The sequence below is a fragment of the Leopardus geoffroyi genome, chromosome B2, assembly GCF_018350155.1.
Source record: "Leopardus geoffroyi isolate Oge1 chromosome B2, O.geoffroyi_Oge1_pat1.0, whole genome shotgun sequence".
Classification (NCBI taxonomy): Eukaryota; Metazoa; Chordata; class Mammalia; order Carnivora; family Felidae; genus Leopardus; species Leopardus geoffroyi.
The window spans coordinates 35,798,549-36,023,638 of NC_059332.1; the positions used below are offsets into that span (position 1 = coordinate 35,798,549).

The 225,090-nt window shown below is 45.5% G+C and overlaps 4 protein-coding genes, 2 long non-coding RNA genes and 1 pseudogene across 10 annotated transcripts; 2 read left to right on the forward strand and 5 right to left on the reverse strand.

Moving 5' to 3' along the window:
• Positions 1 to 18,397: 18,397 nt before the first annotated feature.
• Positions 18,398 to 26,572, reverse strand: LOC123608303. 3 transcript variants are annotated; one of them, XR_006717183.1, is made up of 4 exons: positions 26,438 to 26,572; positions 24,427 to 24,501; positions 18,804 to 19,258; positions 18,398 to 18,596 (listed from the first exon to the last, which is right to left on the reverse strand). It is a non-coding gene; the product is annotated as an uncharacterized LOC123608303 (long non-coding RNA). The 3 variants fall into 3 exon arrangements; XR_006717182.1 differs by having other exon boundaries at positions 18,804 to 19,428; XR_006717184.1 differs by lacking the exon at positions 26,438 to 26,572 and adding an exon at positions 26,309 to 26,422 and having other exon boundaries at positions 18,804 to 19,428.
• A 26,570-nt stretch (positions 26,573 to 53,142) lies between these two features.
• On the forward strand, positions 53,143 to 58,619 carry PIM1 (Pim-1 proto-oncogene, serine/threonine kinase). The gene is made up of 6 exons (XM_045498031.1): positions 53,143 to 53,697; positions 53,823 to 53,929; positions 54,039 to 54,089; positions 54,183 to 54,549; positions 56,113 to 56,289; positions 57,079 to 58,619. Exons 1-6 carry the CDS (start codon positions 53,616 to 53,618, stop codon positions 57,234 to 57,236), a joined length of 942 nt encoding a protein of 313 aa, XP_045353987.1. The 5' UTR covers positions 53,143 to 53,615; the 3' UTR covers positions 57,237 to 58,619.
• A 16,608-nt stretch (positions 58,620 to 75,227) lies between these two features.
• Positions 75,228 to 93,201, reverse strand: LOC123608306 (annotated as a pseudogene).
• On the reverse strand, positions 86,359 to 130,181 carry LOC123608309. The gene is made up of 2 exons (XM_045498036.1): positions 130,105 to 130,181; positions 86,359 to 86,989 (listed from the first exon to the last, which is right to left on the reverse strand). Exon 2 carries the CDS (start codon positions 86,968 to 86,970, stop codon positions 86,407 to 86,409), a length of 564 nt encoding a protein of 187 aa, XP_045353992.1. The 5' UTR covers positions 86,971 to 86,989; positions 130,105 to 130,181; the 3' UTR covers positions 86,359 to 86,406.
• On the reverse strand, positions 103,441 to 130,189 carry TMEM217 (transmembrane protein 217). Its single transcript, XM_045498035.1, has 2 exons — positions 130,105 to 130,189; positions 103,441 to 104,618 (listed from the first exon to the last, which is right to left on the reverse strand). The coding sequence occupies exon 2, from the start codon at positions 104,517 to 104,519 to the stop codon at positions 103,941 to 103,943; it is 579 nt and encodes a 192-aa protein (XP_045353991.1). The 5' UTR covers positions 104,520 to 104,618; positions 130,105 to 130,189; the 3' UTR covers positions 103,441 to 103,940.
• A 106-nt stretch (positions 130,190 to 130,295) lies between these two features.
• On the forward strand, positions 130,296 to 212,445 carry TBC1D22B (TBC1 domain family member 22B). 3 transcript variants are annotated; one of them, XM_045498032.1, is made up of 14 exons: positions 130,296 to 130,511; positions 148,074 to 148,130; positions 158,508 to 158,815; positions 162,025 to 162,204; positions 162,738 to 162,808; positions 164,210 to 164,338; positions 165,605 to 165,670; positions 170,039 to 170,153; positions 188,525 to 188,631; positions 188,970 to 189,045; positions 191,361 to 191,488; positions 191,773 to 191,868; positions 192,950 to 193,012; positions 210,448 to 212,445. In XM_045498032.1, exons 1-14 carry the CDS (start codon positions 130,456 to 130,458, stop codon positions 210,574 to 210,576), a joined length of 1,581 nt encoding a protein of 526 aa, XP_045353988.1. In that variant the 5' UTR covers positions 130,296 to 130,455; the 3' UTR covers positions 210,577 to 212,445. The 3 variants fall into 3 exon arrangements, with proteins under 3 accessions (XP_045353988.1, XP_045353990.1, XP_045353989.1); XM_045498034.1 differs by lacking the exon at positions 192,950 to 193,012; XM_045498033.1 differs by lacking the exons at positions 130,296 to 130,511; positions 192,950 to 193,012 and adding an exon at positions 138,238 to 138,362.
• LOC123608310 lies at positions 212,348 to 213,024 on the reverse strand. Its single transcript, XR_006717186.1, has 2 exons — positions 212,862 to 213,024; positions 212,348 to 212,623 (listed from the first exon to the last, which is right to left on the reverse strand). It is a non-coding gene; the product is annotated as an uncharacterized LOC123608310 (long non-coding RNA).
• Between the last annotated feature and the right edge of the window lie 12,066 nt (positions 213,025 to 225,090).

The window sequence follows — 225,090 nt, forward strand, 5'->3', positions numbered from 1 at the left end:
TAAGCTCGTTGTGAGGACTGAATGCATGAAAAGCATGTAGCGAATGCATGACACAGAGAAAGTGCTTAATCTTGTCAGCACTTGTAGTCATTGCTGTTTGATGAATGAGGCCAGGGACTGTGTCATATATTCATCCCTGTATCCCCAGATCGTCAAACAAAGGCTGGCATTTAGTAGAGTACAGTAATGTTTGACGAAAGCATGAATGCAAGGCCCCTGCCCTCAAGAAGTTAAATCTACCCAGGAAATAGAACACATAAACTACCTACGGCACTCAGGCGCTGGAGACAGCAGAGGGTTAAAAGCCATTCTGCCAGTCCCGAAGCCCCAGAGGCAGACAGTCCCTTGGATCCCTGATTCATCTATCCAGGATGCTTTCAAGAGAGGAAAACAGGAAGTATCCCTGATAGCCCAGCTTGCTCTGTTTTTTTTTTTTTTTTAAATGATGGAGGGTGGGGGTGGGGGTGGGGGAGAATGGTCCTCTGGGTCACATTTTGCCAGTAAATCAGCCTCCTTCCCTTGAAATGCTGGGGCTTCCAGAGGGGCAGATAAATAGCTTCTTGCTCAATGCAGAGAGAAAGATGTGGTCCAGAAATGACAAAGCTGACAGGTTGGGGTTCCTTAGTGGACTGCAGGTGTTTCTAGAGCTTGTCCTTTGCATTCGTTCCCTCTCTTCCTCATGTGGACTAAGTGCCTGGCCTTAGTATGGGGAAGGGGGGCCCTAGGGTTACAGCTCAGTGCCTAATGTCCAGGATATAAACAGTCCAAAACAAAGGGCAGTGAACTCAGAGAAGATGGGCTGAACTCAGAAGAGTGAGAGCGCTCTAAAGGAGAGAAACAGCATTATGAGAAACAGTCGTAGGAAAGAAAAACAGAAGGGGGCACTTAGATGGCTCAGTTAAGGGTCCGACCTCGGTTCAGTTCATGATCTCGCGGTTCATATATTCGAGCCCCACATCGGGATCTCTGCTGTCAGCCTGTCAGTGCAGAGCCTGCTTCAGATCCGCTCTCTGCCCCTCCCCCTCTTGTGTTCTCCCCAAAATAAATACATACTAAAAAAAGAAAAGAAAAGAAAAAGAGGAAAACAAAAGAAAAAACATGGAGAATAAGTGTTTAGGAAAAAACAAAAGAGAACTGCTTTTTTTTTTTTTTTAAGTTTATATCTTTAGTAATCTCTGCACCCAACATGGGTCTCGAACTCATGATCCCGAGATCAAGAGTCGCAAGCTCTACCGGCCGAGCCAGCCAGGTGTCCCCAAAGAAAGCTTCTAAGAATTTGCAGCCAGGGTAATAGAATAAGTGTGCACAGAGAACGTGCAGAAGACCATCACCTCTAGGGACCCACAGGATGGCAGGAGTGGACAGAAGCTGGAAGGAGAAAAATAGCTTAAGACAGCAGACCTGACTCTGACCTAGCCAGCGTGAAGAGAGCGTGTGCTAACCCCTCAGTGTGCTAAGCTCACACTGATGTTTAATTTAATTGTTTGATAAGTTCAGTTATCCATTTGACCATGATGGACAGGAGAGAACTTTCTAGAAAGGTGTAAATATTCTATATTGTGAAAGAGATATAGTTTACATGGGCAAATCTATTTGTCAGTATTACACGGTTAAGATTTCTGCGTTTGGGACTCAGTAGTTTAAACGTCTGATTCTTTATTTCAGCTCAGGTCATGATCTCACAATTGGTGAGATCGAGCCCCAAATCTGGCTGCGCACTGATAGTGTAGAGCCTGGTTGGGATTCTCTCTCTTCCTCTCTCTCTGCCCTTCCCCTACTTGCACTCTCTTTCTCTCTCTCTCTCTCTCTCTCAAAAATAAATAAGCTTTAAAAAAAAAACAACAAAAACAAAACGAGGGGATGGCTAAGTTAAGTGTCCAACTTCGGGCTCAGGTCATGATCTCACAGTTCGTAGGTTTGAGCACCTCATCAGGCTCTGTGTTGACAGCACGGAGCCTGGAGCCTGCTTCTAGTTCTGGGTTTCCCTCTGTCTCTGCTCCTCCCCTGCTCACACCCTGTCTCTCTTTCTCTCTCAAAAATAAAAAAAAATTTTTTTTAATTTTTTTTTTTTTCAACGTTTATTTATTTTTGGGACAGAGAGAGACAAAGCATGAACGGGGGAGGGGCAGAGAGAGAGGGAGACACAGAATCGGAAACAGGCTCCAGGCTCTGAGCCATCAGCCCATAGCCTGACACGGGGCTCGAACTCACGGACCACGAGATCGTGACCTGGCTGAAGTCGGACGCTTAACCGACTGCGCCACCCAGGCGCCCCTAAAAAAATTTTTTAAATATTTCTGTGTTTCAATGTTTGTAAATTTCACAACAAGAGCTATACAAACTAGCCATGCAACTATACAAAATAACCAAGTGGGAGGGGCTGGAGGTACAGAAGAAACAAGAAAGAATGTAAATGATAGGTAAAGCATAAGTGGGAGTTTTGTTGACATTAAATTTGGTTTGAAATTTTTCATAATAAAAAAGTTTTTTGGGGGGTGGGGTGTCTGGGTGGCTCAATCAGTTGAGTGTAGGATTTCGGCTCAGGTCATGATCTCGTGGTTGGTGAGTTCAAGCCCCACATTGGGCTTTGTGCTGGCATTGCAGAGCCTGCTTGGGATTCTTTCTCCCTCTCTCTGACCTCCCCCGTGCTCTCTCTCTTTTAAAAATAAATAAGTTATCTTTAAAAAAAAAGGTTTATTTTATTTTATTTTATTTTACTATTTATTTTTGATAGAGAGACAGAGCACACGAGCAGGGGATAGGCAGAAAAAGAGGGAAACAAAGAATCTGAAGCAGGCTCCAGGATCTGAGCTGTCAGCACAGAGCCTGACGCAGGGCTTGAACTCATAAACCGGGAGATCGTGACCTGAGCAGAAGTCAGTCGTTTAACCAACTGAGCCATCCAGGCGCCCCAAAAGAGGTTTTTTTTTTTTAGTTGCCTGTAATGTTTTACTGTTGTCCTTAAGCAAGTCCCTTTTGGGTTATCAGGAAGGCAGCGGAGACATTATCTAATCCAGTCATCCCGTTTTAGGTGAGGAAATTGAGGTGAACCTTGATTTGTCCAAGGTGTTCTCAGATATCAAGCAGCAGAGCTAATGATGGAATATCAGGAGGGAGCAGCACCCTTTTGACCTTTTCAACTGTCACCCACTTGTAGGGAGTCTGCTGGAATTCATCCCTTACCCGGGTTTGCCTCTCCAACCCCCCCAGGCCCAAGGATGTGCAGGGAGGTTTCGTGGGCTGGAGGGCGTCTGTTAGCTGCAAGCCAATTGCTCTGCTCTGGGTTGTTTTCAGTCTGAAAGGTAATCCTGAGCTCGCAGAGATTCAGTGAGGTCCCTTAGCTGCCACTTCCAAAGGCGAAAAAGGAAACCCAGACAATTAACGATTTCCAGTAACCAAGAGTTGAAACTCCAAGGGGGCCGGAGTCCCAGCTCTGCGGCCATCAGAGGCATTGCCTTAGGGCAGTCGCCTCTCTTGCCTTGGTTTTCCCTCATTTGTAAGAAGAGAGTGAAGAAGACTTTTGGGTTCTATGACCTTACGGGGTTGTCAGGAAAACCTCAAGAGGTATGGCTAGGAAAGCACTATGAAAAGTAAAAAGCAGTAACACAGGGTAGCATTATCACAGAGAGAGGGCAGGGTGGGTGAGGAAAGGTAGGAAAGCAGGAAAGCTTCTGCAGGATTCTTTTTTTTTTTTTTTTTAATGTTTATTTATTTATTTTGAGAGAGAAAGGGAGAGAGAGTGAGGAGGAGAGGGGTAGAGAATCCCAAGCAGGCTCCGCAATGTCAGCTCAGAGCCCGACATGGGGCTCAAACTCACGAACTGTGAGATCATGACCTGAGCCGTAACCAAGAGTCAGATGCGTAACTAAGCCACCCAGGTGCCCCTGCAGAATTCTTTTTTAAAAAAATTTTTTTTTTCAACGTTTATTTACTTTTGGGACAGAGAGAGACAGAGCATGAACGGGGGAAGGGCAGACAGAGAGGGAGACACAGAATCGGAAACAGGCTCCAGGCTCTGAGCCATCAGCCCAGAGCCCGACTCGGGGCTCGAACTCACGGACCGCGAGATCGTGACCTGGCTGAAGTCGGACGCTTAACCGACTGCGCCACCCAGGCGCCCCACCCCTGCAGAATTCTTAAACAAGTCTTTTGGGTTGTGCCTTAAGGAAAAGGCTTTCTGAGGCAGGGAGGGGATGTAACATGTATAGATGTCTTGCACCAGGACAGATATGTTTTGCCTTCTCTATGATATCTCATTTACTCCTCAAAACACCTTCTGGGGATTCGGGTACTATTATTTCGCTCATTTTACAGATGAGGAAAGAGGCACAGAGACCCTTAACCAACCTGTCCAAGGCCAGACGGCTGGTATGGGCAGAGCCAGGACCCAAAGCCAGGCGGTCCTGGGAGTCACAGGCAGGAAGGCCACACCCTCATCTGAGCACCGAGTGGCTGTGGAGGCTCCCGGTCACCTGGGCATCCAACTCACCGTCAGGAGACCCAGCCTGAGTTCCAGCTCAGCTGCTTCTTAGTCCCGTGACCTGGGCTGAGTCACATGGGCCCCTCGGACCCTCAGTGTCTCCAGCTGTACCGTGGTGATAATAAACCCTGCTCCGCCTACCTCACGAGAAGGAGGTGAGGATTCCATGAAATCACTGATACTGCGAGTGTTTTGAAACAGCTGCAAAGGGCGACAGAAATGAAGACATCAGGATGATTTTGTCAGAGACGCATTCCTGGGTTATCACACGGTGACATTCCAGCTCTTCAAATCCCCGGCCCACCCTCAGCACCCGACTGGGGGTCAGATCCTGGGCCTGCGCACCTCGTCAAATACTGTTCTGGTGGAAAGGGGGAAGAGAGGCGTCACAAACTGTCCCAGCTTAAGTATTCCCCAAACAATCAGCACAGCACTGGCTTCAGGTTCTAGCCGAGGCCCGAATTTCAGCGAGGGCCCCCTTTTCCTGTTTGTCGTAAAACAAACAGGCTTTCTGCTACTTGGGCAGGATTTAACTGGCCATCGGCCCTGGAGATAAGTGGATCGCACTCAACAAGCTCACATGGGAGACATTCGAACCCAAGAGCAGTTTCTAATTTATATTTTTGAATCCATAGTTAGGGAACTACCTTTATAGTGACTAGAGACACAGTCTCCCCATAAACTGCATGCTTCCTTCTGTCCAGGCCTGAAATAACTGAGAAACAAGAGACCAAAATTAGTCAAATGAGCAAATAGCTTCTTCTTGTAAGACTGTAAAACTTTGGGGGCGCCTGGGGGGCTCAGTCGGTTAAGCGTCTGACTTCGGCGCAGGTCATGATCCCGTGGTTCGTGAGTTTGAGCCCCGCATCGGGCTCCGTGCTGACAGCTCAGAGCCTGGAGCCTGCTTTGGAGCCTCTGTCTCCCTCTCTCTCTGCCCCTCCCCCGCTCATTCGCGCGAGCGCGCGCGCGCGCGAGCGCGCGCTCTCTCTCTCTCTCTCTCTCTCTCTCAAAAGTAAATACTAAAAAAAAAAAAAAAAAAAAAAGACCGTAAAAATTTGAGGACAGGACCTCTTTCAGTTTACCTGTTTTGTATATCCCTCCACTCCCCTGCCCTGCATACCTGACACAGGACGTCACAGAAAAGCACGGAGAATGTTTGAGAGAGAATGCAGGGGTTTTTGCAAGCTTCCTGGAGGTCAAGGCAAAGCTGTGTGTGTGTGTGGCTCTTCCCCACGGTTTGTGCCTCTCTGTGACACCCCCCTCCCCCCACCCCAGACACTCACTGCCCACCCACTTCAACTCTAAGCTTAGAGGGACCATGTTTCCAAACCTCAAATCAGGAAAACCAGGCCTGACAGTATTTGAAACCAGGAATTTAGGTTCCAGAAGGATTTGTGCCCTTCGGTCTGCACTTGGGTTTATAATATCCTCCTTTTGCATTTTGCTCAACCCAGTTTGCCCGTTTACAGCTTTCTTTACGGTGATTACATTGATTCCTAAATACCCCTAGGTATTTAGGAAACTCACCAAAACTCACCGGCAGACCTTCAAGTTAACTCGCCTGGTGATTTGGTGGTTCTATTCTGAAGCTTGCCCATGTCTCCATTTCCCTGTTCTGCTGTCCTTTCTGGAGTCCGCTAGACTAGGAGCACAGGAGGGGTGGATAGGTGAGTAAGGTCAGGATTGTCCCCAAGGGGAGAGCCCTCGGGTGCTGGGCAGGGCAGGGGAAGCCTGGATTCTAACTGCAGATCTGCTTCTCATCAATGGTGTGTCCTTGGGCAGGTCACTTCTCTCTGGTCTCACTTTATTTTTTTTTTTTCAACGTTTATTTATTTTTGGGACAGAAAGTGACAGAGCATGAACGGGGGAGGGGCAGAGAGAGAGGGAGACACAGAATCGGAAACAGGCTCCAGGCTCTGAGCCGTCAGCCCAGAGCCCGACGCGGGGCTCGAACTCACGGACCGCGAGATCGTGACCTGGCTGAAGTCGGACGCTTAACCGACTGCGCCACCCAGGCGCCCCTCTCCGGTCCCACTTTAAATGAAGGAGTGTGGTGGATGGCACAGGCCCAAGTGATTGACATCTTGCGACTCAAGCGCTCCGTGAGTCGTGGAATGTGAGAATTTACCCGCATACTCTGCTTCTCCTGCAGTTTGGGGATAAACTGTCTGGCTCCTATCTAAGGCAGACACCTTCACTGGCCTCTAGATCCCATCCCCTCCCTCCAGCAAAGCTCTCTCCTCTCTCCTGTATCATCTGTAGTTCCCTGTTTGCTAAATCATTCACCACAGCATATAAATGTATTTAAACATGCTACAATTCCACCCATCTGGAAAAGAGTCTCTCCCGGGATGCCTGGGCGATTCAGTCGGTTGAGCATCCAGCTCTTGATTTCAGCACAGGAGAAACCCTCCGTGGGTCATGGGTTCGAGCCCCTGCACCATCACGTTGATAGTGCAGAGCCTGCTTGGAATTCTCGCTCTCCTTTCTGCCCCTCCTCTGCTCTCCCATACACGCACACTCTCTCTCAAAATAAATAAATACACATTTAAAAAAAAAAAAAGTTTGGGGCGCCTGGGTGGCGCAGTCGGTTAAGCGCCCGACTTCAGCCAGGTCACGATCTCGCGGTCCGTGAGTTCGAGCCCCGCGTCGGGCTCTGGGCTGATGGCTCGGAGCCTGGAGCCTGTTTCCGATTCTGTGTCTCCCTCTCTCTCTGCCCCTCCCCCGTTCATGCTCTGTCTCTCTCTGTCCCAAAAATAAATAAACGTTGAAAAAAATTAAAAAAAAAAAAAAAAAAGTTTCTTCTGACTCTACTTCCCCTCTAGCTTATCTCTCTCAAACTCATTTTTTTTTTTCTTAAGTTTATTTATTTTGACAGACAGAGAGCATGAGCAGGGAAGGGCAGAGAGAGAGAGAGAATCCCAAGCAGGCTCCGCACTCGAACTCCCAAACGGTGAGATCATGACCTGAGCCAAAACCCAGAGTTGGCAGCTAACCGACCGAGCCACCCAGGAACCCCTCTCAAACTCATTTCGATCACTGCACACCTCTACCCAAACTGCTCTTTGTTAAGGTCAGCAATCCTCCCCACCCCCGCCCTTGTGGTTAATCCTAAAGGTCATCGTTAGTCTTCATCTTACTTGACCCACCGAGGATCAGCTGACCACTTCTCCCTTTAATGCTTGTTTCTCTCGGCTTCCAAGACACTGCATTTTCTTGGCTATTCTTTAGGGTGGGTTCTTTCCATCTCTTTTACCTCTACGTGTTGGAGGGTCCTCGGGCTCAATCCTTGTATCTGTACCCAATCTTCACCAATCCATTTGGTGATCTCATTCAGTCTCATGTTAAATGCCATGGGGCTTAGCCTAGGTTCCTCTAGAAGCAGAACCTTCATAAAAGGTTTGCATGCAGGTAGTTTATATGGGAATGAAATTCCAGAGAGCAGAAATGAGGGACAGGGTGACAGAAACAGAGAAGAAAGGATAAACCAATTCAAGTGCATTATTGAGCACTAATGAGTGACAACCACTATGGGATACTGACGCTTTTCTCCACACAACCTTCTTTTTTTTTTTAATTTTTTTTTTTCAACGTTTATTTATTTTTGGGACAGAGAGAGACAGAGCATGAACGGGGGAGGGGCAGAGAGAGAGGGAGACACAGAATCGGAAACAGGCTCCAGGCTCTGAGCCATCAGCCCAGAGCCCGACGCGGGGCTCGAACTCGCGGACCGCGAAATCGTGACCTGGCTGAAGTCGGACGCTTAACCGACTGCGCCACCCAGGCGCCCCTCTCCACACAACCTTCTAAGGAGATTCAGAACCGGCTGTTAAGGGATAAAAAGGGATCCACATTTATCCACCAGCCTCTCTTCAACATTGGTTGAGGGCGGCCCCATGAGTGTCAACTCCCCCATCAACTCAACTCTCTGGGTTGTACATACTATGGCGGTGCTGAGTGAGTTTCCATGATTGTCCTACAGCCAACTTTGTACCGGAAGCAAGAAATACACAGAGAGGCAGGGGTGAGGCACGGTCAGTTTGTACCCATTGCAAATCTGGCCAATACCAACTGCACGACATCAAGCTGGGAGAAGAAGATAAGGCCAAGAGAATTTAAGGAAGTGTCTGATACATCATCTATACCTAGATGGCCCTCACCTTTATCGCGCTAGCCTGGACCTCCCCCTTAAACTCCAGACTCATGTCTCCACTGCTTACTCCATACTTGCACTTGATTGTCTCCTCAAAACCTGCTCCAGTTATAGTCCCTGCCATCTTCATTAATGGCAACTCTTATCTTCACAGATGTTCCTTCCTTCCAAGGCAAAGACCTTGGAGACATGCTTGAGTCAGCACTGCATACAATCCATCAGTAAATTATGCTGGCTTTACGCTCAAAATATATTCAAAATCTGACCACTTCTTATGTATTTATTTATTTACTTGTTTATTTATTTATTTCAATGTTTACTTATTTCTGACAGAGAGAGAGAGACAGAGACAGAGAGAGAGCATGAGCAGGGGAGGGGCAGAGAGAGAGAGAGGTAGACACAGAATCCAAAGCAGGCTCCAGGCTCTGAGCCGTCAGCACAGAGTCTGATGCGGGGCTCCAGCTCATGAACTGTGAGATCGTGACCTGAGCCGAAGTCAGATGTTTAACTGACCGAGCTACCCAGGCGCCCCCAAGCTCTGACCACTTCTAACCTCTGCTCCTTGTCCAAGCCACACCACCAGCCCTGGACTGGACTGCTAGCAACTATCTGCTAACCAGTCTCCCTGATTACTCGCTTATCCGCTTACTGTCTATTCTCCACCCCAGCTAGTGAGCCTTTTTTTTTTTTTTAATTTTTTTTTTTAACATTTATTTATTTTTGAGACAGAGAGAGACAGAGAATGAACAGGGAAGGGGCAGAGAGAGAGGGAGACACAGAATCTGAAACAGGCTCCAGGCTCTGAGCTGTTAGCACAGAGCCCGACGCGGGGCTCGAACTCACGGACCGTGAGATCATGACCTGAGCTGAAGTCGGACGCTTAACCAACCAAGCCACCCAGGCGCCCCTAGTGAGCCTTTTTAAATACAAGTCAGATAATGTCCCTTCTGGGCATTTCCTTTCCCCCTCCCTGCTTTATATTTCTCTTTCACCCTTATCACTATCTGACATAATATATATACTTCATATATTTACGTATTTACTTTGTCTATTGTTGTCTCCTTTTACTAGAATAACAGCAAGAATTTTTGTCTATTTCATCCCCAGTACCCAGAACGGTGCCTGGTGCCTGGGGGGAATACAATAAATATTTGTTGACTAGAGACCATCTAGTTCAAGTCCATGCACTTTACAGATGAGAAAACTGTAGCCCAGAGATATGACCGTGCTAATTATACTGCTCACCTTTTTTGTTTTTGGTTTTGTTTTTTTGCAAGGCTTTCTTGACACCTTGCAAGTTCGGAATAACTTGTCTCCATTTTCAGCAACATTACTTGTTAGTTATTATTATGGATGTTGGCCCTCTAGCCAGTCTGAATAGCAGTTTGTAGTCAGGCTCAAATGTACCTCCACAAAATCACTAGAGAAGAATTCCAGGGCATTGGAAGCTTAAGTAATCCAAGATCATACAGTATAAAGACAGCAAGCAACAATGCAGGGAATTCAAGGTGAGGAAAGTCTCTGGGGTGTTTTGAGAAGTGCAACATTGAGATCCCTGAAGCAGAAAGTGCGTATTTCAGGTTGGGTAGCAGCAGGAGTAAGGAGACAAAATTACTCATTCCAAGGTGCCTGGGTGGCTCCTTCAGTTAAGCATCAGACTTCGGCTCAGGTCATGATCTCACAGTTGGTGAGTTTGAGTCCTGTGTGGGGCTCTGTGCTGACAGCTCAGAGCCTGGAGCCTGCTTTGGATTCTGTCTCCCTCTTTCTGCCTTTCCCCTACCCTCACTCTGTCTCTCTCTCTCTCTCTCTCTCAAAAATAAACATTAAAAAAAAAAATTAAAAAAAAAAAAAAAAAAGGGGCGCCTGGGTGGCGCAGTCGGTTAAGCGTCCGACTTCAGCCAGGTCACAATCTCGCGGTCCGTGAGTTCGAGCCCCGCGTCGGGCTCTGGGCTGATGGCTCGGAGCCTGGAGCCTGTTTCCGATTCTGTGTCTCCCTCTCTCTCTGCCCCTCCCCCGTTCATGCTCTGTCTCTCTCTGTCCCAAAAATGGATAAACGTTGAAAAAAAAAAAATTAAAAAAAAAAAAATAAACATTAAACATGAAAAAAAAAATTACTATCCCTAATTCACAGCATTCTCTGCCCTCATTTCAGCAGAGTGGGATGGCAAGTGTGGGGTGACTTTGGGTTTGACCTAGGCGGTTAGTTCTACTCAGCTATGTTCTAGCTGTGTGACTTGGGCAAGTTACTTAACCTCTCTGAACCAAGGTTCTCTCATGAGGAAGATGATACCTACCCCCATTGAGATGGGAGCATTGCATGAAATAACATGAAAAAGTGCTTAGTAGAAAGACACAGACAAGCAATTAGTAGTATTAAGGTTATCACTATGACTCTTTGACCAGAATCATAAGAATATGTGTCTGGACCAATCAGGAATAAAGTTGTGACCGGTTTAGAGGGCTGTAGTAAGGAAAGTTAAGATTCAGGGGCAGATAATGGAAGACGTGGCACATGTTGGGAGTCTTGGCACTGTGACATCACTAGAGGATCTTGACCAGGGAACACACAGCACTCGGTGCCTGTGATGAAGAAAACCTGACCTCCAGAAGACCGATGGGAAGGAACAGCCTTCCATCACCTAGCCCTGTCGCAGGTGCCTATACATCTTGCATCCCTGCTCTTTCCTCGTCCTGTTGCAGTGACCTGTTTCAGGTCTCTGTGTCTCCTGGAAGGTCAGGACAAAGTCATCCCTACCCTCAGAGCTTGGCACAGGGCCTGGCACAGAGTAGGGCTCCATGAGCATTTGTTCTAGTCTTAATAACCTAGACTGACTGCTCTGGTGATAATTCCAGTGTGTGATGATGGCAGCCTGGGTAGGGACCGTGACAGTGAGAATGGGCAGGGTCAAATCATAGAAAGCTGGGGGAGAGGCAGCAATTGTTACAATTCTTTGTATTTTATTTTTTAATATTTTATTTATTTATGAGAGAGAGAGAGAGAGAGCGAGCTAGCACAAGCAGGAGAGAGGCAGAGAAAGGGAGACACAGAATCCGAAGGAGGCTCCAGAATCCGAGCTGTCAGCACAGAACCTGATGTGGGGCTCGAACCCACGAACTATGAGATCACAACCGGAGCCGAAGTCAGATGCTTAACCAACTGAGCCACCCAGGCACACTGCAATTCTTTTTACATAGAAAATCAAGAAGACGTGCAATCCAGGCTAAGAGGGTGTTTATTTTGTTTAATATTAAAAAAAAATGTTTATCAGGGGACGTCTGGGTGGCTCAGTTCGGCTCAGGTCGTGATATCGCACTTTGTGAGTTCGAGCCTCGCATCAGGCTCTGTGCTGACAGCTCGGAGCCTGGAGCCTGCTTTGGATTCTGTGTCTCCCTCTCTCTCTGCTCCTCCCCTGCTCTCTCTCTCTCTCTCTCTCAAAAATAAATAAACATTAAGAAATATAAAAATAAATAAATAAAATGTTTATTTATTTATTTTTTTTTGAAAGGGCAGGGAAGGGGCAAGAGGGAGACAGAGAATCCCAAGCAGGCTCCGTGCTGACAGCACAGAGCCTGATGCGTGCCTCAAACTCAAGAACCGTGAGATAATGACCTGAGCCAAAGTCAACTGAGCCACCCAGGTGCCCCGGAGCTAAGAAGGCATTTACAAGTTGAACCCAAGTTCCACCATCCAGTAGCTGGTTGAGACTGGATATGTCATTTGCCCTCTGTGAGACTCCTTTTATCTAGTAAATAGGGATAATGCCTGCCCCACCTGCCAGCATTGTAAGGACCCAAAGATTGTGGATATCTAAATGATCTGTAAACTGTCAAGTGTTTTTAGAAGGTAAAGCGGTGTGAGTAACATGCTTATGATTAACTCCCCATCCTATTCTGTTCAATTCTTCATTTAAAATTATGAGGAGACTGTCTTTGAAGGTTCAAGCTAAGTCACTTCACAAACAGAAGAAGCAAAGACCTCAGGTGATGAGGTTTTCCGGCTTTAGGTAAAGTAAAGGATGGGTGAGTGGTTGGTCTACAGCTCCCAGGCAACAGAGAATAGCAGGAAAGAATATCTGAGCCAGTCCTTCAGCCCCCAGGTGAGGAAGGTCCCACCTCCTCAGTGATCTCCCCTTGCCGCTTTAGGAAGCCACCACCACTGTTCCACCCCCCTACCAGGTACTGGGACTGCCCATCCGAATATTAAATTAGAAATTACTATTATCACAACTAGAGCAGAGATAAGAAAGACATCCATTTGGTTTTAAGAGATTATTTTTAAGTAATCTGTACACCCAACGTGGGGCTCGAACTCACCATTCCGAGATCAAGAGTCACACACCGCACCAACTGACTCAGCCAGGACCCCCAAGAAAGGCATTCTCTTAAAGGGCTCAGTGGCTCCAGGAGACGAGGTCGTACTAGATTGAAGGAATTTCGGCATACATTAAAACTGCAAGTTCTCAGGCCCCACCCCAAACCTACTGAATCCCAATCTGTATTTAACAAGATTCCCAGGTGATTCCTGTGCAGAATGCAATTGTAAAGCATCTGTGAAAGGGAGGGTCAAAGGCAAGGAAAAGGAAGAGTTACAAAGGCTCAAGCTGACCATGCATATCGGAACACTATCTGGGCAGAGAGAAGGGGGTCTTGGCCAACAGACTGGGAATATTAAGGTCCCACGGGCAAGGTCATCCCTACCGTGGAGGTGGGTGAGCCTGGGTACCCAGCCTAATGCCCTTAAGCTTTCAAGTCATCTGACCCCTCCTTGCAATAAACCCGTACTCCCCAAACGCTACTCCAGTTACCACTTGGCTTCTGCTTATAGCACATGACGCACCAGGCATATTGACGCAAAGATTCACGTCCGCCCGACAGACATTTTTCTAGTGGAAAGTAAACACCTGGCATTTTTACTTGATACACGAATCAAAAAGTCAGAAGAGGGCCCACTTCTGGATTCGGATAAAGGAACCTGGGTCATAATTAGAAAGCCCTGTCCTGGGCGCCTGGGTGGCGCAGTCGGTTAAGCGTCCGACTTCAGCCAGGTCACGATCTCGCGGTCCGTGAGTTCGAGCCCCGCGTCGGGCTCTGGGCTGATGGCTCAGAGCCTGGAGCCTGTTTCCGATTCTGTGTCTCCCTCTCCCTCTGCCCCTCCCCTGTTCATGCTCTGTCTCTCTCTGTCCCAAAAATAAAATAAACGTTAAAAAAAAAAAATTTAAAAAAAAAAAAAAAAAAAAAAGAAAGCCCTGTCCTGAAACAGCCCAGCCAGCCAGGAGGCCTTTACCAAGAACTCTCATCTCCATCCCTCCTCAACCGCAGAACGTCTACCTGTGTCACATCATTTGGCTCAGCTATTCCTCTAGCATCACATTTCTCAATTTTGCACTACCTACTGGTAAGTTCCCTGAGGGCAGCCAAAGGCCGCAATTGAAAACAAACTTGAAAGGATCAGTAGCATGGGTGCCTTGAGCTTTAGCCCAGAAAGGAACGGAAGTGCCTGCGATGAAACCACAATGTCTCGTTTGGGGGTCGGGGGGGGGGGGGGGGGAGGACTTCACGGAGGTTTTGCTACTGGGGGAAAAAAACAAAAAACAAAAAAACCCAAAAAACCCAAAACCAAAAACCAAAAACAAACACACACCAAAAAACAGGAAGCAGAGTACATGTGGACGGATTAGGGAATGGCTAGGCGCACGACGGCATTTGTATACACTGTATGCGTGTATTCAACACTGTGCTTTGCAACCACCGTGCGCTTAGATTGTGTGTAGTAATCTGGAAAATACTAATGATATACATTCTGGGACCATCAGGGTCCCAGCAGGAAACAGATGGCACAATCAAAATTGGGGACTTTGAAGAGAGTTTAATAAAGGAACTGTTTGCAACGGTGTGAGCAGCATTTGGAAAAGCAACAGAGAGGAGGGCTGTTTCCACTTGCCGGCTGGGCCTGAAGGGGTAAGTGGGGCCCTATCGGAACACGGAGAGAGAACTACATGGAGGAAGTCCTAGAGGGTCACCAGCCAGGACCTGTGGCCTTTAATGGAGGGACTCAGCTAGTCTGCAGTGACCTGGAAGGGAGGGAGGTGGGGTAGAAATATCTCTCAAACCCAACCAGAAGCCAAGGAGGCAAAGAAGCACAAGGCAGCCTGCGGGAGTGCAGAGCAGGGTGAAGGCAGTTGGTGAGAAAACCTGTAGGAGCAAACAGAAGATACCCAGCACCATGAACTTACCGGGGAGGGAAAACAATCCACAAGGCTGAATTGTAGGTACAGTACAGAGATGTTAAAACTGTGTATGCGGACGAGGGTCCCCTGGGGGACTTAGTTGGTTAAACACCTGACTCTTGATTTCAGCTCAGGTCATGATCTCAGGCGTGGTGAGATCGAGCCCCGTGTTGAGCTCCAAGCTCCAATCCATGCTTGAGATTCTTTCTCTGCCCCTCCCCCACTTGCTCTCCCTCCCTCTCTTTCTCAAAATAAATAAATAAACACTGAAAACATGTTTAAGGGGGCACCTGGGTGGCTCAGTCAGTTGAGCATCCAGCTTCAGCTCAGGTCACGATATCACAATTTGTGAGATCGAGTCCCGCTTGGGGCTGGCTGCCCTCAGCACAGAGCCTGCTTCAGATCCTCTGTCCCTCTCTCTCTGCCCTTTCTCTGCTTGAGCTCTCTCTCTCTCTCTCTCAAAAATAAATAAGTCTAGGGGCGCCTGGGTGGCGCAGTCGGTTAAGCGTCCGACTTCAGCCAGGTCACGATCTCGTGGTCCGCGAGTTCGAGCCCCGCGTCGGGCTCTGGGCTGATGGCTCAGAGCCTGGAGCCTGTTTCCGATTCTGTGTCTCCCTCTCTCTCTGCCCCTCCCCCATTCATGCTCTGTCTCTCTCTGTCCCAAAAATAAATAAACGTTGAAAAAAAAAAATTAAAAATAAATAAGTCTTGGGATGCCTGGGTGGCTCAGTCGGTTGAGTGTCCGACTTCCGCTCAGGTCATGATCTCGTGGTGAGTTTGAGCCCTGCGTCAGGCTCTGTGCTGACAGCTTGGAGCCTGGAGCCTGCTTTGGATTCTGTGTCTACCTCTCTCTCTGCCCCTCCCCTGCTCATACTGTCTCTGTCTCTCAGAAATGAATAAACAAATAAATAAATAAATAAGTCTTTAAAATAAATAAAAATAAAAATTTTTTTTTAAACTATACATACATATGAAAAGAGCTCGAAGGGAATTCTACCCAAAAGGCAGTCGTTCTTGTACGAAGGCACTGGGGACTGGACTGGTCATTTTGGTAAAATGGAGGGTTGTTCACTTTCAATTATTGATAATGTGGCCACGCTACTTTTCTAATAAAACACAATCAATGAAGTGAGCTGAAGAAAAGCATATGGGGGGGGGGTGGTGGGAGCGGAGCAGGCAGCCTCTTGAGGCACCTTCTTGTATCCTTCCAATCGCTTCATTGTACAAAAGGGAGAAATGACTTGTTCAAAGTCATAAAGCAGGTTCACGGCGAGCTGGGAGTTTGGATTCCACTCCCATAAACCCAGTTTCCAAACGGTCCTTACCTCTCCATTCATCCCCATGCCGCCCCTCCCCACTCCCCCCTTCTCAATTCTCCCCTCCCCCTTCTCTTCTGCAAATCCTGGAGCTACTCCGACTTGAAGCCGCTAAACAGCCTCACACCCTTAATCTCACTGTCTGAATGATAAATCCTGCAGGACAGCTCATTCCATTCAAGCCCTTCACACTCCCCTTTGAGTAGCTGGGTGGTCTCTTCCGCCGAAGCAGGGGCGGCTTGCTCTTCCTTCCACTTAGCATTCCCCCAGGAGTCGAGGACTTCCCGGGAGCCAGGCCTTCGCCTCCAAAACAATATCCAGATACGCCACGGCCCTCCCAACCCCCTTTCAGGGCCAGACCATAAAATAAAGCCGCGTGGGCCTTGCACCCCTGGACAGAATCCTTTGTCTGGGTTGGAAACAGCCTGAAAAGATGAAAGAGACTTCCACTCTGACCTCTTCACCTCTTGTTATCTTGTGCCCACTCCCTTTAGACTCTCTGAAGCAGACGGCAGCCTTTTCCCATGGTCGCTGGGGTTAACAACGTCTTAGCAGCTAGCGGAGAAAGGAATGTGAGGAATGTACCTGCCTAAGGGGCGATTATTTTCATCAAGGACAGGCTGAAATGGATAATGAGGTCAAAAACAAACGCCATCTCTTTCTCAAAGGACTCTGTAAAGAGAGGCTATTAGATATAGTTCATTAGTTAGGGGGGTGGGGGGGAGGCGTTTAGAGAGCTACTTTTTAGACCTGCTACTTGAAGAGAGAGGAAGGCATTTTGCCAAGTTTAGATTCTTTCCAAGTCCGCGGGGGGCTAAGTTTAGAGGCAGATTCAAGCCTTTATACACCCGTGTTTGCGTTTCATTCAGGTACAGGCAACAAGTGACAGCCTGGACTCAAAGGAAAGATCTGCAAAAAAGAATGTATCATAAGGATACAAGTGGGGTCCACGGTAAAAAAAAAAAAAAAAAAAAAAAACGAATCCCCCCCAAATCCAATTTGGAAAACTGATGAGCCAGGGTTTATATATAAAAAATATATTTACCATGTGTTAGCGTCCTTTTACAACATCCCCTTTCCACGATCATCAAGCGTCACCGGAATTCAGGTCCTAACTCCCCACCCTGCACCCCTAGACTTGTTCATGACTTGTAAACCGGAAACTTCTCAAGCCCTTTCCCTTCCCACCCATCCTGCATCCAACAGACTCCTCTTCAACTGCGTGGATCTGTGCCCTCAAAAACTTTCGCTGCTCACCAAGGCGCAACGTGAAAAGGTATGTGCTAGCCTAGAGTCCCGGCAGAAGACACTCTCCCTTCTCTTTTTCTTGAGTATCACCTAAAATCAAGTTTAAGCTCCAGATGGCATCTAAAGCTCTCCAAAATCGGAGCCTACTTAACTTTCAATTTGTAACACACACACTCCCCCCATGACACCCCCACCACACACATATTTAAAGGACCACTTTCCAGTAATATTCCCATCTTTGTGAGCATGATCTCAGGGCAAATGCCTTGGGCGGCAACAGTGTGTTCGATAAAGTCTTCTCGGTATGTTTCAGTTCTTCTTTGGGGTTAATTTTCTCATGGAAAAAAAAAAAAACAATAAGAGGAACTTCAGGCTTGGTTCAATTCACACACACGATCACTTGCTGGAACACTTTGGGGAGGTAAAGGCCAAGGCCAAATGGGTGACCTCCCAGAGTGCCCCGTCAGACAGGAGGGGGCCTGAACATGAACGTACAAACACATGTGAGAAAAAGGCTCATGCCTCCAAAACAAAAATCTGCAAAGAAAAGGAGAAAGAAGCAATTGGGAAAAGAACAGCATAGGTGCTCTTTAACCTGGGGTAGTATCTTCCCAGCTCCCTAGGCCTCAGTTTTCTCACCTATAAAAGGTGTTAAGACCTACCTCTTAGGGTTGTTGTACTTAAAACACGAGATGTGAGTAAAACACTTAGACTGCCTGGCACAGTTCTATAAATGTTAGGTCTGATGGTGATGATGATGATGATGATGATGATGATATAGACTGACACCTGCCAAAGTTCTTCTTTGCATTACAAAAAAAAAAAAAAAAGACTGCTTTCTGTGGAACGTTCTGGACTCCAAGTTTCCTGATCAGGCTGTGCTCACTCAGGCTTTGTACCTTTGCCCCAGCTCTTCTCTGGGTTTGGAATGTACTCTCCCCTCCTCCTATCTCTGGTTCAAAGGACACCTACCCAGCCCAGCAGAACGAATTCTTCCTTCCATTAAGGGACTATAGCTCTCTGATGGCATGTCTCACATTGTAGAATGGCTTGCTTCTACGTTGGTCTCCAGAGTTAGAATATTAACTTCTAACCCCATTATTAGCTTTGGAATTCTCAGTGTCCAACACAATCCCAGATCTAACTCGCCCATATGGGTGTTCAGTAAGTACCTTTGGAAAGAATGAGCAAAGAATGAACAAAGGAATGGCCGTACCTGCATGGTTTCATGCCAGATCCCGCCCGCCCGCCCCCCCCCCCCCCCCGGCCTCTCCATCGTCAGACCCTTGCTAACACCTGTTTGAGAGAGTTACTACTCCCAGAGGCTCCCTGGAACCTACCAGGGTATTATTACATTTTCAGCTGTGGTCTCCACCCACCTTGTGTGACCTGCTGACCAGCTGGAGATGCCACAGGGAGCATGACTCAGGGTGGCCAAAAGATCATTTACTCCCCAAACTACAGAATTCAGTTGCAGGATAGTGCCCAAACTGCTGCTTTAGGAAATGTGTGCAAATCGATTTGTGTAACGTACTTTATCAACACTGACAATTTGGTGGGCTTGCATTCTCTTTAGCTCCTAGGAAGCTCAGAGGAACAAAATGATAACTGATTACTTTCTACTTTTGTCCAGTAGTCATGAAAGACACAGACGATCCTGGTTTTTCTCCTTAATTCCGAGTTTTCATCAAATTCGAGGGTACGTAGAGTCTGTGGTCTTGGAATAGGACAAAGATATTGGGTCCTCACAGGGATAAAGCCAGTGACCTCCATCTCTTTGGCACCTCTTACGTCCAAGTGAACTTAATGGGCCACAGCCGCAGCTTCAGGCCTGCTGGAGACGTAATGCAGGGCGGTGATACTAAGGTGATATAAGAAATGAAGCCTGGTCTCCAGTTAGATTTCAGTCACCGTAGGAATTTACCCGTTATAAACTATGGGAATATGCAGGTTTGGACATTTCTGAGCCTTGGCTTTCTTCATCTACGTAACAGGGATGATCACCTAAATCAGAGGACAAAGGTAGGAGGATTAAATGTGACAGTGAGTGATATATCACGCAGTGAGTGACTCCTTAATAAAAGGTAGTGGAGGGGCGCCTGGGTGGCTCAGCCGGTTGAGTGTCCGACTTCAGCTCAGGTCATGATCTCATGGCTCGTGAGTTCGAGCCCCGAGTCAGGCTCTGTGCTGACAGCACGGAGCCTGGGGCCCGCTTTGGATTCTGTGTCTCCCTCTCTCTCTGCCCCTACCCTGCTCATGCTGTCTCTCTCGGTCTCAAAAATAAATAAACTTTAAAAAAAAATAATTTAAAAGGTAGTGGAAAGCTAGGCATATAAGCTGGAGTGATAGAGGTCCAGTAAACAAGCAGAAATTAGGGAACGTGTACACGTGTAGGTGGGAAGGGAAGGGAAAGGGGAAATGGCTGCTCTAGGGTAAATGTTAGTGTCCGGGACAAGGGCGGGGGAAGGGACTGAAGTGAACAGGTGGGCATCAAAGGTAATGCAATCATCTATCCCAAAGTCTGGAAGTTACCTGGTCATCTAATGGCCCCCATCTACCTAGCCATGTATCCTGTCTTGTCCTGGGCCCTGCTCTGCTAGAGTCACTAGGATCCCTCAGGGAGCCTCAGAGAGCCGCTCAGTTATGATTTTACATTTTAAGTTCTTTTTTTTTTTTAATGTTTATTTATTTATTTTGAGAGAAAGAGAGTGTGTATGTGCGGGCGCGAGAGAGAGGGGGAGGGGCAGAGAGAGAGAGGGAGAGAGAGAATCCCAAGTGGGCTCCACGCTGTCAGTGCAGAGTCCGATGCGGGGCTCAATCTCATGAACCACGAGGTCATGACCTAAGCCGAAATCAAGTCAGACGCTTAATTAGCTGAGCCCCCCAGGCGCCCCTTACATTTTAAGATCTTGAAGGAAATCTTGGACATCATTAAATCCCACCACACCATTCTATCAGTGAGGGAACCAAGGCCCAAGGTCATCATTCTGGTCCTACCTAGGCCACCCATGTGCTGTGAGGTCTTTGGGCAGGTCCCTTTCTGAGCCTGCAGTAAATGTAGGCTCTGTAAAATGAGGGGTCTGGAGTATTTAGAGATCTAAGTTCCCTCCAAGTGACTTTTGCTGTATTAAAATAATGGTTCTTTCTACCACTCTCAAGTTTAGGCATTAGATTCCTCACTCCCTGAGCGCCCCCCTCCCCCAAACACACACCCAGCTCACACACAAAGTCAAGCAAAGACATGTTTGGATACCTTTTGAGCTCCCTTAATTTTAATTGAGTGCTAGTTTTCACCAAGGGTGAGGACAAGAAGAGGGCGGTCACATAGAAGAAAGTGCTGGAGGCTGATGGCCCCTGGGCGCCCGCCCAGTGTGCCCAGCCCCTGAGATCCTGCCCCTGCAGGGCTAAGAGCTGGCGGCACAGCGGGGATAAATAAGGCCAGCAATCACCCTTACATGGCCATCCCCAAGGCTGCCCGGAATCCCTAGGATTACGCAGACTTCTGGAGGGCTTGGAGCAGGTGCCCATCACCTGTTGCGGCCACAAGTGTGCCTGGGCTTCTGCAGCCTCCGTCTTGTGACTGAGGGATTTTTACGTGGAAGCTCTGAGCTCACAAAAAAAGAAAATGCCTCCCTGATGTCACACAGTTGCTGCCAATTCATCAGCTCGAGCTAAAGGTCAGAGAGGGGGAAGCCACTGCTCCAGGGTCCTGTGGCTGCTCCCTCAGATGGGGCTTCCCTTCCAGCAGGCTTCCCGCCAGCCTCCCAGGCTGGGCCAGCGGGGGAAGCCAAGCCCAGAGCTGTTTGCATTTCCAGGGCGCGCACAGAGGCAGTCCTCCCGAGGCTTAGCTGCTCCTGCCCTTTGCAGACATGAACCAGTTCACCCTCCCGGCCCTCGCCTGCCACCGCTCTCTTCTGCAGTCAGGGCACACCTCGGACCCTTCCTTGAAACAGTGCTGTCCCGAGGGTCCTTCCCTGGGATGGCTTCAAGAGTAAAACCAGATGGCACAGAACCTCTTTTGGTATTTTAATAACTAAATGCAGGGTTCGAAGAGCAAAGAGGAGGAGTCCCACTGCTTAGGATGGCAGGCTGCTTCCGCGGCCTCCCAGGAGTGGTATATTTGCAACTTATTTAACCTCTCTGAGCCTGCTTCCTGACCTGGAAAAATAAGAATACTTAGCTCATAGTGTTTTCCTGAGAATTCAACGTGGAGCTCTGGTCTGGGGCCTGGCATGTTGTAAGTGCTCAATAAACGTCAGCTTGGAACCAACACACACAGCAGTAACTGGACAAGTTACTTAATCCCTGAGTCTCTGTTTCCTCATCCAATGGGGATAAGCATATGTAACTGACAGGGTTGCTGTGAAGATTCAGTGAGAACAAATATTAAGCAATTCACACAGCACCTAGCACCGGAAAAATAAATGGTGGCTGCTGGGACTGTCCTGTCCATCAATCAAACTGTGATCTGTAGGGAAGGCCTGATGTATTAACACCTTCTCAAAGCCTGACACAGTCCTTGGACCCCTACAAACCATAATACAGAGTTAAAAATGGGACACGTAAAAAAAAAAATACATACTTGGGGCGCCTAGGTGGCTCAGTCAGTTGAACATCAGACTCTTGGTTTCGGCTCAGGCCATGATCTCACGGTTCGTGGGATGGAGCCCTGCGTAGGGCTCTGTGCGGACAGCGCTGAGCCTGCTTGGGGTTCTCTCTCACCCCCTCTCGCTGCCTCTCCCCTGCCTGTTTGTGTGTGCACGCTCTCTCTCAAAAGTAAATAAACAAAAACTTTAAAAAAGGCATCTGGGTTAAAAAAAAAGAAAGTAAAACTACGAAAAAATAAATAATAAATTAAAAAACATGTATATGGTTCAAACATGGGCACAGGAAAAAAAAAAAAAAAACGGGTAGTGTTTAGAGTTTTGCCTCTTCGGGAAAACTGTTTTCAGTTGCGGCCTACGTTTCCAGGAGAAGAGACAGATGATAAGCTTCGACGGGCAGAAGAGAGGACTAAGTGGGAGACAATAGATGGAAAGTGAAGGGGCATCAGGGAGGAGGAGGAGGCTAACTTAGTACTGAGTCATAAGGGAGCAGTGGACTTCTCTAGAATTGGAAGGGACGACAGGCTGGCTCTCTACTTCACATGTAAAGAACACACCGGGCAAGACAGTGACAACAACCACCGCCTGCTCAGAGTGGCTCACGTGCTCGCCCAGCACCGACTGCGGTTCTCCCTCCCCGGCACCCTCGGTGCCCCCCACACTCAGATTTCTGTGTCAGCGACTGACTGAAGGCCGCCTCCTTCTAACCACTCTGCGGCCAACCCTGCCTCTCCTTCCTCCCTGGCCTCTCCCATCCTTCACTTCTCCTGGCACAGGGATATACTAGATGAGGCTTCTCTTCTGGGTTCCTCGTTTCCTCTCTGTATGCTCTCACAGTGACCCCAACAGGGGAGCCCTGGCAGCCTCTTCCCACGGTCCTTCCTCTTACCCTTAAGACAAAGGTGTTCAAGGTTCTTTGTTTTAGATTTCCATGGGGTATTAGTATTTTAATGACAAGCCCGAGAGAGTCGACATAAATATATCACATTCTGTAAACATTTCTTAAGCCTATACCCAATTACCAGGCACTACTCTAAGCCCTTTCCACTTTCTCACAACTACCCTAGCAGCTTCCCAGAGGCTTTAGCTGTGAAACCTCAGAGAGTCACCGTGTGTGACCCGCCACGGCCTCTTGCCCTTCAAATCCGGGCAATGACCAAGTGTCGTGAGATTTCTCTTCTGTCTCCCACACATGCTTCTCCCTTGTGGTTTCCACTGGGCACCTCACCTCAGCCCTTCCTAGTCTGTCATTTGTACCTTATTCATGGAGGCCCCTGCCTCCAGAGCCTGAATCTTCCTCCTTCCTCACATTATCCAACCCCCCAACTTCAAGTTCTTCCGTGGTTTCCCCCCAGATTTCATTCAGTGTCCTTTGTAACCCCGCCCTAACTCTCCGGAGTGAGATGTATTCATAGAGCCTCCCCCCTTATCATGACGGGGGGTTCGGGGAAGGAAGGAGAAGGGGGTCCCAGTGTCGGTCTGACGAGGGGGCCGTGCACCCAGGAGGGATTAGTGCAATGTGGCTGGGGCAAAAATCTGAATCATAGTCAATGAGGGCAGCCAAATTCCTATCTGGGAAATCAGGGCAGTCTGAAGGGTGAGGCCAAGCCGTAAACAGAATGAGTAATGAGGTCAGAAGCTGGAGGGGACCAGAATCATGTCTAGATGCAGTTCAAGGAAACGGAAATGGTACAGGACTGAGGCTGTGAATTGAATTATAAGAAGGTATGCTGCTCCACACGGGGATGGGGGTGGGAGGAGCAGCCCTCGAAATCTCCCTTCCCTCTGGCTTTGCTCTTTGGGTTTTCGTGCGCGTGTAAACGCCCTGCCCTCCCTGCTGCGGCAGTTTCACACGCTTCCCCTGCCCCCAGCACTGCCAAGTGACTTGTCCAAGGTTGTGTGGCAGCGGATGTGGAAACAAAGCCACATCTCCCACCTGACAGGGGATGGGCTGGGGACGTAAGCGTAAAGTCGTGTCCGTCGGTTGGCCAATTCCCTCACATCTCCCTGTCTCAGATTCCTCATCTGTAAAGCAAGGACAATAATAACACCACTTCATAATAGCGTTACATAATAATAACACTCGTATGAGGATTAGCCAAGCAAATATTTGTAAAACGCTTAGAACAGTGCTTGGCACATGGTAAATGCTGTCTAAGTGTTAGTTAAATAAAAATAAGGTGCACAGCTGGTAAATAGGGCCAGTACTCAAAGTCAGTTCTAATTTTAACATTCGAGTCCTTAGATCCTCCACTAAGGTCAACAGCAGGTTATGATGGACTAAGCTGACTATAGGACTTTCAAAAATTAATTTTCATGTCAACTAAGAATAGAAAACATGCTGTTGGCTTATTTTACTTGGGCACAAAGGAAATATCGCTTGATTTATCTCCCTTACCTGTTCTTAGGAAGCCACTAAGAAATCCAGAAGGGCCAGTTCAAATAGTAGTTCCTATTCCCAAATGTCATAAACCTTAAAAAAAAAAAAAAAAAAAGTCAACCTTGGGGAATCACTGTGAGTGTCAGGAAGGAATAGCAGAGGGACGCCTGGCTGGCTCAGTCAGTGGAGCGTGCGACTCTTGTTCTCGGGGTTGTGAGTTCTGGCCCCACGCTGGGTGCAGAGATTACTTAAAAATACAATCTTGGGGCACCTAACTGGCTCAGTCGGTTAAGCGTGTGAGCTCGGCTCAGGTCATGATCTCTCGGTCTGTGAGTTCGAGCTCCACGTCAGGCTCTGTGCGGACAGCTCAGGGCCTAGAGCCTTTTTTGGATTCTGCGTCTTCCTCTCTCCCTGCCCCTCCCCCACTCGTGCTCTGTCTCTCTCTCTCTCTCTCTCTCTCTCTCTCTCAAAAGTAAATAAGGGGCGCCTGGGTGGCGCAGTCGGTTAAGCGTCCGACTTCAGCCAGGTCACGATCTCGCGGTCTGTGAGTTCGAGCCCCGCGTCAGGCTCTGGGCTGATGGCTCAGAGCCTGGAGCCTGTTTCCGATTCTGTGTCTCCCTCTCTCTCTGCCCCTCCCCCGTTCATGCTCTGTCTCTCTCTGTCCCAAAAATAAATAAACGCTGGAAAAAAAAAAAAAAATTAAAAAAAAAAAAAAAAAGTAAATAAAACATTAAAGAAAATTTTTTTTTAATTCTTAAAAAAAAAAAAAAGGAACAGTATAGATTAGGGAAGCTCAGTTTGGTCTGGCAAGGGTCAAGGCTACAGAGAGCAGGTAACACAGAGGAAGAAACACCATATTTATTTTCCAAAACTGTTGGGGGAGGTGTTTGGAAAAGAGGGAGAATGTGTGTTCGGTTTGTAAAATGATAAAAAAAAATGGACTGAGTGTAGTGTTCTATAGCTCAGTAGCAATTCAAAAAAGATAGTGCCCAAGCCTGCTTGCTCTTAGCAGTCTATCAACCAGAAATCTTTATTAACTGAGCCTCTCATGCGACTACAATATGGCACTAATAGATGTCTGAAAACGGTGACCCCAGTAGGCTGCAAAATCCTAAACAGCTTTCTGAAACAAGAGAAAAAAAAGATTAAATGAAGCTTGGTTTGTGACAAGTGTATTTTATTATATTCTAATTCTTCCCAAACATGCAATATTTTTGTCATCTGTAGTACGGGGTGATTTATAGGCCATCTAATAACTTTCTACTCGTCGTATTATCAGAACAATACGTTGCCTGATTAAGGTTGGTAGCAGGCTTTCATAAATATTCTTTTTCTCTAAACGCGCTTTCCAAATTGCTTGCTTCCGGGTTCCCACCCCCCTGTCCTTCCTGCCTGTCTCGACTAGCACTTGATCCGACGGTCCTCCACTTTCTCGATTCTTCCCTGAAAGAGGTGTCCCTGGCCTCGGTAACCACCTACCCTGCCTTGCACACTTTCACACTGGGGTGGAGGGTTTGGGGTGGGTGCTCTCTTTCAACAAGGAGGGACACCAGCCTGGGGAGGATTTAAGAAATATGCCCAACTCTTGGGAGGTAAGGCCTCGGAAAGCGAGGCAGCGACAGCTGGGTGGCGTGGAGCACGTGGCTAGACTAGCCCAGAAACCGAGCTGCAAGGGACCGCCCCGGGGACGCCCGAGACCCAAAGCAGAGCCCGGCTCGTGGCCGCAGGGCCCCGGATCCCTCACCCACGTAGGAGGTTCTCCCGCCTTTTCTAACGACCTTCCCATTCCTCTTGCCCCCCTCCGGAGCCCGCAGTCCAGGCTCTGCATACCACCGGGGTTAGACGCAAATAAAAACCCCATACATGGACTCCCCTCTCGGGTCACACAGCATTTGCTTACCGACCCAGACCGAAGATGGCCTCGGCTCCCACCTCCCTTCCCCACCACCGAATCTCTGCTTGTAAACACCGGTCACTTAGTAACACCCTCAATCAGACGCCTCTGGGCTATTATGCATCACCGACTAACCTTAAACCAACTGCATCTTCACAGGCCTCCCCCCAGAAGAGAGGAAATTCCACAGCTCTGAGGTGATGTGAAACGTGTTCAGCACGCCCCGGCTCTCTTTCTTTCTCACTCGCCCCAGCCAGTTCCCAAACTGGGTTTCCCTGGCCCCCCTGGAAGCCGCCTTCCCCAGGCCCCCTCTCCACCCCCCCCCCCCCACTTCTTTCCCTCTCCATTTAACACCCTGTAACCTGATAGGCTGGAAATGCAGCCTCTTTGATCTCCCATTTCCCACATCCTGAAAGTCCTTAGAGAAGGAGCCCACCCAGATAAAGGAATTCCAAGTATGTCCATCCCCCTCCCCCTTTAGCTCCATTCACAAAGCAGATTACTAAAGGCTCGGGGCTCCAGGGAGGCCCCGCTCCCCTCCCCACCCCAGGGCCCCAGCACCGCCCCTCCCCCTCCAAGAGTTTATTCATTCCAAGCCCTCACTCTTCACCCCCACAAAAACCTAAGTCCACATGCCTGGAACCAAAAATTAACTTTTCCCTGGACTCTGATCCTAAGGGAAGCTTTCAAACTTCGCTCTGATTGGGACTGTCAGGACTGGTGCCTACCATTCATCTGTCCCCTGGGCATTTCTAGATAAGAAGGCTTAGGGAAAATGTGTCACTGGACCAGGGGGAAAAGATACAAATGTTACATGTGATGTTTCAAGAGGACAGGCTCCTGTCTTTGAGAAAGATCACAGACTGTTCTAACCCAGACACATTTCCTTCCAACAGAAATTGTTTGGAGGCCAGAGGAAAAGACGCTTTATTTGAGGGGATAGGCAGAGAATGGGTGTGTGTGTGTGTGTGTGTGTGTGTGTGTGTGTGTGTGTGTGTCTGGGGAAGGAGGTTCTGGTAACATTTTTGTTAAGGAATTTCTTGAGTCCAAATATCCTAAGCTAGTTTCCTTACCCAGAAATCAGTGGTTATAAAACATGCCCTCAGCTCCGTTCTTTAGCGGCCCTGTCCTGAGTTGTCACAGACAGGGAAACAGAGGGCAGGGACAGCCTCTCTGACCTCAACCGCAAAGGTTAGGAAGTACCCCCCAAGCATCTCTTTTCCTTAAGGATGATAAACTATCTTATCCGTCCTTCAGGGAGGGTGGGAAAGATATTTGAATCTGTACCAGGTCTGGGATAATCAGGTTTCTCAGTTTACCAGCCACGGTGTGAAACAGGATTCCTGGGTCAGAGAATGCTCCCCAGTCCTGATACAACGGAGTATGTTTAATAGATTCTAAACCACATTGTCTTTGCGACTCAGGATAGCTAACTCGCTCAATGCACTAGCATTGCACCGAAACTATGTTAAAATCTAGGCCCAGGCGTTGGGTCGTGCATTCTAGTAGATCTAATTATTACCCAAGGAGTCTCACGGAATCGCAAGAAGAATTCAAGAGTCTGACCTGGGAGTTGCAGTAATGATGACAAGACCTAACGACAGACTGTGGCAGAACAGCCACATGGCGGCTCCTCAGATCACCCCTATGGTGCCGAGGAGAAATCTGTCCTGTAGCTCAGCTCCAGCACTGGCCCACCTTTGCAGTCCTGAAATAAGGCAGCGTGCTGCCGGTATCCAGCTGGTAACGGGCTCCTACACGGGCTCGGCCTCCTTAGACAACAGCGGCACAAAGGGATGCGCCTGATGCCTGCAGCTAGGAGCAAGCATTACTCTCAGAGTCTCGGTTTCCTTATCTGTAAAGTACTAATCCAAGGCTGCACCTGGGAGCTGGCTAGAAATGCAGACTCTCAGGTCCCACCCCAGCCTACTTCGTTTGAACGAGATCCCCAGGTGATTCCCAGGCACGTGACAATTTGAGATGCTCTGGCCTAGACTCCGGATCTCTAAGGTCCTCTTTCTAGTTCTGAAATTGTCCAGACTCATTAAGTGGTTTCCAGGGAAGTTTTTCTTCTCTGCTAAATGGTTTTTCTTCTTTCTTACGCCTCCTCTTGCTGTCTCCCCTGCCAAGGAACTCAAGTTTCAGTAGGCGTCCGATTTGCATGAGGAGTTTATTCAAAATGCAGATTCCTGAACCCCATCAACAAACAGTGACTAGGAATGGGGCGGGGCCAGAGACTCTGCATTTCAGCCCGTTTCCTCCAGGTGGTTCTACAGATTATGGTTCCCAGATTACAATCGTTTCTTCAATTAAAAAAAAAAAAATTTTTTTAATGTTTATTTATTTTGAGAGAGGGAAAGAGAGAGAGAGAAGGATGGATGGCAAGTGAGGGAAGGGCAGGGAGAGAGGCGAGAGAGAATCCTAAGCAGGCTCTGTGCCATCAGCACAGGAGCGCGATGCAGGGCTTGACCCCACGAACCGAACCGTGAAATCACGACCTAAGCCAATATCAGGAGTCGGATGCTTAATCGACTGAGCCACCCAGGCGCCCCTCTTCATCTTCTTATTATGGAAAATTTCCAACACAAAACATAGCCAAAATAGTAATAATGAGCCATCATGTTTCTTTTTTTTTTTTTTTTTTCAAAGTTTATTTATTTTTTTTTTTTGGGGACAGAGAGAGACAGAGCATGAACGGGGGAGGGGCAGAGAGAGAGGCAGACACAGGTTCGGAAACAGGCTCCAGGCTCTGAGCCATCAGCCCAGAGCCCGACGCGGGGCTCGAACTCACGGACCGCGAGATCGTGACCTGGCTGAAGTCGGACGCCCAACCGACTGCGCCACCCAGGTGCCCCTATGTTTCAAAATTAACAACTCAAGGTCAATTTTGTTTCACTCGGATAGTATTTTTGAAGAATGTTTGTTTGCATCTTGACCTTCCCAGTCATCTCAGTTTGTTTGCTTGTCTATTTATTTATTTGTTTGCTTTTAAATAAACTCTACGCCCAACATGGGACTCAAACTCACGACCCTGAAACACAAGGTCAAGAGTCCTATACTCTACCTGCTAAGCCAGCCAGGTGCCCCTGCTTGCAGTCTTTTATTTATTTATTATTTATTTATTTTTTTAACGTTTATTTATTTTTGAGACAGAGAGAGACAGAGCATGAACGGGGGAGGGTCAGAGAGAGGGAGACACAGAATCCGAAACAGGCTCCAGGCTCCGAGCTGTCGGCACAGAGCCCGACGCGGGGCTGGAATTCACGGACCGCGAGATCATGACCTGAGCCGAAGTCGGCCGCTTAACCGACTGAGCCACCCAGGCGCCCCATGCTTGCAGTCTTTTAAACCTCAGCTTGTTCTTGAGGGCAAGAGTTATGTCATACTGTCTTGGAGTCCCCAGTATCTGCCACTGTGCAGGGCACATACAGGCACTCAGATAATGTGTACAATAGTACATTACAAAGAACTTCCAAGTAAGACCTAAATTATCATCTACCTGGATGGTTTCAGATGGAGGTAAAAGGGATTATCCGATCCCCCATTTTTTCAATGTTTTTGCCTGTGATGTCTTCTTCAGTTAGAGAAATTAAGGCATCACAATGCATCTTACCCAGGGAAATAACTGGTGGAGAGTTTCCAAAAGTCCTTGTTTACATCTCTTTCCTTTTGGTTTCAACATTTTGTAAATGGTTTTGTGTTTGTGTGTGTGCGCGGTAAGAGCAAAGGTAGGAAAATAGCTCTGGGGAATGAGGATATCATCTCAGGGCCTGTTTTACTCTTTAACCTGGTAATAAATCTCTTAAAGATCCTGAGGTATTCAGAATATCCTGTACACGGCGAGGTCTTCCCACAGTGGTGAAAGGAATTCAGGTTTACTAAGTGGACACAGCGATGAGATCCCAAAGGCACGATCTTGCCCTTTTCGACTGTTTGCTAATTATGAAGGCTAAATCTGAGAACTCTCGGATGGGTATGCTAAATAATAGGAGGGAGAGTGCGGGAAGAGGCAGGACCCAACTGAGAAAAGAACTCTGCAGTTCCAAAACTCAGCACAACAATCAAGGGATAAAGCGGTAATTAGGCCTGATTATCATGCAAGGCAGCCCCGGTTAAATTGGAATGTAGCCGGAGAGACGAAAGGCTGGATGGAGAGTTTGCTATGCTGGAGACATGCTTTGATGTCTGCAGGGAAGGTTGTGTTTCATTCAGCCATCCAACCAACCAAAAAAATGTTGCAGGAGCCACATGAAACCTTCTGAAATGCAGCATACGGCAAGCTGAAGTGCAGAGCAAGTGGCCGGGTCTGAGTTCTCCTCGCGAGTGTGTGTGTGTGTGTGTGTGCGCGCGCGTGTGTGTACTTACGTCCTGCTTTTCTCAGATTTACTGCTCCAGCCTCTTGGATATGTCATTAGACAGGAAAAGAGAGGAGGAGGACACGCTCCAACTATTAACTCACCATCCTTGGCTTGGCACATTCTCATGACAAGGGAGAATGTGTCTAAGCTTGGGACAGCCGTTTCACCTGCTGTGGGGAGAAAGCAAAGGAAATAGAGGTAAATTATTCTGTGTGTCCTGGAGAGACCCTGAACTACACTGATAGATGCAGATAGAGTCGTCTGAGGCTGCCGGCTACCGCAGCTTTTACACCAATTGATGTAGGAAGAAGAAAATGAGCCAAGAAAGTAGGTTAATCTCCCAGAGAAACACAAAGTAGGTAGCGAGTACCATTTTTACACCTTTCACTTTTTAATTGCTTCCAACCCAGAGCTGTCAAGCACAAGGAATTCCTTTTGTGTCCTTACTTTACCTTCTAGGGGTATCCCCGATGTAACGTATTGTTTTTGTTCCAGAGCTAATTGCTCTGCTAGGCGCACTCCCCAAACCAACCCCACGATTTCCATTTCCAGGCAAAGGATTTTCAGTACCAGTTGGTATCGGGAGACAATCAACTTTTTATTAAATCACTGACAGGACAACAATAGTCAGGTTTGGGGCACCTGGGTGGCTCAGTGGGTTAAGCGTCTGACTCCGTTTCAACTCAGGTCATGATCTTACTGTTCCGTGGGTTGGAGCCCTGTGTTGGGTTCTGAGCCGGTGGTGCGGAGCCCGCTGGGGATTCTCTCTCTCCCTCTCTCCCTGCCCCTCTCCTTCTCCCGCTGCCTCTCTCTCCCTCTCAAAATAAGTAAATAAACTTTTAAAAACAAACAAAAAAACAATAGGTTTGTGGTAAGATGTCATCATGTCATTGTTTTACTTAAACACTGGGTGTTCACCAGAGGAAGCAGGATAATGCAGCCTTGATTTTGTATTAAGACAGTCCTTGAAGATACAATCTTCCATGGGAGACCAAATGCAATTTCTAGTTGTCAGAGATGACCAGAATAAGACCCTCTCACCACTATGCGATACCGTCCCGACTCACACTTAAGTACTTTTCAAAGGGATGAAGTAGGTTGCTGATCCAGTTATCCTGAAGGGAACCAAAAGAGCATGTGTTACATATCCAACACATTGCTTCTTGGGTTTGCCTCAAATTTTTCCTCTGCTTTTGCAATAGACGAACCACGGAATCAGCAGTTTTGGCTGTTTCTTCTGTACCCTAGCTTATTCTTAAAAATTGTATAAAACAATAATGATGTGTATTTACCATATAGGAAAGAGACCACAGAATAACTACAGGTGCAAACCTATTACATCTATCGCTACTGATATTGCTGCTATACTATAGAAATTATGCGAGTGAGGAATGATACTTTGTTGTAACAGGCTGTTCCTTGCCCCCCCACCCTCAACCCCCCAAACAGTCACTTGATTTAGGAGAAACTCTACTGCCGCCCCCTCTATAAAATTCCCTGAAATTACTCTTGTAGTGTGCAGCATAAATTTAGGATAAATAAATTGCACAAGATTGAAAATACCCTTTCAGCTATCTTATTTCGTATAATAAATGAGAATGAATTGTGGAGTTTTGTTTTTACTCAGCATAAAAAAAAGAGTGTACAGGGAGGAAGAAAGAGTCTTAGCAGCTGGTTTTTTTTTTTTTTTTTTTTTTTTAAATAAGAAAATAGCATTCCCCAGAATTTCCAGTAAAACCCTTAAGATTTAGGCAGTTCATCCCTAAAGTATGTGTGGGATGCTGGGAGCTCCCTGGCTTTTCCAGACAACCCCACCCCCTCCCCCCCCAAAAAAAAACACCCCACAAAAAAACAAAAGCAGATGGGCTGCATCTGAACGAATCAAACTCCCCAGGGGCCGGAGCTCTCTGCTCTAAATGCTAATAGAGTGAGTAATCAGAAACCTACATTTGGTAAATTATTTATCTTATCTCTGGAACTCTGCAAAGCTTAGAAGACAGCAACTTCTGTAGAAAGATGTTGTTGGTCCAGAACTGCAGCTGAAATTTGTACTTTTACTAGAAAAGGGAAAAGTTCAGAGTCCAGTGTGGCTCATGAAGCAATACTTTTTTTTTTTTTTTTTTTTTTTTAATGACCAAAGGCAAAGCCAAGGAAAACTGACATCACAGTTCTGTGGAACAGGTCTGGTTCATGTTTTGTCTAATGGGTCTTACGTTCCATCTGTATTAGGGTAATGGCAAAGCAAACCAATAGATAATAAGGATCCCTGAAGAGCCGGGAGTAGGTTCCCGCACTCCCCATCTCCACCTTTCCTCGCAGAGGGCAGCCAGCCAGAGTAACTAACTAGAAGCAGCGGGTCTGAGAAACTTGAGCTTCCTGCATCAGAATCACCTGGAGGGCTTTTCAAACTGATTGCCAGGCCTGCCCACCCCCCCCCCCCCACCAGAATCTCTGATTCCGTTGGCTTTGCTGGGGTGGGGCCTGATTATTTGCATTTCCGCATTTCTGAACACTTCTCCGGGTGCTGCTGTTGGAGGCTCAGAGCTCGTACTTGGAGGAGCAGTGGCCTGAAGGGGAGCGGGGGTCTTTCTGCAATCTGGTTTGCTTTCTGTAGAATCTAAGCTCCCTTCCTCAAGTGGGATACATAGACTTGCAAGTGTAAGGCCCGTATGTAACTGGGATTTTGACAGTGGAATTAGCCCCAGTAAACGATCTTAGCCCGTTCACTTATTTTACAAAATAGATTAACTTGATCAATCAATTCCATCCATGATTAACATTATACTGATGGCATATATACTCGCTTTGTGTCCGATGGTCCCAAGCACTTTGGGATTCAATACAATTGAGCAAATAAAAAAGTAAAGGCTTCACTTGAATGCATATGGTTGTATAATTCACATTCATATTTATAAACACATTAAATGTTTTCTTTTGTCTCTGTATACAACGTCAATAGTTCGTCCACATTGTGAACTGGATTCCGATGGACTGAACTGTGCAATCGGAACAATGCAAAGGATTCCTCTGCTTTTGCTTCTTTCCTTCAACAACAAATATATTTGGAGCACATATTATATGTATGGATAACATGTAACAAAAATGTAATACAGGGTGTTGCCCCTAAGGGGAGAGGAGACCAAATGCTACAAACCACATGGGTTAGAGGAATTCCCCACCAAGCGTGGTGGCCAGGTAATGCTTTTACAGAAGGAGGCGCTTGAGTTGGGTCTGTTCAAAATCCTTCTGTGGCTCTCAATCACCCTTCAGATAAAATTCATACAGAACAGCACACACAACCCCGTGATCCCCTATGGTTACCTGTACAATTGGATTTGCCTCTACTTCTGTTACATCCCAGGGGCCATACTCTGCAGCAAGGTAGAAGTTTGTGATAATGTGGGGCACCCAGCTGGCTCAGGCAGAAGATCACACCACTCTTGCTCTTGGGGTCATGAGTTGGAGACCTCTGTTGGGTGTAAAAAGCCTGTGATGATTTGAATGTCAGATGAGACAATTAACCCTCTCCCAAGCACTCTACTGCTTTGTAAAAATTGGGGGCAGACCAAAGAGCTCTTTGGGTGGAGTGTTTCATTTTATTTTATTTTTTATTTCTAACATGTCTTTATTCTTGAGAGACAGAGTGCGGATGGGGGAGGGGCAGAGAGAGAGGGAGACCCAGGATCCGAAGCAGGCTCCAGGCTCTGAGCCACCAGCACAGAGCCCGATGCGGGGCTCGAACCCATGAACCGCGAGATCATGACCTGAGCTGAAGTCGGACACTTAACTGACTGAGCCGCCAAGCGCCCCTGGGTGGAGCGTTTTAGGGGGTAACTGGAAATGACTGTCTCAGGACCCTTTGTACTTCGCTTCAATCAGCAATCAGTCATGTACACAATGAGTTTCACCACCCTTACTTTGTGTGCAGCACAGATCCAACTGAAAAATAACCATTTTTCTTTAACCTTGCAGTAATGCAACCTTTACCTCTGTTTTAGGCTTGTAAAATTTTGGACCCTACTTACAGGGATACGGTGAGGTTTTTTCCTCTCATGCAAATTCGTGACTCTAGGTGTTGACACATGCTGTTCCTTCTTGCTGAAATTTGAATTTCCCTATCCTGTCCTTTGACTGGTTGATTCCTGTCTTCCTATTTATGTTTCAAAACCCACATCAGGTGCTACCTCCTCTCTGAAGATCCTTGACCCTGGAGATCAGATTTAGAGGGTATCATAACTTTCTTTGCACACTATGTCCTAACTCCAGTCACTGTAGATTAAGTGTTTGACTATGTGAGAGGTGTTTATTAAATGTTTGCGAAGAAACGAGCCCAAATGGAGAGAGGCGGTGTGTAAGCAAAGAGAGATGGGAAAAGGCAAGTCTCACTCTGGGGACAGCAAGTTCTATCCTGCCCTTACCGTCTCCTCACATCATAGGGGAAAAAAAAAAGACACGCAATTATGAGAAGAAGACCTCAGGATAGTTGGCTCTTAGTTTCCTCATCTGTAACACTGGGGTAATGACAGGACCTGTCTCATGGAGTGCTTGGGTCGGGAGTGGGGAAAGTGTTTATAAGGCACTTAGCACTGTTCTTGGCACGTAGAAAGGCTTCAGCTCAGGTCACGGTCTCGCAGTTTGTGAGTTCAAGCCCCGCGTCGGGCTCTCTGCAGACAGCTCAGAACCTGGAGCCTGCTTCAGATTCTGTGTGTGTGTGTGTGTGTGTGTGTGTGTGTGTCTCTGCCCCTCTCCCCACTCATGCTCTGTCTCTCTCTGTCTCAGAAATAAATAAACATTAAAAAAAAAAAGATTCTTGACTCAGAAACATGAAAGGCTGTTAAATTTCTGTTCCAACCATGAACTTGGGAGTTCAAAGACTTGGCTTCTGATCTCATTTCCCATTGGACTGTGGGGTAGTTGCTTAGCCTGTCTTTGCCTCGGTTTCCTTATCTGAAATGGGGATAATGACCGCTATTTTCCTCAATACCAGAGGGTTAGATCTTTTCAAGTGTGCATGTACAGTTAATATAGTTAACACCTGATAAGAGGCAGGTATTTTTATTATTAGGCTCAATGTTCTTTATACGTGAGCTCACATAAATTCTGATCAATGTCTAGGATCTTTTTACCTGTGAAACTTAACCGTCTATACCCAGTCCTTTCTCAGTGTTTGCATGACCCAGCTCACTCATTTTGGTGAATCTAGGCACTAGTCATTCAGCCATCCCCAGAGATTAGGTAGAGAAGTTTACCTCTAAGCCCACAGAATGTGTGCTTTCTGGGTCGGTTCCAGAGTAAATGCCCTTTTCCTTTAAGTGACATAAATAGTCCAGTCACTGCTTCCAAGCTCTGTTAAGAAGAGGAACAGACCTGTTTCCTCTTAGTGTCCCCTGAGTGCTGATAGTTGGATGCCAAGGAGTTGGCCAGATCATGTGGGATAGGCAGCTGTCTACATGGTGTAATTTGAGGGGTTTGAGGAAATCCCCCTGCTTAAAATATCTTCCCCCGATGGCTGGGACACATGCCTGAAACGTATGACTTACTCTTCAGAATAAGGTGCTGCTGAAATCAATTGTTATCCAGGAGTAGACTCACGTTCAGCCACTATCATTCATTAGCACCTCAGTTTATTTTATTATTAAAAAAAAATTTTTTTTTCAACGTTTATTTATTTTTTGGGGGACAGAGAGAGGCAGAGCATGAACGGGGGAGGGGCAGAGAGAGAGGGAGACACAGAATCGGAAACAGGCTCCAGGCTCTGAGCCATCAGCCCAGAGCCCGACGCGGGGCTCAAACTCACGGACCGCGAGATCGTGACCTGGCTGACGTCGGACGCTTAACCGACTGCGCCACCCAGGCGCCCCGGCACCTCAGTTTAAATGAAGTTATCAGGTTAGTTGGTTGAGGATCCCAAAGATAAGCAGGTGCAAGACTAGTTAAGTTTCAAAGAGGGAAGCTGGTCCCAAAGGGTCAGAAGTATGGGGCGCCGGGCCATTCAGATGGGGGGCTGTGAGGATGGTCAGAACAGTTTGGGGGCAGCAAGGGAGGGCTGAGATGAAAGGCAAGAGGGGTGAAGTACAGATCGGGGTTGGAGAGGCTCCGAACACTGTCTCTCTATTTTGAATAAAACTTCAATTGAAGACATTTAAAAAGTTTTTTTAAGTTTATTTATTTATTTTGGGGACACAGAGAGATTGAGCACAAGTGGAGGAAGAACAGAGAGAGAGGGACTGTCAGCGCAGAGCCCGAAGAGGAGCTTGACCTGGGGCTTGAACTCACGAACTGTGAGATCATGACCTGAGCCAAAATCAAGAGTCAGATGCTTAACCAGCTGAACCACCCAGGTGTCCCGACATTTTTATTTTTTATGTTTTATGTTTTTAAAAAATATGTTTTTAATGTTTCTTTTTGAGAGAGGCAGAATGCAAGCAGGGGAGGGGCAGAGAGAGAAGGAGACCCAGAATCTGAAGCAGGCTCCAGGCTCTGAGCTGTCAGCACAGAGCCCGACACGGGGCTCAATCTCACAAACGGTGAGATCATGACCTGAGCCGAAGTCGGATGCTTAACCAGCTGAGCCACCCAAGCACCGTATTTTTTATGTTTTTAAAAGATTTTATTTTTAAGTAATCTCTACATCCAACATGGGGGCTTGAACTTAGGACCCTGAGTCAAGAGTCATGTGCTCCCCCGAATGAGCCAGCCAGGCACCCCAAAAGAAGTGTCATTTTTTTGAAAATGTCTTTGGGGAGCCTGGCTGGCTCAGTCGGGGGAGCAGCCGACTCTTGATTTCAGCTCAGGTCATGATTCATGGATTGTGGGATCAAGCCCCGTGCGGAGCTCTGTGATGAGCGTGGAGCCTACTTAAGGTTCTCAATCTCTCTCTCTCTCCCTCTCTCTCTAAAATAAAAAATAATAACAAAATTAATATTAAAATTTTGATTGCACAATGCCAAAAAGCTAGGAATTGTCAGTTCTGTGTACGTGTACTTGGGCTGAAATGTCTTTGTATAATCTATATAATCATCCTTGCAGAAGGCCATTCATTCATTCATTCATTCAACCAAAAGTTGTTGAGTTTATAGTAGATGCCAGGGGCCATAGTAGGCACTGGGGACGCAAAACAAAATCAGCGATCTCTATCTTCATGCAGTCTAATTACTCATCAATTTCAGACAATTTAACCATTCTTGGGTGTTGCCTCTTTCTACCACATTCCAGGCATTCTTATTCTTTTATTCCTCATGACTCTTCAAGTTGTTTCTCTTGAGAAATCTTTTTTTTAATTGTTTTTAATGTTTATTTATTTTTGAGACAGACAGAGACAGAGCGCTAGTGGGGGAGGGGCAGAGAGAGAAGGAGGCACAGAATCCGAATCAGGCTCCAGGTTCTGAGCTGTCAGCACAGAGCCTGATGCTGGGCTCGAAAATCATGAACCGTGAGATCATGACCTGAGCCGAAGTCAGACGCTTGACTGACTGAGCCACCCAGGTGCCCCTCTCTTGAAAAATCTTAATCTGTCATTTTATACAGTCTTTTCAAAAGGCACCACCGTACTATGTTTGTTAAACTGATTCAAGCATTACGGTAAAATTTTTGTTGCAATTCTCTCTCTCAGAGGCCAATCTGAATAATTTGGTTAATTATCATTTCTAAGTCACCATAAACTGAGTGCCTACGATATACTTGCCAATTATTGAGTTATGTCTAGGACGGAGCTATTATTAGCCCCAAATTACAGACAAGGAAACTGAGTCTTTAGAGGATAAGATTACATAACTTCTAAGTGGCTGAGTCAGGATTGAAACCTATCTCTGTCTGACTCCAAAATCTGTGCTCATATTGAGCATGGAAGAGTAATTTCTTAAACAAACACTTTAATGGTTAACATCCAAAGATGGTTATCGAGTCATCTAAAAATAAGATTGTCTTGTCAGAGGCTTGGATGAGAATTCCTGGATTTCAGAGCCAGTGATTTTGTAAATTTTTTTACAAAGCATATTAGTTCAGAGGCAACTGGCTGGATCAATCGATAGAGCATGTAACTCTTGATCTTGGGGTTTTGAGTTCAAGCCCCATGTTGGGGGTAGAGTTTAATTGAAAAATAAATTAAAAAAAAAAAAAGTGAATTAGTTGTCTAAGGTCGTCATAACAAAGTACCATAATCTGTACCATAAAAATTTCTTTTTCTCACAATTCTGGAGACTAAAAGTCGGAGATCAAGGTGTTGACAGGGTTGGTTTCTTCTGAAGCCTCTCTCTCTCTCTCTCTCTCTCTTTTTTAGGGGTGAGGGGCGGGGGGGGGGAGAGAGGGAGAGAGAGAGAGAGAGAGAGAGAGAGAGAGAGAGAGAGAATCCTAAACAGGCTCCATGGTGAGCGTTGCGGGGCTCAATCCCATGACCATGAGATCATGAGCTGAGCTGAAATCAAGAGTCGGACACATAACTGACTGAGTCACGCAGGTGCCCCTGAAGCCTCACTTTTTGGCTTGTAGATGGCACTCTTCCCTTCTTTGTCTTCGTGTGGTCTTCCTTCTATGCCTATGTCCCTATCTCCTCTTCTTATAAGGACACGAGTCCTCTTGGATTAGGGCTCACCTATATGACCTCATTTTACCTTCATTACCTCTTGGAAGGTCCTATCTCCAAATACACATTCTGAGGTGCTGGGAGGTTAGGAGCTCAACATATGAATTTTGAAGTGGAGGAAACACAATTTAGCCCATAACATAAGGTGAAACTAAAGGTGCTAATCGTTACATGAAGAGAGTTGGATAATAGTATCCTTATCATGCCTTTTATCTTACCTTAGCACATTTACTCCTACAGTTGTTTCAGAAAAAAAATTTTCTTAACGTTTATTTATTTTTGAGACAGGGAGAGACAGCGTGAACGGGGGAGGGTCAGAGAGAGAGGGAGACACAGAATCTGAAACAGGCTCCAGGCTCTGAGCTGTCAGCACGGAGCCCGACGCGGGGCTCGAACTCACGAACCGTGAGATCATGACCTGAGCCGAAGTCGGACGCCTAACCGACCGAGCCACATGCGCTGTGCTCAAAAATTGTTACTAAGCTAAGAAAACAAAAACTGTGGAGGACATGGTGCCTGCCTTCAAGGAGCTTACAATCTCTCTGGAGAGCCATTCAGAGAAACCAGAGGGTTTTGTTTTGTTTTGGTTTGTTTAATGTTTTATTTATTTTTGAGAGAAAGAGTGCGAGCAGGGGAGGGACAGAGAGAGGGAGACACAGAATCAGAAGTGGGCTCCAGGCTCTGAGCTGTCAGCAAAGAGCCCAATGCAGGGCTAGAATCCACGAACCGTGAGATCATGACCTGAGCCAAAGTCAGACGCTTGACCAACTGAGTCACTGGGAGGGCTTGTTAAAATACAGATCACTGGGGGTACCTGGGCAGCTCAGTTGGTTAAAAGTCAGACTCTTAATCTCTGCTCAGGTCGTGATCTCACGGTTCGTGAGTTCAAGGCCTACATTGGGCTCTGCGCTGATGGCACAGAACCTGCTTGGGATTCTATCTCTCCTTCTCTCTGCCCTTCACCTGCTTGTGCCCCCTCTCTCTCTCTCTCTCTCTCAAAAATAAATAAATAAACTTAAAAAAAAAAAAAGGCTTGGGGCACCTGGGTGGCTCAATCGGTTGACCATCTGACTTTGATTCAGGTCATGAGCTTGTGGTTTGTGAGTTCAAGCCCCACATCAGGCTCGCTGCTGTCAGTGCAGAACCCGCTTCGGGTCCTCTGTTCCCCACCCCCCCTCCCTCACTAATGCGTGCTCACACGCAGGCTTTCTCTCTCTCTCTCAAAAATACATAAACATTAAAACAAAAATTTTTTTCAAGACTTTAAAAAAACAGATCACTGGACCCCGCCCCTAGGGTTTCTGATTCAGTGGGTCTGGAGTGGGCCCAAGAATTTGCATTTCTACCAAGTTTCCAGGTGCTGCTGATTTGGAGAGACCACATACTTTCAGAACTACGGAGCTAGACATATCAAGATCACATGTGACGTATATGATTGAGGTGGCACAGGTGTTCAGGGAGCACAGAAGAGGGGCCGTTTTCTGTTTTCATGCTAAAACAGCTGAGGAGACAACTGGGAAAGTCCCTTTGCACCTGAAAATTACCCAGAAAAAGTTTTAGCTTTTAGACCTTGACCTTGGAAACATATTATGGTAAGAAGCCACGCATTGTCTATACCAGTAATTAGCTGCTTGGTAAATACTACCTTTTATTACTAATTATATCTATATAAGAAAATAGAAAATGCTTGGGGTAGCAACCCAGTCTGGGCTCTATCTTTGCTCCGAAAATGCTATGGGAACTTTCGCCAAGTCCCTGTCTCTGAGGTTCGGTTCTGGTCATCTGTAAAACTAAAAGGATTAGTTGGGAAGATTTTTAAGTTTCCCAACAGCTCAATCTTCTTGATTCTATATCTTGCTTTAACAGGAAAAAAATATCCTTAAACAGAACTAGGACCATATCCTTTGTCTCCATGCATCTTGGTAGTACTTAACACAGTACTTTGAACCTAGTAGCTCTTCAGGAAATATTTGACCAATTGACTGAATCACTCAAGACCCATGCAAGACACAAGAGGTTCTTGCCTCACTGTTGTAAAGATTATAGCTTCCCCTTACCCTCAGGCTAACCCTTACCACACAAGCTTAGCTGCCAGGAGCTCTGGTTTTCAGCAGCCGTTCCTCCTGGCCACCACTCATGCACACGGTTAACTTTCAACATTGTTTCAATCCCCATTCATTTCTCTTGGGCACAATATTGAAGGAAATTATCCATGGATCCCATTGTCTTTCCATTCATTACCTTGCTTCCTGATTTTATTTAATCTGGCTCATGGCACTCCGTGCTCTGGGTGTCACCTCTAACACACAAAGAACTACCCCATGGGAATGGAAACTGGTGCAGTCACTCTGGAAAACAGTATGGAGGTTCCTCAGAAAATTAAAAATAGAACTACCCTATGACCCAGCAATTGCACTACTAGGTATTTATCCAAAGGATACAAAAATGCTTACTTGAAGGGGCACATGCAACCCAATATTTATAGCAGCACTATTGACAACGGACAAAGTATGGAAAGACCCAATTGTCCATCAACTGACAAAAGGATAAAGAAGATGTCGTTTATATATACAATGGAATATTATTACTCGGTGATCAAAAAGAATGAAATCTTACCAGTTGCAACAATGTGGATGGAACTAGAATTCCATATTATGCTAAGTGAAATAAGTCAGTGAGAGAAAGACAAATATCCTATAATTTTATTCATATGTGGAATTTAAGAAACAAAATAGATGAACATAGGGGAAGGGAAGGAAAAATAAGAGGGGGAGGTAAACCACAAGAGACTCTTAAATACAGAGAACAAACTGAGGGCTGCTGGTGGGGTGTGGGGTGGGGGGATGGGCTAAATGGATGATGGGCCTTAAGGAGGGGACTTGTTGGGATGAGCACTGGGTGTTGTATGTAAGTGATGAGTCACTAAATTCTACTCCTGAAACAATAACAACAATAACAAAGACAACAACAACGACAACAAAAAGAGCTACCTGAAACATTGTTTATTCTCTTAATCAGTTTATGTTCCATGAATCATGGCTCGTGCCTCTCTCACCTGTGGACTTTGGACAAGTTATTTAACTTCCTAGGCATAATAATAATAAAGAGGGGGCGCCTGCATGGCTCAATTGGTTAAGCGTCCAAGTTCTACTCAGGTCACATGATCGCATGGTTTGTGAGTTTGACCCCTGCAAAGGGCTCTGTGCTGACAGCTCAGAGCCTGGAGCCTGCTTCAGATTCTGTGTCTCCCTCTCTCACCCTGCCCCTCCCCCGCTCATGCTCTGTCTCTGTCTCTCTCTCTCTCTCTCTCTCTCATTCTCTCTCTCTCAAGAATAAATAAACATTAAACATTTTTTTAAAAAATAATAGAGGATTAAAGGAAAAGTATAAATATATGTGCCACATGAATATCTATTATATATATACTATATAAGTACCATATATTAGGTATATGAAGTGATTAATTAGAATAGTGCTTAGCACATAGTAAATTGTCAATTAATATTAGATGTTATCTCTATAAATTTGACTATACGTATTTCTCTAAGCTTTTGGTTTGGGAATCTGGCAATCTTAATTTATAAAGGTGCTTTTCTGAGAAAGGCAAAAATTTTCTCTGAAGTCCATATTCTCCAAAGAGCAGTCACCTGTCTTTTCATTATAACACATAGTAAATAGTGGCAGGGGCAAAGGTTAAGGCAGGGGAAATTCACAGGGTCTTATGTGCTCTCTTTAGGGTTTCATTCAATTTATTATTTAAAAAAAATTTTTTTTTAGTGTTTATTTATTTTTGAGAGAGAGGGAGACAGAGCATGAGCAGGGGAGGGGCAGAGAGAGAGGGAGACACAGAATCCGAAACAGGTTCCAGGCTCTGAGCTGTCAGTACAGAGCCCGACACGGGGCCCAAACCCACAAACTGCGAGATCATGACCTGAGCCAATGTTGGACGCTTAACCAACTGAGCCACCCAGGTGCCCCTTATTTTATTATTTGTTAATGTTTGCTTTTTTTTTTTTTAATCTTTTTTTTTTTAACGTTTATTTATTTATTTATTTATTTTTCAACGTTTATTTATTTTTGGGACAGAGAGCGACAGAGCATGAACAGGGGAGGGGCAGAGAGAGGGAGACACAGAATCGGAAACAGGCTCCAGGCTCTGAGCCATCAGCCCAGAGCCCGACGCGGGGCTCGAACTCACGGACCACGAGATCGTGACCTGGCTGAAGTCGGACGCTTAACCGACTGCGCCACCCAGGCGCCCCAATGTTTGCTTTTTTATTTTGAGAGAGAGGGAGGGAGCACTAGGGCAAGTGAGGGAAGGGCAGAGAAAGGGAGAGAGAATCCCAAACAGGTTCCTTGCTGTCAGCACTGAGCCCAACATGGGGCTCAATCCCATGAACCATGAGATCATGACCTGAGCCAAAATCAAGATCAGATGCTTAACTAACTGAGCCACCCAGGCACCTTTCAATTTGGGTTTTGTTTTGTTTTGTTTTGTTAAAAATTTTTTAATGTTTATTTTTGAGAGAGAGAGATGGAGCATGAGTGGGGAAGGGCCAGAGAGAGAGGGAGAGAGACAGAATCTGAAGCAGGCTCCAGGCTTCCAGCTGTCAGCACAGAGCCCGACGCGGGGCCTGTGCTGAACCGCAAGATCATAACCTGAGCCTAAGTCGGATGCTTAACCGATTGAGCCACCCAGGCTCCCCTCAATTTAGTTTTTTAAAAAATTATCTGTTTGGGGGCGCCTGGGTGGCTCAGTCGGTTGAGCGTCCGACTTCGGCTCAGGTCATGATCTCGCAGTCTGTGAGTTCGAGCCCCGCGTGGGGCTCTGTGCTGACAGCTCAGAGCCTGAAGCCTGCTTCGGATTCTGTGTCCCCCTCTCTCTCTGCCCCTCCCCACTCATGCTCTGTCTCTCTCTGTCTCAGAAATAAATAAACATTAAAAAAAATTATCTGTTTAGTATCTCCCAAAGGGAGCTATGTGGTCTTAAAATTTTTACAATATAGTCTCTGCACATGAAGAGCTTATGGTTCCATTGGGGAAACATGGGGTTCTTTCACCACAGACGCTCAATGCTCGCTGCTCTTAAAGATGATGCCGTGAAAACAACCAACACTCAGGTAGAAGAATATGAGTGTGTCAGATCACCGGCACAAATCATTGCTGTGAGTTTCCAAACTACTTCCTGGAATGATCAGGAAAAACCACAAGAAGTCCAAACGGACTTGAGTTGGTCAGACACGGTAGACTGAAATTGGGGATGTGTGTGTAATTTGGGCAAAGTATGCAATCTGTGTTGCCTTTATAGCCCTACCCAAGAGGACTGGCTATTTGCCAGTATAACTCCCCTTCATAAGAATGACTGGGAGACAGCGCTAATGACTGCCAATGAGAAGTTTGATTCTCATTTAGTGAGTGGGTATCTAATAAAGTAGCATCACTGAACCCAGAAGTGAGCTTAACCTATCCAGGGGAAAGTAACATCACTTCTATAAAGAGGACAACACAGCTCACCCTAGAGTGAGCAAGACTGTACATTAAAAAGAATCTTTGACAAAGTGATACATTGAAGGCTGTAAAAAATGACTCGGTGTTTGCAGTACGGTTGTTTTACTTCTGGCTGTGGGGACCTGTCTATGTTTGTTTTAGCAGCACCCAGACTGAAAAAGAGCACTAAAACAGAGCTGGAAAATAGGATGTATATGTTGAAAACGTTTTTCCAGGGGCACCTGGGTGGCTTAGTCGGTTAAGCGTCCGACTTCGGATCAGGTCATGATCTCATGGTTTGTGAGTTCGAGTCCCGCGTTGGTCTCTGTGTTGACAGCTCGGAGCCTGGAGCCTGCTTCGGATTCTGTGTCTCCTTCTGTCTCTGCCCCTCCCCTACTTGTGCTCTGTCCTTCTCTGTCTCTCAAAAATAACTAAATGTAAAAATATATGTGTGTGTGTGTGTATACACACATATATAAAAGAAAATGTTTCTCCAAATTATCGAGTGGATTTTATCCAATCATGTTAATGCATATCGTCTTTGACATTTGGATCTTGAACACTCTCTGTGTTAACCACAGAGTAAACTATTATTCTTAGACCTTAAGCTTTAAGAGATTATTTGAATAGAGAATCTTCCTAGTTTGTTCTTCAATAAAGACTGAAATAAAGTCTCCATCTTTTTTTGTCTTTCACCTTTTGCATCATGACATCAGGAGGTCCTACTGATTTCTTCCTCTGGCTCTCTGCTTTTGATTTATTTAAAGAAACTTTTACTCATTCATTTCTCATGTTATAGGGAATGCAAAGAACATAATACAAAGCAACTTTTGCTTCAATTCCTGATGTTACTCAGCCCATTCCCTCTCTCCTTTCTACCTATTTATATCTTACGCATCCTTTAAGATCCACATTAAGCTCAGGGACACCTGGATGGCTTAGGTGGTTAAGTGTCTGACTTTGGTTCAGGTCATGATCTCACATTTTGTGAGTTCCAGCCCTGCATTGGGCTCTCTGCTGTCAGGGTAGAGCAGAGGAAGACTGCTTTGGATCCTCTCTCTCCCCACCCCCCCCCCCAAAAAAATAAATAAACATTAAAAAAAAAAAAACTTCGTAAAAAAAATCCACATTAAGTTTCTACACCCTCATGGAGACTTTCTTGACTTCAGCCTCCTCTGAACCCTGCCCTTGTGGATGATATCCTCAGAACTTAATCATAGAATACTCGCCAGATCCCTTAAATTCATCTTGTGTTCCTTGGAAAAGTGGAATGTCATGGTGGGTAGCAGATAGCTCTTCCATATAGGCTTGGGCAAATTACTTCTCTCAGTTTCTGTTTATCTGGAAACCAGTGAAGGCAGTACAACTGCCCCCAAACCCTAAGATTTATATGAAAGGATCCGCATAAAGTGCTTAGAAATATGCCTAGGACATTTTTGATGCTCAGCTAATGTTGGCTGCTATTACAATGTCTTTTGCCCCTTTCACCAGACCCATTTTTAGCACTTAGCCTTTATGTTCAATGAAAGGATGATTTCTGCCCTTAGTATGTTTATAATCTAGTTGTAGAGACGAAACACGTACAGAAAGGTAAGGCTGCTTACTATTAAATGACAAATGAGATATACAATAAACACGTTTTTCAGTAGCATCTGTTTAAGTGCCTTAGCAAGATACCTTATGAAATATTTTTGAGAAATTTTTTTTCACTTACCTAGATGCTTTCTGTGGCTTTTCCAAGTTTCACATCAGCAATTTTATTTTATGCTTTTAATGTGTATTTATTTATTTTTGAGAAAGAGGAAGTGAGCAAGAGAGGGGCAGAGGGAGAGTGAGAGAGAATCCCAAGCTTGCTCAGCGCTGTCAATGCAGAACCCTATGCAGGGCTCAAACCCATGAACAGTGAGATCATGACCTGAGCCAAAATCAAGAGTTGGATGCTTAATGGACCGAGCCACCCAGGTGCCCAACAGTTCTATACTTTTTAAAACATGGCAGACAATCCCCTCACCAACTTCCAAATATATGACATTCTCTCTCTCTCATGCCTGCTTCCTCTCTCTCTCTCTCTCCCTTGTACACACACACACATACACGATGGCCCCTTTTCTTTTTTCTTTTTAAAATGTATTTTATTTATTAAAATATTTTTTTAAATTTTTATTCATTTTTGAGAGACAGAGACAGAGTGTGAGCGAAAGAGAGGCAGAGAGAGAAAGAGACACAGAATCAGAAGCAGTTTCCAGGGTCTGAGCTGTCAGCACAGAGCCCCACACGGGGCTTGAACTCACCACCTGTGAGATCATGACCTGAGCTGAAGTTGGAAGCTTAACTGACTGAGCCACCCAGGTGCCCCTATTTTTAAAATTTATTTATTTATTCTTGAGAGAGAATGAGAGTGAGAGAGGGAGGGGCAGGGAGAGAGAGGGAGAGAGAGTATCCTAAGCAGTCTCTGCACTATCAGTGTGGAGCCCAGCTCAGGGCTTGAACTCACAAACGGTGAGATCATGTCCTGAGTGGAAACCAAAACTCAGATGTTTAACTGACTAAGCCACCCAGGTGCCTGGGCCCCTTTTCTTTATCAGTTAGACATGCAGGGTTTTTATTCATGTGACTGGTCTTTTTCATCTGAGGCATATATTTTCGTAGTCTAATAAGGTATCTTATAATAGTCTCCAAGCTCTCTGTAGCCTTTATATTCTTAACTACTCTTTTTTGTTTTTAACCTATCCAATAAATACTCAGGAACTGTAAAATCTTTGTATACAGTGCCTTCAATAATTATTGACTATTTTTGCTCAAATTTTCAGTGCTGAATGTGTAAAATTCCAAAAATAAATCTAGGTTATTTTTATTTCTTTGTGCGTGTGTGTGTGTGTGTAAACAAATTATATCTCCTTTATTAGCATGGTACTGATTGAGAGGGTTTTTTTTCCTTTCTTTTTTAATTTAATTTTTTATTTTTTAAAATTTACTTCCGGGGCGCCTGGGTGGCTCAGTAGGTTAAGCGGCCGTCTGCGGCTCGGGTCATGATCTCGCGTTCCGTGGGTTCCAGCCCCGCGTGGGGCTCTGTGCTGACAGCTCGGAGCCTGGAGCCTGTTTCAGATTCTGTGTTCCCCTCTCTCTGACCCTCCCCCATTCATGTTCTGTCTCTCTCTGTCTCAAAAATAAATAAATGTTAAAAAAAAATTAAAAATAAATAAATAAATAAAATTTACTTCCAAATTAGTTAACATCTAGTGCAACAATGATTTCAGTAGATTCCTTAGTGCCCCTTACCCATTTAGCCCATCCCCCCTCCCACAACCCCTCCAGCAACCCTGAGTTTGTTCTGCGTATTTATGAGTCTCTTATGCTTTGTCCCCCTCCCTGTTTTTATATTATTTTTGTTTCCCTTCCCTTATGTTCATCTGTTTCGTCTCTTAAAGTCCTCATATGAGTGAAGTCATATGATTTTTGTCTTTCTCGGACTAATTTCAGTTAGCATCATGCCCTCCAGTTCCATCCATGTAGTTGCAAATGGCAAGATTTCATTCTTTTTGATTGCCAAGTAATACTCCATTGTGCGTGTGTGTGTGTGTGTGTGTGTGTGTGTGTGTGTGTATACGCACATATATATACACATATATACACATATATATGTGTATATATATATACCACATCTTCTTTATTCATTCATTCATCCATTGATGGACATTTGGGCTCTTTCCATACTGGGGCTATTGCTGATAGTGCTGCTATAAATTTTTTTTTTTTCAATGTTTATTTATTTTTGGGACAGAGAGAGACAGAGCATGAACGGGGGAGGGGCAGAGAGAGAGGGAGACACAGAATCGGAAACAGGCTCCAGGCTCTGAGCCATCAGCCCAGAGCCCGACGCGGGGCTCGAACTCACGGACCATGAGATCGTGACCTGGCTGAAGTCGGACGCTTAACCGACTGCGCCACCCAGGCGTCCCTTTTTAAAAAAAATTTTTTTTTCAATGTTTATTTATTTTTGGGACAGAGAGAGACAGAGCATGAACGGGGGAGGGGCAGAGAGAGAGGGAGACACAGAATCGGAAACAGATAGTGCTGCTATAAACACGGGGGTGCATGTGTCCCTTCGAAACAGCACACCTGTATCCCTTGGATAAATGACTAGTAGTGCAATTGCTGGGTCGTAGGGTAGTTCTATTTTTAGTTTTTGGAGAAACCTCCATACTGTTTTCCAGAGTGGCTGCACCAGCTTGCATTCCCATAGGTTATTTTTAATTTCTTAAAAAAAAGATGAATTGGTAATGAACTTAAATTACTTCGCCAGATAATAAAAACACTTTCTTTCTCCAACTTTGCTGAGGAAACTGAAAACCAAGTGATTTATACACTTGAAACAAATGTCACATCTTATCAAGGACAAGAACCAGTTCTAGCTTGACAACATAGATTCCCTGAGCTTTCTGAATTTGGGACACTGTGGATGTCTTAGCTGTCCACTACTATCATGATTATGACAACTTAAAAAAGAGGCTTTACTTCAATCTTTTAAAATTTACGGTTCCATGACTTACAGTTTGTAGTGGATTTTTACATATATTCCATACATAGGAAATATATGTGAAATTTAGATTTTTCTAAATAATCTTACAACTGTTGAGGTGATTGGAGTTATTTTTAAACTGTTGCGGTGGTTGGCGTTCTCCAAATTTTCTCCTTTCTTTTTATTTCCCCAAACAAGGAAGAGTAAAATAAAAAATAGTGGTGTTTCACCATTAAACATTTAAAAAAATACAGTAATTCGTACACCTGAAACTGATGTAACATTGTGTGTCAACCAAACTTCAATTAAAAAAAAATACAGTAATTCTTTTTTTAGGAAAGAAATAGATCCCAATGATTTCCACCCGATTAATTGCAAATAGCTTATAGAGAAAATGCTATACAGACCTACTTATTATATGAGTGCATCAACTAGACTCAGAGGTACTTTAAAAAAGTGTACAGGCATCCCTTTCAAACTTACTTCTAAGCTTCTGGTATTACAGAAATTGCTTAAGTAATTCCTTTTTTTTTTTTTTAAGTCATTCCTTTTGACAATGACTTGATTAACTCTGTATCAGGTGGAACATGGAAACTACCTAAGGATTAATGTGGCTATTGTTCAAATTAACATGAACAAATTCTTCCCTTTACAGAGAATTGGAAGCATAATTATGGCCTTTATCTTTCCAAAAGCTCTTGTTATTTAATTATTAGCACGATTTTTCTGATTCTTTGTTAGATTCTTTGAAACAGCACAGACCGCGATTGTTTTTATTATTAAAACTACATTTTGATGAATAAACACATCAAGTTCCCTACTCTCCCTGGAAGAGTAACTTTTAATGCAATACATACTTGAATGTTTAATAATTATCTTTAAAAGCAGTTTTAAGTAAATAAAAGCTCTTTGCCAAGCAAGGTCCATGTTTTGTAACTTCCAGCTGTGAAGCAGCCACCATACGAAGCAGCATATTAAATGTTAATCACTTTAGCTCTACCTAATTAAATATTTAGCCCTGCAAAGATCTAGAGAAAGTGAAAAAGGTTGAACTTGATTTAATGTATACAATTATTTTGAATCACATTCTGTCCCTGGATGATTACAATCAGATGTATCTAGTATTTCACCTTTGGAACCTCCAAGGTACAAGACCATTCCAAGATCATTATTGTCATAATCATGATCATCATTATTGTCATCACAGCTAACATTTATTAGAAGTTTACTCTGTGCTAGGTTACGTGCTTTACATGTAGAACTTTATTTGCGCCTTACAACAGCCCTATGAGGTAGGTGCTATTATCTCCATCCAGAGTCTAAAGCTTAGAAAGGTTAAGTAACGTGACGAATGTCACATAACTAGTAGGTGCCAAATCCCATATTTTTAAGCCCCTTGCTCCTCACCTTCCCTTTATTTTACCCAAGCCCGCTTAATTCATTTAAATTTAGTATCGGTTGACTTTTCTCATGACCTTTTTGTTGAGACTCATTTTGGTCTTCTCCTTCTCCTCAACGACACATGTTGTCCAACAGATGTTGGACAACAAAAACATATACGTTTGGGGCGCCTGGGTGGCTCAGTGCATTGAGCATCCATCTTTGGCTCAGGTCACGATCTCGCAGTTCAGTTCAAGTCCGGCATCGGGCTCTGTGCTGACACCTCAGAGCCTAGAGTCTGCTTCAGATTCTGTGTCTCCCTCTCTCTCTCTGCCCCTTCCCCTCTCACACTCTGTCTCTCTCTCAAAAATAAATAATAAATAAACATTAAAAAAAATACTTTAAAAATATATAAATATATATAATGTTCAAAGAATAGGGAAACAAGGTATAACTAACTAATTGAGGAGTTAATCAACAAGGAGATCTAAAAAAATAAAAAGCCAAACACATGATTGTCAGATGAGTGGAGTGGACAGTGAAGAATGCTTGGCGTTGTTTAACAGTCTGGTGTCCTGGAGGCTGGAAAGGCTTTAAATAAAAGTGAAGAGGTGAGGGCATCCCAAGGATGCCCTCGGAAACAGGTTGGATGCCTCTGGAAAGGCAGAAAGTCTGGCAAGTGCTGGGTGAGTGGGAGCATGTCGGGGTTGTCCTACTGTAGGTCTCGAAAAAGGAGAACAGGGTAAAGGGGATTGGAAGAGCTGGGTCACTTACATTTACACTTGATGTCTTAGTACCAAGGACAGTCGTAGACCCTGATGAAAGGCAATCTTTGAACACTCCAAGTTGCATTTGGGTCATTGTTGTATGACCCTGTGTCATCCTATTTATGTTTCATTTTCCTGTCTGAACAAAAGGGAGCAATTCTTGTTCTCTTGGGTTTTCTCCTAGTCATCAACCATAAGAGTTAGGCCACAGAACACAAACAAAAGGAGAATGGAATATTTTATAAGATAGATTTGTAAAAGCTGAACTATCGGGGCACATCTTTCTAAAACAAGCGCCGGCGAAAACTTTTAACGAAACACCTAAATTCACCAGTGACTGCCGCTACAGCTAAGATCCTCGAACTTCCAGTTCTCCTTTAAGTGACAGGCACTTGAAAAATATTAAAACGGGATGCAGTTAGCTTTCGATGACTTAGGCCACCGACGATTCAATGTATGGATTACACAGAATTTTAATGGGCTCATTTCACACGTCGTTATCAACTCTACGTGAAGTTTAAAAGGACAAAGGCTGAAAGTGGATTTGGCCAGTTTTCCGCGTTATTTCCACGGTGGGGCAGCGAGTGGGGGGATTTCCTTTGAGACAAGACTCGGTGCAGCCAATAATTGCTAGTATTGCCAGACTGGTAATAACAGGCTGATGAAAAGGTGAACACAACGCGAAAACTCTGATTAAATCAAGCGCGCCCTCCCACCCTCGTTTTCGGCGAGGAATTTTCCTCTTTCTCCCGCCCTCACAGAAGGGGCTGAGACAGCATCTGGCATCATAATACCAACATTTGTTTCGTGATTCCTCTTTGCCGGGCACGCTAACACACATCACTTCTCAGGAATCAGGATTCACTGGTACTTGTCTGCATTTTTAAAATAAACGCCGGCTCGAGAATCTGGGGGCTGATTTTTTTTCCACCAGCTGGAACAACCGCGATCTGGACCCCTCCCCCGAATAAGCCGAGCTCTCCCCCGGTTTTATTCCAGGCCTGTGACACCTCCACTCCCTCGGTGAAACCGCCGTGACTCACATCTTGCAGCTCCTTCGCCCCCCACGCGCCCCCAACACACAACCCCCGAGGACCCAACCCGAGCCCACAGCGCCTCGTGAAGCCGCCCAAGCCGACTTGGAGGTCTCGGGTCTGAGTCACACAGGAGGACCACCCTCGTCGGCACCCCGCCCCCCCCCCCCCCACAGTCCCTCACTCCCCGGCGCGCCAGCCTCCCCGCCTGACACACCGACGCCCGTCGTCCCCGCGCAACTTGTTATGCTCCAGCTCGAGCCCTTGACCCAAAAACCTCCGAGAAACAGAGAGCCGCAGAGCCGGCCTCCGGCGGCCTTTGATGGCTTTGTTATTGTTTGGGTTTGAATCGATACGCCCCTCCCCATCCTTCCTCCCTCGCGGCTCGACACCCAGCTCCCGCCTCCCCTCACGCCCCGCGCCCCTCCCCCTCCATTTTGGCGCCTTTTCCTTCCCGCCACGTCGTGGCGGCGTAGAGACCATTCTGACCGCGAGAGCGGGGCGGGGCGTGGGCGGGGCGCGCCGCGTTATGCAGATCAGTCAGCTTCTGGTTGGCTGGAGACGCGCCGGCGGGGGCGGGGCCGGGGCGCGGCGAAGGAGCGCGCGGGGCGGGGGCCGAGGGGAGTCGCCCTGTCCCGCCGCTTCCCCACCCCCTCTCCTCCCTCAGCCGGCCCGGCAGCCCGGCTCCCCGCCTAGGCCTCCCGGAGAGGCCCCGCCCCATCCCCGCCCGCCCGCGACCCCCCCCGCCACCGCCGGCGCGCTCCGCCCCTTTACTCCTGGCGGCTGGGCGAGCCGGGCGTCTGCTGCAGCGGCCGCGGTGGCGGAGGAGGCCCGACAGGACTTGGCGGCGGCGGCGGCGGTGGCGGCGGCGGCGGGACCGGCAGCAGCAGCAGCAGCTACAAGCTCCCAGTGCCGCGGCGCTGCCGCACGAGCCCCACGAGCCGCCCACCCCGCCGCCCTCGGCGCTGACTGACCCCGCCGGCGTGTCCGCTAGCCGCCAGCCCCGGCAGCGCCCCCAGTCGTCCTCCGACTCGCCCTCGGCCTTCCGCGCCAGCCGCAGCCGCAGCCGCAACGCCAGCCGCAGCCTCAGCTCCAGCCATCGGCACAGCCACCGGCATAACCCCAGCCCCAGCTCCTGCTGCAGCTCCTCCAGACACAGTCCCTACGCCGACACCCTGGAGGTTGGGATGCTCTTGTCCAAAATCAACTCGCTTGCCCACCTGCGCACCGCGCCCTGCAACGACCTGCACGCCACCAAGCTGGCGCCCGGTGAGCGTCCACCCCCCACCCCCGATCCCGGGATGGGGAGGCGGCTAGACCCCTAGGGTTGGGAGCTGGGGGGGGGGGGCCCTCACGGGCCGGCACTGAGTCCCCTTTGCCTCCCCCTTTCCTAGGCAAGGAGAAGGAGCCCCTGGAGTCGCAGTACCAGGTGGGCCCGCTACTGGGCAGCGGCGGCTTCGGCTCGGTCTACTCAGGCATCCGGGTCGCCGACAACTTGCCGGTGAGTGGGCGCCCCGCCGTGGGGAGGGCGCGCCGGGCGGGAGACTCTCGGGTGTGCTTTGGCCCCGGCGAGAGGACCTAATGGAGCCTCTTTGGGGGGGGGTTTCCAGGTGGCCATCAAGCACGTGGAGAAGGACCGGATTTCCGATTGGGGAGAGCTGGTGAGTGCCTTGGAGTGAGCGACCCTGAAGGATGGGGTGGGGTGAGGGGTCCCCTCCGACTCCCGCCCTAACGTAGTCCCCTCGCCCCTGCAGCCCAATGGCACCCGAGTGCCCATGGAAGTGGTCCTGCTGAAGAAGGTGAGCTCGGGCTTCTCCGGCGTCATTCGGCTCCTGGACTGGTTTGAGAGGCCCGACAGTTTCGTCTTGATCCTGGAGAGGCCCGAGCCGGTGCAAGACCTCTTCGACTTTATCACGGAAAGGGGGGCTCTGCAGGAGGAGCTGGCCCGCAGCTTCTTCTGGCAGGTGCTGGAGGCTGTGCGGCACTGCCACAACTGCGGGGTGCTCCACCGCGACATCAAGGACGAGAACATCCTCATCGACCTCAATCGCGGCGAGCTCAAGCTCATCGACTTCGGGTCGGGGGCGCTGCTCAAGGACACCGTCTACACGGACTTCGATGGTGAGCCAGGCCTGGGAGGGAGCTGCCGGGGAGGGAGCTGCCCAGGTGACTTGGCCTTGCCTGGAGGCCTCGGCCGGCTTCCCTCTTCGGCCCTTTGTAAAGGTCATCGGGCCGTCTGGCTCGATGCTAGCAGGGGTGGGGCGAAGAAGAGCTTCCCAGCGTAGTAAAGCCGGAGATTTCCAGCCAGCTGAACCTGTCATGTTTCTGGCATGATTTTATTTTTTAAGTGGAATTCAGTGGGTTCCAAGCTTTTCCGATGAATAAGAGGTTGTGGGCAACCGGCCGTAGCCCAGATTTCTGAAGTCTGACCCAGTTTCTCCGCCAGTAAAGGGATGGGGTGGGGGGGGGGGAGGGAGGAGAGAGCGGGAGAGATGAAAATTGACGCCGGCTTTGTAATTTTTGTTTTGTTTTATAAAGGAGTTTTCTGTGATGTAGTTTTTAGAGCTGCAGTTTCTCTCCCCTTTGATCTAGGGACGGATAAAGGGATAGAAACAGTAGTTTCACTAAATAACTCATTTTATTGTGCTTCCTCATTTATTTATTTATTTTTTGGCATTGTGGGGTGAGGGAGTCGGGAATGAATGTTGTGAAATAAGATCTCTGGCTGGTTTGAAAATTAGTTGGGTGTCTCCGAAGAGAGGATGAAAACCTACCCTAGGGAGGGGCTTGGAGCGGGTTCTTTCAGAAAAGATGGAATAGAGAGCCTGAGATCAAAGCAAAGGAGGGTGGGTCATCATCTGAGCGGCTTAACCTAACCAGCTACAGCCTTTCAAAACTTGTGACTGGGGCTTGTGGTTTGTGTTTATTTGCCCTTGGAGGACGCTGGGTTGGGCAGCATTTTTTTGTATTTAACAGTTAATGGCTGGCCGGGTCCTCCCTTGTTTTTTCCTCCGAGTCTTTGCTGCCCCCTGGTGAGCACAAGCGGGATGGCCCCCACCTTTTTTTTTTTTTTTTTTTTTTACAACCCAAAGTTTGTAAACAGGAATCACGTGGTCTGAAACCGGCTCTGCAGCGCTGTCTACCTTTGCAGCGGGGGGAAGACAGGGTGTGGATGTCTGTCGCGGCGCTCAGAGCGGGGGGAGGAAGGCCTCTCAAAGGGCACCCTGTCTTTTAGGATGTAGTATGTTGTATAAGGGCCCTGGACTGGATGGAAGCTGAGAAGAGAATCACCCAGGCTCCCGGGACACCTTCATGCAGTTTCAGGATATTCTGGGATACCTCCCTGGGTTGTGCAGACTTTCATCCCTTCATCCCATTGTGGGTGGTCCTAGCGCATGCGGGCCTCAGGCTTTGGGTTTGTGGCCAGCGCTGTTTGTCTGTAGGAGCAGTTTGTAAAGAATTTTGACGTATGGTCTGGGCTGGTAGAGAGGTGGGTAATGCTTTGTGTTGGAAAGATGCCACTCATCCACTCCTTTTAGCCTAGGGGGGACATAGAGTTAGCCCAGCTCCTGTCCCGGGAGAAGTGGAGTGGTGCTCTTATTTTGTAAGAGTCATTCGCTATATGCGTTGCTTTGTTTCTTTTGGCTAAAAGTGTGTTTTCCTTTCTATTCCCCCGGCTCGCAGGGACCCGAGTGTATAGTCCCCCAGAGTGGATCCGCTATCATCGCTACCATGGCAGGTCGGCCGCCGTCTGGTCTCTGGGGATCCTGCTGTATGATATGGTCTGTGGAGATATTCCTTTTGAGCATGATGAAGAGATCATCAGGGGCCAAGTGTTCTTCAGGCAGAGGGTCTCTTCAGGTAAGTTTTGGGAAGCCCCTTGCTGAAGAGAAGCAGGACTCACAAGGCGGTTAGGCCTCAGGGGACAGTCTTTGAATTCTGGAGAGCTTCCCCTCTCCAGGGGATGCCGTGACCCTTGGCTTGCCTTAGCAGAGTCGTAGGCCAGTGATTCCGGAGAGCTAGTGCTCAGGAATTGAATGGTTTGTGTTGAGCATTCCCTGGGAGGCCATAGGAAGACCATGTGTGAGAATATTGTGAAGAAAAGACCATCTAGTTTGGCCGAAAGCTGGTTTTTTTTTGTTATTTTGTTTTTTGTTTTTGTGCCAGCAGTCCTGATCCCTCAACTCGTGGCTATTTTGCCACAGAGTAAAAAGTTGAGGGTTCTTTGAGCCTTCTCCCCTTAAGGCAGACTCTCTAAATATTGTGGTTCCAGTGACCTCATTGTGGGTGGTGTTCATATTTGTAAGTTGTAGGTGAATTGAATCACCTCATCATGCTCACTGATGTCTCATCAAAATCCCTTGTCATCATTCTTCCTATTTCTAGTGAGTGGGTGTCGTGGGAAAGGCCCCAGCTATTGAAGTTTGAAAACCACAGGTTTAAGAGGGGAGCTGTTTTTTAGCTGAAAGCAAGTTGGAAGATCCAGCTCTTATGGTTAATACCTTCCCATTGAAAACTAGTTCTAGGAGGTTCATGGTCTCTGTTGGACCCCAGACTGTCGTGGGCCCCTGGGAAGCAAATGAGCAAGACCTTTGCGTCGCAGAAACAGGTTGAGTCATTTGTAACCTCTGTCCGTCTTGCTTTCTGCAGAGTGTCAGCATCTCATTAGATGGTGCTTGGCCCTGAGACCGTCAGATCGGCCATCCTTCGAAGAAATCCAGAACCATCCCTGGATGCAAGATGTCCTTCTGCCCCAGGAAACAGCCGAGATCCATCTGCACAGCCTGTCACCAGGGCCCAGCAAATAGCAGCTTTTCTGGCAGGTCTTCCCCTCCCCCTCAGATGCTCGAGGGAGGGGAAGCTTCTGTTTCCAGCTTCCCAGACTACCAGTGACACTTCTCGCCAAGCAGGACAGTGCTTGATAACAGGAACAACATTTACAATTCATTCCAGACCCCAGGCCCCTGGAGGTTGCCTCCCAACAGTGGGGGAAGAGACTCCTCTCCAGGCGTCCTAGGCCTCAACTCCTCCCGTAGATGCTCTCTCCTATTCAAAGAGGTCCGGCTTGGCTGGACTCTGCAAAATCCTGGGGGGGGGGGGGGGGGAGGGGGGAGGGTCAGAACCCTGCCATGGAACTGTTCCCTTCATCACGAGTTCTGCTGAATGCCGCGATGGGTCGGGTAGGGGGGAAACGGGTTGGGGTAGGATAGGACTAGCAACATTTGAAGTCCCTGTCACCTCTTCCGACTCTTCTGAGTGCCTTCTGTGGGGACTCCGGCTGTGCTGGGAGAAATACTTGAACTTGCCTCTTTTACCTGCTGCTTCTCCAAAAATCTGCCTGGGTTTGGTTCCCTATTTTTCTCTCCTGTCCCCCTCCCCCCATCCTTCCTATGAAAGGTGCCATGGAAGAGGCTACAGGGCCAAACGCTGAGCCACCTGCCCCTTTTCTGCCTCCTTTTAGTAAAACTCCGAGTGAACTGGTCTTCCTTTTTGGTTTTTACTTAACTGTTTCAAAGCCAAGACCTCACACACACAAAAATGCACAAACAATGCAAATCAACAGAAAAACTGTAAATGTGTGTACAGCCGGCATGGGTAGTGTACAAAAGGATTGTAGTTGATTGAGTTTTTTTTTAAATTTTGCCTTTAAGTTATTTTACCTGTTTTTGTTTTCTTTTCTTTCTGTCTTTCTTTCTTTCTTTTTTTTTTTTTTTTGGAAAAGATGCGCATTCTAACCTGGAGGTCAACGTTATGTATTTATTTATTTATTTATTTGGTTCCCTTCCCTGCTCCAAGCTTCCACGGCTGCTGCCATAGTTTCTTTCCTCCTTTCCTCCTCTGACTTGGGGACCTTTAGGGGAGGGCTCGCTCTGTTCGTAGGGTGACGGGACTCAGGCGGGACAGCTGCTGCGGCTCCCTGACTGCTGCGGGGCCCCCTCACCTACTCGCCCAAGTGGGTATGGGTTCCGTGGGGGAGGGGAAGGGGCATTGCTGACTGGTGTACATAGGATGGATATATGAAAAGCAGTTCTGGATGGTGTGCCTTCCGGATCCTCTCTGGGGCTGTGTTTTGAGCGGTGTGTAGCCTGCTGGTTTTATCCGAGTGAAATACTGTACAGGGGAATAAAAGAGATCTTATTATTTTTTTTTTTTTATACTTGGCGTTTTTTGAATAAAAACCTTTGTCTTAACTGGTGGCTTTGAAAGTGTTGTCCGTGCTGAGGGGAGGCTCATTTCTTGAATTCCTGGCGGGTGCCTCCATCCCCCGGGAGGAAAGAGAGCGTTAAGCCTAAATTGGGTTTCCTTCAACAGGACACGTGGGCTAGGAGCCTTTCTGAAATAAATATGTGGCCAAAGGCTTGGTGGGGGGGGGCAGCCTTCGGTGGGCCTGAGGGGTCCGACCTCTATTTCTGATGCAAATTCTAGAGCCCTCAACACACCATACGGCCTAGTCGGTTGGTGGCAGTCACATTTCCTGGGATCGCTCCTCCTGACTAGTGGCGGAACTACAGAACATTTTCATCGCTGCAGGAAGTTCTATTGGACAGGGCTGACTTAGAGCAAACCGCTCTATTGCTAAACTGACAGTGGGAGCTTCTTTTTCAGCCGTCGTTCCCACCAGCCAAACATTCTGAGCACGCATACCTGACATGTGTTCAGCTTCCTGAAAACCTACATACCTGTATTGCTCTCGGTTCCCGATTCGAGGTCCCTTCACCTTTCGTGTGGGCTTGAGTCATTAATAGCAGGTGGGTGGAAATGTTTTTGACTTAAGCAGACCGGGTTTTCCCCTCCGATGGGCTTTACACAGAGCTTATAATGGGAGTAGATGAAAAGTTAGCTCTGCCATTTTCCTGCTTGTTCTGGGATTAGTGTTTTTAGTCTATGATTTCTTTGCAGGAATCTGCTCCAGCCCCTCGCTCTTTTTGTGAGTTTCTTTTCTCTTTTTCTTTTTTTGTTTTTCAGGTAAACTCTACCCCCAGCGTGGGGCTCGAACTCGCAAGACCTCGAGTCGCAGGCTCTACCAATGAGCCAGCCAGGCGCCCCTGTCAGAGTTTGGTGTGAACTGGATGGTAGAACCTATGAACCCACTTAGTGCACGTGGCCTGAACACACCCTGATAGGCAGCAAGCACGTTTGGGAGCGTGTACTGCTGTTAATTTGCATATTAAGTATCAGTAAATGTTGGTTTCTTTTTCTGGATAAGCATCAGCAAGCGCCTCTAATATTCTTTCCCCATGGGTCATCTTGCTCCCTCCCCTCGGTGCATGCAAACACCCTTTGGACGCTGGCCAGATGTCTATTCAGGTTGCTTGAGGGTCCGGGGTCACAATACTTCTCATTGTCTGCCCTTGAGCTTGAACTAGACCCCAAGCCCTAGCTCAGCCCCACTGTGGCTGTGGGAAAGGAAGTATTTTTCGGTTTTGGGGGCCGACGTTTTGAGTTCCTCTTTCCTCCCCACCCCTACCCAAGCACACACACAAACTCCCAATCTCCCGGAGCATGAATGTTGTATGCCTCATCCTTTCCAGTAAAGTTGACACTTGAACGCTCAAAAGTTGCTCCAAACTTCTAACGAAATCTTGCAGAACCCCACCCATTCCTCCCTTGAAGTGAATTTCTGGCAGTTTCCCCTACTGGGACTGCTAGGGGTGATGGAAGACAGTGTCTCTTTAAAGAAATACAATATCGTGCTCCTATTACAGGGTGCAGGGTACCAGGGGTTGTATGGGAAGGGACAAGAAAGCACAGTCTCTTCTCACTGGCAGTTGACAATCTAGTGTGGAAAGGGAGTCCATGTCTAGTAAGACTGTGGCCACAGGAATATTGGGGGAGTGATGGTTAGAAGCACCAGCTTGGGACTCTTGAGCTTTGATTCCATCACCATTACCTGGATGCCTCGGGCAAGTTCTAATCTGCAAATAGAGATATTTCTTGATTGGCTTGTAAGGAAGAAGGAATTAAATAAGGGGTGTACTACTTGCAAACAAACACTAGGGATTATGCTTAGGGATGCCTAATAGATGTGATAAAAGTATGGAGGTGGGGAGGGCAATAGAGTCAGGATAGTGGTCCTTACTTCTGGGGAGGAGGAAGGGAAGCTATGGTTTGGGGAGGAGTATCTGTACAGGGGCCTTTGACTGGGCAATGCTTTCTTTCAGAGGCTAGATGATAAAGATGAAGGTATTTGCATGATTCCCCCCCCCCGCCCTTTTAAAGTAGGCTCTAAGCCCAACATGGGGCTCGAACTCATGACTCCAAGATCAAGAATGGTATGCTCTACTGACTGAGCCAGCCAGGTGCCCTTGCGTTGTTCCATTAAAAAGTTTTTTTAATGTTTATTTATTTTTGAGACAGAGACAGAATGCGAGTGGGTTAGAGGCAGAGAGAGAGGGAGACACAGAGGCAGAAGCAGGCTCCAGGCTCTGAGCTGTCAGCACAGAGCGCGACGCGGGGGCTCAAACTCACGAGCTGTGAGATCATGACCTGAGCCAAAGCCGGACACTCAACCGACTGAGCCACCCAGGCACCCGCCTGTGTTGTTCTTTATAGCTTTTGGTTGGTCTTAAATATTGCATGATAAATTTTAAATTTTGATTTAGTTTTTTAAAGTTTATTTATTTTGAGAGAGAGAGAGAGGGAGTGTGAGTGAATGGGGAAGGGGGAGAGAGAGGAAGAGAGAAACTCCCAAACAGGCTCTGTGCTGACAGCACATCTCCATCTCACGAACCGTGAGATCATGACCTGAGTGGAAATCAAGAGTCCGATGCTTAACGGACTGAACCACCCAAGCATTCCAATTAATTAATTTATTTTATTTTATTTTTTATTTTTTAAAATTTACATCCAAATCAGTTAGCATATAGTGAAACAATGATGTCAGGAGTAGATTCCTTAATGCCCCTTACCCATTTAGCCCATCCCCCCTCCCACAACTCCTCCAGCAACCCTCAGTTTGTTCTCCGTATTTATGAGTCTCTTATGCTTTGTCCCCCTCCCTGTTTTTATATTATTTTTGTTTCCCTTCCCTTATGTTCATCTGTTTTGTCTCTTAAAGTCCTCATATGAGTGAAGTCATATGATTTTTGTCTTTCTCGGACTGACTAATTTCAGTTAGCATCATACCCTCCAGTTCCATTCACATAGTTGCAAATGGCAAGATTTCATTCTTTTTGATTGCCGAGTAAGACTCCATTGTATATATATATACCACATCTTCTTTATCCATTCATCCATCATCGATGGACATTTAGGCTCTTTGCATACTTTGGCTATTGTTGATACTGCTGCTATAAACATGGGGGTGCATGTGTCCCTTCGAAACAGCACACCCGTATCCCTTGGATAAATGCCTAGTAGTGCAATTGCTGGGTCATAGGGTAGTTTTATTTTCAGTTTTTTGAGGAACCTCCACACTGTTTTCCCAATTAATTAATTTTTTTAAAGTAAACTCTACACCCAACGTGGGGCCTGAACTCATAACCCTGAGATCAAGAGTCTCGTGTTCTACCCACTGAGCCAGCCAGGGGCCCCCATGATAGATTTTAAAAAGTAACAAACAAATTTGTGTTTATCACATAGGAGGCAGAAGGTGGAGTTATTACTGCCCTTGACTGAGGTGATCTGGGAAGGCTTCAAAGAGGAAGCAGCATTTCAACTGGCTTTGAAGGATGAGCCTCAGTTTGTTCATCTGTAAAGTAAGGCATTGAACATGCAGACTGAGCTAAGAAATCCAGAGGCTAATTTTTTTCCTCATTAAACAAAGGATCAGTAAACTACGGCCTACTGACCAAGTCTGGCAGAGCACCTGGGTTTATATAACCTGCAAGCCAAGGCTGGGTTTTATATATATATAAATATATTTTATATATCATTTTATTATATATATATAATTTATATGTCACATAAATTATAACATTATATATATATATAAATGTTTATTTTTGAGAGAGAACACAAGCAGGGGAGGCACAGAGAGACAGAGGGGGACAGAGGATCAGAGGCGAGCTCTGCACTTACAGCAGAGAGCCTGACGTGGGACCCAAACTCACCAACCGAGAGATCACAACCTGAGCCAGAGTTTGACGCCCAACCGACTGAGCCACCCGGGCACCCCGGGTTTTATGTTTTTAAATGGTTGAAAAAAGATCAAACGAAGAAGAATATTTTGTAACGTGTAAGGATTATATGAAATTTAATAGTGTTCATAAATAAAGCTCGTCCATTTAGGTATTGTCTAAGGCTGCTTTCATGCTACAATGGAAGAGTTGAGTAGTTTCAACAAAGACCTTATGGCTGGCAAAGCGAAAAATATTTATTACCTGGCACTTACAAAAAAAGTTTGCTGGGGCGCCTGGGTGGCGCAGTCGGTTAAGCGTCCGACTTCAGCCAGGTCACGATCTCGCGGTCCGTGGGTTTGAGCCCCGTGTCGGGCTCTGGGCTGATGGCTCAGAGCCTGGAGCCTGCTTCCGATTCTGTGTCTCCCTCTCTCTCTGCCCCTCCCCCGTTCATGCTCTGTCTCTCTCTGTCCCAAAAATAAATAAACGTTGAAAAAAAAAATTAAAAAAAAAAAAAAAAGTTTGCTAACCCTTGCACTAGACCTACATTTTTCATAACACTTAGGGGAGAATAGCTAACATTCATCCAGTACCTACTGTGTGCCTGACACTGTTCTGCATGCTTTGCATATATTAACTTATTTAATCTTTCAATGCTCCATGAGGTAGATACTATTTATTCCCATTTTACAGATGGGGAAAACTGAGGGACAGAGCAGTCGAGTACCGTGTCAAAGGCCACCTGCCTAAGAAGTGGCCAGGTCAGAGTTTGGACCCAGGCAGTCCATGTTCATTACCACTCTGTCATACTGCCACTTAAAAAAACTGTTCGTATGAATTAGTCAACTCAAGGTTCTTCCAGGGCCCAGGATCTGGAGGTCAAGAAAGTTCTTCCCCAGACTTCAGAGAATCGGGTAAGCAGTTCTGTTCTGTGGAAATCTTCATTGTTGGCTCTAGTGAGCTGCCCTTTGCTTGAGCCTGGGTGGGGAGGAAGAGTTGGAGGCGGTAAAGGGAGGAGAAGGAGGATGGGGTGGGGAGGAGCAGGGAGCGGGGGGTTAGGGGTGGGGCAGGGGCACATTTCTTGTAAATGTTGCTCAGCTCCTTCAACTGCTCTGCTGGTTCTTGGAAACCCTCACCACAAAGGACCTATCGACAACAGTGTTAAAGCAGATATGGCCTCATCCCCCAGTTCATTTCCTGCCCAGCCTTGCGCTAGTAACCCCGATTGCCAAGAGCAAGGTTGCAGTGACCCCTCAGCATCGCTGTGGGAGGAAGTGCAGAAATAAGCAGAACTAGGGTCAAGCTGAGGGGACAGTCCTTATTTTTATTTATCGTAACAGGATATCCGATGTACAGAATTTTTATTAATCGTAATCCTTGGTTCATGATACAGTCTCAAGCTCCCAGCATGACCTACTGTATTATTATATTTTATTATACTAGGTGAACTCACCATCCAACTCGAGAAGCAGACGTTAACAATGACATCCAGCTACCTAGATGATCCTCTCTTGGCCCACCCTTTGCCTTTCCCAGATGCAGTTCACTGTCCTAAATTTTGTATTTAGCAGTCTCTTACATCTGTCTAAAAATTTTCTATTTAATGGGCACATGTTCCTGAATTATGTAATGCCTAGTTTTCGTTGTTCTTGAACGTTATTCAAAGAGGATCACGGGGGCGCCTGGGTGGCTCAGTCGGTTGAGCGTCCGACTTCGGCTCAGGTCACGATCTCACACGGTCGTGAGTTCGAGCCCCGCGTCAGGCTCTGGGCTGATGGCTCAGAGCCTGGAGCCTGCTTCCGATTCTGTGTCTCCCTCTCTCTCTGCCCCTCCCCCGTTCATGCTCTGTCTCTCTCTGTCTCAAAACTAAATAAACATTAAAAAAAAAATTAAAAAGAGTATCACGTATGTAGGTAGTGATCTGGAACTTGTTCTTTTCACCCAACATCATGCTGTAAAGATTCATGCAGTCGTAGCACGTGGTTCCCTTTCACGCTAGAATATTCCACCGTATGGACAGGCATTTGGATCGTGGTTAGCGAAGGCCACTCTTCAGCGGAGGCCTAGGTTACATTACTTAGGAGGTCAGCGCGTGCGGCCAGGCGTAGCCCTCGCCCGGGACCCCAGGATGAAAGCTAGTATCCGCGGAGCACCTACCATTGTTCCAGATGTCGCGCTGTAAACACTGAGAACTCCTTATGCATCAGGAGACAGAACCAGGCTTCTCTCATCTGTCCCCTTCCGGGTTCAGCGTGATGCCCGCAAGTAGACGACGAGTGTCAGGGCAAAGCGAAGATCTGAGGTCGTGCGGGCTCCCAGGAAGCTCTACAGATCAGCCAGTGACTGGTGGTGTGTGAGTGGTGTGATGTGTGTGCGAGGTAGCGTGTGTGGTGCAGGAGGTGTGTGTGTGTGTGTGGTGTGTGTGGACATGTGTGTGCCTCTGTACATGCACACTCATTCCTGGAGCGACTGCCTGCTCACCCCACGTGGACGAGAGTTCTGTGTCTTCACCGCGTGGCCTGGCTGCCTCTCTGCCCCGCGTCTGCCCCATTCTCTTCTCTCACCTCTTTTCATCTCTTATCTTCCGCCAGGTCTCCAAATCTCCAACTCAGTCCCCTCCCCCATAACCGCCCTCCCGATTCTCTTCATGTTGTCCCCTGCTCCCTCCTCCAGGTGGCCCATCTCGATACACCTTTGAGACCCACCTTTGCAATCCCCAAGAGCTGTTGGCCCCTCCCTCCTTCTGGAGACTCCCTCCTCTGGTTTCATAACCCCTGCTTTGCCTTAGACACGTCTTTGCCCCTTAGGCGCAGTTTCCTTTCCCTCTCCTTGCCTTTATTTATTTACTTATTATTTATTTATTTATATTTTTAAATTTACATCCAAGGTAGTTAGCATATAGTGCAATAAGGATCTCAGGAGTAGGGTCCAGGGATTCATCCCCTACGTAGACTACCCAGTGTTCATCCCAACTCCGCCTTGCCTTTAAGTTGGGGTGTTCTCGGGGCACCTGGGTGGCTCAGTCCGTTAGGCGTCCGACTTCAGCTCAGGTCATGATCTCACAGTGTGTGAGTTCGGCCCAATTATCGGGCTCTGTGCTGACAGCTCAGAGCCTGGAACCTGGTTTGGATTCTGTGTGTGTGTGTGTGTGTGTGTGTGTGTGCCTCTCCCCTCCTCGTGCTCTCTCCGTCTCTGTCGCTCTCTCTCTCAAAGATAATAAACATTTTTAAAAATTTCAAAAAAAAAAAATTAAAATAAAGATATAAAAAAAAGAAAGAAAAAAAATAAATTGGGGTGTTCTTTCCCTTCCTCACCCCCAAGTGCCCTGTGTGGTTAGAACCCCTGCAGGAAACAGATGGCATGCCGTGGGCAGATTGGGTCATGTGAGGAGAGTGTGAAAAAGAGCGATTTACAAAGGTGTGTGGGGCAGGTGTTGGGAAACCCTGAGGTGCAGTGCTATACCCTGGGGCTAGCAACAGTGGGAGAATTACCTGGCTCAGGCCTGAGGAATAGAGAAGGGGGCAGGGACTGGAACCGGATCAGTGGGGAGAAGCCCGCCTGACAGGAGCCGTGACCTTCATAGGAGAAAAGCAGTCTGGCCTGTGATCACCCCACGTGGAGGGAGCCAGAGGACTAAGTGCCCTGGAAGTTCTCTCTTTCCCACCCTCGGATCTGAACCCCTTGGCTGAACCCAATGCAGAGCCAGAAGGCAGGGAGCCTGAAGTGATGCAGTCCTCGAGGATCAGCGTCTGGGGGCGCAGAGCAAGATGGAGAATCTTGGGGAGTGGCGCTGGGGAGGCAGAGGAAGGCGCCCGCACCGTCATGGCAGGACTGTGCCTTGTCCCCTGGCTTCACTGACCATCTTCTCCTTGATGATGCCCATGAAGTCAGTACAGACTGCACTCTGAGCTCCAGGCCAGGGGGTCCATAGCCTTCCAGATGCACTCCCAGGATCTCCCAGGAACCCAGGAGCTGAATATCACTCGTGTGACCGCAGGAAAATAACTGTGACCTTTGCAGCCTCTGAATCCCACCCGGCCATAGCTCTCCTCCCAGATCCACTCACGAAGTTTCCAAGAGACACAGATGCCCACATATTTCCCAGGTAAAAATAGTTTTTTTTTTCCGCTTATAAAAATGACACATGCTTTTTAGTAAAAATAATGGTATAAAGGGGATTAAAAGCTATGTGATGAAATCTTTTTAGCACATCCAGACATCATACATATATATCCATCCACACATATATGTATAATATTTTTATACATACACATGTATTACTATATATGCTTTTACGGAACAGAGGTTAATTTTTGGTAACTTGTTCCGCCCGCCCCCCCCTTAACAACATACTAATGAAAAGTTTCCAGAGCTCCTGGGTGGCTCAGTAGGTTAAACATCTAACTCTTGGTTTTGGCTTAGGTCATGATCTCACAGTTCCTGGGTTCAAGTCCCGCATCAGGCTCTGCACTGACAGTGAGGAGCCTACTTGGGATTCTCTCTCTCTCTCTCTCTCTCTCTCTCTCTCCCTCTCCCTCTACCCCTCCTGTGCTCTCTCTCTCTTGCTCAAAATAAGTAAACTTAAAAAAAAAAAAAAAAAAAAGAACTATAGGGGCACCTGGGTGGCTTAGTTGGTTGGGTGTCCAACTTCAGCTCAGGTCATGATCTCACATTCTGTGAGTTCAAGCCCTGCATTGGGCTCTGTGCTGACAGCTCAGAGCCTGGAGCCTGGTTCAGATTTTGTGTCTCCTCCTCTCTGTCCCTCCCCCACTCACACTCTGTCTCTGTGTCTCAAAAATGAATAAATGTTTAAAAAAAACTATAGATAAATATAATCATTTTGATATGGCCATAATATGGATGTACATTATTAATTTGTGTAATTTCCAGTTTTCTACCGTTATATATGAAATATTCTGTTACCAGATAAGGCTTTGGGCAGAGATTAAAGGTTGCCTAGGCCAAGATCCATTATTCTTTCTTTCTTGGTAACAGAACCCCTGATTTTTAGCTTGTCACATGACCTTCCTTAATATAGATGTTATCTTTAATTTTAATTAAAAATTATTATTATTATTTAAAAAAAATTGTTTTTTCAACGTTTATTTATTTTTTGGGACAGAGTATGAACGGGGGAGGGGCAGAGAGAGAGGGAGACACAGAATCGGAAACAGGCTCCAGGCTCTGAGCCATCAGCCCAGAGCCCGACGCGGGGCTCGACTCCCGGACCGCGAGATCGTGACCTGGCTGAAGTCGGACGCTTAACCGACTGCGCCACCCAGGCGCCCCAAAAATTATTATTATTATTTTAAGTAAGCTCTATGCCCAACATGGAGCTTGAACTCATCACCCCAAGATTGAGAGTTGCATGCCCCACCGACTGAGCCACCCAGGAGGTACCCCTCTTTTTTTTTTTAAACCAACTTTCTTGAAGGATCGTTTACATACACTAAACAGTACCCATTTTAAGTGCATGATTGGATGTATTTTCACAAACATGCACACCCCACGTAACCACTATCTCAATCAAGGTATAGAACACTTCCACTACCCCCAAAGGTTCGCCTGGTCCTTTGCAGTCAATCTGTCCATCCCACCCCCACCAGCCCCAGGCAACCACTGATCCACTTTCCATCACTATAGATTAGTCTTGCCTGTTCTAGAATTGCATTTAAATGGTGTCAAACAGCATGGGCTCATTCGTGAGGATGACCATTTATTGGGCGACAGACATTTTACAAATGTATAATCATTTCTCTTTCAGAAGTGAGAAAACCAAGCTCAGGAATGAAATAAAATTTACCAAGGTCACAGGGCTAGTAAATGGCAGAGAGTAGAATTCTGGTTAAGTTTATCTGTCTGCAAGTTTAGGGCCTTTCCTTATACACCACACCGCCACTGTCGTTGGTTTTGCAGACGTCTTAAAAGATTAATATGTTAGGGGCAGATGGAAAGTCAAAGTTTACAGTCACGAAAAAGCGGGGCGCGCCTGAGTGGCTCCGTTGGTTTAAGTGTCTGACTTCTGCTCAGGTCATGATCTCACAGTTCGTGAGTTCAAACCCTGAATCAGGTCCACTGCTGTCAGCACAGAGCCGCCTTTAGATCCTCCCTCCCCCTCTTTCTCTGCCCCTCCCCCGCTCTTGTACACGCGAGCACACACACACACACACACTCTCTCTCTCTCTCTCTCTCTCTCTTTCAAAATAAATAAACATTAAAAAAAATATTTACAGGGACGCTGGGTGGCTCAGTCGGTTAAGCATCCGACTTTGGCTCAGGTCATGATCTCACGGTCCGTGAGTTCGAGCCCCACGTTGGGCTCTGTGCCGACAGCTCAGAGCCTGGAGCCTGTTTCAGATTCTGTGTCTCTTCTCTCTCTGCCCCTCCCCTGCTCACACTCTGTCTCTGTCTATCTCTCTCTCTCTCACTCAAAAATAAATAAACATTAAAGAAAATTAAAAAAAATATCTACAATCACGAAGAGGCAAGAGTAAGGCACATGGAACGCCTGGAGAACAGACAAGAGGCTACAGTAATCAAATGTTAAAATGCATTGTAACCAGGGGCGCCTGGGTGGCGCAGTCGGTTAAGCGTCCGACTTCAGCCAGGTCACGATCTCGCGGTCTGTGAGTTCGAGCCCCGCGTAGGGCTCTGGGTTGATGGCTCAGAGCCTGGAGCCTGTTTCCGATTCTGTGTCTCCCTCTCTCTCTGCCCCTCCCCCGTTCATGCTCTGTCTCTGTCCCAAAAATAAATAAAAACGTTGAAAAAAAAAATAACATTAAAAAAAAAATGCATTGTAACCAAGCGCCACAAATATGTTGTCTGCATTGTACAGATACAAACAGCTGCTGGAGGTCTAAGAAGAGAGGGTTGGCTAAACTGTCAGGGCAGGTTCTTCGTGAGGTTCTCCATCTATCACCCTCGACATTCACTTTGGACAAAATCACGAAGCCGAGCTGGGAAAATCTGACTCGTGCGGGCGGGGGCAGGGGTGGATCTCAGGTCTTCTTCCTTCCTGTCTGGTCAAACCCATGTTGGAATCATAGTTTAATAAGGCAAACATAGACCTAGTCCCCAAATCCCAGAACAGTGGCAGGAGGAGGGCAGCCGGGACACTTCAAGGAGTTTAAGGACAAGTGAAAAGAAGAGACAATTCTCCAGCTTCTACAGGGTCATGTTTCAGAAGTTTGTTTGTATATCCTTTGTTTGAGATTCAACACATCTTCCCAGAGAAACCGCATTACAAGTGGATGTTGGGCACTCAGATCCTCCCTCAAATGCTGAGTTAACACATGAGGTGGCTGAAATACTATACAACCGCTATGAAAACAGTGCAGGGGCAATTCTAGAACTCAGACAAAACAGTGGCTTGTGGACTCGTAGACAACTTAAGCTGTCGTCTAGACCTCCGTCCTACACGGTATGGGGATCTGCTCCACCGCGTCCCTGTCCACACGCATTCTGCGTTAACCGGGTCCCATCCCTCTTGCTAGATAGAAAATTCTTCCTGGTTTCAAGCTGAAGTTTGTCTTCTGCTACCTTCCCCCCCCCGGGTCCTATCTCCATTCTTAGACTCCATACGAACCTGATCGCTTTCTCATGTGACCAGTCTTCAAAGAGTTTATGAATGTTCATTTTTCTATTTTTTCACCTTTCCTGTGTGTTTGACATTTTTCCTAACAAAAAGTTGTAGGAGATTTGGGGGAAAATTTCAAATGAGTCAGTATTTTCTCTGTGAAATCGGCAAGGACAGAATGTAGTCATCGGGAAAAATTATTGGCCTTCTTGACAAAACCGTGACCACGACGTACCCAGCTCGTCAGACATTTATCAGGGGCAAGAGCATGAGAGAAGAGCCAGCCAACTGCGGCACTTACGTGACTGGTAGGAGCCTAAGACATAAACCCTCTCTCTAGGTTGTTGTAAGGAGTATTTGAGACCATGTCAAAGAAAGCACAGGCTGGGCCAGACATCCAGAAGGTGCTACTGAATGCCATCGATTCTCATTATTCGTGGTAGCTGTGTTCTAGAAAGTGGCGGTGAACCCTGGACCACCTTGCTTCTAGGGGAATCGGGTTCCTACAAGCCTCTGGTTACAAACATTCCATGTGTTTTTCTGTTTAAAGACATCTATTTTTTTTTTAATGTTTATATATGAATTTTGAGAGAGAGAGAGAGAGAGAGAGAGAGAGCAGGGGAGGGACAGAGAGAGAATCCCAAGCACTCTCCTTGCTCAGCATGGAGTTCCATGCAGGGCTTGATCCCACAAACTGTAAGGTCATGACCTGAGCTGAAACCAGGAGTCAGATGCTTAACGGACTGAGCCACCCAGGTGCCCCAAGACATCTCCTCCCCCACCCCCCCAAGACATCTTATTTATTTATGTTTTATTTTTTTCAACGTTTATTTATTTTGGAGACAGAGAGAGACAGAGCATGAACGGGGGAGGGGCAGAGAGAGAGGGAGACACAGAATCGGAAACAGGCTCCAGGCTCTGAGCCGTCAGCCCAGAGCCCGACACGGGGCTCGAACTTTCGGACCGCGAGATCATGACCTGAGCCAAAGTCGGACGTTTAACTGACTGAGCCACCCAGGCGCCCCCCCAAGACATCTTATTTAATGTATATATTAACTCATTCACATTGAGCTCATGGCCAATAGTCCTGTAACTCACACCTGAGGGAAGCTTATCTAACACATGTGTTTTCTCCATGAGGCATGGTCACTTAGGGACACTAGACAGCACCTCATCACCACCTTTGGGGCAGTTTTAAACAACAATGTCACCAACAAAAAGCACAAAAATGGCAACTCCTAAGCGGCTTGGTTGAGCATCGACTTCGGCTCAGGTCATGGTCCCATGGTTCGTGAGTTCGAGCCCCACATCAGGCTCTGTGCTATCTGTGCAGAGCCTGCTTCAGATCCTCTGTCCCTCTCTCTCTGCCTCTCCTCTGCTCATGTTCTCTCAATCAAAAATAAATAAATATTTTTTTTGAAAAGCACAAAAATGTGAAAAACACGGCACTAAATATATCACAAATACTGATTCATTTTGTTTTGTTTTGCGTTTAAACTTTCTTTCATATATTTTGTTTCTTTGGAGAAACATGAGGTAGGCAAGGGAAATGATATCTCCCCCTTTTTGTTTTGTTTCTTTTCTTTTTCTTTTTAAAATAATTTCTACACCCAACCTGGGGCTCGAACTCGATCCTGAGATCAAGAGTCACATGCTCCCCTGATTGAGCCAGCCTGGCGCCCCAAGGGCAATGGTCGTCTCCCCACTTTATAAATGTTTAGAGTGACAAGGCTTGAGTGTCAGAGATAAGACTAGTGCCAGGATTTTACCCTTCTGTCCCAGGACTTGTCCACCACAAGTGTGTTTTGGTTTCGGTTACCACAAAGTGTCATTATTCAAGCCTACTCAACTGAATTTTGAAATCTTTATATTTCCAGTCATCTAGATACTCAGTGAAGGAAGTCATTTGTTTCTGCAATGATTTATTTATAGCAGCATGGACTCACGGGTATTTATTTTGTGGGTTCCAAAATCCAATACGATTGTTACTTATTTTGTGGCTCAAACCTTGACCCCGCCTTGGCCATTGAGAGTGCTTTCAGGTTGGTTCTCGTGTCCTTTCCAGGAACTCAGGTGCTCCAGGCTCATCTGGTGCTTTCCCTTCCCAGCCCTGGAATCAACCACTTCTCCAAGGAACCTTGGTTTCTTTCCCTGAAGAAAGGCCTTGAAAAAATAAATCTGGGTGCCTGGGTGGCTCAGTCGGTTGAGTGCCCAGCTTTCGATTTTGGCTCAGGTCATGACCCTAGGGTTGTGGGATTGAGCCCTGAGTCGAGTTCCATATTCAGCATGAAGCCTGATAGAGATTCTCCTTCTCTCTCTCTCTCTCTCTCCTCCACTCCTCTCCCCTGCTCATGCTCTCTCTCTCTCAAATAAAAAACAAAATCTTTATGGGGTATCTGGGTGGTGCAGTTGGTTAAGCGTCCGACTCTTGATTTTGTCTCAGGTCATGATCTCAAGGTTTGTGAGATCGAGCCCTGCACCTTGTTCTTCTACTGACAGCATGGAGCCTACTTGGGATGCTCTCTCTCCCTCTCTCTCTGCCTCTCCCTTACTTTCTCTCTCTCTCCCTCAAAATAAATAAGTAAACTTAAAGAAATCTTTAACAGCAAAATCTGGGCCCTAGATGTGCTCAGTTGCTACTGGGGTGTTACTGCTTCTACACCTTGTCAGGGGTCAGAGCTAAGAAATAAATGTATACATACTCATCCATGCATGAGCACAGATCTGTGTTTACTTCTGTATCTATCCGGGATACCGATTAAGGAGCACTTTTTTTTTTTTTTAACGCTTATTTATTTTTGAGAGAGAGACAGAATACAAGCAGGAGAAGGGCAGAGAGAGAGGGAGACACAGAATCCGAAGCAGGCACCAGGCTCTGAGCTGTCAGCACGGAGCCCAAGGCGGGGCTCGAACTCAAGAACTGCGAGATCATGACCCGAGCGAAGTCGGACGCTTAACCCACTGAGCCATGCAGGTGCCACTTAAGGAGATTTTCATGAAGGTCGTTCCTGTCTTTACAGTGTAGTATATAGTAGGTTTACAATAAATATTTTCTGATTTGAATTGCATTAATTAGATAATTAGAGAACAATGTGATGCAGAAAAGTGTTTGAAGATTGAAAGAAAGCAAGATAAAGGAATTTTTGTCGACGGTGACATTGAGGGGGCCCAGGCTTGGGGGTGCCTGGCTGGCTCAGTCTATAGAGCATGTGACTCTGTCAGGGTCATGAGTTCAAGCCCCACATTGGGTGTAGAGCTCACTTAAAAAAAAAAGTCTGAAGGGGCCCAGTCTTGGATTCAGAGATCTGAGTTCTAGGACCAGCATAGCCCCAGGACCTTGAGTCAGTTACCTAACCTCTATGAGTCTAAGTTTCCCCGTCAGTTAGAAGGGGGAGCAAGTGGGCTAAATGATCTTTAAGATTTGTTTTCAGCTTGGGAACACAAAACATCACATTGCTCATTTGCTTAAAACCTCTCGTAAGGACAGGAAGTTTCTCTCTCTCGCTCCCTCTTTTTAATACAATCCATCATAATGAGTGTCATTTACAACATGGCCTGGGGTGTGTGTATAAGCACATGTACACATATGAACACATACCCATGCATATATACATACACACACGTATGTGTATTAGGGATTGGTCTGAGATAACGTACTAGAAATGTTAGCGTGCCTTCAATAAGATAGATGTTAACTTCTCTTTCACATAACTTGACTTCTCGTTCATAATCTGGGGGGATGCTTTTCAGGGCACTGACACACTGAACACATACATAGCTTCTAATTCTGGGCCTAAAGTGACTGCTCCAGTTCCCGCCATCATGTCTGTATCCCAGCCAGCGGGAAAAGGGAAAGACAAAGAAGTCCATTCTTTTTTAGGAGCATGACTCAGAGGTGGCACTCACACTGCACTGGCCAGAACTTACTAACATGGACCCACCTGACTGCAAAAGAGGCTGAAAAATGTAAATTTTTCAAAATGTTTATTTAATTTTGAGAGAGAGAGAGAGAGCAAGAGCGGAGGAGGTGCGGACACAGAGGATCCAAAGTAGGCTCTGTGTTGACAGCAGAGCCCCACGTGGGGCTCGAACTCACAAACCGCGAGATCGTGACCCGAGCCAAAGTTGGACGCTCAACCGACTGAGCCTCCCAGGTGCCCCAAGGCTGGAAAATGTGGCTTTTAGCTCGGCAGCCATGTGCCAACACTTGGGGATCCGATATTAAAACAAAGACGAGAATGGGTTGATGGAAAACTTGTGGCATCTGGGTCAACGTATATGAATGAGATAACAGTTTCACAAAACGGTACTTACTCTCTTTAAACAATTTTTTTAGATGTCCCCTTTATTTATTTTTCTAAGTAGTCTCCACCCCCAACGTGCGGCTCGAACTCACGACCCCCAAGACCAAGAGTTGCGTGCTCTACTGACTGAGTCAGCCAGGCACCCCTAGAAGGCTGCTGACTCTTCACGCAAAGAGTATTGTGTCTGTTTATTCTCGTCGATTCCACTCAATTTTCTTTTCATTTTTAAAAGCACTGGTCTTGACCTACCTACCTGATTTCACATACTCAGATGGGGTACAACCCTCAGCGTGAGCAACGCTTTCCCAGAGCCCAGTGCAAATGCCTTGGCACAGTGCGGTGGTCTCTTCAAGACACGGCTGCCACTCGCTCTGCCACCTCCCTTCTGGCTGTTGCCACGAGCACTGTGGCAGCCCCGCGGAGCTCCCACACCCTCAGACACATCCTCATGTTCCCCACCTCCTTGTCTTTGCACTTGGCTGTTCCCTCCATCTGGGATGCCTTCTGCCCTTCCCTCAATCTTCGCCTACGCCAACCCCGCCCCCCCCCCAGACTATCAGCCTGGCAAACCGTCTTCATTGTTAAAAGCCCAACTCGTATGTCTCCTCCTCTAAGAAGCCTTTTCTTACCTGTAAGTCCCCTGCAGGGCTGGTACCTCCTTTGGTGGTATCTCTGCTTCCCCCCTGCGTAGAAGCCACTTCTTGTCCCGCTTCACAATTCATGTTCTCAGCTGTCAGCTTCCCCTCCTGCCTGTGAGCCCCTCGAGGGCAGGAGGGCAGGTCTCATTCATTCGTCTGCAACCAGTACCCTTCTCAAGGACCAGCACAAAGTCCGGGTCCAATGCACATTTGCCAAACTGACCAGAAGATCTTCCGATCTCTTTTGGAGGAAGGGAAGCCTGACCTGATCCCCTTAGGCTGAGTTCCTTGTGTCTTTGCTTTGCGTAGAACGCCTTCATGGAGCCTCACACGCTGCCTGGATGGGATCAGTTGCAGACACTCTGGAGCCAGGTTGCCTGGGCTCAAATCCCAGCAGTGTACTCTATGCGCTAATCTAGAAGAGAGACTTAACCTTCCCGGGCCTTGGTTTTCTCATCTGTGAGGTGGGGAGAACAACGTGATTTATTTCATAGCATTGCTGTGAGAATCAAACGGGTTCCTTCATTTGGAGCACTGCCTAGGAGACACTCACCTAGCCTTAGTTATTTGGTCCATCCGTGCATTTCTCTCCGCTGGACGTTCGGCACCTGGAGGGAAGCCCTCTATCTCCCTTGGTGCATTCTGTACAGGCTTGCTTAGGGTCGCACTCCTTTTTTTTTTTTTTTTCCCAACGTTTATTTTATTTATTTTTGGGACAGAGAGAGACAGAGCATGAACGGGGGAGGGGCAGAGAGAGAGGGAGACACAGAATCGGAAACAGGCTCCAGGCTCTGAGCCATCAGCCCAGAGCCCGACGCGGGGCTCGAACTCACGGACCGCGAGATCGTGACCTGGCTGAAGTCGGACGCTTAACCGACTGCGCCACCCAGGCGCCCCTAGAGTCGCACTCCTTAAATGTGGACTTTAACTGGCAAATCACCTGGAAGTTCAGACCAGTGTCGTTTCCAGGTCTGGTTAGCCTGTGGGAATTGTAATAAAGGGCAGGTTAATGAATATCTTGCCAAGTATAACCTAACTCAGGGAAAGGTGGCCAGAGGAAACCAAGCCTGCAACATCTACTCACATTTTTTTAGCCATTCAACAAGCGTGGCAGACAAAGGAAAACTTGTGGACTTGTTTATTAAGACTGCCAACAATTTTTTAATGTTTACTTATTTTTGAGAGACAAAGTGTGAGCAGGAAGGGGACAGAGACAGAGGGTGACACAGAATCCGAAGCAGGCTCCAGGCGCTGAGCCGTCTGCACAGAACCCGACGCAGGGCTTGAACCCGCAGACCGTGAAATCATGATCTGAGCCCAAGTCGGATGCTTAACCAACTGAGCCACCCAGACGCCCCTAGACTGCAACAATTCTTTGACCAAGTCTGAACTACCCTGGGGGAGTGAGGGGAAATGTTTTGTTACAAGCGTGGAATTGGCTGGGAAACAGTGGGCAGAGGTAGACAGGTGCTTGTCTGTGTAACAGAGGGGTCTCCCGAGGGGCAGAGCTGGGCCTCCCAAGGATCAGGATCAGCTGCAGGAAACTGGAGACCCCCCACGGGTATTTGAGGCAGGAAGGGATTGAATATAAGGAATCGGTTCCTTCACAATCTTTGGAAGGGTGCAAGAGGTTTCGGGCTGGGCCTCTGGGATGACTCCTGGAATGACAGTGCTGAACCGCCCCACTGGGAGAGCGGTGGCCGTTGCCCCCTCGTTAAAGTGGGAAACAGGGGCCACCCTTGGCACTGTTGAGTTTCAGGAAACACCACAGCTGTAACCCAGGGATCAGGAAGTTACCGCAGATACCAAGGCTACTGACCAAGCCCTGGAAGGTGGCTGCAGAGAGAGAGGGTTTCCACACATTACCCCATTGCCAGGGGCAAATCAATGGTGGCAGGAGCATGGCCTCTGCCTCACTTCTGGTATATTTGAGTACAGTTGACACGGCACGTTTAATTTCAAGGGTACAACGTAGTGATTCGACAAGTTGATACGTTATGCTGTGCTCATCACAACATGGCTGCCGTCTGCCATCATAGATCGCTATCACAATATCGTTGGTTCTAGTCCATGGGCTTTTTGTTCACGTGACTTATCCATTCCATAACTGGAAGCCTGTATCTCCCACTCCCCTTCACCCATTTTGCCTGACCCCACACCCTCTGTCACACTCCTACCTTCTCAAGTTCACACTCCGTGGCCAGTCTCCAGGACTGTAGCTGCAAGGGAGTCTGGAACGTTGGGTGTTAGGTTTCCGCTCTGAGACACAGGGAGGCACGCCAGAGCAGTTGAAAGGAACACAGGACCAGTTGAGCCACCGTATCCTTCAGGGTGTCACCGCTGTGCTCTAGTCACTGGCTTTTTGACTGGTCTTTGCACACACTAAATTTGCTCCCCCTGCTTAAAACTTTGCATTTGCTGTTCCCTCTGCTTGGAACGCCCTTCCCACTGATTGTCCAAGTCCTGTTAAGCATCACTTCTCCAGAGAGACATTCCTTACTCAGAGGCCTCCTAGATGCCCCCCTCCACTGGGTCTTGGACCTGTTCCTGAAACATTCAATCATAAGAGGCTGCAATGCTAGGACTGGCTAAGTCTCACTATCTGGGACGAAGCTCTATCACGTCACCTCATTTCATTTTCTTAGCACCCATCCCTAGCTGAAATCGTCATCATTATTTTTTTTATTTTTAAAGATTTTATTTGTAAATAATCTCTACACACAACGTAGGGCTCGAACTCAAAACCCCGAGATCAAGAATCGCATGTTCATCCGACTGAGCCGGCCGGGCGCCCCTGAAATTATTGCATGTTCACTTGCTTATCCCTTGTCTTCCCTCCTTAGAATGTAAGTTTCATGAGGAGAGGAACTTTATCTGTTTTCTTCTCCCCGAAGCTCCAACATCTCGAACAGAGCCTGATGTGTAGCATAGCATGTGCTTAATAAACATTTGTTGAACGAACCACTGAGAAACAGAGATAACATAGCACTTTGCACTTACCTCCATTACCCAATTTATCATATAATGTTGTAATAACTTCCTCACATGTCCCTCTTCTTTTTGTTTTTAATTTTTTTAATGTTTGTTTATTTTTGAGAGAGAGAGAGAGAGAGAGCGTGAGCAGGGGAAGGGCAGAGAGAGAGGGAGACACAGAATCCGAAGCAGGTTCCAGGCTCCTAGCTGTCGGCACAGAGCCCGACACGGGGCTCAAACTCATAGACCTCGAGATCATGACCTGAGCTGAAGTCGGACGCTCAACCAACTGAGCCACCCAGGCGCCCCATCTTTTTTGTTGTAGTTGTTAATGTTTATTTATTTTTAAGAGAGAGAGACAGAGTGTGAGCAGGGGAGGGGCAGAGAAAGAGAGAGAGAGACAGAGACACAGAGTCCGAAGCAGGCTCCAGGCTCCGAGCTGTCAGCACAGAGCCCACCATGGGGCTCAGAATCACGGACTGTGAGATCATGACCTGGGTCCAAGTCGGACGCTTAACTGACTGAGTCACCCAGGTGCCCCAACATGTCTCTCCTTGATTCACAGCCAGGACTGCGTCTCATTTTTTGTTTTTGCCTCACTTCTCACACAATGCCCCAGCATATAGTTGGCAAACCATGCATTTTGGTGACTGAATAAATGAAATGAAAGAAAGACAGAAAGAAAGAAAGAACCCAGCAATTGCACTACTAGGCATTTATCCAAGGGATACGGGTGTGCTGTTTTGAAGGGACACATGCACCCCCGTGTTTATAGCGGCCCTATCAACAGTAGCCAAAGTATGGAGAGAGCCCAAATGTCCATCGATGGATGAATGGATAAAGAAGATGTGGTATATACATACAATGGAGTATTACTCGGCGATCAAAAAGAATGAAATCTTGCCATTTGCAACTACGTGGATGGAACTGGAGGGTATGATGGCTAAGTGAAATTAGTCCGAGAAAGACAAAAATCATATGACTTCACTCATATGAGGACTTTAAGAGACAAAACAGATGAACATAAGGGAAGGGAAACAAAAATAATATAAAAACAGGGAGGGGGACAAAGCATAAGAGACTCATAAATACAGAGAACAAACTGAGGGTTGCTGGAGGGGTGGTGGGAGGGGGGATGGGCTAAATGGGTAAGGGGCACTAATCTACTGAAATCATTGTTGCACTAGATGCTAACTAATTTGGATGTAAATTTTAAAAAATAAAAAATGAAAGAAAGAAAGAAAGAAAGAAAGAAAGAAAGGAAGGAAGAAAGAAAAGAAAGAGTGTTTAGGAACCATAGGTGTGTTCCAGGATGGCAAAGGCAGGGAAGGAGGGTGGTTAGTTATTTATTTTTTATGGTAGGCCCCATGCCCAATATGTGGCTTGAGCACAGGAACCTGAGATTAAGAGTTGCATGCTCGGGGGCACCTGGGAGGCTTGGGCAAGCGTCCAACTTCGGCTCAGGTAATGATCTCACAATTCGTGAGCTTGAGCCCCGCATCGGGTTTTCTACTCTCAGCACAGAGCCTGCTTCGGCTCCTCTGTCCCCCTCTCTGTCTGCCCCTCCCCTGCTCATGTGCTCTCTCTCAAAAATAAAGAAACATTAAAAAGAAAAGAAGAGTTGCATGCTCTACCGACTGAGCCAGCCAGGCGCCCCGAGAGGGTGGTGACTATACAAGGGTGACACAATGCTGGATAAAATCGCCTCAGTTCATCCAGAAAAGGCAAGCTATCCCTGGGTCAGAGGGTAGAGCAGGTGGGGTTGGGCCGAGTTCAGGGTGGCTGGCGGGAGCTCAGCCTGGGCAGAGGAAGAGGCAAAGAGCTAGGGAAGCTTTGGAGCTGCAAAGGTTACTTTCAGAATTGAGAGGCTTTCTAGTTGCTTGGGCACTTTTTATAATTGCTTTCTCCCGATCCCTCTGAAAAGGATCATCTGTTCCCCTAAAACTCTGAGAAGCAGGACTGCTCAAGTTTCATTCTCTGCATCATTCATAGACTATGTCGTGTCATGCTGTTGGGGCAAGAGAAAAACCAAGTATCCTATTTTTATTTTATTTTAAGATTGTGTTTATTTGTTTAAAGATTTTGTTTTATTTATTCTTTTATTTGAGAGAGAGAGAGAGAGAGAGAGAGAGAGAGGGGCAGAGGGGCAGAGAAAGAGAGAGAATCTTAAGCAGGTTCCATGCTCAACATGGAACCCGACAAGGGGTTTGATCCCAGGACCCTGGGATCATGACCTGAGGCAAAATCAAGAGTCAGATGCTCAACCAACTGAGCCACCCAGGCATCCCTAAAGATTTTATTATGAAGTAATCTCTACACCCAATGTGGGGCTCGAACTCACAAACCTAAGGTCAAGAGTCTCATGCTCCACTGACTGAGCCAACGAGGTGCCCCCAAACATCTTTTAAATAAGATGCCCTCTAGTGTTGCCCCTTTTGGGATGTATTTCTGAAGAGGAAAGGCAGCGTTGGTAGGAGTCAGAAGCAAATTTTAGAAGAGCATAAAGCCTGGGCATTTCTTTGACCTTTTTATATCTTTAACATGTAAGTTATTTTTTTATTATTATTTATCATTATTTTTTAATGTTTATTTATTTTTGAGAGACAGAGAGAGATAGAGCATGGGTCGGGGAGGAGCAGAGAGAGGGAGACACATAATCTGAAGCAGGCTACACGCTCCGAGCTGTCAGCACAGAGCCCGATGCAGGGCTTGAACCCACGAACCGTGAGATCATGCCCTGAGTCGAAGTTGGATGCTTAACCAACTGAGCCACCCAGGAGCCCCAATATGCAAGTTATTTTTGACCACCAGCAAATAATTGTTTGACTCAGCCGTTACATGTTCACAAACATGAAGACCGCACATTACAAATACAGATACATAAATACACACACACAGAAACACAACATACACAAATACACACGAACATTCACATACACAAACACAGATACACAAACACACACAATCACACACACAAACACATACACAGAAGGCATTTGTGAAAACTATTTCCCAGGGAAGAAAATCATAATTCACTTATGAAAATAAGAAAGTAAGCATTTTTGGGGCGCCTGGGTGGCGCAGTCGGTTAAGCGTCCGACTTCAGCCAGGTCACGATCTCGCGGTCCGTGAGTTCGAGCCCCGCGTCGGGCTCCGGGCTGATGGCTCGGAGCCTGGAGCCTGTTTCCGATTCTGTGTCTCCCTCTCTCTCTGCCCCTCCCCCGTTCATGCTCTGTCTCTCTCTGTCCCCAAAATAAATAAACGTTGAAAAAAAAATTAAAAAAAAAACCAAAAACCTTTAAAAAAAAAAAAAGAAAGTAAGCATTTTTTAAAAGTTTCATTTATTTAAGTGATCTCTATATTCTACATGGGGCTTGAACTCACAACCCTGAGAACAAGAATTGCATGGTCTTCCAACTGAGCCAGCCAGGTGCCCCAATTTTTTATTTTTTTATTTTTTTTTCATGTCTATTTATTTTTGAGAAAGAGAGAGAGAGAAAGAGAGACAGAGCATAAGTGGGGGAAGGGCAGAGAGGGAGACACAGGCTCCAAAGCAGGCTCCAGGCTCCGAGCTGTCAGCACAGAGCCCAACGTGGGGCTCGAACTCACGAACCCTGAGATCATGACCTGAGCCGAAGTCGGACTCTCAAATACTGAGCCACCCAGGTGCCCCCAGGTGCCCCAATTTAAGGATTTAAACAAGTTATTTTATTAACAACTGGCGAGGGGATGGAAGAGAAGAGAAAGGAAGCTGAGGCGAGTTTCGCCGAGCCGCTCACCCACGAGAAAGGCTGTCTTGAGAGTCAGGGCCTGGCTCTCAGAGGCCTTCATTAACCTCTTGTCCGGTGGGCAAATGAATTGGAAAAAACAGCAAAGCATCAGACGATACGTAGAGACTGGTTGTCAGGAGAGACCAAAGAAAGGGAAAAAAGAGCTTTGAAGGCTGAGGACAGTAGCAATCAACGTGGGCAGTTCTAGGGGAAAGGAGGCAAACGAAATGGAAACCTAGATCCTGGGGAAAAAAGAAGTCAAACAGATGGAAACGTTGACACATCTCGAAACAGATGGGGAGAAGTGGACGCAGAATGAAGTCTGTAGGACGTGGCTGCTAGGGGAAACTTGGAGTTATAGGTGACAGCAATGAGGTGGGAACGGTGCTCAGAAATATTCAGTGGTTGTGTACTTAAGAGCAAACGCCTTCTGGGAGCAGCCAGCAGAGGCCGTGGGAAAAGGGGAGACCCTCTTCTCTCTGGGGAAGTTCATGTCTGCTTGCTTCCTCCTGACACCATCGTCTCCCACACAGAGTAGCTTCCTTCACCCTGGGGTAGCTCTACTATCCCAGGGTGTCTGCACCTTCTCAGGCTGCCACCTTTCCTTTTCCTCCCCTCCCTTCTCAGGGCTCTCTTCCAGCTGCGGCTTAAATGTCTCCTCCTCCAGGAAGACTTCCCTGATTCTCCAGTCTCCAAGAATTAGGCCTCCTCCGACGGTCCCCCCAGTGCTTCCCTCAGCACCCATCTGATGGATCCAAATGGCCCTGAGTGACTCAGCCCTCCCGAGGCTGTCAGCCTCTTGACATGTGGGCTGTATCTTACTTTCTAGGGTATTCCCCAGTTCCTAGCTCAGGGCCTGCTACAACAGTAGGCACTCCACAAACCTAGTAAAGCAGCGGGGGATGGAAGGCCAGAGATCTTCATGGGGGCGGGGGCCGAGGGGAGATAAGGAGGTGATGGTGACAGCTCTCAGAATATACCCTTCCCAGGGACACCTGCACCGTTCAAAAGGCTTGTTGTAGGCTTGGCGAGGTGAGCTGGAAGACGGGGTGGTGTTTCTAGGATCAGCAGCTGGTGCAAAGGAAAAGAGGGAAGAAGGAGAGGGACAAGGAAGCTGAAATCATATCCCTTGCGAGTATTTCCCACCTGCAACTATCTGCAGACTCCAGAAGGGAGTGAGAGAAGAAAGGAGAAGGACGAGCAGGCTGACGGGCATAAGAATTTGCTCCTCACTGGCCCGCCTGCTATAACCACCAGGGGGGAAGCTGGCAAGAGTTGCTCATTCCATGCTGCTGAGGGTCTGTGTCCACTCATTCACAATGCTTTTTTAGAGTGAGAGAGAGAGTGTGTGTGTGCGCACAAGGGACGGGGTGTGGAGGGAGAGAGGGAGAGAGAGGGAGCATCTTAAGCAGGCTGCATGCCTAGTGCAGAGCCTGATGTGGGGTTCGATCCCACGACCGTGAGATCATGACCTGAGCTGAAATCAAGAGTCGGATGCTTAACCGACTGCGTCCCCCAGGTGTCCCCATTTCACAAATATTTGTGGAGCACATGCTATGCGCCAGGTGTCGTTCTAGGTGTTGGGGAAACAGCGATGAAGAAAATATGGCGCTCATATTTTGGGGGGCAGTGGAGGTAACTATAGTAAGTCAGGTGATGTGCTATGGAAAAAATAAACCAGGGTAAGTGGGTTACAGAGGGAGGGAGTGGGGAGGGGCTGGGTTCCTAGGTCAGTAGGGAAAGCGTCTCTGATGACTTTTGAGCAGACACCCGAAAGAAACAAGAGAGGAAACTATTGGATACCTGCAGTGAGAACATTCCAGACTGAAGGAACAACGGGTGCAAAGGCCCTGAGGCTAGAGCGTGCTGGGTGTGTAGGAGGAACTGCAAGGAGGCCAGTGTGGCTGGAGCAGAGGGAGGGAGGACAATGGTGAGAAAGGAAATCAGAAGGATGACAGGAAGCATTTCCAATGTTTGAAGGTCAGGGAGATGAAGGCCAGTGAGGCAGGTGGTGAATGGAGAGTGATGGTCCTGGTGAGAAAAAGCTGTTTGCAGGTCTGGGAGGTATCAGTTGGTCAAAAGCCATGGAGAGGTCTAGCAAGAGAAGGCTGAGCTCAGGACTGGGCAGTGTGGAGGCCACCTTAACAGGAACAGACTCGGTGGAGTGGAGGGGGTTCTAGAGAGAATGGGAAGCTGGGACGGGGGAAGCGGGAGGCAGACAGACGGCGTTTCCGAGGACTCCTGGGCGCACAGCCTTGTATCTGAGCATCTTAAGCTTTCCTGCACCAGGTAACTCTGAGTTGAGCTGATTCTTGGAACTTGGCTTCCCTCTCCACCTCTTCTGCACACCGTCGCGGGTCTCCCAACCTCCCCACCGCCACCCCAGCTGGGAAGGGGGGATTAGAGCCTGTTGTCAGCCCATGTTTTATTTTTTATTATCTGGTACCAGTCAAGACGTGCTTTGTGAGACTAGGGCGGGGATGCACACTGTTAGTCCTCAGTTATCAGGTTGAGGCTCCCCAAATCCCTCATCATCCACCCTTAGAGGACTGGCTGGGAAGGCGAACAGCGCGAAGCAAAAGCTGATGACTGACTGCCATCTGGTGGACATTTTGGGAACTGGTTTGGATCCAAGTCTGTGACGGGGTAGGGTGGTGGGAAGAATTTAATGAGTTCTCCCAGTAGCACCAGGCATTTATTAAGTGTTTGGTAAAAGTGGGCTACTGTCGTTATACTCCTGGTCTGGAGGAGTGTGGTTAAAATAAATGTGTCCCTTGGGCGCTGGGTGGCTCAGTCGTTCAGCATCTGACTTCAGCTCAGGTCATGATCTCACAGTTTGTGAGTTCGAGTCCCACTTCAGGTAAACAAGAACCCCCTCCTCCGGTAGCCCCCTTCTCTCTCTCTCTCTCTCTCTCTCTCTCTCTGTCCCTTGCTCTCTTTCTCTCTCTGCCCCACCCCCCACTTGTGCCCTCTCATTGTCTCTCAAAAAAAAAAAGTGTCCCTTGATTTCACTTACAACATTTTTCTTAATGTTTATTTATTTATTTTGAGAGAAAGAGATTGCAAGTGAGAGAGGGGCAGAGAGAGGGAGACAGAGAATCCCAAGTAGGCTCAGCATCGTCAGTGCAGAGCCCTACTTGGGGCTTGATCTCAGAACTGTGAAGTCATGACCTGAGCTGAAATCAAAAGTTGGACGCTTAACCAACTGAGCTACCCAGGTACCCCTCACTCCCAACATTTTTTTGAACGAAAAGCAAATGCTCTAAAAGGAGGTCCCTCTTTTTTAATCTCGGTGAAGATAAGACTGCTTCAGGGAACCAAGTAGGACATTGTGTATACGGTCAGATGATCTAGATTCAAATCCGGCTTTAGCCACTGTGTGACCTTGATCACATCCCTTAAGCACCCTGAGTCTCAGTTTCATCAAACTGAGACTCCCATAACATGGGAGTGTCAGCGTTAAAGGTACACCAGGCAGTGAATGTAAAGGGCTCTCAGTAAAAGAGAGTTAATAGTAGTGACATAGCAGCTCTCAACGCTGGGGTGTATTGTAAAACAGTGGTTCTCAGGACACCTGGCTGGCTCAGTTAGAAGAGTGTGGGACTCTTGATCTTGGGGTTTCGGGTTCAAGCCCCATGTTAGCTGTAGAGATTACCCAAAAAGATAAACTTGAAAAAAATATAAAATAAAATAGTGGTTCTCAACGGGGGGCGATTTTGCTCCCCAGGGAACATTTGTCAATGTCTAGAGATATTTTTGGTTGTCACAAGGATAGGGGGGATGCTCCTGGCATCTAATGGGTAGAGGTCACAGATGCTAAACATCCACCAATGCATAGAACAGCCCCTACAGGATAGAATTATTCTGTCCAAAATGTCAATAGTGCTTCAAATGAAAAAATCCTGGAGCTTTTAAAAATGAGGATTCTTAAAAAAAAAAAAAAAAAAATGAGGATTCTTCTTGCCATGTATGGCCCAACATGAGGAATTTCTTTCTGAAAAGTAAGAGAAAAGCAGAGTGATGCATGAAGCTGTAAAGGGATTCTTTCTACGATTATATGCAGGAGCAAAATGAGGGTCCGGATTATTGTGCTCTCCAGTATGGTAGCCAGGTGCCAGCCAAGTGTGGCTATTGAAGTTGAAATTACTTAAAATGGGAAAAAAAATTTTAATTGATCCCTGGGTTGAAATAGCCACGTTCCCAGTGTTTAGTAACTTTGTGACTAGTGGACAGCACAGATATAGAACATTTCCATCGGCACAGAAAGTTCTACAGGATAAGCACTACTCAAAACAAAACAAAACAAAAAAACCAAAAAAAAAAAACTTCAGCAGAACCAGGCATGGGTGAGACAATCTGCAAGAGAAAAATTAGAAACTAGGGACACGCAGGGAGGAGGGGACCATGAGAAGTAACGGCATATACTGAGACGGCTAAGTAAGAACAAAGGCAGAATATAATTAAAGGCTAAAACAAGTCACAGATACACACATGCACAGTAAGTGATCCATGCAAACGTTCCTCCCCCAAGAATACTCTTAGGTGCATAAAACTCAAGGACCCTGAAAAGGTAAGCAGAAGCAACAAAAGGCAAGCAGGGAAAAGGGGAGCTATCGCTGGGGAGCACTGTTTATTTATTTCTCTCCTTCCTGGCACAGTTCAGTTTAACTTGCGGTACAAGGTTCTCAGCCCGACAGGCGGCCACGAATCGACAGTACTCATGGAAGAGTGCCTGTGGCGGCCTATTTTAACTGAAATCTTGGGGTCCTTGTAAAGGACGTAGGTATACTTGGTGACAAAAGGCAGGGAGAAGAAGTGTAGGAGCATACGGGAGATTTGGAAGATCAGATGGAGGTACATCATCTCCTTGAACTCATCTTTGATGATGCTGTTGACGATCACGATCACGGAGACATTGATGAGCTCATACGCGATGATCCACAGGGCATAGCCCAGCAGCCCCACGTAGTTGTTCACGCGGATGCAATAGAGAAGCAACACGCTGAACACGAGGGTGATGGTGGATGAGACGACGATGATGCTCCTCCTGTGGATCATGACCCAAGACACCAGCTCAGATTCTGTGTCCATGTAGATACTGACTTTGTCCTCGTAGCCAAAGTACGTAGTGTGGTTCAGCTCAAAGATGAGGAACTGGAAGGTGTTAAGGAGAGAGAAGATGCCCACCACGAGGGAGAGCGTCTTATTGTTCATTTTATACATGTTTTTATCACAGCACCTGCTGCAGGGGAAAAAAAATGGAGATAAATGATACGGTGGTAGAGCTAACCCTAGACAAATTCCTTGAGCCCCCGGATGTAAATGGGAGGGAGCTAAGAGTAAAATTGGTATATGGATAGGCAATGGGCCAGAGGTCAAGGGACATGGGGGTCTGGCCCCTGCTCTGACGTGACTAGCTATAGGCGACCAAGTCACTGGGAATTGAGGGCGTCGTTGGCCCAGGATACCCCTGGGATAGCTCACAGCTCTGCTGTTTCAGAGGCAGCTATGCTTTAAGGGGGCCAAAAGCACGCTCCTGTCAGTGCCAGGCTTGTGGGAATTAGGAGGCTCCTGTATCTGGAATGATGATGAAGGCAGCTCTGGGCTCTTCTCTGGGATATTTGTTTCTGTGAAGTCAGAAAACTGGCATGGCTCCTTGAATGGGGGCCTGGAATGACCCCTGATTTTTTTTTGCTTTTGTTTGTTTGGTCAGTGCAATTGTTCTATTGTAGTGAAATATACATAACAGAATTTTTACCACTTTAGCCCTTTGCAGGTGTGCAGTTCAATGGCATTAAGTACATTCACATTGTTGTGCGACCATCACCACCATCCCTCTTCAGGTTTTTATATATTCCCCAAGAAAAAGTCTTGTACCTAGAAAATGCTAACTCCCCATTCCCCTACCCCAGCCCCTGCTAACCACCAATCTACTTTCTGTCTCTGTGAATTATGACTACTCCAGGCACCTCATAGAAGTGCAATCATACACTTTTGTGCCCGGTTTATTTCGTTTAGCATATTTTGCTTCTTTTTTTAAATTAATTAATTAATTAATTAATTATTTTTAACATTTTAATTTTTTTTAAATGTTTATCATTGAGAGACAGAGAAACAGAGCATGAGCATGGGAGGGGTGGAGAGAGGGAGAGACACAGAATCTGAAGCAGGCTCCAGGCTCCGAGCTTGGAGTTGTCCGCACAGAGCCTGACGCAGGGCTCAAACTCACGAACCGTTGAGATCGTGGCTTGAGCCGAAGTCGGACTCTTAGCCGACTGAGCCACGCAGGCAACTCTAGCATAATGTTTTTCAAGTTCATCCCAAATAGTCTTGTACCTTATTCCCCACTATCCTCCCAGCTCCGTGTGTCTCCAGAGTTTAGTCCTTGGTACACAAACCTTTTGCTGCACTCCAGGCTCCAGCGGTTTCCCAGGTAGGGTGGGAGAAGCTTTGTGCTGGCTGGTGGAGAACTGCGCTGATCCTTCCCTGCCCCTGCCAAGCAAACCTCCCATTGTCCTTGCCCACAGAACAGCTTCCAGAGGGGTACTCTCTTGCATCATTCAAAAAGAAGGCCCCAAGCCACACAGGTGTCTTCCCTTGGTTTAAGACTGTTTTGCAGATTTCAAGGCTTGTCTTTGTAAATCCCCTTGGTTCTTTGTCCCTGCTGCCCCAGCCGTGGGCTTAGCCTTTAACGTCCCACGGTCACCATAAAAACTGCCTGACTTCCCTTTCTGCCTCTTGTCCTGTTCCTCTGGCCCATTTTAGTCATTCATCATTCACTCGGCAAACACGTACTGAGCATTAACTATGTGCTGGATACTGAACTTGGCACAGGTAAACATTCTAGTGAGGAAGCTAGACAAAAACAAAACAAAATGTGAATAAAATGTTTTTGATGTTTTCAAGGAAAACTTACGATGCGTTGTGATAAATGCCACGGAGGAGGTGGTCCAACGTCCTCAACACGTAGCAAGATCTAATCCAGAATCACTCTGTTGTACACCAGAAATAAATATAACACCCTGTGTTAATTAACTGCAATTAAAATAAACTTAAAAAAAAAAAAAAAGATCTAATCCAGAATGAAAATCAGGGGAGGCTTTCATTCTTCTTTTTTTTTAAAATTTTTTTTGAGAGCACAAGTGGGGGAGGGGCGGAGAGAGAGGGGACAGAGGATCTGAAGCAGGCTCTGTGCTGACAACAAGAAGCCTCATGAGGGACTAAAACCCATGAACCATGGTGACCTGAGCTGACGTCGGAAGCTTAACCGACTGAGCCACCCAGGTGCTCCAGGGGAGGCTTTCTGAAGGAGGCAATCATGGAACTTGTGTCTTAGAGGATATGGCCAATAACTGGATGGAAAAGGGAGGGACTTCACCTCTGGCAAAGTGGACAACATCCAGGTAGGCATGACAGGCAAATGGTTTTATTTGGGAAATAGCAACTCTGATGTGGCTTGAGTAGAGAGGTAGGTTACAGGAGATGGTAGGGTCAGAAAAGGAGAGGACTTACCTGCCACGTCCAAGTTTCTCTGGAAGGCAATGAAGGAGACTCGGAAGGGCCTTAAGGATGTGTGTGTGTGTGTGTGTGTGTGTGTGTCGATCTGATTTGCATTTTAGAAAAACATTTCTTGGGGCGCCTGGGTGGCGCAGTCGGTTAAGCGTCCGACTTCAACCAGGTCACGATCTCGCGGTCCGTGAGTTCGAGCCCCGCATCAGGCTCTGGGCTGATGGCTCAGAGCCTGGAGCCTGTTTCCAATTCTGTGTCTCCCTCTCTCTCTGCCCCTCCCCCATTCATGCTCTGTCTCTCTCTGTCCCAAAAATAAATAAAAAACGTTGAAAAAAAAAAGAAAAAAAAAAAAAGAAAAACATTTCTTGGGGCACCTGGGTGGCTCAGTCAGTTGAGCATCTGACTTTGGCTCAGGTCATGATCTCGTGGTTCATGGGTTTGAGGCCCACATCGTGCTCACTGCTATCAGCCTGTCAGTGCAGAGCCTGCTTCAGATCCTCTGTCCCCCTCTCTCTGCACACACCCTCCCCCTGCTTGCACCTCCCAATAAATAAATAAATATTAAAAAAAAAAGAAAAACCTTTCTTGCTGGTATGCGGACCATGGGTCAGAAAGGAGGCAAGAGTAGAGGCAGGCAGAGAAGTTGACAGATTTAAAGGCAATGGTGAAGCAAGGCAACATGAGGTGTTAGGGGGTTGCATTTAGGGTCTGGGGCTGTGGGAGGAGTCTGGGATTAGCACCGGGGTCAAGGGTGGCCCATTCACTGAGGTGGGAAGCACACTTAGAATGGGGGTGGGAAAGATGAAGAGGAGAACAGCTTGGGAAATGGTGGGTTTGAGCTCCCCTGGGATATCCAAATAGATATGTCTGTTATGAAGTCACCTCCATCAACCTGGAACTCAGAAAGAATCTGAGTGTTTCTGAAATACAGCGTTGCTGGATACAGGATTCTTGGTTAATAGTGTTTAGAAGGGGGTGTATTCTGAATACATTATCACCACCAGTTGGCCTCCATTGTTTCTGCTAAGAAATCAGCTGTTAATCTTGAGATTCCTTATAAGTGTTGAGTCATTTTTCTCTTGTTGTTTTCAAGATTTTCTTCTTGGGGTGCCTGGGTGGCTCAGTCGGTTGAGCATCTGACTTTGGCTCAAGTCATGATCTCATGGTTTGTGAATTCAAGCCCCACATGGGGCTCTCTCCTGTCAGCACAGAGCCTGCTTTGGATCCTGGATCCTCTGTCTTCCTCTCTCTCTGCCCCTCCCCAGCTCATTCTCTCTCTCTCTCAAAAATCAACATTAAAAAAAAAAAAAAAAGATTTTCTTCTTGTCTTTGACTTGAGCATTTACTATGCAGGGTCTATGGATCTCTTCGAATTTATCCTAATTGGAATTCTTTGAGCTTCCCAGATGTGTACATTAGTGTTTTTCAATAAATTTTGGAAGTTTTCAGGCATTATTTCTTCAGATATTTTTTCTGTTCTTTTCCCTCTCTTCTCTCCTTCTATTTAAAAAAAAAAATTTTTTTTAACGTTTATTTATTTTTGAGAGAGAGAGAGACAGAGCATGAACAGGGGAGGGTCAGAGAGAGAGGGAGACACAGAATCTGAAACAGGCTCCAGGCTCTGAGCTGTCAGCACGGAGTCCGACGCGGGGCTCGAACTCATGGACCGTGAGATCATGACCTGAGCCGAAGTCGGACGTTTAACCACCTGAGTCACCCAGGCACCCCTCTTCTCTCCTTCTAATACCCCCACTATGCATACGTTGCTTCTTGTTAGTATGCTTCTCATGTTTCTCTGAGGCTCTGTTTATTTTTCTTCACATTTTTCCTCTCGGTTCTTCAGATCGCATAATCTCTAGCATCTATCTTCAAGCTCATTAATTTTTTTTTCTTCTGCCAGTTAAAATCTGCTGAACCTCTCTAGTGATTTTTTTCACTTCAGTTATTGGACTTGTCAGCTTTAGAATTTCCATTCAGTTCTTTTTTTTTTTGTAACTTATTTCTCTTTTATTCATATTTATTGATATTCTGTGTTTGATGTGACATTGCCATCATATTTTCCTTTACTCCTTTTATCACTGTTTCCTTTAGTTCTTTAAATATATATATGTTTAATGTTTATTTTTGAGAGACAGAGAGAGAGAGAGAGAGAGAGAGAGAGAGAGAGTAAGCAGGGTAGGGGCAGAGAGAGAGGGAGACACAGAATCGGGAGGGAGACACAAATAAATTTGGCTATTGTTGAAAGTGCTGCTGTAAACATTGGGGTATAAGTGCCCTTACGCATCAGCACTCCTGTATCCTTTGGGTAAATTCCTAGCAGTGCTATTGCTGGGTCATAGGGTAGTTCTATTTTTAATTTTTTGAGGAACCTCCACACTGTTTTCCAGAGTGACTGCACCAGTTTGCATTCCCACCAACCGTGCAAGAGGGTTCCCGTTTCTCCACATCCTCGCCAGCATCTGTTGTTTCCTGAGTTGTTAATTTTAGCCACTCTGACCGGTGTGAGGTGGCATCTCAGTGTGGCTTTGATTTGTATTTCCCTGATGATGATTGACCTTGAGCGTAGTTTCACGTGTCTGTTGGCCATCCGGAAGTCTTCTTTGGAAAAGTGTCTATTTATGTCTTCTGCCCATTTCTTCCCTGGATTATTTGTTTCTCAGATATTGAGTTTGGTAAATTATTATTATTATTTTTAATGTTTAACAGTGGCTTTATTAGGTGAACGCTTGAAAGCATTCAACATTAAATTCAATGTACTTCACGTTAAATTTTTTTTTAACGTTTATTTATTTTCGAGACAGAGAGAGGCAGAGCATGAATGGGGGAGGGGCAGAGAGAGAGGGAGACACAGAATCGGAAACGGGCTCCAGGCTCTGAGCTGTCGGCACAGAGCCCGACGCGGGGCTCGAACTCATGGACTGCGAGATCATGACCTGAGCCAAAGTCAGACGCTTAACCGACTGAGCCACCCAGGCGCCCCAATTTACTTCATGTTAATGTTTGCAAATACATTATTAGCAATTCTTAAATATTTCAAATCAACTCGCTTAAGTATAGAAGGCTTGCTCATAGGTCTTCTGAGGTGACAAGACGACTGAAAGAAGCCTTGGACTTGAGTCCAGATCTCTAACCAACAATCACCATGTCATCACTGGTGAACCCATATGAGGGAACTTCAAGACTGAGGGGTGCAGGCCCCTTCCTGATCCTGCCAGAAGCATCATAGTGTGACCCATGGCAAGGGCAGTAATAACCACCAAAATCTCCTGCATTTGCAATGGGTACACAACCAAGATGAACGCAAACACCTCTCAGGATAACTTGTTCAGGTTTTTCTTTACTCGATCTAAATCATGCTGCGGGTCCCCCAACTGGGACACTTCAACTGCGGCTTCCTGCTCAATTTCCTTCCTGGTTCTATGACGCACAAACAGCAGTTTTCCTCTCCATTGGGAAGCCACGTTCTTGCCTTCTGGAATATCGGAGAGCTTGATTTCGATTTGCGACACGGCCAACACGTGAGCAGAAGCACTCATGCTGGAAACAAACTGGGAGACGACATTCTTGACAGCATATGCGACACCTATACTCGTTGTTGCGGTTATCAAATAGGAGAAACCTTTTCTAGCCTCACTGCTCTCTTTTGAAGACTTTGTACCATCTAACACTTCGGTGCTTCGATAGTCAGACAAGTCAGGCACTCTGATGTCTGTGTGGGGATAACGGACAGAAGCAGGGACATTGAGGCCCACGGAGGCGACTCCTGGCACAGGAAGGGCCGCCTCACGTCCGGCACTGGCGGCTCCAGGGTGGCGGGCACCAAAGCCTGCACCAGAGGCCGCAACGTGCTCGCCACCCCGCGGGACGTGGCCCATAGGACGGGCGCGAACAGGCCCGAACGGGCGGCCACCGACAACATGGCGACAGCTGCTCCGAACGCCGAGCCGGTCGGTCACAGGCGAGTTTGGTAAATTCTTTATAGATTTTGGATACTAACCCTTTGTACGATAGATCATTTGCAAATTATTTTCTCTCATTCCATTGGCTGCCTTTTAGTTTTGTTGTTTTTTCTTTTTTAATTTTTTTTTAACGTTTTATTTATTTTTGAGGCAGAGAGAGACAGAGCATGAACGGGGGAGGGTCAGAGAGAGAGGGAGACACAGAATCTGAAGCAGGCTCCAGGCTCTGAGCGGTCAGCACAGAGCCCGACGCGGGGCTCGAACTCACGGACCGTGACATCATGACCTGAGCCAAAGTCAGACGCTTAACTGACTGAGCCACCCAGGCGCCCCTAGTTTTGTTGTTTCTTTGCAGTGCAGAAGTTGTTTATATTGATGAGGTCCCAATAGTTCACTTTTGCTTTTACTTCCCTTGCCTTCAGAGACGTGTTGAGCAAGAAATTGCTGCGGCTGAGGTCAAAGAGGTGGTTGCCTGTTTTCTTCTCTTGGGTTTGGATGGTTTCCTGTCTCACATTTAGGTCTTTCATCCATTTTGAGTTTATTTTTGTGTGCGGTGTAAGACATGGTGGAAAGTGGACATTGTAGACAATATACTGTAGCAACTCTGGGTAATGGGATGCCCCAACCCTCCCCTAGGCTTATTTGCTTGTTTACTTGTTTAGTGACTGGCTGTATTACTTTGGTAAACTATATTCTCCCCTGCACCCCAATATCCCACAGTGTGAAGCTTCTGATATTGTTTGTCAGGGAGGTGCAGTTTAGGGTATGCCCACAGTCACTCTAGGATGACAATGGTTTTGGAAGTGCTGTCTTTCCTCTTTCTCCAACCATACCTTAGTTGTTAAAATTCACTAATCTCTGGCTGATTGCTCTATTGTTTTCAATAATGCCCTAGGGCATAAATTGCTCTACAGACTAATCCAATAAAATTTGGGCTCCTTTGAAGGAATAGTTTCAGAAGTCAGTGTTTGAGGGTGTGTGTGTGGGGCGGGGGGAAAGAAACCGGTGTTTGATATTTTTTCTGACCCTAGGAGGGTTTCTCTTAGTTCTTTCTTTCTTTCTTTTTTTTCTAATTGGGTTGCTTGTTTTATTTTTTAAAGTTTATTCATTTGAGAGAGAGAGAGAGAGAGCGTGCTCTCTCTCTCTGTCTCTCTCTCTCTCTCTCTCTTTCACACACACACACACACACACACACACACACACACATGCGTGCATGGTGAAGGGGGAGGGGCAGAGAGAGTCCTAAGCAGGCTCCAGCTGTCAGCACAGAGCCGGAGCCCACTGCAGGGCTTATCTCATGAACTGAGATAACGACCTGAGCTGAAATCAAACATCGGACGTTTAACCAACTGACCCACCCAGGTGTCCCCTCCTAGTTATTTCTTTCTCCGGTTCTGTCCTGAAAACTAGCTGGCCTAAAGTTTAGCCTCTATCTTCATTGGAGCTACACATCTCCTATCAATTGCCTTTTGCCACAACCTTCACTGTTTTTTTGTTTTATTGTTTTTTTAATGTTTACTTTTGAGAGAGAGAGAGAGACAGAGTGTGAGCAGGGAGTGGCAGAGAGAGGGAGATAGAATCCAAAGCAGGCTCCAGGCTCTGAGCTGTCAGTACAGAGCCCGACGTGGGGCTCGAACTCACAGACTGTGAGATCATGACCTGAGCTGAAGTCGGACGCTTAACCGACTGAGCCACCCAGGTGCCCCCAACCTTCACTGTTTTAAAGAATGTCTTTAGGTTTGAACTTCTCTATGCTCTATTGGAAATGAATCCAGTTCCTTTGGGAAGAGATTGTGAACAATCTGTTTTATGGCTTACTTCTCTCCTGTCCCAGCCAAAATCTCTGAGCCACGGCTTTGGAACTGTGAGTGAGGACAATTATATGTTTCTGTCTGAGGGACACTCCTGCATTAGGAACTGAATGCTCTGTTGGGGGATGGGGGGAAGAGAGCTGGATAAACAACATGTATACACATACAGTGGGATATTACTCAGCCTTAAAAAGGAAGAAAATTTTGACCCATGCTACAACATGGATGAACCTTGAGGATGGTATACTAAGTGAAATTAACCACTCAAAAAAAAAGACAAAGGCTTTTTTATTCCATTTACATGAGATAGCTAGAGTAGTCAATTCATAGAGACAGAAAACAGAATGTTGGTTGCCAGGGGGTGAGGGGAGAGGCCGAGGAGCTGTTGTTTAATGGTTATAGAGTTTCTGTTTTGCAAGATAAAAAGAGTGCTGGAGATCTGTTGTACAACAATGTGAATGTACTTAACATTATTAAACTCGGCACTTAAAAATGGTTATGATGGGAGGTGCCTGGGTGGCTCAGTTGGTTTAACATTTGACTTTTGATTTCAGCTCAGGTCATGATCTCACAGTTCATGAGTTCAAGCCCCACATCAGTCTCTGTGCTGATGGTGTGGACCCTGCTTGGGATTCTCTCTCTCCCTCTCTATCTGCCCGCCCACCCCCCACTTGTGTGCGTGCATTTCTTTCTCTATCAAGATAAATAAATAAACATTTCAAAAAATGTTTTTTTTACTTTTGAGAGGGAGAGAGAGAGAGAGCTTGAGTGGGGGAGAAGGAGAGAGGAGAACAGAGGATCCGAAGTGGGCTCTGGCCGACAGCAGTGAGCCTGATGTGGGTCTCGAACCCATGAACCATGAGATGATGACCTAAGCTGAAGTTGGATGCTCAACTGATTGAGCCACCCAGGAACCTCTAAATAAATAAACTTTTAACAAATGGTTATGATGGCAAATTTTATGTTATGTGTATTTCACTATAATTTAAAAATTTTAAATTATTTAAATTTTTAAATTTTTTTTTTTTTAACGTTTATTTATTTCTGAGACAGAGAGAGACAGAGCATGAATGGGGGAGGGGCAGAGAGAGAGGGAGACACAGAATCGGAAACAGGCTCCAGGCTCTGAGCCATCAGCCCAGAGCCCGACGCGGGGCTCGAACTCACGGACCGCGAGATCGTGACCTGGCTGAAGTCGGACGCTTAACCGACTGCGCCACCCAGGCGCCCCTTAAATTTTTAAAAATGAAGGTGAAATAATCTTTTTCAGACATAAAAAAAAGCTGAAAGGATTAATCATCAGCAGACCTGCACTACAAGAAATGTTAAAGGAAGTCCTTCTGGCAGAAGAAAAATGATACCCAGTAGAAATCTGGATCTATACAAAGGAACAAATAACCCTGGAAATGGTAACAACATAGGCAAATATAAAAATAAAAAAAAAAGATATTTTCTTGTTATTTAAAGCTCTTTGAAAGATAATTTAAGGAAAGATAATAACAATATATGAGGAGGTTTATAAAAGTCAAATGTATGATAACAATAGCACAAATAGGAGAGGAAAATTGGAAGTATACTGTTATAAGATTCTTATACTACATGTGAAGTAGCATAATATCACCTGAAGGGAGTTGTGCGAAGTTAAAGCTGTATACCATAAACTCTAAAACAGCCACTAAAATACACAACAAAGAATTACATATCTATAATAAGTTGGCAAAGGAGACAAAATGAAATCATAGAAATATCAAATTAATCCAAAAGGAGGTTAAAAAAAAAAAGAGGAAAAAGAAAAGAGAAAAGGTGTGATGAATAGAAAACAAATAACAAGATGGCTACTAAATGTAAATGATCTAAATATTCCAACAAAAAAGCAGAAGTTGTTAGATTGGATAAAAAAGGAAGACACAGGAACACCTGGCTGGTTCAGTCACTAGAACATGCAACTCTTGATTGCAGGGCCGTGAGTTCAAGCCTTATGTTGAGGGTAGAGTTTACTTAAAAAAATTAAAAAAATTTTTTTTTGGTGGGGGGCACCTGGGTGGCTCAGTCTATTAAGCAGCTGACTTCAGCTCAGGTCATGATCTCACGGTTTGTGAGTTCAAGCCCCACGTCGGGCTCTGTGCTGACAACTCAGGGCCTGAGACCTGCTTCAGATTCTGTGTCTCCCTCTCTCTCTCTGCCTGCTCCCTGCTCACATTCTGTCTCTCTCTCAAAAATAAATAAATATTTAAAAAATTAAAAAAAATGTTTATTTATTTTTGAGAGAGAGTGTGAGCAGGGGAGGAGCAGAGAGAGAGGGAGACACGCAATCTAAAGCAGGTTCCAGGCCCTGAGCTGTCAGCACAGAGCCCGACACAGGCCTCCAACTCACAAACCGTGAGATCGTGACCTGAGCTGAAGTCAGACACTCAACCGACTGAGCCACCAGGCACCCCCGAAAATTTTTTTTTAAAAAAGGAAGACCCAACTAGTTACTGCCTATAATAAACATACTTCATACATAAAGACATAAATTGACTAAAAATAAAAAGATGGGAAAAGATATACCATGTCAACACAAATTAAAAGAATATTAGAGTGGCTGCATTAATATCAAATAAAACTTCAGGGCAAAGAGTAATCTCAGGGATAAAGAAAGTCATTTCATAATGATAAAAGGGTCAATTCATCAGAAGGATAAAACAATTCTAAACATTTATGTACCCACTAATAGAGTTTCAAGATACATGAAGCAAAAACTGATAGAATTATAAAGAGAAATAGACAAATCCACAATTATAATCAGAGATTTCAATGCATCGCTTTCAGTAATTGATAGAACAAGTAGACAGAAAATTAGAAAATATATTAAAAGATTTGAATAATACTATCAACCAACTTGATTTCCTTGACGTTTGGAGAACAGTGCACCCAACAATAGCAGAATAAATATTCTTTCCAAAAGCACATGGAACATATATCAAGATATAACATATTCTGGACCATAAAACTATTTTCAATAAATTTAAAATGATTCATATAATAAATTTATGTTCTCTAATTATACTGAAATAAGTTAGAAATTAATAACGGAAAGCTTTCTGGAAAATCCCCAAGTATTGAAACAAAGTAGCACATTTATAAATAACCCATAGATCAAAGAAAAAATCAAAAGGATATTAGAGAGTGTTTTTAACTGACTAAAAATGAAACACAACATATCAAAATTTGTATGAAGCCATTCAAGTAGCACTTAGGGGAAACTTTATAGTACTAAGTGGCTATATTAGAAAATAAGTAAAGTTGGGGCACCTGGGTGGCTCAGTCGGTTGAGTGTCCGACTTGATTTTGGCTCAGGTCATGATCTCATGGTTTGTGGGATTTAGCCCTGTGTCAGGTTCTGTGCAGACAATGCAGGGCTTGCTTGAGATTCTTTCTCCTCTCTCCCTGCCCCTCCAGTGCACGTGCGCGCGCACACACACACACACACACACACACACACACACACACACTTTCTCTCTCTGTCAAAATAAATAAGTAAACTTTAAATCTTAAAAAAAAAAAAAGAAAACAATATGGTCTTCAATCAATGACCTCAGCTTCTACCTTAAGAAGATATAGTAAGAAGAACAAATTAAACTCAAAGTAGAAGAAAGAAAATAATAAAGATCAGAGTGGAAATCAATGGGACATAAGACAGGAAAAAGAAGAGATAAAATCAATGAAACCAAAAGCTGATTTTATTAAAAACTTAAAAATGTCTAGTCGGGCTGATCAGAAAAAGAGAGAAAACACAGATTAACAATATCAGGAATGAGATCAATGACCTCACTACACATTCTACAGATGTTACAAGGATAATAAGGGGATATTGTGAATAGCTTTATGGTAATAAACTTTACAGTTTAGATAAAACAGACACATTTCGTAAAAGACACAAACTACTAAGGCTTACTCAAGAAGAAATAGATAACCTCAGTAGTCCTATATCTGTTTTTTTTGTTTGTTTTTCTTTTAGTTGAATTTGTAGTTTAATACTTCCCACAAAGAAAATTTCAGGTCCTGGGTAACCTGGGTGGTTCAGTTGGTTAAGCATCTGACTTCAGCTCAGGTCATGATCTCACAGTTCATGAGTTTGAGCCCTGTGTCAGGTGAGCTCGAGCCCCACTTTGGTTGAGCCCTGCTTTGGGTGAGCCCTGCTTCTCTCTCTCTCTTTCTCTCTCTCTTTGTCTCTGCCCCTCATGGGATTTTCTCTCTTTCCCTCTCTCGCTGCCCCTTGCTCATTTGCACCCTCTCTCTAAAAGAAAGAAGAAAGAAAGAAAGAAAGAAAGAAAGAAAGAAAGAAAGAAAGAAAAAGAAAATTCTAGGTCCAGATAACTTCATTGCTGAATCCCACCAAACATTTAAGGAAGAAATAAATACCAGTGTACATAAACTCTTAAGGAAAATTGAAAAGGAAGAAATACTTTCTATGAAGCAAGTATTACTCTACTATCAAAACCTGATGAAGACATTATAAGAAAACTACAGACAAACATCTCCTATGAACACAGATTCAAAAATTCTAAACAAAATTGAACAAATCTAATCCCACAGTTTATAAAAAAGATGATACACCATGACCAAGTAGAGTTTATTCCAGGAATATCATGTTTGGCTTAATGTTTGAAAATATATGAAAGTAATTTACCATATTAACAATCTAAAAAATAAAGACCATATGATCATGTCATGTAGAAAGAGACATTTGACAACATGAAGCATTTGTTACCGATTTTAAAAAAACCTAAGCAAACCTGGAATAGAAGGGAACTTCCTCAACGTGATAAAGGACATCTATGAAGAATCTACAACTAACACCATTATTAACAGAGAAAGACTGAGTGCTTTCCCTCTAAAATCAGGAACAAGACAATAATGTCCTTTCTCAGGGTGCCTGGCTGGCTCAGTTGGTGGAACATGCAACTCTTGATCTCAGGGTTGTGGGTTCAAGCCTCATGTCTGGTGTAGAGATTACTTAAAAAATAAAATCTTAAAGAAGATAATGTCCCTTCTCTGCTTCTACTCAGCATTGCCCTGGAAGTGCTAGCCAGCCCTGTAAGGCAAGAAGAGGGAGAAGTAGGGGCACCTGGGTGGCGCAGTCAGTTAAGCGTCCGACTTCAGCTCAGGTCAGGATCTCACGGTCCGTGAGTTCGAGCCCCGCGTTGGGCTCTGGGCTGATGGCTCAGAGCCTGGAGCCTGCTTCTGATTCTGTGTCTCCCTCTCTCTCTGCCCCTCCCCTGTTCATGCTCTGTCTCTTTCTGTCTCAAAAATAAATAAACGTTAAAAAAAAATTTAAAAAAGAAGAGGGAGAAGTAAAACTGTCATTATTTGCAGACCATATGATCGAGTATACAAAAGGTCCACAAAAACATTACTTTACCTAATACGGAGTTTAACAGTGTTGCAGGATAAAAAAAATCAATAGGCAAAAAAATTATTTTTATATCCTAACAATGAACAACCAGAAATGAAATTTAAGAAATAATACCATTTACAACAGCATAAAAGATACACAATTCTTAGAGATAAATCTGACGAAAGATGTGAAAGACTCGTGCATTGAAACCACAAAGCATTGCTGAGAGAAATTAAAGAAAAGTGAATGAAGAGAGATACTGTTCTCACGGGTTCGAAGACTCGATATTATTAAGACGTCAATTCTCCCCAATTTGATATATAGATTTAATGTAATCCCGATCAAATCCCCAGCAGGCATTTTTTAAAATAAAAATTTTAGGCTGATTCTAAGTTCATGGAAATGCAAAGGACCTAGAATGGCCAAAACAATTTTGCAAAACAGATGGAGGAATGTGATTTAAAGACTTATAAAACTGCCATAATCAAGGCAGGATGACATTGGCATAAAGATAGACAAATAGATGAATGGAATAAAATAGGGTCCAGAAATAGATGTGTGTGTGTATATAAAGTCAATTCAGTAGAGAAAGGATAACCTATTCAACAATTAGTATTAGAACAATTAGACATCCAGGAGCAAAAAAGGGAACTTTGATCTAGATCTCTTGCCATATATAAAAAAATATATCTCAAAAGAGATTATAGGGGCGCCTGGCTGGCTCAGTTGGTAGAGTCTGCAGATCTCAGGGTTATAATTTTGAGTCCTGCATTGAGTGTAGAGATTGCTTAAAAATAAAATCTTTAAAAAAGAGAGAGAGAGATTATATATCTAAGTGTGAAAGCTAAAATTTCTAGAGGAAAACATAAGAGAAAACCATTATGATCCTGAGGGAAGCAAAGATTTCCTATATATGATAACCAAAAATGTGAGCCATAAAGGAACAAATTGATAAATTGGACTTCTTTGAAATTAAAAATCTGTGCTCTTTAGGGCACCTGGGTGGCTCAGTCAGTTGAGCATCAGAATCTTGGTTTTGGCTCAGGTCATGATCCCAGGGTTGTGGGATCAAGCCCCGCCCTGGGCTCCATGCTGAGTGTAGAGCCTGCTTGAGATTCTCTCTCTCTCTCTTTCTCTCTCTCTCTCCCCCTCCCTCTTTCTTTCTCTCTCTCCTCTGCACCCCCCCCCCCATATTTGTGCTTGCTCTCTCTCTCTAAAATTCAATTCAATTCAATTCAGTTAAAAAATTGAAAATCTCTGCTCTTTAAAAGACACTAGGTGAATGAAAAGACAAGGCACAAACTGGAGAAAAATGATAAAGGACTTGTATCCAGAAAATATAAAGAACTTCCAAAACTCAGTAATAAAAAAACAAAACAAAACAAAAACCCCTCCGTAATAAAAAAACAAACAACCTCATTTTTTTTTTAAGTAGGCTCTATGTCCAACACGAGACTTGATCACGTGACCTTCAGATCAAGAGTTACATGCTCAGGGTGTCTGGGTGGCTCAGTTGGTTAAGCATCTGAATCCTGATTTCAGCTCAGGTCATGATCTCACAGTTTGTGAGTTCAAGCCCCGCATCAGGCTCCACTATGACTGTGTGCATTCTGCTTGGGATTCTCTCTCTCTTTCTTTCTATCTCTCTCTCTACCCTGCCCATGCTCACACTCTCTCTCTCAAAAAAAGAAAAAAAAGTTGCATGCTCTAGCAACTGAGCCAGCCAGGTGCTCAATAACCTCAATTTTTTTTTAAGTTTTTTTTAATGTTTGTTTATTTTTGAGAGACAAAGAGACAGAGTGAGAGTGGGGGAGGGGCAGAGAGAGAGGGAGACAGAATCTGAAGCAGGCTCCAGGCTCTGGGCTGTCTGCCCAGAGCCCGACATGGGGCTCGAACCCACAAACTGTGAGATCATGACCTGAGCTGAAGTCAGACGCTTAAACGACTGAGCCACCCAGGTGCTCCAATAACCTCAATTTTTAACATAGACGAAAGATTTGAGTAGACACCGTACCAAAAAAGATATAAGGATGCTAAATAAGCACATAAAAAGATGTTCAACATCATTTGTCATGAGAGAAATGCAAGCAGAAACCACGATGAGAACCAGTCTATACCCATTAGAAAGGCTAAAATGAAAAATTTATTGTTTGTGTTAAGTGCTTGCAAGGATGTGGAGGGACTAGAATTCTCATACTCTGCTAGTGGGAATATAAAAAGGGACAACCACTCTGGGAAAACATCTGCTAGTTTCTTAAGAAGTTAAAATTGTATTTATCCACGACAAATGAAATCATAGGTCTATACAAAGTCTTATCCACAAATGTTTATAGTGCTCCTATTTGTAATTGCCCCAAACTGCAAATCACTAGATGTCCTTCAAAGGGCAAATGGATTAAAAAACTGTGGTATATTCATGCCATGGCATACTACTCAGTGATAATGAACTTTCAACACACATAACGTGGATGAATCTTAAAGAATGAACTCTTGATACACATAACAATGTGGATGAATTAGGCTGAGTGAAAGAAGCAAGACAAAAAAACAGTGCATACTGTATGATTCTATATATGTAAAATTCTAGAAAATGCAAACCTAATAGATAATGATGGCAAATCCGTGCCTTGTGATGGTAGGGGGTGCTGCAGGAAGGGGAGGGAGCAGGGGTTAAGAGGAAACTTTTGGGGGTGATATGTTTAGGAATTCAGTTGTGATGATGTCACTGGGATATACTTAGGTCAAAACTTATCAAATTATGTTCTTTAGACACGTGCAGTTATTATCTGTCAACTATACCTCAAGAAAGCGATTAAGCTTATTAAGCCATAAGCGGTGGTTTTGTTTCTCTCACTAAACTGCAAAATCCTCAAGGTCAGGCCTTGTATCTTGTACTTTTTTTGTATCCTTCTACTAAGTCCAGCATAGTGATGGACACAGAAAAGTTTAGCAAATACCTTTTGGCTAACCGAGTGCATTTTGCACTCTTTGACAAATCTCGGGGAGGGGGGTACTCAAGACAGAAAATGGAAAATGGTTTTCTCTACTTTTATTCTTTTATTTATCTGGAATATAGCACAGAGGACAGAGGGGGAAAGACCATGGCACAAAGCTACGCCAAGACACCACCAGTCTCCCTTACACTACAGCTACCTGAGGTATAAATACAGATATGCCCGTGTCCCAGGGTTGAATTAGAGAGCTGTGGGTCGAAGGCTGATGAAGGTATATAACAAGGTGAAAGGATTGCCAGACTGCAACTCAGCTTCATTTCATTTCCATACCCTCTTTATTTTGACCTCTAAGGTGGCACTGACCAGAAAACGAAGGAGGAACCCAAGAAGTGCTTGGCAAATAACAATGGCCTTTCACTAAATGTCCTTATGGATTGAGGAGGTGGTCCCCATTGGGATTATAATTACATTTCTCTCCACTCCTCCCAAAAAGATGGCAGTAGGGCCTCTATTCTGAACAGATCGGCAAAAGTGAAAGAGATGGAACTAGAATCACCATCAGTGGAGAGAAGGGCAAACATCATCCATGATAGTGTCGGGTAAAGTTGATGATCTTTGATTTCCGTCGTAGGAACTCTCCATTGCCTGTCGAAATACGTCTGTTGTAGGAAATTATATTCCCTGGGCTTTGACTTTTATAGATTATGTGGGCATAGGAGATGACATAGAATATCCAGAAGCAGTGCATGAAAATACGGGACATCAGGCCAAACCAGCGCATGACTCTGACCTCTTCAATGACAGAGTCATTGTTGGTAAAGATTTGTACTATAATGTTTACGGCTTCATAGAAAAGGATCCAGATGATGTAGGTCACCAAGCCCCTGTGTATTTGAGCATATACTGAGTACAGGAGGAAGCAGCTGATGATGAGGGTAATGAAAGACAGGAAGAAGACCATATTGAAAGCCCAGCAGATGATGAACTGGCTTAGCAGGACACTTGCACTCTTGTTCAGTAGGTGATTATCAGTGCACTTGTTGTTCCTTATGTATCTGTGTTCGAAGATGAGGTACATGTTGGTGGCCACGATGGTAAAGACCCCTGATAACACGGTGCCCATTTTGGCAGTCATCCCAAACCAGTGCTGCTGTCTCATGCTGAGACTTCCTGTGAAGACGAACAAGATACAGGAGAATTCTGGTTCCTGCCAATGTGATAAATGGTCACAGTTTCTGCCTCCTGCCCCAAATGCACCCTGGAAAAACAATAGAGAGAAATATGGAAACAAGGAAATAACAGCTTTGGGAAGACAGAAGGCTTTAAAATTGCTTGCGAATGACATATCTGATAAAGGCTCAGTGCCCAGAATCTGTAAAGAAATTATCAAGCTCAGCACCCCAAAAATGAATAATCCAGTTGAGAAATGGGCAGAAGATAGGAGTAGACATTTTCCCAAAGAAAACATCCAGATGGCTAACAGACATGAAGAGGTGCTCGACAGCACTCATCATCAGGGAAATACAAATCGAAATCATGATGAGATACCACCTCACACCTGTTGGACTGGCTAAAGTTAACAACACAAGAAACAACAGATGTTGGTCAGGGTGTGGAGAAAGGGGAACCCTCTTGCACAGTTTCTGGGAATGCAAACCGGGGCAGCCACTGTGGAGAACAGTATGGAGGTTCCTCGAAAAGTTAAAAATAGCCCTACAACCCAGCAATTGCACTACTAGGTATTTACCCCAAGTTTATAAAAATACCGAATCAAAGGGGTACATGCACCCCAATGATACAGCAGCAGTATCAACAGTAGCCAAACTAGGGAAGGAGCCCAAATGTCCATCGACCGATGAATGGAAAGAAGATGTGGTATTGATACCATGGAATATCACTCAGCCATCAAAAGGAAGGCAATCTTGCCATTTGTGGTGATGTGGGTGGAGCCAGATTGTATTATGCTAAGCGAAATAAGTCAGAAAAAGACAAATACCGTATGATTTCACTCATGTGGAATTTCGGAAACAAAACAGATGAACATATGGGAGGGGGGAAAGTGAAGGAAACAAATCATAAGAGGCTTTTTTTTTTTTTTTAAGTTTTTATTTATTTTGAGAGAGAGAGGGAGTGCGTGTGTGCACACAAGCGATGGAGGGGCAGAGAGAGAGAATCCCAAGCAGGCTTCACACTGTCAGCGCAGGGCCAGATGTGGGGCTCCAACCCATGAACTGTGAGATCATGACCTGAACGGAAATCAAGAGTTGGATATTCAGGGGCGCCTGGGTGGCGCAGTCGGTTAAGCGTCCGACTTCAGCCAGGTCACGATCTCGCGGTCCGTGAGTTCGAGCCCCGCATCAGGCTCTGGGCTGATGGCTCAGAGCCTGGAGCCTGTTTCCGATTCTGTGTCTCCCTCTCTCTCTGCCCCTCCCCCGTTCATGCTCTGTCTCTCTCTGTCCCAAAAATAAATAAACGTTGAAAAAAAAAATTTTTTTTAAAAAAGAGTTGGATATTCAACCGACTGAGCCACCCAGGGGCCCTCCATAAGAGACTCTTAACCATAGAGAACAAGCTGAGGGTTGATGGAGGGAGGTGGGTGAGGGACGGATTGAATGAGTGATTGGTATTAAGGAGGGCACTTGTGATGAGCACTGGGTGTTGTATGTAAGTGAGGAATCACTGAATTCTAGTCCTGAAACCAATATTGCACCATATGTTAACCACTAGAATTTTATTTATTTATTTATTTATTTATTTATTTATTTATTTTTAAATTTTTTAAATGTTTATTTTTGAGAGAGAGAGAGAGCGCGCGCACATGAGTGCGAATAGGAGAGGGGCAGAGAGAGAGAGGGAGACAGAGGGTCCAAAGCAGGCTCCATGCTGACAGTAGAGAGCCCGATGTGGAGCTTGAATCCACAAACCGGGGGATTATGACCTGAGCCGAAGTCGGACACTTCATGGACTGAGCCACCCAGGGGCCCCAACTAACTAGAATTTAAATAAAATTTTGGAAAGAAAAAAAAAAAATAAAATCGCTTGGGAGTGTGAGTGGGGAGGAGGGAGGATGCAGTCTGGGGCGGGTCGTAAGGAGCAGGTGATTAGAGAAGTGGTTCTCAGCCCTGGCTTTACATTAGAATCAATGAAGTACCCAGGCCCAGTCTTCACCCCGGACCAGTTAGAACATCCTGCGGGTGCTACTCAGAAATCGGTATTTTTCAGACTTCCTGGTGATTTTCACAGGTAGCCAGTAGTAGGAAACACTGGGTAGAGAAGGTAGTTTAAATTATGCTCTTCTCTTCTCCCAGCACTGCTGCACCCTGGTAGGGAAAATTGCCAGACCTTGAGTGAAGGTGTCTCAGGAGAAAATCAGTACAATATCGCCGCTGGCGTGAGGCGTTGACGAAAACAGGTGGACACCAACTGGCTTTCCCCAATCACTCCTGCACTACGTATCAAAACTGAAAGAATACAAAGAAAGTGGGAGGGACGAGAGGGCGGGTGATGGGCACTGAGGAGGGCACCTGTTGGGATGAGCATTGGGTGTTGTATGGAAACCAATTTGACAATAAAGTTCATATTTAAAAAAGAAAAGAAAAGAAAAGAATACACAAGAAAGGTATACTTTAAGGGAAATTTGGAGCCTTCAGGAGAGGATTGCCTAACAATAGAAAAGAAAAAGCAATAATGAGCTGGGTGTTCAACTAAAAAACTTAAGGGGGAAAAAAACCCCAATAATAAGAACAACAAAAAAATAGGAGGAAGAAAATAAACAGAAGAGCAGAAATCAGTGAAAAGGAAATAAAGATAGAGGGATCTCTGATTGGTTAGGTTATCGGGGCCAACTTGCTGCTTAAAGCAACTAAAAAATGCTAGGCACCATAGTTTTAAAATATTCTTAGGGGCGCCTGGGTGGCGCAGTCGGTTAAGCGACCGACTTCAGCCAGGTCACGATCTCGCGGTCCGTGAGTTCGAGCCCCGCGTCGGGCTCTGGGCTGATGGCTCAGATCCTGGAGCCTGTTTCCGATTCTGTGTCTCCCTCTCTCTCTGCCCCTCCCCCGTTCATGCTCTGTCTCTCTCTGTCCCAAAAATAAATAAACGTTGAAAAAAAAAATATTCTTAAAAGCACAGAAGAGCTGACAAAGTAGGAGGTGGGAAGACAGTCTATGGGAGAGGTAAGAAAGCATGGAAGTCGATTTTGCTCTGAGGGTATTTACCAGTCTGAGCAAATGTGAATTACATTATGTGCTGTAGGCTAAGGGTGAATGAAATCAAAGCTCAGGATCCACCAAGGTGGGGAGTCTATCAGAAAGCCTTCCTTGTATTTGTCATGCCCCTTCCCCAGAGGGCTATGATTAAATGTGAATCAGAAGTAAACCTGACCCCACATCTTTCTCTCAAGAGCTCCAAGGAAGACAACTTAGTACTACACTGCACAAAAGGGGAGAAAACTCCCCTTGAGACATTGTAACCATAGCTAATCTTTTTGTGGATTTGTAGCCCAAATTTTATGAAGTATTCTAAAAAAGGTTTTCATTTACCAGGAGTCTAGTTTAAAGCAGTCCTGAGGGGCGCTTGGGTGGCTCAGTCAGTTAAGTGTCGGACTTCAGCTCAGGTCATGATCTTGCAGTTCGTGGGTTAGAGCCCCACATCGGGCTCTGTGCTGACAGCTCAGAGCCTGGAACCTGCTTCAGATTCTGTGTCTCCCTCTCTCTCTGCCCCTCCCCTGCTTGCACTCTGTGTGTATGTGTCTCTCTCTCAAAAATAAATAAACATTAAAAAATAAATAAAATAAAGTAGTCCTGAACTGGAATTCTCTTAAGTTCCTGGTAGCAGCAAATTCACATCTTCTCTGGAGGAATGCATCTTTGTGTTGGTCCTCAAAGAATCTCCAGCAGTTAATCACTGCATAGACGATGGGTACCATACAGTAAAAAAGAACCCAGCATGCAAGGAACAAGGCACTGCAAGTGAGAACCAGCAGAAATAACAGCAGAAACAGAACTGCGAAAAATATCAACTTATGAAACAATTATAGTTACTACATTTTTTGGTATATGTGCTGCTGAAGCGAGCACAGTTACTACATTTTTTGTATTAAAATTTTTATTTTCTTAAATTTTTATTTTATTTATATTGTATTTTTAACGTGTAAAGTACACATAAAATATGCCACCTTAATCATTTTTTAAAGTTTATTTATTTTAGTAATCTCCACACCCAATGTGGGGCCCAAACTCATGACCAAGAGTTGCATGCTCTTCCAACAGAACCTGCCAAGTGCCTCACCATCTTAACCATTTTTAAAGCGTACAGTTCAATGTTAACTATATTCACATTGTTATGCAGCCATTCTCTAGAACTTTTTCATCCTACAAAACTGAAACTCGATGCCCATTAAACAACTATTTCCCCTCCCCCACAACCTCTGATGAGCATCATTCTACAATTTTTTTTTTTTTTTCAGTAGGCTGTATGCCCAATGTGGGACTTGAACTCATGACTCTGAGATTAAGAGTTGCATGCTCTCCCAACTGAGCCAGCCAGGCGCCCCATCTACTTTTTTTCCCTATGAATTTTACTATTCTGGATATAATACATAATATACTTGGATGATATATATTCAGAGTAGTAAAGTGGAATGATACAGTATCTATCTTTTTGTTTCTGGCTTATTTTACTTAGTGTAATTTACTCAAAGCTCATCTATGTTATAGCTTGTATCAGAATTCCCTTTGATTACACATTTATGTAAATAAAAGGCAATATTGAAAGTATATATAAAAACAGGAATCCATAGAAAATAACCTAGCAGACCTGAATGAGAAACAAATAGAATTTCTAGAGAGGAAAACCTCAAGACCTGAAATTAAAATTTTGGTGGGTGTATTTGGTAGCAGATTGGACACAGAGAAAGTGATGATTAGTTAACCAGAAGACAGGTCAAAGGAAATTATCCAGATCGTAGCACAGAGAGGCGGTAAGATGGAAAATATGGATGAGAAGTTAAGAGACATGAAGAATATAATAAGATGGTCTGACGAGAGAGGGAGAGAGGGAGGGAGAAAGAAAGATGGAGAGAGAAAGAAGAAAGAGTGGAATGAGGAAGAGAAGAAAGAGGAGGAGGAGGAGGAAGAGGGAGGAAAGAGGAGGTGGAAGGAGAGGAAGGGAGGAGACAGAAGAATAGGGTAGCATATTTGGAGAGGTAATAGCTGAGTGTGATATTGTGATTTATTATAAGAAATATATATTTGGGGGGCGCCTGGGTGGCTCAGTCGGTTAAGCGTCCGACTTCGGCTCGGGTCATGATCTCACAGTTCGTGAGTTCGAGCCCCGCGTCGGGCTCTGTGCTGACGGCTCGGAGCCTGGAGCCTGTTTCAGATTCTGTGTCTCCCTCTCTCTCTGCCCCTCCCCTGCTCATGCTCTGTCTCTCTCTGTCTCAAAAATAAATAAACATTAAAAAAAATTAAAAAAAAAAAAGAAATATATATTTGGTCTTCATCCCTGGTTCTGGCTCACAGCTCCCCAAACCCTTGGAACTTCCTAAGTGTAGAGAATGATAGAGGTGTCCTTTGTTATGTTAATGAGGCGACTCTTGTACCTTCCCTCTCTCTCCTATCCTACATCCCCAAATACTAAGTTCCATCTCCTCTCCCTCCCACATATCACTTGAATCAGTCATTGTTTTTCCCACCTCCATTGCCACCACCATAGTCCAATCCCCATCATGTTCTTCTCTGGACTACTGTGACTGATACCACTTGTGAAGTTACAGTCTTTTTTTTTTTTTTAATGCTTATTTATTATTTTTGAGAGAGGGAGAGAGAGGGAGAGAGAGTATGAGTTGGGGAGGAGCAGAGAGGGAAGGAGACACAGAATCCGAAGCAGGCTCTAGGCTCTGAGCTGTCAGCACAGAGCCTCATGGGGGGCCCCAACTCACAAACTACCAGATCATGACCTGAGCCGAAACCGGCCACTTAACCAACGGAGCCACCCAGGCGTCCCAGTTATAGTCTTGATACAGTCATGAATGATGCTACAGGGAGTGGGGAGGAAGACAGTGGATATGTGTGCAGGGGTAAGAAGTCCTCATCTATCAGGGTGGGAAGCCAATAGATACTGTCTAAAAATGATTAAGCAAGAAGTATCAATACAAGCGTATAGTTTAGAGATAATGAGGTCAGTAGGAGGGGAAGTAGAAGAATGAAGGTGAATGCCTGTGGGAACTATGACTAGGAGTGGGGGGGCGGAGGACTGCTGTGTTTACTATAAGCCTTTCAACATTAGTTAGTGCTACACATACACACAATTTTAATAAAAATGGGTTTATGAAAATATAATTATTTTATTAAGTCTAATAAATCAGATCATTAAGTATATCCCATTGGCTCCCTTTATGTTGTCGGGGTAGCTTTCTTTAATTTTTTTTTTTTTAACGTTTATTTATTTTTGAGACAGAGAGAGACAGAGCATGAACGGGGGAGGGTCAGAGAGAGGGAGACACAGAATCTGAAACAGGCTCCAGGCTCTGAGCTGTCAGCACAGAGCCCGACGCGGGGCTCGAACCCACGGACCGCGAGATCATGACCCGAGCCGAAGTCGGCCGCTTAACCGACTGGGCCACCCAGGCGCCCTGGGGTAGCTTTCTTTAATATAGTATCTTTGTAGCCCCCAAAATGGTTAAGCCAGCATTGTGGAAGGACAGCCAGGTAATTCTGTCATCGTCTAAACCAAGAGCTACAAATGTTACCATGAAAAGTAGTTGGTAATAGTGCGATGAGGTGCCTGAGTGACTCAGTCAGTTAAGCATTCCGGTCTTTATCTCAGAGTCGTAAATTCAATCCTGGACTGGGCTCTGTGCTGAGCCTGAAGCCTACTTAAAAAAAAAAAAAAAAGTGATCCCAACAGTCTTTTTTGTTTATTTGTGAAATGTTCTGAAAATGAGACATTATTTCAACAAGTACACCACTAGAAGTGATTCTGATTCCATCTTTAAATATTGACATTTTTTTTTTTAAAGTAGGCTCCATGCCCAACGTGGGGCTTCAACTCACGACCCTAAGATCAAGGGTCACATGCTGCATCAACTGAGCCAGCCTGGTGCCTCGAATATTGATATTTTAAATGCTGAAAAAATATTTAGGGGCGCCTAGGTGGCTTATTTGGTTAAGCGTCTGACTTCAGCTCAGGTCATGATTTCGAGGTCTGTGAGTTCGAGCCCCGTGTCGGGCTCTGTGCTGACAGCTCAGAGCCTGGAGCCTGCTTCGGATTCTGTGTCTTCCTTCCTCTCTGCCCCTCCCCTGCTCATGCTTTGTCTCTCAAAAACAAATAAATGTTAAAAAAAAAAAAACACAACTATAGATATATATCATACACACATTTTATGACTATATGTATAGGTGCAATAAAACTATAAGACTGTTGGGGTGCCTGGGTTCAGTCAGTGGAGCATGAGACTCTTGGTATCAGGGTTGTAAATTCGAGTTCCATATTGGGTGTTGAGATTACTTTTCAAAAAATCTTTTTTTTTTTTTTTACAATTATTTATTTATTTATTTATTTATTTAATTTTTTAATGTTTTATTTATTTTTTAAGACAGAGAGAGACAGAGCATGAATGGCCGATGTGGGGCTTGAACTCATGAACCGTGAGGTCATGACCTGAGCTGAAGTCGGACGCTTACCGACTGAGCCACCCAGGCACCCCAACATTTATTTATTTATTTTTTTTTAATTTTTTTTTTCAACGTTTATTTATTTTTGGGACAGAGAGAGACAGAGCATGAACGGGGGAGGGGCAGAGAGAGAGGGAGACACAGAATCGGAAACAGGCTCCAGGCTCTGAGCCATCAGCCCAGAGCCCGACGCGGGGCTCGAACCCACGGACCGCGAGATCGTGACCTGGCTGAAGTCGGACGCTTAACCGACTGCGCCACCCAGGCGCCCCGACATTTATTTATTTTTTGAGAGACAGAGTGGAACAGAGCACAAGCAGGGGAGGGGTAGAGAGAGGAGACACAGAATCTGAAGCAGCCTCCAGGCTCTGAGCAAGCAGTCAGCACAGAGCCTGACGTGGGGCTTGAACCCAGGAACCTTGAGATCATGACCTGAGCCGAAGTTGGATGCTTAACCGACTGAGCCACCCAGGTGCCCCTGGATTACTTTTTTAAAAATCTTAAAAAGACCCCTACAGGGGCGCCTGAGTGGCTGAGTCGGTTAAGCGTCTGGCTTCAGCTCAGGTCATGATCTCCCAGTTCATGGATTCAAGCCCTGCTTTGGGCTCTGTGCTGACAGCTCAGAGCCTGGAGCCTGCTTTGGATTCTGTGTCTCCCTCTCTCTCTCTGCTCCTCCCCTGCTTGTGCTCTGTCTCTGTCTTTAAAAAATAAATAAATGATAAAAAAAAAACAACACCTTACAAACCTCTACGAGGAAACTATATAAGGAAAGCAGAGGAATGATGAATTTAGGATTCTAGATGGTGGTCACCTCAGACCAGGGGAGGAAGTGAAATGGCTTGAGCAGACCAGACAATAAGGTATGAATTACTGACAAGATCCTAATTGTATTTTGGGTGGAGGATTTGAAGGTACCTATTACATTACTAAAAATAACTAATACTTAAAAAGTAAATAAAAGAGCCATGAATGGACCAATGAGGAATATGTCATGCCCCAAGGATTATGGTTAAGTCTAACTGTGAGTATATGAAGTACAATAAAAAATACATAAAACAAAGATAACAATAGCATTTACCTCCAAGTCGTTGTGAAGATTAAATGAGTTAATATATGTGTTAATATATTTAAAACACTCAGAACAGTGCCTGGAAACTAGTAAGCATTCCACTGTGTAAGTATTTTTGCCACCATTGTTTTTGCTTTATGCCAAGGGGTAACTATTTATTATGCATGCAAAACTACTACTCATTAAACTGTGTTGTAGCAGACGCCATAAGCTTTGTTCTCAATACTCATTTCCTTCCCTTTTTTAAAGTTTATTTTATTTATTTATTTAATTAATTAATTAATTTATTTATTTATTTAAGTTTATTTATTTATGGAGAGAGAGAGCACGAGCTGGGCAGGGGCAGAGAGAAGGAGAGAGAGAATCCCAAGCAGGCTCTGTGGTGTCAGTGCAGAGCCTAACTCGGGGCTGGAACTCACGAACCGTGCCTATCTGGAGCCAACATCAGGAGTGGGATGCCAGCAAGGAACCCCTGCTTTTCTTGATAAAAGAGGGAAATGTGGCCGACACCATCCCTACATCTTCCTCTTTTCTTTTTTCTTTAAATGTTTTATTTTTTTTAAGTAATCTCTACACCCACGGTGGGGCTTGAACTCACGACCCCAAGATCAAGAGTTGCGTGCTCTTCCGACTGAGTCAGCCAGGCACGCCATCCTTTAGTACTGTTTAAAAATTACTTTGGGGGGATGCGCCTGGGTGCTCTGTCGGTTAAACGTCTGACTTGATTTCGGCTTGGGTCATGATTTCACAGTTTGTAACCTCAGGCCCCACGTTGGTCTCTGCGCTGACAGTGCAGAGCCTGCTTGGGATTCTCTCTCGCTCCCTCTTTCAAAAGAAATAAACTTAAAAAAACACTAATTTTTTAGATGTATTCTTTCTACTCAATCTATACAGTAAGTGAAAATTCATGTTCTGATTTGTGCATCTTTTTTTTTTAAATTTTTTTTAACGTTTATTTATTTATTTATTTATTTATTTATTTATTTTTTCAACGTTTATTTATTTTTGGGACAGAGAGAGACAGAGCATGAACGGGGGAGGGGCAGAGAGAGAGGGAGACACAGAATCGGAAACAGGCTCCAGGCTCTGAGCCATCAGCCCAGAGCCTGACGCGGGGCTCGAACTCCCAGACCGCGAGATCGTGACCTGGCTGAAGTCAGACGCTTAACTGACTGCGCCACCCAGGCGCCCCTAACGTTTATTTATTTTTGAGACAGAGAGAGACAGAGCATGAACAGGGGAGGGTCAGAGAGAGAGGGAGACACGGAATCTGAAACAGGCTCCAGGCTCTGAGCTGTCAGCACAGAGCCTGACGCGGGGCTCGAACTCACGGACTGAGAGATCATGACCTGAGCCGAAGTCGGACGCTGAACCGACTGAGCCAACCAGGCACCCCTGATTTGTGCATCTTATTGATGACTCTTTAGGTTGAATATTTTAAAAATATTTGTTAACTACTTTTATTACTTCTTACGAGTTATTTATGTCCTTTACCTAATACATTTGTGTATTAAGATGTTAGTTATCTTTTTCCAATTTGTATGAGTTTCTTATATGATAAAGGTATTACTCTTTGTTAAGAAAGAAAATACAGAGGTGGCCGTGTAGGTGATGGGTGGTGTTGAGACCCTGCAGTCCTCTCAAGGTCATTCAAATCCTCAGAAAGGTGTCGGGCTGTAGGATGGCATCCGTAATTCTCTTGGCCTTTCTTTTGTGGTCGTAAGCCGACGGCCACAGTGCCTTGCACCAATATCCCGAGCAGGAGTGTGCCAGTAAGCTCTCCCCCATGTCCGTCTCTTTCATAGGAAGGAAAGCACTTTCCAGAACCCCTCAGCAGCCTTCCTCTCATGGCTTGTCGGTCAGAACTGGTTCACGTGGCTACCCATAGTTTCAAGAGAGGCTGGGGAAGCCAGTTCCTGGCAAAGCTGAGTAGAATTGCCATAACTGGTTTAGTCATATTGTGATTTATGCCCAGAATACAGCTGCCCCACCCCCCAGAGTCCCCTTAACAAGGAGAAGCAAGGAAGTGGCTGATAAAGTCTGCCATACATATCTCGCTGCGTTAATTACTCTTTTTCTCCTCTGACATAGAAGGAACCAGGGCTACCTGTTTGCCCCTTCTTTCACAGAAGCAGAATGTTTAGGTATATACACGGTTGGCCAGGATAAGGTTTGCTTTTCCCCAACTTTCCTTGCAGCTGAATGTGGTCATGTGACCAATTCCTAAGAAGGAGTTGAAAGGGGACAAAATGAACCTAAGTACCAGAGAGTGGGGCACGTGGGTGGCTCAGTCGGTTGAGCGTCTGACTCTTGATTTCAGCGCAGGTCACGATCTCATGGTTGTGAGATCAAGCGTTGCAGGGGTTGTGCTGGCCATGAAGCTCCCTTAAGATTCTCTCCCTCTCTCTTCCTCTGCCCCTTAGCTGCTCACACGGGCATGCTCTCTCTCTCTCTCTCTCTCTCTCTCTCAAAAAAAAAAAAAAAAAAAAAAAAAAAAAAAGCGCACCAGATAGTAAGGAGAAAGTCCTGTTCTCCCTTTCCTTCTTCCCAGTGGTTGGAACATTGATGTGGTTGGGAGTCATTTTGGACTCGCCGGGCAAGGGCATAGTAGAGCATAGACAGAAGGAGCCTAGGTCTCTGAAGATTTCACGGAGCAGAGATACCCACACTAGCTTAGGCTTTTACAGGAGAGAGAAAAACTATAAACCTTTGTCATCTTTAAATTTTTCTTAATGTTTATTTATTTTTGAAAGCGAGAGAGACAGAGTGCAAGCAGGGGAGGAAGAGAGGGAGAGAGAGATACAGAATCCGAAGCAGGCTCCAGGCTTTGAGCTGTCAGCACGGAGCCTGATGTGGGGCTCGAACCCACGAACCATGAGATCATGACCTGGGCCAAAGTCTGATGCCCGACTGACTGAGCCACCCAGCACCCCAACTTTTATCATCTTTAAAGCACTGTTATTTTGGGGACGCCTGGGTGGTTCATTCGTTTGAGCATTCGATTTCAGCTCAGGTCATGATCTCATGGTTCATGAGTTCGAGCCCTGCATCTGGCTCTCAGCTGTCAGCACAGAGCCCACTTTGGATCCTCTGTCTCCCTCTCTCTCTTCCCACCCCCTGCTCACGCTCCTTCTCTCAAAAATTAAAAAAAAAAAAAAAAAAAACATTAAAAAAAAAAATAAAGCACTGTTATTTTGCAGGCACACTTACATCCTAACAAATACAACTGCCTCCAATCCTCTGTCTGAGAGCATGCTAAAATCTCTCCCACCTTGATCTCTCCCTTGATCCTGTGTTTCTAATTTACATTCAGTCTTTCTCTGTGTTAGTCGGAGAGGGCAAAAGATACCGATCATTTGCCTGATTTAAGCAGAAAAAGGCATAGCTCATAGATTGTGGAGAGGGCTAGAGAACTGTCAGTTATCTATCGCTACAATAACACCACACACACAACTACAAAACCCCGGTGGCACGTAACAATGAACAGTACTTCGTTCATAAGTCCATGGGGCTCAGTTTATCTGGGGCTGAGCTGAGCTGGGCTCAGGTGAATTCACTGAAGTGTCTGGGGGTCAACTGTTGGCTGGCGAGACAGTTGTGCTGATTTTGGCTGAGCTCATTCATATTCTGAGGCTCAACTGGTTGCTGGCTGATCTAGAATGGACTCAGCTGGGATGACTCAGGGAGACTAGGCCTAATGTCGCGCATCTCTCATCATTCAACAGCCTAGCCTAGACATATTCTAATGGCGATGGTGAGGACACCAGTGCGAGTGCTACAGAATGAATGTTTATACGCCCCCAAAATTCGCCGGTTGAAGACCTAATGTCTAAGGTGATGATATTAGAAAGTGGGGCCTTGGAGAGTGATTAGATTATGAAGGTGGAGCCCTCGTGAAGAGATGAAGAAATTAGTGCCTTTATTATTTTTTTAATTAAAAAAAATTTTAAGGTTATTTATTTATTTTGAGAGAGAAAGAGAGAGCACGAGAGCTGAGAGCAGGTGAGGGGCAGAGAGAGAGAGAGAGAGAGAGGCAGAGAGAGAATCCCAAGTAGACTCCACCCTGTCAGCGCAGAGCCCCATGTGGGGTTCCATCTCCCCAACCGTGAGATCATGACTTGAGCCGCAACCAAGAGTTCGCTGCCTAACAGACCGAGCCACCCAGACACCCCCAAAATGAGTGCCTTTAGAAAAGAAGTCCCAGGGAGATTCTCGCTTCATTCACCACATAAGGGCACGGCAAGAAGTCAGCAGGCTGCAACCCGGAAGACGGCCTTTAAAACCAGACCCAACCTACGCTGGCACCCGATCTTGGACTTCCAGCCTCCGGAGCTGTGAGAAGTAAATTTCTGCCGTGTTGTCAGCCCCCCAGGCTGCCGTGTGCTGTTCCAGCTGCCCAGACAGGCTAGGACAGAGAGCGAGCACTGACCAAAGCAAGTCCCAGGGTGTGAGCCCGGCCTCAGAATGGGAAGGTCTGACAAGACAACATAGATGCAGGGAGAGGCGAAGAACTGAGGCCATGAATGCCGTCAGCCCACCGCCCCACATTCAGAGCTCTGTCCGGCGGGGGGGGGTTGCCAACATCTTACCACAGGGCCAGACTACTACAGACGCTGCTAGTGCCACCGAGGAGCATTTGACGCTCAAGTCCCACCGACAGACCTTGGGGCACCAACCCCGGGTGCCGCTGCCATTGGCTGAGCGTGGCTGTGACAACTGGCACTGCCTACCCAGAGAACGATTCTTTCCTGCCAGTGTTTCTCCGCCTCACAAACTCCTCCTCGTTTGAAGCCGAGGCTGGGCAGATTTTACTAGCAGAGCCTATGACACAAGTGCATGACTTCGTCCACAAGGAAAGATGGGAAAGTGAGGAGCGGGCGTTTTGGGCTACACGGTCCTGGGAGGTGGGCTGTGCTTGCCACAAGGTTTCGTAGACTGGAAAATTCTCCATACATGGGAAAGGGGCTTCTATCGTGGGCGGCTAAAGAACCGAAAGGGAACCACAACAACAAGGAGGAGGACACTAGGCTCTCATTCCTTTCACAACAAAACGTCTTTATTTATTTATTTTTTTTGTTTATTTTTCGGAGAGAGAGAGACAAAATGCGAGCAGGGGAGGGGCAGAGAGAGAGGGAGACACAGAATCCGAAGCAGGCTCCAGGCTCTGAGCCGTCAGCACAGAGCCCGACGCGGGGCTCGAACTCACGGACTGTGAGATCATGACCCGAGCCGAAGTCAGACGCTCAACTGACTGAGCCACCCAGGCGCCCCCGCAGCTAAATTTCTCGAAAGAGTACCCCTGGCTCACTTTTCTCATGGCCCACTTCACTTCTGTCGTAATCAGTTACTACCACACCAATGAGGCAAAATCCAGTGGTTTACAACCACGAGCACCTATTTTTCTCACTCATGCTTCAGGCTGCATGTCGGCTGGGTTTAGTTCCGGGCTCCAGGCGGGGTTTCTGTCTGCTACACACGTCTCTTCTCCACCTGGGACCAGCAGCTCCCAGAGTATGCTACGATGGTGAATGGTAGGAGTGCAGCGGAGTGAACAAAAATATATGATGCCTCGTCAGGTACATTGGCATTTTTGCCCACATTCCATTGGCCGGAAGAAGTCTGGCAAGGAACTATATACTCCATCCACCCTCATGCATGCAAGGTCACGTAGAAAGATGGAGGAAAGAACTGAGGACAATAATCCAGTCTACTGTAACTCTTTAAAAAAAAAAATTTTTTTTTTACGTTTATTTATTTTTGAGACAGAGAGAGACAGAGCATGAACGGGGGAGGGGCAGAGACAGAGAGGGAGACACAGAATCGGAAGCAGGCTCCAGGCTCCGAGCCATCAGCCCAGAGCCCGACGCGGGGCTCGAACTCCCGGACCGCGAGATCGTGACCTGAGCTGAAGTCAGACGCTCAACCGACTGAGCCACCCAGGCGCCCCTACTGTAACTCTTCACCTGGCTCTGCCCAGCTGAGCCATTTGGGTCCATAATAACTCTACAATTGCCAAATCAAACAGTTTTCAGAGGATGGGGGAGCAGGCAGGTGCCGGGCCAGCCGTACCTTTTCGGGCATGGTTAGGAGTTTGGGTTTTATTCTAAGTGTAGTGAAAGCCATTTAGTGGTTGAACACGTGGTCTTTCTGCAATGCAAATCTGGTCATGCTATGCCCCTACTTAAACTTTCAGTGAATGTCCACTTGTCTACAGGAAAAGGTTCCACAACTCTCACATGGCATTAGAAGTCCACCATGATGGTTCCCTGCTCCATCACTGCACCCCATTCTGTGCACTCTTTGCGGTTCCCATGTAGTGCTACTTAGATTTTATTTTAGTTTGGACTCTCCTAGGAGCAATCTCTAAGACAAGGACTTGAGAGCCAGTAGTTTATTTGGGAGGTGATGGAAACACCAGTGGAGAAGAGGTGGAAAGTGATACAGGGGAGGAATGTAGCCCATAAAGGATGAGCTATGAAGCTAACTACCACAGTGAATAAGTGGAGCTTAATCCTGTTAAGAAACTGGGCAACACATGCCTCAGAATTATCCCATCTGAGGGGTGAAGGAGCTGGTGAATTTACACACCAACTCCTGAGAGTTGTTGGTTGAGGGCTGCTCCCGGGAGGAGTTAACTCCTAGGCACTAATAGTTTGCACTGGGAGTTTGTGCACTGTTTTTTGTTTTTTTTTTCTTTCCAGTTTTGGGGAGTTGGAAGAAGAGCCTTTGGGCAAAGAGAGCATACATAGAGGTCGAGGGATGTGGGTGAGGCACTGACAGCGTCTCCTATGTGGTTTTTCAAATGCAACTTCTCTTGTAGACCACAATTCCATAAATGTGTCATCCTTCTGCCTAGGATGCTTTTCCTGCCCTCTCTGCCTGCAGAACTCCTACTCATCCTTCTAGACTTTTCCCAGCTTCCTAAACAGAGAGGACCACACTTCACTCTGTTTTTTTTGGGTTTTTTTTTTGTTTTTGGATATAGTGCACACTTCTTTTTTTTTTTTTTAATTTTTTTTTTCAACGTTTATTTATTTTTGGAACAGAGAGAGACAGAGCATGAACGGGGGAGGGGCAGAGAGAGAGGGAGACACAGAATTGGAAACAGGCTCCAGGCTCTGAGCCATCAGCCCAGAGCCTGACGCGGGGCTCGAACTCACGGACGGCGAGATCGTGACCTGGCTGAAGTCGGACGCTTAACCGACTGCGCCACCCAGGCGCCCCAGTGCACACTTCTTACCTTTATTACTTATCACACTGCTTTACTTATGAGCCCGACTCTCGTACTAGATTATACATTTGTTAAGGGCAGGAGCTGTATTTCACAGCTTTTAATATAGTTTGGTGCCTGGAATATAGTACATGCTAAGGAAAAGCTAGTTGGATGGAAGGATTAATTTCTGTCTACAGAGTCTGGCGATGATCTGCTGGAGCGCGACATTGAACGGTGGTCAACCTGAGGGTAAATAATAGCAGTTTTTACGCTCCTTTTCATCTCGATGACATTACCTACCCTTCCTTCGCCCAATATCCTCCTCTTCTCTCTCCCTATCCTTACATCAAAATCTGCTCCTAGATAACTTCTTTTACATCAAAGGAGGATCAAACCAAGAGACAGGAAATGTGAGTTCCTGTTCCTCTTCACCAGGTCCTTGAGCAATTTCTTCTTCTGAACTTCAGACTCCTCACTTGTAAAGTGATCTTGAATGTCCCTGCCCCTACTAAGGGGCTCTGTAAGAATATCTCTAGAAGGGGGGCACAGAAGGAACTGGCAACAGTGGTTGCCGCTGAAGGATATATGGGTGGCTCTGGGGCAAAGATGAGAGGGAGACCAACTTTTTCTTTACATCCTGGGTTAATTTCCTAGGACTATTGCATCACATTGCCATTTGGTGACATAAAACAACACAAGTTTGTACTCTCACTGTTCTGAAGGCTGGGAGAGCACAATCAAAGTGCTGGCGGGGCCGTGCTCCCTTTGAGGATTTCAGGAGGAATCCTTTCTTGCCCCTTCTGGGTTCTGGTAGCTCCAGGCATTCCTCGACTCGTGACTGCATCACTCCAATCTCTGCTGCCATAGTCGCACCACCTCCTCCTCTTCTGTCTGTGTCTTCTCTCTTGTAAGGACATTTGTCATTGGGTTTAGGACCCAACCAAGTAAAACAGGACAATCTCGTTTCAAAATTCTTAACGTTATTATTTCCACAAAGACCCCCTTTTCCAAATACGGTAACATTCATAGGTTTCAGAGATTTGGATGCGGACATGTCTTTTGGGAGGCCACCATTCAACCTATTACATACCTATTTGGATGTCTTGAATTGGTATCATGTGCAAGTTTAAGAAAGGAAGATAGGAAAGAGGAAAGAAGGGAAGGAAAAAAGGAAGGACCTGCTTGACAGAATCGTAGGAGATTTTTTTTCTAGGATTCCTAATAGTTCAAACAAAGGTGGTCCACTCCTGTTATTGATTACAAGCCCAATACCTCCCATCTCCACGATTTTCTCTTCAAGATATCCCCATAATTAAAAAAAATTTTTTTTTAACGTTTTATTTATTTTTGAGAGAGGGAGAGACAGAGCATGAACAGGGGAGGGTCAGAGAGAGGGAGACACAGAATCTGAAACAGGCTCTGGGCTCTGATCTGTCAGCACAGAGCCCGACGCGGGGCTCGAACTCATGGACTGCGAGATCGTGACCTGAGCCGAAGTCGGCCGCTTAACCGACTGAGCCACCCAGGTGCCCCAAGATATCCCCATAATTTTGAACAACAAAACATTTGCTTTCAGTACAGAGCACTCACATAAGAGAGTGGCGAGAAAAAGGAAGGAAAGAAGAGAGACTTGGATGTGACTGAACAGACGCTAAGATTTCTATTTTTCTGCTTCCCGTTCAACCCAACTTTGAAGGATCTGGCTTTGAACCAGCTTTCTCTCCTCAATTTTTATTTACTGTTGAAACCATGTTGTAGGCGATGAAAATGGAACTCTCACCCCATGCAGGTAGAAGAATAAAGTAGTACAACCACTCTGAAACATGATTGAGGGGTGCATGGGTGGCTCAGTTGGTTGAGTGTCCAACTTCAGCTCAAGTCATGATTTCACAGTTCCTGGGTTTGAGCCCTACTTTGGGCTCACTACTGTTAGTGTAGAGCCTACTTCAGATGCTCTGTCCTTCTCTCCCTCTGCCCCCTGCCTCTGCTTGCAGGGCAAAAATAAACATTTTTAAAAAGAAACACAACTGAACACTATTTTGCAAAGTTGAACACATGCACACAGACCAGCAATTGCACTCCTACATTGAAGTCCTAGAGAAACCCTTCCCCCTGTGCACTTATCCAGGAGACATGGATGAGAGTGTTCATAGCGGCAGAGTTCACACTAGCACAAAATGTGAAACAACTGAGTGCTGATCAGTAGTCACGCAGATAAACTGTGCTATTTCTAAATTTTTTTAAATGTTTATTTATTTTTGAGAGAGACAGAGACAGAGACACAGAATCTGAAGCAGGCTCCAGGCTCCAAGCTGTCAGCACAGAGCCTGACGCGGGGCTCGAACTCATGAACCATGAGATCATGACCTGAGCCGAAGTCGGATGTTCAACGGACTGAGCCACCCAGTCTCCCTGAACCTGTGCTGTTTATAAAATGGAATACTGTACAGCAGTGAAAATGAGCAAACTACACTCATCAATGTGAACTAAAGCTAAATCTCAAAACCCCAGTGTTGTCTAAAAGCAGCAAGCACAGGGGCTCCTGGGTGGCTCAGTCAGTTAAGCGTCTGACTTCAGCTCAGGTCATGGTCTCACGGTCCGTGAGTTCAAGCCCCACATCAGGCTCTGTGCTGACGGCTCAGAGCCTGAAGCCTGCTTCCAATTCTGTGTCTCCCTCACTCTCTGCCCCTCCCCCACTCATGCTCTGTCTCTCTCTCAAAAATGAATAAACGTTAAAAATCTTTTTTTTCTTTAAAGCAGCAAGAAACAGAATAGGTACAATACAATGTCATTACTATAAAGAATACATCATTTAAGGTTATGAACATAGGTGGAAAAGTATAAAGAAAGACAAGAGGACAATACAAAACCCTGCACAGTGGTTGTATCCTAAAGTGAGGAGGAAGGGGAATGTTAACTGAACACCGTTCAAAATTAAACAAAAATTAGAGACAACAATTGAGGAATATTCACAGAGTGGAACACAATATTAGAGCTACTATGAATCAACTAAAGCTCCATTTATCAACAGAATACTGAATGAAAAAAGCCAGTGGCTGAAGTTTATGTGTAGTGTGGTGCTATTTATAAAGTTTCAAAATGTGAAAAACATGATGATGGACATTCATATGTAAAGTAAAAGTTTGCAACATGCATAGAAAGCTGAACACATAACTCAGGATTGTGGTTTCCACGGAGAAGGGGAGGGGAACAGGACCAAGGAGGAACAAAAAGGGGACTTCAGGTTTACTGTAAATTTTTTGTTTCTTAACCTTGTTCTTATGTGTTCTTTATTCCTTTTTTATGTTTATTTTATCTAAAAAAATTTTTTTTAATGTTTATTTATTGTTGAGAGACAAAGAGTCACAGAAAGTGAGCAGGGGAGGGGCAGAGAGAGAGGGAGACACAGAATCCCAAGCAGGCTCCAGGCTCTGAGCTGTCAGCACAGAGCCCAACGTGGGGCTCGAACTCACAAACTGTGAGATCATGACCTGAGCCGAAGTCAGACACTTAACTGACTGAGCCACCCAGGTGCCCCTATTATTTATTCTTTATTGCAGGGGTTGGCAAACCACACATGAACCGAATCTGTCATGCTTTTTTTGGTATGGCCTGTGAGCTAGGAATGGTTTCTACATTATTTATTATTATTATTATTATTATTATTATTATTATTATATTTAAAAAATTTTTAAATGTTTATTTACTTTTGAGAGAGAGAGAGACAGAGTGTGAGTGGCGGAGGGGAGAGAGAGACACACACACAGAATCTGAACCTGGCTCCAAGCTCTGAGCTGTCAGCACAGAGCCTGACATGGGGCTCAAACTCACAAACTGTGAGATCACGACCTGAGCCAAAGTCGGACGCCTAACTGACTGAGCCACCCAGATGCCCTTATTTTTTAAATTATTATTATATCATTATTATTATTCTTTAGTCTTTACATCTTTAAATAGTTGAAAAAACTGAAAAACTAATATTTTATGATGTGAAAATTACATAACATCCACATTTCTGCATCCAAAAATAAAGTTTTGTGGGAACACAGCTACACTAGTTTATTTTCATATTGTTTGTGGCTGCTTTCATGCTACAGGGCAGAGTTGAGCAGTTTCAACAGAGCCCGTATGGCTGGGAAAGTGGAAAATATTTACAGTCTGGCCCTTTATAGAAAAAGTTTACCTACCCCAGGTTAAATATCTGACATATATTTCAAAATAGCAAAAAAGAAAAATTCTGGAAATACAAAGATATATAATTCTACCACCTAACAAAATTTCCTTAATTTTCCTATGTTTTCTTCAGTCTGACAAAACCCATCTATTTTTTTTTTTTTAAATTTTTTTTTTTTCAACGTTTATTTATTTTTGGGACAGAGAGAGACAGAGCATGAACGGGGGAGGGGCAGAGAGAGAGGGAGACACAGAATCGGAAACAGGCTCCAGGCTCTGAGCCATCAGCCCAGAGCCCGACGCGGGGCTCGAACCCACGGACCGCGAGATCGTGACCTGGCTGAAGTCGGACGCTTAACCGACTGCGCCACCCAGGCGCCCCAAAACCCATCTATTTTTTTAAAAAATTTTAAATATTTATTCATTTTTGAGAGATGGAGAGAGACAGAGTGCAAGCGGGGGAGGAGCAGAGAGAGAGGGAGATAGAATCCCAAGCAGGCTCCACACTGTTAGCACAGAGTCTGATGCAGGGCTCAAACTCACAAACTGTGAGATCATGGCCTGAGCCGAAACCGAGTCGAACACTTAACTGACTGAGCCACCCAGGCTCCCCTGTGACCACTCCAACTCCCTTTACTCCAACAACCTCTTGTTCCTTCAGTCTTTTTGCTTATCGCTTTGCCTTCTCTAATATAACTGATTTCTCTCATTTTGCTCTTTCTAGAGGTTGTTTAGATATCGAGAAAGCTCTGTTGCCTTTAGATCCCAGGTTGACCTCACCATCCCTTTGGTAACTCAACAGAACATTCTGTGGTGCATTGTGAGGGCTGCTCCTTGCTCTCCTGTCTTAACCCTTCTTCTCATCACAGGGTCCACTCCACTCCTTTGCAGAGGTTTAAGTCTGCCAGTGATCTCCTGGTAACTCAGTCCAAAGGCTTTTTCCTCGATTTTTGTCTTCCCCAATCAGGCTCCTTTTTACTATTCTTCAAGTCTCTCTCCCCCCTCTCTCCCTCTCTTTCTTTTTCCTATGGTGTCTCTACTCAGGGCTTATCTCTTCACAGAACTTTCTCTAAGGATTGGGATACACCCACCTCTTTTGAATCCACCTGCAACCCACACATGGATCATTCCCTTAACTCTACTTTGCCCCCGACTGAGTTGTTTTACTCTCCTTTGAATGAAGATGCAGTTAAGGAGGGAAAGGTTTAAACCTTGCAGGCAGATTACATTGAGAGTCTTCTATTCATACTTTCAAAATAATCAAACCTGGGGTACCTGGCTGGCTCAGTCTGTAGAGCGTGGGACTCTTGGCCTCGGTGCTGTGACTTTGAGCCCCACATTGGGTGTAGAGATTACTTTAAAAAATACATTAAAAAATAATCAAATCCTTGAGATAAACTCAAGGGTCAAAGGCCATAAGGTGCTTGAAACAGATCTATGAAGGGAGGTCCACAGATAAGCAGCATCAGTGTCACAGGGGGGCTTATCAGAAATGCAGAATTGTAGGGGCGCCTGGGTGGCTCAATCGGTTAAGCAACTGACTTGGGCTTAGGTCATGATCTCGCGGTTCATGGGTTCGAGCCCCGTGTCGGGCTCTGTGCTGACATCTCGGAGCCTGGAGCCTCCTTCAGATTCTGTGTGTGTCTCTCTCTCTGTTCCTCCTCTGCTCATTCTCTGTCTCTCTCCGTCTCTCAAAAATAAATAAACATAAAAAAAAACAACCCAAAAAGAAATGCAGAATCGTAGGCTTTAGCCCAGACACGCTGAATCAGAATCTGGGCTTTTAACGTGATCTCTATGTGATCCACATGTATATTAAAGTATGAGAAGACTGGCCTGGAAGCTGCAAAAGAGTTTGAAGAGGACAGTCTTTCCAAGATAGGAAGGGAGACTGTTCTTCAACCAAGAGTAGCGGCAAGCTTGTAGTCTTTGCTAAAGTGGATGCATCCTAGTAGGTGTTAGAAAACATGGTTCGTAACATGTTTTCCAACAACAGCAAAATGTTTATGAACAACATAGAGCCAAAGGACAAGAACAGTTCATACTTTTCATTTTCCTACTTAGTCAATATTAAGCACCAACTATGTGCCAAGTGCTATCCCAGGTGAGAACAGCAGAAAACAAAACAAACAAAATCCCTGCCCCAGAGGAGCTTACATTCTAGGGATGGAGATGGGCAACAAAGAAGTGCATAATAGGCCAGGTGGTGATCATGTCTTTTTTTTTTTTTTTTTTTTTTATGTTTTTATTTATTCTTGAGACAGAGAGAGACAGAGCATGAGCAGGGGAGGGGCACAGAGAGGAGACACAGAATCTGAAGCAGGATCCAGGCTCTGAGCACAGAGCCTAACGCAGGGCTCGAACTCACGGACTGTGAGATCATGACCGGAGTGAAGTCGGCCGCTTAACCGACTGAGCTACCCAGGCGCCCCGAGAGGGTTTTAAAGAAAAATAGAGTGGTGGGGACCGCTATTTAAGATGAGTGGTCAGGGATGGCATCCCCAATGTGAAGACACTGAGGGAGCAAGCCGTCCAGATATTTGTGGTGAGAGAATTCCAAGCAGAGGAAATGGCTAATACAAAGGCCTGGAGGTAGGAACACGCTTGGAGTATTCAAGGAACAGGGAAACTGCCAGTAAGTGCGGTTGGAGCAGATTAAGCAAGAAAGAGAGTGGAGGGGTCTTTAAGGAGCTTGGATTTTATGCCAAGTGTGATGGAGTCATTGCAAGGTATTGAGCAGAGGAGTAACATAAGGTGACTGACATTTTATTTTATTTTATTTTTCTTCCCCTGAAATAGACATGTTTATTATTTTTTTAAATTTAAATCCAAGTGAGTTAACATATAGTGTAATGATGATTTCAGGAATAGAATTTAGTGATTCATCATTTACATATGACACGCAGTGCTCATCCCCCCTTCTTAATGCCCATTGTTCATTTAGCCCATCCTCCCACCCAACACCCCATCAGCAACCCTCAGTTTGTTCTCTGTATTTAAGAGTCTCTTATGGTTTCTCTCCTTCTCTGTTTTCATCTTAGTTTTGCTTCCTTTCTCTTATGCTCATCTGTTTTTTTTCTTAAATTCCACATATGAGTGAAATCATATATTTGTCTTTCTTTGACTGACTTATTTTGCTTAGCATAATACCCTCCAGTTCCATCCACATTGTTGCAAATGGCAAGATATCATTCTTTTTGATCGCCGAGTAATACTCCATTGTATATATACCACATCTTTATCCATTCATCAATCAATGGACACATGGGCTCTTTACATACTTTGGCTGTTGTCAGTTGTGACTAACATTTTAGAAGGCTCTCTCTGGATGCTCTCTGGGGAAGAGACTCTAAGGGGGAAAGAGTATAAGCAGGGAGGACCAATAGGAGGCTGCTGTATAGATGTGGTTGGTTTAGATTTTGATAATGATGGTGGTGGTGGTGAGAAAGGGCCCAACAATCTCAACTATCTTAATAGAGACTATTTGGGTTGAGGTGGCTGGGTGCTTAACAAAGACTATTTAAAAGGCCACGTGGGTGGCTCAGTTGGTTAAAGGTTGGACTTCAGCCTAGGTCATGATCTCACGGTTTGTGAGTTCAAGTCCCGCATTGGGCTCTCTGCTGTCAGCACAGAAGCCCCCCTTTTATCCCTCCCCCCCAAAAAATAAACACTGGGGTGCCTGGGTGGCTCAGTAGTTAAGTGTCTGACTTGTGATCTCAGCTCAGGTAATAATCTATAGGTTCATGAGTTCGAGCTCTGCACTGGGCTCTGTGCTAACAGCATGGAGCCTGCTTGGGATTCTCTCTCCCTCTCTCTCTGCCCCCACCTCACTCCTGATCACTCTCTCTCTCTCAAAATAAATAAACTTAAAAAAAATAAACATAAAAAAAGACTACTTGAAAAGTTTTTGTCAGATGACAAGAGTGATTTTTTTTTTCCTTTGGATGAGAAACTGGCTTAGATGTAGAAAGCAAAGAGTAGGAATAATAGCACGTCTCTGGATTGAACGATGTTAGCAGCATCCCCTGGGAATCAGTGTTATTTAACATCTCATAAACAATTAAGAAAAAGGAATACTTTAAGACATTTTTTGGTGTACACATTATAGTCTGCTTTCCACATAGTGAAATGTCAAGTCAATAGGGAGCATCTTCTGGAATATTTCTAAAGCTATGTGAGTAGGCTGGAAAGTGGCAGGTGACTTGCCACATGGACAGTATAAGGCAGCTAACACAGGGGGACACAATTCTGAACTGCCAGTTACCACCAAAGAAAGGGATCTAGAAGTTGCTGTACATTATTCCTTTGAGATGCCAGCTCTTGTAAAGTCCAAAATGCCAGCAAAAGTTCTGGCTGTCCAGAATAAAGACAAAGCATCAGTTTCAACAAAAACCTCAGGAAACTCCTCGTGGAGCCCAGTATGCAGTGCTGGTCACTGCATTAGAAGAAAAAGAAAAGCCAAAGAAAGGCAGCTAAAATGATTTAAAGGCTAGAAGGGCTTTTGTTTGTTGGATTAAATGCCCATAAAGGTGACTATCTGAGACTATGAAAGTCTATGAGAGCTTGAAAAATTCATAGAAAGTAAAATAGCCCGTTTCATACAGTATCATGGTTGCAAAATTTACAAAAGAAGCTTGAAAATGGGGGTAATGTCTATATAGAAAAAGGCCATTGGAGGGCATATGTTCTTTTTTAGACAGGGGGTCCTTAAATGTTCTCCAGTATGGGGGAGGATGTGTTGTAACAGCAAACAGAAGCCGGGATGGAGGACAAGCAGCCCACGTCAACAGTTCTTTTTTAGGACAAACATTACTTTGGACTAGGGTGTGCTCTCTGCCCACCCCCTCATTCTCCCTGCCCACCCCAATCACTGTAGTATACAATCACAGAAACTCACAAAGAGCAAAAAACACCGACAAGACATTCAAAGGATTCAAAAACGCTGTATCAAATCTCATTCCAAGTGAAAACTAGATTGAAAATGAATTCAAGGGTGATAGATTTATAATAGATTAATAAAGGGGATTAAAGATGTTTGGGGGTATATCCTTAATCTTTGTGATTCACGCCTTGGAGATATGCTATGTCCCGGCAGGAAAGGTTACTTAGTAGTCTGAATTGGATGGAAAAAAATAAGAGCATGTCCTAAACAGTCAGTATCTGGCTTCTCATAGTCAGAAAGTGGCAGTTAATGATAGAAACACGGATTAAATTATTTGAATTTTACCCCCAGAACAAATCCTTTACTAGTGATCAATTACCAGACGAATGGGAGACTCTTATGAACCAACCGTTACTCACGTGTTGAACAGTTAGCAACCCTGGGCTATTGGACACGTATTGATCTTCCTTCATAGATTTAACAAAAAAAAAAAAAAAAAAGACTCCAAACGGAACAGGGAAGGGTGAGGAGGATAATAACCAGAGTGACATTGATTTGGGAGATGCTAAAAATGGGCTGCAACCACCACATGGCCGTTATTTTTAGGTCAAAGATTTATATATATAAATACATATGCTCGGTCTTTCCAAAAAATATTAGGCTCAGGAACCTCATTCCCTCCCGAAAGAAAACAGTACTCTTTCTTCCTTCCCCATAGGTCCCTTTCTTTACCTGCTTCTTCCACTCCCAGGGTTAAGGAACTTTCAGCTCCGCCTCCCTGCTCTTCCAAGCTCCGCCTTCCCGGTCCACCTGTGTGCCCAGTGCCTGATGTCACTTTTCGGCTTCAGCGGCCTGCAGGATTCCGGCTCCCTATTGGTCTGTCTGACCACGGCCTGCGCAACCCACCAATGGCAGCGGCGCTGGGTGGGGGGGTGCCCACATCCAAGATGGCGCCCCCAGGAGCTGGGAGCGGGTGACCGGCGGCGGGGAAGCGGCCTGGGTTGGCCCTCCGATTACGGGGACCTGGGGGCATCTCGCCGGGTACCCCCTGGCCCGCCTGCAAGGCCTTCCCCGGCCAGAGCAATGGCCGCCGAGAACAGCAAGCAGTTTTGGAAGAGGAGCGCCAAGCTGCCGGGGAGGTAAGCCCAGGACGCCGAGAGGAAGAGATTGGACCAAACCCTTCCAGATCCTAAGCCCTAAATCCCGCGGCCCTGGGGCGCCACCGACCTCGAAAGGCTGGTTTGGGGGAACCTGGGCTGGGGGAGCTGGGACTGCCTGGTGGCGGCGGGGCAGCTGTCGAGCAAAGGTAGCGGGCAGCGAGCTTTGGGAATGGCTGGGTGTGGGAGCACACCAGGGTCTGGGGGCGGAGGGCGCCGAAGCCGGTGCCCTCCGCCGGAGGTGGCCGGAGTCTGGGTGTAAAGGACAGTGGAGTTGGGTGAATAGCCAGTGTCGGTCCTGGATTTGGAGGGTCATCCCCAAAGCTGTCTCTCACTTTAAATATAACTCCTTCTTGGGGGTCTCTATCACGCACAGGTGGTTGCTTGCATAAGGGCTGGCCCCTTCCCTTGCTTCCCCAGATCTTTACGTATGAATCTTTTCTTGGACTCTCAAAAGATTCTGGTGGGAGCTTGGGATCGGGATCGTATGCAGGGGGACAGAAAAAGTGAGGAAAATTCTTCAGCTCGACCTTGCTTTATCTTGAGTTGGCTTCTTCCCATTAGGAATTATTACAGAGTGACTCAAGGATCGAGGTTATTTCTTTAGCATTTTCTATGGATTTGTTTAACCCCAAGTGACCTCTTCCCTCTGCGTTGTAATGTTCTTGTGCAAATGCACGAGATTCTTTCATTCTTCAGTAGTTTAGTTGGAGAGCAGACCTTTTAAGCTACTCGACTCCCCTCCCCTTTTTGATGTATGTTGAGAGCTTAGCATTTGTACATCCATCAATCTGCTGTTGGTTTATAGTTTCAATTTGTTTTGGGCAGAGCCCTGAGAAGCATAAGGAATGTATATCTCAGTCAGGAATTTAAGATTTCCACCAGCCATAGGCCACTGGGTGATGAAATACATGTTTGCTTGTGCCCCACATGCTACTTTTCTTAATGGATAAAAGGTCTTTTCCTTCAGGGACAATCCTTTGAATTTGTGTGTATATGTGGATTTTTTTTTTTTTTTTTAATAGCAAAACGGAAATTAGGGTTAGTGATGGCTATGTAGCAGTCTTATTTAGGATCCTATTAGACATATGGAGAATGGGAATCAGCTTTTAGTAACACATTATTAGAATAATGCAAGAGAATGCAGAAATAGCTTCAGATTAAAGTGCTGTGGAATTACAATGTTAATACTAATGCTAAAGACTTCTATGTTTTTAGATAGGCACCGTTTCCTGCCAACTGATTTGTTTTCCTTCCTGGTCTAGGGAGCTCTCCAGTGTCACAACTGCTGTTTTCTGGGGTTTTCCATGGTGAGATCATTCAATTTTGACATCCTAAGGTTATAGTCAGAATCAGTGGGAAAACTGTTAAGTCAGGAAGCAGTATTTGAGATGTGGGATATGGCGGGGTCTTTTACGCCTGCTGACTGCTGATTGTTGTGAACAATTTTTTGTTTTCCATATTTCCTCTTTTGGACTATAGGAACAGTCAACTTTTTTCAGAGCATTGCTTTTGTGCTCTGTAAGTAAGAGGAGTCTTTTCTGTTTCTTCAAGTTTCTGGCTTCCTTTTTCATTTTGAAGAGGAATAGAGGAGAGAACATTTGAGTTCAGAAAGGCCTGAGTTATTACTTGGACCCTTACCTGTGTGATCAATGACAAATGATTTGCTCAATCTCTCTAGACCTCAATTTTCTTATCTATGAAGTGAGGATAAAAATACTTCCTCGGGGTTACTATCAGGACTAAATTAAACATCCTATTTGTAAAGAACCTAGAACGATGTTTATTTAGCACATTATAGTTGCTTAATAAATACTAGTTATGAGGATTCTTGTTATTAGAGCAAGTAAACATTTAAAAGAATGTTTCTCAGCTCCTTACTCCAGTACTAGGTATTTATGTTTATTGTTTATCTTAAGGCATTAAAACGTTGGCACAGCTCATAACAGTTTTTAGTACCTTGCTGGTTGAAGAGAACTATTGTTTAGCTGTGTTCTTTCAGTGGGGAGCCCTAGCAGCTGTTGGTTATGGGAGAAAATTAAAGTTTTTTTAGATAGAAGGTGCTTTGATTTAAGGAAAAGACTAGGGCGTTTTCCCAAGAATAGAAGTTTTGCATTTGTACTCTTTCAGCGTTTGTGAAGAACTTTCTCCTGGGTGGGGAAATGACATCAGTAACTTTCTAGGTCCATGGCAGCCTAGAAGTGAAACTAGTTTTCTCTGCAAATTGAAAGGTAAAAATTCAAAGTGATGGCAGTTACTTTCAGTTTCTTTGATCATGGTCTAGCAACCTTAATGACAAGAAATAGGAATTTTATTTCGTAAATTAGCCTAAGTTCAAAATGAATGAAACATCCTTTTTAAAAATAACTTCGTTTGTTAACAATAGCTTTATTGAGATGTAACTCACATACTATGAACACGCGTCCTTTTGAAGTGTACAGTTCAGTGATATTTGGTATATTCGTCCAAAGTATAGATGGTTTTGTGCAACCAGCACCACCAATTTCAGTACATTTTCATCACCCCACAAAGAAGCCTTGTATTCGTTCCCTCACCTCGGCCCCCGGCAACCACTAATCCTTCTGTTTCAATGGATTTACCTTTTCTGGGACATTCCATGTAAATGGAATAATGTGAGGGGCGCCTGGTGGCTCAGTTGGTTAAGCGTCCAGCTCTTGATTTCAGCTCAGGTCCTGATCTCACAGTTTGTGAGTTCGAACCCTGTGTCTGGCTCTGTGCTGGCTCTGTTTTTGAAGGCTCGCCCATGTTGTAGCATGTATCAGTATGTTGTTCCTTTTTATGGCTAGATAATATTCCACGATTATACTTCATTTTGTGTATCCATTCATCAGTTGATGACGTTTGGGTTGTTTCCACTTTTGGGCTATTGTAAACAATGTTATGAAATTCACGTGCAGGTTTTTGTGTGGATGTGTGTTTTCCATTTTTTGGAGTTTATGTAGAAGTGCTAAGTTATATGGTAACTGGATTGAATTAAACATCTTTTAAAATTTTATTTATTTATTTAAGTTTATTTTATTTAGAGAGAGAGAGAGATTACAAGTGGGGGAGGGGGAGAGAGAGAGAGAGAGAGAGAGAGAGAGAGAGAGAGAGTGAGTCCTAAGGAGGCTCCCCACTGTCAGCACAGAGCCCAATGCAGGGCTTGGAGTCACAAACCATGAGATCATGACCTGAGCCAAAATCAAGAGTCAGACACTTCACCAAATGAGCCACCCAGGCGCCCCTGCTTTTTATTTCTTGTGAGAGAGAGAGAGAGAGAGAGAGAGAGAGAGAAAACGCTTGAGCAGGGGAGAGGGGCAGAGGGAGAGAGAGGGTAACTCTTAAGTAGGTTTCATGCTCAGTGCAGAGCATGACTGGGGGCTTGATCCCATCATCCTGGGATCATGACCCGGGCTGAAATTAAGAGTCGGATGCTCAACCCGACTAAGCCACCCAGGCGCTCCTTAAACATCTTTTAAGATTCTCTCAGTTATTTATAAGAGCCTTATGTACTTACTACATCAAATGGTTCTTCTCTAGATGCCTAGAAAGACAGGCAACACTCTATACCGTGTGGTTAAGAGTTGAGGCTCTGGAAACTTGCACCTAGGATAAATAAGTTCTGGAGATCTCATGTACAGCACAGTGATTATAGTCAACAACACCGTATTATAAACTTCAAAGTTGCTAAGAGACTGGGTCTTAATTGTTCTCACCACAAAAAAGAAATGATAATTATGTGACTTGATAGAGGTGTTAGCTAATGCTAAGGTGGTAAACACTCTGTACACTTTAAATTTTTTTTAAAATTTATATTAGAGAGACAGAGCATGAGCAGGAAAGGGGCAGAGAGAGAGGGAGATGGAGACAGCAGGCTCCAGGCTCTGAGTTGTCAGCACAGAGCCCAACCGGGGCTTGAACGCACAAACTGAGATCATGACTTGAGTTGAAGTCGGATGCTTAAATGGCTGAGAGACCCAGGTGCCCCTGCACTCTGTACACTTTAAATTTTTTTTTTTTTCAACGTTTATTTATTTTTGGGACAGAGAGAGACAGAGCATGAACGGGGGAGGGGCAGAGAGAGAGGGAGACACAGAATCGGAAGCAGGCTCCAGGCTCTGAGCCATCAGCCCAGAGCCCGACGCGGGGCTCGAACTCACGGACCATGAGATCGTGACCTGGCTGAAGTCGGACGCTTAACCGACTGCGCCACCCAGGCGCCCCTCTGTACACTTTAAACTTATGCAATGTTTTATGTCAATTATATCTCAAAAAAGAAAAAAATGCAGATTCTGGAACCTGACTGCCTGGGTTCAAATCCCAGCTCTGCCACTTTCTAGCTGTGTGACCCTGGGCAAGATACATAACTTCTCTGTGCCTCAATTTCCTTATCTATAAAATGGGAGCAGAGTACCTATCTCATAAGGCTGTTGGGAGGATTAATGAGATAATACATAGAAAGTGCATAAGAAGGACTCAATAACATTAGCTATTATGAAAATGATAGTTATGGTTGTAGTAGCTCCTTTTTAATTTGTTTCTCCCCCTTGCTCTAGTTTCTGAAACTGGGATTCAAATTGGGGCGCCTGGGTGGCTCAGTCGGTCAAGTGTCCGACTTCGGCTTGGTTCATGATCTCACGGTTCGCGAGTTTGAGCCCCGCGTCGGGCTCTGTGCTGACAGCTCAGAGCCTGGAGCCTGTTTCAGATTCTGTCTCTCCCTCTTTCTCTGCCCCTCCCCCGCTCACACTCTGTCTCCCTCTCTCAAAAATAAATAAACATTGAGACTGGAATTCAAAAACTTTGATCAGTGGTATGTCTGGAGCCCCCAGTGAGTCCTGGGTAAAGAAGAAAACCCCAAACAAAGCACCCCCTATTGCTAATCAGGCAGAAGATTTACAGAGACGCAAAGAAGCCTAATGCAGGGCAGCTGTGGCTATCAGGTGTTCATTATCACCGAGGAGTATGATTGTGAGCAGCGGTCCTAAAACTTTAGACTTTGGTGAGTCACCTGCAGGGCTTGTTGAAACATAGATTGCCAGGTTTCTGATCCAAGGTAGCCGTAGGTAGCCAAGGTTTCTGATCCAGTAGGTCTGAGATGGGACCTGAGAAGTAGACTTTCTCAGAAGTTCCCAAGTGATTACTGCTGCTGCTAATCTGGGGGCTGCATTTTGAGAACCACTGGGATAAGAGCCCTGAATCAAACGGAAAGCAGCCTGAGTTCCAGCGTTGGGAGCCTTTGCCATGTGGATTTTGAACATTTTTTTTTTTTAATATTTTTTTTTCAACGTTTATTTATTTTTGGGACAGAGAGAGACAGAGCATGAACGGGGGAGGGGCAGAGAGAGAGGGAGACACAGAATCGGAAACAGGCTCCAGGCTCTGAGCCATCAGCCCAGAGCCTGACGCGGGGCTCGAACTCACGAACCGCGAGATCGTGACCTGGCTGAAGTCGGACGCTTAACCGACTGCGCCACCCAGGCGCCCCTGGATTTTGAACATTTAACGCATCTCCACTTGGCTGTCTGATAGGTGTCTCATGCTGAACACACCCACACAGAACTCCTGATTTCCACATGTGCCCTCTCCTGCCAAGCCACTCATTCCATCTCATTTAATGGTCCCGCCATTCACCAAAATCCTAACGTCTGATCCTTCTCTTTCCTTTCCTGCCTCATTCAGTTCATCAGCAAGTCCTGTTGGCTCGTCGCAATATACTCTGGGTCTGAGCCGTTCTCTCCTCTCTTGCCTGGACTACTGCGTTAGCCTTCTAACTGGTGTTCCCGTTTCTCTTCTTGCCCGTCTCTCTCATTTGTAATTAGAACGAAATCCAAACTCTCTATGTCTTCCAGGCCCTTCGTGTTGGAAAGATAGGCCGAGGTAAGGACTTTGATATTTATCCCAAGAGCAGTGGGATGCCGTTAGAAGGTTGGTGGGGGCTGTGGCACGATCAGATTCACATGTATAAAAAAATATTCTGGCTGCCCTGAGGAAAATGGCTTGGACCAGCATTTTCAACAGTTAGGGATGGGAGACACACAGTTGGTGTTTTGGGTGGGTTAAATCTGGGCTGTACTGGACTGTGGGATGTTTAACACCCCTGGCCCTTGCCCACTAAGTGCCAGGAAGACCCACCATTTATTGGGACAAACACCTTTCCCACATACAAGTTTCCAAACACTCCAGTCACCACCCACCCCTGCCCCCCACTGGGGATCAGGATGAGTATAGTTAGGTGGCCACTGCAGTCAGTGGAAGGAGAGGTGATGATGGCTTGGACTAGGACAATGGCACATAGAGGTCAAGTTTGAGAATATCAAAAGGACTTGGTAAACCACTGGATTTAGGGAGTGAGGGAGAAGGAGATGCCATTCCCAGGTTTCTGACTTAGCTGGTCAGGTAAGAGTGTGATGTCATACACTTAGAGAAAAAGCCAAGTTTCAGGACCAAGTACTTAAATACTCTATGCTCAGTTTCCATATCTGTGAAATGAGAGTTTTGGATTGAGTGACCTCTAAGGCTGAAGCTGAGGATTAAGTTTAAAGTTCAACTAGTATTCAACGAGCTTCAACTCATGTCAATGGGTATTTCTCTTTTGCTTTGTCACTCACACCCGGCATGACTGATAGGTAAGAGTAGATGGTGTGGGGGCCACAGAAGGTGGGCTTTTCTATCTCGTGCTTTTGGAAGTAGCAAATTGCTGGCCCCATGAGCATCTGAGTGTCGTGAAACTGTAGAATGTCTAAGGCCACTGCAGGTAAGGAAACTGAGGCCAGAGAGGGAAAGTGACTTGCCCCAAATCACGCTGTGTAGCTGCAGATTTCTTGACTCTGGGTCCGGTGCTTTTTCTGCTACTTCTTCCCTCAGTCAGTCTCTGCCAAGATTAGGACACCTGTCGAGGCACCTCATCCAGGCCAGGGGTGTAGACGCTTCCAGTGAAAAGATGTAGATAAGACCTGGAATAGGAGAGACCAATGTGAGCCAAAGCCCAGCTAGTTTCCCACATTCTTATTTCCAGTCCTTCTGGGAAGGGCTTCTCCCTCTTTTTAAGCAAATGTGTTTATTGTTAAAATTAGGGAGGGGCGCCTGGGTAGCTCAGTCAGTTAAGCGTCCGACTTTGGTTCAGGTCATGATCTCACTGTTCATGAGTTTGAGCCCCGTGTCAGACTCTGTGCTGACAGCTCAGAGCCCGGAGCCTGCTTTGGATTCTGTGTCTCCTTCTCTCTCTGTCCTTTCCCTGCTCATACTGTCTCTCTCTGCCTCTCAAAAGATGAATAAATACTAAAAAAAAAAATTAAATCAGGGAGTGCTTTTTAGCATTAAATGAAGTTGAGAAAAGTGTCTAATCACTTAAATTATTTAGGAGCTTGCAGATTTGCAACTAAAAACCTCTGTCATTTGGTTATTTTCCATAACATTTATGAATCTGATAGTGGACTCAGTGTTATGGCCCCAGCCTGTCTGGGCACGTACACTGTATTACAACCTATTCTTAGTTTGGAAATGTGTGACTGATAAAATTAAGTGGCTAGAAGATACTAAATTATCACAGAGACAGCATAGAACCCCAGTTCTGGAAGACTTCCATCAAATGAGTGTGTGAACCTGAATCAGTTGCCAACATGTTTGGCTTTAAATCACATAGGTCTGTTCCCATATTTGCTTTTGCTCCTTTGTCAGCACTCAGCAAACACCTGTTGATTTTTCCTACCAACGGTTTTGCACTATGGCGACGATGCAAACCAGCTATATGCCAATACACCCTGTGGTGTTGGTTTTATTAAGGAGAACGTCGGAGGTTGACCAGGAGTTTTGCTCGCTTTTGTCTCCATTGCGGTACGTGCTATGGCATTCATTTCTCTGCATGTGCAGTGTGATTTCTCCCAAGATGCCGGGTTTGCCTCTAGTGTTGAGGTTTAATGAGCCACTAGTCTGCCTAAGCAGAGGCCTGGGGTTTGTAGAATTCCAGTCCTCTCTCATTAAATTTTGTGTGTGTGTGTGTGTGTGTGTGTTTTGAAGTTTATTTTTTGTTTATTTAGAGAGAGAGAGAGAGAGTGAGTGCACACACGTGCACAACCAGGGGAGGGGCAGAGAGAGAGAGGAAGAGGGAGAGAATCCCAAGCAGGTGCTGAGTGCGGACCTGATGCCGGGCTTGAACTCACAAACCGCGAGATCATGGCCTGAGCCGAAGTCGGACGCTTAACCGACTGAGCCAGCCAGGCGCCCCTCGTTAAGTATTGTTAGTAAGTGCCTGCTGGAGTGTGTTGCACTCTGCCGGGTGGTGAGGGGACTGCAAAACAAGACATGGCGTCACCACTGCTCCCTAGAAGCGGGAAGTCTGCTTGGCACCGTGGCTTCCCCCGTGAGGACGCTGTGTATCATTGACTCTTGGGTTTCTCCACCACATATGTTACTCTGCAATCAGAAAAACTGAAAAGTGCAGCGGGGTGAAAACACACTGTTGAGTGAGAAAAGCAAGACGTGGAAAGATAAGTGGCGTGTGGTCTTTTGTGTACAGTTTTAACACAAAACAGTATTTTATGTATGCATGTGTGTGTAGAAGTATAAAAACGGATGGAACGGATTTCATACCCACTTCAGGGGAGTGGTTATCTCTTGGGGACAAAGGGGAACAGGACGGGGGACTGCACTTGGGACTTCAGTAGACTTCCCCAATTTTATTTTCTTAAAAAAAGAGATGTGACACGTATTAACATTTGTTAAATCAGAGTGATGGGCTCATGGATGTTTGTTAATTTTTCTCTGTATTTGTCTTTTTGTTTGAAAATGTGAATAAAGTGCTTTCTGCACTTGTGTGGAGCAAATGCTTTTTAAATTTTGTGTTGGAGAGACCAGTTAGCCAACCATGAAATTAAGTAATATTTAAAGTAGCATTTATGACTTAGGGTCAAAATAAGTCATATGTATAGTGTGGTGCCATTTATATAAAGTTTTAAAACACATGGAAAAAATACTATAATACTATAATTTCTTTAGAATATTGTTTGGAGAATAAAAACATGAAGACAAAAATAAGGGTGAAAAATGCCAGATGCAGTAAAGTGGCTTCTGAGGACGGGAGGGAGGAAGAGGTTGGCAGGGTTTGAAACCCATGATGTCTTCTTTCTTTCTTTTTTTTTTTTTTTTTATTGTTTTATTTTTTATTATTATTTTTAATTTTTTTTAATGTTTATTTATTTTTGAGACAGAGAGAGACAGAGCATGAACGGGGGAGGGTCAGAGAGAGAGGGAGACACAGAATCTGAAGCAGGCTCCAGGCTCTGAGCTGTCAGCACAGAGCCTGACGTGGGGCTCAAACTCACGGACCGTGAGATCGTGACCTGAACTGAGGTCGGACGCTTAACCGACTGAGCCACCCAGGCGCCCCTATTTTTTATTGTTTTAAATTTACATCCAAATTAGTTAGCATATAGTGCAACAATGATTTCAGGGGTAGATTCCTTAGTGCCCCTTACCCATTTAGCCCATCCCCCCCTCCTACAACCCCTCCAGCAACCCTCAGTTTGTTCTCCATATTTATGAGTCTCTTATGCTTTGTCCCCCTCCCTGTTTTTATGTGTTTTTTGCTTCCCTTCCCTTATGTTCATCTGTTTTGTCTCTTAAAGTCCTCATATGAGTGAAGTCATATGATTTTTGTCTTTCTCTAATTTCACTTAGCACAATACCCTCCAGTTCCATCCACGTAATTGCAAATGGCAAGATTTCATTCTTTTTGATTGCTGAGTAATAATCCATTGTATATATATATATATATATATATATATATATATATATATATATACTACATCTTCTTTATCCATTCATCCATCGATGGACATTTGGGCCCTCTCCATACTTTAGCTACTGTTGATAGGGCTGCTATAAACATGGGGGTGCATGTGTCCCTTCGTAACAGCACACCTGTATCCCGTGGATAAATGCCTAGTAGTGCAATTGCTGGGTCGTAGGGTAGTTTTATTTTTAGTTTTTTGAGGAACCTCCATACTTCCAGAGTGGCTGCACCAGCTTGCATTCCCAATGATGTCTTATTTCTTATGTACGAGTGGAGCACTGGCCTCGGTATGCCTTATATTATGATCTAAATCGAATTCATTTAAAAAAGTTATTTACTTATGGGGTGCCTGTGTGACTCAGTCAGTTAAGCGTCTGACTTTGGCTCAGGTCATGATCTCATGGTTTGTGAGTTCGAGCCCCGTGTCAGGCTCTGTGCTGACAGCTCAGAGCCTGGAGCCTGCTTCGGATTCTGTGTCTCCCTCTCTCTCTGCCCTTCCCCTGCTCGCACTCTGTTTGTGTGTGTGTGTCTCTCTTTCTCCAAAATAAATAATAAAAAATTAAAAAAAAAGTTATTTACTTATTAGAAGTAGTATAAGCCCTGATTTATATATTTTAGGGAATCAGAGAAGGCATAGGGTTAATGGATGCTGTGGGGTAGCGTCCGGGAAAATCTCATGGCGGGAAGTATAGAATTTGAAGGGAATGTTTCAGATTGGATATGATATTGAAATGGGAGAAGAGCCTGATTCAGTAGCTAAGAAATATTTGGAAGGCAGGGTGGAGACCAGCCCGCTCTAGAGTTGAGTGTGGTTTGGGAGGAGTAGGGATGGTCCAGGCTGACAGGTGAATTATAAATGCTGAGAAATTGAGCACCTTAATCACCAGGCTTTCAGTCAGTCTGCATTTAGTCTCTGTTTCATCTTCGTTTCTCTTTCTTTTCAAATGTCTTGGCTACTTTTTGAGATTCCGTAAACTGATTAATTAAAGTGTTTTAGGTACATATGCATCATGGTTTTTTAGTTCAAGAGTATGTTAACAAATTCAACATGGGCTCTGATACCTTTGCTGAAGAAGTCCATCACTTACCTTGGCCTTTCTGGCTGTGCCGACACCTTGAGGCTGACATAGACAAAACAGCCTACCAGGCACCTGGGTGACTCGGCTGGTTAGGTGTCCAACTTGGGTCGTGATCTCATGGTCGTGGGTTCGAGTTCCACACTGGGCTCTGTGCTGGTGGCGCAGAGCCTGCTTGGGATTCATTCTCTCTCTGCCCCCCTCTCTCTACCCCTCCCCCACTTGCTGTCTGTCTCTCTCAAAATAAGTACACTTTTAAAAAATTAAAAATATGGGGGAGAGGGGAAAATGGGTGATGGGCATTGAGGAGGGCGCTTGTTGGGATGAGCACTGGGTGTTGTATGGAAGGGATGAACCACGGGAATCTACCCCAAAACCAAAAGCACACTGTACACACCATACGTTAGCCAATTTGACAATAAATTATACTAAAAAAGACAAAAGCAAATAAAAATAAAACACAGCCTACCATGATTTTAAGATCTCCTTCCTGGATAGTAATTAATAGACCTGCACAATTAGGATTGCTTGTTTTTCTGCATGGACTACCGGCAGGTGGTATTACTCTTTTAAAAGGGAGACTCTAAGGACTGTCTCTTATTTTTCTATCCATTCACCCGGTCTAACCAGCCTGTTGAAATCTTCCTGCAGGGTTTATCCTCTGGTCTTTATATTTTACTGTAAAGAGGCTTGTGGAGTTGGAGAACTCAAGCGTACTCATCTGCGAGTGTTTGCAAATACTAAAATACAAATAAGTGGCCCTTAAAAAAAGTTTTTATTTTAATTCCAGTTAGTTAGCTGTTGTATTAGTTTCAGGTGTACAGCATAGTGGTTCAGCAGTTTCGTACATTACTCATCATGCCAAGTGCACTCCTTAATCCCCTTAAACCATCACTTACTTAACTCAGCCCCCCCTCCCACCCCCTCCCCCGCCTTTCCCTCTGGTAACCATCAGTTCTCTATAATTAAGATTCTGGGGTGTCTGACTTCGGCTCAGGTCATGGTCTCGCTGTTCGTGGGTTTGAGCCCCACAGCGGGCTCTCTGCTGTCAGCGCCGAGCCCACTTCAGACCCCCTGTCTCCCTTTCTCTCTGCCCCTCCCCTGTTTGTGTTCTCTCTCTCTTTCTCTCTCTCTCCCCCCAAATAAACATTAACAAAAAGTTTTTAAAAAAGATTCTGTTTCTGGATTTGTCTCTCTCTTTTTTCCCTTTGCTCGTTTGTTTTGTTTCTTAAATTCTACATATGAGGGAAATCACATGCTATTGATCTCTCTCTGATTGACTTATTTTGCTTAGCATTATATTCTCCAGCTCCATCCATGATGTTGCAAATGGCAGGATTTAATTCATTTTTATGGTTGGATAATATTCCGTTGTGTATGTGTGTGTGTATACACACACACACACACACACACACACACACCACATCTTCTTTATCCACTCATCAATTGATAGACACTTGGGCTATTTCTATATCTTGGCTATTGTAAATAATGCTGCTATAAATATAGGGGTGCATGTATCCCTTTGAAATAGTGTTTTTGTAGTCTTTGGGTAAATATCCAGCAATATGAATCCTGGGTCATATGGTAATGTTATTTGTAACTTTTTTTTTTTTTTTTAATTTTTTTTTCAACGTTTATTTATTTTTGGGACAGAGAGAGACAGAGCATGAACAGGGGAGGGGCAGAGAGAGAGGGAGACACAGAATCGGAAACAGGCTCCAGGCTCTGAGCCATCAGCCCAGAGCCCGACGCGGGGCTCGAACTCACGGACCGCGAGATCGTGACCTGGCTGAAGTCGGACGCTTAACCGACTGCGCCACCCAGGCGCCCCATATTTGTAACTTTTTTTAAGTTTATATTTATTTTTTAGTAATCTGTACACCCAACGTAGGGCTTGAACTCACGACTCTGAGATCAAGAGTCACATGCTCTTCCAGCTGAGCCAGTCAGGTGCCCCTATTTTTAACTTTTTCAGGAGCCTCCATAGTCATTTCCACAATGGTCGCACCAGTTTGCATTCCCACCTACAGTGCGAGAGGGTTCCCTTTTCTCCACATCTTCACCAACACCTATCATTTCTTGTGTTGTTGATTTTAGCCATTCTGACGGGTATGAGGTGATATCTCATTATAGTTTTGATTTGTATTTCCCTGATAATCAGTGTTGATGAGTATCTTTTCATGTGTCTGTTGGTCATCTGTGTGTCTTCTTGGAGAAATGTCTGTTCATGTCGTCTACCCATTTTTAAATTGGATTATTTGGTTTTTGGGTGTTGAGTTTTATAAGTTCTTTCTATATTTTAGGTACTAACCCTTTCTCAAATAGGTCATTTGCAAATATCTTTTCCCATTCAGTAGATTGTCTTTTAGTCCTGTTGATTGTTTCCTTCGCTGTGCAGAAACTTATTGTTTTGATGTAGTCCCAATAGTTTATTTTTGCCTTTGTTTCCCTTACCTCATAAGACATATCTAGGAAAGATTTGCTATGTCTGATTTCCAAGAGGTTGCTACCTATGTTCTCTTCTAGGATTTTTTGGTTTCAGGTCTCACATTTAGGTCTTTAATCCATTTTGAGTTTATTTTTGTATATGGTGTAAGAAAGTGGTCTAGTTTCTTTCTTTTGCACATTGGTGTCCAGTTTTCCCAACACCATTTGTTGAAGAGACAGTCCTTTTCCCATTGGATATACTTTCCTGCTTTGTTGAAGATTAATTGACCATATAGTTGTGGGTTTATTTCTGGGTGTTCTAGTCTGTTCCATTGATCTATGCCTTTTGGCTTTTTTGCTTATGTTTTCATTTTTGTTTTGTGTCAGCCTTCTCTCTGTATGCCAGACTTTCCTGTTATTCTTTGATCCCTCTTATTTTCTTTCTCCTTTTTCTCTGCCTAGGAATCTCTGTAAACATGTTAAAATTGTATTTGTATCTCTATAGTAGTATAGGTAATGGTTTGTTTACAAATTACTGAATAACCTTTCAGAAAAGTTTGGGGAGTTAGAGATTCTTAATAGCTAAAAAGGTCAGAGCTATATCCATAAAGATTGTACATAAGAACATTCCCGCTGGAATCTTAGTAGAAATCAATATGAAAATGATTGAATTGGCTGCATTTTTATTTAAAAGCAACTTTGGGATCACACTGGTTATGTCAAACAAGGTAGTTGGTAAACTTGTTCTACTTTCTAAATGTTGGTAAGGAATAAATTACCAAAATGGGAGGGAGGAAGAAAGCCAACATTTCTTGGGCAATGAGCATGTGCCAGGTGGCATTCTGGATGTTTGCAAATCTACCTCATTACCTGCTAGTATTACTACCTGCCAGGAATTGTGCTAAAGGGATTTTTACACGTTGACTCATTTAAACCTCCCAACTCTCTTAAGATTGCTTCATTTATTTCCTAAAAAGGTGATACGTGTCCATGATACCAATTCAGAAAGTTTGTAGTAAAAACTCAGCCTCTCTGCTGCCGGGTTCTCCAGTTCCTCTTCCAAACCCCTGCTGCTGGTGTCGTGTGTATTCTCTCAGAGATCTCTAATCATAGAGAAGTATGCGGATTTGTTTTGTTTTAAAGGTTTTCCACAGAAATGATGGCATGTTATGCATCCAGTTCTGCATCTTTTTTTTTTTTAATGTTTTGTTTATTTTTGACAGAGCACAAGTGGGAGGGGGCAGAGAGAGGGGGGGACACGGACAGCAGCGTGCCCCTGCGTATGTTTTTAATTAAAACATTTAATTGATGTTTTAGAGTTTGTTTCATGCCAATGGGTATAGAATTGCCCCATTCTTTTTAACAGATGTACCATCATTTATTTAATCAGTCCCCTCTTAATAATAATTTTCTTTTAATAGGTAAGTTCGGCCCTTTTATATTTGCTGGAATGACTGATATATTTTATTGTAGCTCTGTTTTTAATGTTTTCTTAAAAAAAATCTTTCACTGTAAGGGCTACTTGCTTTGGGAGAGGGTGTGCATGTGTATATTCTGATAATTGGGAAAGTTTGTGTTTTTATTCTAGTGATTGCATTTATAACTCTATACTGTATTTCTTGAGACATCTATTGACCGCCTACCATGATCAATGATGAAATTGGTAGTTGTATTTCTTGCCCTTTCCTCATCTGCTTTTACTTGATTATATTATTTTTCTCAAAGTTTTTTTTTAAAGTTTTTAAAATGTTTGTGTGTGTGTGTGTGTGTGAGAGAGAGAGAGAGAGAGAGAGAGAGAGAGAAACTGGGCATGAGCAGGGGAGGGGCAGAGAGGGAGGAAACACAGAATCTGAAGCAGGCTCCGGGCTCTGAGCTGTCAGCACAGAGCCTGATGCGGGGCTCGAACCCACAAACTGCAAGATCATGACCTGAGCCAAAGTCTGACATCTGACCAACTGAGCCACCCAGGCACCCCTCAATTAAAGTTTTTTTTTTTAAATTTATGTATTTATTTTTGAGAGCGGGAGAGAGAGAGCATGAGAGCAAAGGAAGGACAGAGAAAGGAGGAGAGAGAATCCCAAGCAGGCTCTGTGCTGTTAGCACAGAGCCCAGTGTGGGGCCTGAACTCACAAACTGTGAGATCATGGCCTGAGCCGAAACTAAGAGTCAGGTACCGAACCAACTGAGCCACCCAGGTGCCCCTATTTTTTTCAGTTTTATCTCCTATCCTAAAACATACTTATGCCTCTATGACTTGAGCTATCACCTTTAAATATCTTTTGAGCCTTGTCCGTGAAAGATGAAGAAACCAACATACTTTTTAAAAAAAAATTTTTTAATGTATATTTATTTTTTGAGAGAGACAGAATGTGAGCTGGGGGGTGGGGGCAGAGAGGAGGGAGACACAGATTCTGAAGGAGGCTCCAGGCTCTGAGCTGTCAGCACAGAGCCTGACGCGGGGCTCAGACTCACAAACCGTGACATCATGACCTGAGCCAGGGTTGGACGTTTCACCGACTGAGCTGCCCAGGTGCCCCAGCCAACATCCTTATTTGTCCACTCTATCCTCTGTTCCATTTTAACCTATGCCACTTACATTGTTTTTACATTCTCTTCTCTAATCATGAAGCCTCAAATTTAAGACTTAGTCTTAAGGCTAAATTCATTAAATTCTTTACACGAGTCCTTTCACTGTAGTTTCTCTATCTCATTGTTCATTGAAGTTTTTCTTCTAGTAGTTTCTTCAGGAAGGAGTCAAGGAAACCATATAGTTCCTGGATTCTTGCATCTTGCAACATGTTTTTCTGTCACCTTTGTATTTGAACAACAGTTTGGCTGGACATATAATTATTCTCAAGTCACTCTTTTAATGTTTATTTCAAGAGTGAGTGTGAGTGGGGGAGGGGCAGAGAGAGAGGAGTGAGAGAGAATCCCAAGCAGGCTCTGCACCATCAGCACAAAGCCCAATGTGGGGCTCAACCCTACGAAACGTGAGGTCATGACCTGGGTTGAAACCAGGAGTTGGTCTCTCAACTAACTGAGCCACCCAAGCACCTGGCCCCTCAAGTCACTCTTTTTTATTGTGACCTATTCCATAAAACAGTTGTGTGGTATGATAACTTGACGAATAATCACAAAGTGAACACCCCAGAAGTGAGCAGGTCAGAAGCCCCTGGATCTGTTCTCGACCACAACTCTCTCCTTCCCTCTGAAGTAACCACATCCTTTTGTGTTAATCCCTCCTTCCTTTATGGGGTTATTGCTGTGGATGCATCCCTAAATATATAAATCCTTTTTGCTGTTTTTGAAGTGTATATAAATAGAACAATATTTACCCTTTTATTTTTTGCTTGTTTTGCTCAGCACATTTGGAAGACTCATGCACATTATTACTTGTGTGCCCCATTTTGTATGTTTATGTTGCTATATAATATTCTATTATACGAACACATTACAGTTTATTTTCTATTGGACACTTGGGTTATTTCTAGTTTTAGGCTAAAAGGAACTATAATGCTATGAATAGTCTTATATATGTCTTCTGATACACATATGTATGTATTACTATTAAGATACAGATTTGAGAAGAATATGCTAGGCTTTAGGGTATGCATATTTCGTTCCTCCTGGATATTGCCAACCTATTTTTTTGAAGTGGGTTGTATCACTTTATGCGCCCACCAGCCATCAGTGAGTCACTTGGGTCACCCTTCTCTTGGTACCTAGTGTTGCTTCACTGTTGTTTAGCCCAGGTGATCTTTTGGGGTAGGTGATCCTCTCATTTTACAGATGAGAAAACTGGTTCAAAGTGGTCCAGTAATTTTGCGCAAGTTTACAGAGGTGGCGGATGCCAGAATGCGAGTTCTGGTTCAAACCATGCTGTCTCCAGCTCAAAAGCCTGTTATCTTTCTGTGCTGTCGTCTTTACCGATAGGACTTCCAGTCTGTCAGGTATATAAGGTGCTGAAGCCCCAGTGGAAAATGAACATTCTCCAGAGACTTAATTTTTTTTTATGTTTATTTAATCTGTACACCCAACGTCCGGCTTGAACTCATGACCCCGAGATCAAGAATCACACACTCTGCCAACTGAGCCAGCCAGGTGCCCCCAGGCTGAAAGGCTTGGATGTGGTTGTCTTGGAGGAGACCTGTTTCCCAAAGTCCCTTCCAATTTTGTGATGCAGATGATACTTACCTGACATATTTAGCTTCCTGACAATTTTCTTCTTTCTTTTTTTCTTGGTTCCAGCATCCAGCCTGTGTACGGAGCACAACACCCCCCTCTGGACCCTCGGCTCACCAAAAAGTAAGTCAAGATAGTTTTCCTTTCATGCATGTACTTCTTTTAAAAGTCTCAAACCTTCCCCTACTTTGTTGAAATGACAGTTTCTACTTTGATCTTTTCTAGCTTCTCCCCTGCTCTATTTTGGATCAAGAGATGAGCAATCTTCTTACCTCTAAATGATCTGTTATTAAATGGGAAATTAACTCACACCAGAGATTTATTTTCCTGCATTGGAAGCTGGTATATGCAGGGTTTGGTGTTGGACCCTTTGTTCTGATGGAAGGGTCTTTATTGGTTAAATATCGTCTCCAAATTGGATGACTGATGACCTTCTTCTTGTAGGAGCCTCCTTTCTGGGGTTCATTGCTTCTGAATATATATAGGTCTGCCATCTTGTCTTCACTTATACTATGAGGACTGGGGCGAATAGAATATAACTGTAGGGCTGGCATTCTTCAGGTCCTCTTTCTCCAGCCTCAAAGAAATCTAGCCATACAGTAGAGTTAAAAGCTCCCTGGAGGTTATTTCTCTAGTAAAATTCTAATAAGTTATTTTCGAACACAATAGAAACCCTGGTCAAATCCAAGATGTGTGCGTGTGTATTCATACCCCCAATTATCACTTCATCGCTCCTTTCTCTCATGGGCCATCAATCAGCCACAGTGAATTTAAATGAAGAGATGCATCATCTTCTCAGATTTTCTAAGAATTTTGGGCTCTGTCTCTGGGCACGCTTCATCTTCAGACTTATTTCCAGGAAAGCTGTGGTTTGTGGTGAAAGCCGAATGATTTGAGAGGTACAGGAGACCTAAGTTGTCATCTTTCTGGGGCCCGTGTAATAATATCTACCCTTTCTTTCCTTAAGGAAAGGAGTAAAGGAAGGAGTAAAGATAATGTATATTAAAGTATTTTGAATACCTACAAAAATGCCATAACAGATGTACATTATCAATGTTTTAATATTTAAAGTTTTTTTTAATGTTTATTTTGAGGGAGAGAGTGCATGTGTGTGCACGCAAGCAGGGGTCGGGGCAGAGTGAGTGAGAGAGAGAGAGAATCCCAAGCAGGCACTGCACTGTCAGCACAGAGCTCAGCGCAGGGCTTGATCTCACAAACCGCGAGATCATGACCTGAGCCGAAATCAGGAGTCAAATGCTTAGTTGACTCACTAAGTTGAGTCACCTAATCACCCCAGCATTTTAATATTAAAAAAAAATAATAACTTAGCTGAATATGTGGTGAACTTTCTGTAATTCTACCAACTCATTGCAAAAAGATGGCAATTTGGCCGGTATGTGGAAGGTATGGTCTTCTGAATCACTTTGGAAGCGCGACTGCTATTCTTTTCTGTAATGCACAGTTTTTACACCAGAAGCCACAGTATAAGCTCTTTGAGGGCAGGGATTTTGCTTTATTCACCGCTGTACCCTTAGTACCTAGAAGAGCACGCAGCGCGTACTAGGCACTTAGTAAACATTTATGGGTTGAAGGAATGAAATCATTGCGTGCACTTAGACAGTGAGCTTTACTTTAGTGCTTCTTAGTTTGTACCTTGCTCTTCATAGGGGAGCATGTTTTCTGTGACAATTGTGTGGCGTTCACATTAAGTAGAATGGATACTCTTTCCTGGTTTTACCAATAGCAGACTATCTGGTCTGTCGGTCGATACAGCAGGCACTACTTAACTAACAGTCTTCCCTGCCCCTGCCTCTTCCTTGCTCAAGAACCATAATTTTATTCAGCTCTTGAGCAGGTATCTGTATTAGTTTAAGCCTTTTATAATAATCTTTTGGTAATCACAGTGACTGGCCTGCAGTGGGCTTATGTCATTGGTCTGGCCCATGAGATGTAAAAGTCTCCTGAGGGAGGGTACCTGGAAAGATGTTCCTGTTCGATCAGAGAGAGATCATTTTGTGAAGAGAGCCTCTTTTCGTCTCTACTCACCTTTCCTGCTTTTGAATGTGGTGGTGTGAAAATAGATGCTGAAAGCTGTAGCAGGTAACTTGTAAACTGAGGGAACGGGTAAGAGACCCTCAGACACCTGCCAAGTAGTGCCTTGGCATCATGGGTCTTTACAATTTAAGCGTCAGAGGTTGAGGATTCTTTTTTTTTTTTTTTTTTAATGTTTTTATTTATTTTTGAGAGAGAGAGAGAGAGAGCACAAGCCAGGGAGAAGCAGAGAGAGAGGGAGACACAGAATCTGAAGCAGGCTCCAGACTCTGAGGTGTCAGCACAGAGCCGGACATGGGGCTCAAACTCACGAACTGCAAGATCATGACCTGAGCCTAAGTTGGAAGCCCAACCAACTGAGCCACCGAGGTGCTCCCAGAGGTTGAGGATTCTGTTCCTTGTAGCCAGTTCTCTTCACAGCCAGGATTTGTTGATTGGTAGATCCATTCCAGCCAGTTTTATAATTGCCTTTGATGAATACGTGGCTAACACAGAAATCAGTCAGTCCACCCATGCATAAGGCAGTCGAGGGTACTGTCCTATTTTATGTTCATGTCAGAGTCACCACACCTTGTCTGCATCTGTTATCGAGTGCATTTTCCCTGACTCTGTATTGAGGACAGGTCTTGAGGAACATTCCCATATCCCAAACTGCCAAGACAAATTTTATATACTTTTGTTTTCCCAACTATTAGTTACATAAAACCACAAAAGTTTTCACTGATCATTCAGGAGAGTTGGAATCAACTTTATTTTCTCTTTTTTTTATAGGTTTAATTTTTTCTTCGTGTATCTTACTTAAATATCGTTCTCCTTTTATTTATTTTTAAAATTTTGTTTTAGAGAGAGTGAGAGCTAGGGGAGAGGGCAGAGGGAGAGAGAGAGAATATCCCAAGCAGGCTCCACGTTCAGCGTGGAGCCTGATGCAGGGCTCAATCCCACAGCCCTGGGATCATGACCTGAGCTGAAATCAAGAGTTGGACACTCAACCGACTGGGCCACCCAGGCGCCCCTGCAATCATACTTTCAATAGAAGTAATCGCTTAGCTCTGCAATTTGGGAGGAATAGAATTGTCACTGAATAAATTGCCGCCTCTTTTCATGCACGTGGTGGTTTGTTAGCACTCTGCAACATGCGACAACCTCTAGGTCTGCACTGGACCATTTTACAGTTCCAGATTGTTACTATAAAACATTTATCGCCCTTATTTTAGTACCTTTGTTGGGACATTTTTATTACTTTCTCCTCTGTGTGATTATCATTCCACTTCAGACTGCCATTAATTACCGTGTGGTTAAGCCCCATCACAGCAGAAGCCTTTACACTGGGTCTTCAATCATCTAAACTGCATGAGCACAGTGCATTGTTCCCTGTCTGTATATACTGACTTCAATTTGCCAAATTATTACCATTACTGATAATATTGCCAGCAATAATTTTTACAGCTCGGATGAAGCTAGCCTTACTGCAGAGTGGCCCCATTGGCCACTTGATGGTATGACAAGCCTCTAAATTTATTGTTTTCTGAATTGCACTAAAGTACGATCCTGCTTGCGCGTTACAAAGCTGGTTCACACGCAGCCACACTAGTTATCGGGATGACTGGATTTATTTGAATGTCACCGAATTCCCCGCTTGTTTCACACCCCTCACCAGTGTCAGACATTATTTTTCTGAGTAAATTTGTGTACTGTTTCTGTTAAGCGAGCAACCATGTCAGTAAAACGGTGTAGCCTCAATCAGATTACAGAATGATTGATCTTTTGTTTCCTAACCAGTAGAACCTGTAGCCACTCTTGTTCAAAACCTCCTTTGGGGCTCGTGTCAGCATTCAACAAGTTACCACTCACCAAACAACTGATTTCTCTCAAATGTGCCACTTAATTACGTTTTCAGGAGTTTTAGGGTCGTGCGCACTCCTTGAATCTCTTTTTCTTCCCCACTTTCTAGCTCCATGGTCTTGGGCAAATTACTTAACCTCTCTGAGTCTCCTCATCCGTGAAATAGAAGTAATAAGACTCAGGTGAGAGTTACTGGGAGAATTAAGAGGTCTCTGTGAAAGTGCTTTTGAAGCTATAATTTGGCATTCGGTCGTAAGGAGGTGCGATGGAGGTGTCTGTGACAGGCCAGTTTGGTTGTAAGTCTGACACAGATCAGTTTGAACAATCTTGGCTGAACTTCAAGCCACACTGTGGTTGTTAGGATACCTCAGGTTGGCTATCGATTAGTTGGGGCCATGTTAAAATGAGGCAGCCTATAAACCAGAGGTACCCCCAGCTGGGATCACCTGGATTGGTTTTTTCACTGGGCCTCCTGATGTCAAAAGAGAAGAGCGGTGTGTCTCCTCCAGGGGCCATATTCCTGAATTCAGCCTCTTCCCATTCCGGCTACCGACGCACACAGCCCGTTCTGTGTAGACAGGAGACGATTGGCACAAGGCTAGAGAGTTAGGGCTGTCAGCTGTGCACACGCGGGGGCACTACGGCTGTGGTGGTATGTGCTCCGTTTGCCTGGCAACTCCTCTTCCTGGGCTGCAGATCTTACTAGACCTCCTTTTCTAGGTAGATTAGTTAAAGAGTATATGCAGGCCGTTAGGTCAGGTAGACCTAGATTTGAGCCCAGACTTTGCTGCCTGCTCATGACCTCAGTAAGCCTCAGTTTCCTGATCTGCAAATAGGAATAATAATAATAATAATAATAATAATACCTCAAAAAGTAATAGTACCTTATAGCCTTATGAATGAGCATTGATCAGAAAATGGGTATATATAAATATTAGCATAGAACCTGGCACCTAGTAAATAGCGAATACATTCACGCTTTAACGTATGTATAAATTTATATTCTCTCCTTTGGAGAGAACAAAATGAATAAGCATGGAAATGCTTCAACTTTAAATCATCCCACCGTTGTTGCTGGTCTGTAGATTTTCTTGTTTCCTCTCAGTGGCAACCCAGGAACCTTTTCACTCTGACCTGCCTCTTTCATTCTGTAACTGGTTCTCACCAACCCTCAGTCCTCACACTCCTACCCCTCCTGGTGGTACCAACCCCTTCCTCCATGAAGGCCTCTTTCCAGAAGACGGAGCTGACTTTTTTTGACTGGTTGGTTGCGTTCTGGGTTTTGTGGAATAGGCATCTCTAAAATAATTTCCAGTGGCCTCAAGATGGTCTGCTTTGAGTCTCTTGTCTTCCTGTCACAGGGAATGACAGCCTTTCCTCCTTTCTTTCTTCTTCAGTGTGTTGGAGTATGTCCTTCCAGTTTCTATTTGCAGAAGTCTTCACCTGAGTGGTTCCAATTCTTAATCTCAATAGTTGACTTATATTGAATCTTCATCTCCTTCAAAAAATATAATGAAATACTTGAATGCTTAAAAAGATGTAAAGAAAAATATAACAAATCCTCATGTACCCACCACTCGGCTGATTTACCTCCTTTGTTTGTACAGATGTGTTAGAGCCTGAGTCTTAGCATGTCCCATCTCTTGGTGCAATGTTTCCATCCGGTGCAGGGTATATATATGTGTGCTTCACCCAGTGTTAAACTATCAGCATCCAGTCACTTCTTTGGCCTGAGTTAAAATTTAGCTTCTTGGGGCGCCTGGATGGCTCAGTCAGTTGAGCGTCCGACTTCAGCTCGGGTCATGATCTCACAGTCTGTCAGTTCGAGCCCCGCGTCAGGCTCTGTGCTGACCTCTCAGAGCCTGGAGCCTGCTTCAGATTCTGTGTCTCCCTCTCTCTGACCCTCCCCCGTTCATGCTCTGTCTCTCTCTGTCTCAAAAATAAATAAATGTGAAAAAAAATTTTTTTAAATAAAAAAAATAAAAAAAAATTTAGCTTCTTGATTTGATGGCTTATTTTAAAAATCTTAAAAATATCAAGAGAGTATTTAAGAGGGGCGCCTGGCTGACTTAGTTGGTAGAGCATGTGACTCTTGATTACTGGGTCGTGAGTTCAAGCCCCATGTTGGGTGTGGAGCCTACTTTAAAAAAAAAAAAAGAGAGAGAGAGAGAGTATTTAGGAAACATCAACCAGAAAAACACGGTGGTACTCCATATCAATCAATTGGGTTCATTGTGTGCAATCTTGAGGTACACATAGCCTCCAAAGAGGAAAACGACAGTAACCACGAACTTGTATGCAGTATTTTATTGGTGGCAGAGCTTTCTTACACATCTGCCTATTTGTTCTTGACAGTGGACCCTCTGAGGGTCCCTTTCTACATCCCCCTTTACAAAAGAGAAACAGTCATAGTGATGGGTCCAGAACCTGCAGCCTCAGCAGGTCCACAAACGAGTACTTTGCCTCTTCTGGCTCGTGGATGGATTTTTGACAGCAGATATTCACAATGTGTTGTCCCAGTTTTATTTTCTTTGATTTGAGCTCTTGCTCGTTTCTGATCGTTTGTTTAGTAAGTTTATAAGTACCCTTACTTTGGGGATTGATGAAAGCCAACAACCTTATCCACTGGTTAATAATATGCTCACTGTAGAAGACACAAATAATTCAGAGACCTATAGAAATAAAATGAAATATCCCCTATAATTCCACAGCCTAGCGATAAGCACTGTTAACATTTTGATGTATTTTCTTTGTGGTCTTTTCTATGCATATACTTTTTTTTTAATATAGAGATTATAAAAATATATATTTTTTGGCTCCAGTTTTCACTTTATTGAGATCGTTTTCTAGTGTTACTTAATAGCCTGTAAGATGTGCTTTTCAGTGGCATTATAACATTTCATCTGGTGGCTGAACAAATTTCATCATTCCAATTTCTAGATGTTTATGCTGTTTTCAGTTTTTAACCAAAATAACACGATGATAAACTGTCTTAGATCCTTTGACCCTCTGGTTATTTTGTTAGGGTCAGAAATTATAAACCATTTTCGGGCTTATGGTATGTATGTTGCCAGATTGTTTTCCAGAAGGCTGTACAACATACACCCTCACCTGCACCATTAGATGGCGGTCCCACTGCACCCTTGGCAACACTGAAGAGAATGCTGTTTAGATCTTTGCTAACTTGGCCGGTAGAAAATGGTATTTTGTTTCTATCACACTTGAACTGCTACATCTTGTAATCTAGTTTTCTCCCTTGTATTTTGTGTGATGTCTTCTCTTCCTTTACTCTGTGTAAGACCAGCTTTGAAAGCAATGCCTCAGTTAAAATCTTACTCCTTTTCTGATGCTAATAGTAAGGACATATTGATGAGCTGAGCTGTATGAGCTCCCAGACTGTATTTATCAGTGTTAATAACAATTATCTTTTAGGATAAGCATTGGACTCATCGAGGGAGATGAGATGGGTTGTTAGACCACCCACCTCTACCCAAAGGGAAGAAACAGCTCCTGGAAATGGGGAAATTCAGCTCTTCTGGCAGAACCTGGTTTCCCCTCTAGTATCACTGTGCTTTGCTGGAGGAAACAGGGAGGCAATTAGTGATGTCTTTTTTTTTTCCCACATAATACTTAATTATTTTTTAATTTACATTCAAATTAGTTAGCATATAGTGCAACAATGATTTCAGGAGTAGATTCCTTAGTGCTCCTTACCCATTTAGCCCATCCCCCCTCCCACAACCCCTCCAGTAACCCTCTGTTTGTTCTCCATATTTATGAGTCTCTTATGCTTTGTCCCCCTCCCTTTTTTTAATTTTTTTTTTAACGTTTGTTTATTTTTGAGACAGAGAGAGACAGAGCATGAACAGGGGAGGGGCAGAGAGAGAGGGAGACACAGAATTGGAAACAGGCTCCAGGCTCTGAGCTGTCAGCACAGAGCCCGACGCGGGGCTCGAACTCACGGACCGTGAGATCATGACCTGAGCCGGAGTTGGACGCTTAACCGACCAAGCCATCCAGGCGCCCCCCCACCCTGTTTTTATATTATTTTTCTTTCCCTTCCCTTATGTTCATTTGTTTTGTCTCTTAAAGTCCTTATATGAGTGAAGTCATATCATATTTGTCTTTCTCTGACTAATTTCACTTAGCATCATACCCTTCAGTTGCATCCACATAGTTGCAAGTGGCAAGATTTCATTCTTTTTGATTGCTGAGGCATACTCCCTAGTATATGTATATATACCACGTTTTCTTTATCCATTCATCCATCGCTGGACATTTGGGCTCTTTCCATACTTGGGCTATTGTTGATAGTGCTGCTATAAACATGGGGGTGCATGTGTCCCTTTGAAACAGCACACCCGTATCCCTTGGATAAATGTCTAGTAGTGCAATTGCTGGGTGGTAGGGTAGTTCTATTTTTAGTTTTTTGAGGAACCCCCATACTGTTTTCCAGAGTGGCTGCACCAGCTTGCATTCCCAAGTGATGTCTTTACTCCAGTGCATTCAGGCTCCAGGTGTAAATGTACACAAGGTTTGGGATTTGAGGGATGTTAGACAAGACTGAGTTAGAAATGTCCCAACCTCGTAGTCCCCAGGATCCAGAATAAGGGCCCACAGATGTTAAAGGGGAGACCTAAAGAGGAAAAGGTCAGGAAAGTAGGAATGATTCGCATGACTCCTAGGACTAAGCTCTCTTTCCTCAGTGAGTCAATCTAGTTTTCCCAAACTGTCGTCATGTACCGTCTTCATGTTTTTTTGCCAAAGTCTGTTCTGTTATTTTACTGAATGCATTTTTTAAAAATAACCTCTTAAAAACCTCAATTAGATTTGTGTGTGTGTGTGTGTGTGTGTGTGTATTTAAGATTTTATTTTTAAGTAATTGCGACACCCAATGTGGAGCTTGAACTCACAACCCTGAGGTCAAGATTCACATGCTCTATCGACTGATCCAGCCAGGTGACCCACATTGATATGTATATATATATATATTTTTTTTTTTCTTAATATGAAATTTATTGTCAAATTGGTTTCCATACAACACCCAGTGCTCATCCCAACAGGTGCCCTCCTCAATACCCATCACCCACCCTCCCCTCCCTCCCACCTCCCATCAACCCTCATATTGTTCTCAGTTTTTAACAGTCTCTTATGGTTTGGCTCCCTCCCTCTCTAACCATTTTTTTTCCTTCCCCTCCCCCATGGTCTTCTGTTAAGTTTCTCAGGATCCACATAAGAGTGAAAACATATGGTATCTGTCTCTCTCTGTATGCCTTATTTCTCTTAGCATAGCACTCTCCAGTTCCATCCACGTTGCTACAAAAGGCCATATTTCATTCTTTCTCATTGCCACATAGTATTCCATTGTGTATATAAACCACAATTTCTTTATCCATTCATCAGATGATGGACATTTAGACTCTTTTCATAATTCCACATTGATATTTTAATTTTTTTTTTCAACGTTTATTTATTTTTGGGACAGAGAGAGACAGAGCATGAACGGGGGAGGGGCAGAGAGAGAGGGAGACACAGAATCGGAAGCAGGCTCCAGGCTCTGAGCCATCAGCCCAGAGCCTGACGCGGGGCTCGAACTCACAGACCACGAGATCGTGACCTGGCTGAAGTCGAACGCTTAACCGACTGCGCCACCCAGGCGCCCCCACATTGATATTTTAAAGTAAACCTCATCACTTCTGTAAATTAGAAGTGGAAAGCTAATTATCATTTGCCAAAAATAGAAGAAGTAACCTTAAAAGTAAACACAGTGAAAAAAACAAAACTCTCTTATTAAGAAAATTCTAAACCAGCTGATGTTGCTTGCAAACATGTTGATCTGAGGCTGTCCTCTCTTTTTAAAAAATAGTCTTAAAGACAGAGTAACACCATACTGAGACTGTCTCCTTTAGGCTAGCTGAAGGACTTTAACAGAATGAAAAAGGAACATCTCATTCATTCTGGAACTTGATGTTTCATGCTACATATGGGCTGCCTAAAATTATTTCTGGTTCTGCCAGGAGTTCATGTCCTACTCTAAGGAATAGTTTAGGTTATGTTACCGTAGCAGATTAACTCTGGAATCTCAGTGGATTGTCACAACAAAGGTTCATTTATTCCTTTCTCATGCTACATGTCCAGAGTGGAGTTGAGTGGGAGTGGAGGGCAGGCTCTACCCTACGCAGTCACTCTGCTTCCCAGGTGAGGGAGGCGCCTGGCCAGTTACCACAATAGAAGAAAGATTATAGAGAGAGAACCCATCCCTGTGCTTGTCTGCTTTGGCTTTGGAGTGATTTCCTCACTTCTCTCCTCAGCTTATTGGCCAGAACTAGTCTTCTAGCCTTGTCTAAATACGGGGCGGGGGTGGGGGGCTGGGAAGTATAGGGGAGCACATGGGATATTTGGTGAGCATTTTTGTCTCTGCTCCTTCAGTCTCTGCAGTATAATGCTGGTCTAGATGCCTCTAGATGAGGAATGGATACAGCTGTTTTTATTTGTAGAAGGTAAAGATTATATATCAACTAGTTTGTCATACTGTTCATATTAAGCCAGTGAAGGTGGTCAGAAGTGTCAGATCATTCCCTGGTAATGATGTCTCCTTTCTTAAAGCTTCATCAAAGAACGGTCAAAAGTCAACGCAGTTCCTTTGAAGAATAAGAAGGCCTCCAGTTTCCATGAGTTTGCCCGGAATACCAGTGATGCTTGGGACATTGGTGATGATGAGGAAGAGGACTTTTCCTCCCCTTCTTTCCAAACTCTAAACTCAAAAGTTGCTCTGGCGACCGCAGCCCAAGTCCTAGAAAACCACAGCAAGCTGAGGGTGAAACCAGAACGCTCCCAGTCAACAACATCCGATGTTCCTGCCAGCTACAAGGTCATAAAGTCCAGCAGTGACGCTCAGCTGTCCAGAAATTCCAGTAAGTCCATCCTGCTCCCTTCCACAGCCTCACCCTTTTCAGCAGAGTGCACCTCAAATGAACAGTTTTTCTCTAGGGCATTACTCAGATCTTCCATTGAATGGTAAATGCGAAAGCTCAAGCCTGAGCCCAATGGGTCATAGACTCTGCTTGTTCCGCCCCCACACCTTGATGGCTACTTGGGGCTTCACTTGCTGACACCCTATTTTTGCTTGCCGTTTTGTTCTTCCTTTCCCTGTGATGGGGTCTAGAACTTTTGCTCTTTGGTTGCTTCACATTTCTTTGGGCCTGGTCAGGTTTAAGAATATTGACTCATGTATGTAAAGTTGTTAGTGGCTGAATTTCACAAACGTGTGGCACTGTTGTTTGGCCTGTTCGGCCCTGGGGAGCAGTCACTAGTAAGGTTGTTCCTTTCCTGTTCCTAAGGAATGGAGCAACATGTGCCCGGAGGCTCTGTGTCACAGCCTCAGGTTGGGGGTGGGGTGGGAGGAGACACGCCTTCTGTTTCTTTTTGGGAAACTGGCTTCTGCAAGTGGTTGAGGTAATGGTGGTTTTATCAGATGTTTGGGGTCTCTCAGTGTACCCTCTTAACTATCCATTGCTGTATGTAATTTTGCTCTAGAGGGTGTTATGGAAGCCAGTTATTCTGAGTTGGAAAGGGAAGTGTCATTATTCCAGTGAAAGTTAGAATGGCTGACTGGTAAAGGGCGAAGGGAAGTGGAAGAATGTCAGAGCCTGGCGTGTGTCCCGACTCGTGCTCTAAGAGAACAACTTCTGCAGTTTCAGAATAAGCACGTGGTTATGAACTTAGGCTGTGAGGCTGTTAAAATGCCACAGTCACTTTCCATCGCCGATCGGGCTCCAGGTTCCACCTTCAGTGCTGTGCCCACGTGGGTGTTCAGTGTTGATTGACTGGCCGTAGCTATAGGCTATTGGAAGTGTCTGTGTGCTGTGATTGAGGGTCTTAAAGGATCTCAAGTGTGAGGAAGGACCCCCCTCCCCACCCCCATCCCTAGTAAAGGTGCAGCCCTCATACAGCCAGGACCGTCCAGAACATTCCCTTTATGAGGTCCCCTCCTGTGAACATCATGTGTTAATCTGTGATATCAGAGGTGCACATCGCTCTCAGGCCCCCAGTGTGTGGTCTGTGTTTCCTAGGCCCCATGTTACACTAGGCATCCCAGCCAAATACCCTGTGACTGTTCCTTCTGTAAACCTTCTAGTTGTGCATGTTGCTGAGTGCTCACCTTTTTTTTTTTTCTCCAAGAGAGGATTTCTTTATTTTTTATTAAAAAGAAAATTTTTTTTAAGTTCATTTATTTTTGAGAGAGAGAGAGGCAGAGTACGAGCAGGGGAGGGGCAGAGAGAGAGGGAGACACAGAATCCAAAGCAGGCTCCAGGCTCTGAGCTGTCAGCACAGAGCCCAACGCGGGGCTCGAACTCACAAACCACGAGATCATGACCTGAGCCGACATTGGACACTTAACCAACTGAGCCACCCAGGCGCCCTGTCTTTCTTTATTTTTTGAAAAATGTTTATTTATTTTGAGAGAGAGAGAGAGCATGCATGCAAGCAGGGGAGGGGCAGAGAGAGAGGGAGAGAAAATCCCAAGCAGACTCCATGCTGTTAACACAGAGCCTGACGGGAGGCTTGATCTCACAAACTGTGAGATCATGACCCGAGCCAAATGCTTAACCAGCTGAGCCACCCAGGAACCCCTCATCATTTAATTCTTGTTGTGAGTCCTGCCTTTTTTTTTTTTTAATTTTATTTTTTATTTTAAAAAATTTACATCCAAATTAGTTAGAATATAGTGAAACAATGATTTCAGGAGTAGATTCCTTAATGCCCCTTACCCATTTAGCCCATTTTTTTTTTAATGTTTATTTTTGAGAGAAGAGAGAACATGAGCGGGGAAGGGGCAGAGACAATGGGATGGGATCTGAAGCAGGATCCGTGCTGACAGCACAGAGCCAGATGTGGGGCTTGAACACATGAACTTCGAGATCATGACCTGAGCCCAAGTCAGATGCTTAATTGACTGAGCCACTCAGGTTCCTTGTGACTCCTGCTTTTTAAGGCCCAGATAGATAAAAGCACATGAAATAGTTATGGAAGGACAGTCAGAATTTAAAACTGACTTTACTTTGGGGTAGTAAAATAAATAAGGATTTTGGAATCAGACAGACCTAAGGTGGCATCTCAGGTCTCCCTAGCAAATCACTTTTAACCTCTCTGAGCTGTGGTTTCTTCATCTGTAAAGTAATAATTCCTACCATATGTTGCAAGAATCAAATGAGAGATCCTATGTCAATGTGACCAGCATGATGCCTTATACATAGTAGGAGCTCAGGAAATGTCAGTCCTATACTGCTCGTTTCTCCTTCCTATCATCTGGGTTAGAAATGTCAAGAACCAGCCATGTGGTTCTGCTGGGGTCTGTGTTCCTGTTATTTCAGTCATATCCCAGCAGAATTAAAAGCTGGCTCACCTTGGTGGGAAATGTAGGAGCACAGAGGAACCCAAAACAGGGTTGCCTGGGGCTAGAGCCTCTCACCTGCTGTGCAGGGCACATTGATGGGCCAAGAACAGCTTCGGGTTGTGCCGTGGATATTGATCCTCTCAGCCCTTGGGCCAGCTGCATGGGGCCTGGGGCTTCGGGCAAGCAGCCACCTGTTTTTATTACATGTGCCCTACTTACATGCCTAACCGACTGAGCCACTCAGGTTCCCTGTGACTCCTGCTTTTTAAGGCCCAGATAGATAAAGAAGATGAAACAGTTATGAAAGGACAGTCAGAATTTAACTCACTGCTTACGTGCTCTGTGATGTGGAAAGGGAAGGCAAACACTACCTTAGACCGTGTTGCCCCCACATTCAACATTAGGCATGAAGACACATCCCAGGTTGGGGTAGAAAGAAAACATTTGATTTCCATCCAGAGTTGCCAAAAAAGTTGTCACAGTTGCTACGGCCTCTGGAGTCTGTTAGCACATAAGATGCCTTGGGAGCCTGTGATAAAAATGCAGCCCTTCCCCCGGGCAGACGGTTTCCATCCCCTGGCTGCCCTCAGCGGGCACCTTGGGGCAGCGCGCCAGCTGCTCGGACCCGATTCTGGCGGAGGGGCCAGTACTGAACAGCCAGCTCAGGGTCCCTCCACGTCCATGCTCTACATTGCCGCCTGTTCTCTTTCTCTTTCATTATCACAGGTGACACATGCCTGAGGAATCCACTCCACAAACAGCAGTCACTCCCTCTCCGACCCATCATCCCCCTGGTTGCCCGCATCTCGGACCAGAATGCTTCCGGGGCGCCCCCGATGACTGTCCGGGAGAAAACCCGCCTAGAAAAATTCCGTCAGCTTCTCTCCAGCCACAACACTGACTTAGGTGAGTCCCCGTGAGCCCCGGGCAAGGTAGGACCTCTTGGTGACTGGAATTCTCAGAGACCTGGAAGCTATTGCTCTTTATTCTTCCTTCTTTTACTTTTCCAGCATCTCCTGATCTGGTGTCCATTGCAGTGACATGCAGGTATTAAGTCAGAAGTATGTTACTAGAAATTAGGGACCAAATTAGGTGGGACTGGATTCTGCGGCCCGTAGACCATAGTGTAGCTGTTCTGGCTTTGGTCTCCTCTGCCTCGAGGCAACTCTGACTCAAATCCACACCCACGGGTCTCTCTTTGCCCCCCTGAGTCTGATCTCCGAGCTGACTGCATCACTACTGCAGAGCCGTGTCTTCGCCACTTTGCTGCTCTGGGCTGTTGTCTGGGGCTTTCTCCCCGTGCTTGTCGGTAGCCGCTGCTGCTGCTGGTGGTGGTGGTCTTTCTTGAATGGTGGGAGGAATCAGGCAGTGCTGGCTCAGGGTTGTCTTAGGGCATTTGTGGGAAGGGCTAATCCAATCAAGCCGTTGTCCGTTTGCAGATGAACTGAGGAAGTGTAGCTGGCCGGGGGTTCCCAGGGAGGTTCGACCCATAACCTGGAGACTCCTGTCGGTGAGTTCTGCCCGCTGTGTAGAGAAGCGTGAGCCTCACACAGCCCTTCTTACCTGCTGAGGTTAGTGTGGGCACATTCATCTTACTGCATAGACTCCTCCAGTCCCACTGGGTGTGGCAGATCTGTGGGACTGTCATCTTATTTCTGCGCCTAAATAAACACATCCTTGCGAGTTATTCACGCACGTATAGAAGAGCACAGCATTTCCCTGTTGGTGTATCCCCCCTTGCTCAACGCCAGGGAGAAAGAGCGTAGTGAGGTAGGGATCTCAGCACTTGTTTGGACAGGCTCCCACACTCCCCAGACTTCACTCTTTCCTCAGTAGGAATAACCAGAGTGGTGGAAAGCGACTCTGGCACTGTGAGGAGGTGAGACATGGGCCTCCCCCAGGAGCCTGCACCAGTCCCGCTCTCACTGAGGGCAGAGCACTGTGCCAGCCTCTGTGATAGGGACGCTCGGACTTCCTGAGCCTGTCACGTTCGTTCATTCATTCATTCATCTAGCAAGGAATTATTGAGGGCCTGCTGTCTGCCAGGCATGGTGCCAGCAGCTGCGAGGATACACAACAATGAATGAAGCCTGGTCCCTGCTCTGCAGGCCCTGCCTGGGGAATGTATTACATAAATGTCTGCGAGAGGAAGTGACTCTTTCCTCAGTGTTCCCCACGAGTCCCGATCCTGCAGCCATGTAATCACTGCCTCCGCCACTTCTAATAAGTTTGCATGCCAACAAGAGTAGATTTGGTTGTGGTTTCGGGAACAGGAGCCGCACGAATTGAGAGTGGGCTCTAGACCAGGAGTGAGAAGGAAAGTTGGCCTGAAGCTTTGGCTAGGCGGGAGGCTGCTGCCAGAAGTTCCGTGTCTGCACGTTGTGGCTGCCCGTGTCACAGATTCCATTCAGCTTTCTAAGCTGGCAGTTCTGAATATTAGCGTGGAGAAGAATGTGTGACTGGCACAGACTTCCAAGGCACACCCCTGGGATGTGCTGTAGAGGTGGCCGTAGGGCTGGGATTCCCGGAAGTATCGCCTTGCACACACGCAGCCCTCCAGAGGCCCCCACTCAGGTCCAGTTCCCTCCCACTGACCTAGATTCATTGCTCTGCTGAGCCAGCTCCGGGGCTCTCACCAGCAGCACGCACTGCAACTACAGTGCAGGGCTGCGGGAGTGTGCACATAACCCTGGGAAAGCTGGCCTGGCTTCATCTGCCCACATGTGGGTCTCATTGAAGAAGGAGAGAGCAGACGCTGGGCGGCCGGACCCAAAAAGGGAGGATTCTTGTGCTCTTGGCAGCTGTCCTTCCGGCCCTTTGACGGTTGCCAAGCCAGTCCTTAGGCTAAAATAAAAATTAAGGACTCGTGCAACCAACGTGTGTCCCCGTCTAACCACGGTCCTGTCTGTAGGGCTATCTCCCAGCAAACACCGAGAGGAGGAAGTTGACCCTGCAGCGGAAGCGGGAGGAATATTTTGGCTTCATTGAGCAGTATTATGACTCTCGAAATGAGGAACATCACCAGGATACCTACCGACAGGTACAGTCATCACCTTTTTGGTTACGAATCATAATTGTCAGGTGTATCTCCTGGGAGAACTGTCATAGAGCAGGATTTCCGAGTCTTCAGGCTATGGTATGCTGGTTAGGAATTAAATTTATTCCCAGAACTGCTTCCCCTGTTTCTAATGAGTAGCTCTGATTTTAGCCATTTTAAATAGAGTTTTTGGTTTTTTTGTGTTTTTGTTTTTTTTTTTGCACTGATCAGTGGCATTGCTTCTCCATCTTCCACATGCATACAAGTCATCCAGGGTCTTGATAAAATCCCACCCAAGCGTTATGATAAGATGCAGATTCTGATTCAGTGAGTCTGGGTTGAGACCTTCACTTCTGACAAACTCCCAGGCGGTGTCAACACTACTGGTCCCAGGCCGCAAGTAGTAAGGGTCCCGGGGCACAGAGTGAAAGAGAAGCTCACTCGGGAGTGGTCCAGTCCCTCTAGACTGTGTGACATTAGTATGTCCACGTGGCAGCTAGTGCCGTTTCAGCACCCATGTCGGCCCGTGTGTCTGCAGGAGCAGTAGTTACCAGCAGGCTCGGCAGGCAGTGTTCCATCACCCTCACGGTGGTCCCCACCGCCTGCCAAAAGAGGAGGGGAGGAAGAAGAGGGGCGAGGGGAAAAGCCCAGGTTGCTGGCAGCTGTCTTCAGGAAGCCTCAAGAGCCAAAGTAGCTTCTGCTGCTGTCGCCGCCACAGTCCTTGGGATCGATCGTTAAGGCTCGGAGAAATCCTGAAGCTGAAACCAGCTGTCGTGACCTCTTTGGTAACAGAAGTGAGGACTTGGCAGTGACAGTTACTGAATGCCGGCTCCCTCTGGTTCCCAAGCCAGTCACGTGTCTGCCACTTTCAGAGCTCTCTCCGCTCTTGGGAACTATTGATGAGTAAGACTCTGAAAGAGGGACACACATTTTGATCATGCCTGTTGAGTAAGCACCAGCCCAGAGTGAAACAGACTCCAGGGCGATTCTCTTAGGCCGTGGGTTCTCTTAGGTCGTGAAGCCCGTTGCTGTTCGACATAAGTGGTTTATCTGCGGAGGTTTCTTCAGTTTCAGTAAGCTATTGCTGTCATGGAAACGTATTCCAGATGGACAGGCGGGCTTAATTAGACTCTTCCGGTATGTCTGTCAGTTCTTTCTGAAGATACTGTGCTGTCACTCTTACCCCCTTGATTCGCAGATCTTAAGAAAATAACTTCTCAAAAGAACAAACTGGCATTTGTGTTTTTAGACATGACTTCTCTTTTTCAGATTCACATCGACATTCCAAGGACAAATCCTCTCATTCCATTGTTCCAGCAGCCGCTTGTACAGGAGGTAAGGGAAGTACTCAGCCGTTCTCGGCCCTTCTCCACTCCATGCCTCCACAGCACCTGTTCTGCATGTATGTGTCCTAGACCTCCCTCCAGCCGTGGGCAGGTGTGTGGCTAATCATGGGGGTACCTTCTGTTCGGATACGGAGCTGTGGTCCCTGCAGAGCTCTTTCTTGTGCATTCTCATTTGTTCTCCTCGACAAATCTATGGGCCAGGTCACACTCTGAGAAGTTAAGGGACTTATCCGGGGCTTTAAGGCCACACTGTAACAGGATGAAGGCTAGAACTCATACCTCAGAATTCCTAGTCCTGTGTTTGCTCTACTTTATCAAGCTGGGCTAGTGATGGTCTTTTTATTGTGGTAAGTGTGTGTAACATGAAATGTCCCATTTTAACCCTTTTTAAGTGCACAGTTCAGCGGCATCAAGTACATTCACACTGTGGTATGACCACCACCTGTCTTGATGACTTTTTTCGTCTGCCCAAACAGAAACTTTGTATCCATTAAATAATAATTCTGGGGGCGCCTGGTGGCTCAGTCAGTTGAGCGTCTGACTCTTGGTTTCAGCTCAGATCGTGATTCCAGGGTCATGGGATCAAGCCCCACGTTGGGCTCCATGCTGACATCAGGGAGCCTGCTGGGGATTTTCTCTCTCCTTCTGTCTCTGCCCCTCCCCTCCTCTCTCAAAATGAATAAACATTAAAAAAATAATAATAATTCTCCATCCCCAACAACCACCATCCTACTTTCTGTCTCTATGAGTTTGAATATTTCAGGTACTTCAAACAAGTAAGACCATATATTGTCGGTCCTTGCGTTACTGGCTTATTTCACTTGGCATGATAATATCTTCAGAGTTCATCTATGTTGTAACGTGTGTCAGAATTTCCTTCCTCTTAAAACTGAATAATATTCGTTATATGTGTGTAACACAAATTGTCCGTCTACTCTGTCCTCTGTCTGTGGACAGTTGGATTGCTTCCACTTTGGGTATTATGTCTGTTTGAGTCCCTGTTTTAAATCCTTCTGAGAATATACCCAGAAGTTGAAGTAGTCATGATATGGTGAAACCTGACAAGTCCACGAAACGCATAGAAGGTCTCAGTGGGACTGTTATCTTTTTTTTTTTTTTTTTTTAATTTTTTTTTCAACGTTTATTTATTTTTGGGACAGAGAGAGACAGAGCATGAACGGGGGAGGGGCAGAGAGAGAGGGAGACACAGAATCGGAAACAGGCTCCAGGCTCTGAGCCATCAGCCCAGAGCCCGACGCGGGGCTCGAACTCACGGACCGCGAGATCGTGACCTGGCTGAAGTCAGACACTTAACCGACTGCGCCACCCAGGCGCCCCTGTTATCTTTTGACCCAAGCAGTAATTATAACCTCCTTGAGACTAGGGATTTCCTTAGCAGCTTCACGGTAGCTAGGACGCTGGGTGTAAGTCCTCTCTGAATCCTGTTTTCAGTTTTCCTTGGAATAGAGAGGGATGGTGGTAAAAATGCTCAAAATAATTTCTATTTGACTTTAGATTATATTCATAATTCTGTTTAAATGCTGATCTCCACTGGTGGGATCCCTCATGACTTACCAGTAGCATTAAGAAGATTTGAAGGGGGTGGTGACAGCATTATTTTAACTCTAAGATTCAGCTCAAAGGAAGCGGAAGACCCATTGAGGGTCCCTTTGTGCCTCCCATTGTTTCCCACGGCTCAGCCCTGCTTATGCTTTAACTTGGAGATGTTCAGATACTTCTCTTTTACCTGCGCGTGCTTACTGTAAACTTGGAGACAGGGAACGTAGTTTGTTTAACATGCTTCTAGTAGTAGAATCTGAATACAAAGAAGGGAACTCAAACTACATTCTTTCCATTTTGTCTTGAATCATCTTTGCTTCTAGCTGGCTATAGTCCTCTCACAGAGTATTACTTAAAATGCCGACCAAGGAGCAGAGAACTAAGCAACACAGAATACTGAAAGGCTTGCTTTGCATATCTGAAAGGTAACTTGAGAATTGACTACAGTAAGGCAGAATTACTCAAGTACAAGAGGTGCAAGAAAAATCTTCAGGGATTATCCCTTCCACTCTTCTCCACAAGGCAAGATTATCCCAGGTTGTTTTCTGTCATGAAGGTTCCACGGTCTCCCCTGGTAACCAGGCCTGGTGCCAGGCCATGTCTGTGGCATCTTCACTTGTACATTGTGTGAGCACCTGCATTGTCCCACCCTTACCAAGCAGGGATTGTCACAGGTCTCCTGATTGTGAGCTGCTGGCCTCCATGCCCTTGGCCACTGTTGAAACCAGTCAGCGAGGATCTGTGTTTTCACGAGGAGCTGACAGTGTGGAGCAGAAACCCTGGGATTCTCTCTCTCTTTCTGCCCCTCCCCTCCTCTCTCAGAACTAACAGAGACGTCCAGACAGACACAGGCCACAGGAGGCAGGCAGGAGCCCCTTGCGATCTTCCTGAACATGGTGGGTCTAGCCTGAGCTTGGGCTTGTGTTTCAAGGGAGGGAGGAGAGAATGTAAGAGGGCCCCCGTTAAAGTGTTGGGCCTAACCCACGTGAGGATGTCACGCCCTTCCCTCAGCCCCAGAGAGCAAGTGGGCAAGTCTAGTGGAGGCAGAGAGGCCAGCTTGCTTCCTGGTAGGGCTTGTTCTCACTGCTTGTAAGGGCAAGAGTGTTGATAATGGGCGTGTGTCTCATTTCCCTCTGCAGCTGGAAGGCAGACTCAACACGGGGGCTGGGACACATCCTTTATTGTGTCTCTAGATTCTCTACTTCTCTCCTGTGCTAGCTTACCAACTCCAAAGCCATACAAGCATTTCCTTCCCGTTGTTCTCCCTGGGGGGCTTTCTTCCTTGCACCTGACCTCTAAGAAGGCCTCTCAGTCTGCCCCCAGAGCCCGTGTGTGCGTGGTGGAGGCCCTCTCATCTCCCGTGCCCCCCACACGTGGTCACCATCAGCTCTGCTGTCCCTCTGGTGTGGCTCACAGAGACACGAGGCAGCCCAGTCAAAGCCAGTGTAAGGAACGTGTCAGACTGGTAGTTTTGGCCACCAGGATGAAGCCCAGGGATGAATAGTATCAGAGAAGACGGGGGGGATAGCTGAGAGCCTAATGAAGGCAGAGGGAGTGTAGCTGAATGGGGCAGGACCAGACTCTGAAAAGGGACCCTAAAGATCTTTTCCTTCTCCCCAGTCTAGGTCTCTGGTCTCTTGTGGCTAATATACTTAACCCCGGTGGCTTCCCCATGGAGGCCCAGGCTGATTTCTCTGTTCTCAAATTCCCAGCTGTAGGATTTGGTTTATTTGCTTTCCTTTCCCCAGCAAATGTCTGGGTTGCATCCTGATACACACAATGACTTCCTGCGTTGACAGTTCTCAGTCAGGCTGGGCTAGGAGTAAGTCTAGGTATAAGTTTTCCTCCGTCTCAGCGGGGAGAAAGGGGAGCATGGTGGGGAAGGCATTTCTACTCCACATCCTATGATGATAAAAAAAGGTGTGAAAAAGGTATCAGAACTTAGATGTTTTACCATCTTGCTTCTGGAAATCAAGAAATCATTATCTACAAATGAGAGTGGGGTGGCCTGGGTTAGGGACATCTATAAGCAGACCTTTTCCTAAGCCCTTTGTGTCCCTGCCCTTCCCGTTTTCCTCATTTTATTTTATTTTTTAACATCCATTTATTTTAGAGAGAGAGAGAACGCGTGCACAAGTGGGGGAGGGGCAGAGAGAGAGGGAGACACAGAACCCGTAGCAGGCTTTAGGCTCTGAGCTGTCAGCACAGAGCCCGACATGGGACTCGAACCCCCAAACCGTGAGATCATGACCTGGGCTGAAATTAGATGCTTAACCTTCTGAGCCCCCCAGCCCCCCCCCCCCCCCGTTTTCCCCATTTTATATCACAGTGGCTGGATACTGAAAAGAGAAACAAAGGCAAGAACTGTCTATCTACCCCTGCTTAAAAATTTTTTTTTTTTTCAACGTTTATTTATTTTTGGGACAGAGAGAGACAGAGCATGAACGGGGGAGGGGCAGAGAGAGAGGGAGACACAGAATCGGAAACAGGCTCCAGGCTCTGAGCCATCAGCCCAGAGCCCGACGCGGGGCTCGAACTCACGGACCGCGAGATCGTGACCTGGCTGAAGTCGGACGCTTAACCGACTGCGCCACCCAGGCGCCCCTCTACCCCTGCTTAAAAACAACCAGCATCTTAGAAACTTTCTGCATTTATAAACTTCCTTTGTCCCAGAGTAGCTTTAGAATTTTCCTAAAAATTTGGCAGCATCCCTGGGGCAAATTGTGACATAGGTAAATGGAGGGAGGGAGGGTATCCCTATGATTTAACAGTCCTGTCTTCTCTCTCCTTTTCCTAGATCTTCGAAAGAATTCTATTTATTTGGGCCATCCGACACCCTGCCAGTGGGTACGTCCAGGGAATTAATGACCTGGTCACTCCGTTCTTTGTCGTCTTCCTCTCAGAATATGTGGGTAAGAAGCATGAGTACCAAGCTGAACAAACTATTGCTCTTTCTTATCTGCGGTCTGTTTGTTTCTCCCAAGAGTGCAGCCAGTAGGCAAGTCTTGCTAAAAAAGAGGTAGTGGCCTTCGAATACACAGCTAAACCTGTCTGACAGCAGAAGCAGCCTGGAATTTATCTCTAGAGATGGCCACAGATGTCACCCAAAAAGGACCCACTTGGTCCCAGAATGACCAAATGGATACCTTTTTTGCTGTACCGTAAGCAGATGGTTTGATGCTTTATTTGAGGTCCTTTTAGGATTATTTTGAACTTGTCTCAGACACAGGCCCTCATCCGTGGAAGCTGGAGTTTTAGATTGTACACCAGGCCTCCACACTCCAGTTCACATGCTGTATGTTGGCAGCATGAAAGGTGCTGGCATCAGAATCGAGCGCACGTTGGAGGTCCTGGAACAGGCCGAGGAGAGCTGCAGGACCTTGATTTCTCCCCTCCTCCTGCTCCTCTAATCCCACTGGGTTCTTGTCACTTTGGATAGGGTGATTGGATACCGTGGTGGCAGTTAGGTTTTCTTACAGCTCCAGCCTCCTCCTCTGGCCAGGCCTGAATTGGGCAGAGTCTTAAAAGGGGTTGAGGATCCTCCCCTTCTCCTTTTGATTTCTTTATCCGCTGGTGCTTAGAGACTCCCAAGAAAACCCATGTGTCATGTGTGTTCGCTCAGGCAGTTAAGGAGAAGCTCATGTGGAAATCAGAATGTTGGAGGGGGTCTCAGAACATCATCCATCTATCCTCTCATTTCACCAATGGGTTGTGAGATGCCCTGTCTCCTTGTTGGTGGCAGAGCAAAGACTAGAAGCCTTTCTGTAGGCGCTGGAGGTGGTGGGTTATTGCGGGTGTTGGAGGAAGCCGGTGTGGGAGAGGAAGAGGGTAATGAGAAGTAGACGAGAGCGGAGCCCCTTGGAGGGTAAGGGCATGAAACTATCTCACTCGATCCATCCCATTCATTGTTTTCTCATAGGGCTCAATGGATGGTGTTTTGGTCTTTTATGAGGCAGTTTCCGAAAAGTAAGACGACTAAATGACACCATCTCCCATTCCCTTTATTGGCAGCAAGCTGGGCAGGACTGGGAGGAAGGTCTCTCTTGCCCACTCTATCAGGGGGTCCTAAGCAAAAGAAAGATTAGTTAAAATGTAGCTACGAAAAGCAGATAGGTAGTGCTTTTGCTAGAGGACTTTTCATTTTCCCTTTCACATTAATGGGTCAGCTTTCGGAGGCAGCTTAATTCTGTGTGTTTAACTTTATTAAGAGCAGTGCAGCTGATCTGTTGGGATTTGGGGGTTGCTTCCTTGCAATAGTACTCTTCTAAAACACTATTAAAGGATGAGCCTAGGAAGGTAGTAATCCGTTCACTAATCTACATTTGAAGTGTAAATGCTGGCGTGGAATCTCGGTAACAGTATCATGCCAGTTACAAATAACCCTCAGCAGCTGCAGTCTCTAATTGGATATTTAATTATCTCGTTAGCTGCCATTTATACTGTATGCCAGATTTTCCTTTCCTTTCTGTAGGCACAGCTCTGTTGGTCCCACCAAGCACTGTGCCTTTCTTTGATAGATATGCCAGCATTCTGATCTTGGTATTGGCAGCCGCACCTGCTGACCCACGGCGTTTATGCAGTAAAGCGTGGGCTTCTCCACCCTTCCTTGGAGGCAGTCTTGGCAAGGCCATGCCCAGTTTTACTGCTGCAACAGACTTCAGAAAGGTCTTGGTACCTCCTCCTAGACTGAGGAAGGTGGGGCCCATTTTTTTTTTTTTTTTTTTTTTATGGAAACTTTTGTTAGGTTAAGTTTCAAACAGATGTAAAAGTAGAAAAAAATAATGCCATAAATCTCCATATAGATCTCACCCAGCTTTCCCAGCCAGGCTTGTTTTATCTATCCCTCTATCCGTTCTCTTCATCCTTTCCTCTTTGTGAATTATTGGGAAGCAATTAGACATCATATTTCATCCATAGATATTTCTATGTGTAGCTCTAGGGGATAGTGATTAAAGAAACTCACAGCCATCATGCAGTTATTACATCTAAAAAGTTGTAATAGCTCCATAGTATAATCTCATATATAATCAACATACATGTTTTTCTGATTCTTGTAAATAAATATATTTAATAGTTTGTTTGAATCGGGGTACAGATTGGGTCCACACATTCTAATTGGTTGATGTGTCTCTTAAATCTCTCTTATTCCATCAGTTCCCATCCCTCTTTTTTTCCTTAGGAGTTTGTAGCTTTAGTCCTTGTTTTTCTGGTTTTCAGTTTAGGGCTTTACCACGCCAACCAGGGATAACACCCTGATTCTTAAAGCACTTTACCATTTTGCAAAGCACTGTGGCCTACCAGATTTCATTTGGTAGGCCCCAGTATCTCTTTAAGGTAGATGCACAACTCACTTTACAGGGAGAAATCCCAGGCTCAAGGATTTAATAAGCTTTCCAGACTCAGACCTAGGTCTTTTGACCTTAATACCTGTCCTCTTAATATGACTTGCTGCTGTTTCAACTTAGATCCCTGTTTTCAGACTTCTAATGGCTCCCTCTACTCCATTCTCTGTTCCAAAGCAGGCAGTACGTTTCTTACTGCTCCTTGCCTTTAAAAAAAAAAAATTGCAGTACAAAGTACATACTCATTGAAAAAAATCAAAACAGTATAGAAATGCTGTTACCTCCCTTACCTCCCACCCTGATCTGGTGTGTATTCTTCTAGACCTTTCCCTGTGTGTACTGCACATACTATTTTTCTTTATTGTGTTGAGAAAAAAATGGGTTTAAACTATTCATATTTTTCTTTCTTTTAAAGTTTTTATTTGGGGGGGAGGGGCGCCTGGCTGGCTCAACGATAGAGTATATGACTCTTGGTCTTAGGGTCAGGAGTTTGGGCCCCGTGTTGGGCATGGAGCCTACTTAAAATTTAAAAAAATTGTTTGTAAAGATTTTATTAAAAAAAATTTTTTTTTCCCAACGTTTATTTATTTTTGGGACAGAGAGAGACAGAGCATGAACGGGGGAGGGGCAGAGAGAGAGGGAGACACAGAATCGGAAACAGGCTCCAGGCTCTGAGCCATCAGCCCAGAGCCCGACGCGGGGCTCGAACTCACGGACCGCGAGATCGTGACCTGGCTGAAGTCGGACGCTTAACCGACTGCGCCACCCAGGCGCCCCTGTAAAGATTTTATTTTTAAGTAATCTCTACACCCAGTGGGCTCGAACTCACAGCCCTGCGATCAAGAGTCGCATGCTCTACCAACTGAGCCAGCCCAGTGCTTCAACTATCCATAGTTTTCTTTTCTTTTTTTATTTTTTATTTAAAAAAATTTTTTTTACTATTTATTTATTTTTGAGAGAGCGAAAGAGAGAAACAAAGCATGACCAGGAAAGAGGCAGAGAGAGAGGGGGAAGAGAATCCGAAGCAGGCTCCAGGCTCTGAGCTGTCAGTACAGAGCCCAGTGTGGGGCTCAAACTCACAAACTGCAAGATCATGACCTGAGCTGAAGCTGGACGCTTAACCAGCTAAGCCACCCAGGTGCCCAACTATCCATAGTTTTCTATGTCTTGTTTGTCTTCATTAAAAAAAAAAAAAAAATCACGGCCAGCTTTCCAAGTCTGGACATACAGATCTACCTCATCATTTTCAGCAATGACATTTGTTCCCCTAATAAGGCTTTACTACAGTTTGTTTATTTAACGATTCCTCTATTGAAGGACATTTAAGTTGTCTACAGTTTTTAGCTATTATAAATAATATTGTACCTATTTTGAATATCTTTATATATTTTTCTTGTGCATTTGTGTTAAACTACGTATTTCTCCTGGGGTGCCTGGCTGGCTCAGTTAGATGAGCGTGCAGCTCTTTATCTCAGGGTTATGAGTGCAAGCTCCACGTTGGATATAGAGATTACTTAAAAATCTTAAAAATATATAAATAAGCAAAAAACAAACCTTATTTCTCTGAAAGAGAGCCCCAGAAGTGAAATTGCTAGTCCTAAGAGCATGCCAAATAGGTACTTCTTTTTTTTATTTTTTACTTATTTATTTTTAATATTTATTTATTTTTGAGAGACAGAGAGAGCATGAGGCGGGGAGGGGCAGAGAGCGGAGACGCAGGATCGGAAGCAGGCTCCAGGCCCCGAGCTGTCAGTACAGAGCCCAACCAACATGGGGCTTGAACTCACGAACTGTGAGATCATGACCTGAGCCGAAATTGGATGCTTAACCAACTGGGCCACCCAGGCGTCCCTAGGTACTTTTAAATTACACGTCTAAATTCTAAGTTTGTACCAGTTTATACTCCAGCCACTAGCGTGGGGTGCACTTTTCTTCATATCCTTAGCAGAACTAGATATCCTAATCTAATTCTATTTCACCAATCTGGCAAATAAACCACGGTTTGTGTTTGTTTTTGTTCCGCTTGTTCGTGAGTGAGGTTGTTTATCTTTTCTTCTGTGTACATATTAGCATTTGTTTCTTGGGGATCTGCTTGTTCAGATCCTTTGCCACTTTTTCCTGTTGGATTGTTGGTCTTGTTGTGTAAAAACTTTTTGTAGATTAGATATATTCCTCCTTTACCTGGTATGTGTTAAAAATAGTAGGCTATACCACACAAAATTGCTAATATTCAACCATTTTTGACCCCCCCACTGCCAGATGAGAATTTTATATGGTTCAGCCTAATATTGTTTTTCTCCCAGACTATCATTTGTCTTTTAACTTTGTTGATTGTGTCTCCTTATATAGAACATCCTGATTTTTATGTAGTCAAATCTGCCCATTTGACAGGTGTTTGTTGAGCTCCTGCTGCCTGCCAGGGGATAGAGAGGCTAAAATGACAGAGGTGGGCTCTGCCCTCTAGTGGAGGGGCTCGCAAACAACAAGTAAACCAGTCCTGGCAAATGGTGCTGAGGTCACGAAGGAGACCACTCCTCCTTCATGGTTTAGGGGTTTGGTATCTTGCTTAGGAAGTCTTTCCTTCCTCACCTCAAAATTATGAAAATACTCTCTCCTGTTTTCTTCTAATACTCTTGTGGGTTTGTTTTTACATTTAGCTCTTTAAATTTCATTATTAATTTGTTTTCCTGAATGGTGAGGGTTGAGATTAAAGTTCCTGTGCAACTGAATGGTTCATTGTTTCAAACACCATTTATAAATAATGCATCCTTTCTTCACTGGTGTGAAATCCCTCTTGGTAATACAACATAAATTCCTTTATTTACATGGCTCTCCTTCTTTATTCTGTTCCACTTATTTCCATTTCGATGCCAACAGCACACAGTTGGGGTTTTGAGCTTTGTAGTGTGTTTTGTCATTATTCCAGGGCCAGTCCCTTTCACCATCTTTCTTAAAAACTTGGTTTGGCTCTTCTTCCGTGTGAACTTTAATTTATTTTTATGTTTCTACCTTCCTTTCTAAATTTTATTTTAATTTTTATTATTTTTTAAAAATGTTTATTTATTTTTGAGAGACAGAGAGCACGAGAGCAGGGGAGGAGCAGAGAGAGAAAGGGAGAGAGAGAATCCCAAGCAGGCTCCGTGATGTCGGCACAGAGCCTGATGTGGGGCTCGATCTCATGAACCATGAGATCATGACCTGAGCCGAAACCAAGAATGGGACATACCATCAACTGAGCCACCCAGGTGCCCCTCTAAATTTTATTTTAAATTCCAGTATAGGGTCGCCTGGGTGGCTCAGTCGGTTAAGCATCTGACTTCGGCTCAGGTCATGATCTCATGATTTGTGAGTTTGAGGCCCATGGCGGGCTCTGAGCTGACAGCTCAGAGCCTGGAGCCTCCTTCGGATTCTGTGTCTCCCCCTCTCTCTGCCCCTCCCATGCTCATGCTCTGCCTCTCTCTGTCTCTCAATCATCAATAAATGTTAAAAAATACATTACAAAATTCCAGTATAGTTAACAGTTGTATTAGTTTCAGGTGTACAGTATAGTGATTCAACACTTCCATACAACACCTGGTACTCATCGTGACAAGTGCTCCCTTAATCCCTGTCACCTGTCTCACCCATCCTCCCCACCATGTCTCTTCTGGTAACCATCAGTTTGTTCTCTACAGTTAAGAGTCTGTTTCTTGGTTTGCCTTTCTCTCTTTTTTTCCCTTTGCCCATTTGTTTTGTTTCTTAAATTCCACGTACGAGTGAAATCATACAGTGTTTGTTTTTTCCTGACTGACTTATTTCCCTTAGCATAATCACACTCTAGCTCCATCCGTGTCATTGCAAATGGCAAGATTTCATTCTTTTTTTTTTATGGCTGAATAATATTCCATTGTGTGTATACACCACTTCTTTATTCATTCATCAGTTGATGGACACTTGGGCTTCCATATCTTGGCTATTGTAAATAATGCTGCTATAAACATGATGATGCATGTATCCCTTTGAATTAGTGTTTTTGTATTTTTTTGGTGAATACCGAGTAGTCCAATTGCTGGATCATAGGGTAGTTCTATTTTTAACCTTCTGAGGAACCTTCATACCGTCTTCCACGGTGGCTGCACCAGTTTGCGTTCCCACCAACAGAGTGCGAGGGTTCCTTTTTCTCCACATCCTCGCCAACATTTGCTGTCTCTTGTGTTTTCGGTTTTAGCCATTCTGACAGGTGTGAGGTGGTATCTCATTGCAGTTTTGATTTGCATTTTCCTGGTGGTGAATGATGTAGAGCATTTTTCATGTGTTTATTGGCCATTTGGATGTCTTCTTTGGTGAAATGTCCGCTCATTTCTTCTGTCCACTACATGAACTTTAGAATCAACCTGCCAAATTCAGGCAGTGGGAACCTTTTAGAATCTTTACTGGAGTTACAGTGAGTTTATAAATTAAGTTTTGTGGGCTTTTTTATTGTAGTGGCTTTATTGAGATGTAATTCGTATACCATACAATTCACCCACTAAAATGTGCAGTTCAGTAGTTTTTAGTATACTGAGTTGTGTAACCATCACTACAATCAATTGAGAACATTTTCATAACCCCCCAAAAGAGAGCCTGTATCCCTTAGCCATCACCCTCAAGCTTCCCATCCCCTCTACCCCTAATTAGTTACTAATCGACTTTCTGTCTTTATGGGTTTGCCTTTTCTGGACATTTCATGTAAATGGAATCTTACAGTGTGTGGTCTTTTGTGCCTAGTTTCTTTCACTTAGCATGTTTTCGAGATTCATCCATGTTGTAGCATCTGTCTGTACTTCATTCCTTTTTTTTGGTCAAATACAAATATCCATTGTGTGGATATACCACGTTTTATTTATGTATTCACCAGTTGATGGATATAAGTTACGTTTTAAAGAAATAGGGCATTCAGACTCCTCCCCAGCTTCAAGGTCTTCTTGAACAGAGATACAATATTGTTTATGGCCTTTAAGAATAATTCTTGGGGTGCCTGGCTGGGTCAGTCAGTAGAGCAAGTGACTCTTTGGGGTGGTGAGTTCAAGCCCCACGTTGGGTATAGAGCTTATATTAAAAAAAAAAAAGGGGGGCGCCTGGGTGGCTCGGTCGGTTAAGCGTCCGACTTCGGCTCAGGTCATGATCTCACGGTCCGTGAGTTCTAGCCCCGCGTCGGGCTCTGTGCTGACCGCTCAGAGCCTGGAGCCTGTTTCAGATTCTGCGTCTCCCTCTCTCTCTGCCCCTCCGCTGTTCATGTTCTGTCTCTCTCTGTCTCAAAAATAAATAAACATTAAAAAAAAATTAAAAAAAAAATAATTCTCTTGTTTAGGTAATAATGCTTCTTTCCTCCCCTTCTCTAATGGTGTTGTATCCTAATAAGGCAGCTACTGTAAAAGTCTTTTGCTCTGACACCCCTGCTTCAGGAGGCCTCAGGTATCTTTCACCTGTGGGATAAGCCAGACTCTTGCCTTTGTCATCCTGGGCAGGTGCCACCAGGCAGCCTTGGCCCACTGCCCCATCTCCCTGAACCATAGCTTGAAGGATCTGCTCTATCAGAGCCTCTCTCCTTTCTCGTCCCCTATTTGCACTGTACCACCTCCGTCATGTCTATAAAGTAGCACCTGAGCTTGCTTCGTGGTATGTCATGTTTGTTGTAAAAAGAGTTAAAAACGGAGATCCAGTGACTCCCTCTGAGTCGATAGAGAAGCTGTCTATAGCTAGCCTGGCCCCCACGCAGCTTCTTTATCTGCTGAAGACAGCTGCTCACATAGAAGCTTATCTCTGGTTAAGCCAGCTGTGTCTGGGCCCAGGGTGACAGTGCTAAAGGAGATCTAGTCTCTGGCCTGTGATCCCTGAGACCGCAGAATACCTGTAAACTCTCATCCACAAGAACGTTTGCGCTTATACAATATTATTGATCTAGCCCCAAACATATTAAGGTCCACCATACCTGATAGAGTGGTCCTCATCAAAACAAACTGCTTACTGGCAACTTTTGAGTGATGCATATGAAAAAATCCTGTAGAAGAGCTGAGCTCATGACCCGTCTTGTTTCCAAAGGCAGAGTGGTATCTATCTGGTGGTTTCCATCAGTACAAAATGAAACCCTCAGTATCGAATAGCTCTCCCTCTTCTCGTCTGCATGAAGCAGCATAGTAGGATTTTCATTTCAAGTTCTACTTGAAGCGTGATGTTTTCAGAAGCATCATGGCGATGGAACTCCCAGAAGGGAAGTCTTTCCCAGACCTCTGACTTACGAGTCCAGGCCCCCGTGTGACATTTGCACTTGGATGCGTCGTAGATGATCAGTTAGGGCTAGCTTGGCTATGTGTGACTGGGAACCCCAAATAATAGGATCTTAAGCAAGACAGAAAAGCTTATTTCATTTCTCTCATATAAAAAGACGAGAGGTCGGGTGCCTGGGTGGCTCAGTCGGTTGAGCGTCCGGCTTCGGCTCAGGTCGTGATCTCACAGTTTGTGGGTTCGAGCCCCGCATTGGGCTCTATGCTGACGGCTTAGAGCCTGGAGCTGGCTTTGAATTCTGTGTCTCCCTCTGTCTCTGCTCCTCCCCTGCTCATGCTCTGTCTCTCTCTCTCTCCTTCAAAAATAAATAAAAACATTTTAAAAAATTAAAAAAAAAAAAAAAAAAAAAAGACAGGTAAGTAGTCCAGGGCTTGTATCTTAGGGCTTAGCCTGCCCTAACATATCGGGGACCCAGGCTCCTCACTCTTGTTCTTCCGTTTTCAGCATGTGGTTTCTTCTTGTGATCCAAGATAGCTACTTGTGCTCCAGCCATCACGTCTGTATTCCATCCAGTACGGAGAAGGAAGGGAAGAAAGGAATACTCTTTCCATTTAAGGACACTTCCCAAAGTTGTATCTGGTGCTTAGGTTTGAATCTCTTTTGTCTACACTTGGTCATGTGAGCATAGCTGGCCAGAAAACAGTCTATATCCCAGGTGGCCAGTACTCTTTAGGGGTCCCTTCACCAAGACGTAAAAGGGAACAGTTATTTGGGGACAGCCTGCAATTTTTGCTACCCCTAGGCTCCTCACACTCTGTGTTTTACCGACTCCTTCTCTCCCTGGACCCAGCCACTCTTTTCTCACAGTTGGCAGAGTTTTTTGACTCTTCAGTCAGAAATGCTAAGAATTGTGCGTGAGTCTCACCCTTCTATATCTAATCATTTACAAGCCTCTGATGATTTTATGTCCTAAACGTTTCTTACATGTGCCTTGCTCTCTGTTCTTCTGTGACTGCCCTGGGTCAGACCTGGGTCGCTGAAATGGCCACGTGTGTTTCCCCTTCTCTGCTTTTATCCCCTTTCAAGTCCGTCTTACACACCATTCAAATACAGACTTGCCCATGCGGCTCCTCTACTTAAAGCTCTCCAGTAACATCCCCTCACGTACAGGTTCAAGTGTGTCCAGGTTGCCTAGCTTGTGCAAGGTCCTGTGGGATCTGCTCCCTCCCACACCCCTTAAACTCAGCCGCCCCAAATTGACATTTTTAATCTAAAGCCTGTCCTGCACCATGTCCTTCTTCTCCCCTGGGCTAATCTTTGTGACTTACCCTCGCAGTGCCCCCGCCCCCACAACAGTGCTGTGTCCCTAACCCCCGTATGTTTCTTCTATAGCACTTCATCATGCCGGTTGTTGTTTGTATTGTCCTCCTGCCCTCTGCCACCAGATTATATGATTCTTTAAGACTAGAGGCTATTTTCAATATCTTAGATTCCTAGTGCTTTCATTTTGATGTCCGAAATAGGCACTCCATACATGTCTAGGTAAATGAGAGAATGAAGAGTTCACGATTAACTTTGTAAGATAATTAGGAATTAGTACGGCGTTGCTAGGATTGGCCGCCAGGGGGCAGTGAATTACAATATTTTGATACTGTGCTGAATTAGCCAGAAGTTTTATCTCTTCTAAGAGATGGAGACAGGAGTAGCACTACTCACTCAGCAAGTATTCATTGAGCATCTGTACTGTGCCGGGCACTGCTCTGGGCACTAGGGATACAAACATAAGTAAATAAAGTAGAGAAAAAGCACAGTCTTTTACTGCTAGGTATTTATTCAAGGAAAACGAAAGCTTACAGTATCCAAAAGACTGTACAAGAATATTCATAGCAACTATATTCATATAGACAAAAATTGGAAACAACCCAAATATCTGTTAGCAGGAAAATTCAGTGGATTAGTATTTAGCAATAAAAGAATGAGCTATCAATAAACACAACAACATGGAAGAAACCATCCCCAAACCACTGTGTTGAACAAGTCAGATTCCAAAAAAGGACACATTGTATCATTCCATGCAAATGGGGTTCAAAAATAATCCATGGCGGTAGAAATCAAAGCAGTGGTTGACTATGGTGGGAGATTGGGAAGAGACATAAGGAAATTTCTGGGGTGCTGGAAATGTTCTCTATTTGGACCAAGATCTTTAAAAAAATTTTTAGTGTTTATTTAATTTTTAGAGAGAGAGAGAGAGAGAGAGAGAGACAGAGTGTGAGTGGGGGAGGGGCAGAGAGAGAGGGAGGCACAGAATCTGAAGCAGGATCCAGTCTCTGAGCTGTCAGCACAGAGCCCAATGCAGGGCTTAAACCCACAAACTGTGAGATCATGACCTGAGCTGAAGTTGGATGCTTAACTGACTGAGCCATCCAGGTGCCCAAGGACTGAGGCATCTTTTACACAGATGTATACGTGGGTCGAGACAGAACTGTGCACTTATGTGTCGTCTACCGTAAATAAATCATACATAAAGATGGGGTGCCTGGGTGACTCAGTTGATTAAGCGTCTGACTTCAGCTCAGGTCACGATCTCGCCGTCCGTGAGTTCGAGCCCCATGTCAGGCTCTGTGCTGACAGGCCTGAGCCTGGAGCCTGCTTCAGATTCTGTGTCTCCCTCTCTCTCTGCCCCTCCCCCATTTGTGCTCTGACTCTCTCTGTCTCTCAAAAATAAATAAATGTTTAAAAAACAATTAAAAAAAAATAAAGAGAAATCCCTTCATAGAGTTTAGCTTCTGATGAGCAGAAACAATGAATAGAAAAACAGGTAAAGTATTTGCTGGATTGTGATAAGTGCTATGGAGAAAAGTGAAGCAGAGATATATGCCCTGTTGGCGAGCGTGGAAACGGGAGCAGGCCCTAAACAGGGCAGTGAGCCAGAGTCACGCTGAGGAGAGGATGTTTGTGTCAGGTCCTGAAGGAGGTGAGGGGCTGGCCATGCAGTTAGTTTCTGATAGTTAACACTCACTTTCAGAGAAAAGGGGGTGTTGTTAATAACTCCCTGTACTCCCCCAGGTACCATGGACACTGCCTCCTTGTCTTGGTCCTGGGCTGTTGTGGATTATACTCCAGCTCATGCTGTCAGTTCCTGGGAGGCCTTATTCTCTATCTCATATCTGACCCTTTGCATGCAATAGCCACCCTACTCATCCTGTCCCCTGTCTGGTGAGGAGTGGAGGCCAAAGATGAAACTGGACAAACTTATTTCGTAATGGTGGGTTTTCATTATCGTCTTAAGAGGACATTACTTGTTTGCTTTTTAAAGTGAAGCCTAATATACATTTTTTGAAGAAAGCTTTTTTTTAAGTTTATTTATGTACTTAGAGAGAGAGAAAGAGTGGCGGAGGGGCAGAGAGAGAGAGAATTCCAAGCAGCGCAGAGCCTGACTCAGGGCTCCATCTCATAAACTGACATCATGAGCTGGGCGGAAATTAAGAGTCATATGTTTAGGGGCGCCTGGGTGGCTCAGTCGGTTAGGCGTCTGACTTCGGCTCAGGTCATGATCTCACAGTTTGTGCGTTCAAGCCCCACATTGGGCTCTGTGCTGGCAGCTCCGAGCCCGGAGCCTGCTTCAGGGTCTGTGTCTCCCTCTCTCTCTGACCCTCCCCTGCTCACACTCTGTCTCTCTGTCTCTCTCTCTCAAAAATGAATAAACATTAAAAAAAAATTTTTTTTTTAAAGAGTTCTATGCTTGGTTGTCTGAGCCACCTAGGTGCCCCGATGTTGAATTTTTTAGTGCCCACCGTTTTTGGATGCTTTCCTCAAGGTGCCTCCTGGCCCTGTCTTCCTGGATGAAGCAGCCTTGTACACGATAGGCGGTTGAGGAATACTTGAGGCTCTTCCCGGCCACACACACGTATGTGGGTGTAGCCCCGCCAGAGTGTTGAGCTGAGCCACCTCCAGCTGACACTTGAGAGCAGTGTGTGCATTTGGTGGGACGTCCAATGCTGGATTTCCTCTCATGTCGGAGGGAAGTTCTCCAAGGGCAGGTTGTGGCTTATCGCCTCGGGAACCTTGAGACCTAGCTTGCTCTCTCGCGGGCGGTGAGCTGAGTGGCACGTGCTTGCTTGCTCGCTCTGTCTGCCTGGCATCTGACCCAGGAATCAGCGAGAAATGGTAACAGAGGAGAGATGGTGACAGCTAACATACTCAAGGCGTTTGAGCCCAGACGAAGAGCCTCAGAGCAGCTGACGTGGGGGGCCCTGGACTCCCCAAGCCTGTTCGCATCCACAGTGTCTTGGGGACATGCTGCCTGTCTCTGTGGGTGATCTTCGGACAGGTCCTAGAAGGTTAGGTGTTTGCTGGACCTGGCCCTTCTTTGGCCCATTAACTCAAATACGTAGTCCGGGTTTATGTAATCTGGGCTCCCACAGCCAGTGCCAAGAGGCTGGGGTAACCCCGAGTCAGTAACGTTTGCTAAGTAAAAGTAATACAGGGAAGTAGAAAAAATGGGGTGGTATGTTGATTTTTAAAATTAATTTTAACCAGGGTCTCATGATGCACGTGTGCTCAGGCTGCTCCACGCTAAGAAGTGAACAGCCAGAGATCGTGTGTCATTCCGAGTTAACAGTTACCTTTTAGTCACTACACCGTCAGGCACAGTGTCAGGAAGGGCTCGCTGGTCAGCTGCTTCCCTGCATCTCTGAGACAGCACGCCGCCTCTCTCACGGTCTGCGGCGTGGTCCTCACGAACCAGAATCGACTCCCTGCGGGTCTCTGCTCTGTCGGAGCCTCAGAAGAAGTCTTCCGTCTGACCTCCTCCTTGCAGGAGACCAATTCTCTTTACCCTCCTTGCTCTGCCAGGTCGTCTGACCCTCCAGGAATTAGCCGGGAGCCCCTCCACCCTCCCCGTACTAGAGTTTGCCGTGACATCCTCACTTTGGCTGCTGCCATCGTGTACCTGCCTGAAAATGCCAGATGAATCGTGCCCAGTAATATGTTTATGTCGCATTTTGAACCACTTAAAAATAATTACGTGCAAGTGACACCTTGAATCCCTTGACACTTTTCTTAAAGCGGTGTTTTTCTGGATGCAGTATTTACGTTCTTATTTTATGAGCTGCTTTAGATGGGTGACCAACATTTTATTTTTCCCTTTCCTCAGTTTACTTTTGTGTTCAGAAAATATTATGTAAGGTATTCATATGTGTCTAGTTTTAAAACTATAAAGACAGGAATCAGGCAAACCAAAGGCTTTAGGAAGGAGAAAGGCTATCTGCAGTCTGATGCCTTGAATCTTCTCCTGCCCACCAGTCGGGCCGAATCGTTCTGCCCCAACAGATCACAGAATCTAGAAATTGCCCTGCAATCACAGATGGCTCCTGGGAAATGCCTAGAGCGGCAAAGAGACGAGTTACTCTTGTCAGTTTAAGCACAACTAGTTCTTCCCAAAGCTGTCTTTGAGTGTTTGAGGCATACACGAGCCTGATGTCGGGCCCAGGACTTGGGGTTCTCAGAAAAATAAACACTCGACTAGAGTCACCGCTCAAGTACGTTTTATCAGCTAATAAATGGACACGTTCTCGTCGAGCCCAGAGTGGGCAATTTGATTCTTATCAAGAGCTTTTGGGTTTCCTCTTTTTGGATGCTTTGCCTTTTAAAATAGCCAGAAAATATCCTTCAAATCTCATTGCCTCCAGTCGGAGTTCTGGCTGTTGTACGCTCTGTAATGACAACCAAAGACGCTGCCCCCATTCGAGACTACATTGCTGGCATGGGTTCCCGTTCCAGCTTCAATTATATGTTGAATTTTCTCAAGTGGAATGTTTAATGATCCTCCTGAACAGACTGTTTATGCTGAATGAAGCTCTTCAGAGAGCATTTGGGCCTTCCTTTCTCTGCTGCTTTTTTGCTGGTGCACTCAGCTCACAGTTTTTGACTGAATGTGTGAATTTTATCCTCCCAGCAGGCAGAACACTAGAACAAAACTCTCCTCCCACTCCCTGAAGGGCTGGTGAACTGTCCCACCGTCTGTGAAAACAAAGGTCTAATGCGCAGGCCAGGCACACGGAGAGACAGAGCCCCTGACTCGAGGCCCCCAAAGAGGGCTCAGCATCTTGTCTGTTGGTCCCTCTGCTCCTGGACAGCTAATGGTTTGGAATCGGTTCAGCTCCTGAGAGTGGCATCTTGCCGACTTAAGACCTTACGTTGTTAGATTTTTCCTCCTTTAGACCAAATGGGGGAAACGGAAGGCTTTGAAAATTAGCTAATCTTTAAGGTACATATTGGAGTTAGGTTAGGGGTGGCTGCGAATAACAGAGATCCAAAATAACAGAGGCTCCAAAGAGATGGAGGTTTGCTTGGGCCTCTTTTAATAACGATAATACCAGCTAACGTTTACGTCATGCTTCTCGTGCCAGGCACTGTTGTTAGCACATTTCATGTATTAATCCTTGCAGTATCCTGTGACACTGGTAGGGTATTACCACCTCAACAGGGAAGGAATTGAGGCACCAAAGTAAAGTCCTTTCCCAAAGCCACACACCTAGCGAGTGACGGAGCCAGGACTTGAGTCTGGCTCCAGAGTCGGTACTCTTAGCCACATGCCGTTCAGTCTGACAAAAACGCCACAGGCTGCCAGGGCTGATACAGTAGCTGTGCTCCCCGTTCTCGGTGACCCAGGCTCTTTTCCCCCATTGCTACTCTGCGGTGGATAGTTCCCACTCCCAGTTACATTTCCACTGTGGTGTTCTGGAATTGCAGAGTGCCCCGGATGGAGAGGACTCCTCGAATGATCATGGAGTCCTGGATCCTCATTTGGGAAATGCGTGGGAGCGGCAGGAGTGGTTTCGGTCTTGAGCCTTCCTTGTGGGTCTTACGGTTTTCTTCCAGCCCCGTTCTGAAAGGGGGGCTCCTGCCTAGGACAGTTAGTGTGAGCAGCCGCGCTCGGTCCAGGAGGCGGCACTCTCCTCATCGCTGCTGGGCTGGCCCCGGGGAGCGCGCTGCCTGTACCTGTGGCTCAGAGCACCAACTCCTCAGGGTTGGAGGGGGTCGTCTCTCAGGGCCTTGTCTGTGGTAGCGGGAGTCGGAGCCACCTGCTATCTGTCCCTAGGGGGGTGGACATGTAAAGTGGTGGAAGGCGTGTGGAGCAGCGAGCTGCGGGTACGGGATGGTCTCAGAAATGTAATAGGAAGCAAAAAGAGGAAGGTTCTGAACTAGGTCTTAGAGCTCAGTATTCTTTAATAGTATGTATATGGCACATAGTAGGTATTTAAGTTGGTGGGGGGGGGATGCTATTTAGAAGGTTGTGGTTTTTTTTTTTTTTCATGTGATTTCTCAAGTGGACCTTTATATGTTATCTGAAGTCTTAGTTTCTGCAAGCTTAGTGTTAGTTTACAAAGCCTTTATTCCTTTTTGGTGATAAAAGACAGGTGTAGTCAATTGTAGCCCTTTCTTTTCTAAAATAATGTACGTTTTTTCCCCCGACTATAAAAATTATGCTTATTGTAGAAATTTTGAGAAGTCGAGTAAAGCTTAAAGAAAATAAAAATCTTTTATCTCTACTACCTAGGGAATAAACACTGTAAACCTTGTGGTATATTTTGTCTTTCCTCTGTGCTTATATAAGCACACATAAATATTGTATGTAGAGTAGTTGAGAGTATACCATAAATAATTTTGTGTCTTGCTCTTTTCCCTTAACACTGTGACACGCTTTCCTTTGTCGTTACAAATTCTTGATGAGCTTCATCTGAAATAGACTATATTGTACCCACTGTGTGCCAGGCCCGATAGTTAGCACTTTACATGTATTAACTGTGGCTGTACTTGGAGTTGAGCTTGTAGGTTGTTTCCAGGGTTATAGCTTTTCCTTTTTTCTTTAAAAAAATTTTTTTTTAATGTTTATTTATTTTTGAAAGGGAGAGAGACAGAGCGCGAGTGGGAGAGGGGCAGAAAGAGCGGGAGACACGGAATTCAAAGCGGTCTCCAGGCTCTGAACTGTCGGCACAGAGCCCGACTCAGGGCTCGAACTCCCGAACTGTGAGATCGTGACCTGAGCCAAAGTCGGATGCTCAACTGACTGAACCACCCAGGTGCCCCAGGATTATAGCTTTTCTAACAAAGCACCCTAACCCCCTCAAAAGGGTTTTTACAGTCTTTGATGTCCATTAAAAAATGCTGTTTATACAGAATGAAAATCTGCAAATTGTTACATGTTGTCCCAAGGGGGGTTAGTTGTAGGTCGTAGTAATAATTCTCATAAATGAAAGGGCTGGATTCTGAATATATGTTGTCAGATGCCTGTGTCTTTGCAGCACGTGGGACTGCAGTGAACATCCTGTTTTCAAAATAAGGCTGTGGGTCTAAGGAGAAAAGCCGCCTTTGGCACAGAACTCCAGCCTGAACATTTGCATGTATGGCCTCTGCCAGGCATGCTGGGGCCTGTGGGTTGAGGTGGCCTGTCATGTTGGCAAGCAGAGCCTTCTTAGTACTCCCACCTCTGTGGCAGGAAGGACACATCCCATGGCCTTTTCCTTCTTCAGGTTTCTAGAGCACTTCTGATGTTCTCCCCACTTGGATCTCAGAGACAGGCTAGTTCTCACTACTATTACTTAGTGTGGGCTTTCCACGAGAAGCTAAAAGAGGTCTCTAAAAGAGGTCCCTGGGTGCCTGCGTGGTTCAGTCGGTTAAGTGTTCAACTTCAGCTCAGGTCATGATCTCATGGTTCCTGAGTTAGAGTTCCACATCGGGCTCTGTGCTCTCAGCACAGAGCCTGCTTCAGATTCTCTGTCCCCTTCTCTTTCTGCCCCTCCCCCACTTGCATGCACACATGCACTCTCGCTCTCTCAAAAAGAAAAACAAAAACATTTAAAAAAATAGAATAAATAAAAGAGGTCCTGTGGCTAAAGAAGCCTGGGAAGTCCTGGATAAAAAAGGTTAAATAGATTTACTTAATGCAAAATTTGTTATAATTTCTCAAATCCCTTTGTTCGCTATGATCTTTGTGAATCTCCAAGATGAGACTGCCATTTCTCAACCGTACTTGTCTAAGGAACGCCCTTCTTCTGGAGTACCCTATAGGTTTGATGTTTTACGGAACCCAGCTTAGGTCCTACCAGGCTGGTGAAATTAAGTCCCAGAAGCTCCGTCAGGCTCGAGCCATCTGCCTTCACACCCTCATCTTCATTTCTGAGTGGTCTCCGCAGTGGGTCTGTCAGAAAATGGAGATTCTATCTTTAAAATGAACTATGGGGGGGCCAAAGGAAAAAAAAAATGAATCACAGGGTCCATCTGATCCCACCTTTCTCAGTCCATGCAGGTGTGCGTATGCTAGACAGGTCACTGAATTTCTGAAATCAAGAATTTTTCCAGACCACCTCCAAGGGTCCGGGTATGTAGCTCACTGAGCATGAGGCCTGAAATATCTTTTCCTAAAGCCCAACGAACGAATACAGCCGAGAAAGATATGTTGGACCCGGCGGAACCAGTGTGAGACGTGGCCTGTTCAGTGTTGTAACGAGATCCTCAAGAGCTCTCCTGGGACCCGCTTGCCCACCTGACCAGGGGAGGAGAACAGGCCCTTACTCCTCGCATCCCTTTAGCCTGGCTGTCCCCTGGCCTGAAGGACCCCGTAGAAGATCCCAGTCTCTAGCTTTCTCCATGTTTTAGAGAAGACCTCTGGACTTTCTTCACCTTTTGTTTTACAGAAGAGGACGTGGAGAACTTTGACGTGACCAATTTGTCTCAGGACGTGCTTCGAAGCATTGAAGCCGACAGCTTTTGGTGCATGAGCAAGCTGTTAGATGGGATCCAGGTGAGCCGGCTCTGCCCATGCGGGCTCCCTGGGTCCAGGGGCTCCCTGCAGGCCTTTGGCCTTTGAGCTCCTTACTGCTCCTCAGCGTCAGCCAGAAGCAAACCGCCCCCCCCCCCCCCCCCCGCCACTGCCCAGCACGGCTCTTCCTCGTTCCTCCACAGCGCAGGGCTCCATCAGGATTTGCCCACCCTCTGCTGTTCTGTAGATTCCTTTGTTCTCCAGAACCCGGGCACCAGCTGTGGAAAACAGCTTGTGCTTTTAAACGTGTTTCAGTGAACTCGAGAGCTGTAGCATGACTTTGGAGTCCCTGTTCATCCCGGGCTCTGTGTCATTTGCAGGATAACTACACCTTTGCACAACCAGGGATCCAGAAGAAGGTCAAGGCGCTGGAAGAGCTCGTCAGCCGGATTGATGGTAGGTTGGAAGAAGAGGGATTCTCTGGTAGCAGCACGGTATGGTTCCGACACAGCCAGTTGTGCTGGTGGGGGCCTCTCCTCTGCCCGCTTCTTTGCCACCACCCTCTCCACTTCCGTCTGGGCTGTTGGCGCGCGCGCATCCTTCCACACGTCGGCAGGAAGGGGAGGCGAGAGGTCTGCGGGCCCCTCGAGTTCTTTTTTCCCCTTTGTTTTTTGTCACCAAGTTCTGTCCATTCTTTTTAGCATCTCTCTTCACATTCACCCTTTTTTTTCTTTTTTCCAACCCTTCCTCCCTTTTCCTTCTTTTCAAATTTGCCCTTTCTTCTCCATTTCCCTGGCCACAGCTCTGATCCAGCCATGCCTGGATTTCTGCAGCTTCCTCCTATAAGGACTTGCCTCCTCTGTACTCTTTCCTCTTCTAAACCTTCTGTGATACAACTGCATCTTTCCAGAGCACCATCCTGGTTCCGTCCCTCTCCTGCTCTGAAGCCTCCTGTGGCTCTCCCTTGCTTCTAGCGTCAAGCTGTACTCTGACCTTGTCCTTCAGGTGGTGATGTCATTCAGAATTCCTGGGCTTGACGCAGAGTCCTCTAGTCTGGCTGATATCTGGCAGGCCTTTCCACAGCTCTCTGCGACTAGTTTGGGCTGGGGTGGGGGTGGGGGGTGGCGGGGGCAAGAAGTGAGACATGACTCTTCCTGGCACAGAAGGTCTCTGAGGGGCGAGAGCCCTCCAGTAATTCCTCGGCTCTGGCTTGGAATCATTGAATGTTAGAACTAAAAGGCAAGCTGGGAAGCCCTGCTCTTGGCTGATGAAGAAACTGAGGCCCAGAAAGAGAAAGTCAGAATTAAGTTTCATAAAGATAGCCTAGAACCTCACAGCAAGGTCTTCTGTTAAGTGGGCTCCGTAGCACCATTTACATTGTAGAGCTTTTTTAGGACTCTACCAGACACGACACAACTAATAAACCTTATTTCCTGGCTTTCTGTGTGGATTTTGTGCCTCATCAAGGCACCCCGCCCCCATACAAAAACCGCGTATCTTTCTCTTTCCTTCCCCAGCTTCTCTCTTCTTGAAAACCTTCCTTGGTTTGTGCCACTCACTCCAGCTTCCTTTCATGACAAGATTTCCGTCTTCCTGTCTTGTTTGCTGATTTACGGTTGTTTCCGACACATCGTCCGGAGGTGGTTTTTTCCCCCTTCTCGCCCTGACCTAGCCGTGAGCTTCAGCGTGGGCCCGGAGGGCAGAGGGCTGTGGTTTCTGCCACCGTCTGCCCTCTCCTTGTTTTTTCTGCCCTCGCGAATACCTGATAAGTAAAGGCATAGTACTTTAGGATATTGGATTGGTAAATGTATATGTCTTTATTGTTTCATTGAATCATAGAAGTAATAGACATTATAAAAATTAAGACAATTCAGAGAAGCACAAAATGAAAAGTAAACATCCTCCCCCCTCCTTAAATCCTATTCCCCAGAAATAACTATTGTTATTATTCTTTCAAAAAGTGTATGTCTTACGTATTTACCACATGCCAGGTGCTGCTGTGAGCACTTTTGTTTTCTCATTTTCTCCTCCCCCGAATCTTCTGAGGTACGAATAATTATTTGCATTTTCTAGATTAGGAAACTGAGGAGGATAATATTTTTTTTTTTTTTTTTTTTTAATGCTGTTAAGCACTATTTAAAGGGCTGTCATGTAGAACAGGGATCAGGTTTGTTTGGGGTTGTTCCAGAACACCACACAAACACCAAGGGTGGGAGTCAGGAAGGAGCTAGTTTCTGTTGAATACTTTCTGGCGAATCACTTAATACATCAGTGGGAGAGGCTGCCCTTGATGGAGTCAGTGAACCTCTTTCTCTGGCAGTGTTTAAGTCCCTGCTGGCTGCCATCTGTCAGGGATGCTGAGGAGGAAGTCCTCACTGGCAGGAGGATGGCCAAGGTGACCCCCATGGTTCTGTTCCATTCTGCCTCCTCCTCTGAAGAGTAATGGGGTCAAGCAGCCAAGTGAACCTCACGTCTGCCGCTTTATGGCCAGAGGAGCCCTGTGAAGGAGGAAAGGTACCCAGAGCGTCACCATGGGTGTTAAAATAGTTTTGCCGAGTGTGGGACTGGGTTACCCATGTGGTGTGGCTGTGAGATGGCAGAATCCAACATAAAGGACAGTCGGATGCCAGTTCGGCCCTTCTGTGCCTGTATTCCCCAGGAGAAGGGGGGAGAAGGAGATGGAAACTGCCTTTTTGGCTCATGCGACCCTTTCAGGGTCCAGTCAGTCCCCTAGGTTGTGGTCTTGGGGCCAATGACACTTTCTGTTTCAGAGCAGGTACATAATCACTTCAGGAGGTACGAGGTCGAATACCTACAGTTTGCCTTTCGTTGGATGAACAACCTGCTCATGCGGGAGCTTCCCCTTCGCTGCACCATCCGCCTATGGGACACATACCAGGTATGAGGGGACCCCTGCCCTCTCCATGCCAGGCTGTCCCTGAGGCCCCCAGCTCCCTGCCTTGGTGGAGAGTAGCTGCTCAGAAGCCCCTACCTCCTTTCTATTTCTGTGTCTGCCTTGGCCTCATGGGCAGGGCCTCTACAGAGTCTGTTCAGGCCTCTGTGTGCCCAGCCGTGAAAGGAGTGCCTTGCTGTGCTCCTACCTCGCAGGAGGACCGGGACCGAGAGGACTAGAGCCGGCTCCTTGTCAGGGCCTGGAGACCTAACCGTTCTTTCCCTTCCCAGTCTGAACCGGAAGGGTTCTCCCACTTTCATCTCTACGTGTGCGCAGCCTTCTTGATCAAGTGGAGAAAAGAGATCTTGGATGAGGAGGACTTTCAGGTGAGTGGCCAAGAGCTTAGCCTGGGCTGGGATGAGCATCAGAGCGGGAGCCATTCCGTTAGTGGGGCTGCACAGGTAGAAGGTGCAATGGCAGGTACCTGGCCGAGAGGAGGAAAGGAGACAGGGTGCTCAGAAGGCCGATGGGCCAAGTCAGTGAGCCCCAGAGTTCTTCAGTACGAAAAGGGTTTTAGGGCACCTGGATGGCTCAGTCAGTTAAGCATCTGACTCTTGATCTCAGCTCAGGTCATGATCTCACGGTCCATGGGATCAAGCCTGGAGTTGGGCTCTGTACTGGCGGCACCAAGCCTGCTTGGGATTCATTCTCTCTCTCTCTCTCTCTCTCTCTCTCTCTCTCTCTCTCTCTGTCAAAATAAATAAATAAATAAGCTTAAAAAATATATATGTATACGTATACATGTATGTGTGTGTGTGTGTGTGTGTGTATTTTTTTTTAATAGGTATTAGTGCTAGAAAGGTTGCAGAGCAGCTAGGCAGGCCTAAGAGATGTCTCATTCATTCATTGACAAGCATTTGCTGAATGCCTGCCATGTGCTAGGCACTGGTGAAGGCATAGGATATACTGGAAAGCAAAATAGACAGATCCCTGTTCCCATAGAGCTTACATGCTGGTTGGGAAGAGACTTAACAATAAACAAAAGCGTAGGAAATTTTAAGGAGAGCAGGATAAAGGGATTATTAGGTGGTAGGGAAGAGATAGTTTACAATTTCAAATACAACAGGATAGGCTCACTGAGAAGGAGATGTTTGAGCAAAGGCTCAGGGAAGGTGAGAGAGTGAGTCATGGACATCTGGGGGACGAGTGTCCGAGCAGAGGGAACAGTGGGGTTCCCTGGGCTACTTAAGGAATCATGGTGGTGGCCTGGAACAGAGTGGTCCAGGGGAAGAGTAGGAAGAGGTGAGGCCAGAGAAGTCACAAGGGACCTAGATCACAGAGGACTTTGTAGCCACTGTAAGCTTTGGCTTTCACTCTGAGTGGAAGGGGAGCCATAAGAGGGTCGTAAGCAGAGGAGGGCCGTGATCTGACTTACATTTTCAAAGGATCGCTCTGGCTTCTATGTAGACTGTAGGTGTGGACGAAGGTAGAGGCAGGGAGACTGCCCAGCAGGCTGTTGGAGTCCTCCAGGTGAGACACGAGGATGGCTTGGACCTGGATGGTGGCAGTGGAGGTGTGACAAGTGGGCAGATCTTGCTTATATTTTGTAAATAGAGCCAACAGGATCTCCTGATGTGTCGAGTGTAGAGTAGGACAGAGAGGGATGAGTCAGGATGACTCAGTTTATGAGAAGGGTCTAGGAGGAACAGGCTTATGGAGGAATTTCGGGAGTTCAGTTTTGGGCATGCCAAATCGGAAGTGCTTTTAGACACCCGAATGGAGATCTAGAGTAGGCAAATAAATCTTAGGAGTCTGGAGCTGGAGAAGGAGAGAGCTTGGACACACGTTTAGGAGCCTTTGGCTAGATGGTCCTTAAAACCAGGACAGTAGATGAGGAGTGAGTGTGGACGGAGGAGGGAAGAGCCCCGGGCCTGAGCCCTGGCACACCTTCCCGAGGAGGCTGGTGGGGAGAGGTGGACAGAGCAAAGGGGGCAGAGGGGACGGCCGGGGAGAGTGAGGCGTCCGGGAAGCCTTGGCTGGGGAACGTGAAGAAGACTGGAGGGCACACGTTGGGTGGTGGAAAGCCAGGCAGCTGCTCCAGGAGGCCCAGGAAAGGGGGAATGGGGAATTGGGGGTCGAGGGGACAGATTGCGAGGCCCTGCAGTCCGCAGACACAGAGGCCTGGAGGTTGTTCGATGGTCGTTATCTCTGGGGGGCAGCGATAGGCTTTTCTTTTTCTGCTTTGCACATTTCTGGACTAAGCAGTTTCCTTTCTCTTTCTTTCTCCCTTTCTTTTTTAATGGGCATAAAGCTCTTTTAAAAGCGGGGGGGGGGGGGGGGGGGAGGAAGCCAAAGAAGGTTGAATGTTCTTCTGAGTTCTAATAACGTAGGTGTTCTCAAGAGCAGCAACATCTCTCTGTGACCCCTGGGCTGGACCTCTCCGTAATTGGTGTTAGGTGGTTAAAGAACAGAAGTCTCTTTAGCAGATAGACGGAAAGACGGGACCCAGCCTGCCCAACTAAGGGCTTTGGAAGGAAAAGGAGAGAGTGGGCTTCTGTGAGCAGATGCTGGCTGTGGTGCCGAGAGGCTGCGGCAGCTGACCACGAGCCACGGCTTCTGCCAACGAGCGGCATATGTGACGTCCTAGGATGAATGAGCACAAGGGGGCCGGATTGGCCGCGTGCTGGGGTGAGCTATCAATTCTGATAATGTGGTTGAGGTGGAGCAGGACATCAAGAGCACGAGGTCTAATTTAGTTATCATGAGCCAGGCTCAGTGGGCCTTGTCATATGTGATAAAAGTGCTTCCCAGATTAGCTCTGAGAGGTGGAGGTGATTCCTGGAATGGCTTTCAGCAATTCACAATCCTGGCAGAACATAGGGCCATAATAGTCTGTGACTTTAAAACTAGAGATGTTCTTCTTTACCGGGTTGCATATTCGATTATCTGGTGGATTTGAGGTCTTTCTTCAGTAACCCCCAGAATGACAATGAGGATTTGTGTCTGTTGCTGTATTAACACCTCGATGAGACTACTCGAGGACTGTCACCTCTCTCTTATAGACGAAGTAGGATGGGCAATTAAAGTGGACAGTCCTCAAAGTTCCTCCCAGCCCCACTGTTCCATAATTTTATGGCCAAGAAGAGAAAACCTGTGCCCAGCTGTGTTAAGATCGATGGGCAGGGTCCCTTAGGAGACAGAAGCGTGGTGCAGGTGCGAGAGCGTTGTGCGAGATTGTGAGCTACTGGCCCGTGACATGTGCAGAGAAAGAAGGCATGCGCAGCCTGACTGCTGAAGGGCCACCTGTGGTTAAGTCGCTGCAAAGGAAGCTCTGTAAATGAACACAGGTACCCCAGAAAGCCATACTGGCCCAGCCTGGAAGAGAGAAGTTTGAGGGCTGAACAGCTGCAGCGACTCGAAGAAAAATTAGGCGAAGCCACTGCAGAAATAAAAGAGAGTTGTGGTGGTTTCAGCAGACCGGCCATTGGTCACCCTTAGTGACAGGGAAGAAGAGCCCCCTGTTAGGGGAGCCAGTGGAGGGGCATCAGGGGGAAGCAGAGACCCTCCTTCGAAAGTTGGGGACTATGTAGAATAGTGCAGTGGTAAAGCCACGGTCTGTGGAGCCAGACTGCCCGGGGTCAGATCTGAGCTCTGCTACCTTTCTAGGTGTGCAGCCAGAAGCAAGTAACTTGGCTCTGTAGGCCTCGGTTTTCTTGCCTGTAAAATGGGAGTGAGTACCTATCTCCAGGGCTACCGTGAGGATTAAATCGTTAATATGTGTGAAGCAGTTAGAATGGTATATGTGGCCTACGGCCTCAGAACAGGGTGCTTATTATCATTAATGTTGTTTCCTGAAATGTACTCCCGAATGTCTGAGAAGCAGTGAAGACAAAGCTTTAGGAACCCAAGTCTCTAAGTGGTGTGTAACTTACCAGAGTAAACCATGATAGGCTAATCGTGGGCGAAGCTGCCAAGCTAGATGGGCAAACAGGACTGGAGAGGGGGTGTCAAAGTTTGCGGGGGTAGGGGCGCCTGGGTGGCTCAGTCGGTTGGGCGTCCGACTTCAGCTCAGGTCACGATCTCGCGGTCCGCGAGTTCAAGCCCCGCGTCGGGCTCTGGGCTGATGGCTCAGAGCCTGGAGCCTGCTTCCGATTCTGTGTTTCCCTCTCTCTCTGCCCCTCCCCCGTTCATGCTGTGTCTCTCTCTGTCTCAAAAATGAATAAACGTTAAATAAAAAAAATTTTTTTTTTTTAAAAAAAGTTTGCAGGGGTAAAAGGCAGTGTCCCAGCTGTGGCAGAAGCCCCCAGAAGGAAGGGCGCCTGCTTCTCCTTGGCTGAGCAGATATCTGGGCTCATACTGCCTGGGAGAGGGGCCCCAGAACTGACAACAGGAGGATCACTTGAAGATGTTTCCTTCCTGAGGCCTCTGAGCAAGGGAACCTGAGGCAATGTGTGCACAGGTGCTGCAGGGACAGAGTGGCCCGTCCTGTGACCCATGGGCCACTTGAAGTGAGAGCTTCTAATAGTGCTGGGCCAAGGCTCTGCCCTGGTCTGAGGGGCCCTCGGCAATTCTGGCCCTCAGCCTGGCCTGGTGTAGTGGAATAATGATGATTATATCAGGGTGAAGTTTACAACATTGTTTTCATAGGTCCAAATGTCAGCTATTGGCAGTTTCATAAGGTTCGACCTAATAATAACTAATTCTTAGCACTTTTAATGTAGCAGGCACTAATCTAAATGCTTATTTGTGTTGGGGCGCCTGGGTGGCTCAGTCAGTTAAGTGTCTGACTTTAGCTCAAGTCATGATCTCACAGTTCGTGAGTTTGAGCCCCGAATCAGGCTCAGTGCCGATGGTGCAGAGCCTGCTTGGGATATTCATTCTCTGTCTCTCTCTCTCTTCCCCCCTCTCCGCGCCCCCCGCCCCTTCCCTGTGCAGGCTCACTCTGTCTCTCTCTCTCTCAAAATAAATATATAAACTTTAAAAAATAAATTAGAAAAAAATCTTAAAATAAATAATAAATAAATGCTTATTTGTGTTTAATTCATTCAATCCTTGCAATAGTCCCACAGAGTAGGTCATAATAACTACCCCCATTTTACAAATGAGCAAACTGAGTCACAGCGAGATTAAGTAACTGGCTCAAGGTCACCCAGGGAGTTAGACACCCAGCATCGTGCCCCACACATGGATTGTGCTCTGTTGCCTCTACCTTGGGGCCTGGCCAGACACCTCCTGGGGCATTTGAGCTGAATTCACATAGCAGTACTCCAGGATCCCGGGCAAGGATCTTCGTCCTCCCCCTCCTCCCCCTTTCCCCTCCTCCTTCCAGGGCTTCCTCTGCCCTCTACCACCCCTCACCTTTCATTGATGATTGCTCACAGGCTTTCTTCTCCTGAAGTAAATGTTTAACAAAAGATTGGTTGTTTTAAAACTGAGAAAGAGGGGCGCCTGGGTGGCGCAGTCGGTTAAGCGTCCGACTTCAGCCAGGTCACGATCTCGCGGTCCGTGAGTTCGAGCCCCACGTCAGGCTATGGGCTGATGGCTCAGAGCCTGGAGCCTGTTTCCGATTCTGTGTCTCCCTCTCTCTCTGCCCCTCCCCCGTTCATGCTCTGTCTCTCTCTGTCCCAAAAATAAATAAAACGTTGAAAAAAAAAAATTTAAAAAAAAAACTGAGAAAGAAGTCCTCTAAGGTCCTCCTTTTGGTCTATTCTGGCTCCTGGGTTTTTCTCCTTCCACTGCCAGAAGGGCCTTCAGCCTCCTCATTCCTTTCCATGCCCTCCTTCCCAGGAGGAAACTAAGGCACTTGCCTCTGTGGGAAAGTGGAGTCCGAAAGACCACCACACCTGGAGGCAACAGGGAGTTCTGGGCACTAGTACATGTTGCTGGAACCCGGTTGGGGGGTGGGGGGGGGGGTGTCTGGGCCTCTGTCTGGGAAGTCCTGGAGCTCCGCCCAGGCCCTGAGAGAGCCCCCAGGCTTAGGAGCCACTGGCGCTCTAGGGGCTGAATGTCAGACTCTGGAGGGGCCGGGGAGGAGGGACTCCACTCAAACCAGGGTTTTAAAAAAGTATCCTCTCTCTTTTACTTTGCAATAATTTTTATATTTACAAAATGTTGCAGAAATAGTAGAGTTCCCAAATAGCCTACCCATATCCACTTAATGTTTACATCTTATATTCCATACTGTGATTAACCAACCAGGACGTTCAGGTTGATAAAATATTAGCAATCTACAGACTTTATTTGAATTTGACCAGTCTTCCCATTAATGTCCTTTTCTGGATGAGGATCCAATTCAGGATCCTAATCTGGGACAATTCCTCAGTCTTTGTCTTCCAGGACAAAATTTTCAAAACTCTAGGAGAGTACGGATTCGTTATTTTGTAGACTGTCCTTTAACTTGGGGTTGTCTAATGTTTTCTTATGACGAAACTGAGGGTCATGCCTTTTGGGGAAGAAACCACAGAGGTGATGTCTGTATGAGGAGGTAGCTGGTGTTGGCAGGTCTCATTCCTGCCGCCTTCGATCGCTTGACTCAGGGGGGTCTCCTGAGTCTCTCCCCTGTGAAGTTACTATTTTCCCTTTGGTAATTGGTAAGTATCTTTTGTAGAGACAGTCTGAGACTATGCAATTCTGATGTTTCTCATCATTCTTTCGCCCACTTTTTAACATTCATGAATGGCTCTTGCCTGTAACAGTCATTACTGTGATGTTTGCCTAATTGTGATTTTCTATTTTCACTGCTTCTATATTTATTAATTGCTATTCTAACCTAAGGGAGAGCTGTCCCTTCTCTCCCATTTATGTATTCATGTATCTATTTATATCAGTATAGATTCACAGGTATTTATTTCATGGGTTATCTGACATTGTCATTATTTTGCTGTTCAGGTTGTCCCAGCTTTGGCCCTTGGGTTCTCCTTCAAGTTGCCTCCTATGTCTTTTTGATCCCATCATGTTTACCTTTTTAAAAAATGTTTGTTTGTTTGTTTGTTTGTTTTGAGAGAGCATGAGCCAGAGAGGGGCAGGGGACAAAGAAAGACAGAGAGGGAGAGAGAGAGAGAGTGAGGGAGAGAAAATTTGAGCAGAGGAGAAACAGAGAGAGAGGGAGAGAGAGAGAATCCCAAGCAGGCTCTGAGCTGTCAGCACAGAGCCCAACACAGGGCTGAAACTCATGAACCGTGAGATCATGACCTGAGCCGAAATTAAGAGTTGGAGGCTTAACTGACAGAGCTACCCAGGCACCCCTGATCCCATCATTTTTAAAGCACTTCCTTACTTTCTGGTGCCATGAGATGCTCCCAGCTTATATTTTCTTTGCCTTACCTTGGAATCAACCATTCTCCAAGGAGCCCTGGTTAAGCCAGTTTTTTGCCACTAAAAAATATTCAGAAGTATCATGATAACTTTGGAAATAAGATTGTAGGAAAGCATTTATGTGAAGTTCAAACTTCTGGTGTCAGGTCACTGGTTGTAGACGGAGTATTGACTGAGAAGGAACATGAATCTTCTGGGTGGTGGTTACATATGTAAAAATCGTCCAGCTGTACACTTAAGATTTGCGTAGTTACTGTGTACAAGTTATGCCTCACTGAAAAAAACAAAAAAGATGGACAACGGAGTGCATGATAGGACAAGAGCACGTGGTTCAGTTTGCTGCAAGGTCACCATTGAAAGGTGAAAGTGCAATAACACGAAATACAACTAAATACAACCAATACACTCAAATCTCCATACTAAGTAGACAGTTGACTGTGTAAAAATCACCCAAAACAAAATGGGTAAATGAGTCCTTTCTCACATAGGAATCTTGGTATCGAGTGAGGATCTTGATGTTATTTGCATCGTGGGGGCTAGAAGGGCAAAGGGTGACCCTAGGATTCAGGGCTGCTGGCTGTAGGGGTAGTGGCCGTGCTAGAGGCTGTGTGATGCCGACCGAGGGTGTTGGGGATGAGAGCAGTGACGGTGGGAAACTGTGGCAAAGGGGAAGCTTCAGTGGTGGTCAGAGAGAGAGTGAGATCTGCCTTGGATGTGAGCGCCCTAGTCAGAACCGGCAGGTCTCCTATGTGGCTGTGCACCTGCTGAGGGAGGGATTGGGGCTTCTCTCCCCAGCCGTGAGCCTAGAGAGAGTTCTGTCTGCCCAAGAGTTCTGTCTGCCTGTCCGCATCTCTTGTAGCTGCCATAGGCACTTGAAGGAGAAGGTGAGCAGAGGGGACTGTCTGGGGACCTAGACTGAGCAGGTAAGAGCTGGGAGGCCTGCTGTCCCACTCAGCCCTTCCCAGCGCCTGCCCCTGGCCCGCACTTTGCTGGGGGCCATCTCCCTGGCGGTGAGGAGCAGCCCTGCCAGGGTAAGAGGTTGAGGGGTGGGGGGAGGGAAGAGGCAGAGAGAAGGCAGTGTGGCCGGAGTGTCACAGGGTGAGGGGTGGTGTCGCAAGACCTGATTGTGGAGAAGCCTGTGGAGAGATTGGGCTTGACCCTAAATTGGGGGGGAACTTTCACCCCCATCCCTTGTTGGACCGACAGCCTCCGTCCTAAAGCCCGGCCAGGGATGTCTGGGCCTTGACCCGTGCTGCTAGCTCTTTGGAGATGGAATGAAGAGGGGTGCCTTGGTCCCACCCCACAAGGCCGGCAGAGTGAACTAGGGAGTCACAGGGGTGTACACGCCACTGTGAAGTGACAGAATCATAGCAGTGACAGTGGACGCTCCCGCCCTCTGGCCAAGGCTGAACCTGGCACGTTAAGTGAGCCTGGAGAGCCACGGAATTTGGTCGCTGGAAGACATCTTTATTCCTGACACCCAGTGGCAGAAACACCATCAGGGCAGGCTGTGGGCGTCAGACTCTGGGGGAGACTTCCCAGAGCAGGCGCGTGTCAAACCCAGAAGGACAGGAGATGGTTGAGCGAGTTCTGTGCGTGAGGGAACGTGGGCCGGTGCACCACCCCATCATCACAACCAAAACCAAAGGAGTTGCCGGGGCGAAGGAGTGGAGCACCTCAAAAATCGGAACTTCAGTGTGCATTGGAAGGATATGAGCTATGCTGAAATGTGGGTATTCGGGAAAAACCGTGTGCAGAGCACTCGTGCAGGCCCGCGGTGGTTCCCAGTGGTGGGGGCAGCTCCCTGGAGAACCGGAGGTGAGTAACATCGTCTCTGAGCACTCTGGGGACACCTGGTAACTATGGACAAAGAGGACAAGTAGGTTCCCAGCAGCGGTGGCGTGCGCAGGACCTTTGATCTGATTTGCTCCGTCAGCGTCGGTGACCTGGAGCAGCCAGCGACGCTAGAAGAAGTGATTGTAGTAGAGCAAGTCCAGGTTCCGGGGAGCGACCCTGAGGACACAGTGGCCGTGGCCTTCACACCCCCCCTCCATACTGCAGCACGGCCACCCTTACTGGCCTGTCCATCACGGTCAAGCTTTTGTGATCCCTACCCCAGCTTTTCCCGACGGACGTACACTTTACACCGGGGTTTCGTTCCTTGGAGCTCGCGGTGTGCAAGCGACAAGAGCTGGGTGGCGGCTACCCTGGAGAACACCCATCTGCCGGGGGGGTTGTAAACCGGTGACTTGTGGCCAGCTCCTGAGCCTGGCGGCGTCTGGCCTCCAGCCCCACCCAGGGTGAGCTCCTGGCTTTGTTTTCTTGGATCACTGATGATGAGAAACTAACATTTTGTATTTTGTAATAAACTCGTAATTTATATTAAAAAAAGAAAGAAAATTTGTACTGAATGAAGTAACCCACAGGAAGCCTGAAAACTGTTCCACTGTGAATAACATATCTGGGAAAAGTGTATGTGCCTGAGTCAGAGAGAACAGGCACCTGAGTGAATGCCTGCTCCCTCGTCCCACAGTCTAAACAGTCATCTCAGGAAAAGCAGCATCTGTGAGAGCCCAGAAGGGCATGGGACCCCACAAGATGTCAGGGCCAACAAGGCCTCAGAGGGCTCAGAACTGATTTTGAGAAGCACCCCGCAGAGGACTCTGAGAACTAATAATCAAAATTCCTTTACATAAAATGGGGACCGGCAAGGGAGTCAGTGGGGCCAGCGGATGCCTCTAAAGCAAGGTGGCAGCTGATCCCAGAATCCCGTGCCTCCATCCTACAGAAGAACACCTTGGTGAGACTCCTATTCTGAAAGCGTCTTTTGTAGGAGGTAGGTCAGAGTTGTTCAGTTCAGTAGTGCTAAGCCTATAAGATGCTCGCGGCCTAAATAGAAACTAAATGCAAATAAATGCCTTGAATCAGATGGCATCCACCCACCACTTCTGCAGGAACTCAAGGGTAGGATTTTGGAGCATTGGCCAGTGCAGGCCTCATCTTTACAGACATCCAGTGAGTTGTCGGTGTGAATCCTGCCCAGAAGAAGGGTTCAGAGGGAGCCCTGGGAACTGAAGATCTTTCACCCACAGCAAGCTGGCGTGAGAAAGGGCACGATCCCTAGACACAACACAAGCCATTGAAGAACTCAACCCGGCCTTCTCTGATGGGAAAGTTGCTAAACACACTTTGGGAGAAAACCAGTGAATAAGTTTGACTCTCAGAAAGTTTACATACAAGGACATGGTTTTGAAAATTTTTATTGTAACCAGGGGAATTGGTTTGCTAACTCACTGATTCTCAGAACGGGGGATTTGTTTTAAAGAACTGCTTATTTGACTAGGAAAATATTTTTACATGCCTGAGTACACTTTACATTTGCAAAGGATGTTCCAATATTGCTAAGTGATTCTATACACAGTATCTTATTTAATAGTGTATGTTTTATGGGGTCTTTAAGTTCTTTTGCTGCTAATTGCTACACATCCTATCTTTGGTTGTGCTTGGCTCTAATCACTGAGTAAAATCAAGCAACTGTTCCTCATTTCCTTCAAACGGCGTCTGCCATGACTTCCTTTCTTTCGGTTCCTTCTACGTTATGCCCCATTTCTCTTCTTACTCCAGGGCAAGCGCTGAAATATATAGTGGTCATGAGCACAGGCTCTAGAGCCAGATTGCCTGCGTTCAAATTCCAGCCCAGTACCACTCTGTGCCCCGGGGCAAATTCCTTAATCTCTGTGCCTCAATTTCCTCATCTGTAAGGTGGAGATAATATTATGTATCTCATGGAGTTGGTGGGAAGATTAAATGAGTTAATACAGAGTACACGTAAAGCGTGTAGAGCCCCATCTGGTGTGTAGTAAGTGCTCAATAAATGGTAGCTGTCACTATGATGATTATTCTTGGTGTTCTTGCTCTCCACTTCTTCCATCTATTGGACATCCTCTAAGAGGTTTCCCCTATACCTTTTCCTTACAGGGTCTCTTTGGCTATAACCTCTATCCCTTCTCCTTTGACCCCCTTATCTAATTGTTGCCTCCCCCCTACCCACCATGGCACTAATTTCTTTTCTGCCATATTCCTTTTCCTTTAGGATCTGTGGATTCTCAGCTGGTATCTAGGTCAGGTTGTTTTCTGCTATTTTAGCCACTTCCAACTTTTCTTTGGTCCCTTCCCATTAATTTGGAACTCCTCACTGCTGCTTGCCTCATAAGCTGTCTTCTCATGGCTGCAGAGTTTCATCTGACTGCCTGTCATGCTTAGTGCTCCTGTGGGCTGGCTTTGTAACAAATCTTCAGTTATTCCCTGCTCCAACTTTGTCTCTTCCCTATCATTAGATAAAAGCCCCTGACTTGTGATTAACATCTTCTTCCCCCAGCCATTTGGTTTCTGCTTCTTTTCTATTCAGATGTATCAATGCGTTGGGCAGGGTTTCCCACTGTTGCAGCACTGTGCGAAGGGATGCAGTTCCTAGACATAGCCACTAGGTGGCAGAGTGCTCCCTCGCGATGCCTTACTGCCCAGGGGGCATCCGGGGACGTTAACTTGTGCAGTGTTAGAATTATTTCAGGGTTTACCGGAGGTTTCTAGCAAGGTTAGAGGCATTGGAAATTATGGGTAGATTCTATCCCAGCAAAGAATATTCCCATCTAGAAGTATTACTCTTTTGTCGTTTATCAATTGTGCACGGGTTGTAATCATTATAAAAAAAAATCAGAGGGGCGCCTGGGTGGCGCAGTCGGTTAAGCGTCCGACTTCAGCCAGGTCACGATCTCGCGGTCACGATCTCGCGGTCCGTGAGTTCGAGCCCCGCGTCGGGCTCTGGGCTGATGGCTCAGAGCCTGGAGCCTGTTTCTGATTCTGTGTCTCCCTCTCTCTCTGCCCCTCCCCCGTTCATGCTCTGTCTCTCTCTGTTCCAAAAATAAATAAACGTTGAAAAAAAAAAAAATCAGAAACACCAATAAGCAAAAAGAAAAGAGAACTAGATACCTGAAGTTGTGCCACACAAAGGTGCTTTATTTTCTTCCAGATGTTTCCCCACACAGATCTCCACAAATACGTACTGTGTGTATATAGCCATTAATGCAACCATTTTATAACTTGTTTTGTGACCTCTTTTTATCACTTTGCAAAATATGGTGGATGTCCTATCATGGCAAAAACTGTAAATTCCGCCATGTTTATATCTTTTACACATCACATGAGTACATGCTCATACACAAACTGCGAAAACATTAAAATAAATTGGCTACAAGCTATTTTTATTTTATAGATTTCTCTTAGTTTATGTAATGAAAGGTCTCTCTCTGTGTAACATCTAGGGGTTTCCTTCCTTGGGATCTCACCATGAGGCCGGCATCCCAAATATGCTTTTATTCCTGTAGAGCTTTTTAATCCCCCTAGAGGTAAGCCCACACCTGATTGCCCACTGGAATCATTGGGAAAGTGTGGTTACCAGGTCCCATCCCAGGGCTTTAGAATAAAAAAACTCCAGGGATGAGGCTTGGGCTCAGGTTTTTCTAAGAGGTCCTGCAGTTGATTCAGGTTTTGCAGCTTGGTTGGAACTGCCTGGCTGTGATGACAGGACAAACCCAAGGGTTTTTGTTGAGGCTCCCAAGTTCCCAGAGTCTGCTTGCTAATATTCCGGATGAGGCTAACCAAGTACCATTCCTTCAGCTCCCCTTCCATGGAAGGCAGGGGTTGGTTCTGAGTCAATGAAATGTGTCCTCAAGAAAAAGGATAACAATTTGACCTCACCCAGCAAGCTGATTGAAAATGGGACTGAAATTCTATAATGACAAAAGCAATTTGAACCAAAATGAAGAAGGAGAAGAAGGGAAGGAAGGAAGGAAGGAAGGAAGGAAGGAAGGAAGGAAGGAAGGAAGGAAGGAAGGAAAAGGAAAGCAAGAAAAAAGTTTTCCAATGAATAAATTAAGTTAAAAATTGAATGTTAATATTAATATGGATACTTGGGTGTTAAACTTACCTCTGAAGGAAAGTATAATAAGAATTCTTGTTGACTGTGGTGTGAATCAAGAGAAGGGCAAGCTTGGGGCGCCTGGGTGGCGCAGTCGGTTAAGCGTCCGACTTCAGCCAGGTCACGATCTCGCGGTCCGTGAGTTCGAGCCCCGCGTCGGGCTCTGGGCTGATGGCTCAGAGCCTGGAGCCTGTTTCCGATTCTGTGTCTCCCTCTCTCTCTGCCCCTCCCCCGTTCGTGCTCTGTCTCTCTCTGTCCCAAAGATAAATAAACGTTGAAAAAAAAGAGAAGGGCAAGCTACAAGAGTAAACACTTTCATTTAGGGTCTAAGTTTAGAAGTCAGGAGATCCCAGGGCACCTGGGTGGCTTAGTCAGTTAAGCGTCTGATTGTTGATCTCAGCTCACGGCTTGTGAGTTCAAGCCCCGCCTCCGGCTCTGTGCTGATGCTGTGGAGCCTGCTTGGAATTCTGTCTCTCCTTCTCTCTGACCGTCACCTACTTGTGTGTTCTCTCTCTCTCTCTCTCAAAATAAAATTTAAATACACACACACACACACACGAATTTAAAAGAAAGAAAAAAAAAAGTCGGGACCCCTAGACATGAATGGAAAAAAATTTTCAGTTTCATTTTCGGTAACCCCAAATTCAAAGTTGGCATTTCCTACATTAAAAAATGTAACCAGGAAAGCACAGTAATATTAGTGGTACCTTCCTTTGTCACTAACTGCAGGTATTTTCATATCATATTAAGTTGTTACAGATATCTGAAAACATTATGTTCATTGCTACTTTGAAATAGTGATAATTATTTAATCTGCCATTAGATCCTGTTACAGAATATATTAATAAAGTACATATACAGCAGTATCATAAATTTGTTTAAAAATATTTTGATAACTTTCAATTTAACGGGCCTCCTTCATGGTACTGTGTATCTAATTTTATGTATTTAAAAAATCATAATTCTAAGAAGGGATCCATAGGCTTCTCCAGATAGCCAAAGAGTCTGAGGTATAGAAAAGGTGAGGACCTCTATGGTAGAGAATCTGCCCAAATTAGAATAAAAGACTCCCTGAGGGGCACCTGGGTGGCTCAGTTGGTTAAGCCTTGACTTCGGCTCAGGTCATGATCCCACAGTTTGTGACTTTGAGCCCTGCATTGGGCTCTGTGCTGACAATTCAGAGCGTGGAGCCTGCTTCAGATTCTGTGTCTCCCCCTCAGGTCATGATCCCACAGTTTGTGACTTTGAGCCCTGCACTGGGCTCTGTGCTGACAATTCAGAGCGTGGAGCCTGCTTCAGATTCTGTGTCTCCCCCTCTCTCTGCCCCTCTCCTGCTTGTGCTCTCTTCCTGTCTCTCAAAAATAAATAAACATTAAAAAAAAAAATAAAAAGAAAGAAAGAAAGAAAGACCTAGAAGAGAGGCCAAGACATCCAGGGAGAATCGTTAACCATGAGAAAAGCGCACTCCAGAGACATTAGGTCAGCTAATAGTGTATTTAAACGCAACATTAGCATCTGGGTGGGTTGAGTGAAAATCATTAACTGGTTGAGTAAGCTGTCTGGTGGAATGAATTTCGGTAACAACGATGGGATAGTAGAGGGTGGCTAACCTAACAGGGTTTGGGGAAGAGAGAAGGAAGTTGATGGCAACCAGGATGGGGGTTGGGGAGGAGGGTTGAACATATGTAGAGAAGCATATAGGCTGATTCCTTTCTCAGTGTGTTCATCCTGTGCATTCACCATACCATGTTGACTTAAGGCTTTGAGCTCTCTTCTCAGGCTTGGAAATCTCAGGGAAAAGGGTTATGATTAGAGAACTTTGTTTAGTAAGAGTACTCAGTGCTGGTGGAGATCTACAGAAATGAGCATTTTTCTGGAATGCATTTTCTGAATGAGCGTTAAATACCTTTTAAATGTTCATGTTCTTTGACAGTAATTTCAATCCTAGGAAGTCAGCCCATGGAAATAATCTAAAATATGGCTCTATGCACAAGGCTATTCATTGTAATTTCATTATAGTGAAAAACCAGAAATAATTAAGTACTCAGAACAGGAAGATGTAAAGTAAATTTGGTGCATCTGCATCGTGAGAAATTCTTTAGCCATGAAAATATTTACAAGGAGTTTTTAATATCAAAGGAAATGCTTATGACAAATGCTAAATAGATTCAAAATTATGTAGATAAAATGTTTCAACTATGGAAAGTGTGCAGAAAAAGGAGTGGAAGGAAATATGCCAAAGTGTTTAAAAGTGACGTCCTTTTGGGGCTCTTGGCTGGCTCAGCCAGTGGAGCGTATGACTCTTGATCTTGGCGAGAGAGAGAGAGAGAGAGAGAGATTGGGGTCATGAGTTCAAGCCCCACATTGGGTGTAGAGTTTACTTAAAATCTGTTTTAAGTTTATTTATTTATTTTGAGAGAGAGAGAGAGCACAAGCAGAGGAGGGGCAAAGAGAGAGAGGGAGAGAGAGAATCCCAAGCAGGTTCCTCACCGTCAGCGCAGAGCCTGATGCGGGGCTCGAACTCACAAACTGCGAAATCATGACCTGAGCCTAAACCAAGAGTCAGACACTTAACCGACTGAGCCACCCAGATGCCCCAATAAATAAATATTTTATTTATTTTATTTTATTTTAATTTATGTTTATTATTTTGAGAGAGAGAGACAGGGCATGAATGGGGGAGAGGGAGCAGAAGGAGAGGGAGACACAGAACCTGAAGCAGGCTCCAGGCTTCGAGCTGTCAGCACAGAGCCCGATGCGGGGCTTGAACCCACAAAGCGGGAGATCATGACCTGAGTCAAAGTCAATACTTAACCGACTGAGCCACCCAGGCGCCCCTGCCCCCATAAATAAATATTTTAACAAAAAAAGTGGCTTCATCTTGGTTATGAAATTACGGGTGATTTATTTTCTGCTTTTTTACTTTTTACTAAACAAAACTACCACAGAACACGTATTACTAAAGAGAAAAAGTTCTATCACCCGAGTAATGCATCAACACTTTATTGTGAAAATTGAAAACACAGAGCCCAAAAGATACAGAAGTATAATGGGAAAAAAGTGAAGGTCTCATCCCTGAAGGTAACTACTGTTGTTTACCACCTCACCTTCTAAATTTTTTGTATACGTATGTGCATATACAAATATATTGTGTTTTCTCATTTACCTAAGTGGGATCATCCTGTATTTTTCTACAACTTACTTTTCTTTGGTACTTGTAAAATTGTCTTTGTTATCTTTCCACCTCCGTGCACCTAGTGCGACTTCATTTGTCCCGTGTCGCTGCCGTGTGTTTCACGATGTGGATGACCACTGTTTATCCAGCGATTGATTCCCCACTGTTTGAAGCAGTGGTGCATGCCGGGAAGACCCTCCTGCCAGACTGTGAATATTTCCCTAGGACAGGATACAGGGGTGGAGTTGCTGGATCAAAGACCATGTGCATTTCTGATTTTGATAGCTACAGCCTGTCTTTGTTAAGATGATATAAGCTTGTCCCCTGTAACCAAGACCCTAGAATAGCAGTGGCTTAAAACCAGACCGTTGTTTACTTCTCCACCGTTCACAGTCTTTCAGCATAAGCAGTCGAGGGCTGACATCCCGGCTCCAGTGTGGCAGGGACTCAGATGTCTTCTGTCTTCTCGCTCTGCCGTCTTCAACGCATGGCTGTAATCTAATGGTCTGAGATGACTGTTCCCCTCCTCCACTCACACCCACTTTCTGGGAAGTGGGGAGGGAGAGGTTTAGGGCAGAACCAAGAACATACACTGTCCCAGAACGGGGCTCTTAAACAGTGATGTGCCACAGGCAGCTTTGTGCACAGCTAAGTTTCTGTTTCTAAAGGAAGAAATCTCGTAAAAGATATGCAAGACCTTTCCACTAAAAACTACAAAACATTGCTGGGTGTTCAGAGCAGCTAAAAGCAAGAGTACTCACCGCATGTGTGTTGGGCCATAGGCACTCTGCCTGTTACCTATTCATATTACTCACCTGTTTCTCTATTTGGTGGTTTTCTTACTTCTCAGTGATTTGTAGGCACCCTTTTTGGTTATAGATATTAACCTTTTGTCTTTTATAGGTGTTACAAATATTTTCTTATAGTCAGTTTCTTTGTTTTTTATTAATTTTATTTTTTTTAGTTTACATCCAAATTAGTTAGCATATAACTTATAGTCAGTCTCTTAGATTTTAACTTGGTTTTCGGCACCTTTTGACATTTTGAAGTTGTATGTAATCGAGTCTGCCAGTCTTCTTGTGTCTCTGGGTTTTGTCTTGCTACTATCACTTTTATAATCAGAAAAATAAGACTATGCAGTTGATGGGGCACCGAGGTGGTTCATTGGGTTAAATGTCTGACTCTTGATTTCAACTCAGGTCACGATCTCACAGTTTATGAGAGTAAGCCCTGAATCTGGCTCTGTACTGACAGCATGGAGCCTGCTTAGGATTCTCTGTCCTTCTCTCTTTTGCCCCTCCCGCTGTCTGTCTGTCTGTCTCTCTCTCTCTCAAAATAAATAAATGAAATTTTAAAAAAGAAGAAGAAGAATATCCAGTTCAAAAAGAGATACAGGGGTGCCTGGCTGGCCTGGTTGGAAGACCATGTGACTCTTGATCTCGGGGTTGTGGGTTCGAGCCCCACATTGGGTGTAGAGATTATTTAAGAATAAATAAGTAAATCAACTTAAAAAAAAGAGAAAGAAAACCAACATGAAGCAGCAGCAACAACATGGGTAAATAAATTACAGAGAAAACCTCACATTCGCTTTTTATTCTGTTATCCTCTTTAATAGGGTGTCTCTATGGGAACTGTTAGAGGGACCTGGGCTTTGAGAACTGAATGGGATTGAGGTAGGCAGAGGGGAAAAGGAAAGGCATTCCAAGTGAAAGGAACCAAGTAAACTAAACCACGGAGGCACAGATAAATCTGGCTGAAATGGGCCTAGCTGGAGGAGGCATGTATACTGGGATAGTAGGAAATGAGCTGGACCGGTAGGTTGAGGACAGGACAGTCTTTGGAGAACAAGGAAGAAGCTAAATATAGTGATTACAAGTGAACACTCGATTAGGAGAAATATGTCAAATGCATAAGGTTATGCATTTATGAATATGAATAAATGAGGATTTTTTCAAATAAATGTTATTTTTAAAGGAAGCAAATTAAGTATCTAACAAAAGGTAAATGGTTGAGTACATTTGGATATAGCTACATACTAACCCTGAGAATAGTCAGTTTTGAAGGCTGCATGGAAAGACACTAAAATTCTAGAGAAAGAAGATGATTAAAAAGCATAAAATCATAATTATGATTACAGCTGTTTAAAGAAATATGCGTGTGAGAAAAAGACTGAAAAGCAGTACTTGGAAATGAAGAGAGTATGTTTGGATGATGAGGGAGATTATTTTTCTCTTTTAAATATCCTTATTTGTCAGTGTCGTTCTCTGTTTATAGTATTGTTCAAAGAGGCAGGTGCTAGTGGATATCGGAAAATTAGCAGAGGCTTTTCAGGGCTTTCTGAAGGTGAACTGGGGGGCCGGGAGATGTGTGCTGCTCTGGAGGAGGGAGCCCGACCTTGTGGGATGTGTGTGATCCAGGAGGAAGGGACCCCGTCCCAGGGCCTGCTGGTCCCCTGGTCTGTAGTCCCGGGATGATAAAAACATCTTTCTTGCATTCCAGGGTCTCCTGATGCTGCTACAAAACCTACCTACGATCCATTGGGGCAACGAAGAGATTGGGCTACTGCTCGCCGAGGCGTACAGACTGAAGTACATGTTTGCCGATGCCCCCAATCACTACCGCCGATAGGTGCTGTCTCCCCAGGGGGGACCCAGACTGTCCCCATCTCTGATGGCAATCTGATCACTGTGGCCACTGTGCGAGCCGTGGACTCAGGCCAGGAACCACTCCTGCTGTAAAAAGCTCACATCCGCCGCCCAGGTCTTAACTCTTTGGCGTGCCTGTCCACCACTCCATGTCTCTGGATATGTTTCTTGGACCACTATCAGTATTCCATGACATGTGGATGGGCCCAGCTCTGGGAGAGGACAGGAAAGGAGGTACAGGGTTGTCTGCCCCTTTAAAAGAAACTGGACAGAAGAAGGGGAAGGCTCAGGGTCTCAACTCACATTGTCCCTACATGGACGGACTGTCTCTTGCCTCCCGGCCCCAACTGATGCCGTTGCTTTTTGTGACATGGTTTCATTTGATCACAGGTCAAAAAACGCCTTATGTTTTCAAAAGACTCCTGGCCCCTCCCCCCTCCCTCCCTCCCTGGTTCCTAGCCCTTCCCCCTCTGCCCTCGTGTGAGCCGGTGAGGGGCAGTTTTAGACTGTTGTTCTCAGATAGAGGAGGCACTGATGCTTATAACTCTGGGAAGAGGCCTACACCCAAGGGCTAGGAATTTTAGTTTTCCTTTTCTCACCAGATGTCTGTATGTGTGCCTGCGTTCGTGTGTGTACGTGGGTATCCACACCCCTTGGCATTTAGTTACGTGTCCGGATTCATGTGTCCAGACCAGCCCTGTCACGACCCGCTGGGAAGGGCCCCCCGGTGACCAAGTATATAAGCATCCCTTGAGAAGGATCAGGGCAGGGGGAGGGAGAAGGGGCTTTTTACCTCTCCAAACCCTTTTTCCATGATGACCCACTCCAAGATATTATGTGTAAATTGTGTTATTATGTATATGGGTAAAGATGTACAAATATACGTCCTCTTTGTAGCAGATATGATTTTATATTTATAATGTGCATCAACATGTGAAAGCAATCTAGGTCACTAGCACAGATGACGTCGCCAGGCAGGTGGGCCCAGCGCCTCCAGGTCGGTTTCTGGGCGCCCCCCTGTGAGGGAGCGGGTGGGCGTCTGCCAGAGCAAGTGGCGCTGAGCAGATGGAGCTGCTTTGACAACCAGCGGTGGCCGTCCCCAGCATCAGCGGCTGAGTTTTTCTGTCTCCCCCTCTCCCCACCCCTCCCCGGGTCTTTGTGGAGCGTCAGCCCCACTCCTTCCCCCTGTTGGGCAGACAGAGCCCCCCTGCCCCCCACCCCTCACCCCTAGCCACCTCCCAGAGAGCATGTTTTCAGCCCTTCCCTTTCCCCAGGATGCTGGGGGAGAGCTTTTGTTTTTCCGTTTTAAGTCAGCGTTGTATTCAAGACAGAAGCTGTGACTGACTCATCAGTGCCAAGGAAAGGGGTTTCCTGTGTCTCCCTGGGGTTGAGGGCTCTTCTCCGAGAGAAGCGTCCAGCGTCCCCCACTGTCACCACCATACCCCACACCGCTCATGAGATGCGTGAGGCGTGTTTGATTTCTAGAGTTCCATAGTGGAGAGGCGGGGGGATGGTGGCAAGGAGCCGTCGTCCTCTTGGGAAGCCGGTCAGTGTCCCCAGTGGGTGACGCCCTTGAGTTTCCGCCAGTGAAGCTCCACCACGCTGGCGTGTTACATTTCTCATCTGGAGCTGTTTCTCAGGCATTCTTCCCAACCTTCTCCTGTTCCCCTTCAGTGTGCCTCAATAGTCTCCTTCACAGAGCAAGAGGGCGGTGACCCTCCCTCAAGCGGACTAATTAAAGAAAGACACTTGTGTTCCCAAGTGGTGGTTTTATTTTTTTAGTTTTTATGTTTGTATGGAAATTGTGGATAAAGTGAAAGAACTGTAAATAAATAGTGTATTTCCTCCTCCACTGCTGATTTTTCTCCCATGGATTTGTGTAACCTGGAACCTAAGGCGTGCCCTTTGGTCAGGTTTTTCTTGCTGACGCCAGTAAGGGTGGGGGACACATTTTCCGGAGGGCAAGCCGGGGATCGACAGAGAGTCAGAAGGCGGTCTCGGAGGGTGGCGCATCGACTCTGTGCTGGATACTGTGGAAAATACAAAACTGAGCCACGTGGTACCTAACCACTGACATTTACAGAGCACCTCGCCATACGCCAAGTGCTGGGAGAAACACTTGGATGGTTTCCTCACCCAGAACTTCTCCCTGGATTCATTCGAGAGTGTTGCTTGGTTTCAGCAATTAGGAGCTGTCTTAGGGTCAAATGCAGCAACACGCTACGGGAACCCAGACGTAACGGTGGCTTACACACCAAGGGAGCATACCTTCTGCCTCACGGCAAAGTCCAAAAGTAGACCACCCAGGGCTAGGATGATGGGTCTGTTTCACAGAGTCTTTAGGAATCTGGACTCCGCCTCGCGGTCTTCACCGGGGAAGATGGGGCTGCCACGCCAGCCACTGCATCCACTTTCCAAGCAACAGGATGGATAAAGAAGGGACAGAGAAAAAGGAATGAAAAAAAAAAATGTGTCAGCAGTATCTTAAGGAATGTTCCAGAAAGCTGCCCCTTAATACCTCCTTTTACAACTCGGGGAGCGGAACTTAGTCCCACAGTAGGTCACACCTCGTTGTAAGGGAAGTTGGAGGAATAGTCTGTTCCAGGCGGCCATATGCCTGGCTCAAAATCAACAATTTTTGCCCTGAGTAGATACACATATCTTAAAGAACCTGAGAGGAGACACTTGCCATTTACGTCCCTCCTTCATTCCTCCGCTTGATCTCAGCCGAAAGGCCGAGAAGCGATTCCTCCTTCATTCCTTAGCCTTCAACATCCCCTCTGAAACTGATTTCCCTTCTGCCTGCAAAACTTTCTCGAGAAATTCTCTTAGTGTTCCTTCATCTGAGAATGGTCTTTATTTTGCCTTCAGTCCTGAATATAGTTTCTCTAGGTATAGCTGTTCTGGCGCTTTAAAGATGTCGTTCCGGGGCGCCTGGGTGGCGCAGTCGGTTAAGCGTCCGACTTCAGCCAGGTCACGATCTCGCGGTCCGTGAGTTCGAGCCCCGCGTCGGGCTCTGGGCTGATGGCTCAGAGCCTGGAGCCTGTTTCCGATTCTGTGTCTCCCTCTCTCTCTGCCCCTCCCCCGTTCATGCTCTGTCTCTCTCTGTCCCAAAAATGAATAAACGTTGAAAAAAAAAATTAAAAAAAAAATAAAATAAAGATGTCGTTCCACTGTCTCTTCCACAGTTTCTGATGAGAAATCCACAGTCATTGAGATCGCTGTTCTATATTTAATTCCATTATTTTTCTCAGACTGTGTTTTTAAAAATTGTGGCAATATGCACAGAACATAGCTTGCCATCTTAGTCATTTTTAAGTGTACAGGTCAGTAGGGATAAGTCCATTTGCATCGTTGTGTGACCATCACCACAACTCGTTTCATCTTGCAAAACTAGAACTCCGTCTCCATTAAACGACAGCTCCCCATTTCCTCCTCCTTACAGCCGGCAACCGCCATTCCACTTTCTGTCTCTCTGAATTTGCCGACTCTAGGTAAGTTATGTAAGTGAACAATACAGTATATGGGGTTTTTTTGATTGGCTTATTTTACTTCGTAATGTCCTCAAGGTTCACCTATGTTGTAGCATGTATCAGAATATCCTTCCTTTTAAAAAAAAATTTTTTTATGTTTATTTTTAAGAATGAGAGTGTGAGCATGGGAGGGGCAGAAAGAGAGGGAGACACAGAATCCGAAGGAGGCTCCAAGCTCTGAGCTGCTAGCACAGAGCCCCATATGGGGCTCAAACCCACAGAATGTGAGATCATGACCTGAGCCGAAGTCAGACACTTAACCGACTGAGCCACCCAGGCGCCCTATCCTTCCTTTTTTTAAGGCTGAATAATATTCCAACACGCACGTGGGCACGCACACACACACACCATATTTTGTTTCCATCCGTCAGTGGTCTTACATTTTTTGGCCATCGAGAATAATGCTGCTGTGAACACAGTTGTGTAAATACTTAAGGACCTTGCTTTCAGTTCTTTGGGGTGTATACCCATAAGCAGAATTACTGGACCGTACGGTAATTCTATTTTTGATATTCTGAGGACTATGTTTTTTCTCAGACTGCTTCTAAGATTTTTTTTTTCCCTTTGGGTTTCAGAAGTTTGATAGCGTATCTGAATTGTGGATTGGGGTTATTTTTGTTTTTGGAGTTTTGGGTTTTTTGTGTGTTTTTTGGTTTTTGGTTTTGCTTTGTTTTGTTGCATTTATCCTACTTGGGATTTGAGTTCCTTGAATCTATAGTTGTATGTCTTTCACCAAGTTCGAGAAGCCTTCAGCTATTATTCTTCAAATATATATGTATTTTTCTGCACCAGTCTCAATCCTCCCTCCGGATTCTAATGATGTGAATGTTAGACCCATACTTCCTCAGGTTCTGTTTTATTTTTTCACTTCTTCTCCTTTCTGTTCTTCAGATTAAGAACTTTCTTTTTGTCTATCTTTAAGTCCATTGACTCCTTTTCTGTCATCTCCATTCTACATTAAGCCCACACAGTGAATTTTTTTTAAGTTTATTCAATTTTGAGAGAGCATGAGTGGGGGAGGGGCAGAGAGAGGGAGGGGAACAGAGGATATCCAAAGCAAGCCCTGCACTGACAACAGTGAGCCTGATGCGAGGCTTGAACCCACAAACTGGGAGATCATGACCTGAGCTGAAGTCAGACAATCAACCAACTGAGCCACCCAGGCATCCCAAGCCCATACAGTGAAATCAGGAGTCAGACGTTTAATGGACTGAGCCACCCAGGTGCCCCATGAATTTGTACTTCAGATATTGCAGGCTTTGGTCCTAATATTTCCATTTGATTTTGTGTGTGTGTGTGTGTGTGTGTGTGGTTCCTGTTTCTCTCCTGAGTTTTCCCTTCATTTCGAGTGTGTTTACTTTTACCTCATGAAGCATAGCTGTAATACCTGATTTACATTTTTGTCTGGCATTTTTAACATCTGTCTCATCTTGGGGTTGACATCTTTCAATTGGCTTTCCTCATAAAAATTGACCACCTTTTCCTACATCTTTGAATGTTGAGTAATTTTGGACTGTATCCTGGACATTTTGAATGTTATATGTGAGAGTCTTGGTCTTACTAAAATCCCCTAGAGCAAGGGTCAGCAAACTATGGCCTGTGGGCCAAATCCAACCCGCTTCCTCTTTTTATAAATAAAGTTTTATTGAAACACAGAAATACTTATTCATGACATCTTATTTTTGGCTTCTTTGACACTCCAGTAGCAGAACTGAGTAGTTGTGATAGACTATATGGCCCACAAAGCTTAAAAATATTTTACTTTCTGGTCTTTTATGGAGAAAGTTTGCTGATCTCTGCTCTAGAAAGCACTGACTTCATTTTGCTTTGTTTTAGTAGGCAACCCAGTTAGGTTTTTTTTTTTTTTTTTTAAACCACTTTATTGACAAATGATTGACATACAAAAAACTATACATATTTAATGTGCACAACTTGGTAAGTTTAAGATGTGGCTGTTTTTTTGTTTTTGTTTTTGTTTTTTAATTTATATCCGAGTTAGTTAGCGTATAGTGCAACAATGATTTCAGGAGTAGATTCTTTAATGCCTCTTACCCATGTACCCCATCCCCCCTCCCACAACCCCTCCAGCAACCCTCTGTTTGTTCTCCATATTTAAGAGTCTCTTATGTTTTGTCCCCCTCCCTGTTTTTATATTATTTTTGCTTTTCTTCTGTCGATGGACATTTGGGCTCTTTCATACTTTGGCTATTGTTGACAGTACTGCTATAAACATTGGGGTACATGTGCCCCTTCAAAACAGCATACCTGTATCCTTTGGATAAATACCTAGTAGTGCAATTGCTGAGTCATAGGGTAGTTCTATTTTTAATTTTTTGAGGAACCTCCATACTGTTTTCAGAATGGCTGCACCAGTTTGCATTCCCACCAGCAGTGCGAAAGAGACTCTCTTTCTCCGCACCCTCACCAACATCTGTTGTTACCTGAGTTGTTAATGTTAGCCATTCTGACAGGTGAGAGGTGGTATCTCATTGTGGTTTTTATTTGTATTTCCCTGATGATGAGTGATGTTGAGCATTTCTTCATGTGTCGGTTGGCCATCTGGATGTCTTCTTTGGAGAAGTGCCTATTCACGTCTTTTGCCCATTTCTTCACTGGATTATTTGTTTTGGGGGTGTTAAGTTTGATAAGTGCTTTATAGATTTTGGATACTAACCTTTAATCTGATGTGCCATTTGCAAATATCTTCTCCCATTGCATCGGTTGCCTTTTAGTTTTGCTGATTGTTTCCGTCACTGTGCAGAGCTTTTTATTTTGATGAGGTCCCAATAGTTCATTTTTGCTTTTGTTTCCCTTGCCTCTGGAGACACGTTGAGTAAGAAGTTGCTGCGGCCAACATCAAGGAGGTTTTTGCCTGCTTTCTCCTCAAGGATTGTGATGACTTCCTGTCTTACATTTAGGTCTTTCATCCATTTTGAGTTTATTTTTGTGTATGGTGTAAGAAGGTGGCCCAGGTTCATTTTTCTGCATGTCACTGTCCAGTTTTCCCAGCACCACTTGCTGAAGAGACTGTCTCTATTCCATTGGATATTCTTTCCTGCTTTGTCAAAGGTTAGTTGGCCATACATTTGTGGGTCCATTTCTGGGTTCTCTGTTCTGTTCCATTGATCTGAATGTCTGTTTTTGTGCCAGTACCATACTGTCTTGATGATTACAGCTTTGTAATACAGCTTGAAGACCGGGCAACCCAGTTAGGTTTAAACGGCAAGTTCTCTCTCATCTTCTGAGGGCCATTGTTCTAGTGTCATTTCAGTTTTTCAGAGGCTTTGCTATGCTACTTTGGGTTCGTTTTCACCATGCAAAACTTGTGCCAGTTCATACACAGAATTGGGATCCCCTCTCTAGCTGGCTTCTTTCTGGGATTCCCCCTTGTACTCTTTGGTTCGCCAGTGCTCTGTTTCCTAGTCAGCCGGAATGACAGTGTTTCTCTCGAATTTTCTGCTGCCCACACTAGTGCCACCACTGCTGCACGATTTAGTCCTGCCCTTCCGACAGGTCCAGAAGAGAAAAAATTAATTGTAGTTCCCCCCACACTCTCTGGCTCGCAGAGACCCTTTAACCAAGTCACCGGGTCAGGGAGATGTGGTTTGTGACATAATAAGAAATATATATTTGGTCTCTTCCCCCAGTCCCTGACACAGAGCTCCTAAAACCCTTGGAATTGCCTGAGTGGTAGAAGCGTCCTTTGTTCACCTTATATTTTGAGGTGACTCATGGTGAGCTCCTGGATAACTTCAAAATGGGTGGCTGGTCTTCAGAAAGATCAAGCCATGATTGTAAGCTTGGAACTTTCAGCCCATCCTCATTCTTTGAGGAAGGGAGAGGGGCTGGAGATTGAGTTATTAATCAGTTATGGCTACGTGATGAAACCTGCTTTAAAAACCCTTACCAAAGAGGTTCACAGAGCTTCTGGGCTGGTGAACACATCCATGTGCCAGGAAGAGTGATGCATCCCGACTCCACAGGGACAGAAGCACCTGTGCTCAGGACCCTTCCAGACCTCACCTTGTGTACTTTATCTGGCTGTTCCTTTGTGATAGACCTGTAAGTGTAAGTAAGTACTTCTCTGAGTTCTGTGAGCCATTGTAGCAAATTATCAAACCTGAGGAAGGGGTTATGGGAACTCCCTAATTTGTAGCCACTTGGAAAAGACACAAGTGACAACCTGGGGCATATGACTGGCATCTGAAGTAGGGGCAGTCTTTTGGGATGGAGCCCATAACCTGTGGGGTCTGTGCTAGCTCCGGGTAGTGTCAGAATTGAGTTGTAGGACATCCTGTTGCCATCCAGAGAGCTGGAGAATTGGTTGATGTGGGGGAAAAAAAACCCACACATATGGTGTCAAAAGTGTGAATAGAGTAGAAGAAACAAAGGTTGTTTTCTTTTGGGTTTCTCTCATTTTTTGTTGCCAGTGCTACTGGGAAGCCACTTAACTGGGACCTAATCTCAAGTCAAAGCTGTGAGAGTAAAGATGGAAAAAAAAAACTTTTTTTAATGTTTATTTTTAAAAGAGAGGGAAACAGAGCATCGGGGGGAGGGGCAGAGAGAGAGGGAGACACAGAATCCCAAGCAGGCTGCAAGCTCCAAGCTGTCAGCACAGAGCCCAACGTGGGGCCTGAACTCACGAACCATGAGATCATGACCTGAGCCGAAGTCAGTAGTTTAACCTACTGAGCCCCCAGGCGCCCCAAGATGGAAAATTTTTTAGAAACTCACCCCCTACAGATAGCTTCTTCAAGCTTTGACTCCCTCCCTAATTTCCTTGCTTGTTTACTTTACAGAGTTCTCAGTGTTAGTTTGTCCAGAATTTTTAGTCATAATAAGCAGCAGAGAGAGACTGCAGTGGGCTTACTCCTTCTTGTCTGGCACCAGAAATCCTCCAACCGTCTTTGACCACAACCTACAGTAAAAAACACATTTTACATTGAGCCCAGGACACAGACACACACACACAAATATGAACAACAAACATTTCACAACAGTACATACTGTTCCTATACATGGTGGCCTGTGACCTGTTTTATTCCATTTTTTTTTTTTAAATGCTAGGGGCGCCTTGTGGCTTAGTTGATTAAGCGTCCAACTCCGGCTCAGGTCATGATGTCACAGTTTGTGAGTTTGAGCCCTGCATCAGGCTCTGTGCTGATAGCTTAGAGCCTGGAGCCTGCTTTGGATTCTGTGTCTCCCTCTCTCTCTGCCTCTCTCTCTCTCTTTCTCTCTCAAAAATGAATAAACATGGGGGCGCCTGGGTGACTCAGTCAGTTGAGCATCAGACTTGGACTCAGGTCGTGATCTTGGGGTTCTTGGGTTCAAGCCCCACATCGGGCTCTGTGCTGACAGCTTGGAGCCTGAAGCCTGCTTTGGATTCTGTGTGTGTGTGTGTGTGTGTGTGTGTCTCTCTGTCCCTCCCCCACCCACGTCTGTCTCTCAAAAATAAATAAATGTTAAAAATTTTTTTAAAAAATGAATAAACCAACAAAAATTTTTTAATGCTGGTTAAGACTCATTACTGAGTGTTAACTTGAGTTTGAAAAACACAACTCTGCGTGTTATTACTGAAATGGAAGAAATAAACCTGCTGCTGGCTAAAATAAGCACATTTCCACAAGTCCTGAATAATAAATGCCACAGCTGATAATGCAGTGAATTTGTTAAGTCGAAAAAGTGTGATGAGAATTGCATTGTAACCTTGGATTATAGAACTCAAGGTTCTCCATGTGAGAAACATTTCCACTCTCTCCCCCCCCTTTCCCCAACCCTAGACAAAGGTGAGTTGAATTAGGGATTTTTGCTTTTTGGGTTTTTCTGTAGTCCAAATATAGCCAACTCAGAGTGATAGGATTCAGTTGTAAGTCACCCCAAGCCTATTTTATATTAGCTACCTAATACCATGTATTACTTGCAAAATAAACAGCCTGAAGCCAACTCTGTCAGAAGAAGAAAACGAGGTAGTAATTATTGATACCTGATTCCTGCTGCCTCTTTCCCTCCCTCTTATCTACCTCCTCTTTTCCTCTCTCCCTCTCCCCTTCAGTAAAATCAGATGGGTAATAAATATTTGAAATGGATACTGATCCTTGGCAAGTTAAAGGATGCTTAAAGAAACAGCCAGAGCCGCAACCAGAAAGGAATGTGGTGGTTTCCCACAGCACTACTTTCAAGAACCTCTAAAACATCCACCTTAATTCCTGATCACAATACCTCCAGAATACCGTAAACTCGATGAGTCATTATAAGCACTTCCAAAATATAATAAACTTGATTAAAGGTATCAGAAATATCTTACAAACCCTATACTTAAAACCCTGTTTACATAAAATAGCAGTTAATACACAAGCTGTCCAAAGCAGATGGTGCCTTTTTCCTTCCTCACCTACTTCTGGTTTTCTAAAACATTCCCTTTCAAAAATAAGAGACATATTTCCCTGATTCCTTCAGCACAGAGTCTTACATTTGGGGGTGGGCAGAGAAGAAATAGTAGAATAAATGAGTAAAAGAAAAGGTAGAGTGAATGAGACTGTGGAGCCATTAACCCTACCTCCCCATCACATGCGCGCGCGCGCGCACGCGCGCACGCACACACACACACACACACACACACACGCTAAGGCTGGATCACTCCATCTGGGATTTTACCTCCCCTCAGTCACCCTGAATTCCTCCAAGTCTAGAGAACCCATCTGTGTAATCACGGCCCACCCCACCCCCAGGATGACTAAATGTAGCAGTCTATTGAAAAGTTGGCCTGTGATCTCAGGATTAGAGAGACTGAAGGAGAAACACAGGACTTTGCTTGAGATGCTATATCAAGACCCCTTTCTTCTCTGCTCAATCTTTTGAAATCATAATAAAAAAGTTCCACTTCACCTTTATTGAACCTCACACAGGGGAACCACGCTTTAAATCAACCGGCAGAGCTGTGCCCCCAAAATGGACAACGCTTGCTCACATTGGGAACTATTTGCTTTAGACGTTTAAAAAAAAACCAAAACACAATCGCTTCTCGGCCTTTTGGCTAAGATCAAGTGTAAAAAAAAACAAAACACAAAACCGTCTTGCTTGGAGATGGGTAATAAAAGTCTAAAACTGATTCAAGGGACTTCTAACTTAATAATAAGCCAATTTAAAGAGGGGGAAACATTTTGTTTCCATGTCTCTTAGACAAGAAAACATAGAGAAGGCACAGGGAGATAGACTTTATACCTATAGGAGGTGGCTTCTGCAGAAGCTGAAGCTCCATTCTTCTATAATAGTAGCTAACAATTATAGGGTACTTACTCGGTACCAAGCAAAACTATCTTATAGGAATTCACCAGATTAATCCTCGTAACAATCCTATAAGTTGAGTGTTATCCTTATCATCACCCTTGTCTTATAAATAGGGAAATGGAGGCTTGAAGAAGTCAAATAACTTGCCTGAGGTCTCATATCTAATAAGCAGCTGAGCCAGGATTAGAACTTGGGCAACTTGGCTCCAACCTCCACACATCTCACTGTCATGCCACAATAGCATCTAATTTCCCACCAAATTAAGGGCTGACCTTTCACAAAATCCACAGAGTGGCCAAAATGTGATCACTGATACTCCATCCTTCTATTCCACCTCTATTCCAGGGAGATAAAGAGAAAGGAGATGGGAGAGAAGAAGAGGAAGAGAAAGCTTTGTTAGGATCATCATTTCAATTCATAAACTTGAATTCTAAAGTCTGCCAGAGTCAGCTAGCTGCCCATCAGAATTCATGTTCCTCTTTCCACGGTGTAGAACAGTTTCTGTGAACTGGCTGATCAACCAGGGATTACATTTCCCAAACTTTCTGGGTCTAAGTAGGATCATGTGACCAATCCTCTTCAATAAAATATGAGCAGAGGGAATGTAACTTTGGGGACAAGACAGTTAAGAAGCAGGTGTGCCTTCTTCATTCTGTCTTTCCCCTGTGTTGCTTTGTAGATACAGAACACTCCAAGCTCTTGGAAATAGAGAAGCCACAGGATGAAAGAGATCTGAGTTCCTGAATGATTTTTTAAAAAAATTTTTAATGTTTATTTTTGAGAAAGAGAGAGGGCACAAGCAGGGGAGGGACAGAGAGAGAGGGAGACGCAGAATCTGAAACAGGCTCCAGGGTCCGAGCTGTCAGCACAGAGCCCAATGTGGGTCTTGAACTCATGAACCACGAGATCATGACCTGAGCCGAAGTTGGACACTTAGCTGACTGAGCCACCTAGGCGCCCCATCCTGAATGATTTAATGACAGGCTGTCCATAAACCAGGAACACTGCACTGAACACTTATGTGAGTAAGAAATAACTTCTATTGTACTAAACCACTGAAACTCAGGGTTTGTATGTTACAGTTGCTAGTATTACCCTAATATATAAACAGATAACTAACAACTGGCCAGCAGCACCCCCCTCCCACCTTTCCTGTTCTAGTTCTGTATTGCTGTATGACAAACCACCCCAAAACTAAGTGATTTAACACAACCATTGTGTTATGCTCACAGACTCTGGGGCAGGAACTCAGGTGTGGTACAACAGGGATGACAATTCAGGAATCACTACTCCATGAGGTCTGGGGCCTCAGCTGGAAAGACTCAAAGGCTAGGGTTGATTCACTGTTGGGGCTGGTGTCATCTAGGGGTGCCTTAATACCCATGTGTAGCAGTTGATGCTGGTTATCAGCTGGGACCTCAATTGGAGCTATTGGCCAGAACATCTACACATGGCCTCTTCATGTGTTTGTTCTCTCCACTTCCTTTTGGTGACTGGGTTCCAAGAGCATCCCAAAAAAGGTCATGTGGAAACTGTGTTATCTTTTATGGCATAACATCACTTCTGCTGGTGTCACATGCCCACCTAGATTCCAGGGGAGGAAATATTGATGCCATCTCCCAAGTTAGGAGTGTTGATGTCACATTGTTAAGAGTATGTGGGATGGGAGATCTTATAATCATCTTGGAAAACAGTCTGCCCCACTTCCTTTCCATATTTTTAAAATATTTTTTAATGCTTGTGTTTTGAGAGAGAGGGACAGAGCGTGAGCAGGAGATGGGCACAGTGAGGGAGGGAGACACAGAATCCAAGGCAGGATCCAGGCTCTGGGTTGTCAGCACAGACCGATGCGGGGCTCAAACTCACAAGCTGTGAGATCATGACCTGATCTGAAGTCAGACGCTTAACCGACTGAGCCACCCAGGTGCCCCTCCTTTCCGTATTTCTTTCCTCCCTTTCCCTTCCTTCTTCTTGCCTTGTGCTTCCTCCTCTTCTTGTTTTCCTTTCTTACTTCCCAAGCCTCTCCACTATCAACTCTTTCTAACACTCCTCAGCTCAGTTTGATTTACAAAAGTTGAGCGTATGTAATGAGACAAGTGTCAGATCCACGGATACAGATAACACCCTAGTTCCTTTTCTGCATCCTGCTCTTTCTTTCCTCTCCATTATTCCTTCTTGAGATGGGTATAATGCAAGTCTTCTCAACCTTATCACTATTGGCATTTTGGACTGGATGATGCTTGTTGTGGGACTGTCCTGTGATTTGTAGGATGTTTTGCAGCATCCCTGGCTTCTACTCACTGTATGCCAGTAACACCCCTGCCCCGGTCATGACAATAAAAAGTGCTCCCAGATATTGCTAAATGTCCTCTGGGGGGCAAAATTGCCCCCAGTTGAGATTCACTGTTATAAGGGAATAAACAGGGGAGGTAGAGTTAATAAAATCCCCAAATCTTAGAAGGCAGTATCTCCAAACCATTTTGACCATGCATTCTTAGCAGCAAAAGAAGGTCTGAGCAAAACGCCCAATATATGTGTATTTATTTATTCGTATAAAGTCTGTATCCTCTATGTTGTCTTTTTATGTGAATATAGAATATTCACAAAAATGAACTTTTTTTTTTTTCAACGTTTTATTTATTTTTGGGACAGAAAGAGACAGAGCATGAACGGGGGAGGGGCAGAGAGAGAGGGAGACACAGAATCAGAAACAGGCTCCAGGCTCTGAGCCATCAGCCCAGAGCCTGACGCGGGGCTCGAACTCCCGGACTGAGAGATCGTGACCTGGCTGAAGTCGGACGCTCAACCGACTGCGCCACCCAGGCGCCCCAAAAATGAACTTTTTTTTTAAAGGATGGGATAATAACCTAATTAGACATCCTAACATATTCTTCCCACAAGCAAATGGGTCATCTTGTGTACTCTCTGGGGGACCATTCCACCTTAGAGATCACTGCTAGACTGTAAGGTGTTCAGCCTTTGGGGTAGATAAGTCCAAGCTCAAGCCATGGCTTCAGTTCCCAGCACTGCCATTTACTAGTTGAGTTGCATTTATTTAGTCAATTAAAATGTCAGGAATACAACTGAAAACCAGACATGACTCTCAAGAAGTTCACGGGTGGGGCGCCTGGGTGGCTCAGTCGGTTAGGCGTCCGACTTCGGCTCAGGTCATGATCTCGCGGTCTGTGAGTTTGAGCCCCGAGTCGGGCTCTGTGCTGACAGCTCAGAGCTTGGAGCCTGCTTCGGATTCTGTGTCTGCCTCTCTCTCTGACCCTCCCCCGTTCATGCTCTGTCTCTCTCTGTCTCAAAAATAAATAAACGTTAAAAAAAAAAAAAGTTCACGGTGAGAAGACCTTGGGCAACCTAGTAGTCTCAGGTTTCTCATAGGTAAGTGGAGCTATGTTGTAGGATGGTGATGAGGATTAAGTAAGATAATGTGTGAAAAGCATCTAATACTCATAAGTGGTACCTACTAATTCATTGCCGGGCTGTTTACGATAACGAAAGACTAGAAAGAGGCAAACTGTATATCATTCAAGGACTGGTGGAAGAAGCAATGGTACATCTGTACAATGGAGTGATCCACGGCCATAAAGGGGAAGAAGAAATATAGGTCCATACTGCTATGGAGTGATCTCCAGGATATGTTGTTAAATAAAACAAACAAGGTGCAGGGG

Excerpts from the sequence above, each read along its gene's own strand:
- PIM1 (XM_045498031.1), top strand. The coding sequence starts at position 53,616 with ATGCTCTTGTCCAAAATCAACTCGCTTGCCCACCTGCGCACCGCGCCC. Across the intron at positions 53,930-54,038 it reads GGGTCGCCGACAACTTGCCG|GTGGCCATCAAGCACGTGGA; the intron begins GTGAGTGGGCGC and ends GGGGGTTTCCAG. Across the intron at positions 54,550-56,112 it reads CGTCTACACGGACTTCGATG|GGACCCGAGTGTATAGTCCC; the intron begins GTGAGCCAGGCC and ends CCCGGCTCGCAG.
- LOC123608309 (XM_045498036.1), bottom strand. The coding sequence starts at position 86,970 with ATGTATAAAATGAACAATAAGACGCTCTCCCTCGTGGTGGGCATCTTC.
- TMEM217 (XM_045498035.1), bottom strand. The coding sequence starts at position 104,519 with ATGAGACAGCAGCACTGGTTTGGGATGACTGCCAAAATGGGCACCGTG.
- TBC1D22B (XM_045498032.1), top strand. The coding sequence starts at position 130,456 with ATGGCCGCCGAGAACAGCAAGCAGTTTTGGAAGAGGAGCGCCAAGCTG. Across the intron at positions 130,512-148,073 it reads AGCGCCAAGCTGCCGGGGAG|CATCCAGCCTGTGTACGGAG; the intron begins GTAAGCCCAGGA and ends TCTTGGTTCCAG. Across the intron at positions 170,154-188,524 it reads CTTCCTCTCAGAATATGTGG|AAGAGGACGTGGAGAACTTT; the intron begins GTAAGAAGCATG and ends TTTGTTTTACAG.